The following is a 288358-nucleotide window of genomic DNA, read 5'->3' as shown; positions in this document are numbered from 1 at the left end:
AAGTTAAAAACAGTTATCTCCTTTAAAGTTGGAGGACTGGCCAGGCACAGTGGTTCACGCCTATAAACCCAGCATTTTGGGAAGCTGAGGTGGGAGAATTGCTTGAGGCCAGGAGTTTGTGACCAGCCTGAACAAGATAGTGAGACCCCATTGCTACAAAAAAATTTTTAAGCATTAGCCAGGCATGCTGGCACATGCCTGTAGTCAGAGCTACTTAGGAGGCTGAGCCAAGAGGATTGCTTGACCTCAGGGGTTCAAGGTTGTAGTGAGCTATGATCACACCAACTGCACTCCACTGGGCAATAGAGTGAGACCTCATCTCTAAAACAATGTATTTCTAAACAAATTTTTAAGTGGATGGCTGAGAGGGTTAACTGTTTTGCAAGATTGCACAGCTCCTATAAACAGCAAAGGTAGGGTCAGACCTTGTCCTCCTACTTCACTGTACCAAATGCTGCACCAAGACAACTGAAGGAGATGAATTAAAGGCAGACATGCTGTGGACTACAGTCGACAAATGCAGAACACATCACATTTCTTTCCCAGAAACAAGCAGGACGGGAAAAGGAAGCAAACAGCACAATGCATAGGCCATGATGTGGCTCATAAGCTATGGCTGAGTGCAGAGAAGTCAAGAAGCCTGTGAACAGGCACACGGCCAAAGCCAGAGCCTGTAGCTCGGCTTCCTGCCAGAGAGAACAACTGGACTGACGAGGCTTCTTGGAGACTGCAGGCTGTGTTTTAAAAAAGGGCAGTTGAGTTCCTCTTGGGCAGGCACAACATGGAGGGAAGCCCAGTAAACAGAACTGAACTTGAAGGGCCCAATGAAATCATAGTTGGAAGCACTGCCCAGACCTGCAGCAGCTTTTACCACTTAGACTGTATGTAAACAGAAGAAATAAAGTCGGGATTTAGTGATCTCCTGCATCAGGTTTTTGGACCAACACTGTTTGTGTTTTTCCATATTATTTCTACACTCCAAGTAATTGCCATAAGCTTGAGGCTTGGGATTAGATTTTATTCCTGCTTTCATGCCCTTACTTCAGGGGATTTCTTATGGTAAGGTTTAATAAGTGTGGCATGAATGAATAATATTCCTATTATGTGTTGCATACCTTGAAATTTTAACTATACAACCGCAAGAAAAATCAAACTAGGACTCTATAGGCTGGTTCTTGCCTTTCCTTCCACTTTTAATGGAGACTTGAGGCTCAGAGTTTGCATTTAATATTTGTTCATTCGATGAATGGGGCCCAATTCAGTTGCACTTCTGATGTTCACTATTCGTGGCAAGCCCAGCGAGAGTGATTTTTTTGCCCCGTTTGTGGCACAACTTTTCAATAGAGTCCTTCTCTGGATCTCACAAATCCAGACTGAATTTGAGATGTCTCAAGGCTTACAAACACACTTATTTTTGTTATCTATTTAATAAGCCAGAGGCGTTTATAAAGTTCTCAAATATATATATCATAAATTTAATGTAATATATGATACTACATAGGTATAGTATCATAACAAATATCTGCTATTAATACTTAATGCCAAAAAAATTAAGGCTCATCTGAATGCTCTGTTTGGTGCCACCATCAAATGTCAGTCTTTAAACATTTAGTTCTCAAACTCACACACTAAAGATTGAACACAATAAATACGACAGGAAAAGGGCTTTTGTTCCAAGAGGTTGCAGCAACTATTTCCTTAATAAATAAAGTCCTTTTTGGTTTCACTGATGCCTTACCCAACAAATTATTTAAGATCTTCCTTTTAGCAAGTTATTGGAGACCTAAAAGTTACAAATGCTTTTCAAGACTTTCTAAATCTAATATAAATCCATGATACAGTGAATAATGAAGCCTCAATATAGCTTTAAGAATATAATCTATAGTCAGCCTTGCCAAAGGTTATTCTAAACTTACCAACAGAAACAAAGAAACATAACACATAAAGGCAATATATTTTCCTCAATGTGACTGCATGAGGAAGGAACTATTATAAACACATTCATAAAATGCCCTCCAAAAGATTTCATGGTTGTTCCTGAAACTTATGCAAGCAATTTCAATTATTTTCTCCTTTTTTAAAAAAAGAAGTCTTATGAACAGAAATAAATTAAAGGCATATCCCTGCATGCAGCACTAATCCATGATGTAAAAAAGCCTGTCAGACTAAAATTAAAATGAAAGCAGTATTACAAACAAATAAATTTCAGCTTTTGCTTGGGACAATTAGTAACCGGGATTAACGATATTAGAGACCCAGAAAGTGATTTGGCCTAATTTTCTTCGTGCAGAATAAATGCTTATTAAGGGTAGTCCCTGTGTGCTATCCTTGAGGCAATTAGACAGTTGTCATCCCTAGAGTAGAAGCAGCTCTTACCTGTAAGCCACTTATTCAACAAACATTTCAGCATCAACCATGTGGCCTGGCAGAGAGACACAATGGTGAATAGGCAGGTGTGGCCATCGCCTCAGGAAGCTCCCAGTTTAGGAACCACTCAGATCCACATTTGCAGCCCTGTACGAGGAAGACTGACTAAGGGTTTGGAACTGACTCCTACGACAGCCCCTCATAGGCTCAAGGGGAATATTTATATTCATTTTATAGACAAGAGAAGCACAGAGACATCCTCACCTCCAAGTCACACAACTATTAGTGGTGAGATGGGACTCCGTCTCTGTCTCCTGGCTTCTGGCCTTGGCTCAAATCTGGTAAAGTCACCCCTCTTTGATCTCAAGGTTTTGAGTTTAGACTTAATAATGGAGGCACCAGTATCAGAAACATAGTAGTTGAGAAAAGAACCTGGAGATCAGGTGAGATGGAGACATAAATCTAAAAGCTATGAAGTGATCATGACATTTATTTGTATAAAAAGCAAACACTAACAAGAAAATCCAATGCTACTGCATAAGAATAAAAGTAGCATTCACTATCTCATGAATTTATATTAGATTTAGAAAGTCTTACAAGCATTTATAACATTTAGGTTTCCAGTAGCATGCACCTGCCTGGCACTGTTATAAGCATTTTGTGTGCATTAATTCCTTCTAAAAATCCCTGTAAGATAGCTTTAATCCCCACTGTATAAATGAGGAAATGAAAACACAGAGAAGTTAAATAATTTGCCCAAGATCACACAGCTAGTAAATGACCATGGCGGAATTGGAACTAGGTAGTTTGACCCCCGAGTCTATGACTTTAACCATTATGCTGCACTGCCTCTCCTAAGAAGGCAGCAAAAGCTCTAGAAGGATATTTGTCTGCCACTCAAATGTTCTTTCATTCCTTCAGAGATTATGGTGTACAGAATGACAACAGCCATTTCTTTCTCTCTGTTTCACAGTACTGTTATAGGCTTTTATAGGTAAATATGCATTCTTCTCTTCTGTCTCCTAGGAAAAGCCCATTGCCCCTTACCTAGAAATTGGGGTAAAGTTGTTCCTATATTCCATTCACTTACTACTAGCTCTGCCCTAACTGCGTATTTCTTGGTATTCCTTTTCAAGCATTAGCCTTTGTGACCTTCAAAATCAATAGTGTCTTATCCTGTGGGGATATCAGAAAATCAAAGCTGTAGGCAAGTATGGGACTGCCATTGGCTAAGAAAAATGCCATGACCTTAGTGGCACTGTGGCCACACGAAATGGAATTGACCTGCGTAGAAGGCAAAGGGCTTTGCTCTAAAATAAGAGAACTAGAATTCTTTTTATTATTAAGAAATGGAATTTATAAAATCACATTACCAATAAGTCCAAGGATAAACTAGTTTTTCAGCTATCTTGATACAAGAATCATTGTGTTTGAACTTGCTAATTAGCCAGGAATGGGGCCAGTTCCACTTTGGTACCAGCCACCTAAATCTCATGGCCAAGAGTCAGAGAAGAGTGGCTCTCAGAAGTAAAACCATTGCTTTTGCTATTTTAAAAAGCAAATAAAATAGGAATACATGAGGCAGATAAAAACCCACAACAGGCAATTATGGGAGCCCAGTCTCTACCTCCCAGCTTGAGAAACTGAAGCAAACCTCGCTTGCCTGATAGCATTTTGGAGTGTTGTGGATATAGCCAATGATTTTCCCTATGCAAAGTAGATAACACAGAGGAGGGAAGACAACAGTTTTGAGCAGTCTAGTGCCAAGCACAGTACTGGGTGGGGGATTGTTCATCTACTCAGCACTACTTCTGGCTTTACCACAATTTTCTTTGCGAGTTATCACAAGAGACTGTTTTGTTATTCAGCATGAATAACTATACTGACACTTAGAATTCCCTAATTTTGTTGAGGAAAAAAATCAACAATCATTTGGGTTTCATGAAATGAATATTTGATCAATTCAACAAAGAATATGAAAATGGGAAAGTAATTGCATTTTGATTAAGTTGTTTCCGCTGTCAAGTCACCAGAGATTGTTATCTGGTTGGAAATTAAGTCAATGCCATGGGATTGGGTGACCAAAAAGTCCATTTTTTAAAATGTCCTCACTAGACTCCATGCAACCACCTATGCCTACATGTTTTAACTATTTCAGTTGTTGTGACTCTGACTTGATTACTCACAAAATGTAAATGCTAACATTGGAAGGAGACTTAGAAAATTTACAGATGAGGGACCAGAGGCCCTAAAAGCTGGTAATAAAATTTAGGTCATTTCATATCAGGGGAAAATTTCAATGTAAACAAACAAGTTTTAGCATTCAGCCCTAGCCTAAGATTAGGTCTAACATAGTGGTGAAAAGTGAGATCATCTTCCTATGATATAGTTTTTGATTCCATTTTCTTTGGGAAAAGTGGGTTTCTCATCAAACTCTAAGCATTTATTAACTCAGAACCTTACACTGAACTAAAGGTGAAATGAAGCATTCATGCCACCCGACATCCTGCGGCCACAAACTCAGAGAGCAAAAATATTAATACAGTCTCTGTGGATAGAGGTAAATAAACAAAGCATAGCTCCCTGGTCCATGGTCCATCTTCATGGCCTCTGGATTGTGTGGGCTGGACCAGCCCAAAGCACACTGTTTTCTCTCTGCAGGAGGGTGGAGCTCGGTGCACGACTTCTCTGTTTGAATCCATCAGACTACACACTCTAGCCAAGCCTACACGGAGGGACCATTCTTGCAAAGCGTTCAGTATAATTTGAACACAGTGATAGCTTCTTGTGGTACATGGGCAATCGGTGCTGTGTATGCCCAAAGTCACTCTTGAGCTATGCCCAATTTTTATGAAATAATGTGACAGAAGAATGACACAATTCTTCTTTTTCACCTCTGTTGGATTTCATTTGCTGCCATTATTCTTTATCCTGCCATTGGTCTTGAAATAAGAAGAGAAATGGACTCTCAAAGATAAAATAGCCTTCAAAGCCTCATTCCTACATTCTTACTGTTTTGACTGATGACATTGCTGCTAATATGATTAGTACTTTTGCTTCTGCTCATTTTCTAGCAGAATTAGTTGCTGCTTTTATACCCTCTGCTGCTAATTTTGCTGGCAAATCTCTGGAGGATGCTAGCCTAATTTTCTGCTACTAGAAGCAGAACTGCTGTTCCAGTAGGTCGCCTAACATTATTTAATTCCTTTAGGGGATCTTGAAGAATAAAACATATAGGAGTAATTCAGACACAAACATCAAATACAAATTAGAGACTAATTTTTCAGACAGGAAAATTAATTGCTTCGAACCAGATAATTCGTATTTCCCTTAATCCTTATGCCATAGTGTTGATGTAAGAAGCGTGTATAGATAGAGAGCTAGAGATATTATATTATTAATAATATTATATATGTTACGTTACACTATATTACATTATGCCTTATTGTGTATTCGAATATAACTAATTACTGTTCCTGACACATTAAAATAAATTTTAACACTTCTAAAGCAACAAGACTAGCTGAAGTTTCCTAATTATGTATCTAAGTAATCCTTTGCTCATTTGGGTCTTGAAATATGTAGACTACATAGACTAAGGATTTTGCAAGCACCTTTCAGTTTCTTCTCTGATCTGCTGATGATTCCCCTTTTTTTTTAATTTCTTATACTTCAAAAATGCTGTCAAAAAGAATACAAGAAAAGACAGACATGATGCCTTTTAAATTTTGCCAGACCAGCACCATCAATGGAATGCGAGATGTCTTGGCAAGTATCTGTATTGCCAGGTGTAATGAAAAATAGGAACTGGCAAAGTGAAGGATGTTCTAAATCCATAGTGGGACACTCCATTTGATGTCCATTTTATCCACACCCCAAGGCAGTATTTTGCGAAAGAAGGGTACTGGTGATGGGGACTCAGAATGAGGCACCAAGAACCATTTCAGTAAGGAAGACAAATTTAAGATATATCAGGAAATATTCATCAACAATGGAAGGAAACAGGCCCAGATTGGAGATGGGGTCATTCATGGGACTTCTATGCTAAATTTAGACAAATGCCTTTATCTTTCTGGAGGTGAGAGCCAATGACAAACACAGTGGATTTTGGCCTAGGTTATTAAAGTCTCTGGCAATACCCTGGCTAGACACTGATTAATAAACATTTGTGAGACGGCTTGCTGACTCGCACCTGTAGTCCCAGGAAGGCTGAGGTGGGAGGATCGCTTAAGCCCAGCTTCAGCCCAAGAGTTTGAGGATGCAGTGAGCTATGATTGTACCCGCCTGGGTGACAAAGTGAGACCCTGTCTCTAAGAAAAACAAACAAGCAAACAGAAAATATTTGATCTTAAGTAAATACCACATGTTCTCACTCATAAGTGGAAGCTAAACATTGAGTACACATAGACAAAGATGGCAACAATAGACACTGGAGACCACTAGAAGAGGGAAGGAGAGAGGGGCACAAGGGTTGAAAAACTAACTGTTGAGGACTATGCGCAGTACTTGGGTGATGGAATCATTCATGCCCCAAACCTCAGCATTATGCAACATACTCAGGTAACAAACCTGTACATATACCACCAAATTGAAAATAAAAGTTGAAAAAAATCTGGAAAAACAAAACAAAAAATTAGGATATTAACAAAACAGTAGGTTTTTTTTTTTTTTAAGAGAAACATACCCACACACATACACACACACAACTCCACTGGTAAAGCATGGAGCCACAGCTAATTTATACTAAATGATGTGAGGCTTGTGGCAGCAGGGTCATTAACAGGATAAAAGCTCAATAAGGTGATAGGATAACACACAAATCAGCACTACCAGATGCCACAGAATGATTTGTAGACATAATAGGCTAGAATGGAGAGTGCTGTACATTAACTAGCTTATGGACCTAATCATTTGGGAAACATTGTAATTGTGGAAAGCAGCAATTAATGTTAGCTAGTTACAAAGTTGTATTTAAATTTGTAGTTATTTAGAATTGATTGCAGATTACTTAGAAAGATATTGGAAGCTTAAGTGGACATCACAACAAAGTAATATCAGCAATAACATAGACTGCTCTCCTCAATAGAAAGTAAAGAAGGGAAGGCAGATGTAGCAAAACACACTGGGGTCTTGGTTGAGTGTTAGTGTTGCTCACAGAAAAACTTCCAACCAGTATATTTTAAGACTGTTTTGTAGTATAGTTTGAAGTCAGGTAGCGTGATGCCTCCAGCTTTGTTCTTTTGGCTTAGGATTGACTTGGTGATGCGGGCTCTTTTTTGGTTCCATATGAACTTTAAAGTATTTTTTCCAATTCTGTGAAGAAAGTCATTGGTAGCTTGATGGGGATGGCATTGAATCTATAAATTACCTTGGGCAGTATGGCCATTTTCACGATATTGATTCTTCCAACCCATGAGCATGGAATGTTCTTCCATTTGTTTGTATCCTCTTTTATTTCATTGAGCAGTGGTTTGTAGTTCTCCTTGAAGAGATCCTTCACATCCCTTGTAAGTTGGATTCCTAGGTATTTTATTCTCTTTGAAGCAATTGTGAATGGGAGTTCCTCATGATTTGGCTCTCTGTTTGTCTGTGATTGGTGTACAAGAATGCTTGTGATTTTTGTACATTGATTTTGTATCCTGAGACTTTGCTGAAGTTGCTAATCAGCTTAAGGAGATTTTGGGCTGAGACAATGGGGTTTTCTAGATATACAATCATGTCATCTGCAAACAGGGACAATTTCACTTCCTATTTCCCTAATTGAATACCCTTTATTTCCTTCTCCTGCCTGATTGCCCTGGCCAGAACTTCCAGCACTATGTTGAATAGGAGTGGTGAGAGAGGGCATCCCTGCCTTGTGCCAGTTTTCAAAGGGAATGCTTCCAGTTTTTGCCCATTCAGTATGATATTGGCTGTGGGTTTGTCAAAGATAGCTCTTATTATTTCGAGATAATGTCCCATCAATACCTAATTTATTGAGAGTTTTTAGCAAGAAGGGTTGTTGAATTTTGTCAAAGGCCTTTTCTGCATTATTGAGATAATCATGTGGTTTTTGTCTTTGGTTCTGTTTATATGCTGGATTACATTTATTGATTTGCATATGTTGAACCAGCCTTGCATCCCAGGGATGAAGCCCACTTGATCATGGTGGATAAGCTTTTTGAAGTGCTGCTGGATTCGGTTTGCCAGTATTTTATTGAGGATTTCTGCATCAATGTTCATCAAGGATATTGGTCTGAAATTCTCTTTTTTGGTTATGTCTCTGCCAGGCTTTGGTATCAGGACGATGCTGGCCTCATAAAATGTGTTAGGGAGGATTCCCTCTTTTTCTATCGATTGGAATAGTTTCAGAAGGAAAGGTACCAGCTCCTCCTTGTACCTCTGGTAGAATTTGGCTGTGAATCCATCAGGTCCTGGACTCTTTTGGTTGGTAAGCTATTGATTATTGCCACAATTTCAGAGCCTGTTATTGGTCTATTCAGAGATTCAACTTCTTCCTGGTTTAGTCTTGGGAGGGTGTATTTGTCGAGGAATTTATCCATTTCTTCTAGATTTTCTAGTTTATTTGTGTAGAAGTGTTTGTAGTATTCTCTGATGGTAGATTGTATTTCTGTGGGATCGGTGGTGATAACCCCTTTTTCATTTTTTATTGCATCTATTTGATTCTTCTCTCTTTTCTTCTTTATTAGTCTTGCTAGCGGTCTATCAATTTTGTTGATCTTTTCAGAAAACCAGCTCCTGGATTCATTAATTTTTTGAAGGGTTTCTTGTGTCTCTATTTCCTTCAGTTCTGCTCTGATTTTAGTTATTTCTAGCCTTCTGTTAGCTTTTGAATGTGTTTGCTCTTGCTTTTCTAGTTCTTTTAATTGTGATGTTAGGGTGTCAATTTTGGATCTTTCCTGCTTTCTCTTGTGGGCATTTAGTGCTACAAATTTCCCTCTACACACTGCTTTGAATGTGTCCCAGAGATTCTGGTATGTTGTGTCTTTGTTCTCGTTGGTTTCAATGAACATCTTTATTTCCGCCTTCATTTCGTTATGTACCCAGTAGTCATTCAGGAGCAGGTTGTTCAGTTTCCATGTAGTTGAGCGGTTTTGAGTGAGTTTCTTAATCCTGAGTTCTAGTTTGATTGCACTGTGGTCTGAGAGACAGTTTGTTATAATTTCAGTTCTTTTACATTTGCTGAGGAGAGCTTTACTTCCAACTATGTGGTCAATTTTGGAATAGGTGTGGTGCTGTGCTGAAAAAAACGTATATTCTGTTGATTTGGGGTGGAGAGTTCTGTAGATGTCTATTAGGTCCACTCTGTGCAGAGCTGAGTTCAATTCCTGGATATCCTTGTTAACTTTCTGTCTCGTTGATCTGAAACAGCATGGTACTGGTACCACAACGGAGACATAGATCAATGGAACAGAACAGAGCCCTCAGAAATAATGCCGCATATCTACAACTATCTGATCTTTGACAAACCTGACAAAAACAAGCAATGGGGAAAGGATTCCCTATTTAATAAATGGTGCTGGGAAAACTGGCTAGCCATAAGTAGGAAGCTGAAACTGGATCCCTTCCTTACACCTTAAACAAAAATTAATTCAAGATGGATTAAAGACTTACATGTTAGACCTAAAACCACAAAAACCCTAGAAGAAAGCCTAGGCAATACCATTCAGGACATAGGCGTGGGCAAGGACTTCATGTCTAAAACACCAAAAGCAATGGCAACAAAAGCCAAAATTGACAAATAGGATCTAATTAAACTAAAGAGCTTCTGCACAGCAAAAGAAACTTCCATCAGAGTGAACAGGCAACCTACAGAATGGGAAAAAATTTTTGCAACCTACTCATCTGACAAAGGGCTAATATCCAGAATCTACAATGAACTCAAACAAATTTACAAGAAAAAAACAAACAACCCCATCAAAAAGTGGGCAAAGGACATGAACAGACACTTCTCAAAAGAAGACATTTATGCAGCCAAAAACACATGCAAAAACACTCATCATCACTGGCCATCAGAGAAAAGCAAATCAAAACCACAACGAGATGCCATCTCACACCAGTTAGAATGGCGATCATTAAAAAGTCAGGAAACAACAGGTGCTGGAGAGGATGTGGAGAAATAGGAACACTTTTACACTGTTGGTGGGACTGTAAACTAGTTCAACTATTGTGGAAGTCAGTGTGGCGATTTCTCAGGGATCTAGAACTAGAAATACTATTTGACCCAGCCATCCCATTACTGGGTATATACCCAAAGGACTATAAATCATGCTGCTATAAAGACACATGCACACATATGTTTGTTGCAGCACTATTCACAATAGCAAAGACTCGGAACCAACCCAAATGTCCAACAATGATAGAATGGATTAAGAAAATGTGGCACATATACACCATGGAATACTATGCAGCCATAAAAAATGATGAGTTCATGTCCTTTGTAGGGACGTGGATGAAACTGGAAAACATCATTCTCAGTAAACTATTGCAAGGACAAAAAACCAAACACCGCATGTTCTCACTCATAGGTGGGAATTGAACAATGAGAACTCATGGACACAGGAAGGGGAACATCACACTCCGGGGACTGTTGTGGGTTGGGGGGAGCGGGGAGGGACAGCATTAGGAGATATACCTAATGCTAAATGACGAGTTAATGGGTGCGGCAAACCAACACGGCACATGGATACATATGTAACAAACCTGCACATTGTGCACATGTACCCTAAAACCTAAAGTATAATAATAAAAAAAAAAGACTGTTTTTCTGATACTGTTTGACCTAAACCCACATGCTTCAGTCATAACCTCATGACTTACTGTGTTTCAAAATCAACTATAGCCTAATATATTTGCTGATGATAATCAATACATATCAAATATATATAATGATTTGTCTTTTTATCTTGTTAGAGTGACTTCAAAATCATCCTTAGCCTAATGCCATTACCTTTTACTAAAATTCCATATCCTTTCTTGAGTGAGAAGAGAGAGAAGTTGCCTGAAGAATGAGAAGGTTTAAGCAAGGTGAAGGTAGAGAAAGGGGGTGGGGTAGGGGGATGAAAGAAGGGGAAAGAGCATTTTCCCAACGTGAGAGTTAATTTTAAGTATTAACTTGACTGGGCCATGGGATGCCTAGATATTTGGATAAACATTATTTTTGGATGTATCTATGACAATGTTTGTGGAGACATTAACATTTGAATTGGTGAACTGAGTAAAGCAATGACCCTTTCCAATATGGGAGGGCATCATCCAATCAGTTGAATCCTGAACAGAACAAAAATCCTGAGGAAAGGTGAATTTGCCCTCTGCCTGCTTGATCCAGAACACTGATCTGCTCTTGTCTTCAGTGCTCCTGGTTTTCAGGCTTTCAAACTCAGACTGGAATCTACACCAATGTCTCTCTGGCTCTCAGGCCTTCAAACTGCACCACCAGCTTTCCTGGGTCTCCAGCTCGTAGATGGCAGATTGTGGGCCTTCACAGCTCCCATAATCATACAAGCCAATTCTGCACAATCTCATTTGGTGTGATATATATACACACATATGCAGATATAGACATGTATTTAGATACAGATGTAGATATAGATATATCTCCTATTGTTCTGTTTGTTTCACTGGAGAACCCTGACAAAGTCACCCAATTTATTTGATTATGGAATATGCTCCCATTTTTTCATGCAATGCCTAGTACATCTCCTGAAATTCTGTAGTAGGCATTTGTCATTTTTTTTTGACTGACCAGTACCTGAACCCCTTTCCTATTTTGAGAGACCTCACTTTATGAGACATGGTTCAACTCCCTCTAGATAAGCTGAAAAAAATCTCACAGACATTTTTCCATTCTCCTCTGTAGCCAGTGCACAGACAAAAGCTGTAGGCTTGGCTAATCTGATGAGTGTGCCCTAGAATTTGGTTCAGAAGCTGTTGACATGAATAATCAGAGATCGCCAAGGATTCAATTCTACCAAGGTCACACTTAGAGACCAAGGCTCAGTGATCTGGTAGTGTCATTCTGTCTCCCGAATCAGAAAAGATGCCTGTGCCCACTGCAAAAGCAGAGGTGTGGCTCCCAATAGTTCTGAGGCTTATTTTGCAGCATTTTTTCCTGATTATGTAGTCTCCAAGTCTGGTTCTCAAGACTTCCTGGAAATTTTATAATCTGCCCAATATCCATTAATTAATTTTCTGCTTGAACCAGCCAAAGTTAAAGTTTCTGTTGCTTGCAGTCATAAACCTTGACCGAGACAAATGACCTTAGGAAACTCAGTTCTGTGTAATTTTTTAAAGTACCAACAGGGCCAGGTGCAGTGGCTCACGCCTGTAATAATCCTATCACTTTGGGAGGCTGAGGTGGGTGGATTGCCTGAGCTTAGGAGTTTCAGACCAGCCTGGGCAAGATGGTGAAACCCCCTCTCTAAGAAAAATACAAAAATTAGCTGGGTGTGGTGGCATGCACCTGTAGTCCTAGCTATTTTGGGGCTGAGGGGGAAGGGTGGCTTGGGCCCAGGAGGTCAAGGCTGCAGTGAGCTGTGTTCACACCACTGCACTCCAGCCTAGGTGACAAAGCAAGACCCTGTCTCAAAAAAAAAAAAGTGATAGGATATGAGTTCTCACTGACTACAGAGGAAGATTAAATACAAATAAATGGGGAGAAATTGATTTATTAAATGTTACCAGTAATTGGCACTGTGATATAGGTTTTATTATATACAATTATTATTATTCCAAGTTTAGAGATGGAAAAATCAAGATTCAAAGGGGTTTTGCCCAACGTCAGTAAGCAAAAGTCAGAATTCAAATACAGCTCTAATTTTGTGGCCTATACCAAGGAAACAAGGCTAAATAACATTAGCAACTTAAATTAAAAGGTTCAAATTTAATAGAGTTAAACCAGGATAATCAGGACATATGGCTTATGGTGATAATAAGTCTTTGTAGCAAATATGGCAAAATGCAAGCCACCGAGTGTGAAAAGAGGAGGTTCCTGAACTGGTTTAGTAATTGCACACAAATGATGAAATGCAGAGTGTACAAGTTCCCAGTCTTCCCTTTGTCCTTCTCCTGTGATTGCCTCACAAACTGAAGATAATTTCTTTTTTTAGATTTTATTTTTAATTGACAAATAATAATAGTATATGTTATATATTTATGGGGTACAATGGATAGTGACTATAATAAATACTAATGTATTTTCAAAATTGCTCAGAGTAGATTTTAAATGTTCTTACCACAAAAAAACTGAAGGTAATTAACAGCAGTTAGTGCTCAGAAAAACAGAGGAACACATTAAGGAGGTAATTAACCCCTGCACAAAGTCAACCAGCTGAGAATTAGCTAGTTTGATTGTCCAGAGCTGTGAAAAGTGCCTGGGGCACCTTGTGGGTGTTAGAAAGGATTGGTTATGAACTCGTAATTGACAGATTAGAAATAAAATTATTCATTTGGTAGTTAAAAATTGATTTTACTTGTAACCATTGCTCTAAATAGAGTATTATTTTCAGATTTAAAAATCTAGACAAAGAACTCTGAGTTATTTGATAAATGAAATCTGGTTTGTGTGAAGAGTGCAAAACTAAGGACTGAGTATTGTGTCCCTGGTGGCCTCCTGTGTCCAACCTTGAAGAAGACCCGGCTGTGGGCCTCATGTCGTGCTAAACCAACTGGCAGGCCCTGGGTTCTGAGAGTCAGAGCTATACATTAAGGTATACTTAGAGAAGTATCATTTTCTTCTTATCCTTACTACTCCATTTCAATTTCAGCTATTCTTTCTTCCCTCATGCCCCATAGGTAACTAGTTTCTTTAAGGTCAGGATTTTCTTTTTTGTACGAATTAGCAGATATACATACATTTTCTTATACAAGTATACCTTGGAGATATTGAGGGTCTGGAATAAAGTGAGTCACACAAATTTTTGGTTCCCTGGTGTATATAAAAGTTATGTTTACAATACACTGTAGTCTATTAAGTGTGCAATAGCATTATGTCTAAAAAAGCAATGTACAAATATTTTGGGGCATGGTGGCTCATGCCTGTAATCCCAGCACTTTAGGAGGCCAAGGACGGAGGATCACTTCAGGCCAGGAGTTCAAGACCAGCATGGGCAACATAGTGAGACCCCCGTCTCTACAAAAAATTTAAAAATTAGCCAAGTGTAGGGACTATAGTCCCAGCTACTTGGGAGGCTGAAGTGGGAGGATCACTTGAGCCCAGGAGGTTGAGGCTGCAGTGAGTCATTATCACACTACTACTCCCACCTGGGTGACAGAGCAAGACTCTGCCTCAAAAAAAGAAAAGAAAAGAAAAGAAAAGAAAAGAAAAGAAAAGAAAAGAAAAGAAAAGAAAGAAAGAGAGAGATAGACAGAGAGAGAGAGAGAGAGAAAGAAAGAAAGAAAGAAAGAAAGAAAGAAAGAAAAAGAAAAGAAATCAAAAACAAAAAAAACTTTATTGCTAAAAATGCTAACCATCATCTGAGCCTTCAGCAAGCTGTAAACTTTTTGCTGGTGGAGGCTCTTGGCTCGACATTGATGACTACTGACTGACCAGAGTGGTAGTTGCTAAAAGTTGGGGTGGCTGTAGCAATTTCTTAAAATAACAATGAGGTTTGTCACATGGATTGACTCTTCCTTCCATGAAAGACTTCTCTGTAGCATGCAATGCTGTTTGATAGCATTTTATCCATAGTAGAAGTAGAATTTCTTTCAGAATTGGAGTCAATTCTCCAAACTTTTTGCTGCTTTATTAACTAAATTTGTGTAATATTCTAAATCCTCTGTTGTCATTTCAACACTATTCATAGAAAGAGACACTTCTATCTCAGGCGATCACTTTCTTTGCTTATCCCATAAGAATCCTGCAATGTTCTAAGGCTTTCCATTTATAGTATTTCATTATTTACATATAGAGATAGTTCTTTTTTCTTTAATCTATTCCTGTGCATCTACTTGATTTCTCTAGTATAACTGCATTGGCTAAAAACATTACTATAGGGTTAAATAGGAACAGACGCATTCTTTGCTTGTTCCTGATATTAGTTGAATTGCCACTAGCGTTTCCTCATTACATAATATACTAGATTGAAGACTAAGGTGTGTACATGTGTGTCCACATACATCAATTTTATCATGTGGGAAAGTATTCCTCCATTCCTGTTTGAGTATTTTTATTGTGAATGGGTTTTGAATTTTGTCACAGCCTTTTTAGCATCTATGGAGATAATCATGTGATTTCTTTTTCTTTAGAACTATTGATATAGTATAGGATGATATCAATAGATTTACTAATATTGAACAAACTTTGCATTCCTAGAATAAATGCCACTTGGTTAGGTGTATTTCTCAATGGGATATTGGATTCTGCTTGCTAATATTTATTAAGTTTTTTCATATCAATAGTCAAGAATATATGTCTGTGGTTTTTTATGTACTGTCCTTCTTTGCCTTTCTTCCATTTCTATTCCTTTCTCTTGACTATTTTTACTTTCTTTTTACTTTAGTTTCTCATTTAATAATTTCCTGCTTTCCTTTATGCCTATTAAATCTTCATGTGTGTCTACTCTTCTTTGAGAATCTTGTAATTTGTTCTTCCCTTCTTGGATAATTTTGTATTTTTCTTCCATTTCTTTCCTGAGTTCAGTCAACTCTGTTTTCATTTTTTCCCTTGTGAAGTTTTTATCCACTTCTGTTCTTAATTTTTGAGTTTCCAATTCAAGCATTTTTTCCATATTCTCAAATGCTTGAATGAATGTATATGATCCAGTTTGGAATGTTGACTTACAGAATTTTTCTGCTTCAGGGTTTTTTTCAAGGAGTATGGGGGTTGTTACATGGATGATATATGTAGAATTGTCTTCCCTGCATTTTTGGCAATGGCTCTGGATCAATCTGTTGATATATCTTTTCATTTTTATGGTATTATGATCATAAGATTCCTAGTTTAATGGCTTCTTTCATTAGCAATATAGTGAGGTTCATATGCTTTAGGGGTCATTTGCTCATCGTTTTAGTGGTGGCAGGAAGAGCTATAAACCTTCCCAATGTTGTGTTTCTCTTTGATTTTGCAAGACCCTAATCCTTACACCAACTGCTTATTTCCCCTTCACCGTCTAGTTGCAAAGGGTGCTTCCCTCTTCCTTTTTGTCTTTTTTTCTCCCATTTAACAATATGTTTTGAACAATGCTGTTTAAATAACTCTTGACCCTTTTAATCACGCATACTCTGAAGTTCTTTCCCTGCAATCCATGCTATGCTCTGCCAGGATATTGTTAAAATATTTTCATAGGTAAGGTCAACGTGGTCTTTTTGATGGCAGTTTTTTATGAACCTTAGGCCCTTTTGCTAGTTCCCCACAGCTTTTTTGTTTGTTTGTTTGTTTTGTTTTTTTTTTTACTTTCCTGAAGTTTTTCTCAGTCTGTCTTTACTCTCTAAAGAGCCTTGTGCAATACAGGGATCAAGCCAGAATATAAGCGATCTTACACTGGAATGTGGTGATATTCTCTGTTTAGTCACAGTCATTTTATTTACTTTATTTTATTTTTGAGACGGAGTCTTACTCTATCATCCAGGCTGGAGTGCAGTGGGACAACCTTGGCTCACTGCAACTTCCACCTCCCGGGTTCAAGCAATTCTTGTACCTCAGCCTCCCGGTAACTGGGATTACAGGTAGGTACCACCATGCCTGGCTAATTTTGTTGTACTTTTAGTAGAGACAGGGTTTCACCATGTTGGCCAGGCTGGTATCAAACTCCTGGCCTCAAGTGATCCACCTGCCTCAGCCTCCCAAAGTGCTGGGATTACAGGTGTGAGCCACTGTGCCCAGCCTAGTCACGGGCACTTTAATATTTTGGCATTCTCTGTCTTCAAGTTATGCCAAAGGCATGGTTTTATCTAGATTTACATACCATTTTTTGTTGGTTTTAATTCTTTAGGGAGGAAATACAGGGAGGCATATGGCTAAATGGTGCAGCTGTTATGCCCTTAGCTATCCAGAAGTCCCACTTACGGTTGTTTTAGAGTTCTTGTCTGTTAACTTCAATTATGCGGATCATCTATTTGCTTGTATTGCTTTTTTTTCTCTCCTGATTATTGGTCATATGACAGTGCCGCTTCACATGTGTAGTGACTCTTATTTGTAGGTAGAATGTTGTGTATAAAGGACCTGTGGAGGTTTCAGATATTATTATACTCCACACAAAAATAATTTATCTTCTTGCTGTAAACTGAATTATGTTCTCCTAAATTCATATGTTAAGGCCTTAACCCCCCAATATGACTATATTTGGAGATGAGGCCTCTAAGGAAGTAATCAAGGTTAAATTAGGTCATAAGGATGGGACTTTGATCTCACAGGATTGGTGGCCTTATAAGAAGAGGAAGAGAGAGAAGTCATCTCTGTCTCCCTCTCTCTCCCCTGCCCCCCTCCCCCCACCGCCCCCATGAGCTTGCACCCCGGAAAGAGGAAAGGCCAAGTGCTGGTGTAATGAGAAGGCAGCAGTCTACAAGCCAGGAAGAGGGCCCTCCCCAGAAACCCAGCTAACCAGAATGCTGATCGTGGACTTCTCTGTCTTCGAACCTGTGAGAAGTAAATTTTCTGTTATTTCAGCCACCCGGTCTGCGCTATTTTGTTACGGCAGCTCAAGCAGACTAATACATCTGTTTGGCACATAAAAGGGTCCATTCACTTCAATCCAATTGTAAATTGAACAGAGATAAAGTTTTAGTAAAACTCAGTCTATTCCTGATTTAATCGTGTTCCTGAGCCATGGCTATCCCAGGCTCTTCACTGCAAGCATGGTGGTTCTTTGCCTCTTCCTCATATAGAAAGGCTGTAGGAGATACATTTCTGCCCTTTGGAAGTTTTCAGCTTACTTGTTGGCCTCCTCCCCCCTGCAACTTCAAGATTTGATAAATGTCTTCAGAGGGAGATTGGACATGTGCTTGAAGCAGGCCTCTTCCTGAAGAGTCTTTGTTTTCTAAGCTCTATGAGACTGTGGGAGATTTCAGTACAATGGGGAGAAACAGGCATGCATTTGAGGCTCCTCAAGTTTCCAGGGCTCCAAAGCATTATTAAAAGCTTCACTGGTTTCTCTTTTTCCAGCAGAGTCCCTCTATCTGGGTCAAGCCCAAACCATCAGTATACTCCCGGAACCAACAAAATGTCCTGAGAGAAAAATAGCCGGCAATCATCAGATCACCTGGAAATTATTCTCTCTTTCTCTCTCTGGAATTTTAGTTCAATTAGTCTTTGTTGCTTTCACAGCTCTCAGGCACTTTTGAAAATGACTTTTTTAGTATTTTCCATTTGTTCAGGTAAGAGTATTGGCCTTTCACATCCTGCCCAAAAGCAGAAGTCTTTCTGTGTATAATTTTTAATCTTTACAATTCAGGTCTTCCAAAAGCATGTAACATAACTTATACATGTTCGTTAAAATGAATGAATAAATAAATTATTAATGCTAATTTTGCCTGCTTTGCAGTCTTAACTAGGCCAAGTTCTGCCACTCTGTTATGGAAGGCAAAGTAGACAGTGTTATTATGGTGACAGAGCAAAAGTGCTATGGCCAAGATTCAGGAATTTGTGGCAAAGGGAATCTTTTTGAAGTATGAACCAATGAAACTCAGTCTAGAGTCTTGAACTCTCAACCTTAATTTTCACCTGTTTTTGCTGTTTAGCTTTTCCTTTACCACCCCAAGATGGGAAACAGTGGGTGGGATATTTGCTTATAGCTGCTGACCATATCTGTTCCCCATTGAACTCTATGAGGGTAAGGACTTTGTCTTGCCTGCTCTTTTATCCTCAGTATCTAGTACAGTGCCTCACCCATAACAGGCACTCAAATCATTTCAGTGAATCAATGAATATCACAGTCTGGCTTGTTAGCAGATTAACATAATTAAATGCAGAAAATGGAAGTTGAACAAGAGTTTAGTAGAAGTTATTGACAATAATGAGCACTATATATAATGTCTTTTAGAAACTTGAGGGCCAGGCATGATGGCTCATGCCTGTAATCCCAGCACTTTGGGAGGCTGAGGGGGGCGGATCACTTGAGGTCAGGAATTGAAGACCAGCCTGGCTAACAGGGTGAAACCCCGTCTCTACTAAAAATACAAAAATTAACTGGGAGTGGTGGCACATGCCTGCAATCCCAGCTACTCAGGAGGCTGAGGCAGGAGAATTGCTTGAACCCAGAAGGGGGAGGTTGCAGTGAGCTGAGACTGCACCAGTGCACTGCAGCCTGGGTGACAGAGCAAGACTCCACCTCAAAATAAATAAATAAATAAATGAAACTTGAGAAGCACTTCAGCAATAACTTCGATCTTAAAAAAACAGAAGTTCAGGACTACATTCTATTTTAAAATAAAGTAATTATTATTTACGAGATTGCAAATAATCCTTTAAATAAAATGAAATCCTGTTCATCAAAGTAAGAAGAACATCACAGAATAAACTGCAAGCAAAACTTCAAAATATAGATAAACTTGGAAATATTTTCGACCTCCAGTGCTAACTATAGTTATTGGCCATTTGGAACCTGGCACAGGATCTTTTTCAATAGTTATATTTACACATACTAATGCCAGTAAGATCATACAAACTAAACTAATGGCAGATGTTATTTTGATGAAACTAGAGTTAACCTTGTACATTATTTATTACTTGATTTTTCTCCCCTGGAGAACATTTTTTGACAAGATCTGTATGTAAAAGCAGCATAATTTTTTTAAAAATTTCAAGGCTATGTGAAATGATTCTTATTAAAAGTCTGAAGAGAAAACAAATCAATTTAGGTGAAATAATAATAATAAATATTATTTGTATGTGAATATGTGAACATGTACATTTTATTTACATGTTATTGAAAATGTTCCACAGGAAGATAATTGGCCATAGGGTATGATTAATGTTAAGTAATCAAAAAAGTCCAATCTCTTAACAATGTAATTTCCTAAATCAACCATAAATGAACCAGTCAGGAGTGGACCACAGAGTATGGGGTAAAACCTATGTGCTTTGGAATAAATCAGTTCTGAATTGGAATGTTTGCCCTATGTTCTGAGTAATGTAACTAATTTCTGAACCTCATTGTCTTCATTTGTTACATGGGAAGTATTGAGAGAGCTCAGATGGGCCACCTGGGCCAGGCGTGGTGGCTCACGCCTGTAATCCCAGCACTTTGGGAGGCCGAGGTGGGCAGATCATCAGGTCAGGAGTTCAAGACCAACCTGACCAACATGGTGAAACCCTATCTTTACTAAAAATACAAAAAAATTAGCTGGGCATGGTGGCACAAGCTTGTAACTCCAGCAACTCAGGAGGCTGAGGCAGGAGAATTGCTTGAACCCAGGAGGCAGAGGTTGCAGTGAGCCGAGATTGTGCCACTGTACTCCAGCCTGGGCAACAGAGCAAGACTCTGTCCAAAAAAAAAAAAAAAAAAAAAAAAAGAGCCGCCTCTAGTTCAGGAGGATGATTAAAGTTAACCAATAGAAATAGCGGAAGTTGATCTACTTAAAGAGAGGAAGTGTGTCGAGCAGGCAGAACACAGAGAGAGATAAAGACAAAACAAGGAGAGGATGTAGGCAGAACCATACACGATTTTCATTTTTTAAACTACGAGACAGATAGAAATAAAAATCTTGGTCAAAAGACTGTACAGGTTGCCCTGACCTTAGGATCTTTGCTTTAACATAATTACATTACAAAGAAAACAATTCCTTCTAATTGAATTAGCTTTGCTTTAAAAATTATCTGCTAGGGAATTTGAAAGGGCATTTCAGCACAGACAAAAATTTGTGTCAGAAGGAAGAATATAATTTCTACAGGAAAGTGTTAACTCATGCCTGAGCATGGGAGAACATCTGGTACTGATAACCTACTGCTTCTTGGGGCTGACTTTTGGGGAGTCAGAGGTAAGTGATAAATCAAGTAGGTGAACATCTACATTGTGCCACCTAGTCTAATCAGAACATTGCTTGGAAGGAAACCCCAAAAATCGGGAGGACTGGGAAATGGCAAGTGCTCACTCTCCTGCACCTTGCTGTCGAGGTTTGGAACATCCAGGACTGTACAGAGGGCTCCTCTGGCCTTTAAAACTGCCTTAGAGGATGGGGCCTGCCTAGTGGGGAGAGGAGAATGGGCCCACAAGGATTACAGCGCCAACCTCACAAGGTGTTGTGAGAACTAATTAAGAAATTTGTTATAAAAGTGCTTAGCACACTAGTGCATAACATGTGTTGGCTTCCTTACCACTTCTCTTTTAGCATTACCATGGTTACACATGTACTTTCCTATAAAGTATCAATGGTATTTTCATGTTTTATTTTAAACTTTAGCCTACACATCAAGGCAATGTTAGATATATATGTTTATGGGTTGCCCAAACCAGATAAGCCAGCATATTTGCCTTATAAACTAGTTCCAAACTTGAACTGCCTACCCAAAATTCATCCTATAATGTGGGGGGTCTGAGAATTTTCCAGTGAAAGTGTTGAAGATATCACTGGGATTTTTAAAGTAATGAAAACACTGTAATAATTGACATACTCACTCTTCTCTGCCACTAGATACTAAATGGTGAGAATGTGTCTCACTAAGCTGTGTGTACCAAGTTTGTAGCTCCTCAAAAATTCTGTCGTTGCTATTGTTGGAGGGAGGGAGGGAAGGAGGGAGGGAGGAAGAAAAGAAAAGAAAAGAAAAGAAAAGAAAAAAAGAAAAGGAAAGGAAAGAAACAAAGAGAAAAAGAAAAGCTAATCGAGAAACTATTTCTACCATGGGGATTTCAGATGCAAGTCTCTAGAGACCTGTACTTTGAGAAACCATTCCTCCCTTTTCAGATCTACATATTAAGCAAACCATATAAAACTAGTTGCTCATGGAATTTGACTGAAGCCTAACAAATTTTTTTCAGATAAATTATCAGGATTAACGAGATTATGAGGAACAGAATATTGTGGTGAAATCAGTGTAGCAGATTTATTGGGTAAATTTTAAATGGCTGTGATCTTTAAAGTAAAACATTGCATTTTATTATAGTAACTGAAAATGCCATTAACTTTGTAAACATTTAACTGTTTCTGGCCTCAGAATTTCATAATATATTTTACTTTTCATTAGGAAATAAAATGATAAATCTTTCCAGGCTATGTTTTCCAAAAACATATTTCAGTTGCTCTATAAACATCAAGAAAAGGGGCAAGGCTGAGTCTTGTGGATTGCACGTCAATCTATGGATCTAAGGATCCATGGGTCTGAATGGTCACTGTCCCAAATAATATAAAATTTTTCCAACAAAGAGATACAACAGCTGTCCCTAATAATCTATAATTTGTAAACAAACAGAAACAAAATCACTGGGAAGAAAAGTTGATTGCTCTTTTCCTTAGAATTCTTAGTAGCAACTGACAGAAACACACTGAACTGGTTGAAAGAGAAAGAGAGAGAGAAGGTGAACAAGAAAAGGAATTTATTAACTTAAGTATCTAAGTAATACAAAGATAGCTCTCACTTCAGGCATGGCCGGGCCCAGAGTTCCAAATGATGATATTAAGAATTGAGAATCAGTTTCCTTCATTTCTTAACTCAGAATTTCTCTGTATTGGCTTCACTCTCAGACAGGTTCTTTCTATGTTGTGGCCCTTATAACCTCTAGACTTATGTTCTACCAGCAGCAAATTGAGCAAAAAAAAAAAAAAAGAAGAACAAGAAAAGAAAAGAAAGGAAGGAGAGAAAGAGAGAGAGAGAGAGAGACAGAAGGAAAGAAGGAAGGAAGGAAGGAAGGAAGGAAGGAAGGAAGGAAGGAAGGAAAAAAAGAAAGAAGAAAGAAAAGAAAGAAAGAGAGAGAAAGAAAGAAAAGAAAGAAAAAGAAGAAAGAAAGAAAGAAAGAAAGAAAGAAAGAAAGAAAGAAAGAAAGAAAGAAAGAAAAGCTCCTTTTTTTTTTTTTCTGAGATGGAGTTTTGCTCCTTTTGCCCAGCCTGTAGTGCAACGGTGCAGTCTCAGCTTACTGCAACCTCCGCCTCCCGGGTTCAAGCAATTCTCCTGCCTCAGCCTCCTGAGTAGCTGAGATTACAGGTTCATGCCACCAAGCCCAGATAATTTTTGTATTTTTAGTAGAGACAGGGTTTCATCACGTTGGCCAAGCTGGTCTCAAACTCCTGACCTCAGGTGATCCTCCCACCTCAGCCTCCCAAAGTGCTGGGATTACATCGTGCCCGGGCTCTTTGTTCTTTACGATCCCTGTAACATAGGGATCATAACTGAGTCTGAAAATTGAGTTTCACTGATCTAGCTGCACTAATGTGTCCAATGACATCCAGGATGTGGAAGCCTTTTTTTGGTCAGTTCTAGGCCATATCATACATTACCCCAGAGGTGAGAAGGTAGAGGAGAGGGGTGAAGTCCTACCCAAACCTGATGTTATTTGTTTATAATTACAGTAACTATGTGTGTGTTTCTTCCAGCCCAGGCCTGGCCTCTCCACCATTCATGTTTAAATTCTATTTTTGGGTTAATCACTCCTAAGCAGTCAATCAGCTTGTACTGTTATGCCAGTGATACATACCTAGCTTTATTGCTTTCTCAAACTTATCACAATTTGGTCTGCTGTATATTAAAATTTGGCTCTGCAGGGAACTCCATGATAATTTCAGTTGTTGCAGGAAAGGAAAATACATGGTAAAGATAACACCATTAGGAAGATGTGTGTTAGTTTGCTTTGAGGAATTATCTGATTCTTCCATGCATGGGGCTTAATTAGATTTTAAAGTTTTCTTCTGCTAAAAAGCCACAGCTATAGAAAAGTTTGGGGCATAGTATATGGCTTTTCTGTCATTAACAGATAAAGGGAAGAAAATGATATCATATTTAGTGAATTCATCCTTCTATGAACATACTTCATGTTTCATGACACAGATGTCAAGGGTCAGTAAAGTGATCACATCAGCAATGCTGCCCCCAGGAGCTTCTCAAGAAAGGACATTAGCACTGTGTAAAATGGCAATGAGAGGAACATGGATTTGGAACTCTAAAACTGGATTTGTGTCTTAGTTCTGCACTCACTATTTGCAAGGCCCTGAACAACTCACTTAACCATTATGTGAGCCTCCATTTCTTTATCTATAAAGTAAGAATAACAACATCTGTGATCTCTTCAGAAAAAAAAAATGTTTTTAACGTGAAACAATACTCCCCTGAGATTTACCAAACTCCATTTTAATTTTAATTGATTTATGCCAAAAGATAAAATAAATTAATTAGGGCATGCTATTAGAAATACTGGCAAGGGAATATATTTGATACGACTAACAATGATTGGGTATGGAACGAAAGATTATCTTAAAATCTGAAACAAAATAAATTTTAAATTCTAAAATTTTTTATTTAAAAAACTACCTAGGTCATATGGATTAAAATTGTATTCTTTTATAAAATGTTTTTCACATCCAGAACATATAATCTTCTATAGGAAAATACAGTACCACCTGTACTTTGGACAATGACAACCATGTGTTCATTTTACACAGGGAATTCTGCCTTGTTTGAGCCATGTCTCTGCACATAGGAGAAACTGCTTATTTACAATCATTGCCCACCGCTACAGCAGCAGGAAAGGTGACTCTGTGTATTTGTTATTCTTATTTCTCTGGGTTTTCACTCTTCCTTGTTTTCAATGCACCCACTTTTATATCCTGGGAACTAGGCATCGCCAGGAAGGGCAAATAGTTGTGGGATGGAGTTAGAAGGGGCTTCACTGAGGCAGAATAATTCTAGTAAAAGCAATTAGCAAAAACTGTTGGACATAATCCTTGCCCCAAAGGACCTCTTACAAACTACTTAGAGAAAATATATAGACACAAAAAATGGAAAATAATACAATACTGGATTGCCAAGTATAAATAAAATATATAAAAGTATCTCTACTATGTAGAAAAAACAATAGGGGTGCTATGTGTGGTTAACAAAGATTATCACTCTCGGTTGAATTTATTTTTCCTGGAAGCTCAAATTTTAGATTCAATTTTTATATTCATTTGTAGCATTTAAATGTGAGAATGAAATGAACATATTTTAAGAAAGAAAAAGTTTTATATTAAAAAAGAATAACAACATCTGTCCCTCCCAACAGGGTAGGTATGAGGTTCAAATGAAATAAAGCTTATTCATCCCCTTGTTCCTCCTGTAAATGAAATGCCTCATAGGCTGTGTCCTATTGATCTTTGTGAGTTTCAGTGTCTAACCCTGTGCCTGGCAGTCAAAGTATGATCAACAAATGTTTGTTGGATGAACAGATAAATAAAAAAGAAATGATCAAACAGATGAATGAATGAATGATAGCCATGGCATAGAAGGAAATAAAAAATATTGTTAAGCACTGGCTTAGGGTGGTTCTGACGTTAAACAATATTTTAACAATATTTCAGATTCCTGAATTTGACTCTGCACATTTTTCCTGGGCTTTCCTTAGTAGAAAAGAAGCTAAAGTTCAAGATTTTGAAAGACTAGTGACTGCCTTAGCAAAGAAACAGCCAAGAAAATCACTGCTCTTTTATCTCAAAGAGAAACATTAATTAGGTAAGACATGGGCAAGAAGTAAAATGGAAAACTTGTAAGAGTGAACTGTATTATAATTAACACTTAGTAATTTCTCTAAATTTTAGAGCATGACTATCTTGTTGCAGGGGTTTTTGAATTATTTGACGTATTTCTGAAGGAAGGCTTTGAAATCCGTGGAGATGACTTTTTACATTTTTATAAAAGTTCTTTCCACTTCCATCTAGATTCTCTACGTGAGCTCATGTATGGAACATGTGTGATCAGTAGTCTGGGAAAATTGGAATGTATTTAGGTAAATCTGAGATGGCCCTGCTTATTGATATTAACATTGACGTTGACTGGGCAGTCTCCACCGTGGAAAAATAATCCATATGGGTAATTGTGTGATTTCCAGAATTACATATCCTGAACTGTTAATTTCATAATTGTTAAGTTTTTCTTTGTTGAATCGTTCCCAATGAGGGACATAGCTCTCTGATTACTCTTTTTAAATTAGGGTAAGCATAGATTCCAATATCTATACAAAATTGTGTATGTGTGTTTTGTGAATGGGGAAGTAAATGCTGCTGGTGGGGAGTGAGGCAGAAAGATTTTGAAACACATACTAAAAGATACTACACTCTTATTCTTGGTTCCTCTAATTAAACACATTTGTATACTATTACTATACTGTATTATGGCTATAACTACATAGAATACATAATAGAAACATGCTCACATGTTTGTCCAGCCACAAGCACAAGGGCAAAACAAATTTCCAGCAAAATCCTCTACAATTTGTGTCAAGGAAGAGGAACACATGGAAACAGGAAAAGATCATTAACTATGATCACAATTGTATTTTCTCAGAATACCCTCTAAGAAGGAAATGGTTCTTAGCTCCACCCCCACAATTTAGGATGTGGAAGTGGAAAGGAGAGTCTTGGTTTTACACCTCATTAAAATATTGTTTCACTTTCCCAGCCCAGAGTATAGGGAAGAATCAGAAGTTGTCATGACAATTTCTAGACTGGAGCAAAGTCAATGTCTATGCAGGGTGGTGGGGGATGCAGGCCTTCATCACTCACTCCCATTTATAGGCACAATCACTTGCCCTATGTGTTTGTGGGAGGAGTCAACAAATAAACTCATTACAGAAATAAATTTCACAATCCAATGAAAATGGGCAAAGAAGATGAACTAACAGTTCACACACACACACATACACACATACACACAAACAAAGTGAATGGCTTTTAAACACATGAAAATTAACTAGATGTCTCTAATGAAGAAACACATTAGCAGGGTGACTAAGACCCAAACATGTAACGGTTCATTGGATGGAAGAGAGTGAACACAAATAAGTACTATTGTGATGGGGGTGGAAATTGACAAACTCGTTGAAAATCTATTTGGAAATATATACCAAAATGTAAAGTGAATATATGAAAATATATAATGCACACACTTCTCTAGGGCTTTTCTTATAGGTATAATCACCCTAATGTGCAAAACCATATTTATAATGCTATTTACCATAGCACTGAATTCTGTTTGTAAAAATAAAAGACTATGGACAATTTAAACATCTGACAAGAGTAAAACAGTTCAATAAACTAAAAGTTTATACAATGGTATATTATTATATAGTCACCATATAGAGGGAGTGTATTAGTCAGTTCAGGATGCTATAACAAAATATCATAGACTGGGTGCTTCAACTACAGACATTTATTTCTCACAGTTCTGGAGGCTGGGAAGTCTGACATTAGAATGCCAGTATAGTTGGTTCTAGTGAAGGCTCTCTTCTTGGCTGATAGATGGCTGCCTTTTTGCTCTATCTTCACTTGGTGAAGAGAGGAAACCCTGGTGACTCTTTCTAATAATGGGGGACTTCACTCTCATGACCTCATCTAAACCTAATTACCATCCAAAGGCCCCAGCTCCTAATACTATCACAATGGGGGTCAGGGCTTCAACATATGAATGGGGGAGAATACAAAGATTCAGTTTATATTAGAGAGGTTCTGATATGGACTGATTTCCAAGATATTTTGTGAAATAAAAAAAATCGGATGCAGGACAATGTGCATGTATTCTGTTACCTTCCCATCATTCACTGTCTTCCAGCCAAGCTGGCCTTTCTGTCTCAGGTATGCCAAGGTCATTGCTATCTCTTCTGTCTGGAATGTCTTTCGGATTTTCATATACCTGGCTTCGGCTCATATCTCACGTCTCAATACAGATTCTACCACTTTAAAGAGGCCTTCTAGCCACTAGCAACTTTATCTTCTGAAAGAATCAGCCCATTTTGCTAGAAACTGTGTCTGCCGCTAACATGTTTGTAAAGCAGAGTTCATAATAGCTACAATGCACCACCCTCGTCACTTGCATTGAGCTACACTCTTATGATTTTTTTATAGGCACTACTTGAAAATCTCTTTTTTTTTAATTATACTTTAAGTTCTAGGGTACATGTGCACAACATGCAGGTTTGTTACATATGTATATATGTGCCATGTTGGTGTGCTGCACCCATTAACTCGTCATTTACATTAGGTGTATCTCCTAATGCTATCCCTCCCCTCTCCCCCCACCCCATGTCAGGCCCCAATGTGTGATGTTCCCCTTCCTGTGTCCAAGTGTTCTCATTGTTCAATTCCCACCTGTGAGTGAGAACATGTGGCATTGTTTTGGCTGAGTGTGGTGGCTCACACCTGAAATCCCAGTGCTTTGGGAGGATCACTTGGGGCCAGGAGTTTGAGATCCTGTCTCTACAAAGAATAAAAAAAAAAGCCAGATGTGTTGGTGGCCACCTGTAGCCCCAGCTACTCGGGAGGCTGAGGCAGGAGGATCGCTTGAGCCCAGGAGTTCAAGGTTATATCAAGCTATGATTCCAACACCGCACTCCAACCTGGGCCACAGAGTGAGACCCTGCCTCTAAAAAAAAATAAATAAATAAAACAAAAAAAATAGTTTGACATGTTTATTACTAACCCTTCCCTCCAACACACTCCAACTTCCTAGGATCTAAGGTCCATTAGGTCAGGAATATTGTCATGTTCATCCCCATGCCTCCAACATCTAGACTTGTTCCAAATACAGAGTAGGCTCTCAGTTAATGTTGAATAAATGAATGAATGTGTGAATAAAGAATATATGCCTACATCTATATACACAAAAAACATTTCCAGAAAGTTATAAAGAATGTTATGCTGGTACTTTCAGGGAAGGAACAGAAAGGAAACTCATGTTGTGTTTTCAGCATGAGAGAGAAACTAGCTTAATCACCATGCCTGAGTTAGGTCTGCTCCACAGGTAAAGAGGTTTGACTTTGCCCTTGCAGGGCCATCAGTATAATGCCTCTATTTTACATTCATACAAGAATAGCATACCTATCATGAAAGCATTTTCCCCTCACTTTGAAAATTATGGAATAACAGAAGCTGTTCCTCAGCTCCAAGCCCACCATCCCTATACACTGCTCTACTATGCAGGGCTGGAACTACTCAAACTACGTGTCTCAAGCTCCCTTGCCAGGTGAGTTCCTGTTAGCATCCACCAATGGGAATCACCAGAAAATACTGGAAGACAGAAGGAGGAGAGGAGGGTCTTACGTCCTATTTTCTATTTCCTGTCAGGAATCTTCAGTAGCAGCCCTCAGTTGGCTGCAACTTCCAATTCTTCTAGTCCTCCCGTTTTCATCAAGCCACCTAGGAGCAGCCAACCCAGGACCTCTGGCAGCCTCAGTATCATCCACACTGCATTCCCTTACCAACCAAGCTATCCTTCCTGAGCCCAGGGAGAACTCTCTAGACCACATCCCTCCTCAGACAGTCAGGCACCAGCTTCACAGGTTTTTCTCCCACAGGCCCAAGCATTAGCTCTTTAGGTTCCCCTCCTCCCAGCTCATAGGTTCTGGTTACAGGGCCCCTTCCCTATGTTCTCCAGTCTTGAAGGTGGGAGTTGCTTCTTGTTGTCATAAATCTCAGCATTAACTCGGTATCTTCCTTTTGCTCCCTCAGCCTTTCAGCATATGTGTAACAAATTCCCCATACTTATAAATAATATGGTCTCTGGTTTTCTACTTGAAATACTACCAGTGCAATACTTGTTTGGGGCATTCTCTTGGTCTACATTCTTTCCCTGGGTAATCTTTACCTAGTCGCATTTATATGCTCAAGATGCATATCCAACTCTTATTTGTGATTTATATATTAAAGTCTAATAGCTCAGATTTATATTGTCAAAAAATGAGCTCCTAGGCAAGCATGGTGGCTTGTGCCTGCAATCTCAGCTACTGGAAAGGCTGAGGTGGGAGGATTGTTTAAGGCTGGGAGTTTGAGGCAGCAGAGAGCTATGATCATGCCAATGCACTCCAGCTTGTGCAACAAAGTGAGATCTGTCTTTAAAAAAACAAAAAACAAGAGCTCTGATACACCAACCTCCAACATATTCCTCCACCAGAATTTTCCAACTCAGTAAGTGGTGCCTCTATTCATTTATTTCTTCAATTCAAAATCCTAAAATCCTAGAAGTCATTCTTGCTTCCTATCCTTCCCTGATTATTCATATTCAGAGCATCAGTATGTCATAGTTACATCTCCAAAACTACACATCTATTTATTTCTCTCCATCTCATCTGTCATTATCCTATTCCATCCCTATCTATCACCTTGACTACTATGGTTGTCTTTCAACTCTTGCCTTCCTGAGGTTGTTTCCTACATCATAGCCACAATAATGCTTTAAAAGTATAAATCACAATGAAAGTTAAATCCAAACTTCTTACAATGGCTCTATAGGATCTGCTTCCTGCAAACACCTCTAACTTCATCTCCTACTACAGTCTTCTAGCATTAACTGTGCTCTGGACACAGATGCCTCCCACCTTGAATTTGTCTTTTCCTCTGTTGGTTGTCCAGCTCTACAGGGTAGGCATGTTGTTATTTACTATTGTAGCTCCAGCATCTCCAGCACCTTGAATAGTCTCTATTCCCTAAAAGATGCTCAACAAATATTTATTGACCGAATTAATAAATAAATGCTTTTAATATCCTCTTGTCTGTGTTTAAAGTACCTCAGCATACAAGACCTGGAAATACATGAAATTTTCTACCACTTTGGAATGAAAACCTACAGGGTTAGATTTGTCTCCTATTTGCTTCCCTTTCCTTTCACATTTCCTAGGAAGTTTCTTGAGGAAAGGGAGCTTATAGAATCAAGACTGGATGACACGACTGATATTTCCTTTGGATAAATAATACATGAATCAAAGAGGCCAAAGAATCTACAAGATTTTTACAATAGTGAGATTCATGGCCTTTAAAAATATGTAGAACAAGATGAAACAAATGTTTTCAGTAGATGTTCAGGTGCTCTTTTCTAAAAATAGCATATATAACCACAAATCAATGTTTAAAGCCAGATGGTTAATGAAGGCCAGCCAGGAAACTCCTATAATTCACGATAATGAGTATGGTAATGAGCTCCCATTATAAACCAAACTGCAGCGTGACACACTGTATCAATTTCAAATAACAGCAATTTGATTATTTCATATTTTTCAAAGCTTCAAAGCTTAATTTACAGGGAAAAATATTAGAAAGTCTGAGTGATGTAGTTAATCACACCCGGTTAATTATACCGAAGGTAGCCTAAATTTTATTAACAAGACTGGTTTAAATGTCAGATGTCATCACAAAGAAAATAATACCCAAACCCATATAAAGGTTAAAATCTTTCAAAACATGAAAGAAGTATCATTAATATGGTTGAAAAGAAATGTTTTTCCTTCAACTCTGATTTCTTTCCTTTTCAAATAGGACCCTAAGAAAGGTTGTGTTCTGTTGAACAGAATGCATTAGGGACTCTGCCACTATAGAAAAATGCCAGGGATTTAATTTCATTTTTAGTATCAAAAGCAAATATTTATTTTTACACCTAAAGTTCACCTGATCTCAGAAAGGTAGCCTGAAAAGGCATTCCAAGATACTTAAAATGATATGGGCAGAAGCATAGCACATGGTCAGACCATTGGGTATGGTTTTATGGGGCCACTCTGCTCTTGGAAGACATGACACACTGGGCTACCTTCTTATGAAGGGACAGGATGCTCAGAGCTGAGTAGTGGGAAAGCAAAGGTTTCAATACCCATCATCATTTCCATCCAATGTGAGTTAGGCTGCACACTGTGTGTTTGGAATACAAGCCATTATAACTGACATGCCTATCTGATGCTCCACATTTTTAAATTACTTTTATTAAACTATTACTTGCTGTGAGGAATTCTGAAGCATGCTTTCCCCCAAAATGTGACAGGGCTACAGACAGACAAGCTTAGATAAATTCCGACCTATATAATTTCTGAATAGACCTAAGTTATATTTACTGAGGACTGGAAGTTCATTTTCTGAAGTGTGTGAGACAGAGGGTTTCTGGTCTGAAAGCAGAAACATAAAATCGAATGTGTGAGCACTATATTGAAAACTGGAGGATTAAGTTGAATGTACCCATCTTCCCCCACTCAGCTCCCTACATGCTGGGTAGCCAGGCTTTTACCATCATCCAGAGAAAAGACTGACAGTCTCTGGAAAATAATACTAACCCAAAAAGAAAGTTCTAAAGATCTAACATCAGAAATTTCTCAAGTAAATAGCCCAAGATCACCCCCACAGTGAAATTCACAATCCATAAGGCCAATTTATGCAAAGTAGCCAGTGGGTATATTTCAAAATAACTAGAGGAGTGGGATTGGAACATTCCTAACACAAAGAAATAATCAATGTTTGAGGTGATGGATATCCCAATTACTCTAATTTGATCATTACACATTGTATGCTTGTATCAAAATTTCACATGTGCCCTATAAAGATGTATAACTATTATGTATTCCTAAAAATTAAAAATAAAAATAAATCAAAGAAGCTTGCTTAGAAAAAAAATTGGCCAGTAAGCTAGAAAATACTATAAAATATGAACAGACAATATGTGTCAAATAAAAAATATATACAATGCATGTATAATTATATATAAAATACTATAAAATATGAGAAGACAGCCAAGGCTTATTAGGCATTAGAAGCCAACATATAACTTGAAAGATAAAAACCAAAACAAACAGATTGAAAGCAACACAGAAAACAGAGAGCATACAGGAAAAAGAAACCTAAAAATAAAAACAAAATAGCATCAATCTATAGAGAGATAAGAGAAGATCATGCAAACAAAAACAACAATAGGCTACTATAATAAGGAAATACTCAGATAACAAAGAGCTCTTACAAAATAAAAATGTTACAGTTAAAAATGAATACTCAGTAGAAAACTTCTCAGGAAGTATCCAGTGAGAAGATTTAGAAAATTGTCAAAGAGCGAGAAGTGGAATAGTGATTAAAGGCATCAAAAAACGGAAGCACATCACAACAATTTTAACTCCAGGAAACGCAAAGTGTTGTGCAGGAAAGGAATAGTGCTCAGAGTTTACTAGAGGTCTCCGCTATAAACAGAATTTACATTGTCATAATATATTGATACGTAATATTAATTTAACAAAAATTATAATATAGCTCTACTGGAGGAAGAGAACGAGAAGACTACATATGTGGAGAAGACTGGGGAAATGGAAAAAAGGGGAGCTAGACAGAGTCTCATCTTACATAGCTGGAAGCCAGTTAACAATGCCAGAAACTGAAAAATCAACAAGAATTCCACTTGGAGTCGTGAAGCCTACATGACAATATGGTCAGTAAAAAAGATCAAAGTGATTGCTTAGGGGAAGGACAAAAACTTGAGGAGGGGTGAGGCAATACTGTGTTTCATAGCAAACCTTGTGGACAATTGGATCTTTAGAGGGTATGATTAACCTTAATAAAAATTAAAATTAAAAGAAAAAAGGATGAGGCAAGGATGAAGGCAGTGACAAGCCTCAGTGGAACAGCACGCACAGGGAAGAAGAGATCTGGGTTGGTGATGGTTGGTAAAACTCTTGTCTGTCTCCAGGACCAGTATGATGCATGGCAGGAGAGAAGTGGATGCCCACGTGGTGAGCAGAGATACCTGACTTAGTACAAGCCAGCAGTGGGATTTAAGGATCCCTGGCTTCCAGCTGTGTCTCGTTTGTTAATTCCTGGCTCTGCCTCTGAATAGATGGATAACCTTGGACAACCTCTGTGTACCCTGACAGCCTGGATGTTTCTCATCCGTCTCATATTCTTCACAGCTGGCAGCAGACAGCTTTATAGAGAGTAAGCACACCAATGCTTCCTTATAGATTATTTGGATTGCTATTTTCTTTGGGAAAATGTCCCCTAAATGTAAATAAAAGGATAAAATAAATTTGTATAGAAAAACCTATTTGGAGAATGACAAAACATAGAAAGTTTCAATAATCATCCTATGAAGCTTAATACATAATAATCTAAACATGGTAAAGCATTTTTGAAATTTCTATGTTGTAATATATTTCAAAAGCCCAACCATTTTTTAACAATTTGTGACTATTTTTTGAATTCTAAAATATACATACTTATTATTAAAAACTTTGGAAAATACAGAAACACATACAGAATTAATGTTGATTCCACCACACAAAAATAATTATTGAAATGTTTAGGTATAAACTTTATCTTATTTACCTATATATGCACATATATGTTTTACAAATTTGTAAATATACTATACATATTCTATAACCTGATTTTTCAATTAATATAAATATTTCTCCTTATCATTAAATGTTATTCTCACTACCATTTCAATGGCTTCACAGTGTTCAAGATATATGATAATTTATTGCCAGGTATATCTCAAAACTTCCCATGGTTTGCTTTTATAAATAACACAGTAGCTGAGTAAATTTGTACATAAATTTTTGCACATATCTGTTTATTTTGATGGACAAAATTCCCACGGGTAGAATTTCTGGAAAAAAGAGAATGTATATTTTTTAAAACTCTTGGTACTTAACTACCAAAATATGTCTCCAGTTGACACATTCATCCACAGCCTGCATTTAATACTTTTTAAAATGAAAAAATAATTGTACACATTTATGAGACACAATGTGATGTTTTGATATATGTATACATTGTGGAATGATTAAATCAAATTCATTAACATATCTATCATCTTCTCTACTTTTTTGTGGTGAGAACATTTAAAATCTCTTTTAGCAATTTCGAAATACACATTACCATTAACTATGATCATAGAATCTAAAAAAGTCAAACTTATACTTTTGAATACCCTCAAACTGGACAAATCTTGATTTTTGAAAATAATTCAGTTCCTCACTAGATACCCTACTTACACCACTAGAGTATAAACTTCTTGAACTCAGAAACCACATCCTAAAAATTCATAGTTTGGGCAGTCCTGCCCAAGGTAATTTGTAGATTCAATGCCATCCCCATCAAGCTACCAATGACTTTCTTCACAGAATTGGAAAAAACTACTTTAAAGTTCATATGGAACCAAAAAAGAGCCCGCATTGCCAAGTCAATCCTAAGCCAAAAGAACAAAGCTGGAGGCATCACGCTACCTCACTTCAAACTATACTACAAGGCTACAGTAACCAAAACAGCATGGTACTGCTACCACAACAGAGACATAGATCAATGGAACAGAACAGACCCCTCAGAAATAATGCCGCATATCTACAACTATCTGATCTTTGACAAACCTGACAAAAACAAGCAATGGGAAAAGGATTCCCTATTTAATAAATGGTGCTGGAAAAACTGGCTAGCCATATGTAGAAAGCTGAAACTGGATCGCTTCGTTACACCTTATACAAAAATTAATTCAAGATGGATTAAAGACTTACATATTAGACCTAAAACCATAAAAACCCTAGAAGAAAACCTAGGCAATACCATTCAGGACATAGGCGTGGGCAAGGACTTCATGTCTAAAACACCAAAAGCAATGGCAACAAAAGCCAAAATTGACAAATGGGATCTAATTAAACTAAAGAGCTTCTGCACAGCAAAAGAAACTACCATCAGAGTGAACAGGCAACCTACAGAATGGGAGAAAATTTTTGCAACCTACTCATCTGACAAAGGGCTAATATCCAGAATCTACAATGAACTCAAACAAATTTACAAGAAAAAAACAAACAACCCCATCAAAAAGTGGGCAAAGGACATGAACAGACACTTCTCAAAAGAAGACATTTATGCAACCAAAAACACATGCAAAAACGCTCATCATCACTGGCCATCAGAGAAAAGCAAATCAAAACCACAGTGAGATACCATCTCACACCAGTTAGAATGGCGATCATTAAAAAGTCAGGAAACAACAGGTGCTGGAGAGGATGTGGAGAAACAGGAACACTTTTACACTGTTGGTGGGACTGTAAACTAGCTCAACTATTGTGGAAGTCAGTGTGGCGATTCCTCAGGGATCTAGAACTAGAAATACTATTTGACCCAGCCATCCCATTACTGGGTATATACCCAAAGGATTATAAATCATGCTGCTATAAAGACACATGCACACGTATGTTTATTGTGGCACTATTCACAATAGCGAAGACTTGGAACCAACCCAAATGTCCAACAACGATAGACTGGATTAAGAAAATGTGGCACATATACACCATGGAATACTATGCAGCCATAAAAAATGATGAGTTCATGTCCTTTGTAGGGACATGGATGAAACTGGAAACCATCATTCTCAGTAAACTATCGCAAGGACAAAAAACCAAACACCGCATGTTCTCACTCATAGGTGGGAACTGAACAATGAGAACACATGGACATAGGAAGGGGAACATCACACTCCGGGCACTGTTGTGGGGTGGAGGGATGGGGGAGGGACAGCATTAGGAGATACACCTAATGCTAAATGACGAGTTAATGGGTGCAGCACACCAACATGGCACATGGATACATATGTAACAAACCTGAACATTGTGCAGATGTACCCTAAATCTTAAAGTATAATAATAATAAAATAAATAAAAAAAAGAAAACAAATAATAAAACACTTAACAAAAAAAAAATTCATGGTTTGTACTCCCCTAAGTATCAAGAAAAAATAATTTTATATTAACACCTGGTGAATAAGGTCAGGATCCAACTGGGTGCTGCTGTTTGAGTCAAATTAATATGACTGTAAAATAATAACACTGATTGTGTATATTGCCAACCGGCTTTGAAACATTGATAAGTTCTTGCTCATAAGCACAGAGAACAATTATTATAGAAAACAAATGGAAGATGCATGGGGCTTACCTGTTTCCTCAGGTGGCATCTTCAAATTGGTGGGATTTTTTCCCGATTATTCAGAGATGATACTCATAAAAAGAAATCCCCATAGAACATGTAGATAATGACAGAAGCACATTCTGCTAAGTGTTGTTTTACACAATGAGACAAAATTGAAGTACACATATAAACATAGATGAATAAAGCAAATCTCAATGAAAGGTCTAGGAGAAAAATAAGTATTGCTTTTTTGTTGTGTTTTGTCTTCTAACAACAACAACAACATAAAAGGAGTGCAACTGAATTCCAAAAGTGGCTTGCAAGACAAGCTTCCTTTAACTGCTGCCTAAGAGTGCTATCCAGGACTTCTCAACACTAGGATGTGTATTTGTGGGCATTTGCACCACACAGCAGGACAAACAGAAGCCAGAGCCATACTTTTCCAGGTCAGTGAAGAGGTGGTTAGAAGTCAGACACAGCTGTTACAGATGAGCTATTTCTCTTAGACACAATGGCAATAGGGCTTTGGGCCTCATAAATCTGTTCAGGCTCTGGAAAGCCCTGGAGTTTTACTTGGACCTCTCCAACTGAGGTCATCGCTAGCAATCTACCTGGGACACCTACCTCAGAGCTGGGTGGCACAAAGCCTTTCTTCTGTCACTGCCACCTTCTTCCCTCCATCCCTCTTGACTATACCCTAGATCAAGCCAACCCAGGGTCCTGTTGGAAGAAACCGAGCTCACGTTTTGGTGAAAAGGAGAGAGCAGTGACATTCCTTGCCTTCTGCACAGGCAGAGCCATGGCAGGCTGCACATCAAGAGTTCAGTCTGCAAGGTGAAACGTGTAAAGAGATGGGGCTGGAAAGATGTATCCTGTACTTTGTTTAAATGTCTGTGGATAGGTGTTGAGGTCTCTCAGTTAGTAAAACTTGGCCCTATAGTCAAAATTGTAGAGGGGACAAAGTTCGTCTTCAGTTAGGAAAAAATTAGGGATCCTTCAGCACCTACTTCAGTTCAGTTTTCACATTTCTCACCTCCTTTAAATCTGACAGCGTTCCAGGGAGGTGAGCTTACTATTCCCACTTTAACAGATGAAGAAACTGAGCTAAAAAGGAGGAAGTCATGTATCCGAAGTTAACCAGTTAATAAATGGAAGGGCCAAAATATAACCTTGGGTCTTATTAGTTCTAAAATCCCTTTTAATATACCCTCCCCATTTTCTATTCGCTTATTTGTGTCTCTTTTTTTTCTGAGCTTTTCCTGTTCAAATATACTTTCAGCCAGCTACCATGTTAGAATAAATTTGATAATACAATTTGTAGTGTATTACCTTTTTAAAGTTTTGATTGCATCTTAGGATGAAATTTCAGCGGTGAAATGTTAGATATCAGTTTAATGCAAGAGGTATTTCAAGATTATATTCTCAGAAGAGGAAACCAAGTTTTCTAGTGGGACAACTGATAGTCTCAATTCTAGAAGATGTCTAAGACAGGGGCCACATGTCTTTGTCCATCTCTGTTGTGTGACATGGACAGAATGTGCTTTAAAAATACTTTTGATAAGAATGATGATAAACTGTGTTGGGGTTTCAAGGAAAAAATATATCTGAAGGAAAAGAGAGTAGCAGAATAAGAATTCCATTGTATGGATATCAATATAATTTGTACCTTTTTTTCCAGCCTCTCAAAAAAAATCACTATAAACAAAAAACCTCTCCTATCCCCTCAATCCTTGGTTCATTAACATGAACACTAAGGATAACTGAGTGGGAGAAAGTGAAACATTTTTCTTGTCACTAGACAAGAAAATGTGTTATGCAACCCTCTTAAATGTGCGTTCTGGTAATGCTAAAAGAAATTGTGAATTAGAAGTAAAAGAAAAATGATTTTTTTCCCTGAGTTTGCATAGAAAAATGTGAACACAGACATTATATTAAATATACAACTTTAAAAGTCCATAAAACAGATATTTAGCACCCATGGGAAAAAAAGTATACGAGATCTGAGCCCAGTGGTGAGCTTTTGGTTGTCATCCTCAATAACCAAAAAAAAAAAAAAATTTATTTTTAATGTTTTTTAAAACATTAGTATAGATAGAATGCATCTAGTATGTATAGAACTCTGAACTAGAGAGTGGAAAAATTAAAGGTAGATGGTCTTAAACTCTATTTTGAGAGACAAACTACACTTATTGACCCACTTACACAAAGTGAAGTGAATGCTATTGTGTTAAATGCCTTCCATAAGTGAACTCATTTTAACCTTGCGTCTCCATGATACTACATAATTATTCTTGCTTATGAGGAGTAATCTGTTGTATTCTTTCACTTTTTTACTTTATTTCCAAACACAAAAACTAAAACCAAAGCTTTATTTTAATTAATAAACTCACGTTTTTCTTTTTATTTTAAGATCATGTTAGGAAGATTTGAAAAAAAATCATACAGAGAGTTTCCATATACCCTTCATTCAGCTTCCCCTATGTTAACATCTTACATAATCAATGCACTTATCTCTAAGAAACTACCATAGGCACAATGCTATTAAACTATAGATTTTGTCTGGACTTAAATTTAGTTTCTCTACAAATATTCTTTCTGTAAATAGTACAGGATCTAGTTTAGGATTCTACATTGCATTTGGTTTGTCATGCAACCTTAGCCTGATCCAGTCTTTGACAGTTCCTCAGTCATTTGTCATCTTTCATTACTGCTTTTGAAGAGTACTGGTCAATTATTTTTTAGAATGTTCCTCAACTTATGTTTGTTTGGTAGTTTCTGATGCTTAGACTGAGATATGCATTACTAGGAGAATACCACAGAAGTGGTATGTCCATCATCACTGTATCATATCAGGGGGCATGTAATGTGGATATGTATAATTATTGGTCATGATAATCTTGGTAAAGGCTGTGTCTGCCAGATTTCTCCACCACAAATTTACTATTTTTCCCTTTGTAATTAATAAGTATTTATTCACTTATAAAAGATAGTATGAGATTATGCAAATGTCCTATTTCTCTTTAAATTTTATCCACTAAACAACTCACTTTTGAAAAGAAAGGCAAACAATCTATAGGTAGGAGAAATCTAACCGTTATGAACATCCTGAAGTAAAGAATCTTAGAATTGCTAAACACAAGGCATGTAAAACCAAAAGCACCCTCAAAGAGGAATAAAGACCGGGCGCAGTGGCTCACACCTGTAATCCCAGCACTTTGGGCGGCCAAGGGGGGGTGGATCACTTGAAGTCAGGAGTTCAAGACCAGCCTGGCTAACATGGTGAAACCCCGTCTCTAAGAAAAATATAAAAATAGCCGGGAGTGGCAGTGCATGCCCGTACGAGAATCACTTGAACCCGAGTTGCAGGCGACAGTAGCCGAGTTCGCATCACTGCACTCCAGCCTGGGCAACAGAGTGAGACACCGTCTCAAAAAAAAGTTGGGGAGAGGAAGGGAATAAAGAGTCAAACAATTTGCCATTAGTACTGAAAATTCCCTCCTCTTTTTAATAATTTGAAGGAAGAGCTAAGATAAACGCATAAGATGCAAAGGGAAACAGAAGTTATTCCAGATGATTCCTCAGTTATCAAAGCTACATTATCATTTGTATTTCTTAACCCATTTTTGTATCAGTAACTTATTATGGTTCACAGATGGCTTAAAACTATATTTCCAGTGTTCCTCAGATCAAGTACATCAAGAACTACAGACTTTGCATTTTTGAGTCACTCCAATTTGACAGATGCCAATGATGCTTTTTTGATTGGTTTATTAATTTTCCTTCAACACTGAATATTGCAAAATCAGTATTCAAGTTACACTATAAATCTTTTTCAGAATTATTTCTATACCACCTGCCTTATCCATAAGAGGTAAAATATTCATGAATCCAATCTTTTCAGAGTTTACTTGACCCTCCAAGAATTCCAACTGAAGTAACTGAAGCATACACATAGTAATATCACTATTAGATAACTTATCACTTGAAAAAAAGCAATTTGAAGTTAATTCATGTAAAATACAAAATTACCTATATTATTAACAGACCATTTATGTCTACTTTTTATCTAGGACAGTACTAGCATCAATATCCAATATATATTTTATACTTTGTACCAATCCTTAAGTAAGTTCTTTACATAAATTATTTCATTTAATTGTCACAGCTATATGAGGTGGCAAGACTTGTGAAGATTCTGAGATTTTACCCTATTTGCAAGCTAACAAGTTATCTTGCTACAGTTTCCTGAATGCTGGCAGAACACCTAAGACTCTTGCGTCAGAGAACGTTATCACCCACAGAAGTAACAGTGGCCAGAGCATCAGCATGTTCTTGTACCAGGTCCTCAAACTCCAATTCCCACAGACAACACAGAGAGGCAGGTGAGCCCTGCACAAACAGTGGGTTGCATTATAGGAAAGGAACAAATTTAGGGAACCCATACCTTTTTTAATGGACAGTAAGTATGCTGTCATGTACTCCAGAGGGAGACACTGTCAGTATCTTCCAAGGCTATTTACTACACAGACATCAGTGGACAAATAGTCGAGAACCAAGGCAGTTAGCGTCAGTGCTTGCAAGACATGCAGAAGTGTGAGACCCATCCACAGAGAATTATCTCCCAACGTGTTTAGATACTATCATTATTCCTCTTACAAATGAAGAACTTTAAGCTTAGAGAGAACTATATGAATTTAAGGAGACATTCAAACGTAAGGTAAAAGTATTTGCTTTTTCGTGGAAATATTTTAGTATTTATGAGTTTGTTTAATTTATTACATGAAACATGCTCCCCTTAAGGTGTTGCGAATTGCACCCACTTGAGCTTGCAAACTGTAAAGAAGTAAAATTGGGCATAAAGATACATCCAGGATAAATTTTCCCTGGGTGTTCTGAAAAATATATTGTCCTTTCTTCTCTGTGAGATCATTTTAAATTTTAACTTCCATATATAATTTCATACATACAATGCTCAAGGAGGAAGTAAGCTGCAGTGGAAAAAACATGAGCCCTGAAGTCAGACAATGGTCAAGTTGGGATTCCAGTCTACACTTACTAACCTCTCTCAGAATCAGTTTTCCCATCTGTGACAAGAGAATCTCTTGTAGGGTCATTGTAGGAATTAAATGAAATCATGGCTATGAAGCTTCCACCACAGTATTTTGGCACACAGTTAGGTGCTCGACAATAGACAGCTATAATAATGACTTATAGGATGGTTGTAAGCAAAGTTGCTGTAATATCCATTGCTTTCAAATTTTGAAAAATTCAAGAATAAAACCAGAAGAAGAGTTTTTAAGTCCAGTTTTTCTATGTGAAAGCTTTTTCGGGCATTGGGGTTGTGTCATACTGTATTGAACTTTTTTCATTCAAAGATTAATTTTAAATGTGAGATAAAAACTTTTCCAGCTGTCAAAGCATTAGCTTTTAGCAATGGAATGGATGTTAATCTTTTAAAAGTTTTCCTAGTATTTCTTTTAATGACTTAGAGCAGGAAAGCTTGTCATTTTCCCTAACACAATGTGAATAAAACACAAATATATGGTGAAAACCAGTCAACAGGAGCTCAGCAATCTACATTTGCCATAATGTGTGTCCTAGTGATCAATTCAAAGGGCCTTGTGACTTTACATAGGAAATTGTGCTGCGTTAGAGACAGCTCTGTTGATCTTTTATCCATTCACATGGAGAGGTATTAGAAGATGAAATTGTTTTTTATATTCACTTAAAAGTTACACCACAGCCATTAGATAAAAGCAAGAATAACTGCTTGCTCAGTGGGCAGGCAGCTACAAAGCAAGAAACATGCTCATCAAACAGTTGTGTTTTTCAGCTTCGGCAGATGGAACATCACATTCTTTGGTGAGTTCTTCCACCCTGTAAAACTTAATGATTTGCCCTCCCTGCAGATTGCTGAAAAAATTATTGTCCACGATAGCTTGATGTTGATTTGCTTTGGAAAGCCTCTCAACTTTAACTAATAGTTGCTATCCAAATTAACAATAACCAAGGAAGGATGGAAATTATGGGTGCATTCTGGTAATTCACTACAAACTAAGCTTGTTATCTGCATGAAATACAACTGTGGATCCGTGAATAATTCTCAAAAATGTTGAATTTAAAATGAGCACTGGGTAGGATAAACAGTAGTTAAATAATACTTAAATTCCACCATCTGGTATTCTAGTATTTTAATGTGAGCTGAATTTCTTTTATTAGGTGTTTATTTGAGATTCTTTCTGTATGGATTCTTTCCTTATGCAGAAAGAGCTCTATAAATTGGGAAGTAGTAAGAGTTACAATTCAGGACAGCTTTCTTTTATAGTAATTCTCTTAAAGGGAAACACGAGTATTAAAATCTCAGCTATTTTCCCAAAGGGGCAACTGAATAATTCCTGAGAGTTTGTTTAAATTCAGAGAACTTTTTTGTAAGGATCCATAGGTTGGTGCATATAGAAGAGAATGAGTCACTCAGGTAGTAGGGGAAAAGTGCATGGTAAAGATTAATGACAGGAATCAAACAAAAATGATTAATAATAGGAGCACAGCAAGATATCAAAAAATAATATGATTAATGGTCTTGGGAAGAAAAATAAAAGAAGATAAAGAAGTTTTTAATGAAAGAGGCATCATTTAAAAAAAGTTGTAATGGGCTTATAATGCTTGGAAAAAACCATTTCCCCAAAAGTTTTATACCAAGCTATTCCAGGGACTTAATTTGAAATTTGCATGAGAATTGTTTTTTTTCTTCCTGACCTGAGACATTCAATATGAAGGAAGCAGGAAACAATAATAATGACATTTACATTGTTCCTTACTATTTTCCCAAATATTTTTACATGCATTATACCCTGTGATAGACACAGCATCCGGAGAAGGGAAGTCGAGCTGATCTTATCTTATCATTCCCATTCTATACATCATGAAGAAATTCAGCTAGCTGCCTGCTGAGTGACAGTACCTTAAGGTCAGTTTTATTTTTCAATGCTCTCAACTTTAATTGTTATATTTCAAATTCATACTAACCAAAGTGGCAAAATATTCTGGGTATATTCCAAGCAAAATTATGATCTACTTGAAGCCTACCTTCCTTCTCACTCCAAATTCAGTACTTATTTAATTACACTGTACCTCCCAAAGAAATCTGGCTCTGCCACCAACTAAACAAATATACCCCGGAGTCAGCCCTTAACTTCTCTAGGCATCAGTTTCCCGGATTGACATTGCTAGGGCAGTTAAAATTTTACAATGCACTTTGGCATCCATCATCTCATTTAATGTCCACCGAAACTTTAAATATTTTTAAATGGAGTAAATTTGAATTCAGCATTGGTTAACTGCTTGTCCAAGATCATACTGATGATAAATGTTAGATCCAGATCTCTGGTCTACTGCCACACTATGAAATCTGGAATTGGGTTAGCTTCTTCTAAGATATCTTCCAGTTCTATCTTCCCTGACTTCAAAGGCTGGGAGAATATAATGTTATTTACAGGTCAGTAGTATTTTACTGATAAATGGTGTAGTTCTTGGAACAAAAATAAAATATTTTACTGAATAGTTATTGAAGTACTTCCTGACACCAGCTTTCTGCAAGAAATTGTGCTTTCAAGCATATTGGGAAGGACAAAAGATGAACCAACACCCATCTCCACCCTTGAAGAGTGCATTCTCTAGTTTGGAACATAACAACATCCACTTCTAGGAAAGCGCCACAGACAACGTGCTCTGAAAGTTAGAGAAAATAGGTGGCTTTAAGCCTTAAGCCATATAATGAGTTTAAACATTCAGTGACTGGAGCAAAGGAGCAGAAGAATGATAACCCAGAAAAACCCCATGTGCTATCCACCTTGTTAGCATATCTGTTCAGTACCAAAAAGACATTAGAATGTATTTTCTTGTAAATGATAATTAAAAAAGCATTATTGTCATCTTTTTTTATCACTATCAATGTAGCCCTCCTAGCAAAATTAAGTTAGGCAACTGCCATTTGATACCTGAAATATGTTAACATATGTCCTCAAATCTACTGAGAATCACAAATCCTAGAGCATGAAAGTTTTAGGTCCCAGCTTCACCTCTGTCTTCAAAGCAATATTTTCTTCCGTTTTATTGTGTCTTTATCAAGATCTGCCAAAAAGTCATCCAGATGACCAGTTCAAATTTTTCTTCCTTTTTGTCTACCTTCCAAAAATACTAAAGAACATTGGAATGAATAAAAGGCAAAGGGAAAGGATGGAAAAACAACAGAAACAAAGGGCCAAGGCCAATTAGTTACTAAATAATTGAGAAGTGACAAACTTTTCCATTATCCATAATAACTGTGTGCCCTTATTAAGCTGTACCCTGAGGTGTTATTCCAAAGCCAAAACAACTTACCAGCTTATGCTTAACTTGTAACAATGTCAATAGCGCAGATTTTCTCCATGAAACAAGTAAGACGGATGTCAGAGCAGACCCTGGGATATATTGAAAACTGAAAACTTGATAGTGGATTGCACTGGCAGCAGATTAAATAAGTAATACATGAGCATCAATTCCAGACGCCCTTTCCATTTAAATTTCAGCACTGCATCAAACATCTGGCAACTGTGTAAGATGAAGTAGGACCAAAGCAAGAAGGAAATTATAACAATGTAGCTTGCAATACGACTTCATTTCAAATAACATCTTTCATGTAAACGGGTATCTGAAGTGCTTTACCGAATAAAATAGTACAAGAAAGTGGACAGCATGTGGTATAAATCACAGAAAACAGTGGTGCAAGAATATTATATGTGCAGCAAATTAAAGCATTCCATCATCAAGCCAGGAGCAATGGGAGAAAACATGAAAAGGTACAGCAAAATGTACAATTTTAGATGAGGTGTAAGAAACTTGGACGTTGATAAGAAAGCCATTTTTCTCCCCACTTGTGTATTTAAAAATGAAGTACTTACCATTCTTTTAGTAGAAGGCTTTAAGCTGTGTATTTGATAAAGCTGAATTTTAGAGTGCTTTAGCTTGAACATTGCAATCAACCAGAAAGAATGAGGGATTCTGTGTGAATAATCAAACATCCCCCAAAATAGGCTGATTATCTAGAATTGCCAAGCCTACAGGTAGCAAAAATCCTCCGTACTACAGGCATTTACAGCACAAGTAGTTTAGAGCACGGGCATTGTAATCAAACCAATCAGATTCATGCCTTAACTCTGTTACTTAAGAACCGTACGGCCCTAGACACTGTATCGCCTCTCTGTGCCTCCGTTTCCTCATCTCTAATAGGAGAATTTCAATAGTACCCATGTATTAGGATTGTCTTAGATTAAACAAAATTCATACAAAATATTTAGCACAGGGTCAGCAGCACAGCCATTTAAAATGTTAGCTACTGTAAATATCAGTCAGGAAGACAAGGTCTGAGTCCCCATCAGACTCCAGAAGCACCAGTGAGAACCTCCAGATTTGTCAAAGCCCAGTAGTTCTCAGATGAAGCATCCAGGATTCACTTCAGAACACTCCTCCACAAGGGTAAGCTACTCACACACCTACTTCCAGGGGTGCTGCAGCAAAGCCCAGGCATTCAAGAGTATGAACTGGCCAGGCGCGGTGGCTCATGCCTGTAATCCCAGCACTTTGGGAGGCCGAGGCAGGCGAATCACTTGAGGCCAGGACTTTGAGACCAGCCTGGCCAACACGGTAAAACCCTGCCTCTAATAAAAATACAAAAAATTAGCTGGACGTGGTGGCATGTACCTGTAATCTCAGTGAGAGGTGACAGCATGCTGGCAGCTCGCTCTCGGCGCCTCCTCAGTCTCCGCGCCCACTCTGGCCGCGCTTGAGAAGTCCTTCAGCCCGCCAGCCCGCCGGTGCACTATGGGATTCCCTCTCTGGGCTGGCCGAGGTCGGAGCCGGCTCCCTCTACTTGCAGGGAGACGTGGAAGGAGAGGCGCGGGCGGGAACCGGGGCTGTGCGCCGAGCCAGCGCGAGTTCCGGGTGGGCGTGGGCCCGGGGCAGTGAGGGGCTTAGCACCGGGGCAAGCAGCTGCAGAGAGTGCGCCGGTTCCCCCGGCACCGCGCTGGAATTCTCATCCGGCCTCAGCTGCCTCCCCGCAGGGCAGGGTTCCGGACCTGCAGCCCGCCATGCCGGAGCCTCCCCCAGCTCTGAGCTCCTGCGCGGCCAAGCCTCCCGGACAAGCACCGCCCCCTGCTCCTAGGCGCCCGGTCCCATCGACTGCCCAAGGGCTGAGGAATGCGGGCACAAGGCGCGGGACTGTCGGACAGCTCCGCCTGCGCCCCGGACGGGGAGTCCACTAGGTGAAGCCAGGTGGGCTCCTGTGTCTAGTGGGGACTTTGAGAACCTTTATGCCTAGCTAAGGGATTGTAGATACACCAATCAGCACTCTGTGTCTAGCTCAAGGTTTGTAAATGCACCAGTCAGCACTCTGTGTCTGGCTAATCTGGTGGGGACTTGGAGAACCTTTATGTCTCGCTAAGGGATTGTCAATACACCAATCTGCACTCTGTGTCCAGCCCAAAGTTTGTAAATGCACCAGCCAGCACCATGTCTTGCTCAAGGTTTGTGAATGCACCAATCAGTGCTCTGCGTCTAGCTGATCTGGTGCGGACTTGGAGAACCTTTATGTCTACCTAAGGGATTGTGAATGCACCAATCAGCACTCTGTGGCTAGCTCAAGGTTTGTAAATGCACCAATCAGCACCGAGTCTAGCTCAGGGTTTGTGAATGCACCAATCAAATCAGTGCTCTGTGTCTAGCTAATCTAGTGGGGACTTGGAGAACTTTTCTGTCTAGCTCAGGGATTGTAAACGCACCAATCAGCACCCTGTCAAAACACACCAATCAGCTCTCTGTAAAATGGACCAATCAGCAGGATGTGGGTGGGGCCAGATAAGGGAATAAAAGCAGGCTGCCGGAGCCGGCCAGGGCAACCTGCTCAGGTCCCATTCCACACTGTGCAAGCTTTGTTCTTTGGCTCTTTGCAGTAAATCTTGCTGCTGTTCACTGTTTGGGTCCGCACTGCCTTTATGAGCTGTAACACCCACCTCGAAGGTCTGCATCTTCACTCCTCAGCCTGCGAGACCATGAACCCACCAGAAGGAAGAAACTCCAAACACATCCCAACATCAGAAAGAATAAACTCTGGACACGCTGCCTTTAAGAACTGTAACACTCACTGCGAGGGTCCGCGGCTTCATTCTTGAAGTCAGTGAGACCAAGAACCCACGAATTCCGGACACATCAGCTACTCAGGAGGCTGAAGCAGGAGAATCGCTTGAACCTGGGAGGCGGAGGTTACAATGAGCCAAGATGGTGCCACTGCACTCCAGCCTGGGTGACAGAGTGAGATCCATCTCAAAAATAAAAAAGTATGAATTGCTGATGCCACATGACTTTTAGTTTTGTAACCAAGAATCTGAAACAACAGAAAACACACACTCCTTACATTCTAGTAGAATATCTTGAATAGATTTTGTTAAAAGAGGTTCGTGAAGGGAAGTTAGGGCATGTGAGATCAGACACCCTAGAGTATGACTCTGCTACGTGGCCTTCCTTACTCCTCTCTGTCTTAGATGATTTCCCTGAGTGTACTCCGTGCGGGGACCCACAGTGTCCACCATTCTCCGTGGGATTAGTTACACATCTCTAGGTAACAAATTTGCCCCAAACTCAGCACCTTAAGACAACAAACATACATCACTTACCTGGCACCCTGTCTAGGGGCCAGGAATCCTGGAGTGGCTTGGCTTTGTGGTCTGGCTCAGGGTCCCTCATGAGGTCTCTGCAATGTCAAGCTGCTGGCAAGGACTGCAGGATCTGTTTCCAAGTTCACTGGTGTGGCTGTTGGCTGGAGTATTCAGTTCCTCACCATGTGGGCCCCTTCACAGGACAGCTCATATATGCAAGCTAACTTTCCCCAGCACAAGTGATCCAGGAAAGTGAGAGACTGAGGCAAAAACCACAGTGTAATCCATAACATGATCTCAGAGTGACATAACATTATTTCTGCCATATTCCATGAGTCACACAGACCAACCCTGGTAGAATGTGGAAGCTGCTACACAAGGGTGTGAGTAGCAGGAGGCCAGGCATATTGAGGCTGGCTCCCACACCCCCTTGGTAGTTAACTATTCTTCCACCTGGGCCACATCTGGACATTTTTAGTCTATTGATAACTACCCTCTAGTTTATGTGAATTTTTCTGATCCTTCCAGACTAAAGTATTATTAAACTACGGTCTGATGCTGAAGTTTTCCTTTCTCAAAGTACAAACCAAAACATTTACCCTATTACATATAACATGAGGACCTGAAGGCCTTTCAACTGGTGTTTCTTCAAGTAAACCTGAATATGTTGATTGAAGTGCATTCGCTTCTAGAACTCAAGGATCACAGGGCTGGAGATGTCTATACAGCGTGTAGCATGTCATACTGGTTTTGAGAAGTTAAAAATACTTATGATGATCTTCAGTAGATGACGCTCCAGAGAAATGCTTGCCTTGACCTTTTCTTTCCTCTGGGTCTTTGCTCAGGTGTCTCTATTCTTTCAGAATTAGCTTTCCATCCCTTTCCCCCACGGATACATATCTTTTAACATGGCCTAACTTCAGTGACACCTTCTTGAGGAAGCCTCCCCTGATCTATCATCCATCCCTTCCCTGAGCTGCATTTACATTTTGTCTGCGCTATTCTCTTTCCATCACTTACCCTTTACAGGGTAAAAGGCACCAGCCGCGGCTCCTATGATAGAATTGTGTCTAGGCTGACTTCACCAAGGTAAAGGGGTAGTACTGGAAGCCAGTCTGTTTAGTGAGGCATGGTGAAAAACCCCACAGGTGAAGAGGTTCCCAAACCATTTTTTTTCACATGAATTTTGCAACAGTCATAGAAAAGTTCATCCCTAGGATCCTAGGATAATGGGTTTCCCTTCCTGGAACCAGTAAATGTTTACTTTCCCGCAGTTCCTGTCAATGAGACAACGTGATCTTTCAAAGCTGCTTGTTCAGTGGCTTCATGGACTCCATCCAAACTTGGCTTTGCGCCAGGCAGAGCTTAGCATGTTCCTGGAGGCAATGGGGGTAAGAACTGATCCTAGTTTCCGCAGCCTGACCCCGGGTTCCTCAGCCTTTACTTGCTCAGCGCTTCTCAGGGACTGAAACCCTGAACCTGTCTGCTTCTGTGTATAGGGTATTCTTATCTCTTTTTTTACTATAAAAACAATGTGGCCAGTTTCAAGCACTTTAAAAAAAAAAATAGTGGGAGAAAACAAAACTCCAACAGTTCCATTACCCGAGTGCACAAGGGGCAGAGTCTGGGAGTTCTAATCCTGTGTTCTACGTGTTTAGCAAATAAGTTCAAGTTTACTTATTTTGCTTGCCCCATTAAAACCCTTCCTCGTGTGTTCATGCACCTGTCCAACCACACCCGCACACCCTCCTTTTTTTTTTTTTCTTTTATGAACTGTTTGCTGATTCTCTTAGTTTCTGGGACACAAAAGTTAGTGGCACATGACATGTGTTCCCTTCCAATTCTTTCTCCATATGTAAAGGAAGTTGTCACATAATTGTGTCACGGTGTGCATACAGTTTTCTACTCTTCTTCTGACAGTTAACATAAAATCATAAGCAACTGTTCAGTGTTGCTGCAGAATCTTCGTAACTCAGTGTAGGGATTTTTGGTTTTTAACAGACCTGGAGTCAGGTCTCACCTCTGTCATTTAGTTGCTGAATTACCTTGGACAACAAATTAACCTCTCTGGGAATCACTTTTTCTCTAAAAGGGTGTTGACAATATCTGCCTTGTGCTGTTGGGAGTAATAATTGAAGTGCAGGATGCAAAGTCTTAATGATGGCATACACTAAATGTCCAATCAATTCTAGCTAAAAATAATAACCTTAAAATATGTTTATGATGGCACAGTATTCCATCAAGTGGAAAATAAAAGTTATTTGTGAGATTATAACCAGTCTGATACATGAGGAAATGTTTATTATGCACCCACAAACTCTTTAAATTCCAGTTTTAGCCACTTGAGTTTGATGCCGACCTATTGTCCCTAAGTGTAGTGACCTCTCTCTCTAGTCACAGTCCCTTCATGTGGGAATGTATTTCAGTTTCTTTTTTCTTTTTTTTTTTTTTTTTTTTTTTTGAGATGGAGTCTCGCTCTGTCGCCCAGGCTGGAGTGCAGTGGCGCAATCTCGGCTCACTGTAAGCTCCGCCTCCCGGGTTCATGCCATTCTCCTGCCTCAGCCTCTCCGAGTAGCTGGGACTACAGGCGCCCGCCACCACGCCCGGCTAATTTTTTGTATTTTTAGTAGAGACGGGGTTTCACCGTGGTCTCGATCTCCTGACCTCGTGATTCGCCCACCTTGGCCTCCCAAAGTGCTGTGATTACAAGCGTGAGCCACCACGCCCGGCCTCAGTTTCTTCCAGCTCTGCCCTTTCCTTCCTTCATCCTGCATACACATTTCTCTCCAATAGAGCTAATTAAAAATATTTGCCTGCTGCATTAATGTTCACATTGAGGCTATTCATAGGAAGATTCCTAAATTTTTTGTATGATAGTCAACATTGCATGCAGTTTGGAAGTGGAATTTCAGGATGTTTATGTATCATCCCAATAAATGGTTAAGAACTTAGTGAATGAATGGAAAGCCTTGCAAAGATAAGACATGTGTTAATGAGGAAGTTGTTAACTTCACAGGTTCCGTTTGAAGGCTCAGATTATTTGTGAAACCAAAGAAGCAGGAAGAATGAATTCTGCTGATCACTGCAGAGGGAGGGGAAGAGCTTTGGCTAGAAGGCTCTGGGTTTTATTTTTATTACTAAATCTCTGTAAATAAATAAATAGCACTAATTTACATTAAATTATCTTGTCAATATCTATAAATATGGTACATTCTGGTGATAATTAAACAATGAGCAGTGAAATTTTACTAGGGTTGGGTTTTATTTTGTTTTGTTTTGAGGAGGGAGGAAGTGTTGCTATTGAAATGATAGGCTAAGTAGAGTTCTTCTACAGAACCCACTTTTGCAAATTTGAGCAGAAATAGAACTGATGAAAGGATATTAGATAGTTCACAGAATATCTGGTAGGGCCAGAGGATCAGATGACAAATTTGAGCATCCAGGAGCCATGATAACCACCCCTTCTCTAGCAGCAACACTACAGATGCTGGCACTTGGCACTGATCCTCAGGACTGAGTTCCAGAAGCACTGCCACCCCAAGCCCCAGAACTGAATCCCTACACCAGACCTGCCAAAAGACCAATTTTCCTAGTTGCCTCTGCCTCCTCCAAAGAACTTTTCCTGTAGGGGATCAGTCAGGGTGGTGGAAGAAATTATACAGATAAAGTTATAGAAAATAGACACGAACCTTCCTGGAAGACCAGGAGGTTTGCATAGGTTCAGTAAAAGACTTGGCTGAAGGCAGGCTGAATTCTCTTAAAAGCTTAGGGTGTAGATACATAGGAATGTATAGGAGTTTATCTAAATAGCTTGCTTACTCATGTGGTCCTAAGACCAACCTTTGATCATCTGCAGGTGCATGACTGCTCTTTACTCAGGAAGTTGGCAATGTTAATTACCCTCTAGTGGTGTTTACTGGAGACATTTGTCATTTAATCTGTACTAAATAAATGCGAACTTCACCAGCTTATCAGGGCCAAAGCTGTGGACTCAGGCAGCAGAGCCCCTTAGCTGCACTGACAGACAAAATATCTGTGTCAGTGTATGTCTTTCATCCGTTGCTGGGTCAGGGTCTGCGGGTCAGACCCAGTATCTTCCCAGTATGTCATCGCAGTGCTAACACTCCCTTCCTCCTCGAAACAAAACAAAATAAGACCCAACCCTAATAAAACTTTCATTGCTCCTTGTTTAATTAATTCAAATCTGTCTTTCAGGGACAGTCCGATTAGAGTGAGTGAGGTCACATGACTGTACCCTAATACAAGGGGTTTGGGAATGCAAATTTTCTGGCTCCTACTTTAGGAAGGTGAGACACACTATGTATGAAATTATCACAGTGTAGGATGCATGTTCAAAGACACTGAGTAGCTCAAGTGATGAATGAACATTATAGGGTCAGTCATTTTGAGTGTTCTGTGTACACTGACTGTGAATTTCTGTCTCTGAAGAGAAATTTCTGCCATTAAGTACTTCCTGGCATGCTGGTGATGGACTCCACATTCCCCAGATTCCAGGACTGCTCAAACCCTTTGCTACCACAAAGAAACCTTGCCATTCATGAAACATGTAGTCCCACTCCCGTCCTTTCTCCCCTCTCCAATATACCCAACATTAGCATGGGGCTATAAAGATGATAAAAATTAAAGTGTGTGTGTGTGTGTGTGTGTGGTGTGTGTGTGTGTGTGTATTACTAAATATCACATATTGTCATGGGGTGGCAGGTTCATTACTTCTCCTCTGGTATAAGGTTAGATATAATTGTAACAACAGAAAAAGGAATATATTGCTTTTTTAGAATTTTTTTTTTTTGAGATAGAGTCTTGCTCTTTAGCCCAGGCTGGAGTGCAGTGGCATGATCTTGGCTTACTGTAACCTCTGCTTCCTGGGTACAAGCAATTCTGCTGCCTCAGCCTCCTGAGTAGCTGGGACTGCAGGCGTACCCCACCATGCCAAGCTAATTTTTTTATTTTTGATAGGGGCAGGGTTTCACCATGTTGGCCAGGCTGGTCTCGAACTCCTGACCCCAAGTGACCTGCCCGCCTCGGCCTCCCAAAGTGTTGGGATTACAGGTGTGAGCCACCACACCCAGCATGTTTCTTAGAAATTTGATGGCATAAGAGGGAAATAGGATGCATGGGTAAGATAATTAATTATAAAAGGTCTTGGAATGCAAGAAAATCATATATAATTTCACCATTATTAGGCATCCAAACCTAAGGCAGAATGCTAATTACTCACTCTAATTTAAAAAATAATGATTAAAATGGTTGGTGATTCCAAATAATAACTGCAGAATAGTTAGATGGGAGGAAAATAAACCTATTCTTCAGTAGTGTATTTAGAAACCTTATCAATCTTTGACATTCATAGCTAAGAAGGAGTCAATCTGCTTTGTAAATTTAATTGTAAGCCAAATAATTAGAGTATGGAGAGAATTAATAAAAATATACCAAGATAATCACAAACCAGCTTCAAATAACTGATTTAACTAATGATGAGTTTTTCATTGAAACATCTGTATACACTGGAGAGTTTCTCTAATATTATTTAATAGATTTTAAAATATCTTTTAAAATTACAAATGCAGTATGTTTATTACAAAAAATTGAGAAACCTAGATAAGCAAAAAAAGAAATTACTCATTACCTCATGTATATTAGTCTGCTTAGGAGGCCATAGCAAAATACCATGGACCAAGTGGCTTAAGCAGCAGGCATTTACTTTCTTACAGTTCTAGAGGCTAGTAGTCCCAGATCAAGGCACCAGTCAATTCGCCTGATGAGAGCTTTCCTCCTGGCTTATGGGCGTCCACTTCTTGCTGTGTTCTTACACAGGGGAGTGTAGGGAGAGGGTGGGGTGAGTGTGTACCCAGAAGCTCTCTGAAGCATTCTTAGAAGCATTATTTCCATCCTGAAGGCCCCACCCATATGACCTGTTTTAACCTTAATTACCTCCCAAGGGCCCTGTTATATTGGTGGTTCGGGCTTCAACATATGAATCTGGGGAGGAAACAACGTTCAGCCTATATCATGTTCAGGATATAACCCCTGTTGAGCGTCGTCATTCTGTATTTTGCATAAGAAAGGAAACAAATATTGTAAAAAATGAAAAAATGCTGATTTCATACTCTGCTTTTCATCTAACACTATTCTGAGAATATCTTTCTGCTTAATTGAGTAATTACATAATTAAATATGTAAAAAGTATTTTAAATGTCTTCCCCAATTTTTCTCTAATATTAGGGTTAATAACAACATAATAACCGTTAATAATAATGTATGGTTAATAACTACACGCTGTTATTAGTTTTCCAATTCACCTCTTGGTGGACATTTACATTTTTCTAATTTGTAATATTTTACAAATAGTTCTATGAAGTGCTATGAAGAACAATCTTGTGACTATTTCTTTGTTGTATCCCTATAATCATTCTGAGTCGTGGATTTCTGGGGCAAAGACTATGCATATTTTAAGACTTTCAATAGCATTGACAAATGTCCCTTGATAAAGTTTATTCCAAATGTATTCCCAAGTAGCAAAATTAGAATGCCTGTTTTTGATGCATTCACCCTTAACTTATGCTAACATAGGGCACTGTCATTTAAAAACTTTTTACCAGAGATATTACACTGTCACTTTAATTTAGTATTTAAATGTTCTATAGAAATTTTAATCAACCTTTACACTTAGCGTTTCCATCTATCATCAGAAAAGTTTTCCCCACCAAAAAATTAAATAAGCTTTCATATATATTTTACTCTAAACTTTTAAAGCATGGTTGTATAGATTTACATTTTTAATTCATGTTGAGTGTATTTTAAAATTTATACTTTTTTCAAGTGATTAGCAAGTTGTCCCTATTTGTTTTGAAATTGAGTTGAATTATGCATAAGATTTTGTTATTTCCCACACAAAAAAGAACTCTAATTAGTAAGATATAAAAATAGGCCTTATGTTAAAGGATCCTTAAATATAAAGTAGTCCTTATGGTATAGAATCTTAGGACCATTTTATTATAAAGATTATGTAGATTGACTCCGGCCAGCTGTTGGTAATTTTATTTTTTCAAAAACATGGTGTGAACATGAACTATGGTAACTCTCTGAATAACAGTCTTGAAAATGAAATCTTCACGTACGTGATTTGGCCTCAAAATGAAAGATTGTAGGTAAGTTTCTCCAGAAGCATAACTTCATTCTAATCTTGAAATCAGCAACATTAAAGACTACAAGCAAAATTAATTTTGATATGTCAAATGAATTATTGCTGTTTCTTGGCATTTTCAACAAGGATATTGATTGTTATCATAATTTTTTTAACACAAATAGTTATCCAATAAAATCTGGAAATGCATTTTACAATTTACTTAGAACTTCAAACTGCCACTAGATGGTGTCATTAAGTCTTTGCCAAACTAGGTCCAAGATATTGTAAAGTAAAAGATCTGAACTTTTTACTCAGCACTTCTATGTAGTTAATGATTAAGTCATCTCTAGACAAACATGACTTTAGCTAAATTAAAATGAATATCAAATTTTTATTAAAAATGTGTGCTAGTAGGCAATTGCAAGTGGCCTTAATCTTTCTTCTTGAGTATATAAAAATTAATAATATTGCTATATATACTCACAATAACCAACTGAAAAATAATATACAAGATGACCCCATTCATAGTGGCTACAAAATGTAGCCAAAATGTGGAATAATTCTAACAAAATATTGCAATGCTCCTTTATACAGAAAATTATCAAGCATTATTAAACAGCATTTTGAAAGTCCTAAAACAATAAAGGGATATACAATGTTCATGGATGGAAAGATTAAACAGTCTCTCCAAATTATCAAAAAGAAATTGACTGAAATGGTGTCTAATACAATTGTATAAATTAACAAACTGATACTCAATTCATACATAATAACACAAGACTTTACATAGTCTGTTCAACTTGAAGAACAAAATGGGAGTGACTTGTTACTTGACCAATGAAACAGTATATAAATTGAAGAAAAAAAATCTATGGTGGCATCCCAAAAATCAGAGAAAAAATATAATTGGTTATTCATATGGGAAAAAAATTAAATCTAAATAAAATTATTTACTATACATAAACCAAAAATAAATTCCAAGACAACTAAGAACTTGGATATTTTAAACCATAGCTTTAAAACTTAAGAAGAAAATGTAGAAATTTATTGTTTTGTCTCAGGATAAGGAAGAATTTATTAAATAAGACACCAAAAGCACAAAATAAAAAGTGATAAATTTTTCCATGTTAAAACTCCTGTGTATCAAAAGATGCCACAAATAAGGAAAAAAAGACAAATGGTGGACTCTAAAGAAATTATTGGAAACTTAAGTATCAAATTAATGGTAGTTGTTATTTCCAGGGAGCATAGGAAAGAAAACATAGAAAACTTTGTTTCATTTATTTTACAAAATAAATTTTTAAACAAATAGGCAAAATGTGCAATATGTTGAGATCTGATAAAGTTGAGTAACAAGTAGGCATTTTTTATGTATCTAAAAATCTTAAATAAGATTTTACTCCAACATTCAAGTTTTATTTTTAAAGAAATAAAAATGTATTCTGACATAGCAGTTCAGCCAGCTGTCCCTAATAGCTTTACAGTGGGTTTTTTTCTTTTACAGTCACTTTTACAATGCTATCTTATTTTTACATTTAGGGAGAAATTCTTGTCAAAAATAATAAAGTGAGTCCTTTTGGGTTTTTAAAAATGATTTCTTCTAACACCTTCTCACAGGGACTAGAATTTTCATTTTGGCTTTTCCATTTGAGAAACAGTGATACCTCTGGAGGCATGCAGACTATTAAAATCATGTTTCCAATGTCCTATTAAATCATTGAAAGTTTTTTAAAAGTATAGTTACTATTATCTGTTTGGTTATCGGAGCCACTTTTCTTGCAGCTACCCTGGGCCAGTCACAAAAAATAAATTATAATTCTACCCTTTGCACAGCAAAGCTGCAGCTCTGCTGACCAGATTTTTTTGTATCATGGTTCTTCCTCATACCCACTACCTGCCATTTTTATATAACAAATTTAGGGCTCCAATATGCAAATAATTATACTACATTATATACTAAGTATAATAGAACAAAATCTTAGCCATAGCTCTCCAGGAACTTGAATCAAGCAGCAAGAACTACTTTTCTCAAATGGGTATCAGTCTTCACCAAATAAAATTAACCTGTAAGAGATATTTTGCCTTTAGCTTCCCAAAAATGTTACTCCAGTTACCTGAAGTCATGGGAGAAAAGTTTTAGGAATTCACTTTTCTTTATGAGGAAAAAAAAACTGACATTTTTATTCCTTCATGCTATCCTCACCCTAAGTCAACTATCCTCTGTGTCATTGTTCCTCAAAAACCATGAAATTTGTATGACTTTTAGTAAATCAAGGGAAAATTTTAAAGCATAAAGGCTAACTCTGTCTCCTATCTTAGAAATTTGTGAGAAAAAGAGGCAAATATAACAATCACTGAGGGAAAAGATGCTTGTATGAAAGAAAATTTTCTTTTCCTTTTAAAAATTGCTTTGAGGAATTATTCAGTTGCTTGAGAAGTATACTGATTTCAGTTGTTTAACTATGGCTGAGGTTTAGGAGAACATGAGATAGATCCTTTCCCGGTTTCTGGTGTACATGATATGTTAAGTTATCATTAGTAACGAGTCAAATTTGCCATTTAGACATACTCTAAGAGTTGCCTGTGGAATTATTTATATACAATCTTTTTCTGATTATTGTAGAAAATTTGGAAAACATAGTTTAATGTTTTCATTTAGCATTGCATTGTGAACAGAACATTTTAAATAGAAGTAAATGTTTAAAAGTTTTCAGATTTGAAAATTGAACCAAATGGAAAAAAAAAATAAGTAAAATAATATGTGCTCCAGTCATGTTTTACTGGAATGGCTAGATATAAGGTAATTAGTCTAAGAAATTATCTACTCAATTCTGTCTTGAAAGTACTTCTCAAAAATCATTTGTCTAAGTAAAATTCTCTTACTTTTAAAAGCATTTAATTGTTCTTGATGCAACACATCGTTTATTAAAAATTCACTGAGAGCCAAATTGTTCTTGCTCTTCCTGACGCCTCCAACTCTTTTTGTCAGAGGATTGAGGAAAACAATTATCCAACTATAGAATCATAAACAAAGATAAGTCAGGGAACAATATATTAAATTCCATTTAAAAGTGCTTTTCCCCGAAGTTCCACTAGAACCATTATTTGTCTTGTACCCTGATCCAGTGGTTGGTCGCAGCATGCATTTCAGTGTTCACTCACTCAAATGCTGGTTTGTCTCATTTCCACTTCCTGCAAGAGTACAGACAGTTCTTGTTTGTGTCCACAATTCATTCCTGGAAATTATAACATATTGGGATCAGTGGTAACACAGACCACTCCCCACTGCCGCCTGCCAGGACCAGTGTTACAACTGAGGGTCATAGACCTAAATAATTGTTATAAAAACAAACTGTAGCTATTTCCAGCAAACTTGCCATAAAAACAAAGATTCAACAATGAGATACATCCATAATAATTTTAAACGTAAAATTCATAATCCACATCTTATACAGTTGTGAAGAGGCTTACATCTACATTGATTATACAATGGACAAATATACTTATAGCACATAAAAGAAATAAAATTCTGCTATAATACATTGACCATAAATGAATTTAATAAATTCAATCAACTTAATTTTCTCTTCTCTTTTAGAATTTCAAGTGGTAGGGTAATTGGTGTTTTTTTGGCCCAGAGCTTTTTAAAAAGAATCCCAAGGTATTCCCAGTTGTTTCTTCTTTTTTTTTCTTCATAAATTTCCACATACAGTCGTTTAAAATAGCTCCACAGGCTGGGTGCAGTGGCTCATGCCTATAATCCCAGCACTTGGGAAGGCCGAGGGGGATGGATCACTTGAGGCCAGGAGTTTGAGACCAACCTGGCCAACATGGTGAAACCGCATCTCTACTAAAAATAAAAAAATTAGCTGGGCATGGTAGAGCAAACCTGTAATCTTAGCTACTCGGGAGGCTGAGGCATGAGAATCGCTTGAACCTCGGAGGCAGAGGTTGCAGTGAGATGAGATCTTGCCACTGCACTCCAGCCAGGGCAACAGAAAGAGACTCCGTCTCAAAACAAAAAAGACAAAGAAAAAGAAAATAACTCCACAGAGTAAAACAGAGAATTTAGTGAATGATTTTATGGATGATTATAACAAAAAAGATGACAACGGCAATGGTGGAACCTCCCATGAAAGCATTTTTTCCTTTCAACATCTCTCAGGGTCTCAGTTGATTCCAAGCTACCTTTGTGTTGTTTTGAGTCAGTCCAGTACATTCCTAGAAGGGTCTTAAATATCTCCTTCCCTGATTCATTGACACTGCTGATGAAGTTTTCTTTGGTCTGTACAAGAAAGTTTGGGTGGACGAAAGCACGAAGAATGGATTTGAGAGATGTTGTGATGGTAGACTTAGCAGGACTTGGATAAAGACAGAACATGGTAAATCAGAAATGTCTTCAAATTCTTTGTTACTCTTTCCTTTAAGAGACTCCTTCTTCCTGCCTTGAATCTCAGCTAAGCGACTTGCTTGATCAATATGGCAAAAGTGACATTCTGAGACTTGAAGCTGAGTCGGAAGTTTTGTAGCTTCCTGCTGGGCGTCTTGAAACACATTTCCTTGTTACTCAGCCTCCATTCTTTGAAGAAGCCCAAAAAACTCTGTGAAGGGGTCCACATGGAGAGGAACAGAGGTCCCCAAATGAGAAACCAGCTAAGCTCCCAGCCTACAGCCAGCACTATCTTGCTACATGTGATTGAGCCATCTTGAGCCACCCCAGCTTCTCCACACACCATGCGGAGAAGGGAAAGGCTATCCCTACTGATCCTACCCAAATTGCAGATTTCTAAGCAATTACTAAAAAATTAATAAATGATAGTTTTTTTAAGCTAACAGGTTTTGGAGTGGTTTGTTTCTTAGCAATAGATAACTGAAAAGGTAAGAATGGGGAAGAAAAAAAAATTTAATATTTCAAATCTGAAGTAACAAGAAGATAATGCTTTTTTAAAAAAAGAAAGTAAAGTGGGGAGAAGATAGAACATTTGATTGAAGTAGTGTGGGAAAACCTAGGTGTATAAAGAGTTTTGCTGGAGACCAGCGAAAATTATAGTTTGGGTTTAGTCTTGTTTACTTTATTAGCCATGGTATCATATCTACCTCTACAAAAACCTGAAATTCAATTAAATCTAGAGTGAGCTGCAAGTTTATTTGCGAATATACATGGCAGAGAGTTAAAGCTTTTAAATAAGAGAATATTAAATCCATTATTAAATAATTTGACTGCATAGTATGTTATAATTATCTTCAATAGGATATGAATTGTGCAAATAATGTGCAAGATCAACATTGGCCTCCAATTCTTCCTTGGAAGTAAATCAGCTTAACGTGCATGAAATAGCAACATTCAAAACTACCTTGATTTTCCCTTTATTTCTAACGAGTTTAAGGAGGCTTCCAGATTTTGTACATTCAATCAATGCCCTGCAGACATTATTCTTATGAGAATGTATGATCCCAAAAATGATCTCAAGAGACAATTCTTGTATTTCAGGGAAATACATATATATTGCTGTAATCAAGTGATGTATCTATTAGATGGTGTTGGCCAGGATTATGCCTACGTATGCCTCTCATTTAAATGTAGCCATATGAAAATAGTAGCCCTTTTTCTCCAAAGATAGGCAAAACACTCAAGTAATTTGTTACTTTAATAAATGTTTAGAGAAAAGCTACTGAATAATAACATGAAAATAAATAGTTAGGTAGAACTACAACTTTCATGCTTACTCATAGCTCATGCTGCCAAATAGTTTCCAATAAATGACTTGTATCAACCTATTCAGTACGGAAGGTTTGAATTTTGCACTCCATCCACTTTGTTAAGGAGGATGATGGCAACTATTTTTTCAAAGGGCTCCAGTAAGTAGTCTCTAAAGTTGAAATTTGAGTTATTTAATTTTTTTCATGTGTCAAAAAGTTTTGGGGACATAATTCATAGCATCTCTCCAGTGAACCAAAAGTTAATGTATTTTTACAGTACTTAACTTTTCATGGAATGGCTTTCACCTTTTGCACAATAGGTCAGTGAAGAAAATATATTGGAATCCCTTTCATCTGCTATCTTATCAGCTGTAAATATTCCTTGTATACACAGTGCCTGGCACACTTCACAATAGAATGTGAGGGAAGCAAGGAGAGAGAGGGGAGGACTCCTTTAGAAATCTACTGCTGTATCACACCAAGGATTATCCTGAGACTCTTCTGCTCAGTCTCTGTGATTTACAGTTCCTTAAAAAAATGACATGCAGGGCCAGGCATGGTGCCTCAGGCCTGTAATACCAGCATTCTGGGAGGCCGAGGCAGGTGGATCGCTTGAGTCCAGGAGTTTGAGACCAGCCATGGGCAACATGGCAAAACCCCATCTCTACAAAAAATACAAAAAATTAGCCGAGCTTGCCAGTGTGCACCTGTAGTCCCAGCTACTCCAGAAGCTGAGGTGGGAGGATTGCTTGAACCTGGAAGGTCAGGGCTGCAATGAGCCAAGATTGTGCCACTGCCCTCCAGCCTGGGCGACAGAGTGAGATATTGTCAAAAATGAAACAAAAAGAAAGAAGCAAAGGAAAGAAGGAGGGAGGGAGGGAGAGAAGAGGAAAGAAAAGAAAAGAAAAAGAAAAGAAGCAAAGAAAGAAAAAAAATTATGAATATATGCAAATATACACATTTACCTGTAGGGTCTTTAGTTACCATTCTGCTATATTGACTACCACAACATAGGGTGAGTTTAGCTTTAACTTACAAGGCTTTAAAGGGTTTGGGTTACGTGTAATTGAGTCTGTTCTCTGAATATTATCAGAGCAGCTAATATCAGGAATGGTTATTGTAAGGATCATCATAACTGCTACTTAGGTACCTCAAGTACCAGATACTTTGCTAAGCTTCTGTGTACATTATTATTGCACTGAATTTATTACAACAACCCTGCATCGTAGTATCATTATGCCTATCTTGCAGGTAAGAAAGTAGAGGTTAAATAATTTCACAAGGAGTAGATCCAGGATTTCAACTCCAGACTATCAGTCTCCAAATTTCCTTCTTTTTTTTTTTTTTTTAGATGGAATCTCGCTCTGTCGCCCAGGTTGGAGTGCAGTGGCACTATCTCGGCTCACTGCAAGCTCCGCCTCCCGGAGCTCTGCCTCCCGGGTTCATGCCATTCTCCTGCCTCAGTCTCTCCAGTAGCTGGGACTACAGGCACCCGCCACCATGCCCGGCTAATTTTTTGTATTTTTAGTAGAGATGGGGTTTCACTGTGTTAGCCAGGATGGTCTCGATCTCCTGACCTCATGATCCGCCTGCCTCGGCCTCACAAAGTGCTGGAATTACACACGTGAGCCATCATGTCTGGCCCATAGTTCCTTCTCTTTCCGCAACCCTTACAATTATATTCAGAGCCACTATCTTCACTGAAAATTTATTGAGTAGCCATCACCATAAATGGTGTTTGGTTTGTAGCACGTCAGTTCCCAAATTTATTTAGAGACACCTACCATCAAAGTTTCCTTATGAAAGACCAAGTAAGTCCTAGAACTTATTTCTTCTTTCTTTACCATAGTCAATTTGATGGTTTTTAAAATATACATAAGACTATTCAAGATACCCCACTTTTAGGACTCTCAAAGTAAATTTTGTATCTCAGAATCTTGAGACAAAATTGACTCATTCATTCTATACTGATTGGCTTGACATTGAGAATATAGAAGTAACAATATGAAGCTAGCTTTGATCTTGACAAGCCCACAATGATATCTCTACTTTAAAGCCCAGTGAAATAAAATGCAATAATGCTATTGGGATAGGGAGAACGTATTAAAAGACACAAATGACACCAATAATTTGCAGGCTCCAAATTACTAGGTCTGAAAATTGCTAAATGTTTATTAAGCACTAGATTACTTTAGGGCAAGCAAAAATACTGATCTCTCCCAGGACAAACCCTTAGGCTCCCTCTTTCAAAAATAAATGTCAAAATATCTTTCTGTTATGAATTCCCAGGCAGAAATTGAAGTTCACTGATGCACTTTAAATTGCACCAAAGGATTAAAAAAGAGAAGAAATGTTACAGAAGCTTTGGACATGGTTGGGTACTTTTAGATATGATTAATACATTTTAATTCTGTTTTCAAATACTCTTGGTATTGAATAACAAGGGTGAATTAAGATGTAGTATAGTGAAGCATGCTTTGCAGGCAGAAGGAGTTTAATCTATGACCTATGACATTGACTTTCTTATCTAACATTTCTTTTTGAAATCTTTTTCTGCTGTGCTGCCACATAACTGTAAATATATCAATTTGTTTATTCTTCCTTCTCTGTGCTTCCATTCATGTATCTCCTTCAAGTTAGGAAAATAGGCTATCCTAGAGTAAAAATATTACTGACAATTCCAAAGTGAAAACAATTCTAATGGGAAATACCTTGGCATTATTGGAGGGGCTGCCAGTGTGCTATTCCTCATTATCAGTTAGAAACCAGCAGATGTTAAATTGACATATGTTAGGAAATAGCTTTCAGAAACTCATGTTTCAAAATGTATGAAAGAAAAACAGATGATGCCACCTTTTTTGGCTTAAACTAGATAACTAGAAGATCACACCAGATGTGTTAAGATGTTTCTCTTTAAAAATATGTTCTGTTTCCTGAGAAACAATGCTCAAAAGCAGAAATGAGAGATTTCCTCCTCAAAATGTACTTTGGTCTTCCTTTCATAAATTTAAAATGTTTATTGTACTTAAAATATTTGACAAAAATCAATGAGCAAAAACACAATGAATTCAATACTTTTATAGTTGCTATAGATTTTATAAACTGATTATTTACGCAATTCTCCATGAGAATTGGTCAGTGGAAATCTAAGTAGAACTGAGAGAAAACAAATCATGACAAAGCCTGGAAATGTAGAACAATTGAATAATATAACTTGAGAATTGAAATGTTAATCTTACTTGTCTGACAATTTTATTGTAAATGATTCATTCTCACATAGCATCTAAGTCCATTTTTCGTTACTATAAAAGAATGCCCAAGGGTGGGTAATTTATAAAGGAAAGAGGTTTATTTGGCTCATAGTTCTGCAGACTGTACAAGAAGCATGGCACTGGCATCTGCTTCTGGTGAGGGCTTCAGGCTGCTTCCACTCATGGCACAAGGGAAAGGGGAGCCAGCTGTGCAGAGATCACATGGCTGGAGAGGAAGTATGAGAGCAGGGAGGTGCTAGACTCTTTTACCAATCAGCTCTCCAGGGAACTAATAGAGTGCGAACTCACTCACCCCCAAGGAAGGGCACTAACCGGCTCATGCAGGATCTGCCTCCATGACCCAAACACCTCCCACTAGGCTTTGCATCCCAACACCACCACACTGTGGATTAGATTTCAACATGAGATTTGTTGGGTGCAAACATACAAACCATAGCACATAGGTAAAGTATTAACACAAGAGAATATATTTAGAAGTTGGTGTTTTCACTGTACAGATTACAAGTTGACAGAAACACATGTTGTTTTTGCTTGCCCGGTATTCGTTCTCCCTCTTCAGTTGACAGCACTTTAGAAGAATACATTCAAGGAACCACCCCTTTTTCACACTCCACGTAGCTTTTCTCTATGACTAGATGCTCTCTTGGGGAGACCATGTAATCTGAGACTGGCCAATCAGTGGATTCTAACCTCAGGGGCTATAATGATTGATTCAGTGTTGGGCAAATGACCCAAGTTAGGCTAGTGAGATCTTGGATCTTTTGGTAGGATCACTGAGAAAAACAAAGTAACTCTTCCTGATATCTTTCAGTCTGTGGATCCAACTTATTTGTGAACTTCTAAATTAGTTGAGCTCCAAATCTCTTTGTTTAAACCCAGTTTGAGTTGTGTTTCATTCAACTGCAATCAAGAGAGCATGATGATTATATGACAGGTCACTTTGGCTGAGGGAATCAGGGAAAGTTCCATGGAAGATGTAGCCCTGGGCAGGATCTTGAAAAAAGCTAGATAGAAGGAAGCAGGGATGGAGAGAGAGGCATTGCTGATGGTGCAACTGCATGACTGAAGGAACTGGGGTCAATCTGAAAAGGAACATGGTTACAGGGGTCTCTGAAGCTCAGGATGCATGAAGGATTCCAGGTCTCTGGTCTTAGCCACCACATCCAAACTACAGTCAGCCCTGCTGACTCCACAGTATTCCATGGAATGGGATATACTCCTAAGGAGAATGAATGCGCTTTCGAGTGTAGAGACACACAGCCTAGAGCTGGCATGAACAGAGACAATGTAATGGTAAAGGAGACATAAGCAGAGAGACCAACCTTCAAAGGTGAGAACCCCACATCCATGGTGAGAAAATTCTGGATCAAGCAGCATAGAAACTTCAAGTCTTCCCCGTTAATATCTTGGTTGCTCAAGGAGAATTGTGGAAGAATAGATTGTCTGAGAAAGGTCTCCACCGAAGATGGTGACTTCCTAACATTTTTGACACAGTAAGAAAGACATATCAGAACACATAAGAATATTTTAAAAATCAGGAGTTCATACAACAGTATTTATCCTTATGTACCTTTACTACTTGTTATGTGCTCTGATATTTTCTATTCTTTCTTATTTTATTTATTTATTTTTTAATGCTGGTTGGACCCACTACATTGGTTCCATGGCCCACTTTGAAATCAAGTTTGAAAAATACTGACCTAACAGTGTCGTTGGGAAACACCAGCAGATGTCACTGTAGGTGACCACACCAGTGAAACAGCTGTAGCCAGTGACCATGGCAAAGTTGGCTCTCTGCCAAGAACCACAGCATCACTTAACTGTGTTTATTTTACTTATTTTTTTTACAGGCCATGTAGTTAGAAGGTTCTACATTTCAAAAATATGAAGGGACACAGAGGGAAAACTCTCCTTCCCATTCCTACCTCTTGGTCACCTGGTTTTTTTCTCAAGGGTAAATAATATTACTAGTTTCTTCTGTTTTCTTCCTAAGATATCTTATGCATGTAAAACTGCAGGTGCGCGCACACACACACACTTTTTCTCTTCTTTTACAAAAGGATAGCATAATTATAACACTGTTCTGTACCTTTCTTGTCTTTCCTTAGCATATATTAGGGATTATTCTACCAGCAGGCACAAAAGGAAAGCATTCCCATTTTGTTTATAGTTACATAATATTCCACTGTACATAGTGCCATTACTCAAACAGGTACCTCCTGACTACACGTTTGGTTTCTTTCCAATCTTTTGCTTGCACAAACAATGCTGCAGGGAATAACTTTGCTGACTCATCATTTTATGCATATGAGCATATTGATCCTAGGATCCTTAGAAATTGAATTCTTGAAACAAAGGGTATCTATATTTTTAATTTTGATAGATATTACCAAGTTGCTGTCTAGAAGCTTTTCTAGTTTGTACTAGTTTTACACTTTCATTTTCTTTTTTTTTTTTTTTTTTTTTTTTTTTATTATACTTTAGGGTTTTAGGGTACATGTGCACAATGTGCAGGTTTGTTACATATGTATCCATGTGCCGTGTTGGTTTGCTGCACCCATTAACTTGTCATTTAGCATTAGGTATATCTCCTAATGCTGTCCCTCCCCCTCCCCCACCCCACAACAGTCCCCGGAGTGTGATGTTCACCTTCCTGTGTCCATGAGTTCTCATTGTTCAATTCCCACCTATGAGTGAGAACATGCGGTGTTTGGTTTTTTGTCCTTGCGATAGTTTACTGAGAATGATGTTTTCCAGTTTCATCCATGTCCCTACAAAGGACACGAACTCATCATTTTTTATGGCTGCATAGTATTCCATGGTGTATATGTGCCACATTTTCTTAATCCAGTCTATCGTTGTTGGACTTTTGGGTTGGTTCCAACTCTTTGCTATTGTGAATAGTGCCGCAATAAACATACGTGTGCATGTGTCTTTATAGCAGCATGATTTATAGTCCTTTGGGTATATACCCAGTAATGGGATGGCTGGGTCAAATGGTATTTCTAGTTCGAGATCCCTGAGGAATCGCCACACTGACTTCCACAATGGTTGAACTAGTTTACAGTCCCACCAACAGTGTAAAAGTGTTCCTATTTCTCCACATCCTCTCCAGCACCTGTTGTTTCCTGATTTTTTAATGATGGCCATTCTAACTGGTGTGAGATGGTATCTCACTGTGGTTTTGATTTGCATTTCTCTGATGGCCAGTGATGATGAGCATTTCTTCATGTGTTTTCTGGCTGCATAAATGTCTTCTTTTGAGAAGTGTCTGTTCATGTCCTCTGCCCACTTTTTGATGGGGTTGTTTGTTTTTTTCTTGTAAATTTGTTTGAGTTCATTATAGATTCTGGATATTAGCCCTTTGTCAGATGAGTAGGTTGCAAAAATTTTCTCCCATTCTGTAGGTTGCCTGTTCATTCTGATGATAGTTTCTTTTGCTGTGCAGAAGCTCTTTAGTTTAATGAGATCCCATTTGTCGATTTTGGCTTTTGTTGCCATTGCTTTTGGTGTTTTAGACATGAAGTCCTTGCCCACGCCTATGTCCTGAATGGTATTGCCTAGGTTTTCTTGTAGGATTTTAATGGTTTTAGGTCTAACATATAAGTCTTTAATCCATCTTGAATTAATTTTTGTATAAGGTGTAAGGAAGGGATCCAGTTGCAGCTTTCTACATATGGCTAGCCAGTTTTCCCAGCACCATTTATTAAATAGGGAATCCTTTCCCCATTGCTTGTTTTTGTCAGGTTTGTCAAAGATCAGATAGTTGTAGCTATGCGGCATCATTTCTGAGGGCTCTGTTCTGTTCCATTGATCTATGTCTCTGTTGTGGTACCAGTACCATGCTGTTTTGGTTACTGTAGCCTTGTAGTATAGTTTAAAGTCAGGTAGCGTGATGCCTCCAGCTTTGTTCTTTTGGCTTAGGATTGACTTGGCGATGCGGGCTCTTTTTTGGTTCCATATGAACTTTAAAGTAGTTTTTTCCAATTCTGTGAAGAAAGTCATTGGTAGCTTGATGGGGATGGCATTGAATCGATAAATTACCTTGGGCAGTATGGCCATTTTCACGATATTGATTCTTCCAACCCAAGAGCATGGAATGTTCTTCCATTTGTTTGTATCCTCTTTTATTTCATTGAGCAGTGGTTTGTAGTTCTCCTTGAAGAGGTCCTTCACATCCCTTGTAAGTTGGATTCCTAGGTATTTTATTCTCTTTGAAGCAATTGTGAATGGGAGTTCACTCATGATTTGGCTCTCTGTTTGTCTGTTATTGGTGTACAAGAATGCTTGTGATTTTTGTACATTAATTTTGTATCCTGAGACTTCGCTGAAGTTGTTAATCAGCTTAAGGAGATTTTGGGCTGAGACAGTGGGGTTTTCTAGATATACAATCATGTCATCTGCAAACAGGGACAATTTGACTTCCTCTTTTCCTAATTGAATACCTTTTATTTCCTTCTCCTGCCTGATTGCTCTGGCCAGAACTTCCAGCACTATGTTGAACAGGAGCGGTGAGAGAGGGCATCCCTGTCTTGTGCCAGTTTTCAGAGGGAATGCTTCCAGTTTTTGCCCATTCAGTATGATATTGGCTGTGGGTTTGTCATAGATAGCTCTTATTATTTTGAGATACGTCCCATCAATACCTAATTTATTGAGAGTTTTTAGCATGAAGGGTTGTTGAATTTTGTCAAAGGCCTTTTCTGCATCTATTGAGATAATCATGTGGTTTTTGTCTTTGGTTCTGTTTATATGTTGGATTACATTTATTGATTTGCGTATGTTGAACCAGCCTTGCATCCCAGGGATGAAGCCCACTTGATCATGGTGGATAAGCTTTTTGATGTGCTGCTGGATTCGGTTTGCCAGTATTTTATTGAGGATTTTTGCATCAATGTTCATCAAGGATATTGGTCTGAAATTCTCTTTTTTGGTTATGTCTCTGCCAGGTTTTGGTATCAGGACGATGCTGGCTTCATAAAATGTGTTAGGGAGGATTCCCTCTTTTTCTATCGATTGGAATAGTTTCAGAAGGAATGGTACCAGTTCCTCCTTGTACCTCTGGTAGAATTCGGCTGTGAATCCATCAGGTCCTGGACTCTTTTTGGTTGGTAAGCTACTGATTATTGCCACAATTTCAGAACCTGTTATTGGTCTATTCAGAGATTCAACTTCTTCCTGGTTTAGTCTTGGGAGGGTGTATTTGTCGAGGAATTTATCCATTTCTTCTAGATTTTCTAGTTTATTTGCATAGAGGTGTTTGTAGTATTCTCTGATGGTAGATTGTATTTCTGTGGGATCGGTGGTGATATCCCCTTTTTCGTTTTTTATTGCATCTATTTGATTCTTCTCTCTTTTCTTCTTTATTAGTCTTGCTAGCGGTCCATCAATTTTGTTGATCTTTTCAAAAAACCAGCTCCTGGATTCATTAATTTTTTGAAGGGTTTTTTGTGTCTCTATTTCCTTCAGTTCTGCTCTGATTTTAGTTATTTCTATCCTTCTGCTAGCTTTTGAATGTGTTTGCTCTTGCTTTTCTAGTTCTTTTAATTGTGATGTTAGGGAGTCAATTTTGGATCTTTCCTGCTTTCTCTTGTGGGCATTTAGTGCTATAAATTTCCCTCTACACACTGCTTTGAATGTGTCCCAGAGATTCTGGTATGTTGTGTCTTTGTTCTCGTTGGTTTCAAAGAACATCTTTATTTCTGCCTTCATTTCATTATGTACCCAATAGTCATTCAGGAGCAGGTTGTTCAGTTTCCATGTAGTAGAGCGGTTTTGAGTGAGTTTCTTAATCCTGAGTTCTAGTTTGATTGCACTGTGGTCTGAGAGACAGTTTGTTATAATTTCAGTTCTTTTACATTTGCTGAGGAGAGCTTTACTTCCAACTATGTGGTCAATTTTGGAATAGGTGTGGTGTGGTGCTGAAAAAAATGTATATTCTGTTGACTTGGGGTGGAGAGTTCTGTAGATGTCTATTAGGTCCACTTTATGTAGAGCTGAGTTCAATTCCTGGATATCCTTGTTAACTTTCTGTCTCGTTGATCTGTCTAATGCTGACAGTGGGGTGTTAAAATCTCCCATTATTATTGTGTGGGAGTTTAAGTCCCTTAGTAGGTCACTCAGGACTTGCTTTATGAATCTGGGTGCTCCTGTGTTGGGTGCATATATATTTAGGATAGTTAGCTCTTCTTGATGAATTGATCCCTTTACCATTATGTAATGGCCTTCTTTGTCTCTTTTGATCTTTGTTGGTTTAAAGTCTATTTTATCAGAGACTAGGATTGCAACCCTTGCCTTTTTTTGTTTTCCAGTTGCTTGATAGATCTTCCTCCATCCCTTTATTTTGAGTCTATGTGTGTCTCTGCATGTGAGATGGGTTTCCTGAATACAGCACACTGATGGGTCCTGACTCCTTATCCAGTTTGCCAGTCTGTGTCTTTTGAATGGAGCATTTAGCCCATTTGCATTTAACGTTAATATTGTTATGTGTGAATCTGATCCTGTCATTATGATGTTAGTTGGTTATTTTGCTCGTTAGTTGCTATAGTTTCTTCCTAGTCTCAATGGTCTTTACAATTTGGCATGTTTTTGCAGTGGCTGGTACCGGTTGTTCCTTTCCATGTTTAGTGCTTCCTTCAGGAGCTCTTTTAGGGCAGGCCTGGTGGTGACAAAATCACTCAGCGTTTGCTTGTCTGTAAAGTGTTTTATTTCTCCTTCACTTATGAAGCTTAGTTTGGCGGGATAGGAGATTCTGGGTTGAAAATTCTTTTCTTTAAGAATGTTGAATATTGGCCCCCACTCTCTTCTGGCTTGTAGAGTTTCTGCTGAGAGATCAGCTGTTAGTCTGATGGGCTTCCCTTTGTGGGTAACCCGACCTTTCTCTCTGGCTGCCCTTAACATTTTTTCTTTCATTTCAACTTTGGTGAATCTGACAATAATGTGTCTTGGAGTTGCCCTTCTCGAGGAGTATCTTTGTGGCGTTCTCTGTATTTCCTGAATCTGAATGCTGGCCTGCCTTGCTAGATTGGGGAAGTTCTCCTGGATAATATCTTGCAGAGTGTTTTCCAACTTGGTTCCATTCTCCCCATCATTTTCAGGTACACCAATCAGACGTAGGTTTGGTCTTTTCACATAGTCCCAAATTTCTTGGAGGCTTTGTTCATTTCTTTTTATCCTTTTTTCTCTAAACTTCCCTTCTCTTTTCATTTCATTCATTTCATCTTCCATCAGCGATACCCTTTCTTCCAGTTGATCGCATCTGCTACTGAGGCTTCTGCAATCTTCGCGTAGTTCTCGAAACTTGGCTTTCAGCTCCATCGGCTCCTTGAAGCCCTTCTCTCCATTGGTTATTCTAGTTATCCATTCTTCTAATTTTTTTTCAAAGTTTTTAACTTCTTTGCTGTTGTTTTGAATTTCCTCTCGTAGCTCAGAGTAGTTTGATCGTCTGAAGCCTTCTTCTCTCAACTCATCAAAGTCATCCTCCATCCAGCTTTGTTCCGTTGCTGGTGAGGAACTGCGTTCCTTTGGAGGAGGAGAGGTGCTCTGTTTTTTAGAGTTTCCAGTTTTTTTGGTCTGTTTTTTCCCCATCTTTGTAGTTTTATCTACTTTTTGTCTTTGATGATGGTGATGTACAGATGGGTTTTTGGTGTGGATGTCCTTTCTGTTTGTTAGTTTTCCTTCTACCAGACAGGACCCTCAGCTGCAGGTCTGTTGGAGTTTACTAGAGGTGCACTCCAGACCCTGTTTGGCTGGGTGTCAGCAGCGGTGGCTGCAGAACAGCAGATTTTCGTGAGACCACAAATTCAGCTGTCTGATAGTTCCTCTGAAAGTTTTGTCTCAGAGAAGTACCGGGTTGAATGAGGTGTCAGTCTGTCCCTACTGGGGGGGTGCCTCCCAGTTAGGCTGCTCAGGGGTGAGGGACCCACTTTAGGAGGCAGTCTGACTGTTCTCAGATCTCCAGCTGCGTGCTGGGAGAACCACTACTCTCTTCAAAGCTGTCAGTCAGACAGGGACATTTAAGTCTGTGGAAGTTCTTGCAGAGTTTTTGTTTGTCTGTGCCCTGCCCCCAGAGGTGGAGCCTACAGAGGCAGGGAGGCCTCCTTGAGCTGTGGTGGGCTCCACCCAGTTCGAGCTTCCTGGCTGCTTTGTTTACCTAAGCAAGCCTGGGCAATGGCGGGCGCCCCTCCCCCAGCCTCGCTGCCGCCTCGCAGCTTGATCTCAGACTGCTGTGCTAGCAATTAGCGAGACTCCGTGGGCATAGGACCCTCCGAGCCAGGTGCGGGACACAATCTCCTAGTGTGCCGTTTTCCAGGCCCGTTGGAAAAGCGCAGTTAGGGTGGGACTGACCCGATATTCCAGGTGCCGTCTGCTTCCCCTTTCTTTGACTAGGAAAGGGAACTCCCTGACCCTTGCGCTTCCCGAGTGAGTCAATGCCTGGGCCTGCTTCGGCTCGCGCACAGTGCGCTTCACCGACTGTCCTGCACCCACTGTTAGGCACTCCCTAGTGAGATGAAACCAGTACCTCAGGCAGAAATGCAGAAATCACCCGTCTTCTGTGTCGCTGGGGCTGGGAGCTGGAGACCGGAGCTGTTCCTCACACTTTCATTTTCTTGAAACTACCATGACTACATTTCCTGATTTTTGCCAATTAATAGGTAAAAACCACATCAGTGTGGTTTTAATTTACATTCTTTTATTATGAATAAGGTTGGGTACCTGTTTCATATACCTAAGAACCAATGGTATACTTCCCTTTTTGTTGTTGTTTTGTTTTGTTTTGAGAGAAAGTTTTCGCACTTGTTGCCTAGGCTGGAGTGAAATGGCACAGTCGCCGGGCGTGGTGGCTCACGCCTATAATCCCAGCACTTTGGGAGGCCGAGACGGGCGGATCACGAGGTCAGGAGATCGAGACCATCTTGGCTAACACGGTGAAACCCTGTTTCTACTAAAAATACAAAAAATTAGCCGTGCGTGTTGGCGGGCGCCTGTAGTCCCAGCTACTTGGGAGGCTGAGGCAGGAGAATGGCGTGAACCTGGGAGGCGGAGCTTGCAGTGAGCTAAGATCGCGCCACTGCACTCCAACCTGGGGGACACAGCGAGACTCTGTCTCAAAAAAAAAAAAAAAGAAATGGCACAGTCTCCTCTCACTGCAACCTCCGCCTCCCAGGTTCAAGCAATTCTCCTTGCCTCAGCCTCCCAAGTAGCTTGGATTACAGCCATGCACCACCACACTTGGCTATTTTTTTGTATTTAGTAGAGACAGGGTTTCACCATGCTGGTCAGGCTGGTCTTGAACTCCTGACCTCAGGTGATCCACCTGCTCGGCCTCCCAAAGTGCTAGGATTACAGGCATGAGCCACCGCGCCCGGCCCCAATGGTATATTTCTTGTCTACTCTATTTTCACATCCTTTACATCCACTTTAAAGAGCAGCCATCAGCTGTCAGCTGTTAAAAAAAGCAAGCACTGCCACTTGCCTCAGCTTGTCTAAATATCAAGTAATTGTGTATGTATTGAGCAAAAACTAGATCCTTGCTAAGCATTGTGCAAACCACTATGGAGCAGACAAGATATATATTCTAAGAATCATTCATCTGTATGGAGCCAAAATAATTATTCCAGCTACCTTCTCACCTGACACACTCTCAAAGTCTAGATTACCACCAGTGCAATACCAATCGCTAGGGCAGATAACATAATTTGTCACCTAAATCCCTGTTAGTAACAAATACTACGCTAGGTGCTGGTGATACAAAGATGAATATGACAGTTTTTAGTGAAAAAATAAAATAAAGCAACAGAATTGAAGGTGTAAGTGCTGAAAACTGTTCGTGGTACATCAGTGGGTAAAGTTGGGAGTGGTCAATTCTGCTGAGGTGGAAAAGCTTATTAAAGGAGCTACATGGTGGGTAAGCTTCCTCGAGAGGGCTCTGTAAGTACACACTCAGTTCACTCCACTATCTTTGCCTGCTTGACTTGCCAAAACATAGCTGGTTTTCTCAACAACTGAGTCTTTTAACTTAGCTCATTCCTGCAAATTACTTCCCATATTTACTTTACATTGGTCTTTTCGTTTCCTTTTAATATATAACCTATAATCTCGGGTCCTGATTGTGTTCTGTAGTCTGGGATTCTTTCATAATTAACACACTTAAAGAGATAGGTCCCTCAGTAGCTTCTGAGCAGAGGTTAGGCCTGGCTTTGACACCACATAGTGTTGAACCTGCGAAGAATGACTTTGGCTGACCAATAATGTGGTAAGTACAGTAACTATCACCAGAGAAAGCCTTTCTGACTCCTCCTTTCACCTGAAAGGCAAGGATTAGGTCTTACTCATACAAAGCCTAGACAATGCAGGCATTCAATAAATATCCTTGAATATGTGAAAGGACAGCAGGTACAACACTAGGCTGATGTCAAAGCCAGGCCTAACCTCGGCTCAGAAGCCACTGAGGGACCTATGTCTGTGTGTTAATTATGGAAGAATGCCTGACCACAGAACATTATTAGGACACTTGATTATCAAATGGTCACATCTGGGTCAGGTAGGCGATTTAGTTTTTACAGTATCTCAAAGAGTTATTTAATTCATAACTTTGGAAAACAGATAACTAATAAAAGCATTTATTAACCACCAACTTAATTATATCGAGAAATATATATCCCAAATGTCTGCTGTTGGTATTACCTTATTAACTATGAATCTTACCTTACCTGGGAGTTATAACTCTCTAGCCATGAGTTCAGGACCTCAATTATCCATCATTGTGTTTTCTTCTGTTACTCACCTTCCCCCTTTCCTAAATCCCACACTGGTCCTTGTCAATTAGATAAATGATTTTCAGCCTGTCTCCACATTTGCTCAGAATTAGAAGGTTTTTCTAATCTTGCCTGAATTAGAAGGTTTGATAACTTCTGGTGCAGGACTGCCATTTGTCATTGCCATATCTGGAGTCTCCTAGTGTCTTCTGGACGTCTACATGTCATGGTACTGTGTGTTGGACTCACCTTCTCACGTAGTCTTTTCTTGCTCAATATTTCTGGTTTTCAAGACAATATTCTGGTTACTTATTCTAAGGTATTTCTTTCTTTGTAATAATTGAGGTGGCTTTTTGGCTTAGAACTTTTTAAAACAATATCTAAGAAGAAATAAGGCAAAAATATTGGTAAATGATATTTATTTTTATTAAATATTTAGGTTTGGCATATGTGTACCCAAGTTTCCCAAGACACACACATGGACACAGACTTTTTAATAAACAGCTAGTATTCCTTTTATAGGTATATTATCATCAAAGGGACTATAATCTTGGGCCACCAGCTGGAAGGTCCATAACTGATTCTTTAAGTCTTATGACTAAGGACACTTTCAGATGTATTCCAGATCTCTCTTATCACATAGCCCATCTTCACTCCAATGGCTAAGACGTTGACCCAATTTTGTCCCATGACTGGTATTGGCCACACAATGTGCCGTAACTGGTTCTTTCTTGGCTCCTCTGACCATTGGCCTTAGCAATTCCTGAGGTTTATGTCTCAGGATATTGCAGAAAGCTGTATCTTCTGCCCCTTATTCTGAGATAAGGAAGAGTAGCTTACAGAAGAGAGCTATTGTCTTGGAGTTCTTTCCCTCTTTCATTAAAAATTGTCCCTTAGCTTTCTGGTTTACAGTTATGGCTTTGCAACTAAAGGATGAAGCCAAAATTAAACAAAAACCTTTATGTTTTCAGCTTGAAGCTAAGGTCTCAAAATGTGCTTTTCCTCATTTTTCTTATTCATTCTTAGCTTTTGTTGTCAATGTTGTTAATAACAAAATAAAATAAATCTCTTCTGTGGAATTATTTTTTAAAAGCTTCATTTGCTTGTTTGGCTAACATATAACTTTGCATCACTTCTAACAGTAGAGTTACTTTTCAGAATTTCACCTGTTACTTATTTGAGACTATAAAGAGTCAAGGAGCAAAGCTAGAATTCATAAATATTATACAAATGCTCAGACCTGCCAGGCCAGCTACCATATATAACCCTTCTGTTGTACCCAGTAGGTCAACCCACAGACCTCAAATGACAGCTATATGGCCCCTTCCAAATGCCCTGTGTGCCAAGAAAAAATTTTGGTATGTTAGATATATAGCCATTGATTCTCTTTTGTACTCAAGATGTCTTCGCATTAATAAAGCAAACCAACAGCAAATATTTCAGCCTTCTCTGTCTACACTTTAAAGTTCAGAAGGGAGATTTTGTTTTAAAGAAATAATTCTGGTTGAGTTCAAAATAACCTGAAACTATAAAATTTGAAGAAAGTTTTGGTTTTTGTTTTAAGTTAAAAATGCTTGATGAAGAGATACAATTTTAACTTATGAAAATACCTCATTTATCTTTGTGACATTTATAGAGTACTTTATTAGATATAGTTTCATTTTTGTTAATTGTAAGTTCTCAACTCCACCCAATGCTAATAAAGTAGAAGTTGTAAGACCATATTTATTATCAGAGACATACAAACCATTTTTGATAGTAATATTTTCAAAAAGCTAACCCGAAGTCATGATGGGATACTTTTACTTTGCTTGGCAATACTATGAACTGATAAGATTCTTATATTTCTAGTCCATCTCCATTTTCAATATCCAATCAAAATTTTTAAAATGACATTAAATCTTGAAGGTAATAATAAACCAGGGTGATTCCAAATTCCATGATTGGATGGTCAATTGCATGTGAGTACATGCTTTGTTCAAAGTTTCCATCATGTTCAGGAGGAATCAGAGATGGGTAACAACTCTAATTTGGTTCTCCTTTTCCAAGGATAACTGGTACTAGAAAAAGTACTTTCAAAGAATCTACACTTAAAGCTGTGGCAAAGGCAATGCTTTGTGTTCACCTAACCCTGTTTCATTTTCTTTTCCTGAACACAAGAGAAAAGAGTATTTTATAACTTTCCTTATAGTTAGGTCAGAGAATATGCGACTAATTCTGGTCAATGGCCTGTAAGTAGAAGGAAAGGTGCCTCTGCCACAGTAATTGAGGCCACGTGTTGAGAGTGCAGCACCTCAAGATGAAAGCCACCTGGATCCTAGAGTCACCACATACTAGACAGAATCCTTCTTGCATTGGAACTTTTATGAAAAGGTTCTTTTGTTGTGTTAAATCATAAAGATTTCAGGATATCTATTACAGCAGGATAGCCTAGCCTGTCCTAATGCAATCCAGAAACAAATTTTCAATATAAATACTGGAAAAATTTTTTTGATCGTCACTTCATCTTAAAAGAAAATCAAAATTGTGAAAATGAGTTTATTTTCTCTTTAATTGTATAAAATATAGGTTATATTGTAATTATAATCGTATTTACGCCTAAAATAGAGAATGAATCAAATGTTGGACTATTAGCAGGTTTTGTTTAAGGACTCATATGTCTAACGGCCTTTGAAGGCTACTCTAAAGATGGAGTATGTCTCCTTCTCAATCTTTGGAATTACTAAACTGAAATGTAATACGCATCCATTTAGGATCTCTCTTAGGTAAAAGTATGACACTTAACGATTGGATATTAGAGAAAGTCTTACATTTAAAAAGGTTTAAAACAGTTCAAGTTCTTAGAAAATCATTTTAGGAGTTGTATAAAAGCTCATAGATAAGAAAATCACATTTTTTATCCTTCTTCGAAAGAATAGTTACAGTACTATTATTTTACTGAACTTCGGAGAGTTCATAAAAATTCCTGATTCTGGCTTTTTATTTTGGTATTTTTTTTATTTTTTTTAACAGGGTGTTTCTGCTGTGAACAGAAGGCACATAGCAGCTATATTTTTTTATACTTTAAGTTTTAGGATACATGTGCACAACGTGCAGGTTAGTTACATATGTATACATGTGCCATGTTGGTGTGCTGCACCCATTAACTCGTCATTTAACATTAGGTATATCTCCTAATGCTATCCCTCCCCCCTCCCCCCAGCCAAAAACAGTCCTCGGTGTGTGATGTTCCCCTTCCTGTGTCCATGTGTTCTCATTGTTCAATTCCCACTTATAAGTGAGAACATGCGGTGTTTGGTTTTTTGTCCTTGCGATAGTTTGCTGAGAATGATGGTTTCCAGTTTCTTCCATGTCCCTACAAAGGACATGAACTCATCATTTTTTATGGCTGCATAGGATTCTATGGTGCATATGTGCCACATTTGCTTAATCCAGTCTATCACAGTTGGACATTTGGGTTGGTTCCAAGTCTTTGTTATTGTGAATAGTGCCGCAATAAACATACGTGTGTATGAGTCTTTATAGCAGCATGATTTATAATCCTTTGGGTATATACCCAGTAATGGGATGGCTGAGTCAAATGGTATTTCTAGTTCTACATCCCTCAGGAATTGCCACACTGTCTTCCACAATGGTTGAACTAGTTTACAGTCCCACCAACAGTGTAAAATGTTCCTACTTCTCCACATCCTGTCCAGCACCTGTTGTTTCCTGACTTTTTAATGATGGCGATTCTAACTGGTGTGAGATGGTATCTCGTTGTGGTTTTGATTTGCATTTCTCTGATGGCCAGTGATGATGAGCATTTTTTCATGTGTCTTTTGGCTGCATAAATGTCTTCTTTTGAGAAGTGTCTGTTCATATCCTTTGCCCACTTTTTGATGGGGTTGTTTGTTTTTTTCTTGTAAATTTGTTTGAGTTCATTGTAGATTCTGGATATTAGCCCTTTGTCAGATGAGTAGCTTGCAAAAATTTTCTCCCATTCTGTAGGTTGCCTGTTCACTCTGATGGTAGTTTCTTTTGCTGTGCAGAAGCTCTTTAGTTTAATTAGATCCCATTTGTCAATTTTGGCTTTTGTTGCATTGCTTTTGGTGTTTTAGACATGAAGTCCTTGCCCATGCCTATGTCCTGAATGGTATTGCCTAGGTTTTCTTCTAGGGTTTTTATGGTTTTAGGTCTAACATATAAGTCTTTAATCCATCTTGAATTAATTTTTGTATAAGGTGTAAGGAAGAGATCCAGTTTCAGCTTTCTACATATGGCTAGCCAGTTTTCCGAGCACCATTTATTAAATAGGGAATCATTTCCCTATTTCTTGTTTTTGTCCGGTTCGTCAAAGATCAGATTGTTGTAGATATGCAGCATTATTTCTGAGGGCTCTGTTCTGTTCTCTTGGTCTATATCTCTGTTTTGTTACCAGTACCATGCTGTTTTGGTTACTGTAGCCTTGTAGTATAGTTTAAAGTCAGGTCACGTGATGCCTCCAGCTTTGTTCTTTTGGCTTAGGATTGACTTGGCGATGCAGGCTCTTTTTTGGTTCCATATGAACTTTAAAGTACTTTTTTCCAATTCTGTGAAGAAAGTCATTGGTAGCTTGATGGGGATGGCATTGAATCCATAAATTACCTTGGGCAGTATGGCCATTTTCATGATTTTGATTCTTCCTACCAATAAGTATGGAATGTTCTTCCATTTGTTTGTGTCCTCTTTTATTTCATTGAGCAGTGGTTTGTAGTTCTCCTTGAAGAGATCCTTCACGTCCCTTGTAAGTTGGATTCCTAGGTATTTTATTCTCTTTGAAGCAATTGTGAATGGGAGTTCACTCATGATTTTGCTCTCTGTTTGCCTGTTATTGGTGTGTAAGAATGCTTGTGATTTTTGTACATTGATTTTGTATCCTGAGACTTTGCTGAAGTTGCTTATCAGCTTAAGGAGATTTTGGGCTGAGATGATGGGGTTTTCTAAATATACAATCATGTCATCTGCAAACAGGGACAATTTGATTTCCACTTTTCCTAATTGAATACCCTTTATTTCCTTCTCCTGCCTGATTACCCTGGCCAGAACTTCCAGCACTATGTTGAATAGGAGTGGTGATAGAGGGCATCCCTGTCTTGTGCCAGTTTTCAAAGGGAATGCTTCCAGTTTTTGCCCAATCAGTATGATATTGGCTGTGGGTTTGTCATAGATAGCTCTTATTATTTTGAGATACGTCCCATCAATACCTAATTTATTGAGAGTTTTTAGCATGAACGGTTGTTGAATTTTGTCAAAGGCCTTTTCTGCATTATTGAGATAATCATGTGATTTTTGTCTTTGGTTCTGTTTATATGCTGAATTATGTTTATTGATTTGTGTATGTTGAACCAGCCTTGCATCCCAGGGATGAAGCCCACTTGATCATGGTGGATAAGCTTTTTATGTGCTGCTATATTTGGTTTGCCAGTATTTTATTGAGGATTTTTGCATCGATGTTCATCAGCGATATTCATCTAAAATTCTCTTTTTTTGTTGTGTCTCTGCCAGGCTTTGGTATCAGGATGATGCTGGCCTCATAAAATGAGTTTGGGGGATTCCCTCTTTTTCTATTGATTGGAATAGTTTCAGAAGGAATGGTACAAACTCCTCCTTGTACCTCTGGTAGAACTCGGCTGTGAATCCATCTGGTCCCGGACTTTTTTTGGTTGGTAAGCTGTTAATTATTGCCTCAATTTTAGAGCCTGTTATTGGTCTATTCAGAGATTCAACTTCTTCCTGGTTTAGTGCTGGGAGGGTGTATGTGTCCAGGAATTTACCCATTTCTTCTAGATTTTATAGTTTATTTGCATAGAGGTGTTCGTAGTATTCTCTGATGGTAGTTTGTATTTCCGTGGGATCGGTGGTGATAACCCCTTTTTCGTTTTTTATTGCGTCTATTTGATTCTTCTCTCTTTTCTTCTTTATTAGTCTTGCTAGCAGTCTATCAATTTTGTTGATCTTTTCAAAAAACTAGCTCCTGGATTCATTGATTTTTTGAAGGGTTTTTTGTGTCTCTATCTCCTTCAGTTCTGCTCTGATCTTAGTTATTTCTTGCCTTCTGCTAGCTTTTGAATGTGTTTGCTCTTGCTTTTCTAGTTCTTTTAATTGTGATGTTAGGGTGTCAATTTTAGATCTTTCCTGCTTTCTCTTGTGGGCATTTAGTGCTATAAATTTCCCTCTACACACTGCTTTGAATGTGTCCCAGAGATTCTGGTATGTTGTGTCTTTGTTCTCGTTAGTTTCAAAGAACATCTTTATTTCTGCCTTCCTTTCATTATGTACCCAGTAGTCATTCAGGAGCAGGTTGTTCAGTTTCCATGTAGTTGAGCGGTTTTGAGTGAGTTTCTTAATCCTGAGTTCTAGTTTGATTGCACTGTGGTCTGAGAGACAGTTTGTTATAATTTCTATTCTTTTACATTTGCTGAGGAGTGCTTTACTTCCAAATTTGTGGTCAATTTTGGAGTAAGTGTGATGTGGTGCTGCGAAGAATGTATATTCTGTTGATTTGGGGTGGAGAGTTCTGTAGATGTCTATTAGGTCCACTTTGTGCAGAGCTGAGTTCAATTCCTGGATATCCTTGTTAACTTTCTGTCTGGTTGATCTGTCTAATGTTGATGGTGGGGTGTTAAAGTCTCCCATTATTATTGTGTGGGAGTCTAAGTTTCTTTGTAGGTCTCTAATGACTTGCTTTATGAATCTGGGTGCTCCTGTATTGGGTGCATATATATTTAGGATAGTTAGCTCTTCTTGTTGAATTGATCCCTTTACCATTATGTAATGGCCTTCTTTGTCTCTTTTGATCTTTGTTGGTTTAAAGTCTGTTTTGTCAGAGACTAGGATGGCAACCCCTGCCTTTTGTTTTCCATTTGCTTAGTAGATCTTCCTCCATCCCTTTATTTTGAGCCTATCTGTGTCTCTGCATGTGAGATGGGTTTCCTGAATACAGCACACTGATGGGTCTTGACTCCTTATCCAGTTTGCCAGTCTGTCTTTTAATTGGAGCATTTAGCCCATTTACATTTAAGGTTAATATTTCTGCGTGTGGATTTGATGCTGTCATTATGATATTAGCTGGTTATTTTGCTAGTTAGTTGATGGAGTTTCTTCTTAGCCTCGATGGTCTTTACAATTTGGCATGTTTTTGCAGTGGCTGGTACCAGTTGTTCCTTTCCATGTTTAGTGCTTCCTTCAGGAGCTCTTGTAGGGCAGGCCTGGTGGTGACAAAATCTCTCAGCATGTGCTTGTCTGTAAAGGATTTTAGTTCTCCCTCACTTGTGAAGCTTAGTTTGGCTGGACATGAAATTCTTGGTTGAAAATTCTTTTCTTTAAGAATGTTGAATATTGGCCCCCACTCTCTTCTGGCTTGTAGAGTTTCTGCTGAGAGATCAGCTGTTAGTCTGATGGGCTTCCCTTTGTGGGTAACCCGACCTTTCTCTCTGGCTGCCCTTAACATTTTTTCCTTCATTTCAACTTTGGTGAATCTGACAGTTAGGTTTCTTGGAGTTGCTCTTCTCGAGGAGTATCTTTGTGGCGTTCTCTGTATTTCCTGAATCTGAATGTTGGCCTGCCTTGCTAGATTGGGTAAGTTCTCCTGGATAATATCCTGCAGAGTGTTTTCCAACTTGGTTCCATTCTCCCCATCACTTTCAGGTACACCAATCAGACATAGATTTGGTCTTTTCACATAGTCCCATATTTCTTGGAGGCTTTGTTCATTTCTTTTTGTTCTTTTTTCTCTAAAGTTCTCTTCTCACTTCATTTCATTCATTTGATCTTCCATCACTGATACCCTTTCTTCCAGTTGATCGAATTGGCTACTGAGGCTTGTGCATTCGTCACGTAGTTCTCATGCCTTGGTTTTCAGCTCCATCAGGTCCTTTAAGGACTTCTCTGCATTGGTTATTCCAGTTAGCTCTTCATCTAATTGTTTTTCAAGGTTTTTAACTTCTTTACCATGGGTTCAAACTTCCTCCTTTAGCTTGGAGTAGTTTGATCGTCTCAAGCCTTCTTGTTTTGTCAAAGTCATTCTCCATCCAGCTTTGTTCCATTGCTGGTGAGGTGCTGTGTTCCTTTGGAGGAGGAGAGGCGCTCTGATTTTTAGACCTTCCAGTTTTTCTGCTCTGTTTTTTCTCCATCTTTGTGGTTTTGTCTACCTTTTGTCTTTGATGATGGTGACGTACAGATGGGGTTTTGGTGTGGATGTCCTTTCTGTTTGTTAGTTTTCCTTCTAACAGTCAGGACTCTCAGCTGCAGGTCTGTTGGAGTTTGCTGGAGGAACACTCCAGACCCTGTTTACCTGGGTATCAGCAGCAGAGCCTGCAGAACAGCGGATACTGGTGAGCAGCAAATGCTGCCTGATCATTCCTCTGGAAGTTTTGTCTCAGAGGAGTACCCAGCTCTGTGAGATGTCAGTCTGCCCCTACTGGGGGGTGCCTCCCAGTTAGGCTACTTGGGTGTCAGGGACCCACTTGAGGAGGCAGTCTGTCTGTTCTCAGATCTCCAGCTGCATGCTGGGAGAACCACTACTCTCTTCAAAGCTGTCTGACAGGGACATTTAAGTCTGCAGAGGATTCTGCTGCCTTTTGTTTGGCTATTCCCTGCCCCCAGAGGTGGAGTCTACAGAGGCAGGCAGGCCTCCTTGAGCTGCGGTGGGCTCCACCGAGTAGAGTTTCCTGGCGCCTTTGTTTACCTACTCAAGCCTCCACAATGGCGGGTGCCCCTCCCCCAGCCTCACTGCCACCTTGCTGTTTGATCTCAGCCTGCTGTGCTAGCAATGAGTGAGGCTCTGTGGGCGTAGGACCCTCCGAGCCAGGCAAGTGATATAATCTCCTGGTGTGCCGTTTGCTAAGACCGTTGGAAAAGCACCGTATTAGGGTGGGAGTGACCTGATTTTCCAGTTGCCATCTGTCACCCCTTTCTTTGACTAGGAAAGGGAATTCCCTGGCCCCTTGCACTTCCCAGGTGAGGCGATGCCTCACCCTGCTTTGGCTCACGCTGGGTGCGCTGCACCCACTGTCCTGCACCCACTTTCCAACACTCCCCAGTGAGATGAGCCTGGTACCTCAATTGGAAATGCAGAAATCACCCATCTCCTGTGTCGCTCACGCTGGGAGCACTAGACTGGAGCTGTTCCTATTTGGCCATCTTGGCTCCACCCCCTCCTGGCTTTTTATTAAACAGTAAAAATAAATTGGAATTTATTTCATACTATTCAGGTAAAATTGGAGAGGGATCTTATTTAGCTGTAAATAAACCCAGAAAGGAGGATCTGACAGATTGGATGTCCTCCCAAGACTGCTAGAGACCAAGCTTTTCCCACAAGGGGGCTTTAATACAGAAAGAGATAGAGATGGCAGCAAATGGGATAGAAATATTTTTGTTTTAAGACACAAAACTTACTGTATGTAACCAATACATTTTAAAAAGTGTTTCAAAAATAAGATTTTTAATAATAGAGTATATCATATGTAAAACAAGAAAAAAAATCCTTGGCTTACCTGTTCGGATTGTTTGGAAACTAACACTTCAACAAATATTCCTTTGAAATCAGAATTCTATCATTTTCATTACCTCATTTCCCTAAATGGAAAACTGTCTTTTTAACATTCTTACTTTATTAGATAAAGTACATGATGGACATAAAGATTTCATCCCTCCTTAGGTACATGTAAATATTGTATTTCTGTTGCATTTCAACTACCTTAAGAAAGAAAAGTAAAGTAAGAAAAGATTGCAGAAGCTTTGTAGCATTGAGAAAATGCATTATAGCATTTCAGAATATTTTGTTTGCTTGACTGAGAGCCAGAAATGATTAAACACTAAAATACAAATAAAATGTTTCTCAATCCAAATGGATTGGAAAAGATCGTCTGTGTTCCAATACAGTATAATTAACAAATGCAATAATGATTTTTGCCAAGGATTTATTACACGAATTTCATCAAAATGTTGATTTAGATCATTTGACCCATTAAACCCAATTTTAATTTTATATAAAAATTTTGAAAGTTTGTATATCTTGCTAATTTGATTTGAATATTAGGGTATTATAGTTAGTCTAAATTTTTTCTTTCATTTATTTATTTTTAAAAAATATTTAGAGATGGGTTCTTGCTATGTTTGTCCAGGCTGGTCTTGAACTACTAGTCTCAAGTGAATCCCCCTATCTCAGCCTCCTAAAGTGCTAGATTACAGGTGTGAGTCTAAATAATTTTGATTTAGTGTATTTAATACGTAATTCATTCACATAGTTCAAAACTCAGAAACTTTAGAAGGTATGCAAAATATAAAAGTCTACCTTCTGTACATGATCCTTAACTGCTCAGGGCCACTTACCTCTATAAGTAACCACTGTTAGATTCTTATGAATCATTCTGGTGTTATTCTGTATGCAAATGAGCAGATACAAGTACAGACCAATGACGCATTCAATTTCTTAGTTTGCTTGTCTTCTCTGTAGCAGTGACTGGCGCTTACCATGCTCTGCATGTAGAAACAGTTACCCCTTGGCCTTTCTCCTGGCTTTCTCCTCCCTCTCTAGCACTCCTCTCCCTTCTCCCTGGCAGGCACTGTTTCCTCTGTGTCCTGTACAAACCAGTTCTTCTGTTTTCACATGACATATTCTTCCTGAGTGATCTCATCTATTCCCATCAGGCATAAATAAAGGTATTAGCATCAAAGCCATTTGTGGATGAAGAAAGTCTTTTCAGAAAAGATGAGTCTGCAGAATAAGGAGGAGATTGTTAGAAAAGAGCAACAGTAAGGGGATTTCTAAATGGAGGAAACAGCATTTAGAAAAGCCAAATGGATAAAAGAGGGGCAAGACCACAAACGGAGTTACCAGCTCAATGTCTAACCTAAAAAATATTTGTTGCAAATGTTGAACCAAATAATGAATAACGTTCAAGGAATATTTTTTACCAAAAGTAATTATTTCGCTAAGTCAACCATACAAATTATGGAACCTGAATGAAATGAAACTAAACTAAAAGAACTAGAGTCTGCGTGCAAAGCAAAATGTGAATAAAATCATAAATGAACACATGCTCTACGAGGACACTAGTTTCTCAACCTCCTGGTCATTGCCAGCATACTACTCTGCTTAGGTCACCTCTATGTGTGGAAAGGTCATCCAGACAGCTTTGCAGATTGGCAATTTGTGAACCTGTCTCAAGATCTATAAAACATATTGCAACAGAACTTCAAAGCACACTTTGCCACATGGGTGGGAGACCTTTGTTTCCTTTTTTTTGTTCTGCTTTTTAAGTCTGTAAACCATAATAAGAGCACATCAAAACCCCCTTGCTTTCTAATGTAACACAACAATGGCATATTAAGGAGTATGAAAAGCATTAGCTTTCTTTTTGGATACCATTTTTTTAAATAAACATTTTCTTTTTCTTAGACTTGCCATTCTCTCTGCTGAGAGAATTGTCTTCCAAAGTTACAAATTCTTGTTCAAAAGCCAGAATGAAAAGAAGCCATTCTGAACATACTTTAGCTGAAGAACATTCCTGCCCCTGTGAGGACAGTGTTCTGACTATCTAGATCAGAGGATTTTTGCCTTTAGCAGAATACTTTTTGTTGATAAACCTTTATAATCTAAATTGATTGTTTCCATGCCTGTAAGATTCCCATAGCTATATCTAAACAGGACTAGGAAGAAACCCGAGGAACTGGTTCCTACTGCAGAAGCAGACCATGGCCATAGTCCTCTCACTTCATTTCCCTGGATTCCATTGTCTTCAACTGTGCTAACATCACAGAACTGGTAAGAGAATCCGATAAAATAAAATTACTTTTAAATCATAGATGCTATCATACAGTTGTAGGAATCTTCTAAACTTGGACCTACCTGTTGTTTGGGGTGATACCACACTTATATTTCTTTTTATCGCAATGAGATGGAAATGGCAGAATACCAACAGATAAAGCATTTCATATTCCCTTAATTCTCTATGTGGTGCAAATGATAAACAATAGCTAAATTGCCTCCAGTTCTCTGCCTAAAGGTAGGACTCTTCATCCATCTGTCCTGAGCTCCGGTACCAAGATCTTAGTTGGCAGTTGGGGAATAGATGACAAAAGCTTTTTTCCAAAGTTTTACATCCAAGTCAATGTGGGGAACCCCCACATTAAAAAGGGTACATTCTGACTCTTTTTGTCCTTTCCCCAGGGCAGAACTATGACCTCAGTGAGAAATACAATTATAGCTTCATTGCAGGAGATTTACAGGTATTACCCACATACTCTTACTATAAACATGTAGCCTCTCTTTCAGAAAAGGGCACGGTGACCATGGCATACTTTGCTGAAGAACAATGGTTTTGACCTAATGATCTTCAATGAGAAGAAAAAATCATGATATGGAAATGTCAGAGGTCTCAAGCCAATTTGGAAATTTTCAGGAAAGTGTTCTCATAACAAGAAGTAGTGTGGTATGATTAGAAAAGAGTTGTCCTAAAGTGAGATGTGAATTCTTGTCTGGTTACCCCATTTTGTGCTGTGTAATCTTTGTAAGTTACAACACTTGCAGTGTCTGTTTCCTTACCATCAATGCCTGCCTACAATCTCTAAGCCCGCTTACAAGGCCAACACACTATGGTTTTTCTAATCATAGCTGTCTTTAATATTTTGAGTCCTGATGTAACTTATTGGAGGGGAGAACAAAATGAAGTTTGAGTCTCTCAGTCTTTTTCAGTGAGTTTTTAAAAACTGAACTTTTTAATCAGAGAGGCAAAATCTTAGTGGGGCTAATAAAGGCCTGACAATCACTTTGTTCTTTTCATTTAAATGTGGAAGGATGCTATCTGCATATGGGCTAATTTTGTCCACCACTGAACCAGAACAAATCCAACAAGCTATGCCTGAATGTCTATCTCAGTGAGACTGCAAGGGGCACTGATGAATCAGAGTTAAGATGAGAGGAGATGAGGTCTCTGTATCAAACGGATTATCTGTTTGCATCTAAAAGCCACTGTGTCTATGCATAGGTCATGTTTTTAAAAGGGAAAAATATTCTCTGGCTACTTTAAATCCTATGAAGCAACTTTGGAGTTTCTATTCAACAGAACAAAAAGCAAGAACCAAGAGTTTTAAGTTCAGTTCAGACTTCAAATATCTGAGCATCAGCATGTCAATAAATACAGGCTAAAGTCACAGCTTCTGACATCACATCAGTTTACATACAGTGTAAAATGAGAATTTAATACAGCATCAGTCAAAGGTTTATCAACATATTATTTTAAGGTAATGAGATAAGGAGTTAAGTTCACGGAAGTCTTCTCACAGAAAGGTCGAATTTAACAACAATAAAAAATAAGTCTTGATTTTCTCTAGACAAAGGTAATCTTAGTAAATTCAGATAAACAAAAAATAGAAATAATAAAAATCACCTGCAAGTCCAGCAATCTGTTAATATTTCCATGAGTTTCCTTATATTCTTTTTTCATGAATATATGCCTCCCAAAGTGCTGGGATTACAGGAGTGAGACACCGTGCTGGGCCTGAATCAGTTCTAAAGAAGAGACTGAAGCAGAAGTGGCTTGGCATGGCTTCCAAAGCTAGATCATGACAGGCTTCATGACTGAAGTGGAGAGTATTTGCTTCTCTTTGCCGCACTTTCCTTACGTGTGGGATGAGAAAAATAATAGTATCAATTTCATAGAATTATTTTTAAAATTTCATAGTTAATATACATGAAAGCCTTATCACATGTGGCTTGTAAGCAATTTAAAGTTGCAATCTACTATTCCTTAAGTTGACTTTTTACGTTTTAGAAATTTCTGCATGTATTTGGTATATACTCACATGTGGTTAAAGCTCTGCAGGTAACCATGAGTATTTTCCTAGAAATTTATAAACATAGAGTTGCTGGATCAAGATGTATGCATTCATTCAGAAAACATTACCGAACTCGATTATCATTTTGGAGTGAGAAACTCTGTTCTATAAAAGGCACATGGCATCAATTATCCTGATTTTGTGGGTGGATATTCCCATCACTTCTAAATCAGCTTTCATATTTTCATTAAAAAACTAGAAATAAAAAAGCAAAACATACTTGAGTTAGCAAGAAATCTTATAAACTTCTATGTCTTTCGCTACAGAACTAACAAGACAGAGTTTTCAGTTATTTTGCGTAAAGTATCCAATTATGGGCCTGGGAATGGATGTGAATACAGCATAAAAAGATGTTATAATGGCTGGGTGGCTCATGCCTGTAATCCCAGCACTTTGGGAGGCTGAGGCAGGCAGATTATGTAAGGCCAGGAGTTCAAAACCAGCCTGGCCAACATGGCGAAACCCTGTCTCTGCTAAAAATACAAAAATTAGCCAGGTATGGTTGTGTACACCTGTAATTCCAGCTACTCGGGAGGCTGAGGCATGAGAATCTCTTGAACCCAGGAAGCGGAGGTTGCAGTAAGCCAAGATGGCACCACTGCACTCCAGCCTGGGTGACAGAGCAAGACCTTATCTCACAAAAAAAAATGTTATAATTTTATATATACACACACACACACACACACATATATGCCTATAAATTAAAAGCCTATATAAGTCAGAGTGCCTTGAATTGCAATGACAGGTAATTCAACCCAAAATAACTTAAGAAAAACAAATTATCAACTTACGTATCTATTCATATTAGCTCAGGCAAGGCTGGATCCAGTATTCATCAAATTTCACTCTGTCTCTAACGCTTGATCTCTTAGCCATGCTTTCTTCTATGTAACTTTGTTTCCAAATGGCCTATCTTCAGGCCAGAGCCCCTGAAATTCCCAGGTTTATGTCTTCCAGTTTTATAACATTATAGTCAAAGTTCTTATTTGTAACTGCTCACTCTGATCCTGAGGATTAAACAGAAAAAGGAGTTCATTAAAAGACTACTTTGCAGGCTACAGAATTGTTGTAAAGGCCAGAGAACCTTGCCTGCAGCCAAACTTCCAATATGCACAGTTTAAAGAAACTACAGCTAGCACCACCACTGCCGCTGCCACCAACACTGAGGGCTTTCTTTGCACTGGTGGCAAGAGTTCAAATACTGCTGGCATCAAGGCCACTCCAGGCTGAGGAGCTCAATCATGCAATCACTACCACCCCCAAAGCCATACATCTCAGTTGCTATCCTCACCAAATAGTGCCCCAAGAGCTTCCTTCTGTAAGCTGTTGACTTCTCAATCTAACTTTCCTATATCTGAGTGATTGGTGAAGTCATCTAACTCAGAGACTTGTTTCCTACAGCGAAAAGGATGAGGATAGCAGCAAGTTTTCTGTGTTCTACCTTGGTGAGACAAGCCTCATGTGGAGAAAATTCTCTGAAACTTAAGAATTGTGTTCAAAGTTGCTGGGCCAGAAAGCATGAGGAATGTCTGGAAGAATAGCTCCAGGAGAGAAAGAGTCTTTTAATGTATTCTGCCAAAACTCTCGGATCTAACTTTTATGGTCCTGGCAAAGGTCATGTATTACAGCTTAGCAATCACTCTCCTGATTTGGGAACCCCTGATTTGTCATATGCCCACTCCTAGAGCTTGATGTTGCAGCCAGTCCCATTTGAACTAGTAATAGAACTGACAGTCAAGGAAGAATAGACACTGACAGTACAATCACCCAGCTTCCACCACAAAACCCCGCCCTGGTCTTTACAGGGCTTCACCAAACCCCTGAGCCTGTCGTCTCTACCTGCTCCTCCCTGCTGTTCACTGAACTACAATTTATGACTAATTCAGTCTGCAGACCCCTGGCCACACTCCCGCAGAGCCAGAACAGCAACGTTATGCAAATTGTACCTATTCTGCCACCTGGGTTCTGGGACCAAAATATACGGAGTTAGGAAGAGAGAAGAGAATTCCTTTGGAGGAATTACTGTGGGGGCAAATGAGAACTGAAGGGGCAAAAAAGAGAAAGAATGCCGGGCGCAGTGGCTCACGCCTGTAATCCCAGCACTTTGAGAGGCCTAGGCGGGTGGATCACAAGGTCAAGAGATCGAGACCATCCTGGCCAACATGGTGAAACCACGTCTCTACTAAAAATGCAAAAAATTAGCTGGGTGTTGTAGCGGGAGCCTGTAGTCCCAGCTACTAGGGAGGCTGAGGCAGGAGAGTGGTGTGAACCCGGGAGGCAGAGTTTGCAGTGAGCTGAGATCGTGCCACTGCACTCCAGCCTGGGTGACAGAGTGACACTCCGTCTCCGAAAAAAAAAAAAAAGTTTTCTTTGGGGTAAAGTTTTAAATTATGAATTCAGTTTATTTCACTGATATAGAACTGTTTAAGTTTTCTATTCCTTTTTGGGAAAGTTTTATATTTTAAGTAATTTGAATTTAATGACAGTGCTTCTTTTAAGATATTTGTATATTCCATCTAGATTGCCAAATTTATTGAAGTATTATAACATTCTTCATAAGATCACCATAATATATATTAAATGCCTATGGGATCTATGATCTACAATAATAACTCTCTCTTATTGCTATCAATAATTTATGTCTTTCTTTTTATCTTGATAATTCTGGCAAGAGCATTGTCAATTGTATTTACTTTTTAAAGAAATAGTTTTTTGTTTCATTGGGTTTCTCATTTTACCATTTTCTATTTTATTGATTTCAATTCCCTTATTATTTCCTTTGTTCTACTTGCTTTTTGTTCAGTTTCCTCTTCCATTTTTGTTTATTTTCTAAAGGTGGAAGTTTTTTCTTGATAATTGGTTTGAGATGTTTCTTCTTTTTGAATATAAATATTTAATGCTATACAGTTCCCTCTAAAAAACAGCTTTGGCTGAATATCACACTTTTTAATATACCCTATTTTTCTTATTAAGTTTAGAATACATCTCTAACTTTTTTGTACTTTAGAAGTATGGTGTTCAACTTCCAATAGTTGGGATTTTCTTTGTCAACTTATTTTATTTTATTTTATTTTTTGAGACAGAATCTTGCTCTGTCACCCAGTCAGGAGTGCAGTGGTGCAATCTCTACTCACTGCAACCTCCACCTCCTGGGTCAAGTGATTCTCTTGCCTCAGCCTCCTGAGTAGCTGACATTACAGGCATGCACCACCATGCCTGGCTAATTTTTATATTTTTAGTAGAGATGGGGTTTCACCATGTTCACCAGGCTGGTCTCGAACCCCTGACCTCAGGTGATCCTCCCACCTCAGCCTCCCAAAGTGCTAGGATTAAGGTGTGAGCCAATGTGCCTGGCCTGTCAACTTATTTTAAATTTAATTGAATTCCACTTTAATCAGAAAACATACTCTGTATGTGTGTAATGTTTTTAAATTCATTGAGACTACTTTTACGGCACATAATATGATCTATTCTGGGAAACTTGCCACGTACACTTGAAAAGAATGTGTATTCTACTTTTAGTGGGTATAGTGTTCTCAAAATATAAACTAAGTTAGGATGGTTGATAGTACTCAGGTCTTCTATGTCTCTGTTAATTTTCGTCAAGTTGTTCTACAAATTTGAGAAGGGGGTATTATAATTCATTAATTATCATTGTGGAATTATCTATTTCTCCTTTTAATTCTTGCATCTCTCACCTTATATATTTGAAGTTCTGTTATTGGGCCCTAATACTTATGCTTTCTATACCTTCCTGATAAATTGACATTTTTGACTTTATGAAATATCCTTCCTTTTCTCCAATAATATATTCTGTTATTAAATCTATGTAATCTTCCCCTTTCCCCCTCCACCCCCAGAAAGGCCCTGGTGTGCGACGTTCCCCTCCCTGTGTCCATGTGTTCTCATTGTTCAACTCCCATTTATGAGTGAGAACATGCAGTGTTTGGTCCCTGTGTTAGTTTGCTGAGGATGATGGTTTCCAGCTTCATCCATGTCCCTGCAAAGGACATGAATTCATTCCTTTTTATGGCTGCATAGTATTCCATGGTGTATATGTACAATATTTTCTTTATTCAGTCTATCATTCATGGGCATTTGGGTTGGTTCCAAGTCTTTGTTATTGTAAATAGTGCTGCAGTAAACATACATGTGCAGGTGTCCCAAATATCTAATGTATGCAGGGCTTAAAACCTGCATGATGGGTTGACAGGTGCAGCAAACCACCGTGGCACATGGATACCTGTGTAACAAACCTGCATGTTCAGCACATGTATCCCAGGACTTAAAGTAAAATTGTTTTTAAAAAACAGTTTTTTAAATTATTCCAAGTAAAAAGAGACACACTGCCTCCCAAGATATTGTCTGACTCAATTTACATTAAAACGCTAGAAAATACAAAGTAGTTTATAGTGACATAGAGCAAATCAGTAGTTGCTTGAAGGGGAGATTAGTTCAGGAGGGAATACAAACGGGCAAAAGGATGATGTGGGGCATGACGGATATGTTTACTATCTTGTTAGTGGATGGTTCATGGACATCAGTTAAATACTTTATATGTATGCAGCTTATTTTATGTCAATTATTCTCCTGTTTTAAAAATAAATTATTAAACACTAACAACAAAAACAAAAACAAAAAAAAATCTATGTAATCTGACATCAACATAACCACTCCATTCTTATGCTTACTCTTTACCTGGTATGTCTTTTCCATTCATTTACTTTCAACTTCTCTGTATCTTTCTGTTTAAAGTGCATTTTTTTTTTAGGCGGTCTCACTCTTTTGCTCAGGCTGGAGAGCATTGGCACAATCTTGGCTCACTGCAACCTCCACCCCCCAGGTTCAAACGATTCTCTTGCCTCAGCCTCCAGAGTAGCTAGGATTACAGGCACCTGCCACCATGCCTGGCTAATTTTTGTATTTTTAGTAGAGATGGGGTTTCACCATGTTGGCCAGGCTGGTCTCAAATTCCTGACCTTAAGTGATCCACCCACCTCGGCCTCCCAAAGTGCTGAGATTACAGGCGTGAGCCACCGCTCCCGGCCTAAAGTGCATCTCTTGTAGACAGTTTATATTTGGAATCTGTTATTTTATTAATTATAACAAGTTCTGCCTTTTAAATAATGGGTTAGTCCATTAATGATTAATGTAATTATTAATACACATGGGTTTGGGTCTAGTATTTTATTTTTTATTTTCTACTTATCTCTTTTGCTTTTTTCTTCTATTTTTCTTTTATTAATTTTAATATATTAGTTTTCTTTAGAATTTTGCTTTAATTTTTCAGTTGGCTGTTAAGATATACTTTTTTGAATTATTTTATAATTGACATTTTATGGATTATAATATATACCCTTAACCTCTCACAGTTCACCCATAGTTAATAATGTAAGATTTCCTGTAAAATCTTATTTTCTTGCAACTTTATTGATCTACCTTCACGCTCCATTTAGTAAGCTAGAGTTGTTATATATTAGATCTACATATATGATAAACCCTGAAATTATCTCTTTAAAATTTAATAAAAACTTAAGGGAAAAAAAGGCAAATGCAGTCTTCAGACTTTATCCAAGCCTTTATTATTGCCAATTCTATTCATTATTTTTCTGAAAATCTGAGTTTTCTGCATCTATTGAAAGGATCATGTGATTTCTGTGCTTTATTCTATTGACATGATATATTACATTAACTAATTTTTAGGCTGGGCTTGGTGGCTCACACCTGTAATCCCAGCACTTTGGGAGACCATGGTGGGTGGATCACCTGATATCGAGACCAGCCTGGCCAACATGGGCAAAAACCCATCTCTGCTACAAATACAAAAATTAGCTGGGCGTGGTGCGCACACCTGTAATCCCAGCCACTCAGGAGGCTGAGGCAGGAGAATTGCTTGCACCTGGGAGGCGGAGGTTGCAGTGAGCTGAGATTGTGCCACTGCACTCCAGCCTGGGTGACAAAGTGAGACTCCGTCTCAAAAAAGAAAAACAAATTAATTAACTTTTGTTTTGTTTTTTTGAAATGGAGTCTCGCTCTGTAACCTGGTCTGGAGTGCGGTGGCGTGATCTCAGCTCACTGCAACCTCCGCCTCCTGGATCTGAGAGATTCTCGTGCCTCAGCCTCCCGAATAGTTAGGATACAGGCACATGCCACCACGCCCTGCTAATTTTTATTTTTAGTAGAAATGGGGTTTCACCATGTTGGCCAGGCTAGTCTTGAACTCCTGACCTCAAGTGATCCACCCACCTTGGCCTCCCAAAGTGCTGGGATTACAGGCGTGAGCCACTGCGTCCAGTCTATTTGACTTTTAGGTGTTAAACCAACCCTGCATGCCTTTGATAAACCCACTTGGCTATGGTATATAGCCAAATATACCATTTTTTAATATGCTGCTGAATGTGGTTTGCTAGTAATTTGTTGAGGATGTTTATGTCTATAGCCATAAATACAATTGACATGCAGTCTTCTTTTTTGTGATGTATTTGTCTGGTTTTGATATCTGAGTAATATTGGCTCCTTGAAATAAGTTGGGAAGTGTTCCCTACTATTCTATTTTTCTGGAAGAGATCGTGTAGAATTAGTGTTGTTTCTTCTTTATGTGTTGGGAGATTTTGCCAGTGAAAACATCTGAGCATAAGGTTTTTTGGAAGGTCTTTAACTATAAATTCAATTTATTTAGTAGTTATGGGACTACTCAGATTACATACTTCAACTTATGGTTTTCAAGGAATTTTTCCATTTAATCTAAGTTGTTGAATTTATGTATGTAGAGTTTTTTGTAGTGGATCTTTATTATCCTTTTAATTTCTACAGGGTCTGTAGTTATATTCCCTCTTGTATTCTTGAAATTGGTAATTGTTGCCTCCTCTGTTTTCTTTCTCAGTCTTGCTAGAAGTTTATCAATTTTAAAAATCTTCTCAAACAACAGCTTTTATTTTAATTGATTTTATTTATTCTTTTTATGCTTTAGTCTCATAATTACTGGCCTTAAATTTATTATTTACTTCCTCCTGATTGTCTTGGGTTACTTTGTTGTTTTGTTTGTTGAGGTGAGAGCTTGGATTATTCAGTTGAAACTTTCCGTATGTAAGTATTTAATACTAAAAATTTCCCTCTAGGCACTACTTTAGCTGCATCTCACAGATTTTACTAGGTTGTGTCTTCATTTTTATTTAGTTCAATACTTTTTTATTCCCCTTGAAAACTATTTTTTGACTGATGGATTATTTAGGAGTGTTTGAAGATTTTTCTTTTTTTTAATTAATTTCTAGTTTAATTCCATTATAATCAGAGAATATATTTTCCAAGACTTCAATTATTTACATTTGTTAAAGTTATTTTATGACCCGGAATCAAGTCTATGTTAGTAAATATTTGTGTATTTCAAAAGAATGTGCATTCTGCAGTTGTTGGGTGAAATGCATTATACATGTCAACCAGATTCAGTTGGTTGATAATATTCAGGTTTTCTCTGTTCTTGATGATTTTCTGACTACTAGGCCTATCTTACTGAAAGAGGAGTGTCAAAGTTTTCCCTGCTTTCTTTAATAACAGAAATTTCAAATTATTGTTGGGCATTTTGCTGCCTTGCCAAAAGTCACATTCCATTCTCTAGCTTCCATTCAGCTGGGTGTAATTTTGTGATTAAGTTCTGGCAATGAGATGTGATCTGAAGAGATATATGTCACTTCCTAGTCATGCTAAAAAAGAAAGAGATTCTTATTCTTATCCTTTCCCCCTTCATGCCGGGAAATGGGAAGAGCTAGAGCAGAACCATCTTCGTCCCTCAGATGGAAACCATATGTTGAGGATGGCAGAATACCCTGCACTGTCCACTGCCGGACTATTACATAAGAAAAAAAACTTTTATCTAGTTTAAACACTCTATTTTGAGGGATTTTGTTACTGCTACTTAGCTTATACACTACTAGATACCAAAATTAGTAGAAATAAGTTAGACTTACATATTTTATATGCATAATATTTTAAAATAATTTTCAGTGAAAATAAGTTGCTGAATGATTTATATGAAACTGTATCATTTATATAAATTTGAAAATGTGAAAAATATATATTCTTTATGTAAGAATAACTAAATTATAAAATTATCGTTGTAATTATAACATAATAAATTTAAAATTATTTATAAAACTATGCACAGGAATGACAAATTCAGGTTGGGAGTTAAATCTAGGGAAATTGGAAGGGAAATAAGATCAAGAAAACTGTACTCAAGAAACTATATTTGTTATGTTTATTTACTTTTTAAAATACTAAAACTAATATTACAAATTTCATAATTTGACAAAACTGGGTAGCAAACATATGTATTAATGATAAATTTATCTAAATTTTCATAAGTTTTGGAATATTTCATAATTAAAAATAATAAAAAATAAAAGCCTTCAGGGAGAAAGTGGTATTTGCTTTGAAGGAAATGTAGTATTTATGCAGTCATATTTTGTGGATCTTTAGTAATTTCCTCTTGCTGCTTTAACAAACTACCACAAACTTAGTGACTTAAAACAACACAAATTGTTATCTTAGTTTTGGAATTCAGAAATTTAAAATAGATCTCACTGGGCTAAAATCAAGATGTTAGCAGGAATGCATTCTTTTCTTTGCTTTTTTTTTTTCTTTTTTCTATTTTTCTGAGACGGGGTCTTTCTCTGTCACCCAGACTGGAGTGCAGTGGCACGATCATGGCTTACTGCAGCCTCGAATTCACTGGCTCAATCAATCCTCCCACCTCAGCCTCCTAAGTAGCTGGGACTACAGGTATGCAAGACCACACCCAGATTTTTTTTTTTTTTTTTGTAGAAAAGGTTTTGTCCTGTTGCCCAGGCTGGCTCAAGCTCCTGGGCTCAGCCTCCCACAGTGTTGGGATTACAGGCGTGAGCCACGATGCCGGGCACCTTTTGCATTTCTAGTGGCTGCCCACATTCTTTGGTTCATGGTACCCCTTTCATCTTCGAAGCCAGCAATGGCTGGTGATGTCTTTATCATGTGTCATTCTCTACTTTTTACTCTTCTGCTTCTCTCTTCCCTGTTTAAGTGCTGTGTGATTACATTGGGCCACCCAGATAACCCAGGATACATTATCTTAAAGTCATTTGATTAGCAAACTTAATTTTTGTTTTGTTTTGTGTTTTTTGAGATGGAGTTTCGCTCTTGTCGCCCAGGCTGGAGTGCAATGGCGCAATCTCGGCTCCCTGCAACCTCTGCCTCGCAGGTTCAACCGATTCTCCCTCCTCAGCCTCCCGACTAGCTGGGATTATGGGAGCACGCCACTAAGCCCGGCTAATTTTTGTATTTTAGTAGAGACAGGATTTCACCATGTTAGCCAGGCTGGCCTCAAACTTCTGACGTCAGGTGACCCGCCCGTCTCGGCCTCCCAGAATGCTGGGATTACAGGCGTGAGCCACCGCACCCTGCAGCAAACTAATTTTATCTGCAACTTTATTTCTCCCTTGCCATGTAGCATAACGTGTTCACAGGTTCTGGGGATTAGGATGTGGAATCTTTAGGGAGCTGTTATTCCGCCTGCCACAGGGTCCATCAGTATTCTCTGTTTACAAGCAATAGAAAGTATCTCTAACTGAAGCAGATAGGGAACTTCTTAGGTGTACAAAGGCTTAGCTCACTGATTTACAGAAAAGCTGAATAATTTTGTGTTGGAAAGGTTGTGAAATCTGGATATCTAGAAAGTAGAAGATAATTGGCAATCTCTGTTAATAAACACAACTATCTTGATGAATCAGCTGAAACCATTTGTATTATTATGCTGCTCAAGATTCAAATTCTAGGGAGAGAGAGAATCGGACTGGCTTATCTTGTGTAATGGATCCACTTTTATGTATCAGGCAGAGGTGGAATGAGCACCTTGACTGAGATACCAACCAAGATTGTTTGCCCTGGGAGGAGGTTCATCCTCAATGGAAAATGTAGACATTATTACCAGAAGAAGAGAAAATTTATGTCAGGCAGGTACAAAACAGAAATTCCCACTATACTGGAGAAAGGCATTTTGGGTGACAAGAGCAGTGTCAGTAAGTTTGTAGTGGAATCCTAATAAATTATATATTCCATAGACAAGTTTAGTTTGGCTAGCATAGTACACATAAATAGCCCTCACATGATAACAACAGGAAATGTCCCAGAATGCCCAGGGGAAAGATTTTTCCCAATGTTAGAGTGAATGGGCAGTTATCAAACATTTTAGAATAGAGCAATAATATGGTTTGAAGTGTCATTCAGGAAATTCAGGTTGATGGCTTTATTAGCAAATGGAATCAGAAGTTAGATTCAGAGGTACAACTATGCCACTAATAGCTACGAACAAATATTACCTGTTTGTTAATATTTCAAACTCTTTCTTGTATTAGAAACTGAAATTCTGGTTAGTGACAAACTCTAGTACTTTCCTAGAAATCAATGACTTCTTCAACGACTACGTGGAATCAACCCAAATGCCCATCAATGATAGACTGGATCAAGAAAATGTGGTACATATACACCATGGAATACTATGTAGCCAAGCCATAAAAAGGAATGAGATCATGTCCTTTGCAGGGACATGGATGAAGCTGGAAGCCATTATCCTCAGCAAACTAACACAGGAACAGAAAGCCAAAGACCGCATGTTCTCACTTATAAGTGGGAGCTGAACAATGAGCTGAACATGGACACAGGAAGGGGAACAACACACACTAGGGCCTGTTGGGGGAGGGTGGTTGGGGGTGCAGAGCATCAGGAAAAATAGCTAATGCATGCTAGGCTTAATACCTAGGTGATGGGTTGACAGGTGCAGCAAACCACCATGGCACACATTTACCGATGTAACAAACCTGCACATCCTGCACATGGTACCCCGGATAAAATAAAATAAAATAAAATAAAATAATTTTTTTAAAAAAGAAAGAAGTACAAAACTATCTGTGACCACATACCTAAAAGCCCATACACACAGACTTACCATAACCATAACCTCACCTAATGACAACCAGAGAAAGAGACATACATAAAACTCTATTCCTCCTACTGTTTATTTTTGTCTATCAGACCCCATAATTTTCTATCTCATTGTCCTTCCTATCCAGTAGGCATTTTTCCCAGTTATTCAGTGAAGGACTTTAATCCTAGTCACATTTGTAAATTAGAACCTACTTCATATAAAATTGCTAGGTGATTTTCAAGGAAAGTAACAAAAAAAGTCACATGTTTGAAAGACCATCTTTCATCTTTACAAAAAGAAGTGACAAAAATAAATTATTTGAAGGTCAAAAATGTTTACAATTTACATACATGAGAAAGATTAAAACAATTCTTGGTCAGAACTACTCTTGGGAATCTGGAAGCAATGTGAAACTCAAGCTGTGAATCTGAAAAGGAATATAAAGTATTAACAAGCATTATCAATGTACTACCATCGTTGCCTAGAAATATTTTCCCCTTGCCTCTGAAACATCATTTTCTATCTGGATTATAACAGCTCTTCTTCTGTCTCCCTTGTTTTGCTGGCCAGTGGAAGAGATGAGTCATTTCACCATCTGGGCTAAAGGAAAGGGAGATGTATGGCTGAATAACGCTGAATATTATCTGCATAATAATGGCCATACAGTCCAAAATATCCCTCATTCTCAGTGTCCTCGTCTACACTTAGTCTCTTTCCAAAACAAAATTAGGGGGTATTCTACAAAAGCAATTTCTGGCTACTTATTTCCATCTCTAAGTCAACATTTCCAAACGTTTGGCAATAGAAACTCCAGGCAACATTAACTTTTTTTTTTTTTTTTTTTTTTTTAACAGAGTTTCAGTCTGTTGCCCAGACTGGAGTGCAGTGGCACAATCATAGCTCACTGCAGCCTCAAACTCCTGGGCTCAAACAATTCTCCTACCTCAGCCTCCTGAGTAATTGGGACCACAAGCATGTACCACCATGCTCAGCTAATTTTTTTATTTTTTGTAGAGACAGGGTGGTCCTATGTTGCCCAGGCAGGCCTTGAACTTCTGGCCTCAAGCAATCCTCCAGGCCTGGCCTCCCAAAGTGCTGGGATTGCAGGCATAAGCCACCATGCCTGGCCAATGTTAATTTTCTGAGGTTTGGTAATGGCTGAGAAACCTGGATTAGATTAATTTAATAAAATATATAGCACCATAAGGTTTGTTTGTTTGTTTTAAAGTGCCAGTCAGAATTCTAAATAACACCACTTCCCAAAAGCAAGGTCAACACTTGAAAAGGTAAAGCCAGTTTTTGCTTGTAGGTAAAAATTAAGGTTACCCAAATGATGCATTTTCCACACTGTGTGTGTGTGTGTGGGTGTGGGTGTGCGTGCGTGCACATGTGCACATGTGTTTGCTATTACTAAATAGCAAGATACAATTGTGAGGAAATAGACATATATCTTACCATCATAGAGTTTATAGATGATTGGGATAAAAATATAAACTGCATGTAAAAGGTACATATATTTCTAGGAATGAGACTTGTATTTAACATGTTATAATACAATCAAGCGTTTCTTATCTAAGATTACTTTCTTTCATAAAGAACTAATGCAAGCTATATAGTTCATTGCTTTATATTGCTGCATTTTTTATTATAGCTTTATTTTCAATTTTAAAAATATGGACAAGAATTTCAGTTATTTGAAGAAGCAAGCCTAATAATGCAATGATAACCTGAATACTACATCCTAAAAGTGATACAAACATTGCTGAGGAAGGGTGACAAATGTTATAATGAATCTGTAATCAAATTAGGTGATATTGTGATATAAATATTTAGTATTTGTCTCAGTTCCTGTCACACAGGTCCTAAAACTTTTCTAATTTCCCAAGTGATGGGGTGCTGGGAGCATCTTTTTTTCTAATATTTGGTCTTTTAATCCTGGTTCCTGACACAAAGCTCTTAAATCCCTTAGAATTTCCTCAGTGATAGAAGCATCTTTTGTTCTAATGAGGCAATTCTTGATGAGCTCCTGAGTAGCTTCAGGATAGGGGATGGTGACCAGAAAGGCTAAGCCATGATTAGAAGCTTGGAACTTTTAGCCCCAGCCATTATTCAGGAAAGGGAGAGGAGAGAAGGGCAGGGTATTGAGTTAAGAATTAATTATGCCTGCCGGGCGCCGTGGCTCATGCCTGTAATCTCAACACTTTAGGAGGCTGAGGCAGGTGGATCACGAGGTCAGGAGTTCGGAACCAGCCTGACCAATATGGCGAAACCCCATCTCTAAAAACAAAATACAAAAATTATCTGGGCGCAGTGGTGCGCACCTGTAGTCTCAGCTACTCGGGAGGCTGAGGCAGAAGAGTTGCCTGAACCTGGGAAGCAGAGGTTGCAGTGAGCCGAGATTGCACCATTGCACTGCAGCCTGGGTGACAGAGTGAGACTCCATCTCAGAAAAAAAAAAAAGAATTAATTATGCCTATGTGATGAAGCCTCCATAAAAATGATACAATTTTTATTATTACAGTACAGTACAGGGTTTGAAAGTTTCCAGGGTGGTGAATACATTCATATGCCAAGAAAGTGATGAGCCCAGCTCCACAGGGATGGAGGCTCCTTAGCTTAGGACCCTTCTGAACCTTGCCCTATGTACTTCCTCATCTCACTGTTCATTTGTTCTTCATCAAACCGTTTATATTTAACCTGCAAACATGCTTCCCTGAGTTCTGTGAGCTATCGTAGCAAATTAATAAACATGAGGAGAGGGTTTCTGGAACCCTGATTTGCATCCAAATCTTGCATTCTGTAAGACAGAAGTGTGGGTGTCCTAGAGACCCACTACTTGCAGTTGTCATCTGAATGTGGGAGCAGTCTTGTGGGATTGAACTCTTAACCCTGTGGGATCTGACACTAACTCCAGGTAGATAGTGTCAGAATTGAATTGATGTGTAGGATACCAGCTGGTGCCTGAGAATTGATCAGTGTGGGAAAACCCCTGATACATTTGGTCACAGAAATGTTGGAAATGTTGATTGTATAGAAGAAACAGTTTCTTTCCCTTTTCAGTTTCCTATACGAGTTAGATAAGGTATACAGTAGCCCCTTTGATCCATGGTTTCACTTTCCGCTGTTTCAGTTATCTGCAGTCAAAGGAGGTCTGAAAATATTAAATGTAAAATTCCAGATATAAACAATTGATAAATTTTAAATTTTGCACTGTTCTAACCAGTGTGATAAAATCTCATGCCCTCTGCTCCATCCAGCCCAGGACATGAATCATTCTCTGTCCAGCAGAACCACACTGTGTATACACTGTCTGCTCTTCAGTACGCACAACTTACCTCCGGGCTATTGAAGATTTCATTCCAGACCATGGCAACGAAGTGTATATTGCAATAAATAGGATAACACAACTTTTTTGGCTTTCCAGTGTATATAAAAGTTATGTTTATGTTATACTGTAGTTGATTAAGTGTGCAATATCATTTTGTCTAAAAAATTCCAAGTACATACCTTAATTGAAAATACTTTATTGCTTTAAAATGCCAACAATCATCTGGGCCTTCAGCTAGTCCTCATCTTTCTGCTGCTGGAGGGTGTTGCCTCGATGTTGATGGCTGCTGACCAAGGTGATGGTTGCTAAAGGTTGGGGTGGCTGCAGCAATTTCTTAAAATAAGACAAAAATGAAACTTGCCACATTGATTGACTCTTCCTGTCACAAAATATTTGTCCATAGCATGCAATGCCATTTGATAACATTTAACCCAAAGTAGAACTTCTCTCAAAGTTTGAATCAATCCTCTCTAACCCTGCCACTGCTTTTTTTTTTTTTAAGAAAAGATAGTCTTTAATATTACATTGGCTAAGGAAAAAGAAAATAAGAATGTATTCAGTGCCTTTCAACTGCAAGGTTAAGTTCACAACATGGTTTTGCATACTTTATGTACCAGTCTTTATTTAGTTTTCTAATTTTGTTTATTTTTAATTTTTGTGGGTAGATAGTAGGTATATATATTTATGGGGTACATGAGATGTTTTGATATAGACATGGACTGCGTAATAATCACATCATAAGGAATGTGGTATCCATCACCTCAAGCATTTAGCCTTTGTATTACAATCTAATTATACCCTTAGTTATTTTAAAATGTACAGCTATATTATTATTGCTATAGTCACCCTGTTGTGCTGTCAAATACTAGGTCTTATTCATTCTTTCTAAGTTTTTTAGGTAACATCCCCTCCCAATCCTCCTCTCCCAAGACCCTCCCCAGCCTCTGATAACCATCTTTCTACCTTCTGTGCCCATAAGTTCAATTGTCTTGATTTTCAGACCACACAAATAAGTGAGAACATGTGGTGTTTGTCTTTCTGTGCCTGGCTTATTTCACATAACATAATGGTCTCCAGTCCATCCCTGCTGTTGCAAATGACAAGAGCTCATTTCTTTTTATGGCTGAATAGTACTTCATTGTGCATATGTACCACATTTTCTTCATCCATTCATCTGTTGATGGACACTTGGGTTGCTTCCAAATCTTGGCTATTGTGAATAGTACTGCAACAAACATGGGAGTGCAGATATCTCTTCAATATTCTGATTTCCCTTCTTTGGGGTATATACCCAGCAGTGGGATTGCTGGATCACATAATAGCTCCATTTTTAGCATTTTGAGGAAATTCCAAACTGTTCTCCATAGTAGTTGTGCAAATTTACATTCCCACCAACAGTGTACAAGGGTTCCCTTTTCTCCACATCCTTACCAGCATTTGTTATTGCCTGTCTTTTGGATAGAAACTATTTTAACTGAGGTGAGATAATATCTAACTGTAGTTTTGATTTGCAGTTGTCTGATGATCAATGATGCGGAGCACCTTTTTATATGCCTGTTTGCCATTTGTATGTATTCTTTTGAGAAATGTTCATTCGAATATTTTGCCCATTTTTCATCGGATTATTATTATTATTTGAGACAGAGTGCAATGGCAGGATCTTGGCTCACTGCAACCTCCGCCTCCCAGGTTCAAGTGATTCTCCTGTCTCAGCCTCCCGAGTAGATGGGATTACAGGGGTGCGCCACCAGGCCCAGCTACTTTTTGTATTTTTAGTAGAGACAGGGTTTTCCGATGTTGGCCAGGCTGGTCTCAAACTCCTGACCTCAGGTGATCCGCCCACCTCGGCCTCCCAAAGTGCTGAGATTACAGGCATGAGCCACCGTGCCTGGCCTGATCGGATTATTAGACATTTTCCTATAAAGTTATTTGAGCTCCTTCTGTATTCTGTTTATTAACCCCTTGTCATATGGGTAGTTGGCAAATATTTTCTCCCATTCTGTGAGTTGTCTCTTCACTTTGTTGTTTGTTTCCTTGGCTGTGCAGAAGCTTTTTAACTTGATGTGGTCCTATTTGTCAATTTGGCTTTGGTTGCCTTTGTTTGTGGGGTATTGCTCAAGAAATGTTTGCCCAAACCAATGTCCTGGAGAGTTTCCCCAACGTTGTCTTGTAGTAGTTTCATAGTTTGAGGTCTTAGATTTAACTCTTTCATCCATTTTGATTTGATTTTTATATATGGTGAAAGATAGGGGTTTAGTTTCATCCTTCTCCACATGGATATCCAGTTTTCCCAGCACCATTTATTAAAGAGACTGTCTTTACCGCAATGTATGTTCTCGGGAACTTTGTCAAAAATGAGTTCACTTTAGGTGTGTGGTTTTGTTTCTGGGTTCTCTGTTCTGTTTCACTGGTCTGTTTTTAAGCCAGGACCATGCTGTTTTGGTTTACTTTAGCACTGTAGTATAATTTGAAGTCAAGTAATTTGATTCCTCCAGTCTTGTTCTTTTTGCTTAGGATAGCTTTTGCTATTCTGGGTCTTTTGTTGGTCCATATAAATTGTCGGATTGTTACTTCTATTTATGTGAAGAATGTCATTTGGTATTTTGAAAGGAATTGTATTGAATCTGTAGATTGCTTTGGGCGGTATGGACATTTTAACAATATTGATTCTTCCAATCCATGAACATAGAATATTTTTGCATTTTTTGGTGACCTCTTCAATTTTTTATCAGTGTTTTAGAGTTTTCATAATAGAGATTTTTTACTCCTTTGGTTAATTCCTAGGTATTTAATTTTATCTGTGACTATTATAAATAAGATTACTTATTTATTTTTATTTTTCTTTTTTTTTTTTGAGATGAAGTCTCGCTCTGTCACCCAGGCTGGAGTGCAGTGGCGCAATCTCGGCTCACTGCAAGCTCCGCCTCCCGGGTTCACGCCATTCTCCTGCCTCAGCCTCTCCGAGTAGCTGGGACTACAGACGCCCGCCACCACGCCCGGCTAATTTTCTGTATTTTTAGTAGAGACGGGGTTTCACTGTGGTCTTGATCTCCTGACCTCGTGATCCACCCGACTCGGCCTCCCAAAGTGCTGGGATTACAAGCGTAAGCCACCGCGCCCGGCCACTTATTTATTTTTCACATTGTTCACTGTTGACATATAGAAATGTTACTGATTTTTGTATGTTGACTTTGTATCCTGCAACTTGACTGAATTTTGTTTATCAGTTCTAATATTTTTTAGTGAAGTCTTTAGGTTTTTCTGAATATAAGACTATCATCTGCAAACAAGGATAATTTGATTTCTTTCATTCCAATTTGGATGCCCTTTATATCTTTCTCTTGTCTGATGGCTCTAGCTAGGACTTCTAGTACTACATTGAACAACAGTATTGAAAGTGGGCATCCTCGTTGTGTTCCAGATCTTAGAGGAAAGGCTTTCTGCATTTCTCCATTCAGTGTGATACTAGCTGTGGTCTGCCATATATGACCATTATGTTGAGATATATTCCTTCTATATTCAGTTTTTTGAGGGTTTTTTTTTCTTATCATGAAGGGATGTTGAATTTTATCAAATGTTTTCTCAGCAACAATTGAAATAATCTTATGTTTTTTTCTTTATTCTGTTGATATGATGTATCACATTGATTGATTTGCATATGTTGAATCATCCTTGCATCCCAGGGATAAATCCCACAAGGTCATGGTGAATCACTTCTTCAGGAGTTCAAGACCAGCCTGGCCAACATGGTGAAACCCTGTCTCTACTAAAAATACAAAAATTAGCTGGGCGTGGTGGCGGGCACCTATAATCCCAGCTACTCAAGAGGCTGAGGCAGGAGAATCACTTGAACCTGGGAGGCGAAGGTTGCAGCGAGCCGAGATCATGCCCCTGTACTCCAGCCTGGGCAACAAGAGTGAAACTCCTTCTCCAAAAAAAAAAAAAAAGAAAACAAAAAAAAAGTGAGTCTAAGACTTTTCTAGCATCTATACACTTTGCACCAGTTTTTGGTAAGGCTCTTTCAAGGGAGGCAGTAAGTCCCCACAGTGTGATTTCATGGTAAGTAAAACCTTCTCAAGAGGCAAAAGTTGTGATAGTTTCTACAACTCCAGCCACAGTAAGTCCTAGGGCTTTTTTTTTTTCTAGAATGAAATTCTGGTTTGGAAGTTATGTTCAAAACAGTGATTTGGGTGGGAGCTGTTGTTCCCAGAGTACAATCACAATAATGAAGAGAATTATCAAGGTGGGATAGGGCCAAAGCTTGAAAAGGGTTTAAATAATTATTATTAATAGCAATGCCAAAAAACTATAAGAGCCCAAGAGGGGAAGATAATATATTTTTGAGGCTTCCTGGACAAAGATGGTCACTGCTGCTAAGGCTCTTAAGTAGTGAGGGGAGCATCCCTGGGATACTAGGTTTAAAGTTTTGGAAAATATGCTGTAAGGCAAATTAGAGGACCCCCAGATCCTGAACGAAGACTCCCAAAACTATTCCCCTTTATTTGTGTACAAACAAAAAGAAAGGCTTAGTCAGATCTGGTAGGGCTAAGGCTAGGGCTGAAATTAAAGCCTATTTTAAAGTGTTTAGACTTGTCCAAGTGCAGTGGCTCATGCCTACACTCCCAGCACTTTGGGAGGCCAAGGCAAGCAGATCACTTCAGATCAGGGCTTCGAGACCAGACTGGCTAACATGGCAACCCCCCATCTCTACTAAAAATACAAAAAATTAGCAAGGCATGGTGGCATGGACCTGTAATCTCAGATACTTTGGGGGGCTGAGGTATGAGAATAGCTTGAACCTGGGAGGCGGAGGCTGCAGTGAGCCAAGATTGCACCACTGCACACCAGCCTAGGTGACAAAGCAAGACTCAGTCTCAAAAAAAAAAAAAAAAAAAAAAAAAGTGTTAGGCTTCCAGGGGTGTCCAATCTTTTGGCTTCCCTGGGCCAAACTGGAAGAAGAATTGTCTTTGGCCACCCATAAAGTACACTAACCCTAACGATAGCTGATGAGCTAAAAAAAAAAAAAAAAGAAAAGAAAAAAATTGTAAAAAAATCTCATAATGTTTTAAGAAAGTTTATGAATTTGCGTTGGGCTGCGTTCAAAGCCATCCTGGGCCGCATGCAGCCTGTGGGCCACAGGTTAGACTAGCTTGGTTTAGAGCATGCTTCATATCATTAGTCCAGGATAGAGGTTGTTCCTCAGTTTCCTTGAGGGCTTCATTTAAAGGGGTTTTGCTATTAATCCAAAGGAAGGAGTCCATATTCTGTAACACCTGGCCATACTCAAAAAGGACAGCAGCTGTTGTTCAGTTACTGGACTTGTCATGTTTACAATAAGATCTTTACAAGTACTAGAGAGGCTTTATTTACCAGAGGTTAAAATAGGACCCCAAAAATTGAACTCTTTGTGTGGATATTTGTGTCATAGAAGGAGATACTTTGCACCCATAATCAGCAAGTTTATTTGGTACTAATACTGTATCTTGGTCTGAAATAGCCTTGTTAGGACTACAGATAGTAGGTTGTCCACATACTGGAACAGATTGCTGTCTGGAAAAAGCTGCAGAGTGGACAGGCACTTAGCTAGGGCCTGTCCAAAACAGTGGGGACTATCTCTGAATCCTTGGGGCAGAACTGGCCAAGTTAACTGTTAAGTCATTTGAGTATCTCAGTCCTGTCATTCAAATGCAAACAAAGATTGGCTATCTGGGTGTATAGGAATGCAGAAAAAGGCATCCTTAAGATCGAGTACAGTAAACTAAGCTGTCCAAAAAGGGTGTACAGACTTGGGACAATAGAATAAATATAACAGCTTCATTAATAATTTTAAGGTCCTGTACTAGTTAGTAGGAGTCATCTGGTTTCTTTATAGCTAAAATGGGAGTGTTGTAAGGTGAGTTGCATCAGTACAATAATCCATGGATTAAAATGTTTGTTATTAGGGGATTTAACTCTTCTCATGCTTCTGGTTTCAAGGGTGTATTCGGGGGTTTATTGGGAATTACTGGGATTTTTAAACTGAATAACCTCAAAAGTAGCTGATATTGAATGGCCAGGTAGAGAAATATTCCAGACCTCAAATGGCACTTGTTCTAGAATGTGAGGTTGTATAGACTGTAGTGGCTCTTTTGGTGAAGTGTGTTAATACAGCTAGAAGGTGGGGGCCTTAGCTGTAAATTAGCTTGTAATTTTGTGAGTAAGTCATGATCTAATAATGACAGGACAGCTTTGCAGGACTAAAAAGGAGTGAGTAAAGGAATAACCTTCCATTTTACAAGGGAGTGGAGGTGTGAAACAGCCTCCTTGGGGTTTTCCATTGATACCCATGAGGAAAATGGAGCACTGACACATTGGGCCACAGTAAATATTTAAAGCTGCATAACTGGACACTGTATCTAAGAGGAACATTATCTCTTGTTCAGCCACAATCAGATTTACCTGAGGCTCATCCATAGAGATGGAAAAGATGGGGATTGGATGGCCTGAAGACCCCATCAGTCATCTAGAGGATGACTTTCAGAGGCTTGATCATAATCCAGGAACAGAGTTAGAGGTGCTTCTCCTTGCCCTTGCCCTTGCCCTAGTCTTCATTCTACAGGACCCCCTTTTTGGGTAGGTTGGCAAGTTTGTGGTTGTGACAGCCCAGAAGTAAGAGGTGGCCCCCCTCATGAGGGAGAGAGGAACACTCACTCTTCAGATGATCCTCTTGTTTGCAATGAGGACAGGGTCCCAGGGCGGCTTGCAACCCGAGGGTTTTGGACATTCTCTACTTCACTGTTCTGGATTCATGCAGTGATGACAGGCCTCCATTTTTTATTTGCTAACAAAAAAGAATGTGCCAATGCTGTTGCCATGTAATTAGCTGATGACAGCATTTTTCCTCCTGCAGTTGAGCCTTTCTTTATTTTTGATGTTTCTTCCTAGTTATTGAAAATCTTAAAGGCTACAATTTAATTAAGTAGGAAAGGGAGTTTGTGGGCCTTGCTCTAATGTTTTGGGTTTTTGTCTAACATCTGTGGAAGCCTGACTTATAAAATGTATGGCCAGAGTGGATTGGCCCTCAGGACTTTCAGGGTCTAAATTTGTATATTTATGCATGGCCTCCACCAGTCTAACTTGGAAAGGGGCAGGGTTCTCAGATGGCTCCTGAGTGATTTCTCACAGTTTAGAAAAATTAACAGGTTGGCCGGGCGCCATGGCTCATGCCTGTAATCCCAGCACTTTGGGAGGCGGAGGCAGGCGGATCACGAGGTCAGGAGATCGAGACCATCCTGGCTAACATGGTGAAACCCCGTCTTTACTAAAAATACAAAAAAATTAGCCGGGCATGGTGGCGGCACCTGTAGTCCCAGCTACTCAGGAGGCTGAGGCAGGACAATGGCGTGAACCCCGGAGGTGGAGCTTGCAGTGAGCTGAGATCGCGCCACTGCACTCCGGCCTGGGCAACAGAGCAAGACTCCTTCTCAAAAAAAAAAAAAAAAAAGAAAAAGAAAAATTAACAGGTTTTATTACAGCCTTTTTCATTCCTTCCAACAAGCAAGTTATCATATAATCTCATCTGCCCCTGCCTCTGTTTGAGCTGGCATTGGCAGCCTGATATTGCCAATTGGTTTCTGTGTCAGGAACAGCTTTTGCCCCAGCTCTGTTTTCATTAGGATTACAAGCATGAGCTTCATCTCCCTAAGCTCTAGCTAAAGACCATATGCGTGAATTTTCTTCATGGGAACAGCAAGTAGTTAATACCATGAATATGTTTTGCCAGGTTAAATAAAAGGCAATATTTAAAGCCTGAAATTCTTGAATGAACTTGGAGGAATCCTGGCTAAATGAACCCAACTGGGATTGAATTTGTGAAAGATCAGACATTGGAAAAGGGACACAAACTCAAATTGTTCCTAAATCTCCATTTGCCACCTTGAAGACAGGCAAAACATTTCAGGGATTTTCTGAGGACTCTGTACCAGTGGCATTCGTGATTTCCATGCCAGTATGTAAGGGGGATAAAGTATCTGGATATGGGATAGGGGGTTTACTGGGGGATGGAGCAGATGGAGGAGGGGTAGGTGAAGTGGGGACAGGCTGAAAAGGTTGTGACAGGCAAAAGGAAGGATCATCTAAGACATCAAAATCAGGGACAGAGGAAGTTCCCTGGAAGCATGCATGAAAATTTTCACATAATTTTGGGTTTTGAGATAAGGCCAAAAAGACCTGAACATATGGAACCTCTGAATACAAAAGAAAATTATATGCTTCTTTCTGAGAGTTTGAGTCAAAATGGGATTAATTTTTAAGAATATCATCTAAGGGTAAGTAGGAATGAATAAGGGAGTGCAAGAGCCCTAGGGCATCCTTTTGTCTCACTGTATTCGGGGACATCCCACGATGGATAGAGGGCCTGCCCCTGCCTGTATGACCAGACCAGCATGTCCTTGTTTGAGTGGTCAGCTCAAACCCAATGTGGAGGAGAACTCACCTTAACTTATGATGTAGTGTTTGTGATGAAGTTGAATCCAAAATTGGGTGCACCACCAGTGGAGTGTGTCTGCACAGAGTTGAGATCGCTGCTGCTCATTTCCAAGGCACGGTTTACAGAGTGTTAAAGTGAAAATGGTTGGGCGTGATGGCTCACGCCTGTAATCCCAACACTTTGGGAGACTGAGGCGAGTGGATCACGAGGTCAAGAGATCGAGACCATCCTGGCCAACATGGTGAAACCCCGTCTCTACTAAAAATACAAAAAAAATTAGCCAAGCGTGGTGGTGGATACCTGTAATCCCAGCTACTCGGGAGGCTGAGGCAGGAGAATCGCTTGAACCCAGGAGGCAGAGTTGTGATGAGCGGAGATCGCACCATTGCACTCCAGTCTGGGCAACAAGAGCGAAATTCAGTCTCAAAAAATAAATAAATAAATAAATAAATAAAGTGAAAGTGGACTTGCTACCCTGACAGGCAATAGCAAATTCGTCCTTTTGTCTTGGCCTTTGGGTAACACCAGGGAGTGACTTGTACCAGAAACCCTCAATTCCCAAAGAGTACTCAAGCTGGCTCACCGGCAGTCAGAAAATAGGAAAGAACCCTGGCCAGTCTCTCACCTCTAAGAACAGCAACAGACAGTTATCCCTTCTCTAGGCTTCAGGATCCCACCAAAGAGTGGCCTCAGCCAGGTACCATCAACTCCCATGAGTAGAGAACCAGGGAACTGAGGGAAGCAGGGAGAAAAAAGAAGGGAGAAATCTCGGTAAAATCTCCATACAGACTACCAAGATGCTGGGCAAGGTGTCAGAGTCCCAGCATTAGAAAGCCGTCGACTCAAGAGTTGGTAAGAGTTTACCGACAATAGTATAGGTTTGAAAAGGAAAGTTTTATTAGCATAACTGCCTGATGGGTTCACCTTGCCTGCTGCCTAGACAGAGCTAATTTATCAGGACAGGGGAACTGCAATAGAGAAACAGTAATTCACACAGAGCCAGCTGTGCAGGAGATCGGAGTTTTATTATTACTCAAACCAGTCTCCCTGAGCTTTTGGGGATCAGAGTTTTTAAGGATAATTTGGTGGGTGGGGGATGGCTAGTGAGTCAAGAGTGCTGGTTGGTTGGGTCAGAGATGAAATCATAGGTAGTTGAAGCTGTCCTCTTGTGCTGAGTCAGTTCCTGGGTGGAGGTCACAAGATCAGATGAGCCAGTTTATGGATTTAGGTGGTGACAGCTCATCCATTAAGTGCAGGGTCTGCAAAATATCTCAAGCACTGATCTTAGGAATAGCCTTGGGAGAGTCAGAATCTTACTTATAGCCTCCAGCTGCATGACTCCTAAACCACAATTTCCAATCTTATGATAATTTGATAGTCCTACAAAGGCAGTCTCATCTCCAGGCAACAAGGAGGTTTGTTTTGGGAAAGAGCTGTGATCGTCTTTGTTTTAAACTATAAAGTATAAACTAAGCTCCTCCCAAAGTTAGTTTAGTTTACACCCAGGAACGAACAAAGACAGCGTGGTGATTAGAAGCAAGATGGAGTTGGTTAGGTCAGATCTCTTTCACTGTCTCAGTTACAATTTTGCAATGGCGGTTTCACAAGATAGAAAGAATGCCGCAGGAAAGTGCAGCAGGGCACCTCAGCAAGAGAGGACTGAGCATGCCACAGTGGATTTTTCCTTAGGGGTGTTTATGGACCTTAAAGTGGGAGTTTAAGAGTAATTTGAATCGTATTAGCCATTTAGGTCATGACAAATGATTACATTTGTAGACATTTTGGTGTTAGCAAGGGTCGCACAAGTCTCGACATGCATGCATTCTGGAAATGTATACAAATTCTAGTAACTGGCCAGGCACGGTGGCTCACGCCTGTAATCCCAGCACTTTGGGAGACCGAGGCGGGCGGATCACAAGGTCAGGAGATGGAGACCATCCTGGCTAACACGGTGAAACCCAGTCTCTACTAAAAATGCAAAAAAAAATTAGCTGGACGTGGTGGCGGCCTGCGCCTGTAGTCCCAGCTACTGGGGAGGCTGAGGCAGGAGAGTGGCGTGAACCCGAGAGGTGGAGCTTGCAGTGAGCCAAGATCGCACCACTGCACTCCAGCCTGGGTGACAGAGCGAGACTCCGTCTCAAAAAAAAAAAAAAAAAAAAAAAAAAAAAAAAAAAAACGGAATTCTAGTAACTTAAAAATTTTTGGAAAAGAAGTCTGGAACCAGATCCCTGCTTTAGGTAATAGGAAAGTCTAATTACTTCCGAATTCCTCAGTTAAGGGGTTTTGCCTCTGGATGGTCTGCTTGATGGCCACCAGGTGATCTTTGCTCTCCTCAGTCATCATCATCATAATTATCATTTAATCAGTGATAATTGTCACTAATTATTGAACGCTCACTATATGCTGGATACTGACCTAACTGCTAATTATTGCACTATTCCTCACAATAATTCTTTAGGGGTAGGTGCTCTTATACTCCTCATTTTCCACATGTAGAAAGCAAGAATTAGGTCACCCAGTTAGTAAGAAACAAATACGGACTGCAGACGAAACTTTTTTTTTTCTTTTCGACAGAGTCTCACTTTGTCTCCCAGGCTGGAGCACAGTGGCACTACCTTGTCTCACTGCAACCTCTGCCTCCTGGGTTCAAGTGATTCTCCGGACTCAGCCTCTCGAGTAGCTGGGACTACAGGCGCGTGGCACCATGCTTGGCTAATGTTTGTATTTTTAGTAGAAATGGGGTTTCACTGTGTTGGCCAGGCTGGTCTCAAACTCCTGACCTCAGGTGGTCCACCCGCCTTGGCCTCCCAACGTGCTGGATTACAGGTGTGGGCCACCGTGCCCAGCCAGACAAAACTTTTAACTACTATATTTTATTCTGAATAACTACAGCCATCAGATCTAAAACTCATGGGTGGATGATATAAAGGAGGAAGATTTTGGCTGGGCGTGGTGGTGCACGCCTGTAATCCCAGCTGCTTGGGAGGCTGAGGCAGGAGAATCACTTGAACCTGGGAGGCAGAGGTTGCAGTGAGCTGAGATTGCACCACTGCACTCCAGCCTGGGCGACAAGAATGAAACTTCGTCTCAAAAAAAATTAATAAATAAATAAAGGAGGAAGATTTTATCTTAACTAAGTAAGAAATTTCTAACATTCTACTTCTAACAGTTCAGAGATGGAATAAAACCTTATCTCAATAAGCTCCCCAAATATTGTTGTGTTGAACAGACCTTGGGAAAGGATTTCTGCATTGAGTAAAAAGCTGGACCAATCAATATTGATTCTTCCTTCGAATTCTTCAGAATTTGTCTTTTCACTAAAAGCTGATATCGTGCTATAGATCTCATAGCCTATTTGTCTTGGCATTTTGCAATTACTACAATTTATATATATATATATATATATATATATATATATATATATATATATATATATACATTATATATATATATGTATTTTTTTTTTTTTTTTTTTTTTTGAGAGGGAGTCTCGCTCTGTCACCAGGCTGGAGTGCAGTGGCGCAATCTCGGCTCACTGCAAACTTTGCCTCCTGGGTTGAATCCTTTTCCCGCCTCAGCCTCCCAAGTAGCTGGGACTACTGGCGCATGCCACCACACCCAGCTAATTTTTGTATTTTTAGGAGAGACGGGGTTTCACAATGTTGTCCAGGATGGTCTCCATCTCTTTAACTCATGATCCGCCCACCTGAGCCTCCCAAAGTGCTGAGATTACAGGCGTGTACCACCACACCCAGCCTAGAATATATATTTTAAAGGTACTAAACATTCAAATTTTTAAGAGTTATGCTGATTGTTTGTTCTGATATTGGCTACATGCCCTGCCATGGACACTTGTCATTCCTGTTGCCTTCCTGGAATCTGAACTTCTTTCCTGTTTGAGGAATTCCCTACCATACAAATCTTAAGGGGAAGCAGAACTTCCCATTACTGTATAATAGCAGAAAATGTCAACTACATGCTCTCCTACCCTCCACTGGCACATGATTTAGGCTCGAGTAATCAGACACCCCACCAAGGACTTTTACTCAAAAGCTAGTGGTGTAAAGAAGCATGGTCAGGGAAGACCGTTTTGGCAGAAGCAGCAGCCAGTTTTGAGTGGCAGAGTTGCCAGAAGCACCATCGTGCGCTGGTGCAGGCTGTGTCAGCCATGCTCAGTGGAATGGCAGCAGTGTCCTCACCAGCCTGGTTAGGCAGCTTGCCTCAAGCTAGGAGTCTATGTACCTAGCCTCCCTCTGTTCCTGTAAGTCTCCCCAGTCTGATTTTTCAGTCTTCTGGAAGCTACCTAATATTTTTTCAATAATTTCCTTTTCTTATTTAATCAGCTGGTTTTGTTTAATTACAACCCTAAAGGATACTGTTCCCATCATAAGCAAATAGAATTCATCACTGTCAACTTGATTTTACAGTCTCTTTCTCATACAAGTGTGAGATTCATTAGAAGTTAAATGAATCTTTTCTGTTCACACAGTGCTCTGTGCTAAGTAGTGCTAATGACATACCTGGACATACAGCCTAGAGAAAGTCCTCTAGGCTTAAATAATCTACAAATCAAAGAGTGTGTACAAGACAGCATGTTATCTCTTCTTCCTCCTGAATCTACATTAAAATAATATTTCAAAAATTTAAAAGCATAAACCCTAAGTAACAAACATAATGGAAAGAAGAATATCAGCACGAGAGACTTCAAGAAATTTTAAGAAAACAATTCAAATGGAGGACTATAACTGATAGGGCCAGGCAGGAAAACTTAAAAACTCAAGGATTCTTTGAAAGAGTTATAGCTGAGATGGGAAAGTGGCAAACCTAAAGGACACTAGAGATAGTCAGGATTTCAGAAAGCTAGGTATTAGCACTACAAAAGGCGGAAGTAAGATACAGAACTGTACACAGGGATCATTGAAAGATTTAATCAAACTGAGCAATAGATACTGTAAGTCACATACATATGTTTAAATTTTCTAGTAGCCCAGTTTTAAAAAGTAAAAAGAAACAGGTGAAATAATTTTTAATATATTTTATTTAACTAACATATAAGACACAAATATTTCAATATGTAATTGATATAAAATTGTCAATGAGATATTATATATACATATATATATATAGAGAGAGAGAGCACACTAAATCCTCAAAATATGGTATTGTATACTTCCTTGCATCTGAATTAAGACTAGCCATGTTTCAAGTGCTCAGTAGCCATATGTGGCTAGTGGCTACTACATTGGAAAATAGCTCTATATGAAATTCCACGTAGAAAAATACAACAGCTAAGTGTCTATTCTGCCATACAGAGAAGTTAAAGGTGTCTTTCTTCTCTAAAGAAATGTAACAGTCCTAGACCGGGCACAGTGGCTGACACCTAAAATCCCAGCACTTTGGGAGGCTGAGGAGGGCAGATCACCTGAGGTCAGGAGTTCAAGACCAGCCTGGACAACATGGTGAAACCCCATCTCTATTAAAAATACACAAGTTAGCCAGGCATGGTGGCATGCGCCTGTAATCCCAGCTAATTGGGAGGCTGAGGCAGGAGAATCGCTTGAACCCAGGAGGTGGAGGTTGCAGTGAGTCGAGATTGTGCCACTGCACTCCAGCCTGGGCAACAGAGCAAGACCCCATCTAAAAAACAAAACAAAACAAAACAAAAAATGAAACAAACAACAAAAAAAGACAAAAAGAAATGTACCAGCCCTGAAGCAAAGTTTTGGCATTCTAGTATTAGTGTTTTTCCCAGCAAAACAGTTAGCTCCCCTTGAAGTAAAGCCTGACAATCAGCAAGTCCCACACATATTCATGGACCTTTCAATTAATTTATTGTTCAAATAAGAACACAAATGAAGGATTATCATATATTTGAAGAAAGCTTGCAATAAGAAAGAGAAATATTAAAATTTAAAAATGCTGTAAATGACACCGAAAGAAACCAACATAGTTCAAGGAACAGAAGGAATCTTTGCAAAGGGAAAAAAAAATATCTAATTAGAATCTGTACTGCACTCCGGCATGGGCGACAGAGTGAGACTGTGTCTCAAAAAAACAAACAAAACAACAACGACAACAACAAAAAAAACAGGGTCTTTGGAGAAATTCAAGAAAAGATTATATCCATAATATAACAGGAATATGGCATGAAAAAGAAATCATAGGAATTTAAAAAACGATGGTTGAAAAATTCTGGCCAGGTGCGGTGGCTCATGCCTGTAATCCCAGCACTTTGGGAAGCCAAGGCAGGCAGATTGCCTGAGCTGAGGAGTTCGAGACCACCCTAGGCAACATGGTGAAATCCTGTCTCTACTAAAATACAAAATATTAGCTGGGTGTGGTGGCATGCGCCTGCAATCCCAGCTATTCAGGAGGCTGAGGCATGAGAATCACTTGAGCCCCAAAAGCACAGGTTGCAGTGAGCCGAGATTGCACCACTACACTCCAGCTTGGGCAAAAGAGTGAGACTCCATCTCAAAAAAAAAAAAAAAAGAAAAAAGAAAAAGAAAAATTCAATACAAGTAATAAAATATAAAGTTTAAGAATTATCCAAGAAATTTGAACAAAAAGAAGACGAAAGAGTGAGAGAAGAAAATTGGAAGATACCTGGAGAGGAAAGAAAAAAGAATGGAGGAAATTCTCAATGTAATAATACAAGAAAATTTCCCTGGGCTCAAAGATTTAATTATTTATACAGAATAGGATTTACCCAATGCTTAGCACTTGAGTCAAAAAAAAAAAAGAAAGAAAGAAAGAAAAGAAAGAAAGAAGAAGAAAGAAAGAAAGAGAAAGAAAGAAAGAAAAGAAAAGAAAAGAAAAAAGAAACACATTTAGAACAAATTGTTGCAAAATTTTAAAACACAAAGAGGAAATGTACTAAAACTTTTCTGAGAGAAAAAAAATCAGGTTACCTACTGTTTTATTTAGAAATAGTTTTAGAGAACTTAATCCACTCTAGCAAGTTTGGTCAGAAAAAAAGTGTATTATTTGTTATAAAATGTCTCACGCTACTGTTGGGAAGGCTGATGAAATAGGCTCTAATTTGAGCTTCCATGAACTACCCCTAAAGTCACTGCAAAATTAGGACAAAAGAACTCGTGCCCTTACCATAAGCACAAAGAGCTGCTTGGCAATTCAAGGAAAATTTCACCGTCGCTCCTAGCTCCAGTACCACACAATCTCTAGCACAATTCATACCAACAAGATGATGTCCCAACCTGACTCTGGACTGCCACAGAACTCAATATCTCATACTAGATCTTTGCCATAGCTGCTAGAGATAATTCCAGTTCCTCCAAACTGGGTCTGCAGCAGAAACAGCCAAAACAGCAGAATAGCAGCTTTGACTTATGAAATTCACTTCACCTTCCAAATCTCATGTGGGTGCATGTAATCGGCAGAACCTACGTGATATTTGGCAGCCTAACAGCTAAGGAATCCAAGAAATGGAGTCCTAACAAGCACTGTCTCCCATATTTAAAGGCATGTTAAAAAGTTGTAATGAAGGTTGAAGAAGCCACTTCTGATTGTCTATCACTGTGGTACTTGTGCCTGCAAAGTCTGTAACTTCAGGGGAAAAGGTTTGAAAACTATAGAATATTAGAGGTGTGTATTATTGTTACTTACTGCTTAGCAAAGTATAAGATGAAGGAAATAAGCTCAGGTGAGAAATGGCTATTTACAAATAGAAATGAAACAGAAATTCCAGAAGTTTGGGGCTGCAAATGACTGGGAAAGTGAACTTCCACTACTAGACCCTAAACTGTGAGCTAAAAAAACAAGAAAGGTTTTGATCAACAAAGACCAATTAAGACCAATCTTTATGAAAAAATTCAGTTTAAGAGCATGGCTTTCTCACCCAAGCCTGATGGAATCAAGATATAATCACCATTAAATGGAAAGAGAGAGATACAGAAATGAGGAAGCAAAGAATTAAACCAGAATTGAGAATTAAATCTAGAAAGAAGTTTGAATATGGCTAATGATTCATAGAACTACCTAAAAGGAAAAATATCAGAGATTTATTAAGAATTGGAAGGAATTATACTGCTAAAGAGCCATGAGTCTACATTTTAAAAATGCATTTTCCTATTAAAACTTTAAAACAACTGTCTGGTGTGCTTCTGGTTGAATTTTGCTACTAATTAACTCCTATCAGACTAACCTACCCACTGACAGCAACAATAAACACTAGGAAAACATATACAACAAATGTTTGAGGGCATAAAAAATTAGTGATGTTGGAAAGACTTGAGAGCCTATGATACTTGAGAAAAGGGTAACTCATGACGTGAGCTTCACATTCATATTGACTTTTCCCTAAGAGCAATTTAGTTTTTACCAAATTTACCAAATTGTGATACCAAGGAAGAGTTCAAACAGAAAGTGGATACACCAAGGACCCTTAGTACACACAGAACAGACAGAGGTAAGAGTTCAAGGTTGCCAAAATGGCTGAACTCAAGAGGAAATACCCACAAGAGGAGAGAACTGCAAAGAAGGAAACTAAAAACTCTTTATACACGTTTCCCTCAAGTTATTAGCTGACTCCTAAATGACTTATGCAAAGAGCAAGACTACAAGAAAACCAGCAGAAAATACCAACTGAGACTATAATAAAGACGTGAGAAGGTTTCAGCAGTCATATGGCCCGGGAGACAAAGATAGGAATTTAAGTCCTGCCGAGACAGAGAGACCTTGGTAAATATCCCAGGCTTTCAGCTGAGACCCCAGAAGGGTAACTCTGTGAGTCAGGACCATGACCTGAGAATAAGGGATATATCCTAGCAATAAAGGCAAAGCTGAAATAGACCAACCCTAACATAGCCTAACAGCAAGCCTCCACAGATTCAAAGTGATCTGCTGGCAGACCATGATGGCTAATGACAATGACTTGCCTGCTAGATCAATGGAAATCTCAGAAATATTTCAAACTCACTTTCTCCATTCTGTTGGCTGGATATTGATACTCAGACTGATCATGAAAGACATGTATTAAAGATGGTAGACCTCAGTTTCCTAAATGTGAAGCAGAGCATCCTGCTCTTTCTGCTAAATGGCTTTTTAATAATAAGCAATATTATGTTGTGCTACTAAGACTTGAGACGTTGATTTATTACAGTGACTAATGTATAACCAATAAAACCTCTCTGTAGTCACCACCTCATTTAAATGCTGACACAAGTATTATGTTATTATCTCTATTTTCAGGGTAACTAAGGCTCAAGAAAAGTAGATAATCAACCCAAGGTCATACATGTAAAGGCTAAGATTTGATTTCCTATTTCTTCTTGAGTCAGTTTTGGTAGTTTGTGTCTTTCCAGAGATTTGTCATTTTATCAAGATTTTCTAGCCTGTCAGCTTACAAATGTTCTTACTATTTCCTTACATTACCCTTTTATTTCTGTAAGGTCAGTAGTAATGTCTCCTCTAACATTCCTGATTTTAGGAATTTGAGTCTTTTTTCTTTTTTCTCTTGTTCAGTCTAGTGAAAGGCTCATCATTTAAAAAAATATATTTTTGAAGATCCAACTTCTGGTTCTGTTGAAAACCAGACATTTAAAAAACATGATATGGCAGCTCTGGAAAATGGAGTCTTTCTCCTTCCTGGGCTTTTTTTTGTTGCTACCATTTATTGTTGCTTGTTTAGTCACTTTTCTGAACTACTTCTATAAAGTCTATATTCTTTGTCCTGTGTGGCTACTTGCACTGCTTGGTTAGTTTAATGTTTCTGCTTGCTTAGCTTAGTGTTCTGCTAATGAGTAGACATATTTTCTTAAAGACCTGGAAACAATATATCTCCCAGGGTTTACTGTGCGTGTACTGGAGCATGGCTTCAACACTAGGGCAGGCAGTTAATAACTCTCCTTTAGCCTTCACTTCCTACTTATGTACAGCCTCAAGATCAGCCTAAGGTGAATGCTTAGGGTCTTCACAGGTCTTTCCTGAGTGTATGAACAGTTTCGCACAGCTGTGGGCATGTGTGTGAGCTTCTAGATCCCCAGGAACATGTTGGAGTCTGTATTAGGCCATTTTCACCCTGCTGATAAAAACATACCTGAGACTGGGCAATTTACAAACGAAGTGGTTTATTGGACTCACAGTTTCACGTGGCTTGGGAGGCTTCACAGTCATGGCAGAAGGTGAAAGACGTGTCACATGGTGGCAGACAAGAGAAGAGAGTCTGTGCAAGGAAACTCCCCTTTTTAAAACCACTGGATCTTGTGATACTTATTCACTATCATGAGAACAGTACAGGAAAGACCCACCCCTATGATTCAACCACCTCCCACCAGGTCCCTTCTACAACGCATGGGAATCCAAGATGAGTTTTGGGTGGAGACACAGCCAAACTATATCATTCTGTCCCTGGCCCCTCCAAAATCTCATGTTTGAAAACCAATGATGCCTTCCCAACAGTCCCCAAAAGCCTTAACTCATTTCAGCATTAACTCAAAAGTCCACAGTCCAAAGTCTCATCTGAGACAAGGCAAGTCCCTTCTGCCTACGAGCCTGTAAAATCAAAAGCAAGCTAGTTACTTGCTAGATACAATGGGGTTGCAGGCATTGGGTAAATACATCCATTCCCAATTGGAGAAATTGGCTAAAACAAAGGGGCTACAGGCCCCAGGCAAGTCCAAAATCCAGCAGGGCAGTCAAATCTTAAAGCTCCAAAATGATTTCCTTTGACTCCATGTCTCGTATCCAGGTCATGCTGATACAAGAGGTGGGTTCCCATGGTCTTGGGCAGCCCTCCCCTGTGGCATTGCAGGATACAGCCTCCCTCTCAGTGGCTTTCATGGACTGGCATTGAGTGTCTGTGGTTTTTCCAGGCACATGGTGCAAGCTGTGAGGAGAGCTACCCTCCAGGGGTCTGGAGGACGGTGGCCCTCTTCTCACAGCTCCACTAGGCAGTGCCCTAGTAGGGACTCTGTGTGGGGGCTACAACCCCACATTTCCCTTCCTCACTGCCCTAGCAGAGGTTTTCCATGAGGGTGTTGTCCCTGCAGCAAACTTCTGCCTGGGCATCCACACATCCTCTGAAATCTAGGTAGAGGTTCTCAAACCTCAATTCTTGACTTGTGTGCACTCACAGGTACAACACCACATGGAAGCTCCCAAGGCTTGGGGCTTGCACCCTCTGAAGCCATGGCCTGAGCTCTATATTGGCCCCTTTCAGTCACAGCTGGAGTGGCTGAGACACAGGGTACCAAGTCAGTAGACTGCACACAGCATAGGCACCTTGGGCCTGGCCCAGGAATCTATTTTTTCCTCCTGGGCCTCCAGGCCTGCGAATGGAAGGGGCTGCCATGAAGACATCTGACATGCCTTGGAGACATTTTCCAGATTAACATTCAGCTCCTCGTTACTTATGCATATTTCTGAAGCTGGTCAGAATTTCTCTTCAGGAAATGAGATTTTCTTTTCCATTGCATTGTCAGGCTGCAAATTTTCCAAACTTTTATGCTCTGCTTCCCTTATAAAACTGAATGCCTTTAACAGCACCCAAGTCACCTCTTGAATGCTTTGCTGCTTAGAAATTTCTTCCGCTGGATACCCTAAATCAACTCTTTCAGCTTCAAAGTTCCACAAATCTCTAGGGCAGGAGCAAAATGCTGCCAGTCTCTTTGCCAAAACAGAACAAGAGTCACCCTTGCTCCAGTTCCCAACAAGTTCCTCATCTCCACCTGAGACCACCTCAGTCTGGATTTCATTGTCCATACCATTATCAGCATTTTGGGCAAAGCCATTCAACAAGTCTCTAGGAAGTTCCACAATTTCCCACATTTTTCTGTCTTCTTCTGAGCCCTCCAAACTGTTCCAACCTTGGTCTGTTACACAGTTCCAAAGTCACTTCCACATTTTCGGGTATCTTTTCAGCAATGCCCCACTCTATTGGTACCAATTCACTGTATTAGTCCGTTTTCACACTGCTGTAAAAATATACCTGAGATTGGACAACTTACAAAAGAAAGAGGTTTATTGGACTTACAGTTTCATGTGGCCTGGGAGGCCTCACAATCACGGCGGAAGGTAAAAATAACATTTCATGTGGTGGCAGACAAGAGAAGACAGTTTGTGCAGGGAAACTCCCCTTTTTAAAACCATCAGACCTTGTGAGACTTATCCACTATCATGAGAACAACACAGGAAAGATCCACCCCCATGATTCAACCACCTCTCACCAGATCCCTCCTACAACACATGGGAATTCAAGATGAGATTTGGGTGGGGACACAGCCAAACCATATCAGAGTTTTTCAAAATTCCTGTGGACATCTTATTCTCCAGCTTTTCCTTTTGAGGTAGGAGATCAGCAGGATTTGTTTTTTGAGCACTGGTCAATACCCCTGTCACTACTGCTCTTACCAGAGCAGGATCTGGTAGAAAACAGAGTGCAGTAAAGAAGCCAGCTGAAACCAGCAAAGGGCAACATAGGTGACCTCTAGCTGCCCACACTGTTCATTAGTATAAAGACACTCCTGCTGGGACCATGACAGTTTACAAATGCCATGGCAACGAGCCATGGCAACAGCCTGAAAGTTACCTTATATGGATCTAAAAACTCCTCACCTTTAGAAAGTTCTAATAATACACCTCCTAATTAGCATATAATTAAAAGTGGGTATAAATACAGCCTCCAACAGCCCATATGCTGCTACTCTGGGCACATTGCCCATGGGTTACCACTGCTCTGCCAGGAGCAGTATCTCTGCTGCTGCTGTACACTGCCACTTCAATAAAAACTGCTGTCTAACACCAGCAGATTGCCATCAAATTTTTCCCTGGGTGAAGCCAAGAACCTTCCTGGGCTAAGCCCCAGTTTTGGGGCCCCCTTGCCCTGCATCACTTTCAAGTGTTTGGTTAAGGTGTATTTGGCCCCAGCTGTTTCCACTGCCTAAGACAGTGGCAAAGTTAATCAATGTTTTTGTTTTTGACAAATGACCCCTGGGGAAAAGTCTTTGCACTGGAGTGAAATCAAATAAAGGCAACCTTGTAAAATCTGCAGAACCACCAGATAGGTCAAATAATGACAGTTCTCTGGAAATTAGGCTCTTTAAAAGAGCTCCAACACCATTCTACTTCCCCTACTGGCTACCAGCCTGCTCATTTTCACAATTGTGGGCTGTTGGTTTTCAAAGCTACAGTGGAGCTGGACATGTGGCTGTTAGAGCAGGGCAAGTCAAAATGACACAAAACTGGCTGTTCTTAGAGATTCAGCTGTTTGACTATATACTCCCTGGATTGCTGCAAACCTTTGGTAAATTTTCAGAGTTCTAAAAAAGTTAGTTCTGACAATTTTGCCAGTGTTCTCACTGCTGAAGAGAATTTTCAGAGGTCCTTACACCTTCATTTTGGCTGACATCACCCTAAGGCTATGATTAGAGCATAGATCCTCTCACTCTTTGTCCAAGCCTTCTTCTTTTAAATTAGTGGTCATCAAACTTTACATATATCAGAATTACCAGGAAGGCTTGTAAAAATACAGCTGGGCAGCATACCTAGAGTTTCTGATTCAAGTCTGAGGTCGAACCTGAGAATTTGCATTTTATGTATTTATTTATTTTTTATTTTTATTTTTTTGAGACAGTCTCACTCTGTCACCTAGGCTGGAGTGCAGTGGCGCGATCTCGGCTCATGACAGCCTCTGCCTCCTGGGTTCAAGGGATTCTCCTGCTTCAGCCTCCCGAGTAGCTGGGACAACAGGTGTGTGCAACCACGCCCAGCTAATTTTTGTATTTTTGGGTACAGACAGGATTTCACTATGCTGGCTAGGCTGGTCTTGAACTCCTGACCTCAAGTGATCTGCCCACCTTGGCCTCCCAAAGTGCTGGGATTACAGGCATGGGCCACCACCCCTTGCCGGAATTTGCATTTTTAAAAAGTTCCCAAGTAATGCTGATGATGTTGGTGGAGGGATTATAACACACTTTAGGAACCACTGCAGTATATCATGCAGTACCTTTAATCCATGCCTTAGGTAGTGCTTCCCAACCCTGGAATCAACAATAATACATACAAGCGAATAATACATACTATTATCTCTATATAGTAATACAATACATAAGCTAATATGTATCTAGTACTTCATTGTAGGTATGACATGCTTTACATTGATTAGGTTATTTACACAACTCATGAATTGGTATTATTACTTTCTCATATTTATAATAAACCGGAAATCGAGGTCAGAGAACAACGTAGATTGCCCAGAGGCACACGGCTACAAATGCAGGAGCCAGTATGTGAATATGTCTGATTCTTGAGTACAGGCTTTTTCAGCCTCCATATCAGTGTTTCTCATAGTAATATAGATCACTTATGCCTTGGTTAACTGTAGTCGGGACACGCATGCAGGATTAAAAACAATGACTCATATAGTGAGAACGTAATTGCTATTCTGGCTCTATTTTTTCTATCCTTTGATGACATCATGATAAAAATACCCTTTGAGTGCTGTATCTTTAATGTGTGTCTAATGCTTGGTAGCTTGCCCTTTTAACAAAGAGAGTTGTCTTTAGACTTAGAGCCTTTAGTGGGCAGCAGTTTCTAGGCACAATTTAAAAACATTGTTTTGCATTCATTTTTCTTACAGTTACTTTCAACTTATAATAGGTGATGCTAGTTTTCCACTTATAGTACTTTTATAAAGTCTCCTTCTTAAAGAAATTAAATATACATTTATTTAAAGAAAAAAGGATAGTGAGTAGTATACACAGATACAGTATGAAAAAGGTTGAAATTTGGGAATCCCTGCCTTCCAGAACAGGTTAATATATCCAGTTGGGCCAATCTGGAACACCGTAAAGGGAAACTAGGGAAATGTAATTAAAATATGAATTTCTTTTTTTTCAAAGAGGTACTTAGATGGTCAGAACTCCTACAGCAACACGTGCAAAGGCAGAGTAATATCAAGCGAGGAATGGTTTTTTCGTTAAGAAACGTACTACAGGAGTGGGGTAGGATTCAGATTGGATTTCACAAAATGTCTGGCAAATTCTCATAAACCTAAATTTCTACAGTAAATTTTGGATAATTTATTTCCATCAACAGCAAAAAAAATTAGTCTCAGTTCACTGGCAAGACAGTTTGCTGTTGTTAAGGGGGACAGCACAGGAAGTGGAGCTCTTAATTCGTGGGGGAGGGGTCGCGATGACTATATCCTGGGCAACGGGCGACGGGTCGGGGGTGGGGAATAAGAGAAGACAGCGGGACTGTAATCAGATAAGCGGACACGTTTCAAGATGAATAAAGAGAACATGTGCGGAACGAAGAAACAGTTTTGTATCACTGACATAATTAACTGAACTGTCACCCAGGTTTAAATTAAGCAAAGTGTCCGGGGACTACAGCTGTTGTATTTATTTGGTTTGCATGTGATGGGTGCTGTTACTTCCCGGCTTGACAAACAGCCTCAAGATGCAAGCTGGGAGGCTGTGGTCAGCCCAAGGCTATAGAGAGGAAGGCAGGCCTCCTCTGAACCCCGCCCCAGCCGAAGCAGCAGCGACGGGCAAGGGTCAGCGCGGAGAGGCAGGGTGGAAAGCGCCATATAGTGCCCAGGGTCAGGGTGGGTAAACAAGCCCTTCCTTGTGTCATTTTTTTTTCCTCTCACCGATATCTGAATTGTAACTGAACTTTATGCCCGGAAACCTTAACCTTTTAATCAAGTTTCCAGTCGAATCAGGATCGATTTTAATGCCTCCATTTTGGTTGCTGCTGTTGGCATTTCCGAAAAAGCCTAACTGCGCCAGTCTTTCTGTTAGTTCTCCACACCCCCCCTCCTTTTCCCTGAGACCCCGCCCTTTTCTCTCAGCCCAAACCACAAAAGGCCGCGCAGTTTTAGCTCCTACACGGTGCTCCGCCCCCTCCCCAAACGTCGCAGTACTGCAGGGAAAGGAGGTGGGCTCGGCTGGGGCGGGGGATGGAGTCGGCTTCGTCTTTCCGCTCTTCAGCCAATTGGTGAACTCCTCCTGTGGGAGATGGGGGAGCAGGCTGTAGAGAAGGTCCAAGTATTTTTCCCTTTTTCTGCCACGTCCCAACCATTGACGTGAGCCCACTCCTCAGGTTCTGATTGGGCGTATGCATTGTCCCCCCAGCAGAGACCCTGTAAGCCGATTGGTCATGTCTGCCATGGGGCGGGGCTTGCGTACTCTCCTCCTTCGCCTCCATCGCGGTGCAAGGGGCGGGACTGGCCGCCACCGCCTCTGCTTCCGCCGCCGCCACCGCCGCCGCGGCCGCCACAGCCGCCAGCCGCTGCGCGTTCGGCGGGGGAGGAGTTGGAGGCGGAGAAGAAGGCGGTGGTGGCGGGTGGAGGTTCGAGCGCTGTTCTCGCTCCGGAGCCGCTGCACATTTCGGTGAGGGTTTTTTTTTTTTTTTTCAGTCTGGCTTGTTCCGCTGTCGGGAGTGTGGGGGTCGGGGCGAGGAAATTGCTGCGTTCAGCTCCTCAGTTTCTCTGTCTCTAGCTTCGGAAGGAGCGGGGCCTGTCCCTGGCCTGCTGCGCCGGCCATGGTGGGTGGGGTTGATGGCTGTAGGAGGCCTTCTTCGCCTCCTGGGCCTTGTCCAGCCCGGACCCGGGCCGCGCTCCTATCCGGGACGGTCGCGCCCGCCGCCCCCCGACGGATGACATGGGTTGGTATCGGGGTCTCCGCTGCCGCTCTTTCCTGCTGCCTCTTCTACTGTCCTTGGTGACTTGGCCAAGGACCCCGCTGGCTTTCCTCTACACTCGCCACTGTCCAAGAGTTTGCCCCCCAACCAACATCTCACACCCACCTTCTGTGGTTTCCCGTCACCCCGCGTAGAGCGGAACCATCTTACGCCACAGGCCTGCAGCCCCCCTCCCCCGAGGAGCCTTCCGTTGCCGTCGCTGTGCTGGGCGTCTGCATTTTCCCGGATTGTCAGTGAGGCTCGGCACGCAGACACCCCGCTCGAGCCGCAGCAGTCGCTCTACTCCCGGGATCAGCACCCTTCCGCCAGGGCTGCTCTCAGTTAGCGATGTCAGGCCAGAGCTCCTCTTGCAGATGCACCTTTAATTTGGCCTCCGTCAGATGACTATTAATCATTTTGCGCACATTCAAAATGGTGAGCTTAAAGACGCTCAGACCAAGTTGAAGCAAAGGGGAGGTGGTAAATTGTCATTTTACAGGGAGGAGAGTAATCTGAGAGTTACTTCTCCGGACATTAAAAAAAGAATTTACATCCGCATAGGCGCTTCTTTTGAGTCTGCTGTTTCTGTGAAGTTTAAAATTTTTCATTACAGGCTTAATGTATTCTGTTTTATCATGAAATATTTGGTCACATTTCTTTAAAATGGCATCACCTTTGCTGAAGGCTACAGATCATTTGAAGTGTATGTGAATAAACCTGAGGATAACAGTAATAAACGTTTAAATTGTATTTTTCAGTGTTGTAATTGTCTTTTGGGATTCGTGTCATTTTTATATGAGACAACCGCTTAATTTTAAAAATTCATTACAGACATGCAAGTTTGATGTACACTTCAACAATATAAATAACGGACTGTTAGGTAAAATTTAAATATTTCTTTTCATCCTCCAGTCCCACTCCAGTGTAAAGTTGACAGTTTAGTGTTCATTTTTCAAAATCCTCTTACAAATGCACTAATAGACGCATACACGTACACGTAAAGTTTTTTTTTTTTTTTGAGGGAGGCTATACCTAATATACCAAACATGTTTGCATACCGCTTGCTTATTGACTTAATTACATATCTTGAACATCTTTACTTTTTACATATAGGTCTCCCTGATACTTTTTAAAAGGCTAACTGGTATCTCATCAGTTTGGGCTATAATTTATTCTATTCCCTTTTTGAAAGACATTTAATTGCAGTTTCTTTTTGCTACACAAATAATGATTTATAATGAAAATAACTTTCTAATTTATTGATCGATATTTAATTACAAATTTTAACTCATGCTTGATTTTAAAAAATTAAACAGTGTGGAAGAATGTACGGTAAAAAGTGCCGCTTCCACTTCTAGTCCTCCTTGCATCTTGATTGTCAGCCACTGTTAACAATTCAGTAAACTTCCTTTATGTGTGATTATTTCTGGAGCATGGGTTCCTAGAAGTGGAGTTGCTCAGTTAAAAGATTATGCATATTTTAAATTTTGGTAACCCTTTCTCCCTCTTTATTACTCTTGTTGAAAATATTCTTGAATGTTTCTTATGCATTTCTTCTTCTAGATAAACTTTAGACTCAACTAAAAATCCTTAGCTATTTTGAATAAGGTTATATTGAAATTTTAGATTAATTTGGAGACAACTGATCTTTATAGTATTGAGTCTCTCTCCTCAGAAATGTGGCCTCACCATTTTATTCACATCTTGTTTTATATTCCTAGGGAAATTTTTATAGTTTTTCTTTTTTTTCTTCATACGTTTAACATTCCTTCCCAGTATTCCTATTTTATGGTTTGATTCGTGTGGTGGATGGAAACTTTCAGTAACATTTCTCTCCCTCTGTTTTCTCTGGTTATAGCAAAACTTTTGAGTTTTCTATCATGTATCAAATTATTTTATTGAGTTAATTATCAGGAGATATTCACAGTTTTGTGGTTTCCTTTTCAGTTTTTATAACTTATGTGTTTTTCTCATTGCTTTTGCAATTATACATCTTATAAAATTTTGAGCACTGGTAGATTAAAAACTAATAGCACTGATAGCTAAAAACATGGTATTGTTTCTGACTTTAAGGGGGAATGCTTCTAATGTTTTCGCATTAATTATGATGTTTGGTGAAGCTTTTTGGTAAAGCCACTGATATTAAAATATTTCCTTCTAGTCTTGGCTTTCCAAGATGCTTATGTCGTTGTTTTTGACATTTTTAAAAACCATAAATGAGTTTTCTTATATATATATTTTTGACATCTTTTGTGGTGGGTATATGTGGGCATCACCAGTATTCCCTGGTTTATATTTTCCTGAGAGAGCACCTTCTTAGAAAATCAACCTTAATGAGGATAACTTAGATACAATAAAATGTACTTATTTAAAATGTACAGTGTATTTTATTTTGACAAATGTGTACTCTGTGACCACCATCACAGTCAAGAGTGGAATATTTTCATACTACAATTAAGATATAGAATATTTTCATCTCCCCCAAAGTTCCCTTTTGCAGTCAATCACAATTTCACCCTCAGGACTAGGAAAGCACTCATCCTCTTTTTCTTGCTATAAAATGGTGTCATTTTGTCTAGAATTTCATATAAGTGGAATGATGTAATACATACTCTTTTGTATCTGGCTTTTTCTTTTGGCGTGTTTTTCAGGATTATCCATGTTTTTCTGTATTTAACGGTTCTCATTTTATTGCTGAATAGAAGTCCTTGATATTGATTTACTAGTTTGTTGACCATTTCACCTATTTACAGATAATTGGATTGTTTCCAGTTTGGGGCTGTTATAATAAAGTAACCTTCATTTATTGAACATTCCTTTATTCAATGAACATTCATTTATTTTGAATTTTTGTGAACATCTTTTTTTCTTGATAAATACCTAGGCATGGAACTTGTTGGGTTGTATGATAAATGGATGTTTATAAGAAACTGCCAAACTGTTTTCCAGAGTGGTTGTCACATTTCACATATCCATCAGCAGTGTATGACAGTTCCAGTTGCTCCACATCATCCTCAGCACTTGGTTATTTCAGTCTTTTAAATTTTAGCCCTTTTAGTGGGTATGTAGTAGTATCATACTGGGATTTTTATTTGCATTTACCAGATGACTAATGGTACTGAGAATTTGCTCAAGTGTATGTCTTCCTTTGTGAAGTATCTGTTGACATTTTTTGCTCATTAAAAAACAGACAAACAAAAAAGTGGGTGGGCCGGGCACGGTGGCTCATGCCTGTAATCCCAGCACTTTGGGAGGCCGAGGCAGGCGGATCACGAGGTCAGGAGATCCAGACCATCCTGGCTAACACGGTGAAACCCTATCTCTACTAAAAATACAAAAATTTAGCCGGGCGTGGTGGCAGATGCCTGTAGTCCCAGCTACACCAGAGGCTGAGGCAGGAGAATGACGTGAACCCGGGAGGTGGAGCTTGCAGTGAGCTGAGATCGTGCCACTGCACTCCAGCCTGGGTGACACAGCGAGACTCCGTCTCAAAAAAAAAAAAAAAAAAAAAAAAATGGGTGGTTTGTCTTATTGAGTTGTAAGCATTTTTTAATACATCCTTTATACAACTCATTTGACACACAGAGATACATAAACACGCACACACACTGCAATCTGAAGCTTTTTTTTTTATTTTCCTAACTTTAAAAGAAGAGGTTTTAATTTTGTAAAATTCATCTTACCAACTTTTTCTTATGATTTGTGCTTCTGTGTTCTAAGAACTCTTTGCCTAATGCAAAGTTGTGCAGATTTACAATTTTTCTATAAATTTTCTAGTTTTGGCTTTTATGTCAAGGCACATTATCCATTTTGGGTTAGTTTTTGTATATGGTGTGTAGTAAGGGTCAAGGCTCATTTTCTTTTCAAATGTGTATGTAGTTCTAGCACCATTTGTTGGGACTACTTTCCTTTCCCACTGAATTAACTTTGTCAAAAGTCAGTTGATCATATATGTGAATCTGTTCCTGTACTTTTCTCTTGATCTTTGTGCCTATAATTTTGCCAATACTGAGTTGTCATGGTTATTTTTACTTATAAGTGTTGAAATTAGGTAATATGAATCCTTGAACTTTATTCTTTTTCAAAATTGCCTTGGCTATTTTAACTTTACCATAAAGCTTTTAGAGGCTGCCTGTTGGTTTCTACAAAAAGACCTGAAGGGATTTTAATTTGCGTTGTGTTGAATGCATAGATCAATTTAGGAAGAATCGACATCTTGAGTCTTCCAATTCATGAATACAGGTTGTCTCCATTTATGTAGGTCTTCTTCATTTCCTTTGACAGCATTTTGTAGTTGCAGCATGAAGATGTTGCTCATTTTGTTGGATTTATATCTAAGTATTTAATAATTGATACTATTATAAGTGATAATTTTCTTCAATTTTGGTTTCCAGTTATTCACTGCTATATGTAAAAATACAGTAATACAGTTGGTTTTTGCATATGGACCTCGATGCTTGCAACCTTGCTAAATTCATTTATTCGAGTAAATTTTTTGTAGATTCTCTGGAATTGTCCTATGTAGACAGTCATGTTATTTGCAAATACAGATCAGTTTTATTTTTTCAATTTGTATATAACTCCTTCCACCTTTTCTTCTTATTAGACTGGCTAAGACCTCCAGTATGATGTTGAATAGCAGTGGTGAAAGCAGATTTCCTTCTCTGTTCCTGATCTTAAGAAGAAAGCTTTGAATCTTTCATTACTGAGTGTGATAGAGTGGTGCTATAGATAGAATGCTTATGTCCCTTCCAAAATTCATAATGTTGAAACATAATCCCCATTGTGAGGGGGGTCTCAAGGAGGTGATTAGGTCATGAGGCTTCTGCCTTCATTAATGGATTCGTGTGCTTATAAAAGAGGTCCCAGAGAGCTCCTTATGCCATATGAGAACACAGTGAAAAAACTGCAGTCTGTGAACCAGGAAATGGCCCTCACCAAACACTGAATCTTACCAGTGCCTTGATTTTGGACTTCCCAGCGTCCAGAACTGTGAAAAATAAATTTCTTTTTATTTGTTTATTTTTATTTTTTTGACAGAGTCTTGGTCTGTCGGCCAGGCTGGAGTGCAGTGGCACAGTCTCAGCTCACTGCAACCTCGGTCTCCCAGGCTCAAGCAATTCTGCCTCAGCCTCCCAAGTAGCTGGGATTACAGGTGTGTGTCACCATGCCTGGCTAATTTTTGTATTTTTAGTAGAGATGGGGTTTCACCATGTTGGCCAAGGCTGGTCTTGAACTCCTTACCTCAGGTAATCTGCCTGCCTCGGCCTCCCAAAGTGCTGGAATCACAGGCGTAAGCCACTGTGCCCAGCCGAGAAATAAATTTCTGTTGTTTATAAACCACTTCAGTCTAAGGGAGCTTGTTATAGGAGTCCTAATGGACTAAGACAAGTAGCCTTTTATCACGTTGAGGATGTTCCCATTCTGTTCTTGGATTGCTGAGAGGTTTTTGTTGTTGTTTTTGAGATGGAGTCTTGCTCTGTTGCCCAGGCTGGAGTGCAATGGCACCATCTCAGCTCACTACAACCTCCACCTCCTCGGTTCAAGTGATTCTTCCATCTCAGCCCCCTGAGTAGCTGGGGTTACAGGTACATGCCACCAAGCCTGGCTAATTTTTTTGTATTTTTGTAGAAATGGGGTTTCACCATGTTGGCCAGGCTGGTCTTGAACTCCTGACCTTGTGATCTGCCCCGAGCCTTGGCCCCCCAAAGTGTTGGGATTACAGGCGTGAGCCACTGCGCCTGGCCGAGAATTTTTTTTTTTTTTAAGCGTGAGTGGATGTTGATTTTAGTCAGGTATTATTACTGTATTTATTGAGATGATCATATGGTTTGTTTCTGTGTTAACGTGATGAATTACGTTAACTTATTTGCGAATGCTGAATCATCTTCCATTCTGTGGTTAAACCTCACTTGGTGATGGTGTATTATCTAGTATTATTTTTATAAATTGGTGAAATATTTTTTTTTTGTTTTGCATCTATGTTCATGAAAGATACTTTTTCATGTAATGCTGGTTTCATAGAGTTGGAAAGTGTATATTTTTGAAAAAAATTTTATTAGGATTAGTATTATTTGTTTTATAATTTTTTTTAGAGTTTGCATGTGAACTCTTCTGGTCCTAGAGTTCTTTGTTGGAAGGCTTCAAAGGATAAGTCCGATTATCCTTTAATAGATACAGGATTATTAGGGTTATCTATTTCTTCTTGAAAGCTTTTAGTCTTTGTATGAGTCACTTTCACTCACTAAGTGAGCGTTAGTAGTTTTTGTCTTTCAAGGCATTTGTCTTATTTCATTTATTCATTGTCATAAAGTTGTTTCTTAATTATTTTAATGCCTATAACATCTGTAGTGGTGTCTTTCCTTTCATTCTTGTTATTAGCAGTGTGACCTCTCTTGTTTTTATTTGGTTGCAGGTTTATTTTATTAATCTTTTCAGAGTCAACTTTTTATTTGATTCCTTTTTTATTTATTTTTAGCTTCACTGATTTCTGCTTCTTACTATTTCTTTCTGTATGCTTTGGGTTTAAATTCCTCTATGTTAATTTATTAAGGTGTAAGCTTAGGTCATCGACTTGAGACCTTTTTTCTTTTTCTTCCAAGCACTGCCTGAGGTGCTTACACAAATTTGATGCACTGATTTTTTTTAAAGTCCTTATGTCACTTCCACTTTGACCCATGAAGGTTGCTGTTTAATTTCCAAATATTTGGTGATTTTGCATGTCTCTTTCTTTGTATAATTTATTTTAAATTCTTTGATGTTTGTTTTATGACCAGAATATGGTTACTCTCAGTAAATGTTCCATGTACACTTCAAAATAATGTGTATTTTGCTGTTTAGCGGTGGAGTATTCTATATCAAGTTGATTGATGGTGCTTGTTAGGCCTTCTTTTTCCTTACTGAGTTTTTGTCTGTTTCATTGATCATTGAGAGAAGAGTTGAAGTCTCCAAGTGTAATGGTGAGTTTGTTTATTTCTCCTTTTCAGTTTTTGCATCATGTATATTGAACTTCCTGTTAGGTGCATGTAAATTTAGGATTGTTAAAACTTTTTGGTGAACGAACCCCTTTATCATTATATAATGCCCCCTTTATCTCTGATAGTATTCCTCATTCCAAAGTCTACTTTATCTAATATTAATACAGCCTCTTCAACCTCCTTTTAGTGTTTGTATATTATTTTCCATCCTTTTAATCTTTTATTTAAAATGGGTTTGTTCTAGACAGCCTTTTTTAATTCATCTTGAAAAATCTGTTTTTAAATTGAAGTGTTTAGACTATTTACATTTAATGTAATTTTGATGTAGTTGGATTTAAATATACAGTCTTAATTGTTTTCTATTTATGTGCTCTCTGATCCCTATTTTTGAGTCCATTTTATCTTCACCATTGGCTCACTACTTACACTTACTTTTCCTCTCTTTTAAAAAGTTACTGGCTTCTCTGTGATTTATATTATACATCTTTAATAACAGACCATATGGAAGCAATATTATACCACATTTTATATAGTGTCGGAGCTCTACAACAGTATATTTACAATGTATATTTACAATTTCTCCTTACCTTTTGTGCCATTACTGTTTTACCTTTTACAAATGCCATAAATGCATAATACCTTATAATGTTTGTTTTATTCCTGTGCTGTCTAGTATGGTAGTCATTAGCCAGTGTAGCTATTTAAATTTGAATTTAAAGTAGTTAGTATAAGTTAAATTAAAATTCATTTTCTCTGTTATAGTGGCCTCTTTTCCAGTGCTTATTCTTTCTGCATGAAGAACTTCCTTTCACATTTCTTGGACTTCAGTTCTACTGGTAACAAAGTTCCAAAGATTGTTTCACAAATACTTTGTTCCACTTTTTCTTTCGAAAGATTTTGCTGGATATAAATTTATTGTTCACAGTGTTTTTCTAATATTAAGGATGCTATTTATTATCTTTTGACTTGCACAGTTTCAAATAAGAAGTTGGCTGTGATTCTTAGTTCCTTTTTTCTACTGTCAGTATCAAATATGTTTTATCACTGGTTTTAAAATTTTATTTTATTTGTTTTTTTTTTGAGACAAGGTCTCGCTCTGTTGCCCAAGCTGGAGTGCAGCGGTACAAGCTTGTCTCACTATAGCCTCGAGCTTCTAGACTCAAGCAATTCTCCCACCGTAGCCTCCAAAAATCCTGGGATTGCAGGCCTGAGCCACTGTGCCCAGGCTGTCATTGGTGGTGGTATTGGTTGTTTTTGAGACAGAGTCTCACTCTGTCGCCCAGGTTGGAGTGCAGTGGTGCCATCTCGGCTCACTGCAACCTCTACCTCCTGGGTTCAAGTGATTCTCATGCCTCAGCCTCCTAAGTAGCTGCGATCACAGGCTCCCGCCACCACGCCTGGCTAATTTTTGTATTTAACAGGGTTTCACCATGTTGGCCATGCTAGTCTCAAACTCCTGGCCTCAAGTGGTCTGCCCTCCTTGGCCTCCCAAAGTGCTGGGATTACAGGCATGTATCATTCAGTTTTTTTGTTGTTGTTGTTTTGTTTTTTGTTTTTGAGACGGAGTCTCGCTCTGTCTCCCAGGCGTGGAGTGCAGTGGCGCCATCTTGGCTCACTGCGAGCTCCGCCTCCCAGGTTCATGCCATTCTCCTGCCTCAGTCTCCCGAGTAGCGGGGGCTACAAGCACCCGCCACCACGCCTGGCTAATTTTTTTTGTATTTTTTTTAGTAGAGACGGGGTTTCACCCTGTTGGCCAGGATGGTCTCGATCTCCTGACCTCGTGATCCACCCACCTGTGCCTCCCAAAGTGCTGGGATTACAGATGTGAGCCACCATGCCCGGCCATATCATTTGTTTTTTATAGCAGGTTAAAGATGTTACATCTTGGGATATGTGTACATTTTTGTGTGTTTTGTATTTATACTGCTTTTGTAGGGGGGATTCACTGAGCTTCTTGGGATTTACGATCTTTTAAATAATGTATGAAAAATTCACAGCATCTTTCTCTTCTAATGTTTCCACTGCCCGCCACCCCCCTCCCTCCCCCCCCCCCCCCCACAGCCGGTTTGCTCTCTTTTTGTGGGATTCCAGTTAAACTCATGGCAGCTCATTTAATGCAGTCCGCAACTCTTGGAGGCTCTGTTTTGTCTTTTGTTGCTATTGTTTTTTAACATGTGTTTCTTTTCACTTAAATCACTTTTTATCTAGGCTTGGATCATTTCATTTGACTTATCTTTTTTTTTTTTTTTTTTTTGAGACAGTCTCAGTCCATCACCCAGACAGGAGTGCAGTGGTGTGATCTTGGCTCACTGCACCCTCTGCTTCCCGACTTCAAGCGATTCTCTGTACCTCAGCCTCCTGAGTAGCTGGAATTATGGGTGTGCGCCACCACGTCTCACTAATTTTTTGCATTTTTAGTAGAGACGGGTATCACTATGTTGGTCAGGCTGATCTTGAACTCCTGACCTAAGGTGATCCACCCATCTTGGCCTCCCAAATTGCTGGGATTACAGGCATGAGCCACTGAGCCTGGCCTGACTTATCTTGAGCTCACTAAAAGTTTCCTCCCCTAGTTTTTTAATGAGCCCATAGAATGCATTCTTCATTTCTGTTACTATGTTTTTTATTTTTTGCATTTCCATTTTCATCTCTCCTCAAATTTCTCGTGAGTTGATGCATGTTCCTACCTTTGTGCTAGAGCCTTTAAAAGGGTAATCATAGTTACTTTAATTTTCTTCTCTGATAATTCTGTTAATTGCTTTATCTGGTTCTGTTTGTTGCTATCTCTTGATAAAGATGGTTTTTTCCTCCTCAGCTTTTTTGTCTTGTAATTTTTGACTGAATGGCAGACTTTATATGTAGAACAGTAGAGATTGTGGGAAATAATTGTTATGTCTGGATGTGAGTCTGGTTCTGCATCTGCTAGGCTTTTAGTGTGGTGTGGATTTGATTCAATCTAATTCGTGATTGAGATGGGTTTGGATTTTGTTTCTGTGGTTGCATTGTGCTTAGTGTTACCTTGTGCTTAGTGTGACAGCTGAAGTGCCTGATTTTTCTAAGTGTTCCTACTTCACTGTCAACTTTCAGCTTTCTCTGTGTGCCTATACCTCAGTGGAGAAGTTTCTCCACATACTATCATTATCCCCAGCAGTAGGCTGTTGTTTCTTGATGCTGACTAGCCTGGAGATGGAGGCAGGGTTTTCTCTGTCTTCCTTATCTGTACTCAGTGTTACACAAGCCCTGTGTCTCTTGTTTTTGGGTATGGGCCAATGATGCTGTACCTTCTCTCCATGGTAGGCAAACTCTGCCTCATATCTTTTTTTTTTTTTTTTTTTTTTTGAGACAGAGTTGCACTCTTGTCACCCAGGCTGGAGTGCATTAGCGTGATCTTGGCTCACTGCAACCTCCGCCACGCAGGTTCAAGCGATTCTCCTGCCTCAGCCTCTCAAGTAGCTGGGATTACAGCCATGTGCCACCACGCCCAGCTAATTTTGTATTTTTAGTAGAGATGGGGTTTCACCATGTTGGCCAGGCTGGTCTTGAACTCTTGACTTCAGGTGATCCTCCCACCTTGGCCTCCCGAAGTGCTGGGATTACAAGCCTGAGCCCTGCACCCGGCCCCATATCTTTGATAGGTTTTGTGCAGGATAGATTTTCTGCTCCTTCCCCAGTGGTAGCAAATCTTTAATGTACTGGTATAGGAGCCTGGACTGTAAACTGTTTCCTAACTCTGCTCTAGGAGTAAAGGTCCTTTTCTTTTTTTTTTTTTTTTTTAATTATACTTTAAGTTCTAGGGTACATGTGCACAATGTGCAGGTTTGTTACATATGTGTACATGTGCCATGTTGGTGTGCTGCACCCATTAACTCGTCATTTACATTAGGTATATCTCCTAATGCTATCCCTCCCCCCTCCCCTCACCCCACAACAGGCCCCGGTGATGTTCCCCTTCCTGTATCCAAGTGTTCTCGTTGTTCAATTCCCACCTATGAGTGAGAACATGCGGTGTTTGGTTTTTTTGTCCTTGTGATAGTTTGCTGAGAACTAATGATGGTTTCCAGCTTCATCCATGTCCCCACAAAGGACATGAACTCATCCTTTTTTTATGGCTGCATAGTATTGCATGGTGTATATGTGCCACATTTTCTTAATCCAGTCTATCATTGATGGACATTTGGGTTGGTTCCAAGTCTTTGCTATTGTGAATAGTGCCACAATGAACATACGTGTGCATGTGTCTTTATAGCAGCATGATTTGTAATCCTTTGGGTATATAACCAGTAATGGGATGGCTAGGTCAAATGGTATTTCTAATTCTAGATCCTTGAGTAATCGCCACACTGTCTTCCACAATGGTTGAACTAGTGTTCCTATTTCTCCACATCTTCTCCAGCACCTGTTGTTTCCTGACTTTTTAATGATCACCATTCTAACTGGTGTGGAGATGGTATCTCACTGTGATTTTGATTTGCATTTCTCTGATGGCCAGTGATGATGATCATTTTTTCATGTGTCTGTTGGCTGCATAAATGTCTTCTTTTGAGAAGTGTCTGTTCGTATCCTTCACCCACTTTTTGATGGGGTTGTTTTTTTCTTGTAAGTTTATTTGAGTTCTTTGTAGATTCTGGATATTAGCCCTTTGCCAGATAAGTAGATTCTTTTACTCATACCCTAGCAGCAATGGAGGACAGAGATTGCTGCCCTTACCTAGTGGTTTAAAGTTGTTGTTGGCTGTTCACTGTGGCTCACGCCTGATCCCAGCATTTTGAGAGGCCATGCTGGGTGGATCATTTGAGATCAGGAGTTCAAGACCAGCCTGGCCAACATAGTGAAACCCTGTGTCTACTAAAAAAAAAAAATAGCTGGGCGTGGTGATGGGCGCCTGTAATCCCAGCTGCTTGGGAGGCTGAGGCAGGAGAATTGCTTGAACCTGAGAGGCAGAGGTTGCAGTGAGCCAAGATCGCACCACTGCCCTCCAGCCTGGGCAAGAGAACGAGACTGCGTCTCAAAAAATAAAATAAAAATAAAGTTGTTCCTTTTTTTTTTTTTCTACTGGGAGAAGTGTTGAGGAAGGGTTTCATTCATTTCCCTTGTTGGCAGTCAATCCGTTTCACAACTGAAGTGGGAATGACACTCCAGCTTTCTGTACCCTGTAGAAGTGGAACTCCTACAAATGGTGTATTTCTAAAATTAACTTTTTGTAGCTGTTTACTGTAGTGACTTTTGTATCTTGATGTTATAGCTGTCTGTCTTAATCTGTTCCTGCTGTTGTAACAAAATACCTAAGACTGGGTAATTTATAAAGAAAATAAATTTATTTCTTACAATTCTAGAGCCTGGATGTTCCAAATCAAGGTGCCAGTGGGTTTAGTGTTTGGTGAGGGCTGCTGTCTGCCTCCAGTATGGCACCTTTTGCTTGTCTTTACACAGCAGAAAATGAAAGAGCGAAAAGAGCTAAGTAGTTTCCCCCAGCCTTTTTATAAGGTACTAGTCCATTCCTGAGGGCAGAGCCTTTATGACTTAATCACTTTTCAAAAGACCCCACCTTTTAATACCACCGCAATGTGGATTAAGAATTTTGGAAGATGGCACAAACATTCAAACCATAGCACTGACAATATCACTAAATTTTCTTGTATGTCTCAATTTTTTCTTTTAGATTTCTTTTCACTTTCTTTAATAGACTTTTAGTTTTACTTTTTACAAATTTTATTTCTACATTCCTAGTTTTGTTGGTATCGGTTATTTTCCTCTTTCTCACCCTCCCCCCCGCAACTTTTTTTTTTTTTTTTTGGTCTTGTGATGGTTAGAACTTTACATGTTAGGCCGGGTGCGGTGCTGATCCCCGTAATCCCAGCACTTTGGGAGGTCGAGGCAGGTGGATCACGAGGTCAGGAGTTCAAGACTAGCCTGACCAACATGGTGAAACCCCGTCTCTACTAAAAATACAAAATTTAGCCAGACGTGATGGCGCATGCCTGTAATCCCAGCTATTCAGGAGGCTGAGGCAGGAGAATTGCTTGAACCTGAGAGGCAGAGGTTGCAGTGAGCCGAGATTGCGCCACTGCACTCTAGCCTGGGCCACAGAGTGAGACTCTGTCTCAGAAAAAAAAAAAAGAACTTTACATGTTAAATAGAAGTAACGACTGGTATTTTAAGAAGAAAATGATACTGACATTTCACCATTCAGTATAATTTTGCCGTACCTTTTGGGCTGATTAGTTTTATAAGGCTTAGTAAATTCTTTTCCATTTTTGGTTTCTTGAGAGTTCCTTTAAACTTTAATGAATGTTGAATTTCATTGAATGCTTTTTCTCCATCCACTGAAATGTTTACGAATGAAAGTAGAAGTAATCATATCTAATGATGAGTCTGTTTTGGAATAGACTCAGTGTATACCGTTTTCAAATATATTGCTGTAATGGCTTGCTAATATCTCAGACTTTTTGTTTCTTTGTCACTGGAGTTGACATCTAATTTTTTATTTTTGTAACTTGTCTGCTTGTCTGGCCATTTCTTTTTTTTTTTTTTTTTTTGAGATAGAGTTTCGCTCTTCTTGCCCAAGCTGGAGCGCAGTGGCGCAATCTCGGCTCACTGCAATCTCTGCCTCCCGGGTTCAAGTGATTCTCCTGCCTCAGCCTCCTGAGTAGCTGGGATTACAGGCATGTGCCTCCACACCCAGCTAATTTTTTGTATTTTTAGTAGAAATGGGGTTTCACCATGTTAGTTAGGCTGGTCTTGAACTCCTGACCTCATGTCATCCGCCATCCTTGGCCTCCCAAAGTGCTGGGATTACAGGCATGAGCCTTGTCTGGCTAGTTCATGAAGATTTTACTCTGCTTTTAAAATGAGCTACATGTGTTTAAAACAAGCTTATGAAATCCTTTTCTATTCTCTGGACAAACAGGTTCAGCACTGGAATTATCTATTTGTATATTTGGATAGAAATTTCTATTAAGACCTGTGGGCCTATTGTTTTCCTTATGGGAAGATTTTTATTCCCTCCCCCGAAGTCAGGGCCTTACTCTGTCGCCCAGGCTGGAGGGCAATGGCACAATGACGGCTTACTTCAGCCTCCACCTTCCAGGCTCACGTGACCTCCCACCTCAGCCTCGCATGTGGCTGGGACTACAGGCACATGCCACCATGCCCGTCTAATTTTTACATTTTTTATAGAGATGGGTTTTCACCATGTTGCTCAGGCTGGTCTTGAGCTCCTGGGCTCAAACTATCCACCTTCTTCAGTCTCCCAAAGTGCTGGAATTGCAGGCATGAGCCACTGGGCCCAGCCTAGTGCTGTCCTTTTAAGTTATACTTTTAGTGGCCCTTATTTTTATGACTTACACATTAAAGAAACATTCATCTGATAATATCTGAAGTCTTCATAGGCATTTTCCGTTTCCTTTTATTTTGTTAATTCTTGTCAACGTTATTTCTCATGTATGTTATACTTTTTATTGTGAGTTCATATTCATTGAAATTTTACATGTGAGAATTCTGACCTGGGTTGAAAGTGAGGTGACTTTCAACTGGGAGGAATTAGCTTTGCTTCTGCCGGGTGCTTGGAACACTGCTCCCTAAGACTTAACAGTATTCTCACTTTGTGGCTTGTTGGCTCATACAGATAGTATGAATTGCAGCCACAAATCTAATGAGGCTGAGTTGTGGCTTTGAATTGTTGGGCGAGATATTCCTCCTCTTTTCTACCATTCACCCCCTACCCAGAATTAAGACATTTGTATTTGCTTTGAGTTGTGAGGTTTAAAAAAAAATTTTTATCTGCCATACTGTTAGAAACAGAAATTGAGAAGTTGAATTTTCATGAGATCTTGTTTTATACATGTGTTTCTTATTCTCTAATGTTTATCTGTGTGGTTCGAAGAAGGATCTCATGTCCTAGGTTTCCCAGGATAATTCCACTTCACATCTTCCATTTTTGTCCAATAATTAATTGCGTGTTTTTGCATTCTGAAGTGTCTTAGACAGCTTAGTTTTCAGTGGTCCATAAAAACCTGTTGCTAACAAAGTGATTAAACATTTTTCTGCCAATTCCAAAAGGAGCACAAGTGTGTGAAAGAAATGGAAGGCATAAAAATCACTCATAGACCTAAACTGAAATACAACTTTAAACACTTGAATATATTTTCTTCCAGTGACTATTTAAAACTTTTTATTGCACTGTGCTTATAAAAATGTGTGTAACTTCAGTAAATTAGCACAGACTGAAGTTAATATAAACACCAACCAAGTCAAGAACTAGCATGTGGCTGGGCATGATGGCTCACACCTGTAATCCCAGCACTTTGGGAGGCCGAAGCGGGTGGATCACTTAAGGTCAGGAGTTCGAGATCAGCCTGGCCAACATGGTGAAACCCCATCTCTACTAAAAATACAAAAATTATCCAGGCATGGTGGCGGGTACCTATAATCCCAGCTACTCGGGAGGCTGAGGCAGGAGAATTGCTTGAACCCAGGAGGCGGATGTTGCAGTGAGCCAAGATTGCGCCACTGCACACTAGCCTGGGCAACAGAGTGAGACTCTTGTCTCCAAAAAAAAAAAAAAAAAAGAATTAGAATGTTACTAGCACATCCTTCTGCTATAATACCTTAGTCTTTTTGTCTTCAGCATTTTGTCATCCTCCTCTCCAGAAAAGGTGATTATTCTCTCTTGGTGTGTAACACCATAGATTAATTTTGCTTGTTTTTGAACTTTTAGAAAAATGGAACATACAGCATGAATTTTCTGTATTTGGCTGTTTTTCATTTCATTCGTTTTTGTGAGATCCATTTGTGTTTGTAATATTCCTGTTCGTTTTTGTTGTATAGTATTCTGCCTACAAATATATTCTGTTATATTCACCCATTTTGCTGTTGAACATTTGGGTTGTTTACAGTTTGGAATTATTACGGACATTGTTTCTATGAACATTTTTTAAAATTTCTTTATTTTTTTAGAGATGGGGTCTTGCTCTGTTGCCCAGGCTAGAATGCAGTGCCAGGATGATAGCTCACTGCAGCCTCGAACTCCTGGGCTAGGGCAGTCACCCTCCACAGCCTGCCATGTAAGTGGAACTGTAGCTGAACATTTTTATATGTCTTGGTATGCATTTGTAAGATGGACTGCTTGACCATGTCATATGCATATGTTCAGGTTTACTAGGTGCTTCCAAAAAGTTTACCGAGATGAAAGCAGAGATGTATATTTACAGCTGTAATATGAAAATTGTCTAACATCCAGTTGCTTAACATCCACACCAACAGTTAATATGGTTAATATTTTAATTTTCATCTCTGGTGTGTAATGGTAACTTGTTCTAATTTATGACTTCAGCCAGTTTATGAAATTGATACCTTTTCATATGTTTCTTAGCCATTTGGGTAACCTTTTCTGGAGTGTGTCTCAGCAGGTTATCACATTTCTTTTGGATTATCTTATTCTTTTTTATATTTAGGAGTATGTTATATATTCTATATGTGAGCACTTTGATACTTATGTGTAATGTACATTTCTTTTCTCATTTGTGGCTTTCCTTTTCGGTCTCTGAATGGTATCTTTTTATGAATGGAAATTTTAAATTCCATTTTGCAGTTCATTGGCCCATTATTTCTTTAGGAAATTTTAGTTTTTGTTCCCTGCTTTAAAAAATCTTTCTTTACTCCAACATTATAAAGATTTCTCCTTTCTTTGGATTTACTGTTTTGCCTTGTACATTTAGATCTACAGTGCTTTTGGAATTGAGTTTTGCATTTTGTGGGAAACAGGCTGGATTTCGTTTATGCATCAGTATCCAATTAATCTAGTGTGTTCAGTGAAAAAACATATCTTGTCCCTAGAGCTCTGTAATGTAGCATTGTCATAAGTCAATTGTATGTAATGTGTATCTGTTTCGGGACTCTGTTCCTGTGTTGGTCCTATATGATACTGGCCACATGTGGCTGTTGAAGATTAAAATTAATATAGGCTTGAACACTGCAGAATTTCATCATCACAGAAAGTTCTATTGTTTGACACTTTTCTTTTTTCTTTTTTTTTTTTTTTGAGATGGAGTCTTGCTCTGTCGCCCAGGCTGGAGTGCATTGGGGCAGTCTCGGCACACTGCAACCTCCACCTCCTGGGTTCAAGTGATTCTCCTGCCTCAGCCTCCCGAGTAGCTGGGACTACAGGTGTGCACCACCATGTGCGGCACATTTTTGTATTTTTAGTAGAGACAGGGTTTCACCGTATTGGCCAGGCTGGTCTCCACCTCCTGGCCTCAAGTGATCCACCTACCTCGGCTGAGATTTCAGGCATGAGCCACCATGCCCGGTCTGTTTGACACTTTTCTATCCTATTCCATTGATATATTTGTCTCTCTATTCCCTAATAAGCCTCTTATTATCATAGGTTTTTAAGGTTTGTCTTCTGAAAGAGTTACCTCTTTGTACCTTGTTCTTTTAAATGATAACTTTGGTTATTCTTGGCCATTTACAGTCCTATTTACATTTTAGAATCACCTTGTCAATTTTCCCCAAAAAAATGCCTGCTGGGATTTTATTAGGATTACATTTAACCCATAGATTATTTAAGGAGAATTGAAATTCATAAAACTGAATCTTCCAAGCCAATGAGTATGGGATTTTTCTCCACTTAGTTATGTCTTCTAAAATTTCTGTGGGTAATATTCTGCATCTTTCGTTGGGTTTATTTCTAGGGATTTGATGTTTGTGGTTGCTCTTGTAAATGATATCTTTTTTAGGTAATATTAGTAATAAATTTAGTTTTCTAGCTATGTGTTGGAATGTGATAATACATTTTTATGTTGACTTTGTATCTGTCAACCATCTGAAACTTATCACTATAGAACTTGTAGGTACTTTCTTCCATTTTTTTCATATATAATCATGTTATCTGTGAATAATGAGATGTTTCCTTCCTTTCCAATTCTTAAACTTTTTGTTTTCTCTCACTTTTAATTCACTGACAAGCACACTCACTTGGTAGGTGTTTGAGTATATGTATTCAGCTCAGGTGACCTGGACTTCTTAATGGAAACTGTGGAAGCCAGGAAACAATAGGGGTACATCTTTATAGTGCTCCAAAAAAGAAAAAAAAAGGCATCTAATGTAGAATACTATTCTCATTTGAATATCCTTCAAAAACAAAGACAGTTTTAGATAGGCAGAAGCAGAGAGGGAAGCTGTCACCAGCAGACTCATAACAAACATTAAAATATGTTATTTAGGCTAAAGGAACATCAGACAGATGGAGGCATGGAAATGGAATAAGTAGACATTTTCAGAAAGGGATATTGAAGATTATTGGGTGTTTGAAACAGTCTTGATAATGTTTGGTAGGACTTACATGTAGGGTGAGCTATATGAAGGTAACAACCATGGACATGGAGGAGTTAAACTGTTATGTGAGTTTCTTGCATTTTTTGGGACCTGGGAAAAGAACTACAGACAGTGCTCAACTGGTTTCATTTATGATTCTTCAACTTTACAATGGGTTGAGTAGGGTCTTAAATGCATTTTCAACTTAATGATATTTTCATTTTACAGTGGATTTGTCAGGATGTAACCCCATTGTAAGTCCGGGAGCATCTGTAGTTTGAAGTAGACAGTAAGAGTGCAGGTTACACTTTGATATAAGGACAAGCTGAAATGGACTTGCCCAAACATAAACCAAAACCAGACTTCTATGATGTTAAGACAATCTACTTGCAATATAATTGCCTGCCAAAAGAAAACTTAAAATACTCATTAGAGAAAGGTAAGTTATTTAGAGCTTCTAGGAAATATCATCCAGCATACATCAAGGATACATTTTGTAATTTCTAGGAAAACCACTAAGATAATGATATTTTAAAGGATGTATCAAAAAAGCTAGCAGATGAAATGAAATGGAATAATAAAAAAATTATAATTACCAAGGAATTCAAGAAAGGAGGAGTAAAGGAACAAAGGACGGGTGAGGTGATTAAAAATAATAGCAAGATGGTAGATTTAAACCAGACTACATTGGTAATTATGTTAAATGTGAATGGATTAAATATTCTAAGAAAAAGAAAAAGATTATCAGACATTATATATAAGTGAGTAAGCCCTACCTATATTCTGTTTATAAGAAAAGCACTTTACAAGTAAAGGCACAGGTAAAATGAAAAGGTGGAATCAGTATTGTTGCAAATACCAAAAGAAAGCTGATGTGGCTATATTAATACCACACAAAATAGACTTAAGGAGAAAAGTGTTATGAGAGATAAGAGAAAAAAAAATCATGGTAAGTGGGCCAATTTATCAAGAAGACATAATTCTAAATATGTTTTCACATAGTAATACAGCTTCCAAATATGTAAGACAGAAGCTAAAATAGCTAAAAGAAAGGTAGATCTGTATTCCTAGCTGGAGATTTTAAATACATTCAAAGTAACTGGTAGAACAATAAGATTAAAAAAAGTATTAGTAAAGGAATAGGAAATTTGAATGGTATGATTAATCAACTTAACCTAATTGACATTTATAGAACATTATATTCAACAACTGAAGGCTTTACATTATTTTTAACTGCATATGGGATATTTGCAAAAATATTCTGGGTCATAAAGTAGTATCATTAATCTTCAAAGAATTTAAATCATACAATGCATGTTTTCTGATCACTATAGAATTCTATTACAACCCAATAACAAAAAAAAATAGGCTGCAAATATTTGGAAATTAAGCAAGATACTTCTGAGTAGCCTGTGGATGAAAAACAAAGTCACTGTGGAAACTAGAAAACATTTTAATGTGAAAAATAATAAAAATAATACATATCAGAACTTTTGGAATACAGCTGAAGCAATGCTTAGAGGTAACTTTATGATTTAGATGTATAAATTAGTAAGGAACAAAGGTTAACAATCAGTAGTCTAAGCTCTTATCTCAAGGGAGCAATGAATTAAACTGAAGGAAGTAGAAAGAAGGAAATAGTATAAAAGTAGAAATCAATGAAACAGGAAAGTTTTACAGTCGATTAGTTAAGAAAACTTTTTGTTTATTGCGGCACTATTGACAATAGCAAAGACTTGGAACCAACCCAAATGTCCAACAACGATAGACTGGATTAAGAAAATGTGGCACATATACACCATGGAATACTATGCAGCCATAAAAAATGATGAGTTCATGTCCTTTGTAGGGACGTGGATGAAACTGGAAAACATCATTGTCGGTAAACTATTGCAAGGACAAAAAACCAAACACTGCATGTTCTCACTCATAGGTGGGAATTGAACAATGAGAACTCATGGACACAGGAAGGGGAACATCACACTCCAGGGACTGTTGTGGGGTTGGGGGAGGGGGGAGGGACAGCATTAGGAGATGTACCTAATGCTAAATGACGAATTAATGGGTGCAGGAAATCAACATGGCACATGATACATATGTAACAAACCTGTACATTGTGCACATGTACCCTAAAACCTAAAGTATAATAAAAAAAAAAAAGAAAACTTTTTAAAAATGAAAACCTGTAATGACCTGATTAAGAAAAATGAGAGAAAACACAAATTACTAGTAACAGGGATGAAAAAAAGAGACATCACTACAGATCCTCTCTATATTAAATTGTTCATGAAAGGGAATTATGTACAACTTGATAATACATTTGACAACTTGAATGAAAGGTCGTAATCCCTGAAAAACACAGTTTACTCAGCTGACATATAAAGAAATAGAAAATCTGAGTTGTTCTGTGTGTGTTAAGGTAGTTGAATTTATCAAAAACCTTTCCACAAAGAAAATCCTAGACCTGATGGCTTCACTGACAAATCTGCCTCACATTTAAGTAAGATATAATCCCGGGTTTACACAGACTCTTCTAGAGAACAAGAAGAAAATAAAAAGATTTATTTGCATATTTTATGACTTTAGTATAATCTCGATAGGAAAACCTGACAAAAGCATGACAAGACCATTTTAAGCCAATACTTCTCATGAACATAGATAAAAGAATAATCCAGTGAGATATAAAAGAGTTAATGTATTGTGACCAACATGGATTTGTTTGGGGAATGTAAAATAGCTTTCTAATAACATTTGTCATAGTTTGTCATAAATGCATTTTGTCATAAAGCTTGTAGTTCTTAATTTATAGCTCAGTTGTGATAACAGGTGTAAATTATCAAAATTCTGCGTTTCTAAGGAATTCATTCATTAAAAGGAAATGCACGGTAGGTAATTATAGAAGACTGATTTAAGAGGAATTTTAAATGTTTTTAGGGCATTTTGGAGGCATATATGTAAATATAAATAGGAGAGAATAAAAAAAAATTCTAATGGACTTGGAAGAGTAGCCAAGACTTCTCCTTCAAGTAAGGATAAAATTGTATTTGATTCTCAACCTTTTTTTTCTAGAAAAGATACTTTAAAAGTGAGTTATTTCTGGCTCCCAGCAGATGAGTCATAAGGGTGTAGATCCACGCTATCGGTTGAAACGCTTCTTCTGGAAGTTTAGCTGATTTTTCTCTCCCCGTGCCTAAATCTTCATTTTAATTTACATTATAAGTATTTGTTACCTGTTGCAGGATAGGAGAGTAACTTGTTGTCCTGCAGTGGACATAGCAACTCAGACATTTATCATCACACAGTCCCAGTGGGTTTGAAATTCAGGAGCAGCCTGGTTGCTGATTTTGGTTCAAGTCTCTCAAGAGGTTGCAGTCAAATGTAGTCTGGGACTGCAGTCATCTGAAGGGTGATGAACTAGGGCTACGATACCTGCTTTCCAGGTTGCTCATCCATGTGGCTGTTGCTGGAAGACCTTAGTTTTTTGTGGATTTTGTCAGGAACGGTCAGTATTTCACCATGTGGGCTTTCCATGGATCTACTTGAGTGATACCATGATGTGGCAGCTGATTTCTTCCAGAAAGAGTGAGCAGAGAAATTAAGGAAGCCACAATCCTTTTATTACCCTATTCTTGCACATCACACACAGTCACATCCATCACACTGTCTTCATTAGAAAGAAGTCAAAAGAGAGGGCTCTAATACTGAGAGCAGTTTATTAACTTGCCTAAATGAAGTTTGAATCCATGTGTGCCCAAATACTTAGCCCTCTCTTTCCATTATATGACATTTCCATCAGAGAAAGGAGCACAGAATTATTCATTCATTCATTTGTTCAGTAACTGTTTATACTGTCAGACAATGTACTAGACAAAGTGTATGTAAATAAAAAATAAACAAGGCCTTTGTCTTTAAATTCACTAGTTTACTGTGAGGAATATACCTCGCATGTCCATGTTCTTCCTTGTATTCTTTAAAGATGATTCCTATTGTCTGTCCAGAGCTGTTGGTATAATATCCTGGTTGAAATGATAAAGTGATTACTTCTAGGTTAATAATTGACAGATCTAGAAATTAATACGTCCTTGATTGACTCCTTTAATTCTTAGCAACACGTTTATGTATTTGTTTTAGTATTAGTAAGAAGTATGTAAAAACCCCAAACTGTTGGAAGTGGCTAATTGTCACAAGTAGAGAGAAGTTTGTTATAAACATGTTAGGTGAATAGTACATGGAGCAAACAACCATCAGCAAAGGAAATGTCTATTTAGAGAAAAACTAGGTGTTCCCAATTTACCTTAGCTACAAATTTGGACTGATTAATCGTTTTAATCTTGACCCTAGCTATGGTCTTTATTCCCTATTCTCTTCCATGTTTTGCTTTTTTTCTTATTTTTTATACTTAGAGATAGAAATGAGATAACACTGTGGTAGACGGAATATAGAGGTCTCGGATTAAATAGAAATAATTAGTATCTACAGAGAGATTCTAGTCTATATTCATAAAACAAGAACCACTATTAAATAATAAAGAATCACAGAATAAGAAAGTATGAGAAATTAAAAAGATTGTTACAGAGAATAATGACAGGCTAAGAGAATAAGGAAAGGCTAAGTGAAAGAAGTAAAAGTGAGTAAAATCTCCCAGTCTGTAGAGTGAAAATATGAAAGAAAAGTTTAGAGACAAATGATAACCCATTTGGGCCAGATAAAGAAAAATTAGTAAGGAAAAAGATATATTTGAGACATGTACAAGAGTCTCTAAATTAAAATAGCTCTTCCAGTGCTGTGTAGGAAAAATTTAAACATGGCCTGCCCCAAACAAGTCTTTGTGAAATTATAGAATACCAGCTATTTAGATAAGACCCTAAATATTCCAGACAGAAAAATTTGGTGTTTCTACAAAAGGAGGATAAATCAATAGACAGGTAGGACACAGTGCCTTTCAGAGTTTAGAAAAAATGATTTTGTCTTGAACTGTACTAAAGTATGAGGGAGATAGTATTTTCAGATGTCCAAGGACTCAGTGTTTGCCTCCAATATATACTTGTTGAAACCATTACTTGAGGATCTTCCAGTAAAGGAAAAAAAATGATAAAAACATGGAATTCAAAGTTGGGTACTTACCTGAATGGGTAGTAGTACAATGAAAAGGTTTCCATAGAAGTAGCTGAGTGATAGCCCTTGAAAACAGGTAGACTAAATTTAGATCAGGATGTTAGACGGCTCGGAAGAGTATCTTTAAGAAAAAAAGTGGAATCACATTAAAGAAAAGTTTAAGAAACAGGGTGATTTCCATGATTTCTGTACTGTTTCCAATTCCTTTCCTCTCTTTAGCAGCATTCCTATCAGGTATTTGCACCAACTATGCTACCAAAGGTGCTGCCATTCGCCTTTATCCTCCATGTTGCTAAGTGGTCAGTGATAAGCCTTCATCATACTTTAACTTTTGGCATGATCAGTTCTGCCTAAAACACTTTCTTCACTTGGTGTTTACACTTCAGGACTTTTCTTTTCTCTCACAGCCCTCTCTGTTATTTTTTCTGGTATAGGTTAAGCATCCCTAATTCAAAAATTTAACATTTGAAAAATGCTCCAAGATCTGAAACTTTTTTTTTTTTGAGACAGAGTCTCACTGACCTCAGGTGATTGCTTGCCTTGGCCTTCCAAAGTGCTGGGATTACAGGTGTGAGCAACTGCACCTGGCCCCAAAATCTGAAACATTTTTACTGCCAATATGACACCGTAAGTTTAACATTCCACACATCAGTACTTAACAGAAGCTTTGTTTCATGCACACAATTATTAAAAGTATTGTATAAAATTACTTTCAGACGATGTGTGTAAGATGTGTAGGAAACAAGTGAATTTTGTGTTTAGACTTGGATGTCATCCCCACGATATCTCATTATATATATGCAAATATTCAAAGATTTGAAAAAATCCCAAATCCGAAACACTTCTGGTTCTAAGCATTTTGGAAGAGGTACTCAATCTCTGCTTCTTTTTCCCTGGCCTCTTCGTATTTGATTTTTCTCAGGGCTTAACTTTACTTCTCCATGTACACCTAGAGATCTCATCCAAGTTCATACCTGTTTTGGTGTAATCTATACACTGACAACTCCCAAATTATACTAACAGCTCATAATTCTTCAGTCAACTCCAGACTCCTGTTTAGTATTTCCACTTGAATGTCTAATAGATATCTCAAACTTAATTCATCCAAAACTGAACTGAATATATTTTCTTCAAATCTGCCTCTTCCACAATTTTTCCTACATTAGTTGAAATTTACTCCATTTTTCCCGTTGCCCAGCCTGTAAAACCTGGAGTCAACCTCAACCTTCTTTCATATCCTATATTAGTAAATTTTGTTGATTCTGTTTTTACAGTATGTCCAGAATCTGGTCATTTCTTACCATCTTTATTTTAACCCTGGTCCAAACCACTATGATCTCTTGCCAGTATTATTTTGATAGCTTTGTAACAGCGCTCCCTGCTTTTGACCTCATTCCCCCTTCATGCTATTCAACACAGTAGCCAGAGTGTTCTTCTTAAAACAGAAGTCAGATATCTCTTTTGTGGTCAGAACTTCGATGGTTTTCCATCTCAGAATAAAACCCACATTTTGGCCAGGCACTGTGGCTCATGCCTGTAATCCCAGCACTTTGGGAGGCCAAGGCAGGTGGATCACGCGGTCAGGAGTTTGAGACCAGCCTGACCAATATGGTGAAACCCTGTCTCTACTAAAAATACAAAAATTAGCCGGGCATGGTGGCATGTGCCTACTGTCCCAGCTACTGGGAGGCTGAGGCAGGAGAATCACTTGAACCCGGGAGGTGGAAGTTGCAGTGAGCCGAGATCAAGCCACTGCACTCCAGCCTGGGCGACAGAGCAAGACTCAGTCTCAAAAAAAAAAAAAATAAAATAAATAAATAAATTAATTAAAACACTGTTAATTAGCACCTATGTTTTTGCCAGTATGTTAAGATTATTATTATTTTTATGTTCCTTTTCTCTTTAGCTGTTGCTAATAGCCTCTTTTGATTCAGATACTTTAAAGGATCATAACTTGTTACTGAATTTCATATAATTTATATGGGTGAATGTGGGTTTGTACTCTTACATATGTTAATATATATCTGTCTGTGATTAGACAGGTAACATATACAATTAAACTCATTTGCAGAGCTGTTGCATGAATGATGAGCAATTAGCAGTAGCTCAAGTGTTTAAATAAATAAGGTTTATTAAATAAAAAACTTTACCAAACTTTCAAAAAAAACCACAGGTTGCAGCTTCTCAAATAGTACTTTTCAAATAGTAAATAAATGCATTAATTTCAAAACAGAAGTTCTTTTTGTATTTGTTCCATGGTAAATTGTAGTTTTTCCTGATTGAAAATAGGTTCTTATTTGGGATTAAATTATCTGATCAATTGACTATTGCAAAGAATAAATACATCATTATTTACACACATTAATTATTAATTGTTATAAGCCATTACACATTTTTAAAAAATGAAGTTTGTATTCTTACAGTTACCTTTTAGCAATTCTAGGGCTAAAGGAACTTTACTGCTTGACAGAGAAGCAATGATAGCACAGTGTAGTAGACTCCCAAATAGTTTGGTTACATACCTGAGTCAGTACTTCTAATATTTTTGTTTGTTTACTTATAAATTATGTATGTGTTGTTGTCATTGACAGTCTTAAGGATGATATATACTTAGGCAAGGTTTATCAAGAGCAGATGTAAATCTGTATTTCACATAGCCATTTTGGTATTTCTAAGGGTTTTTGATTGGCTTGTCAAATCATGTTGTATTTTTCTTGTTTTTATTTATTTATTTTTGGGACGGGATCTCACTCTGTCACCCAGGCCTGGAGTGCAGTGGCATGATCTCGGCTCACTGCAGCCTCCACCTCCTGGGCTCAAGCAGTCCTCCCACCTCAGCCTCCCGAGGGACTACAGGTGTGCACCACCATGCCTGGCTAATTTTTGTATTTCTTGCAGAGACAGGCTTTCACTATGTTGGCCAGGTTGGTCTCGATTCCTGAGCTCAAACCGATTTGCTTTCCTTGGCCTGCCAAAGTGCTGTAATCTAAGGTGGATCACAGGCATTTGCTGCCGTGCCAGCTACATCACACTGTATTTTTCTAAGTTTTATTAAAAGACTTCACTAGGAGGAGCAGAAATATCAGTTTTGCTATTTTTGTGCTTTTATTAATATATTATTCAATTCATTGTTTCTTTGTAGGAATCTTCTGTGGCTTATCCATAGTGTGAATAAAAACTAAATCACATCTATAATTCTACTGAACTGGTCACACTGACGCTGCCATATATGTCACAGTACATTGAAAAGGAGCCAGCAGGTAAGGAAAGTCAGTTCTTCTACATTGAGCACTTCTTGTTTTTCCCTCTGGGTACCTTGAGTACCAGTAAGTGACATGTGATCATCTGACCTGTGGTCTTACTAAAGGCTGGTTTTGATCCATATATTGAATATTTGTAAAGCTTAGTTTTTAATTTTTGATAGGTAAAAATAGAAATTCTGGTATTTTCTTTCCATACCCGTTTAGCTTGGAATGCTTTATGCTTTCCACTTTGGAGACTATTCTTTTGGTAGAATTGTTAAGGGCATTGGTTCTGGAGTCATACTATTGGATTATTAGACAAGTTATCCAACACTTAATTTTAACTTTAATTTTTCAATTTTTAAAATAGAATACAATATCCATCTCAAGATTACTGACAGGATTAAATAAGTGTAACACTTGATATTATTTATAGTTGATATGTGCATGTATTATAAATACATGTTTGTTTCTGTTTCCTTCTTGGAAGTGATTATGTTTCTTATTTTAATGCAACTAAGAAATTATGTAACTGTTTCATTCATTCATTCATTTATTCTTTTTTTTTTTTTTTTTTTTTTTTGAGATAGAGTCTCGAACTATCACCCAAGCTGGAGTGCAGTGGCACAGTCTTGGCTCACTGCAACCTCCGCCTCCTGGGTTCAAGTGATTCTCATGCCTCAGCCTCCTGAGTAGCTGGAATTACGGGCATGTGCCACCACGTCCGGCTAATTTTTGTATTTTTAGTAGAGACGGGGTTTCGCCATGTTGGCTAGGCTGATCTTGAACTCCTGGCCTCAAGTGATCTGACTGCCTCAGCCTCCCACAGTACCGGGATTAGAGGCATGAGCCACCATGCCCAGCAACTGTTGCATTTATTGACTATACCATATGCTGTGAGAAAATATTTTGTTTAGTTGCTGTGTAGTACATGTAATATATAATTGACTAAGCAAACATACACTTAATATATATATGTGTGTGTATACTGTACTACTTAGGGAAAGTTGCTGCTGTTTACTACTGTATACCGCTCAGTCATCAAAACTTAATAGTCAAGTCATGTAAATGTTGATGGCTTTTCTTACCATAACATATACCATTTATTGGTAGTTTTGAAGGCAGGGTAGTTTGTGTTTGACCTGGCTCGTTGCAGTTTTCTTTTGCATAGTTTTATCTGACGTTAATCTTTGGAACATATTTATTATGGTCTAGTTGATTCTTCATGGTACAGATACCGTTTAAAGAGGTTACTTGTTATCTTTAACATAAATGTTTTCATTCTTAAAGTAATTGAAACCATCATATCATATGCTAGTAATTGACTCATTAAATATGTATCGAGCACTTATATTAATATAATATATAACATACTTAATTTGGAAGATCTCTAGTCCATAAAGAGCTTTGGCAGTATAATAATTTGACATATGAAGAATATTTTTTGATAGATTTCATTATAAAAATCTGAAATACCTTAAAGAAACCAAATTTTAAAACTTATTTTTTGAAGGGAAGAGGCCAGTAACTCTTATTATGTAGTACTTCATATTTAATTTTCTAGTGTGTGAAGAATAATGTTTTATAGTACTAGTAAGGTATACTTCATGTTCAGAAGCATATGATTTGATAAATAATAAAATATAAACTGAAGTAGTTTTCCCCAACAGGTTGCCAGAATAAAGCTCATTGCTGTTCCTGTTTTAATTTTTTAACTTTTTTTTCAGCAATGGACCAAGAATCTGGTAAGGCTGTCTGGCCCAAACCAGCAGGAGGGTATCAGACAATTACAGGCAGGAGATATGGAAGAAGACATGCTTATGTCAGTTTTAAACCGTGTATGACCAGGCATGAAAGAAGCTTAGGTCGGGCTGGTGATGACTATGAAGTGTTGGAACTAGATGATGTTCCAAAGGAAAATTCCTCAGGTGTGTAACATATAATTATTTAAAGGTTATTAATAGTTATATAGGAATTGATCTTATAATTAAATTTTTGGGTGGGTATTATGCATGTCTGTGAGTGTAAATGCAGCACAGTTCCTATCAAGAAATTCTATTTTGAAATTCTTATTGAATTTAATATTAGTGGTGTATATATTTAAACGTAGAAGAAAACAGAGTACAGCCAATCATTAAAATATAACTACACTGTCATAGTAGTGATTACATTGTCATAACCTCCAGCCAAAGGAAATCATCTTTGAATCAAAAAGAAATTTTTTGAAAGTTTTAAAAATGTGGATCAAGTAGAGATATTTTTTCCCTGCATATGATATTTAAATAACTTTTCTTCTTCTTCTTTTTTTGAGATGGAGTCACGTTCTGTTGCCCAGGATGGAGTGCAGTAATGCAGTCTTGGCTCACTGCAACCTCCATCTCCGAGGTTCTAACGATTCTTGTGCCTCAGCTTCCCTAGTAGCTGGGACTACAGGTGTTTGTCATCGCACCTGGCTCATTTTTGTATTTTTAGTAGAGACAGGGTTTCACCACGTTGGCCAGGCTGATCTCAAACTCCTGACCTCTCAAGTGATCCACCTGCCTTGGCTGGCTTCCCAAAGTGCTGGGATTACAGGTGTGAGTCACCATGCCTGGCATTCTTTTTTTTTTTTTTTTTTTGAGATGGAATGTCTTGCTTTGTCCGCCAGGCTGGTATGCAGTTGCGTGATCTTGGCCACCTGCAGCCTCCACCTCCTGGGTTCAAGTGGTTGTCCTGCCTCAGCCTCCCAAGTAGCTGGGACTACAGGCACACGCCTCCACGCCTTATTTTTGTATTTTTTGGTAGAGATGGGGTTTTGCCATGTCGCCCAGGCTGGTCTCGAATTCCTGACCTCAAGTGGTCCGTCTAACTCAGCCTCCCAAAGTGCTGGGATTACAGGCATGGGCCATTGTGCCCGGCCAACTTTTCTTCTTTTAATTTTATCCTAAATTTAACTTGGCTTGTTTATTTTTTCACCATTTTACAAAATCCAAAGGACAAGGAAGGCTTATTCAATTAAAATTTCTTAGTTATTCCGTGGTTTTGAAAAACTATTTTGCAGCTATCCATGTACCATAATTACACATTTTTGGACTGGATTTGTCTTCTTCCTCTTGTTCTAAGCAAACTTGACAAGACATTTCTAGATTATTTTTGCTGTCATATGTAAGAATCTGAATTACTAGCTAAGGTCCTCCCATTGAAGAACTCTTCATTCCCAGCTACTCAGGAGGCTGAGGCAGGAGAATGGCATGAACCTGGGAGGTGGAGCTTGCAGTGAGCCGAGATCATGCCACTGCACTGCACTCCAGCCTGGGCCACAGAGCAAGACTCCGTCTCAAAAAAACAAACAAAAAAAAAGAACCCTTCGTACCATGTGTCATGGCCGAACTTCAGTCATTTTACAATTCATGAATTTTTATTACAGCAAATCTCAAATGTCTTCATTTTTTATTATTAGTGGTGATGCAATATAGTTATGCTTAAAGTAATTTATAGATATGATTTTACTCATGTTTCAGAATTCTCACAATTAAATTATGACAAGAATCAACATATTTATCTCTTTGTTGTTTTTCAGTCATAACTGTAACACATCTAAAGTAAACTTCCTACAAATGTATTACAACAATTCAATTTATAATCTGTCTAGATACTGAGATAAAATTTTGTGAATTGCCAACAAAACACAGTAGGGTCTAATTTCTCTTAAATCTGTAACCATAGTTATTATATGTGTCATAAGTACTTTTGAAGGTTTTTCGTTTTGTTGTTGTTTTTACCTGCATGTAATAAAGAAGGTGAGTTTGGAAATCACTGGGAAGCAGATTGGTTACCCTAGACTCCACTTACGAGAGGCTTCCCATTGTATAACCTCTCAAGAGCTTCTCCTTTATATGTCTTGCAGAAGGCATTAGATATTAGGATTTAGATAGAAAACAGCCAAAGACATGTGAGGGAGATGATAGTGAAAGGCTATACATTGACATAAATGAACTCATAGAGTAACCAGTCTGCATTCTCAGTTAAGGAGCATAGAAGTGCTTGGTAAATAAATTTACTCATATATTCAAGTAGTAATAATTGGTATGATTTCCATTTAAGTGATAGTTATTACATAAAATTTTGTCTAAGTTAATCCTTCAAAATATGTTTTCTTTTGTTTTCTATGAAGGTTCCAGTCCTTTGGATCAAGTTGATTGTTCTTTACCCAATGAACCTATATTTGAAAAAAGTGAAATAGAAATTCCCACTTGTGATTCAGCATTGAATCAAACCACTGAGAGCAGTCAATCCTTTGTTGCAGTACATCATAGTGAGGAAGGCAGGGATACCTTAGGAAGCAGTACAAATCTTCATAATCACTCCGAGGGAGAGTATACTCCAGGAGCTTGTAATGCTTCAAGTGTCCAAAATGGAATTGCATTGGTTCATACAGACTCTTATGATCCAGATGGGAAACATGGAGAAGATAATGACCGTCTTCAACTTTCTGCAGAAGATGTGGAAGGTAGTAGATACCAGGAATCATTAGGCAATACAATATTTGAGTTGGAAAACAGAGAGGCAGAGGCATACACTGGTCTTTCACCACCAGTTCCCTCATTTAACTGTGAAGTAAGACATGAGTTTGAAGAGTTAGGTTCTGTACCATTAGAGAAAAGTTCTGCTGGTGATACTGAGTTTGTCCATCAGAATAGCCAGGAAATTCAGAGGTCTTCTCAAGATGAAATGGTTAGTACAAAACAACAGAATAATACTAGCCAGGAAAGACAGACAGAACATTCACCTGAAGATGCAGCCTGCGGTCCAGGGCATGTTTGTAGTGAACAAAATACCAATGATAGGGAAAAGAACCATGGAAGTTCTCCTGAACAGGTAGTGAGGCCAAAAGTTAGAAAACTGATAAGTTCAAGCCAGGTGGACCAAGAAACAGGTTTTAATAGGCATGAGGCGAAACAAAGAAGTGTTCAAAGATGGAGGGAGGCTTTGGAAGTTGAGGAAAGTGGCTCAGATGACCTCTTAATAAAATGTGAAGAATATGATGGAGAGCATGACTGTATGTTCTTGGATCCACCATACTCAAGAGTTATTACACAAAGGGAAACAGAAAATAACCAAATAACACCAGAAAGTGGAGCCACAGCAGGAAGGCAAGAAGTGGATAACACCTTTTGGAATGGCTGTGGAGATTATTACCAACTCTATGACAAAGATGAAGATAGGTAAGTTCACATCCAGTACTTTTTCAGATTGTGTAGTAAATGAAGTGATTTCTTTCTAGAACCATGTTTGATGGTTGGGCTATTTGATATGATCAGGGAATTAGACATTTTGACTTACCAAATATTCTTGTTTACTGAATGCTAACCATACATGCAAACTACTCATTAGAATTTTTCACAAAAAAATGTTTTTGAGATGTTTAGTAGTTTACAGAAGTAAGTTCAGATAATGATTATTATAAAGGGATAGAGATGCTAGTTAGTTCATGGTATTTCAATTAATAAGATGTAAGATAAACATTTATTGTATTTTTTAAAAACCTACATTAAGCCAGTCTGGGTTTAAAAAGTGATTAATATCACAAATTATTGATTGGTAATACTTCATTAACATTGCCAGTAGTTACTAATATCACTTGTTTCCCTCTTTATCTGTTCTTCCTGTGGCTCTTCCTATCACTAAGTTTATTTTTTACTTATTTTCTCTTAGCATTCAATTCTCATTACAACTCTGTGTGGTAGGTTCCATTATTTCCCTCATTTGTAAGTAAGGAAACTGAGGCACAGAGCGTTATATAACTTCCTAAGGTCACAGAGCAACTTAATGGTAGAGCTGGACTTTGAGTACCTAATTGGGTATTCCAGAGACTGTTCACCATTATTCTTTGCTATTTTCAAGAGAACATAAAACTTGTAATAAGCGTTCTGATTGCTCTTACAAACCTATATCTTTTTTTTTTCCAAACCATAAGACAACAGAAAAAGAAAAAAATTGAGAATTTCTTTGTTCAGTTGCTGAATTTCCATTACCCCTGTGTCCAGATTTTCATGAGTCCTCGTAAGGTAGTTGCACCCCTGACAGTGCTCAATTACAGTGCAATTGCAAGATTTTATTAGCTAGTAGGAATAATTGTGTGGGTTTTTTTTAGCTAGAAAGTACTGTAGAGGAAGAAATTTAACATTTTGAATATGAGTGCATTTTAATTCATGTCATAAAACAATACATTTGATTTTCTTTGGACATATGAATTAAGCTACTATAATACAGACTGTATTTTAATTAAGCTACGATAATACAGAATGTATAATAATTTATTATAGAAAATATTTAAAATATTATTTCTGCTGCTCTGTCAAAGTTTGTAAACTTTAAGGGTTAGTAAGTAATTTTTGTATGATATACTGTTTTTAAGCTAAGAGTAAAGCTTTTTTCAGTTCAAGCCCACAGTCTTTTATTCAGTATCCACATTTCTAAAAACAGAAATTGGCCACAAAGCCTGACCTGATGTTAACTTCCTGGATAAGTAGATCTGGATCTGAATTGAAATGAGGGTATTTTTTTCAAATATTTGTATATTTTACTGTAGAAATACAGTTATGTTTGATTACTGTGTGCTGGCCTGGACCACATTGGGGTTTGTTAAGTAGTAGTTCTAAATCTGGGAAATATCTATCACAATTCCAAAACACATTTAGCCCTAAGATTTTAAAATAGATTGCAAGTCTCTAATATTAGACCTCTAGGTTACTATTTTTTAAAAAAGACAAAACTTAGTCTTCGATAATTTATTTTTTTGAAAGTGTAAGGTGCTTGTGTTTTTTCCCCCAGTTACACTTTTTCTTCTTTAAGGAGAGTCATTTAATTTGGCTATGCCTTTGTTATTTTGGGCAAAATAAATACTTCTCTTTGCTTGTTTTTTATAGTCAGTTATAATGTCTTATGGTGAAGTTGATGAAATTGTTACATTGTTTGCCAACCCGTAAAGATAATCTTCCTGGCTCCTTGATTTTAAATTGATTTTCTTTGTTTTGGGGGTGGTCAGTGGTAGAAGTGTATTCTTTTCCTTGAAGGACCCTGGACTTTTGATAGTTATAAGGTATTTTCTTAGATACTTGTAATTCTTATTCTTATTTTTAATTTTTTTCTTAAGTGATGTCAATATTCTGAACAATAATAGATTTTTTTTTTTTTTTTTTTACAAACACAATATATAGATGGGAAAAAACATTTAAAGTTAATAGAAACTTTGACCTTTTAAATTGCTGGTAATGTATTGACTACAGAGCCTGTGGTTAGAGTATGCCAAAATGATGGAACTACTTTAGGATCATTCTTTAAGACACACTGAAATGCTGAAAACACTTAAAAGTTTCTTGCTTTGTTTCGTTTTAAAGAATCGTAGAATAAATTCTAAAGGATAATGGTTCTGCCTAGGACTGTACTTATATTTTTATCCATAGCCTTAAGATATGTTTTAGGATCTCAAACTGTCTGTACAGTTTTCTGTACAGATTATTCTATTTCTGAACAGAAACTGTGTTTCTATGCTGCTGTTTCCTGTTCCTCTACCCTAATTCCCTGCAAAGGATTATAGTTGCCAGGGTGCCTTTTTAATATGGTGCCAGCTAAAGGTTGGAATTTAATAGCTGTACACTCCTATTTAGTTTCATTTTGCACTTGTTCATCTCCCTGATGTGTCATTGTCATCCTCCCTAGTTCTTGTATTAGTAGATTGGAGAAATGGTGATACTAGTCCTCTCAGGTTTTGGATGGAAAGTATAAGAGCTGCTGCTTAATTTGGGTCTGTGAACTTTGAGTTTTCTTTGTAAAGCTTAAAAAGTTGATATACTTGAAAAGTTTTTTTGCCATGCTTATAATAGCCAAAGTAGAACTCATCAAGAATATAACTAAAGTTCATTGTGGCATTTTAATTTTTTTTATTATTTATGTATTTATTTCGAGACAGAGTAAACTCTGTTGCCCAGGTTGGAGTGCAGTGGCGTGATCTCGGCTCACTGTAACCTCTGCCTCCTAGGTTCAAGCGATTCTTCTGCCTCAGCCTCCTGAGTAACTGGGACCACAGGCGTGCCATCACGCCCAGCTAATTTTTGTATTTTTAGTAGACATGAGGTTTCACCATGTTGGTCATGCTGGTCTTGAACCCTTGACCTCAAGTGATCCACCTGCCTCAGCCTCCCAGAGTGTTGAGATTACAGGCGTGAGCCACTGCACCTGGCCAGCATTTTTAGATATAGGAACTTTGGCTACTTTTAAAAAATGTGAATTATATATTCTTTTTAAGTAGAAAAGTATTTTAATGAATTCATGATTGCCTTTTTCCCTGAAAAATTCTAAATGATCACTTAATCACATCTGAAATGTTACACTCTGTGGGATAAACATTGCAGCCAGTAGCATTGCTCTGAGCTGTTTGACAGGAACTGAGCACCACCTTATTAAATTAGGACTCCAAGAGGAATTTTAATAGGTAGCATATAATTACCAGACTTAGAATTAGACCAAAGAGCTAAGGTTAGTACCCTCCTCTTTTGAAATATACCCTGAGAAGTTTAGTAACTGTTTGAGGACAAGATCTTGAGTTTAAAAAAAAACTTTCAGCAATACTAGCACATCTTAACCTTGGGCCTAATTGCTCTGAAGAGAGGCATGCCATCTACTGTCCGTTCCTTATAGCATTTGAGGTTTCTTGCAGAATTTTTGTGGCCTTAGGACTTAACTTTGCTTAAAATTAAAAAACCATACTTAAGATGAAATGTTGGGACAACTTACTTTGTTGATGTTGTTGGGAAATAAAATGATTGTTGGCCATTCAGTTGACTTCGATATGATATATTAAAGGATTTGTTGAAATCTTAAGGGCCAGACTTTGTTCCAGGTGCCCTGTTAATACAAATCATAATGGTCCCTGTTCCCACAAGGTTCACTAGCTTTATGAAGAAGACAAAATATACATATTTATTATTCTGAGGCTGAATTAAGCGCCTTTCCTGTTCTGTGTAGGTTACCTGAGAGCCACAAAGAAAGAGTTTCTCTGAGAACTTGGTACTACCCCCAACAAATAAAACATCTATATGCAGCCAAGGCACAGATCTTAAAGCATATGCGCTGACATTTTAGCAAACCTTTTTATCTTGTTTTCAAGTTCATAGAAGTTTGGAAGGAGCCCATTAGGTATAAATGTGTTTGTTCTGCAGATATGCTAGGGAGTTCATGGGATTACAATATCCTGATACTAAGGAAAAAGACCAGAAAGTGACACAAGGCAGGCACAATTCAAAAATCATAGCCATCTTAATGAAATTAAGCAGATTTATATATTTGGACATAATCCATTCGTATCACTATATTACATTACAGTTCAGTGTTAATAGTGGTAAAAAGTTCCAGAATGTTTAGATTATGTCAGATAACAAAATATTTAAAATTTCACTTTTTCCTAGGCTCCTGTAGTTGAGTTTCTTATGGCTGTGATAAATGCCAGGAGGAACAAACTAACAAGTACTTTGGGGAATTATGGAATGAGAGATTACTTTTGGTTGGTTTTATGTTTCCATAGCTTATTTCTGCCTAGGATTTGTACATAAATTTTGTCTATAATTTCATTCTGTATATGAGGTTTTTTTAATTCACAATTGAATGTGTAGAGTGTAACATTTGAGTAAATTATAGTTGTCTGCTTTTTAAATACAACTCAGGTGCTAAAAGGGGTCAGTACCAGTGAAGGATCATCAAAGTAGTACTTGATTTAGTTTTTACTATGAGAACTTTTAAATGTGTCACTCACCCGCTTTTAAAATCTAGAACAAATGGATCTTCACTATTCCATGATCATTTTTGTGTCCTATTTGTTCTGTTGCTTACTCCTTAAAAAGTGATTTTTAAATCTTTTCCCTTTTTGTTTTTCCTTCCATGTACTCCTGTCACTCCTAGTGGTTAGCTTCGTTTCTTATTTTCCTGTAGAAGTTAAAAATATGTAAATGTGAATTTTCTTATTTTCCTCTTCTCCATATTAGGGGATAGTAGTATTTATTTGTATTTTTAATTTCCTCTTCAATGAAGAGAGGTAGCCCCTCTTATTCTGTGCCTCTAGTTATTTCTGACACTTTATCTAATTGTCCTTACTCATAGGTTGCTTCCCTCTATCTCTCAACCTTGAGTTTTTCTCAATCTTGAAGAAAACCTTAACTTTTTCTTGCTCTGTTATTTGCCTGTTTGTGTTTTCTTTTCCACTGCTGAATTTTAAGAAAAAGTTTTCCATACCCACTGCCTCTATTCTGTCACTATCCACTCTTCTTACTGCCTTGAAATCCAATTCCTAATATTATTTCTGTATTCTTTTTTATTGAGAGAGTCTCGCTTTGTCACCTAGGATGGAGTGCAGTGGTGCTATCTCAGCTCACTGCAACCTGCACCTCCTGGGTTCAAGTGATTCTCCTGCCTCAGCCTCCTGAGTAGCTGGGACTACAGGTGTGCACCACCATGCCTGGCTAATTTTTTTTTCTTTCTTTCTTTTTTTTTTTTTTTTTTTGTTTTTTGAGACGGTGTGTTGCTCTAGTTGCCAAGGCTGGAGTGCAGTGGCACCATCTCGGCTCACTGCAACCTGCATCTCCCAGGTTCAAGCGATTCTCCTGCCTCAGCCTCCTGAGTAGCTGGGATTACAGGCATGAGCCACCACACCCAGCTAATTTTGTATTTTTAGTAGAGACCAGGTTTCTCCATGTTGCTTAGGCTGGTCTCAAACTCCCGACCTCAGGTGATCCACCCACCTTGGCCTCCCAAAGTGCTGGGATTACAGGCGTGAGCCACCGCACCCGGCCCTATATTCTTTAATGTCAGTGGTGACCTCCTAATTTCTACATCCATTTGTCTTTTCTCAGTACCCTTTTTCTTTGATTTCTCTGCACTATTATGAAAAATAATTGCAATGTTAAAGAAGCAGCTGTGTTGTGAGCTGCACTGAGTAAACAAGAAGTCTGGTTCATGAAATAATTGAAAAACAAAAGAAGCGATTTTATACAGGAAGGTCTTGAAAGAAATAGAGGCTGATATGTGCTTGGAAGTGGGGAAAAGGTGAAGTGATTGTAAAGATATTCCTGATGGCAAGAATGTCCACTTTGAGGACACTTTGAAACAGAGCATTCATGAGTCGGATGCAAGAAAGTACTGTGATCAGATAGCAGTAAATTATAAGTGTTATTCAAAGACATTTAACTTTTTATTCTATAGGTCACTATTTCCAAAGTGGGTAAAATATATTAAGTGGTACACAATGTTTTTAATTTAATTATTATGTATTCATGTTAATGGGAATTAAGAAAATAAAGGTAGCACATCAAATCCAGGACTTAATGGCTATTGCTTATCCTAACTAAATGTATTTGAGTTTAAAAAAATGTTAAAAAAAGATTTGCTAACAGTTATTGATGGCTCATTATTTATCAGGCATTGTTAAAATGTTTTATGTATATTAACTCACTTACCCTTTACATGAACCCAGTGAACTATTAAGTACTGTTGTTGTATTCACCTGATATGTGAGGCTAAAAAGGCATAGAGAGGTTTTCATAGCTAATAAGTGGTGGATTCAAATCCAGGCAAGCTGACCAGGACCTGTATTCTCAACTATCGTACCTTAAGACAGAGGGTTAATGTGCAACTGCAGCAAAAATTGTGAGAGTGATAGGCAAATGGCTTGTTTGTGAAACTAAAGCAGTAGCATTAGGAAAAAAGAGCTGTTGAAGGTTTTTTGGAGTAATACTATAAACATACTGTTTGATATGTAAATTGAAGTGATGATAGTATTCAGAATGCATTTTGAGGGAGTGGAATTAAATTTAGGAACACCAATTAATAATTGACTATACAGGTCTAATTTAGAGAAAAGCATTTGAACTAGGGTTTTACATTTTAGGAGAAAGGAGAAAAAGGAGCTAAACTATAAGAGCCATTGTGCAGAGAAAGAATGGAAAGTAAGAAAGGATTTGAATGTGGGGAGTTTGTGAAGAGTCAAAAAATAAGTGTTTCCAGAATGACAGCATGGTGATAGCATTAAAAGATAACATATCAAGAGAGGGATTCATCTGACAGGTGAATTTTATAATAGAATTTTTGTCAAGAAAGCTGAAAAATCTTAAAATGCTTAGAGGGTAGTTAGTGATTGTGAAAGCTTAGTGTGATGGTTGGGGCTGGCTGGGGATAGACATTTAAAAGTTGTCTCTTTACCATTGAGGGTTAGGTATCATGAGTAATAATGATATAGGCCTGGGGTCTGCAAACTTTTTCTTAAAGAAGCAGATGGTAAATATTTTAGGCTTTGGTGACTAAGGGGCAAAATTAAAGATAAGTATGTGAAAACATTTTTAGCTCACAAACCATTAAAAAACAGGCAGCAGAGTCAGGTTTGAACCCAAGCCTGTAGTAGTTTGCCAATCCATAACATAGGATTCTTGATTATTGATCATAGACATTCCTCTTGTATTGAAGTTTAGAGATATTCCATGAGTTATTTGATTAATATGGAAAAGTGAGGACTTTTTAATGTTATCTCTTTGGACAGGATCATATTCTGAGTGAAAATGTTTTCTTAAAAAATGAGCTTCTGTTTTATATATGTTAAGAATTGCCACAAATTTATATAGAAATCTTAACCTAATTGTTACAGACATTACAATAGCAGTTGGTAATTTAGCTTTGAATTTTAGAAGGTTCTTAGTCAAGGAAACTTAACTCAATAAGCCCCTTTAAAACTACTTTCTGTGTTGGATTTTAATACTTATATAAGTCTAGAAATTGTTTATATTAGATTATTCTTTGGGTCACAGAAAATTGTACAGAATACAAGGAACTTGGCTTAGACCCGGCTGAAAGAACACCTTTGAGTTGCTATGCCTAAGGTTTATAGCTTTCCTTCTCCAGGATGTTAGTGCCCTGCCATCCATTGTTTACTGGAAATTGGCAGTTGATTTTATATTTTTGCTTCTATTAAACTTCTCAGAGCTTAGATTAGTGCTACTGTTTGTTAATAGCATCTTGATCTTTTGAGTGCATCTGTTAATAAAGGAAATCACTAACTGCATATTAATGACATAATAATCATTAAAAAATGTATTTCCTACCAATTATCACTTCCTTTCAAAAATGTAAACTAAAATTGTTATTTTTGATTTTCCAAGTCTAGTGAACATAGAGAAATCTTTGAGGAGATTCTTAACCAGAATGGTTTATATGGTTGGAGGGGGCATTTAAGACTTATTTTCAACATTGATAGGCAATATTTTAGCCTTTGGTAGTATAAGGTGACTAATTCTTTAAAAACTAAGAGTAGTTAATTATAACCAAGTTGGCTAAAGTTAAATGTAGTCAAAAGTAATTTTCTGTGCTTCTTTTTTTTTTTTTTGAGAGGGAGTTTCACTCCTGTTGCCCAGGCTGGAGTGCGATGGCTCAATCTCTGCTCACTGCAACCTCCACCTCCCAAGTTCAAGCCGAACTCCTGCCTCAGCCTCCCGAGTAGCTGGGATTACAGGCGTGCAGCACCATGCCCAGCTAATTTTGTATTTTTAGTAGAGACGGGGTTTCTCTATGTTGGTCAGGCTGCTCTCGAACTCCCGACCTCAGGTGATCTGCCCACCTCAGCCTCCCAAAGTGCTGGGATTTATAGGTGTGAGCCACCATGCCTGGCCTGAACTGAAATTTATTTTGTATTCAGAGTCCTACCTAAGGACAGCAAAGTTTTGCCAGTACTGCTTTTTATGCATTTGAATGTCACTTTAAAAGTTCTTTGGGAAAAAGGAAGGAAAAAGACAGTTAACTTTTTATTACATGGTAATAGTAGGAATTTATTCATAGAAAATATGTCATTAGTTGTCCGTATATAATTTGAAAGTTGTTTTAGTCATGTTAGATATGCAGTAAGTCTACTTACATTTATTCCAGGTAGCATTTAAGATTACCAAATTGTATTTAAAAATTTATTTAGAAGGCCGGGCGCGGTGGCTCACGCTTGTAATCCCAGCACTTTGGGAGGCCGAGGCGGGTGGATCACGAGGTCAGGATATCGAGACCACGGTGAAACCCCGTCTCTGCTAAAAATACAAAAAAATTAGCCGGGCGTGGTGGCAGGCGCCTGTAGTCCCAGCTACTCGGAGAGGCTGAGGCAGGAGAATGGCGTGAACCCGGGAGGCGGAGCTTGCAGTGAGCCGAGATTGCGCCACCGCACTCCAGCCTGGGCGACAGAGCGAGACTCCGTCTCAAAAAAAAAAAAAAAAAAATTTATTTAGAAATATGTCTAAAATATGACAAGCCCCTATCTAGGTAACCATGGATGTAGTGAAAGAAAAAGTAAAGTGATATATTCCATAACTTGCCATATGCCATATTCTTTTCAAAGAGTCACACTCTGCTGCATGCATTTATTTGTTTAGTAGTCTGAAGATTGAATTAGCACCTGACAAAGCATATGTGGCATCAACACTCCACTCCATACTATGATGTCTGGTGTATTAGTTCATCCTTGCATTGCTATAAAGAAACACCTGAGACTGGGTAATTTATAAAGAAAAGAGGTTTAATTGGCTCATAGTTCAGCAGGCTGTACAGGAAGCATAGTGGCTTCTGCTTCTTGGGGGTGCCTCAGGAAGCTTCCAATCATGGTGGAAGGCAGAGCGGGAACAAGGCTTCTCACTTGGCAGGAGCAGATGTAAGAAAGAGTGAGGGGGGAGGTGCCACACACTTTTAAACAACCAGATCTGGTGAAAACTCAATATCACAAGAACAGTACCAAGGGGATAATGCTAAACTCTTCATGAAGGATCCACCCCCATGATGCAGTCACCTCCCACCAGACCCCATCTCCAACATTTTGGATTACAGTTCAACATGAGATTTGGTGGGGACACAGATCCAAACCATATCATCTAGTTAACACCCCAAATGATAAAAATAACTGAACACATTATAACAGTTTATTTCTCTTCTGATTTGCAGTTCTGAATGCAGTGATGGGGAATGGTCTGCTTCTTTGCCTCATCGATTTTCTGGTACAGAAAAAGATCAATCCTCAAGTGATGAAAGCTGGGAGACTCTGCCAGGAAAAGATGAGAATGAACCTGAGCTACAGAGTGATAGCAGTGGCCCTGAAGAAGAAAACCAAGAATTATCTCTTCAGGAAGGGTATGTTCAACAGTGAGATTTATTTTTCTGTATATTGTACAAGAGTGGTATATATTACATTCAAATATTGGATATGCCATTAATTGTATTTATAAGCCTTATGTAGAACCAATAGGCCCCCCTGATTTTTTCATTAAGCTTTTGGTATTTTAAAAAGAACAATTAAGTTGAAAATACTGAAAATTTCAGTATCCTCTATTGAGATACAATATATGTCTCCACTTTGCTTTATTAAGAAGAGTTGGGCACCTAAAATGTCATTTTGGTTAAGTTAGGAATGGGTGAATTAGCACTGTCATTGCTCAAGGGAGAAAGGACAGCCTCAAGAGGGAAATCAGCGATTCGTTCACAGAAATGGAGACAGTCAGTTGCAAAAGGTAGTGTTCATATTCTTGTCTAATTGCATTGAATGAGATCTCCAAAATATCAGTGATTGATGATAAACATTTTTGTTCTTTCCTCATTTTAATGGGAAAGCTCTAGTACTGTAAGGGTTGTCAAACATACCATGAAGGGCTAGATAATAAATAATAAATATTTATGGCTTTGTGTCCAGTCTTTGTTGCAGCTACTCACCTCTACTGTTGCAGTATAAAAGTAGCCATAGACAAGATGTAAATGAATGGGTATAGGTGTCTTCCAACCTTGTACTATTTTATGGGTTTCTAGCAAGAATGTTTGTTGAATTTTATTAAAGTCTTTTCAGCATCAATGGAAATGATCATGATGATTTTTTACTTTTGCCCTGATCATGAGGAATTATTCTATAATTAGATTTGCTAATATTCAACTTCCCTTGCTCCTTGAAATAAACCAAATCTGATCACAGTCATGGTTTATTGTTATTTTAATGGGCTGCTGGATTCTAATATTTTACATGGGATTTTTATATTGAGATTCCTAGATGCAAATTGTCTTTTAGTTTTTTCAATATCAGTTTGGTACTTGCTTTGCTAAAAGAATGTGTATGCTTTTTCTTTTTCTGTCCTTTGCATCTGTTGCTTAAATAGCTTATTTATTCCTTTAAAGTTTGTTAGTATTCCCTTGTGAAACCATCTAGGCCTCTTGTTTTATTGTAGGAGAGTATCTTTTTGATAATTTAATTTTTTTCTATGATAATTGATTCTAATTCTTAGTCTCTCATGGGAACTATTTTGGTAAATTATGTTTTTTTTTAGGAAAAGAACTTTTTCAGTCTAGACTAATGTTAAAACTTGTACTTCTCAAAGCATATACATTTTCAGCTTGAGATTAATCCTATAAGAAAATCTAGGAATAAAATATATAGAAAAATCTATAAAGAAAGAAATTCACAAACATAATTGGTTTTGACAGTGGTAGGTTGAGGTGGCATTTTTTTCCTCTTCATGAGATATATATATATCATAAATTTATATCATAAATATATATATATCATAAATATATATATATTTTGAGACGGAGTCTTGCTCTCTGTCGCCCAGGCTGGAGTGCAGTGGTATGATCTCGGCTCACTGCAACGTCCGTCTCCCAGGTTCAAGTGATTCTCCTGCCTCAGCCTCCTGAGTAGCTGGGACTACAGGTACCCACCACCATGCCTGGCTAATTTTTGTATATTGAATAGAGACGGGGTTTCACCATGTTGGCCAGGCTGGTCTTGAACTCCTGATCTCAGGTGATCTGCCTGCCTTGGCCTCCCAAAGTGCTGGGATTACAGGCGTGAGCCAGCCTGCCTGGCCTGATGATTTTATGTTTGATTGCCTTTAATCACTGTTAGTTTAGTTTGCTAAGTATAAATTATTCATATGTCATTTGTGTTAGTAATTATTCACTCAGCAAATATTTATTGAGCATTTACTTTGTGCCGGGCATTGTGTTGGATATTGGAGTTACATCAGTAAGCAAAACAAGTAACATTCCTTCATGAAGCTTACATTATAGTAGGAAAGGCAGATGATAACCAAGATACAAACCCAGTACATTACACATGTGATGATTACTGTGAAGGGAATAAAACAGTAACGTGAAAGAAGGTAAATGATGAAGATATTAATTAAAGTGGTCAGGGATGACGTCTCTTTGGAATTGTCTTTTGAGCTGAGTTCTTAAAGATGAGAATTAGGGTTCAGAAAGAACTTTCTAGGCAAAAGAAAAAGGAAGAGCAGAGATATTGAATGTTGGTAATTTAAGAAGCCCAGTTTTTCAAAAATTAGTCTTTTACATTACTGTAGTGCCAAATTACGGTTTTACTCACACATTTTTCATCCTTAGACTTGCTCTTAGAGCTAGCAGCCTTGTTTTGATGAATCCGTGATTACGTATTTATTTTCTGTAACCTAGATTTTATTTTCTAACAGTGATTCAGACTATTTATTTAGTAAGGTAGTTTTTGTATTATCATGATGTGTGTAGATCCACAAGTCTCTTTCCAATTAATATATTTTGCATTCAGAATGATGTATTTCATTCAGAATGATGTAGTACACCAAATGTCAATTGCATAATTATGACAACCTAATGAAGTCTAGCCCGAAAAAACTTCTAATATCTGGGATGGAACAGAAAGAAGAATAAAAAATGGGAATAAATTAGTACATTTTCAAAAGCTTGAGTTGTCTAGATAGACACCAATAGAGCTTTGACCAAAGGGAGAAAATAACCTCTACTTTGGTTGAAATTAAGAAAACCTTGAAGGTTTCAAAATTTGTTAAGCATCTGCTAAACATCTGTTAGTTTTAGCTGTCTTTAGGCTAAATATACAAACAACTGTGTGACTCCTTAGTAATCAGTCACATGACTCATGAAACTAAAAAAATTCTTTTCACTATTGTACTTTGCATAATTAAAGGGATGGTTTCTGAAATACAAGTAAGAGTGAATACAGGTTTAATGACACAAGTTTGAGTGCTTTGGAAATATTTAATGAATTGCTAACAGTTTATTGCTTGGGTAGCTAGTTCTGGTTGAACTTCTCTTGATAAACAGATGAAATTACAGTTGTTTTAAAAATAAGGATTCGTACACAATAAAAAGTGAATTTAGACAGTATGGAAAGACCAATTAAAAAGCATTATAACCAGCTTCCTTTTTGAACTTCTAAAGATCTTCCATACACATAAAACCATATTATGTGTACACATTTCATTTTTTTCTGCAACTGGTAGCACATTGTGTAGACATGTGTACACCTTGCTTTCGTTATTTGTTTTTATAGATCTGTTTTTTAGATTGTTCCATATTCATAAGGATTTCCTTTATTCATTTTAAATCTGCATAGTTCTACCTTGTTTTGCTTAAAGTCACAGTTTCTAAGAAGCTGGTACAAAGTTAAGTGAGAACTTACTGTATAATACTACATGAGTATACCAGTTTCATTTGGTGGACAGTTTTGGCTATTGTAAGTAATGCTGAAAAAAAAAACACATTGTACATACTTGTTTAGGAGAAATAACTGGAAGCCAAACCACTAGGTCAGTGAGTATGCATAAACCTAATCTATAGCTATTGCCAGGTTTCTCTACAAAGAACTTAAATTAGTCACTTTCTTACCAACATTGTATGAATTGCCTTTCTTCAAAGCTTCACCAACACAGAGGGTATTATCAGAATTTTTTATTTTTCCTAGTAGTTGAAATATATTTCAGTTGTTTTAATTTGCATTTTGCTTATTATAAATGAGGCAGAGCATCTCTTTATATATTTAAGGGCTATTTGAATTTCCTTTTCTGCCAACTAATTATATCCTTTGCCTCCTTTCTGTTGATATATATTGATTTTTTCTTACAGTTTGTTTTTACATTTTAAGCTTCTATTTATTAAGGAAAAGCCCTTTGTCTCTCTTGTATTATAGTTCACTTTTCTCAGTTTGAGTTTGGTGTCCAAATTTTTGGTGTTTTGACTTTTCCATGAGTGTTTTCTTTAATGTGAGTGTTGTAGAATTTATCAGTCTGTTTGTGACTTCAGGGTTTTATATCATGCTTAGAATGACACTGAAATTTTTATAAAATTTTCTCATGACTCTTCTGGTACTCATTAAGTGAAGGTGGGGGTGCATATACACATGTACTTCAAAAAAGTATAGCTAAAGTTTATATAAGGGATTTAACCTCCCTCCCTGCGGGCGAATACCCAGTTGTCCCAGTACATTTTGTTGATGAGTCCTTTTTTGTTTTTGTTTTTTGAGACAGAGTCTCGCTCTGTTGCCCAGGCTGGAGTGCAGTGGTGTGATCTCAGCTCACTGCAACCTCTGCGTCCTGAGTTCAAGCGATTCTCATGCCTCAGCTTCCTCAGTAGATGGAATTAGGCATGCACCCAGCTAATTTTTTGTACTTTTAGTAGAGACAGCATTTCACTATGTTGTCCAGGCTGGTCTCAACTCCTGGCCTCAAGTGATCTGCCTGCCTCGGACTCCCAAAGTGCTGGGATTATAGGGGTGAGCCACTGCACCTAGCCTAATGAGTCCTTTTTTTTCCTTCCTGTTTTGAAATGCTTCCTTTATCTCCTCCTTATTTTCTTGATCTGTACCATTGATTTGTGTGTCTCTGTTCCTGTTTAGTTAGTTTCTAGTAGGAGTAGACTGACAATAAACAAATAAGAAAATGTTAAACAAAAATAAATTTTATAGTTTAAATAAGCAGAGTTATGTGGTAGTCAGTAACTGGAGAGCTATTTAAACTGAATGTTCAAGACAGGCCTCCCTGAGGAGGTGACTTATAATCCGACATGAACATCAAGAAGGAAGTAGCAAAGTAAAAATTCAGTGCAAGAACATTTTAGGTAGAGGAAATGGCCCCAAGGTAGAAATGATCTCCACGTGTTGCAAAAGTAAAAGTAGAAAGAACAGTAGGAGCGTAGTAGCTGGGGAAGAGTGATGAGAGATGCTATTGGAGAAGTGGGCTGAGCAGAGAGCATGTGTTATGTAGGGATTTGAAGGCCAGGTTGAGGAATTCAGATTTTAACTGTGAAGGGAAAGTACTCAAGAGCATTGTTTCAAAATTCATGTAGTCAGGGATGGATTTTTCTTATGTTTCTCCTACAGAAGGAGAAAGCAGCATAGATAATTTGTAAATCAAATAAATATGTTCCTATGTAATTAGGAACTATTTCTGTATACGTATGACCCTATAACTGATTTCTTTCCTTTTTTACATAATTCTGCAGTTAAGGAAGACAGTTTTTTAGAATTATAAAAGTACCAAGAGCTTAGAACTCAACAGAATCCACTTGCATGGAATAGAATTAAAGGCAGTGTTATGGTATGTTTTAAAATAATATTTTTTTCTTCCTTTAAAATGTTTGTAATAGGGAACAGACATCCTTGGAAGAGGGAGAAATTCCTTGGTTACAGTACAATGAAGTCAATGAAAGCAGCAGTGATGAGGGAAATGAACCTGCCAATGAATTTGCACAGCCAGCTTTCATGTTGGATGGTAACAATAACCTGGAGGATGACTCCAGTGTGAGTGAAGACTTAGATGTGGATTGGAGGTATGTAGCACGATTTTATTAGGATGCTTAATTAGGCTCTTTGAGTTCATGATTCTAATTTATGAAAATTAAATCTCTGCTAGCTAAGAAATATTATAATTTTCCCATCTGTTAGTCCTCCTCTTCTTCAAAGCTCATTTCAAATGTTCCTTCCTACTTGGACCCTTTCCTACTTCTCCAGCCAGCGACCTCTTCCTTTAACCTTTAGCTCTCTTGAAACTCACCTTATATCCTAGCTACTTATATACTTTTTTTGAGTTTTGGATTTCTGACTTTTAAAAGTTTGCTTTATATGCCCTGTAGCACTTAGCGTAATTCTTTCAGAAGTAGCTTCTTAATGAATACCACTTCAATTTTAAAACCTGTGGTTGAATCAGAAAACCGTAAGAATAGTTTTCTTTCCCTGTTCTTCCTTTTCCTTCTCTGTATGTAAAATACGGAAGATAAAATTTTACTTTCCAGAAGATGTTGAAAGCATTTAATTTACTGTATGCTTGACAAAGAATAGTCAGCTTCAAATGAAAGTGACATGTAAGTGAAGTGTATTGTGGAATTGTTACTTCTTATGATACAATGCTCAGAATTTAACTGTTTTGGTTCATAGTATCTTTAAAGTGTATAGTAACCCACTGAAAGCAGGTGTCTATTGAGATGTAGAAAGCATGTCCTAACTGATCCTTTTTTTTACTTTTTCTGGGGGAAAAAAGATATCTTGGTATATTTACACTTGTTTCTTTCTCTGTACAAATATATTTTTAAGAATTTGTGTTGTTTTTCCAGTTAAAATTCCTTTACAGAAAATTCAGAAAAATAAATAAGAAAAAACTCATTTATATCTCCTGATATCTCTTCAGGTTTCCAAAACATATGTTTTAAGGCATCCTTTGTGTCTTTAATTTCTCTTTCTGTGTGTGCTAGCTACTTCTCTGTACTTCTCCAGATTGTTCCAGATGGGAAACTGAACATCTTCTTGAGATCTTCCTTGCCTTTTCCTATTCTTACTCCCCAAGGGGGAAAAATGTGTGGAGAACAGACTTTTATCACCATTTTGGGGAAGTAGAAATGGGATTTCATTATAGCCATGCAATTTGTAATTCTACCTTAAACATTCTCATACTCTAAAACACATTTTCTGGTTTCCCATACATTATGGAGTATAAGTGGCTTTACCTAGTCCCAGTCTTGCTGATCTTGATACTTCTCTCCTTTCCTCCCTCTCTCTGTCTCCCCATTACCTTTTTACTACACTCCTTATTAATTCAGAAGTCTTCTGTCTCCATTATGCAAAGTAATTGCTCAAAGTGTTCAGCAGTTGAAAGAATCATCTGTTTAGCATCATCTATGCATGTTGGGAGGCAATTATGGTTACATATGAAGGAATGTTTTCTGTTGCACATTTTCAAGGCTCTAAAAATAATTTTTTACAGCTCCATTATGAAGATGCTCCTTCCTATAGGGGCACTAAGATTTAACGGATTATTGACTCATTGAAATAGTGCAGTGAACTTTTTCTTCCCCGTCCTCCATAAAACTTGTTCTATACTTCTGGTTTTTCCTTTAGGACAAATAATTGGAGGTGACATTACTGAGATATGTAGTATTTTTCAAGGTGTGGATACATATTTCCAAATACTTCCAAAAAGGTTGTTTTACCTAAATATTTGAAGGAATAATGGAAGTCTTTACTGAATATAATTTGTTTGTTTGTTTGTTTGTTTGAGATGGAGTCTCCTTCTGTAACCCAGGCGGGACTGCAGTGGTGTGATCTCGGCTCACTGCAACCTCCGCCTCCCGGATTCAAGTGATTTTCTTGCTCCAGCCTCCCAAGTAGCTGGGATTACAGGCACCTGCCACCACACCCATCTAATTTTTGTGTTTTCAGTACAGACAGGGTTTCACCATGTTGCCCAGGCTGGTCTCGAACTCCTGACCTCAAGTGATCCACCCTCCTTGGCCTCCCAAAGTGCTGGGATTACAGGTGTGAGCCACCATGCCCAGCCTCTGAATATAACTTGAACTTAAATTTGAGAAACTGTTACTTTAGGTTCTAATTCACTGATGATCTTTCTAGATATGGCTGTTGTGTTAAGGTTTTAGAAACCTTACTAGTGGTCCCAAAATGTCCAGAGCTTCAAAGTAGTTGTTTTTTAATTTTAGAAAACATTTTAGCATTAATTTTAAGACACAAATTTTGAAGGTTGCTCTATGTCAACACCTCATTATTTGCTTATGTGGTACTATATTAATTTATGTGGCAGTGTCTAAAGGTTGATAAGGTGAAAATGTGGTTTCATTTCCATATTAAAATAGCATGCTATGGGGAAAGCCATGGCAAAGAGCAGCAGTTTTTGTCTCTAAAGTCAAACTTTGGCACACATTTTTTTGTTTTGCCACTGCTTAGGAAAAAAGTGAAGCCTTTTGGTTCCTTAGTTTAGTTTAAAGGAAAATGGAAAAAGTCCTCTGTCAAGTTTGTTTACTTGTTTTCATCGAAGTTGCATTAGTGTTCAGAATACTCAAGAGTACCTGATAGCTTGGTGTGGTAGGAAGTGACACAGAGAAATCATCGTTTTAGATACAGACAAATCCCAACTCTACCATTTGTTTATTCTTTGATAACTCCCTAACTTCTCTGTCTTCCTGTAAGAAATTGAGTTTTTATTAATCTAATAAGATTGCGAGAAGTTAATTCTGTATGGATATAACTGTGGCTTAATAGAATTTAAAAATAATTTTGATATAATTTTATACTTACAGAAAAATGGCAAAAATAGTACAAAAATCCTCATATATCCTTCACTAAGATTTCCTAAATGTTAACATTTTAAAACCACGTTTGTGTTACCATTCTGTCTTTCCTTTCTTTATACTTATAGTAAGGTTTTTTTCTGAGCCACTTATGAGTAAGTTGCAGGCATGATGTCCCTTTCTTTACTTGTAATTATTCTAGAATGAATTTCCGACATCCAAGACCATTTTCTTATATAACACAGTAAAATTGTCAAAGTCAGCAAATTAATGCAGATACAATATTATCTAATCTACAGACCTTATTTAGATGTTCGTAGTTGTTCCACCAGTGCCGTTAGAGAAATTTTTTTCTGGTCTAATCTTTGTATTAGATCTTTTATTGTATTTGGTTAACAAGTTTCTTTAGTCTCTTTTAATGTGGACATTTCCTAAGTCTTTGTTTTTCATAACCCTGACATTTTTAAAAAGTACAGGTCATTTATTTTTTAGAATGTCCCTTAGGTTGTATTTGTCTGTCATGAATAGATTTGAGTTGGGAGTTTTTAGCAGAAACACCCTAGAAGTGGTGTTTTGTCCTTTGCAGTACATATCAGAAAACACGTGGTGTCAAATCAACCCATTACTGGTGATATAAAATTTGATTTGGTTATGGTGTTATCTTTCAGATTTCTTTACAGTTGTCATTTATCCTTTTATACAGCTGACCCTTGAACAACACAGGGGTTAGGGTTGCTGATCCCTGTGCACTAGAAAATCCAAGTATAACTTTTGACTCTTCAGAAGGTTAACTACTGATAGCCCACTGTTGACCAGAAGCCTTATAATAAAATAAACAGTTGATTGCCACATATTTTGTATGTGATATGTATTATATACTGTATTCTTACAATAAAGCAAGCTAGAGAAAAGAAAATGTTAAGAAAATCATAAAAAGAGAAAATATATTTATTCTTCATTACGTGGAAGTAGATCATTATAAAGGTCTTCATCCTTGCTGTCTTCATGTTGAGTAGTAAGCTGAGGAGGAAGAGGAGGGATTGGTCTTGCTATCTCAGACGTGGCAGAGGTGGAAAAACTGAGTTTAAGGCTACCCACCTACCCAGCTCAAGCCCCTGTTCAAGGGTCAACTGTAGTCAGTAGGCTTCTAGCATGAAGATACTTTGAGACTGTAAATAACCTGTTTCTTCTTAAACTATCAAACTTCCATCCACTAGTTTTAGCACCTATTAGTGGTTCTTGTCTGAAACAATTTTTTGTTTTTTGTTTTATGTTTTTTTTGAGACAGCGTCTCATTCTGTCGCCCCGGCTGGAGTGCAGTGGCACAAACTTGACTCACTGCAACCCCTGCTTCCCAGGCTCAAGTGATTCTCCAGCCTCAGCCTCCCAAGTAGCTGGGACTACAGGCTTGAGCTACCTATGCCTGGCTAATATTTGTATTTTTTGTAGATATGGACTTTCGCCATGTTGCCCAGGCTGGTCTTGAACTCCTGAGCTCAAAGTGATCCTCTCACCTCAGCCTCCCAAAGTGCTGGGATTTGCTGAGACCAGCTTGGTTGGGGAGACCCTAACCCAGCGGCGCTAGAGGAATTAAAGACACATACACAGAAATATAGAGGTGTGAAGTGGGAAATCAGGGGTCTCACAGCCTTCAGAGCTGAGAGCCCCAAACAGAGATTTACCCACATATTTATTAACAGCAAGCCAGTCATTAGCATTGTTTCTATAGATAATAGATTAACTAAAAGTGTCCCTTATGGGAAAGGAAGGGATGGGCCCAAATAAAGGGATGGGTTGGGCCAGTTATCTGCAGCAGAAGCATGTTCTTAAGGCACATGCTATTGTTTGTGATTTAAGAACGCCTTTAAGCGGTTTTGCTCCCTGAGCGGGCCAGGTGTTCCTTGCCTCATTCTGGTGAACGGTAAACCCACAACCTTCTAGCTTCGGCGTTATAGCTATCATGGCCATCATGAACATGTCACAGTGCTGCAGAGATTTTGTTTGTGGCCAGTTTTGGGGACAGTTTATGGCCAGATTTTGGGGGCCTGTTCCCAACAGGGATTACAGCCACCACACCCAGCCTGAAACAATTATTACCGTGGTGACTGCCAAGTACATGGTCTTAGAATTTTTAACTGATTATTTGTAGTGGCCAAATTACAACCGGATATTATGCTTTGAGTGTCTAGATTTGCTTAGCCTGGAGAAGAAAAGAATCATTGGGAGATAGTTGTCCTCAGTCGTTTGAAGAGTTTTTTTGCAAAGAGAAGGAAGACACAATTTATGTTGTTTCAGCAGGCAGAATTACAGCAACAGAGCAAAAGTTACAAGTAGGAATACTTCATGTGTTTTAAGCTTCTAGTAGTTCTTTCCCGCACTGGTACATACCACCTTAGAAAGCAGTGTATTTTCTGCATGGAAGGAATGTTTCTTCTGTTTCTTGAATGTCTACTGTGGTACCATCTCTGTGCCAGGTACCTTTGCACACCTACTCATTTAATTTGTTTTATAGATGAAGGAAGAGTCCGTTACAGGCTCTTTCTCTTTGTACTACATCTTACTGCTAGGTGAGGGAGTTTCAGTATTTCAAGGGTGGATGGATTCAGTAATTCTTAATATTAATTCCAAAATCTGTGATTATATGAGCATGTCTGTTGCTTTGTATCATGTGATACTTGATTTCCAGATACTGCTAAACTATAACATATTCTTTTTAAGAACCATTTCTATGTCTCTTGGCAACAGATGGGTAATTTTAATTACGGCACATGGGTTGACATCAAAACTATTTTTGAGCTAGGTTGTTTGTGGATGTTTAGGACTATGATATTCAAATAGAATATGGAAGTCAACAAGTTTGTCTTTAGACAAAATAAGCTCAGTTTTGGATCTCTTGGACTTAAGAGGTAGTAGGAGTACATCTACTCAAGGTGCCCCCAGACAACTAGAAATGTAGGTCCAGAGCTTCAGGGGAAGTTTAGGAATTAGGTGGAGATTTAGGAATTACCTGCAGAGAGGATAATTGAAGAAAATGGGCTTGAATATATTAATAATTTACAAGGGAGCAAGATTAGAGAGAAGAGGACCAAGGACATACTTACGGTTTTCAAATTTTGAAATACTTAGTATTTCCAAGACTAGAGGAAAAGGAGGAATCTCGATATGTTCAGGGGTGGAGGAAGGAGAGTAGGACCAAAGTGAGACGTGTTTTCCTTCTAGGAGCTTAATGGTTTTTTAGAGAAAATTATAATTAAAAATGAGCAGTTAGGAGCTAGATATTTTTCAAGCTGTATAATAATGGAGGTGGCCTAATCTTAGAAGAGGAGAAGATAGATTAATGAGAAAGGCTTGAAATAATAAAATATTTTAAAATCCAGAGTTATTAAGCATTACAAAATGAGAAAAGAAAAAAGAGGCCATGAGTAATGATAGAATTCAAATAAAAATAGTTATTTTCTTTATCATATTCTCACCTACATGCAGATTGGAAACTGAAAAACAGAAGCAGAAATATGTGGGAAATAATCGGGTGGGGAAATGTCCTATATCCCTCAACTGAAATGTTTGGTAACAGAAGTGTTTGGGATTTGGGATTCTTTTCCTAGATTTTGGAATATTTACATATACTTCCAGTTGAGCATCCCAGATTTGAAAATTCAAAATCTAAAATTGTTCAAAATCTGAAACTTTTTGAGTGCCAGTATGACATACAAAGGAAATACTCACTGGCACATTTTGGATTTCAGATTTTCAGATTTGGGATGCTCAACCTGTACCTTTAAGCAGTCTCTAGAGTTAGAGCTAGAAACACAGAAGAGAATTTTTCTACAAACTTTGTGCATTGAGTTTGGCAGCCTGTTGGATGAGGTAGTGGTGTCTTAACTACTCATCTTTAGCACCTCACTTTTCTGTTGGGTCCCTCCTGCCCCTAACCCTAGAAGTTGGTATTAAAATATTTTAAGGTGTTCTGTTCACAGCATGTTTATCGGCTTGTCAGTATGCCAATATAATTATGTCCTCAGCATAAGATTTCCCAAATCATAGTGGTTTTTTCTGTTTTTTATTTTTTATTTTTTCAGCCTATTTGATGGCTTTGCAGATGGACTAGGAGTTGCTGAAGCTATTTCATATGTGGATCCTCAGTTCCTTACCTACATGGCACTAGAAGAACGCTTAGCCCAGGCTATGGAGGTATGTTCATAACTCTGATGTCCATATATAAGTTGATGGGATACAAAATGATAAAGGTTTAAAGGGATTTTTAGACTACTCTTAAAAAAAGGTGAATCTTTTTCCCATCAGTTTAGTAACAGTTATTGAATAATAATTGTCACCAGTATGTGCATACAAATTATACTTGATGTCCTGCTAGTTTGCCTTACATTTCAGTATTTCTCAGTTTTTACTGTAGAATGGAAAATGTTTTGCTTACATTTAGAAAATATACTTTTTTCTCTATTGAATTATACAAGTATGAGAGTGAATATCTTATATACACATGCACAGGTGTTTTTGTGAAATGCAGTTGAAGCTAAGGATATATTACAAATCTCTTTTTTTCTCGTGGCTTCTAAATACTATCCAGCTGCCTAATGCAGTTAGGAAATTTGCTCCTCCTTATCCCAACAGACATATACACACTTTAATAAATGGGGCATATTTGCTGCCTAAGTTTCTCTTGCCTTCTTTTCATTATTTAACTAAAACAGAAAAACCCATTTTTAAATGTATTTGCCTAAGTTCAAAGCCCAAGTATTTTCATGTTTGGGAACTACTACTGTACCAGTGGATTTCATTAAGATAAGTCTTTCTTTAAATCACTATTTCCAAAGTGATTTCCAAAATATAGGTACAGAACTGACTGGTGAATGAGCCACAGGTGAGAGAACAAAAAATTGGCAAGAACTTTTAGGAGCATTATAATGTATTTTGTCTTTAAATTTTCTGAGATTAGAAAGTCCAGTTTATGTATTTATTTATTTTTGAGACGAGATCTCACTCTGTCGCCCAAGCTGGAGTGCAGTGGTGCAGTCATAGCTTACTACAGCCCTGAACTCCTGGGCTCAAGCGATCAGCCCACCTTAGCCTGTCCCAGGTAGCAGGGACTACAGATATGGGCCATCAGACCTGGTTTGGGTTTTTTGTGGGGTTTTTTGGTAGAGATAGGGTCTCATTATGTTACCCAGGCTGGTCTCAAACTCCTGCCCTGAAGCAATGCTCCCACTTTGGCCTCCCATGGCACTGGGATTATAGACATGAGTCACCGTGCCCAGCCAGAAAGTCTAGTTTAGATTGACAAATTAGATAGCAGGTACCTATCTAATATCAATATATTTAATAATATATTTGTATATCTAATATATTACCTCTCTCTAATATATAAGATATATTAGATTTATCTATTAGATAAATTTGTCTTTAAATTATCTCTAATATATTGTATATTATATGTTAGATATCTATTACATATAGATATCTAATATAGATATAGATATCTATAGATATTAGATATCTGTCCATCTGCACACACACATGCATGCATATACATGTTCACGTACATTTATGCTAGCTCTGCTTTGTCATCACTTTTTTTTACATATGTAACTGTCCATGGAGATTGCTTTCAATTACACTTTATGGTGAATGTTTTTCTCAAAGTAACCATAGCAGAAATACTCTATACTAGGAAAAAAGTCAGAAAGAACATCATGAGATAGGATACACTTAGGATTTTTGCCAAATTATTTAACCTGCCTTGGCAAATTCTGACACATAAGAAATAATGGTGTAGCATGGTAACTTGCATCAGAAATATATAAAGATTAAGGATCACTCATTTCCTTGTGCTAAATAACTCTTTGATCTGTTCTAGGGTCTGATTTCACAACATTTAGTCTTTCATTTTATGCTAGTGGTTTATGATTACCTACAATATGAAGATAACTTTAAAAAGAAGTGTTGAGAATAAAATGTTTTAGTATTTGTTACTAGTGGGGAATGTGACATTTGGCATCTTGAAAGAAGAACCAGAGAGACTGGTCTTGAGAGGTCATGCTAGGTAAAGGCACTAGCAGTGAACTAAAACAAAAGGCAAGCAAGAACTTGCGGTTTCAAACATTGTTGGCTTCTACCAATAGTGAACTCAGTGGCATTATTCCTACCAGTCTATACTTCTGCCTCTGTTTAATGGTTTTAAGCATCTCTCTCCTCTAAAGCTTATCAGCTTCTTCACGTTTTAGTGCTCTGATTTAATTTATTTGAATTTGATTGAGATGTTTCACTCCTAGAAAATCAGTACAGTTGTCTTTCTGTCACTCTCCAGAAATCTGTTTTTCTATGTTCGGTATGCATTTATTTAATCATTTTTTAAAATGAAACAAAAATAATTTATGATTATTTCTTTTATATTTAACACTAACACTCTTTAAATGAAACAAAAACAAAACAAACTGCTTGTTTTTGTTTGTTTCTCAAGCAGCCCTATAACTTTGTGGAAGTAGTTGCTTTCATTTCTGTTATTTTTCCAATACTAGATTGGTCATTCTTTTCAGGTAGTGGCTTTTGGTGAAAATACTGGCAATATGTATTTGTCTCCTTATATCTGTGTCTCTAATTTGAGTGAGGAGAGAGTAAAACCTTAAACAGCTTTAACTTTTTGAAACTTTTCTACTTTTCAAAATGGATTTTGAAAAAATCCCCCTGCACGTTTATGTTGACATCTGAAATTTTTCAGCATAAATCTAGGTAGTAGTATTTACTTTATCATACTTCTTCGCTAAAAAATGTTTAAAATTTTTAATATAAAAAGTAGTTAAATTGAGTTACAATTAATAGTATCCAAATAATCAAAAATAAATTATGAATTTTGATAAGTATTTTGTAGGAAGTGAATCTAATGAGAAGGAGGCATTATCCTTTCCCAGTTATGAGTGAATTTTATTTATTACCAGAATGAGACATATTTCAGCATAAATTTACTTCTGATTTTCATCTTATGAATGTAAGGTTGAAAAACGTTGTTCACCTAAATAAATTAATAGGAATGGAAAGAGTTTATTATGGCATTGTCACTGAATTCTTTTGAGATATTTTCCCAGACTTACATCAACTTGTCTAGATATTCTTTAGATTCCTTCCGTTTTTTTTTGTTTTTTGTTATTTTAAAAGCAAAGGATTGGAAGCCACCCAAAAGATTTGTTACTTAGTCATTAGAGTTCAGTTCTACCTCAGTACTTCAGATTGTCCCTCTGAATGGGTAAGAAGTATGCTTTTATTTATAAAGTGGAAGAAAGGCAAGTATAAACAGAATGTTAGAACAGAGAACCAGCATGATATACTGCAGGTGCATTCTTACTTGGATCAGTTTGAAGAAAGATTTTACCTATGAAAGCTTATTGAAACTGATTATCTTAAGACTGTCCATACCCACGGGCCCCTTGTGAAGTCTTTACATACTCACTATAGCACCTGCATACACCCAGGTGTAGGCACTAGGAAGGCTGTAATGTGGAGGTTAAGAAGATGGGCTTTTGTGTTAAAGAGTTAGGCTGTGTGACCTTGGACAATTCACTTAACCTCTCTAAGCTTTAGCTTTCTCATTTACAAAATGGGAATAATAAAATCTACCTGATGGGTTATTGTGAGATTGTGTTAAAGCCTTTAGCAAAATACCTAGTTGTATTGGGAAGCTCTCAATAAATGGTATATTCATATAGGTTTATTCAAATCAATAGTCAACTAACTGGTGTAATCAGTGAACAAATCTGGATTCAGTGGTGATCATTCAGAATCGGTATTACTATCTTCATTGTTTAAAAACTGAATTGTATTTTATTCTTTAGAACAAAATTTTGTGCTGATAAAGGATTATACTACTTTAAACCTATATGTATTCTAGATTGGGTGATTTAGACTAGTTGTCTTTCTGCCTCTTGGACTAACTATTGTAAATACATTGTACTGCCTAAAGGTATAGATAGTTTTTTTTTTTTTTAATTTTTACAGGTTTTCATACCAGTGGCTTAAAATGCTATCTTTTGCTTGTGTTGCTTATAAGTGATCCTGGATCATCTTAAATATATGACAGTACCAAGGCAATAAGTTATTTTTACATATATGAAATTTCAGGTGTTATTAGCACTGCAAATGTGCAGATAATCATTAGAAAGAGATAATGAACCCATTGAGACAAACATACATCAAAGCATAATTAGCCTGGAATAACCTCCCCAACTGAAGGTTACTATAAATAATATCCTTTGTTTATGTGTAGCACAAATAAGTTCTTGCAAGCAGGTTCTATCTTGAGTAGTACATATGGGGAATTGGAGGAGATTCATAATTATAGCTATGTGAGAAGGAAAGGGACTGATAACAGGATCTTACCTTCCATTTCCTATCTCACAATGGGAAAGTTCAATATAAAGAATTCTAAACTAGAACAAAGAAGTAGAGTAACAAGGGATTGGCTAGTAGGAAATAAAGATAATTACAAAGAATATGGGAAAAGCGCATATAAGGAGCAGCCACCACCTGTCAGGCGAAGCTAGGACAACCCAAGGAAGAGCCCCTAGTCTATCTCAGGGCTGAGGTCTAGACCTTGATGGAAATGGCACAGCTGTGGCTTGCTATATGAGAGAGAAGTCACTTTGATATGTGCTGGTGAAACTTGCTGGAAGTCAGCTCTCTTAGGGTGCTGAGGAAAGCTATTCATAGGAAGGTGTCTAACTGGAAGCGCTGTGCTGCAGAACTGTCCAACATGGATGCTTGGGGAGGCTGCCACCTACTAAGTGCATTACAGGAACTGGCTGCTAGAGAAGCTGTGTGCACTGTAGGAATCTAGTGCTAGAGAAAGCCATGAACATCACACTAGTCCCAGTGTGCTCTGTCAAGCAAGCACACTGGGACAGAAGGAAGGCCCTTTCCTCCAGCAGTGTTCTTCAACATCCTCTGTGAACAAAGCTTAGCATCATGCCAGCTGTTAGGAGGGAAAGTATTTAAACGGCCCAGATTTTCACAGAGCTGACACAATCGTGAATTTGGATTTGTGGAGCAATAATTCCATAAATGGAACATTCCAGCACTTTGGTAACTTGGCTTCCATATATACCTTTCAATGCACATTTAAATTTCCATCCATCAATACATTTGTATTTCCACCCAACAAAATACAGCTATTACTACAAATGAAGTTTCACCCATTCCCCAGAATGAGCAGATGGCTAGTTCCAAGAGTCATTGTATCCATCACTAGTTATGCATTACTCCACACATTCATAGTAACACTGAATATTCTCTTATATAAAGACTAAATTGCAAATTTAACTTCCAACAACTGGCATATTGAAATAGAAATGGGAAAGAGGAAAAGTAAACTGTTAACATATACAAATAAGCACATACATAAAACAAGCACATAAAATGTGCAAAATTACTAATCCTTGTTCTGTATTTGCTCATGAGACTGTGAATGAATGATAGCTATAACTTCCTTCTTCCATGACCCAGTCATATTTTCCCTGCCCTCAGCCAGAAGCTCACTCAGCTGGTTAGGATTCTTTACTTGGTAGGATAACCCAGACCTACATTGTTTATATCTTCAGTTCTTTCTTTTTTTGTTTGCTGTAGTTTTCTGGTAACTTTACTGTTGGGCATGAAAGCAGTAAGAGATTCACACTCCAGGTGAGATTATCACAGGGTTTTCAAGCAGAGGAAGCCTGGTCTGTGGAGGGCACACTATTTCCACTGGTAACAGGAGGCTCAGAGTGACTTGGGGATTCAAAATTATCAGTTTCCTCAGAGTTCAGCCAGATGTCTTCATTCCAGGTTTCAGAATCTTATTCCTTAACCAATCAATGTTAAAACTTTTGAGAAATTTGATGAGACTAAGAAGTCAACTCTAATTTTCATTTAGCAATCCACACAATTGCATTTTATGTTTGACTTTTAGGAGCAAGAGCATCTTTTAGGGCTGTTGTGGATGCTTTCTGGCTCTCATACCCTATTGTGAGGTTTAAGAGACCTGAGTTTGTAATTTTTTTCTGTAAGTGCACAAGGGCACTCTTAATAATCCATCTCACATCAAGATTTTTACAGTTAGATCACTGGTGCCGTAAGGTCAAGTATAGCAGCTATCTGGGCTCTCAAGACACATGCTTCAGTTGGACCTTCATCACTGTCAACCACAGTGATACCTTGATTAATTGTGATGCCACTACAAACTATGGATTAATAGCATCCCATTCTCATTGGCAAGGAGCTCAGCACTGAGCTCAAGCTCAACAGGCGTAACCAAACCAACCCCCAAATCCTTTTCTTGCAGTTCTGTGTCCTGGGACCACTCTTAATATGAATTCTATACCAGTCTGAGTTCAGTCCCAAGAGAGAGAAATACAGTAATTTGAACAGGGAAAATTTACTGTATATATTAACTACAACAGAAGTTTAGAATACCGAGGGATTGGGTAGTAGGAAGTAAAGCAAACTCTAAAGAATATAGGATTGGCAGATTTAAGGAACAGCTTTAGGGCCGAGATAGAGCACTCTACTTCCCTCCCCTCTAAGGCTGAGAGCCAGACCTTATTGGGAAGGACACAGCCATGGCTTGTGGAGGAGTATTTATGGTACTGTGCCGGCAGAGCTTGCTGGAAATTTGCCTTCTGGAACTAGGCAAAAATCTGCCCTCTGGGGCAAGAGAAACTTCACAGTGATGTGACCAAGCCTCTAGGTACTCTGCTGCAGAACCACCTAAGATAAGTACAAGGAGAAGCTGCTGGCCACCTTGTCCTGCAATTACCAGTTACTGGATAAGCGGCATGTGCTTCAAGAGCCAGGCACTGGAGAAGCCACCCACACTGGAGGAGCCTGATGCTGGAGAAGCCATCTGTGCACAGGGAAGCCTGGCACACTGCAGGGGCAAGCCCAAGGGAACCATGAAGCAAAGTCCTTTCCTTGTGTCTCTCCAGCGCCTTCTACTGACAAAACTTAAAATCATGTCAGCTAACAAAAGGAAAAATATTTAAAAGGCCCAAATCGGTTTTCAAAGGGCAGAAATGAAGGGTGTATTTGGAGCTGAGAAGCAATAATTCAGTTACTGGAACAGTGTTTCTTTCTTTTTGCAGTGTTTCTCTGCATATCCAGAGTCAAATTTGGTGTTCAATAATATTAACTATGTTTATTAACTGTTGGTGAACCCTTTTGCTTTTTCCTTTTTTAGTCCTGATTTTGCTTTGGGCTTGGCCCAAAGCAAGTTGTAATCCCTATTATAAGTCATCTCAAATTCTTTTTGGGAATATCTATGGTAGGACCTTAGGCATGTATAAATATTATGTTTGCCATCCAAAAGAATAGAGTGTTAGCTAAGCTATCAGGCAGAATTCTTCTTCTATATGGGAACCCCGGCTTGTTCATTTTTTTTTATTATGGTAAAATAAACATAACATAAAATTTACTATTGCTACATTTTTTTAAAGTGTACAGTTCAGTGTAATTAAGTGTATTCACATTGCTGTAAACAGTAACTCCCCATTTTCCCATCTCTCCAGCCCCTGGCAACCACCATTCTGTTTTCTGTCTCAATGAATTTGACTACTTTAGGTATCTCATATAAGAATCATACAGTACTTATCCTTCTGTGACTGGCTTATTTCACTTAGCATAATGTCTTCAAGGTTCATCCATGTTGTGGCATGTGTTAGAATTTCCTTCCTTTTCAAGGCGGAGTAATATTCCACTGTATGTGTACATCACATTTTGCATATTCATCCATCCATCAATGAACAGTTGATTTGCTTCCACCTTTTGGCTCTTGTGAATAATGCTGCAGTGAACATGGGTGTACAGATACTTGTTTTAGTCCCTGCTTTCAGTTCTTTTTGGGTATATACCCAGAACTAGAATTGCTGGATTATGTGATAATTCTGTTTTTAATTTTGAGGAATTGTTAGGCTTTTTTCTGTAGCAGCTGCAATATTCTGCACTCCAACCAGGAGGGGAGGCCCAGTTTTGATAGTTGTCAAATTTCCTTCAAGTTTTTCATCCCTAAAAAGAAGCCAAGGTCTTTCATAGCTCCATGATCTTATGATGCTGTAATTAGGATATAATACTAACAAGTAATAATTAAACTGTGTCATACCAATTCTTTGAATACAGTAGCAGTTCAGAAGGATACTAGTGTAGTCTAGGACCGCTGACATAGGCTTCATGGAAGAGACAGGACTTATGCAGTCCCTGAGGGAGTGATGGGACTTAAAGGATGGACAGAAAGCACCAGGCAGGGGAAGCAGCATGTGCACCAAGAGCAAGTAATTGTACAGGTTGCAGACAAAAAGACAAAAGTCTCAACTGCCGTTCTGGTCTAATTAGAGCCGGAAAGGATGAGGATGACGCATCCCCGATGATCACATGATCTGATGTTCTTTCCATCCTTCTTAGAACAGTAATTTGAAACAGATATTTAAACCTGTAAATGAAATTCACAACCCAGATAACCTAGTAATACTTGTGAGCTGGTATTGTGGGTGTGCCAAATCCATGCCAGTAGTAGATACAGCCATTCAGGAGTGCATTATTTGCTTCCATACTTGGAGCTTCTAGTAGCCTCAGCCACATTTTATCTTTCATGAAGTGAACCTTTCCAAAATGTTTATTACTTTCTTTCATGTTATTGATCTCACATAGGAACCAAGAGTTGGAAAAAGTAACCACTCCTTCAAAATATAAATACGGAAAAGTAGATGATTATTGAGACAAGGTAGATTTTTTTTTTTTTTTTTTGAGACAGAGTCTTGCGCTGTCACCCAGGCTGGAGTGCGTGATGATCTCAGCTCACTGCAACCTCTGCCTCCCAGGATCAAGCGATTCTCTTGTCTCAGTCTCCCCAGTAGCTGGGATTATAGGCACACACTACCACGACCTGCCTTTTTTTTTTTTTTTTTTTTTTTTTTTTTTTGAGATGAAGTTTCGCTCTTGTTGCTCATGCTAGAGTGCAATGGCATGATCTCGGTGCATTACAACCTCTAACTCCTGGGTTCAAGCAATTCTTCTGCCTCAGCCTCCCAAGTAGCTGGGATTACAGGCCTCTGCCACCACGCCCTGCTAATTTTGTATTTTTTTTTTTACTAGAGACGGGATTTCACCATGTTGGTCAGGCTGGTCTTGAACTCCTGACCTCAAGTGACCCACCCCGCCTCGGCTTCCCAAAGTGCTGGGATTACAGGCATGAGCCGTGACGCCCGGCTGAGACAAGGTATATTTTTATTTCACATGTAGAAAGTTGGGCTCTGTGTGTATATTTAATGTTTTGGTTTGTTGGTGATGGTGGTAGTTCCTTCTGAAAAGGCAAAAGGAGCAAAGGACTAAAGCAAAAGAAACTAACAAAAAGAGAATAATGGTGATATAATTTTGGAGATACCCTAAAAAATAGTTTTCTGTTACTGTTTTAAGGTATTTCTAACAAAGAACTGTACCTTTTGTTTTTCAGACTGCTCTGGCACATTTAGAGTCTCTTGCAGTGGATGTTGAGGTGGCCAATCCACCAGCCAGTAAGGAAAGCATTGATGGTCTTCCAGAGACCCTTGTTCTTGAAGATCACACTGGTAAGGGCAAAGTTGATCTCACATGTTGAAGAACACGTTGTACATTTAAGTATATTATCAATGTACCTAGATAATTAAATTCTTGATTATTAGAAACTTTAGATTTTTTTAATAGAAACCAGATATTCACAAACTTTCACCTAGTACAAGAATGTTTCTAATTTTCAAGTGATAGGCTGAGACAAATGTTCCTGTCAGCTTTTTTACAAAAGCAGTGTTTATTAGATTCCAGATTGCCAAGTATTAGACAGAAATGCCTGCCCAATTAACTGATCAAAGACTGACTCTTTCGTCTTTCAGAGGTATCTTCTATGAGTATAATATGTTGCTTTTCAGTTTTATTAAAATTGAACTACGTGTGATTGATCTAAATTATTTGTTGTTTTCAGCTATTGGTCAGGAACAATGCTGTCCAATCTGTTGCAGTGAGTATATTAAGGATGATATAGCAACAGAGTTGCCCTGTCACCATTTCTTTCACAAACCTTGTGTCTCAATTTGGCTACAAAAGGTGAGTGATAGAATAATTAATTTAAAAATTTAAAAATTAATACTTTGATAGTGTCTTCTGCAAATGAATAATAATAGTATCTTTTTTTTTTTTTTTTTTGTGAGACAGAGTTTCGCTCTTGTCACCTAGGCTGGAGTGCAGTGGCTCGATCTCAGCTCATCGCAACCTCTGCCTCCAGGGTTCAAGCGATTCTCCTGCCTTAGTCTCCCAAGTAGCTGGGATTACAGGCACCCACCACCAAGCCTGGCTAATTATTTGTAGTTTTAGTAGAGACAGAGTTTCGCCATGTTGGTCAGGCTGGTCTCAAACTCCTGACCTCAGGCGATCTGCCTGCCTCAGCCTCCCAAAGTGCTGGGATTTCAGGCGTGAGCCACCATGCCCAGCCAATAGTAGTATCTTTTAAACCTGTTTTATTTAGCCATAAATGTGTAGTACTTTTTAATTCATTGTTAAAAACTGGTTGCATTTAATGATTATAGATCAGGGATAATATGAAAGTATTTTACTAACATTGTCTAAAAACAATATAGAGAATAATAACGTTTTTAATCATTTTAGGAAGTGATTAAATATCTGAAAAATCATTTTAGAATAAAGCTGATTAGAATTTTAATCATAACCCTGAAATTTGGTGTTTTCAAAAGTATCTAAGCAGAGAAGCCTTTGGCACTACTCAAAGTACTATAACAATATACAGCTATTCTGCTAATACAGGTTGGTGTTTCTGAAATGTATATGAGAGATACTTAATAAACTACCAAGTAGCTCCTATTCCAGTTTTTATATATTGTCTTCAAATATTTACTCAATAAATCTTAAGCATATTTGAATTATTTAAATAAAGGAAGTGTTTTATTTCAGTCTTCTCTGTGAACTCTTATTTTTGCATAAAGGATATTAACCATCTGGCTCACTAGGAATTCCCAAGTCACTTTCCCAAATTATCTACTTAGGAATACAACTCCCTTTCTTCCCTATAACCAGTGCTTTTTTTCTCCTTCCCTTTTCCCATTCCTTTCCTTTCTTCCCCCTCTTTCCTTTTCCTTTCTTTGCTGTTCCTCTATTTCTATTTGCCACTTCATTCTTCTCAAAACTCCGCTTAAAATCTCTGAAATCCAGTTTAGAAATGTTCACTGTTCTTTTATAAAATATCTCTGTATGAGATAACCCATAGTGCCTGTCAGGTAGTAAGTGCCCAGTAAATATTTTACAAATCATATCAGATGAAAGCTATTACTAGAATTAGAGATGTTTTTATTTTATTAACAACAAAATCACAAATACAAACTTATGATGCAAGTTACAAAGACCAGCTAGCAGTCTTCAGTAAACAGCACGTGCTAATGTGTACTATTTGGGGCGTATTGCCTGCGTAGCGATCATGTGTGTCTCAAGTCCCATGAGACTTCCTGGTATACTGGATTGAGGTATAATGCTGGATTCTGAATTAGTTTTAAAATACTGCTTTCCTTGCTCTCTCCCTTCTCCCAGAACGTAATTTGGGAAATAATATTTTAGGTGATTTTTCTTAACCTGTTTATCTGGCATTTTGTTAATACGGCCTAGATGGCTGTGCCGTACAATATACCAACCTCTAGTGTTTTTATAAGAGTTAAAGTTTTTATAACAGTTAAAGTGATCAATTTAAATAGTGTTTGGCACATAGTAAACATATAGTATAGGAAAAGCGATGGTAAACTTATTACTAATGAAAGTTAGAATTCAGTAGAAAATGACTTTTTCAGTGTCTGTACATGATGGTGGTAGTAGTGGAAGTAGGTGTTACTAAAATTATTGGGGAAGCAGAAAATGCAGAGCCACCAACTCTTAAGATTTTTGAGCATGGCTGAGTCTGTGAGGTCCATTCCCTCATTTCATTTCTATTCCCATACATTAGACCTTCAACCCTTGTTGTCCTAACTACTATTGTAGTGACCTACTTTATTTCCTTACTTCCTTTAGAGGTACTTTCTTTTCATTTCTTTTTTATTTGCATAAATCTGTGGGGTACATGTGCAACTTTGTTACATGCATAGGTTACGCAGTGGTCAAGTCAGGGCTTTTAGGATATCCCATCACCTGGATAACATACATTATACCCACTAACTAATTTCTCATCATCTTCCCCCCTTCGTATCCCTTCACTCTTCCAAATCTTCATTATCTATCATGCCATCATTAAAGGCATTTTCTGAAATGTAGTTCTGATAATGTATTTCCCTTCTCATGAAAGAAAGAGAGGGACCTCCGGTCACCTGCGGAATAATCTGAAGTTTTAATCTTGACATTCAAGGCCTTCTGTGATTTAGACCCCAACCTGTTTCTTCAGATTTACTTTTCTGTACACTTGCTCATGTTTCTATGCATTTGCTCCTGAAGTCTGGCATGATTTTTCCCTATACCATCTGTAAGATTAGATGATATAGGTAGGTGCAGTTTAAATTCCACCTTTTCTGTCCTTAATAAATGCTGTCTTTAAACTCCTACGATAGCTTCAGAGACTTAAGAAGCAGTGTTTTGTGTGCCTGCTGTGTGTCAGTCACTGTTAGATGATTCCTCTTTAATGATTCGTGATTTCTCCTTTAATCCTCACAGTACTTTAGGACTTATTGGTATCTTTATTCCTGTTTTCTAATGATTGTTACTTGTCTAAGTTTAAATAGCTAGTATGTAGTTCACCAAGACCACGCTCATCTATTTGACTCTAAAATAGTACTGTTGGGGCCCAAACTTTATGGCAAGTACACAATAAATGTTTGCTGAAATGAATTTTTTGTTTTTGTTTTTGTTTTTTTTTGAGACGGAGTCTCACTGTCACCCAGGCTGGAGTGCAGTGGCGCTGTCTCGGCTCACTGCAACCTCTGCCTTCCAGGTTCAAGCAATTCTGCCTCAGCCTCCCGAGTAGCTGGGACTACAGGCACACACTACCACGCTCAGCTAATTTTTTGTATTTTAGTAGTGACGGGGTTTCACCATGTTGCCCAGGCTGGTTGCGAACTCCTGAGCTCAGGCAATCCACCCACCTCGGCCTCCCAAAGTGCTGGGATTACAGGCGTGAGCCACCGCACCTGGCCTGAAATGAATTCTTAAACGGTAAACAATATATGTTGTACAGCCTTGAATTATACTTGAGAATTTGCTATAACCCAAGGTAACAGTGTCTTCAGTCTTTCTGCTCTCAGGAAATACCTTAGTGTGAAGCCTTTCCTGCTTTTTTTCTGGGGAGAATGTTCCCAAGATACAGTTCTTTGTCGCCTTCAACAGCATGATCTCTTCAGCCTCCCTTCCAGCAGGGAATTCTCTTTGGGAAAAAGACCGGTTTGCAGGGGGATACTCTGTTATCAGATAACATAGCTCTATAATCGTCCATTGGTCCTAGAATGTTGTGCTCCTAGTATAACTGCTTTCCCCTTCGTACCTTCTCTCCATGGTCTGTGGTTGATTGTTTTGTCATTTAGAAGGCACCTAACATCTATCTCTTTTTGGAAAGAAATGTCATGGCTTAGAAAGAAAGTCTGAAGTCCATCTGCTTTGACATATCTGTGCTACCCTAAAATGAGGCTTTAATTTCCCATAGACCTACGTTAATTTGCTGTAGACCTTCTTTAATTCACACCAAATCATAAATGATAAATAAATCATAAATGATTTGGTGTGAATTAAAGTAGGTCTGTGGTTTCTCTGATAAACGCATAATAGACTGAATAATGATAATTCAATTCAGATTATTGTTGAGCTAAACTCTGACCTCCATGTGGGCATGTGCCATGATTCTTTGCTCACCCTCTGCCGTTGCATCACTGCTGAGTTTAGCAGCTCTTAATTAAAACTCACTAAATGAAGAAGGATGAATGACCTTAAAGATATGAACAGAATAAGAGACATCGTTTACCCTCAAAGAAACTAGAGTCTGATTGGGCACAGAGGAAAAAGTATTAAAATTAGGTCTTTCTGCATTGTGTGGATTTGACATTTGTTTTTTGTTGTTAAGATTCTTATTATTAGGATAATGATACTGTTTTTTCTTTATTAAGTTACTTGTGTGGCAGTTAAGATGATTCTGGTGGCCCTTAACATTTTTTTTTTCTCCAGTCGGGAACATGCCCTGTGTGCCGCCGTCATTTCCCACCTGCGGTTATTGAAGCATCTGCAGCTCCTTCCTCTGAGCCTGATCCTGATGCCCCACCTTCAAATGACAGTATTGCAGAAGCGCCCTAAACCTTGACAGTTGAAATGAGATCAGTGTATCGAAGTAAATCTGCAAATTCCTTCTAAATCTCATGTGCAAATAATTATATATAAATATATTTAAAAATGCTATATATAGTATATGCCATAGTTTAGAAAGAATATTAACCTTTCTAAACTAAATTTAGGTTTGCAGAAAGTATTAAACATTTTCAAGCTGAATGTTGAGACAGTGCATCCATTTTCTTTAGTTGAATATGTTTGTATTAATTGTAAAGCCAAGCTTATCAGTTGACTCTCTCCAGAATAAATAATCATCTGTGTGCCGTACGTTATTGGCTTTGTCTGTAATACTGCCACTAAGTGATTATAATTAAGCTGTCCTGTTTGCATCAAATGTAAAGACTGTGTTCCCAACAGTAGTAAAATCTGGTTTCAGTGGAAATGAAACAAGTTCTATAGTATGCTTTTTCACTAGTCCCTTTGGTTTTACTGTATCATAACCTCTTGGTTCATATGCTGAGAAATTTTTCAGAAAGTCCATTTTTGTTTAAAATTAGGACTTTTCAGAAGGCCAAATGAAGGCTAAAATTTTGGCCAGAACATTACAAAAGTTTTAAATCGTAGACGTAACTCCCCCTGAAATAAAGTTAGGTAGTAAAATCCTTAATGAAACCAGTGGATATGCTTAACGTAAGGTTAATAAAGCATACAAAGATTCTAGTGTGCTCAGGGCTTGGTACAATGAGCTGAATTAGATGGCCTTATGAAACTCTTTCTAACCTCTTACCCAACCTATATCTCCTTGGTTAAAATTATACTTGAAGGCCCAGAACACTCATGGCACATTTGTTTAATATTGGATATAGTTAGTTTAAGGTAATTTTGCTTTACAGTATTTTGGAAGGTCTGAAAACTTGCACAGGGTCATCTTTGTAATTATATAACCCCAAACTAAGATGCACAGTGTCTCCTTCAGGTGATCACACACAGTAGACAAGTATGTGCAGACATGGACATAATAGTTCACTTACAAATGTGATTTGATGTTAACACTAGAGAATGATGACTGTTAGAACATTTGAGCAAGTAAAATAGTAAAGCACATAGTGAGTGTACGTCCATCTAATTGGTACATTGATAATTTAGTTTGGGCACATAAAAGGAATATTTATATGGCTTCCCAAATGCAGAGTTACATCTTATTTGTGTAATTTCTCTGAGTATTTATATCCCGTCTCCTTTTTTCATTCTTAAATGAATTTTCACTGTTGGCACATATGAGGCTTAAATATAAGGAACATAACACTTGCATTCTAATTTTTGCATATATTGTAAATGTGTCTGGTATTTACAGCAAAATACTGTGTATCCTTTTATGGGTAAAACAAAAGTGAACATTGCATGCATGTAATGTGATGAATTTGTAATTTAGGGGTTCTTTGGGGCTTCTGTGACTTTGGAAATGCTTACATTCGGGCCTTAATGTTGCATTAGCTAGCATGTTTTCCCTCTGATGTATATAGTCACCGTTGTATAAACTAATCTTTGCTTGTTTTCTATTCTGTGATCTTTCCATATCATATTTCATTAATGATCAGTTAGTGTCAAGGAGTCAAATCAGATTAAAATTAAGTTCATGTGTATATGGTGGAAATTTGTGGCTAGTGTGATTTTTGTTTGTTTCCTTTTAAGTACTGTTGATCAGTTGTGACACTTACTGGTTAAACTTACGTTGCTAAAGATTTCTCTATAATAAGCCACACATTATATTTAGACTATATTAAGGGACCTTGGTTTTCTTCTAGATAGCAGCTGTCCCAAAGAAAATATTTCTTCTTTGTCTGTTAAGATTTAGCTATTATCTGCCAGTTGTTAAGAGGTTTTGGTTTCAAACTCAACCAGCAATGTTGAGAGCTGAACTTAAGATAGCTGTTGTACTTTTTGCTTTCCATCTGTTACTGTCCTTCATTCTTGGCTCCCTACTATCTATAAACAGCTGCTGTGAAGGAGAAAAGTTGAATAAGAGTTGGCTTAAATTTTAAAAAGGAAAAAGAAAATTGAGGTTTTAGTATTTTCATGGTAACAAGCTCTGGTGTAAGCTAAGGCTGGCAAGTTCAGATACTAAAATATTATTTGGTCATATCTTGGATCCTTTTGAAAAAGTTAAGACTATATGAAGGTAAATTAGAAATAAGTATGAATATTAATAAAATAGCATTTATCTTATTTCTGTATTTTATGTTGTGACTTAATTTTATTTTTTTTAACATTTTCTTTTTATAATATGAATGCTGATATTTAAAGGTAGATCTATGTGGTATTCTTTTGTGTTTCTTACTCTTTTGTGTTTCTTCATTGTTTATCTCTAACTCTTAAGATTATTTGTGATCTGGATTTATGTATTTGTTAGATACATATGAATTGTTAAAATGGAATGCAAGTTTTTCAAAAGCCCAGGTCTAAATGTAATGGTTGGTTTATTGTTCTACAACCCCAGCCCATCGTTTTCTGTGTAAATCATAAACAATAAACAGAATATACTCAGTGGTCATTTCTAATATTTAATTGTGTAATTGTATCGCTTCTATAATGTAACCCCTGAAGGATTTAGCGTTAATGACAGATAACACTACTGAGCATGTGATGTTAAAAGTCCTTGAACTATAATCTAAGAAAGCCCTAGAAAGAGCCAGACAGAAGTAGTTGATGGACTTCCTACTGCTGTAGGGTCTCTTGAGTCCTTGCCTTCTCCTCCCTGACATGCTTGGCTATCCCGTAGGTTTCAGCAGAACCTGATTTCCACACTGACTCCGGACTGCAGAAAGCCTTAATAAGGAAGGGAGCCCACCTCACGTCAGTGGTTTTCTCCAAATCAGGCATGGAAATATTATTAAATCTAACTGTTTAGCAAGATTCCTCGTGGTTCCCAAACAGTTCAGAGAACTCAGTCATTTCAGAACGGTCAATTGGGTGCTGATAAATTACGCCATTCAACTAGACGAAGACTAGCCAGGCATGGTGGTGCGCACTTATAATCCCAGCTATTCAGGAGGGCTGAGGCAGGAGGATTGGTTGAGCTCAGGAGTTTAAGAGCAGCCTGGGCAACATAGTGAGACCCTGTCTCAAAAAAATTTACAAAGTTAGATAAAAACTAATTTTGTTTAGATGCTTAGAAAGTTTAGAATTCTGATTCTCCTCTAATAGATTAAATATGTACTAGAAAAATAGTCTCAGAGCTAGAAACATCAGTGGTATACCTCTACTGTCAATGTTTTTATAATTTCATCATCATTTTCATTCAGCCACTGCTGGATGGAGCCATTTGGCACCCCTGCAAAGGATGAATTTCATTGTTGGAAGATTGTCACCAAATTTCTCTATAATAAACAGCACACGTGAAATTAGATAGTCCTGTTTCTCCTGTGTGGTCACCTCTTCATATCCTTCTTCAGGCTTCACACTTTCTGAACTCTTACATGGTATCTATTCCAGACCAGCCTAGAGTTGGCTCTTTCACTCCTTCTCTTAAAGTATGTTGCTCAGAGTTAAACACAGTTCTGTGGTCGAACTAGGGCAGGGTTCAGGAGCACTGTTGCCAACTTCAGAGTTATTCTCCTGTGGCTGTTATGGTTGGTATATGTTATTATTACCACCATCATTATTAGCCAGGCTGTCATACTGTTTGCTGTCTCTTGCCGAGCTGCTGGTAAGCCAAGTCCCCGCCTAATCTTTACTTAAACAGTCTCTTATTAACCTAATTGAAGGACAGCATTCATCCTTACTGAATTTAATTTGTGAAGGTTCTTGTGAATTCAGGTTTTCCGTCTTAGCCTTGCATCCGTTCCAATTTTGATAAAACATACGTTTGGTATTTAGTGGCTTTTTCTAAGTTATTGATACATGTTGAATTGAATGGGATGCAATACAGACCCTCTTTGGAATGCCACTATACACTGCACTTAAGGTGAGTGATCCGTTAATTAGTAATTCGGTTACAGTTGTTGCAGTAACTACCAGTCACTTCATATGCCCCTGTTTCTTCATCTTTCCTAAAACGGACACTAAAAATTTTGTCGTGTTTGGCAGACAGATGCACTGTGCGCTGTCTTTGGAAGTGGCCTAATGTGCTAGAATATTAAAGAAAGGAAATGAAGTCAGCTGCTAACGCCTCATTCTTAGTGAATCCATACTGCCTCTTTTTTCTAACTCCTTACATGCCATCTGTTTAATAATCTGCCTTAGAATTTAAGTGGTCAATGTCAAGCTCATTTTAATGATTTTTGGAGTCCACCTTTTCCCATCTCAAAATTGTGGTGTTTGAAATAACATGACCTTGACAAAGTCACGTAATCACCTGCTTCTGTTTTCTCTATAAAGTAATGAATCTAAAGTATAGGTTCAGCACTACCACTATTTGTGCATGAATAAGGGTTTGAAAAAAATGTTTTTCATTGATGTGCAAAGTCATAGGGAAATATGTTATACTTGGTTTCCATCATTGTTTATAGCACCACTTTTTGGAGATTGATGAACATTTCAGATAAAACACTCTTAAAAACATATTAATTACCTTTCAAGAGTTGAGAATTTGACAGGGGAACTTTATTAAGTCAAAATAAAATGTAATTTTCATACTATTAATTTTGCTAAAAGGCTGCAAACCTAATACACTAATAAAGATAGTTGGTAATTTATTGCATCTTATATTATTAGTATATAATCAATATACAGTTTTTATAGTGAACATTGACAGGGAGGAGGTCTTTATCTTTTTAGAAAGATACTACTTCTTACTGTCAGTAATTTCCTTAGATTATAACAATGTTTCTTCTTACGAAGATTCATTTTTTAAATGCATTTTTACATTATAATAATAGTTCCTATTTATGAAACACTAAATATTAGGCATAGTGTAGGCTCTCTATCTTAGCTCATCTTCATAATAAGTCTGCAGGGTTGATTTATTGTCTCAACTTTACGAATTAAAAAAAAAATTGAGCCCCAGACATGGTCAAAAGAGCCCTGGTTCTTAAAGGAGATACTGTGGGCTCTGTCCATTTCACGCTGCCTTCCTGAGTAGGAACAGCTTACCTGATCAGTGTTATTATTTAAGTACATTGCTTGAGATGCAGTCTGTTTTGTTTTTTTGTTTTGTTTTATTGGAAAAAATTAGGATCTGTTCAGAATTTTGAGAAATATTTTTTCCTTGCTATATTATTTTGCTAACATGTTAATATATTTGTGTACTGATGACCAAGATTCTAATGTGGCCCTGATGAGTGAAGTTTCTTAGTCAGCAGTAAGATCTAATGAGAACTTCCTACCTTTGCCTGGTAATCTGGGATTCTTAAACTGTTCTGCAGAGACTGTCCCAGGCCTGAAAGGTGTATAGCATCCTGTTGTCACTTAGCCATCGAGAGCTAACTATGCAGACATCTTTCTACGGGCAGTTTGTGCTACCCTTTCCAAAGGTCTAGATTTCAGTTCCTCTAGAAGCCATGGACTTTTGCCCTCCACAACTGCAAATATCCAAAGAGTACAGAACTTACCCCCAAGTTGTTTTATTCGTAGGAAGTGACACTTGACAGGGGCTTTCCTTTTGATTTCAATCCTTAATAAATGCCATTTTAAATCCTTTTTTTAAAGAATTCTTTTAAAAATCCAGCCATTTACATTGTGCCCTAGTTCTATTAGTCTAGTCCCAATGACTTGTGAAGAGAACCCAAGTGTTACAGACAGCCGTTAAAAGGGGCTTCTCTACATGCCATCATACCGACTGGCTTTTGGCCCCAACAAATAGTTCTTCCTCTTTACCTGGACCAAGGATCCCCCAACCCTGGTATTGCAGTATTCTAGGTTTGGTGCCATTCTAGAATGTTAGACTTTTTATTTCCGTCTAAATTGACCTTTAAAGCAGATGAAGATAGGGATGAGGAGCTTACAAGATCAACCTTGTCTGGGAAGCAAGCTCTAGCCTCAGTTGGGTGACGAAGCTATTCACAAGTGAGCACCTTGGTTACAACCCACATCTAAATGAGTAAATACTACCTGAAAGAAAATGTTTAAAAATTTTCAAATTAGGGAGCTTATGAAAATAGTATATTAGGACATATAAAATGGGAATACTTTCTCAATCCACTGACAAACACCTTCATGAAATCCAACAAATATTTGTATAACCTGAGCTGCTGTCCATTTAATATTTACAAAGTGCCTACTCTCACAAACCTGTGTACAAGATAGACAAGATCCCTGGCCTCCTGAAGTGTCTATTGTAATGAAGAGACTGTTACACGTGCCCACCCCCAGCACAGCTGGATTCACTCACTAGAAAGGATTTCATCTTAGCTTGGGGAATGCCTGACACACAGGGCCTTAGTGTCTCTTCTGTGATTACCCAAGCTAGAAACAAAAGCAAGGAAAGAACGAGCCCCCTAAGGTGATTTTAGCTACCAGCACCTACTCTCAAGCCCAAAGGATCTATAGCTATATTGAGATAGTTATAGGTTGAAGGGTTGAGCCTATCCCTTAAGAGGTCGTATGCCCTATGGCCCACAGCAGGCCATGATGTCTTACAACCAGGGAAATTTGAAAAGAATTTTTCTTTTTTTTTTTTTTTTTTTTTTTTTTTTTTTTTTTTTTTTTTTTTTTTTGAGATGCAGTCTCACTCAGGCTGGAGTGCCATGGGGCGATCTCGGCTCACTGCAACCTCTGCCTCCTTGGATCAAGCGATTCTCCTGCCTCAGCCTCCTGAGTAGATGGGGTTACAGACATGTGCCACCATGCCCCCCCTAATTTTTGTATTTTTAGTAGAGACAGGGTTTCACCATGTTGGTCAGGCTGGTCTCAAACCCGTGACCTCAGGTGATCCACCTGCCTCAAGCCTCCCAAAGTGCATGAGCCACCAGCGCCAGCCAAGAGTTTATTTTCTAGAGATGGGGGTGAGTTGAATAGAAGAACCAAAACTCCAGTGTTTGACCTTATATCCTGTGCTTTATTTTTGCTTGTTTTCTCTTCTCCCTGTGCTACAGCATTCACACATATGCATCCAGTGTGGTTTCATCCAGAAAACAGAACATAAAGCAGGCAATTCTGAAGCACTGCTTTTCTGCTGGTTATGTAGGCTCTGATACAAAATATTGTATAATTTTTTTTGTAACTATGCTGGCGTACCAGCACTAACACAATGAACCCTGCAAACTATCTTACTAAGGGCTTAATAAGGAGTAAGCATCATTGTAAAATTGTCAGACTTGCTGTATTGTGACTCTCACAGAAGCTGAATGGGCCAAATTAAAGTGCACTGGACATTAAATGAAATAAAAGCTATGCAGATGCACAGCCATGTTAAGACAGTACCCCCTCTCAACTTAGCAGCAGCACTATGATACAGCAGAAGTGCCAAATCTGAGCATAACCGAGGTTCACTCAGGGAGGACAGAAATGTTGCACAATCCTTTGGGTTCTTCTTTCCCCAACCCCCATTACTGTATAATGCATTTTCTCCCAAAACTAAGGCCCTGAAGAACTGCCTAAAGCTTAATTTATATGTAGGTGAAACTCAGTAGAAGGGGAAGCAGAACAGAATGCTGCATTGGATGGATTTACCACAGTGCCTGCAAGGACCATTCTACCTGAAGGAGAATATCCCTTCTCATTGTCAAGGACTGCAAAGGATTCAGGGTTTTCCCCTGCTTGCAAGCTAACGAGTTTCCTAGGTCCCAGGAGTATATACAAGACCCCTGGATCAGAGACAAAGGACTTCATTTCTCATAGCACAGTGGACAGCATGAGTTTCATAATTACATCAGTTTGCCTTCCCCCCAATGTCCCTCGGGAGTGCTGCACACACACAGTGTGAGTTTAGTGTCACAGCTGAGGAAATTTGAGCTTAGGAAACCCCAATCTTAGGGGACTGCTAGAAATCTGCCCCAGGACAAGACGTTATCCTCATCTTGCTCAGGAAACAAATCTGTCCTCTGACCTGGGAGGAGAGTAGGGGACAATGTATCTGTCTCCTAAGACTATTTGCTATACAAACATCTTTGAAAAGACAGGACAGGACAAAGCGGTTCGTGCTTCTTGCTCAGAAGATGTGCAGAAATACAAGAAGTCGAGGAAGAATTGTCTCAACACCATATCCCCTGCTAAAGGGATGGGACAACAGGCCTCAAAACCCCACTCCTCCCAGCCACAGGTGATTGGACTGTTGGGCACCTGACTCAAGGCTCCTGCATTCAGAGGTTGACCAGCGACCCGGTGCTGGAGATAAGGCAGGCCTATCAACTTCTCTCACTAGTTTATGTTGGGAAATAGGGAATTCTTAACAGAAAATGGGGAGGTGAAGCAAAAGGGTTGCAGGAGGAGGGATATTAAAGTCGTAAGGAGTCAGGACATGCTGAAGAGATGAGGAAGCAGAAACTAAGAAAGTTAAAAACTGAATGGGAGAAAATACTTAAGAGTGGATTGAAGAGGAAGCCAACTGCAGTGGGAGAGAAGGAAGCTGAGCCTCATGACCAGTGGAACACCAGAATGAAGTAGTCATAGCCCCTTCCTTTCCTCAGGCATCTTTTTACTTTCTATCCCGATCTGCCACCCACACCAAATATGGATATCCTTATAACAACACACACAAGCCAGTACTGAGAGAATTTGAGTGAGCCTCTGTTTTACTTAAGTAAGCTCTTTGGTTATAAAGAAGGGAAGAGATACAAAATAATGTTGCAGCATGGTGACAGTAAACTAGTTAACATTTATTGAGTGCATACTATGTGCTGCGAACATTTTTGGGTCATTTTAAATGCAACATCTTAGTTAATCCTTATATAATCCTAATAAAACTTAGAAGTAAACACTATTATAATTCCCCAAAGACATCAAAAGATTAAGTAGCTACCAAGGCTCACACAGCGAGTAAGGGAGTCAGGATTCCAACCCAGTGCCCTTAACTGCTTTGTTATATTGCTTACTGCATAGGTGAGTGAGTTAATACTCAAGGTAAGTAAAACAAAATAAATTTTAGTGACATCACTAATAATTCTTGCAGACTAACCTTGTAAGCTCAATAACCCTTTAAACATTCTTTCATCGGAGATGAAAACACTAAACATTTGGATCAGAAAACTTAGAAGTTGGTAATTATCTGTATTAACAATCACAGAGAATAAGCCTGAAGAGGTTAAGGAGAAGAGCCTGAACATTAAACTGATTTACTGTCTTACCTGGAAAAAAAAACCTGATCTCAAAGGATGCAATTTATGTTACTTTTATATCCACTGCAGACAGAATTCTGCCTCCACCATTTTTTTTCTTGCTAGCCCCTATGGTGGCCACAGTGTCAGTGACCACTGTCCACACCTGTAAATAGGTAAGAACAATGACGTGGTCAAAGGAAGCCTGTTGTATTTCTACAGACTGGTAAGGCCTGGGTAGAAAGCAAGTTGTGATTGACCAGGGATAAACATTGGGTCCCTGCTGTGTCTCACACTAAATCCACTCTACATGATCTTGTTCTATCCTAATTGGTCTCTATCCCAGATGGCTGATCCCTTTGGTTAATGAATACCCATAGCCTCATCATCTCTAGGAACAGGCGCCTAACTGGAGCCTGAGAGAATGTTGCCAAAGCAACTTGGCGAAAGATGCTTGTCTGTTCATTGACTGCTTTGTGCGAGAATCCATAAAAAATTAATGATCTAAATAATCACTATATTAGCTCCCTTAAGGAAGAAACAGTGGCTTGCCCAAGATCATACACAACCAACCAGTGTTGGAGCTAGGACTTGAATTTAGTTCTTCTGACTACTAACAGTTTTCTCTACTATCCCAAATACTGTTCCTGCTTTCCTTTCGCCTGTACTCACTGTAATTCTCTGGTGAGTCAAGGCAGCAGCTATGGTGAGGTCAGAAAAAATGGCCTTCATTGAATAGGAAGCATTTGCCTACAACCTGCTTTGTCCCAGATACTCTTCCACCAGCAAAGTGGGAAAATAATGACTTAAATAAGCAGAGCAAGCCTTCTGTTTGTGAGTTGCTGTTTCTCTGCTTCGGTTTTGGGTCAGTTTTAAGACCTAAAACTTGGCATAGGGAAGCAGGGACATTTCTGAGAGCTTGCTCTGCAGCCAGCACTTTATGAAAATAGAAGTACAGGATGAAATTTTGAGCTCTTTAAGGATGACAACACTGATTGATGATCACTAGGAGCCGGTAATTGCCTCCTGGTCTTAAAGTAGGAAACCTGCTGGGTAAAAAAATAAAGACAATGAAGGGAACATTTTGTCTTATAAATTGAGTAACAGCATTCTCTGGCAACTTGTTAATGTCGGAGATGATCTCTACAAAAGTGAAGATAAGCTTGATTGCACCTAAAAAGAATATTTTTTCCTATCAAACGGGAATACAAATTTAGGGTTGTTCTGGGCAAACTTTCTTGAGTTTAAAAAGAGGGAAGCTGAGGCAATATTTATTTACAGACTCCAAGTTGGAAGGAACTAAACAATCCTGCCAGTTGCTCTAGAGGTGGCAGGCACTTGCCTTTTCTCACTTTTTTTTTTCCCTTCTTCCCTCTTTCCTGTCTCTCCTTCATTCCTTCTTTCCTTCATCAGCCAGGCTGACTGAGCTTAAATCCTAGTCCTACCACGTTCTAGCTGTGAATCCTTGAGCAGCTTACTCAACCTCCACGTACCTGTTGTCTCATCTATAAAACATGGACAGATGATTTTCTGTCTAGGGTTATTAGGAATGAGTTCACATATGTAAAGTACTTAGGATCTGGCATATAGTCAGCGTGGGGTAGGAACACGTTTTCCTCATTCCTAATGTTTCCTTCCACCTGGAAGGACTTCTTCATTCATTATTTGATCTAAATCTTCATTGACATATCACAGTATCACACGTGGGCTCCTGAATTTTGTAATATATTTTTAAGTCAAATTGTTTGTGTAGACAGGAACCCAACAAAAATATTTGCCCAGGACCTTGCGCACCCTAGAAGTGGCCCTGGAGAAAAGCATTTGCCTACAGAAATAAACTGTTTCCTTCCTCAGCCTATATCAGTAACAAAGGTGCAGCTTTGGCCACTATCTGCCACTCCTTTCTCTTATTCCTCTGTTTGTTTAGAAGCGGATCAGGAAAGAGGGACACCGTTTCCTCAGGTCCCTCAAAGTCCCAAAAAAAGAACTCAATAAGCACTAGCTGTTATCATTTTTCAAGCTTTCAGGTTGTGTTTTATTTTCCGTTTTTCTCCTTTCCTTTCATTCCAAAAAGCCTCCTTTCTTTAATTATATAAGCTCTTCTTTGGTCCCTGAGAGATTCTTTTTTATTTATTTATTTATTTATTTATTTATTTATTTTTTTTTTTACAATTATTCCAGAGATCTGGACAATCTCTAGCATAGAAAAAAAAAATTCCCTTCTTTCTTAGCATCCTTCAGTAGTTGGACTGGGTGAAAATTCCACTGCCCCCAGCCCTTTGCAGCATTGCTCTCAAGGCCAGTAGGCTGTACCTGGGCCCTGACTTGAGGGGAAGATCACAAGAGAAGAGCATTCAGTGGGATAAATAAAAAACAGATCTGAAGGATGAAGGGAATCTACCTTCGGATTGGAACCAGAAGGTCAAAGGTTCTAGGAATGAAGGTATTCAACATGGCAATGCTGGAAGCAAAGTAAACGTTCAACAGTTGGATGATGATAAAGTAAGTGACCTTGAAACCAATAGGACAACATGGAGCTCATTACAATTATGTTTAGGGAGACCAGGAGGAGACATGGAATAGGGCTTATGTGCAACAAAACAGAGAGGAAAGGAGGAGACAATTTATAAATGCATGTCCTATGATTGTGTAAAATTAGGCATCTGTTAAAAAGCTGGGAATGAGGTAATAATAGAGTTAACATGTTAGAGTAATTGGATAATAGTATTAGTTGTTTCTTTTCTCTAACTGAATATAATATATTACTTTTACAATTGAGTAAATTTGTTCTTTTCAAAGGAGGTACACCCATGCCTTTCTCCTGGCTATCTGCAGCCCAACAGTGAGGGACTTGGGCTCCCCAGGCCTCCTTCACACTCAACAGTCCTGGCCGACTATGATACCCTTCCTCTTTTCTCCCTAATTTGTTGTCTATTACAGTTTGCTCCATGGACATGTGAAGCAATCTCTGGGGGTGGAGCTGAGGAATCTGAATTATAAACAGTTTCCTGGGAGATTCTTACACGCACTAAAGTTTGGACAAAGATTGCTTAATTTTCCTGCCAAAAATCTTAACCACACAGGGACTTGCACGATCTATGTTATTTCTTGAAGCAAAGTTAATCCACCAATATTATGCCTCGTGTGTATGTGTTTTAAGTGCTCAGTGAACACAGTTCCGTTTATCCTCAAAGATTTTTGTGTAGAAGTTTTCGATTATAATTTATTCATAGTTTTTGCTTAGAAAGCCACCTTATAAGCAAGCTATCCTGTCATAGGATCACTACTTTCTTTCCCTCTTTTTTGAGTCCTGCCATAATTAGGGCCGAGTGACTTTTTGGGACACACTTTACTTTGTTTCTTTGATCACAATAGAGAACACAGGACTCTGGGGTCCTGAGGCTGGCTGAAGGGCTTCAGTTTTCTTTAATTCTCTATTATTATAGGACCTGGAAATACCCACTCATGATTCCACTGCTTCCAGCCCTCAAACTAAGAATGGAGTCTCTAGTTGTGCACATTCCTGGGCCTCAGGGCTTAAAAGGCAGTGAGGCTGAGGTGGGGCGGCCTGTCTGCGTCCACGTCCCAGCAGAGCCTCGCAGGTCCTCGCTGGCACTGCAGGAAGGAGGCCCCTCTGAGACGAGGAGTGTTCTGACCTACAAGGGTGTCCAGTCTTTTGGCTTCCCTGGGCAACATTGGAAGGAGGAAGATTGTCTTAGGCCACACATAAAATACACTAGTGATAGCTGATGAGCTTTAAAAAAAATGCAAACAGAAATTTCATAATGTTTTAAGAAAGTTTATGAATTTGTGTTTGGCCACATTGAAAGCTATCCTGGGCTGCATGCAGCCTGTGGGCCATGGGTTGGAGAATCTTGCTTTATGATTTTACTCAAGACAGAAACTAAGTGCTAACATTTCCCCCAATCACAATTCTATTTTACCTTTTTAAAAACTCTAAAGGGCAAGAATTTTGCTAATCTTTTCTAGAAATATAAAAACAAGCAAATATGTTTTCTAAAACAAACCAAGGCTTTTCCCCTGGGGAATTTGCAGACATACCACGAACTCCTTCCTCATTGCTATTTCTTGAGAGGGGCTGTTAGGCTGTGCTGTGCTGTGCTTAAGGACGAGAGGCCAGGTACACAGCCCGAGAGGCCAGTCATTGTGCCATGGTGTTGTCAGGAGTTCCCAGTGTCTATCTTGATAAGGCTTTGCTAAAACATACTAATACAAACTTCCATTACCTCCTGTGTTTCTAAATAAACATACCAAGTTATTTTAAAAGACTCATGTTTTCCTTTATAATCATTTGAAATTTCTGCCTAGTGTAAAACAACCATCTAGCTTCTCACAGAATTCATGAATAATACTTAAATCCACTCTCCTAAACAGCGGCAGTTTCATGTAAGTCGTGCACTAAACACAATGCCCAAATTTATTTTTAAAGCTTTGAAGATAAATGATGGAGCCTCCTATGAGATTATCTTTTATGTAGCAGAAGAAAAGAATCTTTGAGGGCCAAGTTGCTAGGGCAGCCACAGAAGCCACAGCCATGGGCCAGGAGGTCCTGAGGCCTCTCTGAAGGATGTGTCATCCACTATGGGTGCAGCTGGTGTTGGGAAACTAAGCTGATGCACCCCCTCTGTTGTTCCAAGGCTAGACGAACAGTGGGCATTCTCTAGACCTATTGTCTCCTTTACCTATTAGGGGGAAAACCACTTCTACTGTGCAGGGATCTGCTCCTTTAAACACATAAATACCACTTAATCCACTGCCCTCTACAGAGGAAATGACCACTGGCCTGGAGGCTTCCAAAATTCCTTCTCTTTTTCTTTCTTTCAAATCAAAGGTCATGGTTCATTTCGAGTTCCAAAGCTATTTTCTAAATTTTGTTTTAATCCAAACCATGACTTCTTTCTCATTCGCTTTCCTTCCTGAACAATTCAGTGCTAAAGCCATTAGGTAGGGCAGAGAGAAGATTGTATGGGTGCCAGGGTGAACGGAACCACAGTGGCACAGAGTGCAGTGCCTGCATCAGGACAGGGTGAGGAGGCAGTCCTGCAGAAGGGCAGCTCAGCATGGTGTGTTCAAGTCCTACAGAGTATTGGAGCCCAAGTAAGTATGGACAGTGTCCCTGAAGAGAATGGCCCAGCACAGGGAATCGAACCCCAAGCTGAGGATGCCAGGCAGTGGGAGGGAGAGGGTGGAAGTCAGGGGGCTGCTGCAGGGTGTCAGAGCCAAGCTGGGTGAGGAAGGCATCCCTGTAGGGGCAGCTCAGTTACAGAAAGCTAGGACCCACAAGAGGTGAGTACAGGGGAGCACATGGCGATGGGTCAGTGGGAGGCTGGTTACATCCAGGGGATTTGATAAAATACAAAATATATTAATCATATGGAATTGAGATTTTTCACCATTAGTGAAGGGAGTTACAAAAGTGGAGAGGGAGAAATGAGATGGAAGCCACGGCTTTGAATGGGAATTCAATGTATCAGTGTGAATCCATGGTTTTCCGTATCCATAGATGTATAAATGTAGGTCTAAATGTGTGTGTGTACACAGATGTTGGTGGTGGCAGGTATCCAAGTTATCCCCAAGTTACCAGTGGCAAATCTCAATTCTTGCCTCCTCAGAAAAAAGAATTTGACTGAGGGGCATAAGGTAGAAGGAGAGACCAAGGCAAGTTTCAGAGCAGGAGTAAAAATTTATCAAAAAGCTTTAGAACAGGAAGGAAAGGAAAGTACAGCTTGGAAGAGGGCCAAACGAGGAACTTGAGAAACCAAATGTGCAGCCTGACCTGTTGACCTAGGGTTTTATATGTTGGCATACTTCCGGGATCTTGCTTTACTTCACCCCACTCCTGAGATCTTACTGGGAAGCTGCTGACCAGTTTCAGATGTTTTCTATCTATTAGGAGACTACCTCTCCCTGGCGCTGGCTGTGACCAATTATTCAGAGAAACAGTTAACTACCATCTGACCATCACCTGATGGTCGCCTGACACTCCTGGTATGTGTTGAGGGGGAGCCCTCCACTGCCCTGCTCATGCCTGCCTAGCTACCTACTGTAACACAGATCCAGTGCCAACCTCTGTCAGCTAAGATGCCTAGGAGTAGTGACAATCCTAATACCCAGATCTTGATCTGTAAAAATCACCTTCCACTAAAGGAAACCAGGGCTTATTGGAGCAATAGCTGATTTCAGGCTTGGGAAAAGAAAAGATGAGCCTAGGACATCTTGAGCCAGAATAGGAAGTGATCAAAGAATGATGGGAACATATCACAAAGACTAGAAGCTGGCTAGAAAGGGCCCTCACTGGCCAAATGGGACAATTTGTGCAACAAACTAAATAATAATGAAAGGTTATAACCCATTGAACAAAATAGGAAATGTAAATCCACTCAGATATAAATAAGTGAATAAAATAAAGTTTGATAAATGGGATACTTACATAATTTCAAACGATTTCTCCACCAACACCTGGTAATTACAGAGGAGAAAAGTAACTTTACAACGGGAATGTCTGGCAGACATCACCTGACTCAAGTGTCAAAGTGAAGAAACATCATCAATGATGTTTCCATCAAATGGAAATCCTGTGCCACCTGACAAGAGGCATTTAGGACTTCTGTGATATTCCCTCTAAAGATGCATCACCTGAATCTGACTGTGAAGAAACATCAGAAAAACTCAAATTGAGGAACACTCTGCAAGGTAACTAGCCTGTAATCCTCAAAGATACAAGGTCAGAAAAGACAAAAACTGAGAAACTGTTTCAGACTAAAGGTGACCTAAGGGACGTGACAAATGCAGTGCATGATTCAGAACTGGAGCCTTTTGCCATAAAAGACATGTAGGAGACAATTGGCTAACATGGAAGGAAGGCTGAGGTTTAGATGGCAAAAGGGTTACTTTTCTGATTTTGATAGTTACATCATGTTTCTACAGGAGAATGTCCTTGTTTGCAGGAAATACATACTAAAGTATTTAGAGGTGATGGGAATCAGGTTGGTGAATTACAAATAGATCCAGAAAAAAGGAGTTATTTGTAACATACTTATAATGTTTCTGTAACTTTGTGATTATTTCAAAATAAAACAATTAACTTAGAAGCACATTACACTTGTTCCCATCCTACATTTAGCCATTTTGAACCTGGGCCATATTGATAACTAGGAGAGGAAATGTTACCTGCTCATAGAAGCCATCTGCCAGAATTTTCTTATTATTGACTTATGTAAAATTAGATTGACAACTTAATTTGGGAAAAAACATCACAGACACCCTTTCTTGTAATGCTTTCCTGAGTGTGTTGGCTAAATACAATGAAGTTAATACCACTTAGAAAAGCAAAACCCCCTTCAAAGAAGGACTCAAGGGATAAATTTTTATCACGATGTTCAGCATGAGATTATCTTCCATAAGCGTGCATCCCTGCCCTAATTAGCTTCCTGACCTTCTTTCTAGTTCCAAGACCCTGGCAATGGGAACTAAAAAGACGGCTTTTGTGAGAAGAGCGATTGGTGTCCACACCTGCTGGTGCTGAGCACAAGACAATGCACATGTGTTCTCTTGAAGGAAGAAACTTTAGAAACATCATCTTCAAGGTGTCAATCACTTGTCTACTATAGCTGCTGCCTCAGCGTCCACGTTTAGACCAGGCATCAGCTGTGTGAAACCCAGTCGCACCCTGCCACCTTTGGTCTAGGTGTGACTTCTCTTCCTTAGAGGGGCATGATAGAGCCCGTGTGTTTCTTTTCTTTTTTTTCTTTTTGTTTTTTTAGATGGAGTCTCGCTCTGTTACCCAGGTTGGAGTGCAGTGGCACCATCTTGGCTCACTGCAAACTCCGCCTCCTGGTTCAAGCAATTCTCCTGCCTCAGCCTCCCAAGTAGCTGGGACTACAGGCATGCACCACCACACCTAGCTAATTTTTGTATTTTTAGCAGAGATGGGGTTTTACCATGTTGGCCAGGCTGGTCTCAAACTCCTGACCTCAAGTGATCCACTCACCTCAGCCTCCCAAAGTGCTGGGATTACAGGCATGAGCCACCATGCCTGGAGGAGCCCATGTGTTTCTCATCTCACCAACCTAACGCCCAACTCACTCCACAGCTGCTGACCATCAGGAAACCTAAGGTCAACACCGGAGTCAGATAAATAAGCCACACCCCCCCCCCACCCCCAGCCGCATACACCCTTGTTTTATTTAAACTGGCCAATCCACGACTCCCAGAGGAAAGCCCATGGGCCTTCATAGAGGCCTGGTCTCAAGCCCTTGCTCTCCCTTCCCACCTGCTGGTCGAGCGACCTGCTGTCTCTGGACTTCCCATCAGCCCTCAGGAACGTGTAAGTAATAAAATGCTTCTCTCGTTTCATATATTTTGTTTTGTGGCCCCCTCTGTGTCTCACCTGACCAACATACCCGAATCTAATTCTCCCGCGCAGGGCTCTCCCAGAGAGTGACTATCCTGGTAGGAATAAACTGGAACCGGGCCAGAAAAGAGCCACAAGGGCTTCTGCCAGTGTTTCCTATGAGAGGGACACCTGGTCATGGGTCACACTTAGGCATTATGCCATCTACAAGGATAAAGAAGTATCCTGGCTGGGTGCAGTGGCTCGTGCCTGTAATCTAGTACTTTGGGAGGCTGGGGCAGGTGGATTGCCTGAGCCCAGGAATTCTAGACCAGCCTGGACAATGTGACAAAACTTCCTCACTACAAAAAATTAGCCAAGAATGGTGGCGCATGCCTCTAGTCCCAGCTACTTGGAAGGCTGAGGTGGGGGGATTGCTTGAGCCCAGGATGGGGGGGTTTCGGTGAGCCAAGATCATGCCACTGCATGACCATGTCCCCTGGAGCCTCCTCAGGACAGGGCTAGAGTTTACAGACACTTGCCAGAGCAGCCTCAAGACCAAATAGGAGGAAAATCACAACATAAGGGTAGATAAGGTGCTGAAAGCGATGGCGGTGGTAATTAGCTCTGAGGAGGAAGGTGGAAATGAAGAGCTTATTTTGGTAATTGCTTCTGCATGCTGATGGCTTAACCTAAGGTAATCTGTGCCTTCCAGTTTTAGGATCTCATCCAGAGTCATTATAATATGGGTGAGGGTACACTGACTTTGGGTTCGGTGCAAGGTTCAAATCCTGGCTTTATTTATTTTGCTGACTGTCTACATTTAGTATCCTACTTAATCTTTCATCAGCTGTGCTAGGTACTGCTAGTACCTCCACTCTCCATTCACCACTTCTTTCTTACTTCAATCTTGTTCAGATGATGCTATATCTAGCCTTCCTGCCTCTGTGCTGGTTACATGAGAAAATAAACACTTTTCTTGTAGAAAGCCACTGTAGTTATATCTCACTGTGAAACACAAACATAACTGATGGGTTACATAACTGATGAGTTATCTATAAAAATGGGGTTAATGCGGGAGGTGGAGGTTGCTGTGAGCCGAGACTGCGCCACTGCACTTCAGCCTGGGCAACAAGAGCAAAACTCCGTCTCAAAAAAAAAAAAAAAGTGGGGGCGGTTAATGATGCCTACCTCAAAGGGCTGAATGAAAGGCTAGATCAAATAACATGTAAGTGCCTGTAAATGGTAGAAGAGAAAGTTGAATACATGCTGCTTTCTCGATTCCTTCCCTCAACCAATTTAATCCTGTCCAAAGAGGAACATGCTTTCCGTTGATTTCCTATTCCCACTTTCCCCAGTTCCATGCTTGATTCAGCAAGCTGGCTAAAGTAACCACATTCAAGTTTGGCTAGCTAGGAACCTGCAGGTGTTCAACAACACAAAGGGAACTCTAAGTGATGTCATTTTAGGGGATTATGGGGAGGACATTTTGTGGTAGTAGTTGGGGACTAGGAGAAAGCTGTTGAAGGTTCTAGGAGTCCTCAGCCATCCATCTGAGCCACCAGTCATCCTGTAACTGACATGATGATGGGGAAGACCTTGCCACCCAGCTTTGTAAACTCTCCTGAAGAAGCCTGAGCTTACAATGAGTTTTTTCAACTTACCAGTTAGGATCAAATCTGTGAGACTTTTATGGGGGAGGACTTATATCTCTTAGAAATTCAGCCAGGTGCAGTGGCTCACACCTGTAATCCCAGCACTTTGGGAGGCGGAGGGGGCAGATCACTTGAGGTCAGGAGTTTAAGACCAGCCTGGCCAACATGGTGAAACTCCATCTCTACCCCCGCCCCCCAACCCCCCCCCAAAAAAAAAGCCAGTCATCGTGGCACGCACCTGTAAATCCAGCTACTCCAGAGGCTGAGGCATGAGAATCACTTGAACCTGGCGGGGCAGAGGTTGCAGTGAGCTGAGATCATGCCACTGAACTCCAGTCTGGGTGACAAAGCAAGACCCTGTCTCAAAAAGAAAAAAAAAAATCTGTCATTACTATTGTCTACCTTCAGCATTTTGTAAGGCAAAACTATCCATATTAAAGTAGTGGGCCAATTACTTAAAGTTCATATTTTTACTACGTATAATAAGACAAGTCTCACAGTTTCATAAAAATACACTTACAGGTTTCATGCTGGTTGTTTAGTTTTGATTAAGTGAAAATAGTAATACTTAGCTTACAAATATTCTTAAACTGTAAGATCTTTTTCAGGCAGGATACACCTCAATTCTAATCTCAGGTTTAGTTCACTGGTGGGTCTCCCATTTTACTTTAGTGGCTTTTTTGGAAGATAGATTTCTCAGAGCCTCATTGACCAGAATTAGATTCCAGAGAACTGGGGTTCATACCTTCTTGCATCTTCCTTAGGATTTGGGGAATCTCTTTGTTGGGTAGTCTCTGAACAGCACCCATGGAGTCATGCAACACAAGCACCAGTTATAGTTATTCTCAGCAGTTTTTGAAATTTGATCAACTAAGGGACAGCTGCCTGATGTGCTCATCCTGAAATATATTCAAAACTCAAGGGCAAGTACATTTAATCGGGATTATTTTGTTCTAAGTGATAGAAACTGAGTCTAAGCTGGAACTAAGCAGGGAATTTATTGCCTCACAGAGCTGAAGAGTCAAGGGTCACCTGGCATTCAGCATGGCTGGGTTCGGGGCTTAAATGGGGCCTCTAGGATTCAGTTTCTCTTCAATGTCTGACTGTCTTCATCCTCAGGCTTCTCCAGATGATGCCTGAAATCTCCCTGTTCTGCTCTCAAGGTAGTAAAGCAGCTACATCCTCACACCCTCCTAGGTTTGGCTCTAGAAAGTCTCTTCAGTAGCCTCCCAGAAAGTCCAGCGACTCACCATCCACTCTGGTCACACCCATTAGTCTTTGAGTCACTGTAACCAAAAGGAGATGGTGTCATGATTGGCATGATTAAATACAGAGTCGCGTGTTTGAGCAGAGTCCACCCCGTGGAGCCTTGGATGGCGTCCCATAGGCGCATAGTGAAAAAGGGAATGGATCCCAATGAAAAATGGGAGCTACTACTAAAAAGGGAGAAATAAATGCTGGGGAAGCAAGTAACAAAAATGTCCATCCTTACATAGCCATTAGAACCTGCAGATGTCTTCTGACTGTTAATTTACTTTCACTTCAGTGTAGTTTTTGAAAATCTGATTTTAATCTCATGGCAGTTCAATAGAAAGTAATTCCTATTGTCAGTTACTTTATGTTCAGTTTTAATCTAAATACTGGCACATACTTGAATTGGTAAACTATACCCCCTACCCCACCTTTTTTTTTTTTTTTTTTTTTTTTTTTTTTTTTTTTTTTTTTTTTTGAGACAGTCTCACTTTGTTGCCCTAGCTGGAGTGCACTGGCACGATCTCGGCTCCCTGCACCCACTGTCTCCCAGGTTAAAGCAATTCTCGTGCCTCAGTCTCCTGAGTAGCTGGGATTACAGGTGTGTGCCACCACGCCTAGCTAATTTTTGTAGTTTTAGTAGAGACAGAGTTTTACCATGTTGGCCAGGCTGGTCTAGAACTCCTGGCTTCAAGTGGTCTGCCCTCCTCCGCCTCCCAAAGTGCTGGGATTATAGGCCTGAGCCACCGTGCCCGGCCTGCTCATTATTTTTCTATACAGCTTCAATCATTTACATGTCTCTTACCATCTGTTATGAAGTATGGTCTGCTCAGGAGCCCAACAAACTCGATCTCCTGGTGTCCTTTAAAATTCGAAAAATTTCTGAGAAATCAGCTCAGTAAATTGCTTTAACAAGTTTCCATGTCCTAGCCTCTCATTCTATTTGAATTAACAGTCTCCATAACCTGCTTCAAGTTTTTATGTAAAGTTCTCAAACCCCACACTGACAGACAGGTTCTATTTGGCTAAGAGTGCTAAATAAAAAATAACTTCCTAAAACCCTTGGCTTTAGCCCATCCACCACTGAACCTTGTCACTCAAGCTTTCATGAGTTCAGCCATACACTAATGTAGTACTATCATGCCAGATTTCCCTATCCTGAGTCCCTCCATTCCTGATGAGCAGATGATGAATAAATGCAACTCAAATCTTGTAAGTCCATCAAAGGAGATTCTAAAGAGCCTTGAAAGTGGAGCTGGTCCATCAAAACAATTTATTTATTGTATTTGCTATTACAAGAATATCACATTGAGGTTTTCTTAGTTTACTGTTTAGTCTTTAATAAAGTTACAGCTATGATGATGCCAAGGTTTGGAATAATTATATAAGAGGCCAAGTTACTGTTCTCAGAAAGCCGACTCACTCTACCCATATTAAATAGTACATGCTATTTTTGTCTTCCTAGCCTGATGAGTACAGTGTATTTTAGTCATAATTACTAATATAGTAGTTAATGATGTTTTAAGTCCTTAAAAATAGATTCAGCTGAGTGCCCAGTATTTCTAATGATTTGCAACTGTATATACATCATTAAGTATTCCATACAGCATCCTGACTCCCCTGAAACCATAAACTCAATCTTTTTTCTTTTTTCTTTTCTGTTTTTTTTCTATTTTTTTCTATTTTTTCCTTTTCTATTTTTTCCTTTTCTATTTTTTCCTTTTCTATTTTTTCCTTTTCCATTTTTTCCTTTTCCATTTTTTCTTTTCCATTTTTTTCCTTTCTATTTTTTTCTTTTCTTTTCTTTTTTTCTTCTTGATACAGAGTATTGCTCTTGTTGCCCAGGCTGTAGTACAATGGTGCCATCTCGGCTCACGGCAACCTTCACCTCCCTGGTTCAAGTGATCCTCCTGCCTCAGCCTCCCAAGTAGCTGGGATTACAGGCATGTGCCACCATACCTGGCTAATTTTGTATTTTTAGTAGAGACAGGATTTCTCCATGTTGGTCAGGCTGCTCTCGAACTCCCAACCTCAGGTGATTCACCTGCCTCAGCTTCCCAAAGTGCTGGGACTTTGGGAGCCACTGTACCCAGCCTCTGTATTTCCTTAAAACAAGTTTCAAGGAGTTTCTGGAGAATAGATTATGTATTAGAATAGATGGATTACCTACCTACGTTTCAACACTGACTACAGGTAACAGTTCAAAGACTTCCCCCTGCACCTCCCACCCCCTGCTGCACCCCGCATTTCATCTAATCTTCTACTTTTATTCCCCACCGGGAATTCGATTGGAAACCAGAGAATGTGAGTGCTGGGAGCAACTTTAGAAACCATGTGAAAGACCTTAGATTCGAGGTTTGGACTCTTGAATTTAAGGAAATGTATGAGCACACGCCCTCAGAACATGTCCATTAAAGCTTTTTTACAGAACCCCTTGGATCCCACAAAAATAATCTGGTTTTCTTGGGCTTGGAGGACAAAGTCACTTGTTCAAGACCAGAGTGCAAGTTGGAGTTAGGACTCAAGCCTAAAGTACAGGGTGTCCTCGATAAGTCCAGAGTTCATTACTTACGGCCTTGCTGCTGTTGCTTGTTGACATGAGGGACTTGAAAGATACTATGTAATAGACCGAACAGTCATGAAATTATTCCCTGTTCAAATATTCTCCATTTAGTGTTGATTCCCACCGATCATATCAGTGTCTTTATTTAGGTTCCAGTATGATTGGTGGTCTGGAATATTCAACAATGCACTGTTAATACAATGTCAATTGATCTGCAAAATAAAAATGTAAATCTTGTGAAATATTCAGGATTTCATAGAAGTGATGTCTGATGGAAGTGAATGGAACTGCTCAAAATTGCACATGCTGAGGCTTTGAAAAGTGAGGCTAAGTCATCCTCTTTGTGGTCATGTAAAAAATCAAGCACTAAGTAAAATATGGTATATGCTGAACTACAATTTTGTTGGAAAGTTATACAAAAATCTAGTTTGTTAATTGTATCAAACCTTTGTTTTCATCACGTACTATGAAATTCTGGTTGCTATTGTAAGTGAATTCACCTTAAGTAGCTTTTGTTCTTTTACTCATTCTTAGATAATGAATATTTCCTGTGTTTCTTTCCAACTTCAAGAAGCAGACGCTTTTATGTGTTGATCTTTAGCTACATCTTTCTTACTCCAAATCAAAGTTCCTTGAGAACTCATTTTACAAACCTCTGGGATTTTTTATCAGGTTCTTAGATACGGAGTGGTGGTGATGACCCCTGGGAAATAAAACTGTCGTGCTACAAGTTGAGTACATTTTGATTAACTCAGAACATTTCTGAAATTCCATGTGCAGTGTAACTCAGTATTCTGAAAAGTGAATGTCATTGAAACCAAAGGGCATAGACGGGAAATAGGTGAATTCTAGGTTACTTATTGAATGTGTCTTACAGATTTTTATAAAGTCTTACGTAGTTTGGATAATTTGTGACTATGCATGCTTCTGTTTCTAGATATTTTAATCATTAATTTACAGTATAAAACAAAGACACGCTGTTTGATAATCTAAGAACAGATAACAAAATTACCTTTATAACTAGATTGTTTGGGTTTCCCCAGCAGAATGGAATTTCCACTAATTTGAACTAGGAAATAACTAGCAATTTCTCACTGGGACTTCACAATGGCAATCAAATCCACAGACTTGTATTAAGGCATGTCAGGCATCTCTACTGCTTAGCTGTTCAACATTTCCAAAGTGTTTTTGCCCCAAAACATTTAAGCCTGAGTGTCAGCAGCAACATAGGCCTATTGGTAGGGTACATTATAACTTATTTAAACTGGTGCAGTTTTGAGAGGGGCACTCTTAATTACACTGTAACAACAGCTGTAAACAAGGACTGTCCCAGCAAACAAGAACTTGTGGCTACTCTACCTACTGATGACCTGTTTGTTGCTCAGCAACCAGAGAACCTGACTCTCATTATTTACAAAGCCCCCAATGTACACTCAACCCCATCTGCCTGAGACCCGGGTCCTACCTTATTTGGGTATACGGCCTTTGAAGGCAGTCTCCCCAGGAGCCCAGTATACAGAAGGAGGCAAGCTGTGCTGTCAAAGAGTCAGACAGGGTCCCAGCCCTCTGGACTCTCACCTCTACTTACTTCCTTGTCCATTTTGATTGAAACACTTTTAAGAGTGTTTTAATCACTCTTAAACTTCTAAGAGGTCAAGGGTGAATGATGTAGTAGGATTAAAATTGGCTAAATCTCATCTGAGCACAGAACATGAAGTGGTGTCTGTGTGTGAAATGATGAAATGGGGAACTAAAATGGAATATTATGATTTCTGCTCTTTCACTAATGGCAAAAACCATTTCATTAAGGTTGGCCAATGGTGAACTTCTTTGAGCCCGTTTCTCCTATGTAAAATGGAGATGGTGATAACCTATATCTGATGGCTTGTGACAAGGTCTCAGACTGCTCATTGCCCCCTACATCTATTCTCCTCTTCCTTCTTGTAACAAAACTCGCCAAGTTTTAATTGGGCACACATTCCCCAAAGTAGCTTCTCCTATATCTCTTGTGAAGGCGGCGTATGCAACTTCCCCATCATGTCTTCCTAAGGAAGCTTTGGGCTCTCCACTCCCTCTTTCCCCCTTTCAACTGGCTAGGAAATGCCAACAACTGGGACAGCCAGCTTGGATCCAGGGATGTACATCACTTTCTGACTGACAGACACTGAATTCTGTAATAACACGTGAGAGAAAAGTGTTAATTTAAGCCACTGTGCTTGTGGGGGTTGGGAGCTTCCCAATCACAGCCATAACACATACAAGCAGCAATAGTGGATTTGTAAAGCCAATGACTTAGCTTCAAGAGGTGTATGTTATAGTCCTGTTGCTTGCATATCCTTGGACATCTTTAAGTTCTGGGATACATGTGCAGAACGTGCAGGTTTGTTACGTAGGTATACATATGTCATGGTGGTTTGCTGCACCCATCAATCCATCACCTAGGTTTTAAGCCCCGCATGCATTAGATATTTGTCCTAATGCTCTCCTTCCCCTTGCCCCTGCCGCCATGCCCCGGTGTGTGATGTTCCCCTCCCTGTGTCCACATATTCTCATTGTTCAAATCCCACTTATGAGTGAGAACATGTGGTGGTTGGTTTTATGTTCCTGTGTTAGGTTGCTGAGAGTGATGGTTTGCAGCTTTGTGGTGATTCCTCAAGGATCCAGAACCAGAAATACCATTTGACCCAGCAATCTCATTACTGGGTATATACGAAAGAATTATAAATCTTTCTATAAAGACACATCCGCACATATGTTTATTGCAGCACTATTTACAATAGCAAAGACTTGGAACCAACACAAATGCCCATCCTTGGACATCTTTAAACTTCACTTTGCTCATCTTCAAATATAAGTACAAATAACACTTGACACATGGGCAAGTATAAAATATTGAATATATACTACTGTTACTACTTTTCAGAGCCAGGTTTCATCTCCATGAATTCATTCATTTGGAAAACATTTAAGGATCCAGATACTACTTGAGGCACAGTTACCTAGCATTGCACAAGATAGTAAAAGTTTCCAGCCCTCATGTGGACAGAGTAAACCAATAACAAATATCAGACAGTGATGAATCTTACAGTGACAATAAGACAAGGTGGTGATTCAGAGATTGAATGGGGAACCATGATGGGGCATGATCAGAAAAAGGACTCGGACATTTCTGTTGAGTGAATAACAGGAACCAATCTGTAAAGATCTACAGGGAGAAGATTCCAGATGGAAGACCTAGGGCAAAGAACCTATGGGGGAAAGAATGTAACTTGTCAAAGAAAAAGCCAGTGTGGCTGGGGCTGAGTGAGAACATGGTGGATAGTAGAAAATCATATCAGAGGAAGAAGGGGGCCATTGTCTTTCTACACAGTTCATGGATTCCAGGCAAATGAGAAGTCATTAGGGGACTTTAAACAGGGATAATACAGAGACAGCAGCCCATGCAGACTTCCTCGGATGCAAATACTACACCTAAGTGCAGACAGCTCATGTGGAAACCAATTTTACCTGTTGGACAACTCCTTAAAATGGGGACCAGGTTCTAGCTGCCAGGCATCTGAGAGCACATGAGGATATCAGAAAAATGTTTCAACCAGGGCTGATACTGTTGCTAATTGTCCTTTATCCTTAAGGAGGTTAGTAGCTTGGAATTTGATGTCAGAAACAACTGACTTTGAATCCAAGCTGCTGTACCACTAGATGTGACCTTAGATAAAACACCCTGCCTCTGAGAGTTTCGCTTGTCCTCATCCATAAAATGTGGGAAATAACATCCATCAAGGCAGTGCTGTAAGGCCTTGACAAAAGATTATAGTAAGTCGCCTGGCAAATTGTAAATACTCAGTAAAAAGTTATATGTATTTAAAATTTTTCTGCAGTCTTAGAACTCATTAAAAAATCATGAGGCCAGTCCCTCACTCCACAGAGGTGCCGAGGCAGGAACTGAAGAGTTCAGGACTCTCCTGCCACCCCACCTGGGACCTGTTAAAATCCTCTTACAATCCCACCTGCACCCACCTTCCTCCATACCCCACACTGCCTTCTCCCACCTCCAAACTCCTGTCCCACCAATGAGCTCTGCAGTGCTCTGCCTGGCAGCTTAGCGCTTATTTTGTCATTCTGTGTGGTGATACCTTGTCTTCCCATTCAATTAAGGGCACCCTGAAAGAAGGGACCATTTACCATGCTTCACCTGTGTCTTCCAAGGTGCTTTCACTTATAGGTGTTTAGCAAGTAACATGTCTGAATGAAGGAATGAACAAAGATGACTGGGAGCATTCAGTGGATCACTCCTGTCTCCCTGCATCCTGGTCACTTGCTGCATATCTTCCACTTGCCTTGGGATCCTGTGGCCAACCTGCTCTGTGCCCCTGGAGGCTACCTCAGTGGGCTCCCTTGCCTTCTGGCTTCTGATGGGGTTTGGCTGACAGGAGCTGCTGGCAGGAGACTGGAGAGTGGGCAGAGGGCGAGCTCTGGGCTAGGCCAGCTCCACTTGCAGCCGTTCTTCCTGGGGTGCTGTAACTGTTCCATCCCCTCTCTGACCAAGAGTAGTGACTCCCTGCTGTTGCTAGCCCTGGGAATTTCCTTCTAGTTCTTAACACTGTGCCCACATCACTGTGAGTAGTTTTTAAAACTCTTCAAATTACCCAGCTTAGCTCTGCCATCTTTTCCCCCGCGAAGAAAATGATACATCCTACACATTATGTCAGGCAAATATACCACACCAGGTAGAACTAAATGTACTCTAGTCTAGAGGAGGATTTGGACTTTTATTCTAGGAGAACAGATGCCACTGCTTCCCTTGGTAAACCAAGGGACACCCACCAGGTGTCTGTGAGCCTGCTATGACTGAGACAAACAAATTCAGATGAAGCTGTTCATTGTCTTGGACTGAGTTGTTCGTGGGAATTGCAGAACTTAGCAGACATGAACCATTGCTGACAGTTAAATGGTTTTTACAAGAATAAAACAAGTCACTTCATGGAATAAACTAAAAATACTCTTGAAAGTGTATATTGTGCATGAGTTTTTCTATTCTGAGTTGCCAGGCTGTGGGTGTTAAACACTTTAGAAGATTCGGTCTGTCATGTTTAGACAGTGGGTGGCAAAAAATTCTAGGTTAAAAAAAAAAACCAAGATATCCACTCCATTGTCTCCTAAGTGTAAATTGTGAAAGATTGTTTACAAAATCTTTTTTGCTGGGCATGGTCAAGATGAACTGACCACTCCCAAGGGAGGACAGGTTACCTGTGGAATAGATCTTCAAACCATCCCCATCCTGGCCCTCAAGTCTCTACCTTGATCACTCTTGCAACTGATTGCCATGAAGACAGGGCATTCTCTGTCAAATACAATCTTAGCAAGGGCCAAGGAAGGTCCAGTGAATTTGGATTTCTATAGGGAAAATAGCTGCTTTTCATTTGTAACATTGATCTGTCCGAAGATGAGAGTGTTATTAGAGATCAATGAGAAGCAAAAGCAGGAAGAGAAGACAAGCAGGCTTTTGACCAATTAGCCCAGGAAGTCACATTTCACTGATACCGACTTAATAAATGTCTATCTTTGGTTCCCTGACTTGACAGCACGTAGCTCTGGAGACTGCAGGAGCACCTACTTGCTGTGTAGTGAAGAGCCCTACCCCACCTGGCACTGGCCCACCATCCGCTCTTCCCTACCACCTTCTCAGCTTCCTGATATGGATGATACGCAGTGGCCTCTGACTCAGTTTGAGGCTGAACCAAGTGACCTCTCCACATGGCGAGCACAGCTCGCAGACCACCAACTCTTCTTGGTGCTCATTGCTCTGGTGGGGAGGGAAGGGGACCTTATGCTGGGTCAGGTGCTGCATTCACTCCACATTCCAAGTCTGGTGAGAAGCAGCCACAGGCTAGTCACATATTTCCCTTCTCTTCCCAGCTTTAAAGCCAGTTATTTTCTATTTATTCAATGAAAGTTCTAGGCATTGGGGAATATATCCTTGACCCGATCAAATTAGTCTGTCTCATTCCAGGCAGGGGAGTTAGGTAATAAATGAACAAAACAACTATGAAGTCCAATCACCTCCCTGTTCCCCGATTTCAAAGAAAAACAAAAACAATTTTTTTATATGTGAAAATTAAAGCCAGGCCCTTGGCCACCGCTACAACAATCTCTGCTGCCAGACACAGCCACACCCTATCCTAGAGAGACACTGAAGTCAGACCTGAGGAAGCAGTCTAAATTGCAGATGCATTTGGGGGCCGAAAGTTAATATAGAATCTAGTGCCGTTGGAGCATCTGACCTGTAGGCAGGACTTAGCCCTCTTGAGCATGGAGAAACCCATATAGTTTCCAGAGATTCCTGGAAGGGAATATTTGTGTCTGTCCTCAGTAACATAGTTGAAGTTAGATGACTTTCAGTGATGAGGTACTTGTCTTTGTGTCTAAACCCAACTCATTTTATCTTGTGCTGTTCTCAGGAGGAAATGAAACCAGCTGTTCCCTTTCTGTAAGGAAGCAAACTTTCATATAATTGTGGGTTAATAGCACATAATCCCCTAAATTTCTTCCTACTTTCATGCATCTATATTATGTAAAACATAAGATTTTGGCAAATGAGTATTACTTGGAAGGGACTAGCCTGGAGCTGTTAGTTGTCGGTTTACCACCCCTTGGAGAGAGTCTGGCTGAAAGTAAAGCCAAGACCAAGGAAAGCAAAGCTCAGGCACGGAAAAAGAAACAGATCTGACGATGAAGGTATTACTGTTACTGTCGTAGGCATCTGGAGCAGAAATTCCATCTGGAATGACAGCTTAGAGTTCAATATTATGGGTGGTTCCCAATGCTGGTTGCCCATCTGAATTGCCTGGGGAGTTTATAAAGGATGTATATTTAGAGCTCCCATCTTGGATATTCTGATTACGAAGTCTGATGTGGGGCCCAGAAATCTTCAGTTCAAAGAAATTCAAGTGATTCCGAAGTACAGCCAGCTTCAAGAACCATTGCTCTGGGCCAATTTCATCCTCCAATACTGAAGAACATCTGCGACACCCCACGGACACATCCGTGCCATGGAGTTCCCAAGGTCATTTGTCCTACTAGTGGGCAACTCTAGGTACAAATTGCATCCTATTATAATGCTAAAATCAATCCCTTTGTACTTCTCCACTTTAATCCTAACTCTGTGCCCAGGAACAATATAGGATCAGTTTTTCCCCCTCTTTTTAAAAATCGTTTTTGTTTTGCAGCTGGGGTGGGCAGGAGGAAAGGCCCCGCAGCTCTTTCCTCATTGGCAGTGTTTCTGGACATTGTCCAGAATGGTAATGAGTGTTTGAAATATGCTCTGTGAAGCCATGTTTGTTCGGTAACTTAGATACTATTTGGATAGTATTCCTAGTAACACCCACAATTCAGAACAGCCCATGCTCCTTAGTTCCTCTTCTCCAGTGCCCCGAGCCCCTGTTTCTCCTTGAATATCAACATTAATATTTCCATCTTCTCCAGGGCACACCTTTGATTAGATTTATTGTGCCACAGGAATGGCCATTCAAGTCCTGTTGCAGAAAGGTATTCAGCAAATGTATAAAAGATCGGACAAGGTGAAGGAGAAGCACAACTGTCACATGTAACTGCAGGACACATTATGCTCACCAAAGGTGTTAATGCTAAAAAGTATGATTACACGTAAACAGAGCCTTCAATGTAAGCTAATAAATACACTAATGCTGCATTTTAAACCTGAATCCAATAATGTGATAGAAAATATGTCCTATACATTGTGGAAGAGCAGAGTTGTCAGAACAGGTCTATAAATAGACACCAATATTCTCACCCATAGACACATACTGTGCTGCTAACTATTGAAATGATAAAGCTTATTAGCACTGCTTTTGAAGTATAAACACTCCAAAGAGTACGAAAAGACAGAGATGTGTGTGAGTGGATTAAGTGGAGTTACTGAAACAAATGTAGGGATTGATTGCTGTCAAACTCGAATTGGATTTACTTCAAGTACTGGGATGGTTCTGTACTTTAGTTAAAAATCTTGAAGGAAAAATGCAATTTCAACATCCTGTTGGGTGTGTGTGTGTACATATGTGCACATCTACACATGATATTTTGAGTTAAGAAGTATTTCTGGATACATGGCAGTTTACCAAAACATACATTTTAAAAACACATAAAATGTCTGTTAAGGCTGAGTACAGTGGCTCATGCTTGTAATCCCAGCACTTTGGGAGGCCAAGGCAGGGGGATCACTTGAGCCCCCAGGCATTTGAGATCAGCCTGGGCAACATGGCAAGACCCTGTCTCTGTAAAAATAAAAATTAGTTGGGCATGGTGGCACATGCCTGTAGTCCCAGCTCCTCAGGAGGCTGAGGTGGGAGGATGGCTTCAGCCCAAGAGTTTGAGGCTGCAATGTGCTATGATTGCACCACTCACTCCAGTGTGGGTGACGGAGGGTGTCTCAAAAATAGAATGTTTAAGGCCAGAGTTTCCTATTACAGAAGAGAGAACAAAGAAGTCTGAGGAAGCCAGGCAGGGCTGCTATACCTTCTTGGTTTTAAATACAGCTCCACAGCCTGTCCCTTCAGGTAACATAAAAGGCCGTGGGCTGGTACTAGGCTTTGGCTACTTAGAGGAGTATAAGTCTTCAATAGTTGTTCAATATGAGGCAATATAATCATGGAATATCTAAATACAATCTGCTACATGTTTCCAAAGGCAGCAGAAATGGGAGCATCTGCCACCCTATCTGTTATTAATACATGATGTACATTGAGGTATGTAGGTGCATGGAAGGAACAGGGAAATGTCGGTGTTAAGGCCAGGAAACAGATGGCATCTTCATTTAAACATGGTTTCTTGTCAACTTTGATAGAACAAATGCTCTTGCTATACTTCATTTTGTAAAGTAAATTATTTGTTTTAAAGGCAGGGGTGTCTACCACATAAGGAAAAAAACTTAATAGCAGTTCAGTGTTTCTTAAAAATGATTTATCTTTCACGAAGTACTTTCTGAGCCAAATAACCAATTTTATTTGGAAATTGAAAAATGACAGAGGATTATTTTTAAAGCAGTTTCTCTACTCATGCCCTGTAACCTCTGAAGAAGTCAGGCTTATGAGGACATACACAGACAGCTAAGAAGTTGTCATCATCTATATTTATTTTTTGAAGTGGACCATCAAATCAGACATTAGATAATACCTTTATGACCACAATTCTCAGGTAGACGTGTTTCATCTCAACACTTTGATTTATGATTTACACCTCCCTTCTGCTTATTTTTCACTCATTGTGTCTATTAGTTTTCCTTTTAAAGATTTTTTTTTAATTTGACTAAACACAAAACCAGATAAAAGATTTTGGAAGCTGGCAGAAAAAATATGAGGTAGAAAATCTCATGAGGGGACATAAATTTCAGGTACAAGATTGGTATTTCTCCTGGGCTATGATGTACTTTCTTCATCTCTATGGCCTATAGCCACCTGCCTCAGAAGTCCAGAGAGGCCAGGCATGACCCAGAATTTGGAGCTGAGGGAGCAGCCTCCCGGGCTTCGGTATACAGTCAACTTCACCTTCTGTTTTCAGTCTCTCATGGTAGCTGGACCTGAGGGGCATTCAGATCTGTGCAGCCTCCTCCATAAATGGGCTCCTCTTACTCCTCACTTCTCAACATCTAAGGGAAAACTGTACTGAGCCATTTATATACTTGCTCATAAACATCCAGTGACTTATCATAGCTGCCAGAGAAAAGCTGCCCAGAGCCCTGAGACTGGCCTTCAGGGTTCTCCCTGACTGAACCTGACTTTCCTTTGTCTTTATCCCCCTCTGCGGCTCCTGAGGTGTGTCATGTGTTTTATTGAATGGAAAATCCACCATATTTTTCTTTCCCAGTATCCCTAAGTCTTTGCCCCTGCTGCCCCCTGCCAGGAATTAATTTCCCACAACCTACTAAGATCCTGCCTAGTCTCCTATATTGGCTTAACCTCCACCTCCTCCAAATAGAATTACTGTCTTTACTGGAAGTTGTATTGGCTGTCTGCATACACACCTGTCTTCTCCCTAAACCAGAAGCTCCTTGTGGATGGGTCACCATGTCAACTGCTCTGACATCTCACATCCTGTAACACAGAGAAGCTGCTCCAAGCAGCTTGGCTCAATCTGCTGCCCCCGATACCTATTTTAGAAAGTTGCGAGTGAGGAGTTCTAACCCAGAGAATGCTAAGGGGAAAGCACAACCTTGAATACGTCTATTGTCAATACTATAACATAAGCTCATCTCCTGCAGGCACCACAGTGTCACCAACCACGCAACCTTGATGCAATCACAGGTTCCTGTCATTTTTCTTAGTTTCATCTTCCCTAAGATCAGCTGGTCTCTGGACCTAGACAGTTTACAAGGTATCCTGATCTTCTTGCTCTGGCTGTCTCAGCACAATTAAAGTCCATCACAACTCAAACTAAATGTATCCACAGCAACAACCACCTTCCCTGCTTGGGACTCTGTCAAGCATTCTGAATTAGTTAGTGCCTTGTGTCCAGCTGTTCAGTAGATCTGTGTGCAATTCTGCTTCTTCCCCCTTCACCACTATCTCCTGAATCTATCCCCATCCAGCTGATTTTTCCAGCTGGGCTTCCACCAACTCTTCCTTTCCAAATCCACCCTACCCCATCCCATGATCTTCTGTCAAAATTATGGTTTCTGGAAATTGAACCTCTTTGGTCGCTTCGTGCAAGGGTCAATTTTTCGCTGAGATGCAAAAACACATGAAGAGTGTGGGTAGAGCTGGAGGTGTTTTATTGGGAAAAGACAACCTGTCGAAATTTACTTTTAAATGCATTTTTACTTCCTTATATCTACCTCCATTCATTTATGCATACAATAATGAATAAGTTGAATACCTGCCATGTAACTGACATTTGCTCAGCACTTGGGATAAATATTGGAGAGATGCAGATTCCCGTCCTCATGGTGAGGCATTGGAGATAGACACTAAGCAAATAAACTTAGTAAATAAGTTATATAATTTGCTATGGGCGAAAGGATAGAGTCAGAATCTGGGCCATGGGGAATTCTGGGGCAGAATGTGCAGGTTGCTGGGGCAGAGGGGAAGTTTAAGCCAACTTGATGGAGGTGCAGAATGAGCCCGGGGGAAGGGAAAGGAAGAGCAGTTCAGACAGAGGGACAGGGATTTTGGCATATCTGAGAACAGCAGGCAGGCTGGAGTGGCTCCCTAGCCCAAGAGCAGGAGAACAGTATAGGAGGTTTGTGCAGAACAATAACAGGAATAGGGCCTTATAAGCAGTTGTAAAGACTCTGGGCTTTGTCTTTTTAAAATAAGAACAATGGAAAGGAGAAAGAAAGGGGCGTTTTGAGGTGGCTGCCCTAAATGGAGACATGGAATCAGTCTTCACTCACTCTAGAGACTGCCATGTAAAACACACCATGCTCTCACAGAACGCACAGGTATTTTTTTGGTAATCCTAGAAGGCAGACTCGGGAAAAAAAAATGCAAGTTATTGGAGTGGGGACAGGTTTGGAATTCAACTAAAACATTTATTAAGCACCATAGTGTACAAGAAGGGCTTTCTAGCAGAGGAGACTATTCGATAATAGTGGGCTAGACAGCAGGAAGAGAATAGGCATTAGGAAAGAAGGCAAATTGCAGAATGGCTACCTAGGTGCTTAGGAGAAAATGAGAAGGTCACACAGAATGATGCTCATGGCCTCATATAACTACATGCCAGAAGCTGTCTAGGAAAACAAAGCACGCTGTAAAGCGAGCAAATTGATGACTGCAATTCTATAGGTGCCACAGAATGCTAGCTGGATTAGAGGCCATGGCTATAGCATGGTACAGACAAATACGTTGGCAAAGGTAAAAGCAAAGCTATAAATCAGAAGTTATGGCTAATTATAGAAATTCATTAAGCTGGCCAGGGGTATGATGTGGAGGAAGGACATTTGACTGAAGATAAAGAGAGGGGAAAACACAAATGATAGCTAATCCTGCCTAGTTCCATCAGTTGAAATGTTTACTAACAATTTAGCATGTTATGTTTGATACACTTAGCATAAACTCATCTGGAAGGATGATGCTCATATTTTTGCCTGTTGCCTGGAAACTGTTGTCCTATCCTTACTCCAATGGGAGAATTTTAAAAAGGAGAAAGGGGATAAAAAATACATGCTGCAAAGCTAGTCTTGGTTTTTCCTTCCCTCAACACACAGCATAGGGTGTCCCAGTGGGATTTCTAGCACCAGCATAGGGAGAATTGTGAGAGGGTGATGTGTGTTTCATGATTCTAAACCCTTGTAGCCTTCTAGGACCCACCTTTTATAATCTCCCTCAGTCAGAGGGACCTGCTGCCTTGACCTGCCAGCTTCTGCCTCATCCTAGTGAAATCCCGGGTTGATCAAAAACACCCAGAGTTGACAAGAGGTCAAGTGAGATTCAGACTGAAAGGTGTCTATTGGATTTAAAAACAAAGAGACTGTTTGTGATCTGTGCAAGAGCGGTTTTCATGGAGTGGCAGGTCAGGCTGCATCTGGGTTGAAGAATGAATGAGAAGTGAGGAATTAAAGCCAGCAATTGTTGAATCCAACTGTGAAAAGACAGAAGAGCCTTGATCATTGGGTGTTTAAATGTTCAAAGTTAATAGAAATGAGCTATTTGCAAGGAGCAGGTTGATGATGTGGGGCAGGTGGCAATAAACAGCATGAGGTCCTTGGCATGGCTGGGATTTTAGTATTTGATGAGAAGTGATTTTGGCCTGGCCTTTTGACCTGTTGCTGAGATCCAGCAAAGAAGTCCAGGGAATCATTTCTAGCTATTCCATTACATTTAAGAAGCTCAAGCACCACCATTAAATAGGATCCTGAGTATTGGAGCTATTTAATAAGTCTAAGGGAAATGACAGGTCATCTGCATCTAAAGTTATATGGTCAAGAAAAGACTCCCTGTACTCTAATACATCTGTAACATTTGCTTAATGTCCTCTGAGGTCTGACTTGTATCGTGATAAACCACTCGAACCATTTCTGAAAGCCATTTCCACATGTTAATATTATCCAATTGATTTTTATTATCTTGGGAACTTTTTTTTTTTTTGGAGATCTATTACATTAGCTCTGCCTTTAATTGTTTTAAAAACAAGCATCATCTCAAAGAAAGACCTTTACAGAGGCACAAATTAGTTTGACCCAAACTCAGAACTCAAGATTTCAAGAGGGCTCAGCTCTGACAAAGACCTAGGCCAAAGAGATATGCTGGTTAGCACTATTTAGTTATCTCAACATTAATGATTTCATTGCCAAAGAGAATCCCGCAGATAGTGCGATGGAAAAGAATCACTGAGCCATCCAAAATTGAGACTGTAATTAGTCCCAGATTTCATATTCCAGTAGTTTTTTTTTTTAATTTGTGAGCTTTGAATACTACTCACCTCTCACCTGAAAGCAAGTGTGGATAATTTTAAAATAAAACTGTCTCATGATGGCAGCACGGGTAGCTTCATGAGGACACAGACGTAGGGCCAATCTGCCCCACGGTGCAGTAAACATGCTGTTCCAGGCTGTAACCAGCAGCTAGTGAGTTGTAGGGCACAGTGATGGAAAGCAGAGTGCTCTTCACAGTCTAGCAGAGATTCTGTCATCATGAACACTGAACTGAAGAAGCTGAGAATTTTCTGCAAGTGAATGAGGAGCCTCAGAATGAACAGGGATAATGAGCACATTTGACAGCTGTGGGACATCCACAGAGCTTGACAACAAGAGGGTCCTGGTCCCACCCAGAAGAGATGCGAGTCCCCAGTCACAGTGGACCAAATGTTCTCAATAATTCCTCAGTGATAATGTATGAGATGCTAATATATGAATGGCGAGGACAGTTATTGACGCGAATGCATGTCACACATGGTTCTCATTGCAATGTGGATCCAGCATTCCTGTTTCTTTCTTCTAGTAAGAATCTTCTTCAGCTATTAGTAATAACAATTGCTGGATTGGATGTACTCAAGCTTGTTTCAGGCAAGACTCTGTTTTGTACAGAATTTGCCTTATTTCTAAGAGTGCTAAATGTTATGCTAGACATTGATTTCCATTTTTCAAGAGAAGACTTTCCTACTAAAGCTCAGTGAAACATTTATAATTCTTTCCAGAGCACCATGTTTTTATATCTACAAATAATGTCAAAGCTGGGTCATGTTGCATTATGGATTCAACATGAAACAGGCCAGTAAAGACGGAAATTTTACTGTATTAAAAGTGGACTGAGACTCATAAATTGGATATGTTAGAATTTGTTTGATACTAGACTGGCCCTTGCTGCGAGAATCTTGTCTGACTTTCTCAAGGCGTTCTTCCAGTCTGTTAGATAAATATTCTTGTCTATTTTACCTGGGAGAGTACCTGGGTGAATGTTGTGTATGTGAACAATTGCTTTGGTTTGCACTTTGGTGAAGGTCCCTGAAAATTTTGTCCAACGTGTAGTATACTATAGCCACTCACGGCAGAGACTCAGACGCTGCTTGGCTTTGTGTGAAGCCGTCATGCCAGACCCAGTGAATTCCCTTGGGTGCTACTACATTTGGCTCTGAATTTTAGAAACAACCAGACCTGGAACCGACGGTGGAAGCGCCCAGTGGAGAGCAGCCCAGATTGCCCTGCGAGGACGGCTAACATGATGCCAAGAAACCCTGACACCAGGTGCTGCAACCAGTCCTCCTGCCTCTGTTGGCACCGACCAGAGCTTTCTCAGAAAAGTGTTCAGGATTTGGCTTTTGTTTTAGACACAGGGAAAGACCATCCAAAAGAATGCAAAGCAAATCATCTTGATGTGGGTTCTTCCAGGAACCAACCCTGAGATAAGTATTTAAGTACAAGTAGTTTATTTGGAGGCTGATCTCAGAAAGCCCCGATAAGGAAGCAGAAGAGTGAGAAAGGGAGAAGGAAGACGATAAGGGGCTTGTACAGCCTGTTACTGCTGTGAGAAATTGGGGCTCAGTACCACCAGAGATCTCTGGGAGACAATGTAGAACACACCTCAGAGTTAGCACACCCTTGAGAGGGCGTTGTCAAAAAGGCAGAGATGCTGATCCAGAAAACCCCGCAGCTCCCCATCCATCATTTGTTGAGGGCTGCCTCCATGAGCATTAACTCATTGGCACTTGCCACTTGCTTGGTGCACAGGCTCTTGCAGCAAGGAAAATGCTTAGGCAGAGTGGCAGGCATTGGCAGTAAGCAGCCTTGATGTGCAGAGGTGGTGCTGGGGGGGAACCGGCCTCATCTGGAAAAGGCTAAGGAAATGGCAATCTCTTTTCCTTCTCTCTTTCTCTCTCTCCACCTCTCCCCCTTCCCCTCCCACCTAACTCACACACATATGCATAGTTGCTGGCGCATTCTCCATGGCACCAGCACAATGAAGGGGAAAATCTTTAAACACAGAATTTGATTAGATGAAATATAAACAATTATTGAGCACTTATATGCGAGGCACTGTTACAATAAGAAAACATATTTCCCCTCTCTCAAAGAGCTGGACATTAAGCAGGAGAGATAAAACATTAAAAACAACTTTTCAAGATGCCCAAGTTCTCTATTAGAGGTAGTGGTGCATGTTAAGAAATCAGTGTTTTCTAAAGATTGCAGAGAAAAGACAGCGAGTGAGAGAGAGTGAGCACAAGCTCTAGAAAGTGTGCCCAGTGGCCTTTGGAATAGGTCAGGGGATGGAGAGAGTTAAGGGTGGGCTTCACAGAGTAAATGAGGTGTAAATTTGGGCCTGAAGTGACAGTGGGATTTAGATGAGGGAGAGGGGCATCACGGCAGAGTGGTGGTGGTGGTGGTGGTGGTGGGGCGGGGGGTATGAGTTTTTCCAATATAAGAAATAAATTGACATTTTTTGGAGGATTAACCACCAAAAAAGACATACCATGAAACAAATGAAATAGTGGGATCTCTGCCTCCAGACAACGTTCAATATTCTCCTGACATCCTTCGGTCTTGTTGCTGATGTGTGTGGCTGTATCAGAGCTGGGGTGCTGGCTGGGACAGGATGAGACATAGAATGGGCAGCCAAGATATACATTCAGAACTAAGTCAAAACCCCAAAGTAAACTCACTGGCCCATCCATGTCAGTGAGGGTAACGGCCATGTGAAAACCGCCCAGGCTACTGCCCAGGTGCAGGGGGCAGGGGATTGCCATCAGGGAGGCTGACAGCCGGTCCTACAGACTGTGCTCTGAGGAAGAGGGCAAAGGACGGAAAGCTCAAACCGGGGCCAAGGCTTCATGGACCAGAAAGTGTCAGAAGCATCATGAACCCTGCACGGAGCTGCGACGCTACTCTCAGGAACCAGTGTTTTCACACTCTGCCTCTTGCCTCCAGCAGACCTTGAGTCCCAGGGTGCTTCAAGAGAAAACTGTGGCAACTCAATAACAAAATTAGCAACCCAGTAAAAAGGCACAAAACAGAGAGAAAAAAAGGCACAAAAGATTTGTTGTTGTTTTAATTTTTGTGGGTACATAGGTGTATATATTTGTGGGGTACATGAGAGAATTTGATATAGGCATTTGATTCATAGCAATCATATGATGAAAAATGGGGTATTTATCCCCTCAAGAGTTTATCCTTTGTGTTACAAACCAGTTATGCTCTTTTAGTTATTTTGAAATGTACAATTAAAATATTTTGACCATAGCTACGCTGTTGTGCTATCAAATACTAGGTATTATTAGGTATTATTCATTCTTACTATTTTTTTTTACCCATTAGCATCCCCCTCACCCCCACCCCCGCCCCTGCCCCTGCCACTACCCTTTCCAGCCTCTGGTAACCATCCTTCTACTCTATATCGCGATGTGTTCAATCAGTTTGATTTTTGCATCTCACAAATAAGTGAGACCGTGTGATGCTTGTCTTTCTGTGCCTGGCTTATTTCACTTAACATAATGATCTCCAGTTCCATCCATTGTTGCAAATGACAGGATCTCATTCTTTATGCTGAATAGTACTCCATTGTGTATATGTACCACATTTTCTTTTTCCTTAATTTTTTAAAATTTCAATGCTTTGGGGGTACAGGTGGTTTTCGGTTACATGGATGAATTGTATAGTGGTAAAGTTCAACATTTTAGTGCACCCATCACTCGAGTGGTGTATGTTGCACCCAATATGTAGGTTTTTATTCCTTACTCCCCCTCCTATCTCCCCCTTCTGAGTCTCCATATTTCATTTATATCACTCTAGGCTTTGTGTACCCATAGCTTAGCTCCCCCTTGTAAGTCAGAATGTGCAGTATTTGATGTTCCATTCCTTAGTTACTTCACTTAGAATAATGGCTTCCAGCTCCAACCAAGTTCCTGCAAAAGACATTATTCCATTCTTTTTTATGACTGAGTAGTGTTACATAGTGTATATATACATTTTCTTTTTTAAGTTCGGGGTACATGTGCAGGTTTGTTACGTAGGTACATTTGTGTCATGGCAGTTTGTTGTACAGATTATTTCATCGCCCAGGTATTAAGCATAGTATTCATTCGTTATTTTTCCTGATCCTCTCCCTCCTCCCACCCTCCAAGGATCCCCAGTGTCTGTTCCCCTCTGTGTGTCCCTGTGTTCTTATCATTTAGCTCCCACTTACAAGTGAGAACATGCAGTATTTGGTTTTCTGTTCTGTATTTGCTAAGGATAAGGGCCTCTAGCTCCATCCATGTCCCTGCAAAGGACATGATCTCATTGATTTTTTATGGCTATGTAGTATTCCAGGATGTATATGTAACACATTATCTTTATCCAGTCTATCATTGATGGGCATTTAGGTTGATTCCACATATTTGCTACTGTGAATAATGCCGCAATGAACATACATGTGCATGTGTTTTTATAATATTATTTATATTCTTTTGGGCATATACCCAGCAATGGGATTGCTTGGCTGAATGGTAGTTCTATCTTTAGGTCTTTGAGGAATTGCCATGCTGTCTTCCACAATGGTTGAACTAACTTATACTTTCACCAGTAGTGTGTGAGCATTCCTTTTTCTCCACCATCTTACCAGCATCTGTTATTTTTGACTTTTTAATAATCATTCTGACTGATATGAGATGGTACCTCATTGTGGTTTTGATTTGCATTTCCCTAGTGATCAGAAATATTGACCTTTTTAAAATGATTGTTGGTTGCATGTATGTCATGTTTTGGAAAATGTCTGTTCATGCTCTTTGCCCACTTTTTAATGGGATTGTTAGGGCTTTTTTTTTTTCTTGTCAATTTAAGTTCCTTTTAGATGCTGGATATTAGATCTTTGTCAGATTCGTAGTGTGCAAAAATTTTCTCCCACTCTGTGTGTTGTGTATTTCCTCTCATAGTTTATTTTGCTGTGCTAGAAGTCCTTTAGTTTAACTAGATCCCTTTTGTCAATTTTTGCTTTTGTTGCAATTGCATTTTTTTATTTTTTATTTTATTTTATTTATTTTAGATGGAGAGTCTCGCTGTGTCACCCAAGCTGGAGTGCAGTGGTCTGATCTTGGCTCAGTGCAACCTCCACCTCCCGGGTTCAAGTGATTCTTCTGCCTCAGCCTCCCAAGTAGCTGGGACTACGGGCACATGCCACCATGCCCAGCTAATTTTTTGTATTTTTAGTAGAGACAGGGTTTCACCATGTTAGCCAGGATGGTCTCGATTTCCTGACCTCGGCATCTTCGTCATGAAATATTTGACTGTACTTGTGTCCTGAGTGGTATTGCGTAGGTTGTCTTCCAGGGCTTTCATAGTTCTGGGTTTTACATTTAAGTTTTTAATCTATCTTGAGTTAATTTTTGCATATAGTATAAGGATTGGGTCTAGTTTCAATCTTCGTATGACTAGCCAGTTATCTCAGTACCAGTTACTGAATAGGCAATCCTTTTCCCTTTGCTTGTTTTTGTTAGGCTTATCAAAGATGGTTGTAGGTGTGTGATCTTATTTCTGGATTCTCTATTCCATTGGTCTATGTGTCTGTTTTTGTACCAGTACCATGCTATTTTGGTTATGGTAGCCCTGTGGTATAGTTTGAAGTTGGGTAGTTTGATGCCTCCAGCTTTGTTCTTTTCATTTAGGATTTCCTTGACTATTGGGGGTCCTTTTTGGCTCTGTATGAATTTTAAAATAGTTTTTTCTAATTCTGTGAAGAATGTCAATGGTAGTTTAATGGGAATAGCTTTGAATCTATAAATTACTTTGGTCAGTATGACCATTTTCACAATATTGATTCTTCCTGTTCATGAGCATGGAATGTTTTTCCATTTGTTTGTGTCACTGCTTTTTTGAGCAGTGGTTTGTAGTTCTCTCTGTAGTTATCTTTTCACCTCCCTAGTTAGCTATATTCCTAGGTAATTTATTCTTTTTGTGGCAATTGTGAATAGGAGTTTGTTCCTGACTTGGCTCTTGGCTTGCCTGTTGTTGGTGTATAAGAATGGTAGTGTCTTTTGCACATTGATTTTTGTATCCTGAGACTTTGTTGAAGTTATCAGCTTAAGGTTTTGAGGGCTGAGGCTATGGGGTCTTCTAGATACCGGATCATGTCGTTTGCAAACAGGGATAGTTTGACTTCCTCTCTTCCTGTTTGGATGCCCTTTGTTTTTTTCTCTTGCCTGATTTCCCTGGCCGGGACTTCCAATATTATGTTGACTTCCAATACTGTGTTGAATAGGAGTGGTGAGAGATGGCATTCGTGTCTTGTGCCAGTTTTTAAGGGGAATGCTTCCAGCTTTTGCCCATTCAGTAAGATGTTCACTATGGGTTTGTCATATATGGCTCTTATTATTTTGAGGCATGTTCCTTTAGTACCAAGTTTATTGAGAATTTTTAACATGAAGGGATGTTGAATTTTATTGAAAGCCTTTTCTGCATCTATTGAGATAATCATGTGTTTTTTGTCCTCTCTTTACGTGATGTCACATTTATTGAATTGTGTATGTTGAACCACCTTGCATCCCAGGGATAAAGCCTACTTGATCATGGTGGATAAGCTTCTTGATGTGCTGCTGGATTTGGCTTGCCAGTATGTTGTTGAAGATTTTTGCTTAGATGCTTATGATGAATATTGGCCTGAAGCTTTTTTTGTTGTATCTTTGCCATGTTTTGTTTTGTTTTGTTTTGTTTTTAGACGGAGTCTTGCTGTCGCCCAGGCTGGAGTGCAGTGGCACAATCTCGGCTCACTGCAGGCTCCGCCCCCCAGGTTCACGCCATTCTCCTGCCTCAGCCTCCCGAGTAGCTGGGACTACAGGTGCCCACCACCTTGCCAGGCTAATTTTTTGTATGTTTAGTAGAGACAGGGTTTCACCGTGTTAGCCAGGATGGTCTCGATCTCCTGACCTCGTGATCTGCCCGCCTCGGCCTCCCAAAGTGCTGGGATTCTTTGCCAGGTTTTGGTAACAGGATGATGCTGGCCTCATAGGATGAGTTCAGGAGGAGTCCTTATTCCTCAATTTTTTGCAAAAGTTTCTGTAGGAATGGTACCAACTCTTCTTTGTACCTCTGGTAGAATTCGGCTGTGAATCTGCCTGGTCCTGGGCTTTTCTTTTTTTGGTAAGCTGTTTATTATTGCCTCAATTTCAGAACTCATTACTGATCTGTTCATGGATTCAATTTCTTCCTGGTTTGGTTTTGCGAGGATGTATACGTCCAGGAATTTATGTATTTCTTCTAGTTTTTCTAGTTTATGTGTGTAGAGGTGTTTATAATATTCTCTGGTGGTTGTATTTCTGTGGGGTCAGTGGAAACATCCTGCTTTTCATTTCTGATCATGTTTATTTGAATCTTTTTGCTTTGCTCCTTTATTAATCTAGCTAGTGGTCTATTTTATTTTTTTCCAAAAACCAGTTCCTGGATTCACTGATTTTTCTTTTTTGAATGGCTTTTTGTGTATCTTCTTCAGTTCTGCTCTGATTTTGGTTATTTCTTGTCCTCTGCCAGCTTTGGGATTTGATTGCTCTTGGTTCTCTAGTTCTTTTAGATGTGATGTTAGGTTGTTAACTTGATCTTTTTACTTTTTGATGTGGGCACTTAGTGCTATAAATTTCCCTCTTAGTACTGCTTTAGCTGTGTCCCAGAAACTCTGGTATGTTGTATTTTTGTTCTTATTAGTTTCAAAGAACTTCTTGACTTCTGCCTTAATTTCATTATTTACCTAAAAGTCATTCAGGAGCAGGTTATTCACTTTTCATGTAATTGTATGGTTTTCAGTAAATTTCTTAGTCCTGATTTCTAATTTGAGTGTGCTCTGATCTGAGAGACTTATGATTTCAGTCCTTTTGCATTTGCTGAGGAGTGTTTTACTTCCGATTATGTAATCATCTTTAGGGTATGTGCCATGTGGCAATGAGAAGAATGCATATTCTGTTGTTTTGGGGTGAAGAATTCTGTAGATATCTTCTATCAGGTCCATTTGATCTAGTGCTGAGTTCAAGTCCTGAATATCTTTGTTAATTTTCTGTGTTGATCTGTCTAATATTGTCAGTGGGGTGTTAGACACCCACATGGTAATAGTGGGAGACTTTAAGTCTCTTTGAAGGTCTCTAAGAACTTGCCTTATGAATATGACTGCTCCTGTGTTGGGTGCATAAAACCCGTTATCACTATATAATGCCCTTCATCTTTTTTTGATCTTTATTTGTATAAAGTCTATTTTGTCAGAAACTAGGATTGTAACCCATGCTTTTTTGTTTTCCATTTGCTTGGTAGATTTTCCTTCATCCCTTTATTTTGAGCCTATGTATGTCATTGCATGTGAGATGCGTCATTTGAAGCCAGCATAGCAATGGGTGTTGTTTTTTTATCAAGCTTGCCACTCTGTGTCTTTTAATCAGGGCATTTAGCCCATTTACATTTAAGATTAGTATTAATATGTGTGGATTTGATCTTGTCATCGTGTTAGCTGGTTATTTTGCAGACTTGTTTATGTGGTTGCTTCACAGTGTCACTGGTCTGTGTACTTCAGTGTGTTTTTGTAGTGGCTGTTAAAAGTCTTTCCATATTTAGTGCTTCCTTCTAATAGAAAAAAAGAGCTCTAATAAGGCAAGTCTGGTGCCGTACAAATTCCCTCAGCATTTGGTTGTCTGAAAAGGACCTTATTTCTCCTTTGCTTGTGAAGCTTAGTTTGGCTGGATATGAAATTCTGGGTTGGAATTTCTTTGAATGTTGGCCCCCAATCTCTTCTGGCTTATGGAGTTTCATCTGAGAGATCTGCATTAGTCTGATGGGCTGCCCTTTGTATGTGACCTGACCTTTCTCTCTTAATACCTTTAACAGATTTTCTTTCATTTCAACCTTGGATAATTTGATTATGTGTCGTGGGGGTGATCTTCTTGTGAAGTATCTTACTGGGGTTCTCTGCATTTCCTGAATTTAAATGTTGGCCTCTCTATCTAGGTTGGGGAAGTTCTCATGGATGATATCCTGAAATGTTTTCCAAGTGGGTATCATTCTCCCCATCTCTTTCAGATACACCAATCAGTTGTAGGCTTGGTCTCTTTACATAATCCCATATTTCGCAGAGGTTTTGTTCCTTTTCATTCTTTTTTTATTTATTGTCTGCCTGTCTTATTTCAGAAAGCCATTCTCCAGGTTCTGAGATTCTTTCCTCCACTTGGTCTATTTTGCTATTAATACTTGTGATTGCATTATGAAATCCTTGTTTGTTTTTCAGCTCTATCAGGTCAGTTATGTTCTTCTCTATACTGGCTATTTTGTCTGCCAGCTTCTGCAATGTTTTATCGTGATTTTTAGCTTCCTTGGATTGGGTTACAACATACTCCTGTTGCTCAATGAACTTTGTACCTATCCATATTCTGAATTCTACTTCTGTCATTTCAGCCATCTCAGCCTCAGCCGGTTCTGAACACTTGCTGGAGAGGTGATACAATCATTTAAAGAAAAGAAGGCACTCTGGCTTTTTGAGTTTTCTGTGTTCTTATGCTGACTCTTTCTCAGCTTTGTGGGCTATCTACCTCCAATCTTTGAGGTTGCTGACATTTGGATATCCTATTTGACCTTGAGGGTTTGATTGTGGTGTAGGGTGGATTCAGCCAACTGGCTTTGTTTCTGGGAGATTTTAGGAGGCCAGTGCTTAGCTCCCAACTCTGGACAGCATGCTCTAACTTTGGCAGACTAGCGTTGGGCCCCAACTTTGTTCTCTGGCTCAAGGTTTGGAGTCCACTGCACTGGGCAGGGGGTGCGAAGTGTGGCGGCTTTAGCAGAGTGCTAGCAGATGCGAGGGTGCTTGCCTCCCTGCAGGCATTCACTATAGTTGTGGCAGAGGCGGGGAGCAGGGGGTCCCTGCTGGAGACTGTGTACGTTGCACTGGAGGTGGTGTTGGCTTAGGGCATGGGACTGGCCAGCACAGGTCTGGCTGCCTTATCTGTGTCCCTCAAGCAGGAGTGATCGCTCAGGGTGTGGGAGGATCCCATTTTCTGTGCAACATTAGCACAAGGGCAGGGTGTTGGCAGGGGTGGGGCTTACTGGCTCTGTGCCCACCAAGGCTTCGTCTGCAACGGTGGTCGCTGGGGGTAGGGGCATACTGCACTCTTGCATGCTGGCAGGGCAAGTGAAGCAAAATCCACCTATGCAGGCACACCAGCAAAGTGATGTGGGGACTTACTGTGGGCTTGTGGGAAGCTAGAGTATGGGGAGGGAATGTGAGGGCTGGTGCATGGCCACGGGAACCACCTCACTGGAGCTCTCCACTGCTCAGGCATGGTCCACCGGCACAGAAGCTACGATGTGGGCCCCCAGGACACCCAAGACTACCCTGTAAGCAGGCATGGTCAGGCTGGGGCCCCAGGAGAGGCCAGCAGACCAAGGAGTGCTCAGGTCAGACCAGCCCAGACTGATGACCAAGACCGCCCTGCAGAGATCAGGCTCGACCATTCCCCTAGGGTTAAAGTTTCTTATGAGAGCAAGTTGAGCCTAAAAGGATGACTGTCCCTGGCCATGCTCCACTACAGATGCTCCTGCACCAAACCCTTTGGGCTCCACATCAGCTGGCTTGCTGCTTTACCACTTTGCTTGCCTCCTGGGCGCTCTATCCCAGAGAGATGGGGGTCAGCAACCACAGGGGACAATCGACCCGGGATGGAGAGTCTGTGCTGTGGGCCAAAACCAGGGGTTCCTTATCTGATGACAAGCAGTAGGGGGTGTGTGGGACCCATAGGAGATGGACTGGCCCCCTCTGCTTGGGCCAACTGCAGCTTGTTGAAGGTGTGGATAAGGCACTTAGGGTATTTGCTCCTTTATTAGTCCAAGGGTTTCAAGGTTGGTTCCACTGCAGAGGCAGTGGCAGAGAGGCTTTCAGTGGCCCCTAGAGGCTCTGTCCAGGGAATTTCCAAGTTGTTACTGGCCTAGTAGCTCTGGCAGAGGGTGCCTGGAGGCTCAGGCCTGGAGGACCTCCCCAGTGAGGAGATATGGGAACAGGTACCCATGTAAGAGTCTGGATACTTTTCTATAGGGCTGCTGTAATATGCTGAACACCCACTCCAGTCCCACTATAGTTGCCTTGGATTTTCTAGTACCTGGAGGTATCACCAGTGAAGGCTGTGAAACAGTAAAGATGGCAGCCTGCCCTGACCTCTGAGAGATCCCTCCCAGGGAGATACAGACCTGTTGCTAGCCCGAATGCACCTGTAGGAAGTCACTGAAGACCCCCTGTTGGGGGTCTTGCCCAGTGAAGAGGAATGGGTAGCTGTGCTGCGCTGTGCTGGTGCATCCCTTCTGCCCCTGGTTGGCTTGGACTCTGGAAGGCTGGAATGCTAAGTTGCCCAAACAGCAAAGATGGTAGCCTGCCCCTTTCCCCAGAAACTCCCACCCAAGGAAGCACAAGGCTGCCACCAGTAGCTGACTGGAATTCCAAGCTAGTGGGTATTATCCTGTAAGATGCCATGAAAGTGGGGCCTGCAGACTGTCACTGCTTGGCCCCCTGTATTCAGTCTCTTTCCTAGTGGTATGTACAGGGGTCTAACCTCCTGCTTTGCTAGACCCTTGTGGTTACTTTTGCTAGGAAGCCCTGAACCTGAGTATCTAAGGCTCCCACATCTCCAGGTGTGCCCGAGCGGCTGCTCTACCAAGACTCCACATCGCTGTGTGTCAGACAGAAGGCCCTGTGGAATGGATTCACGAAGGTGTCTCCTGACCGGAAGGTTGCAAAGATCCTTGGGAGAAGCCTGGGTTCTCAGAGTGGCCCATTCAATCATCACTTTTCTGGGTGGGGGAGGTACCCTTGGCTCTGTTGCTCCTGGATGGGCTGTTGTCTAGCCTTGCTTTTCTCCATTCTCTGTGGGTCGAGTTGTTTCCTTCGTTATTCCCAACGTGAGTAGCTCTGATGTGCGGGCACTGCCTAGCTGCTGCTGGTAACTATAAGGTAGAATGATGAGGCTGGCTCTGGCAAACTAGAAAAAAAATTAAGGCTGAAGTGAGGTACCACTACTGGGCATCTCTGACAGAATAGCAAGAGCAACTGCATTTTCTTTATCCACTCATTGGTTGCCAGGCACTTGGTTTCATATCTTTGCAATTTTGAATTGTGCTGCAATAAACGTGTGCAGGTGTTTTTTTGATATACTGACTTATTTTCCTTTGGGTAGATAGCCAGTAGTGGGATGGCTCGATTGAATGGCAGATCTTTTAGTTCTTTAAGAAATCTCCATATTGTCTTCCGTAAGACGTTGTACTAATTTACATTCTCACCAGCAGTGTATAAGTATTCTGTTTTCACCACTTCCATGCCAACATCTATTTTTTTTTTTTTTTTTACTTTTAGTAATGGCCATTCTTGTAGGAGTTAGGTGGTATCTCATTGTGGTTTTAATTTGCATTTCCCTGATGATTAGTGACATTGAACACCTTTTAATATGTTTGGTCATTTGTATATCTACTTTTGAGAAATGTCTGTTTGTCATTTGCCCATTTTTTTTATGGGATTACTTTCTTGCTGGTTTGAGTTCCTTGTAGATTCTGAATATTAGTCCATTGTCAGATGGATAATTTGCAAATATTTTTTCCCAATCTTTGGGTTTCTGTTTACTCTGATTGTTTCTTCTGCTGTACACAAGCTTTTTACTTTAATTGGGTCCCATTTTTTGTTTTTGTTGCATTTGCTTTTCGGGTCTTACAAATTCTTTGCCTAGGCCAAGGTGCAGAAGAGTTTTTCCTAGGTTATCTTCTAAAATTTCTATGGCTTCAGGTCTTAGATTTAAATCTTAGATCCATCTTGAGTTGATTTTTTTTAATAATATGAAAGATGGGGATCCAATTTTATTTTTCTAAATATGGCTAACCAGTTTTCTCAGTATTTATGAAATAGGGTGTCCTTTCCTCAATTTACATTTTTGTTATGCTTTGTGAAAGGTCAGAAGGCTGTAGATATTTGGCTTTATTTTTAGGTTCTCTATTCTGTTGCATTGGTCTATGTGTCTACTTTTATATCAGTACCATGCTGTTTTGGTAACTATAGCCTTGTAGTATAATTTGAAGTCCAGTGATGTGTTGCTTCCAGATTTGTTCTTTATACTTACAATTGGCTTTGGCTGTTTGTGTTTTTAGGTTCCATATGAATGTTACAATTGTTTTCTCTAATTCTGTGAAAAATGTTGGTATTTTAATAGGAATTGCATTAAATCTGTAGATTGCTTTAGGCAGTATGGTCACTTTAATGATATTGATTTTTTTTCCCAATTCATGAGCATGGGATGTATTTCCATTTGTTTGTGTCACCTAAGATTTCTTTCAGCAATGTTTTGTAATTCTTCTTGTATAGATCTTTCACCTCCTTGGTTAAATATATCTCTAGGTATTTTTAATTTTTTGCAGCTGTTAAAGGGATTGCATTTTTTTTTTTGTTTGAGGCAGAGTCTTGCTCTGTCACCCAGGTGAGAGGGCAATGGCATGATATCGGCTCACTGCAACCTCTGCCTCCGGGGTTCAAGCGATTCTTCTGCCTCAGGCTCCTGAGTAGCTGGGATTACAGGTACACACCACCATGCCCAGCTAATTTTTTATTTTTTAGTAGAGATGGTGTTTCACCATGGTGGTCATGCTGGTCTTGAACTCCTGACCTTCTGATCCACCCACCTCAGCCTCCCAAAGTGCTAGGATTACAGGCATGAGCCACCACGCCTGGCTGGGATTGCATTCTTAACTTGATTCTCAGCTTGGTTGTTGGTGTATAGTAGTGCTACTGATTTGTGTACATTGACTTCATAACTTGAATTCTGTTGTGGGAAGTTAGGGATCCCAAACGGAGGGACCAGCTGGAGCCACCGCAGAGGAACATAAATTGTGAAGATTTCATGGACATTTACCAGTTCCCAAATACTTTCATAATTTCTTACGCCTGTCTTACTTTAATCTCTTAATCCTGTTATCTTCATAAGCTGAGGATGTGTGTCACCTCAGGGCCACTATGATAATTATGTTAACTGTACAAATTGATTGTAAAATGTGTGTTTGTACCATATGAAATCAGTGCACCTTGAAAAAGAACAGAATAACAGTGATTTTAGGGAACAAGGGAAGACAACCATAAGGTCTGACTGCCTGCGGGGTCTGGCGAAAAGAGCCATATTTTTCTTCTTGCAGAGAGCCTATAAATGGATGTGCAAGTAGGGAAGATATTGCTAAATTCTTTTCCTAGCAAGGAATATTAATAATTAATACCCTGGGGAAGGAATGCATTCCTCGGGGGAGGTCTATAAACAGCCGCTCTGGGAGTGTCTGTCTTAAGTGGTTGGGTTGAGATAAGGACTGAAATACACCCTGGTCTCCTGCAGTACCCTCAGGCTTACTAGGACTGGGAAACTCCACCCTAGTAAATTTGAAGTCAGACCAGTTATCTGCTCTCGAACCCTGTTTTCTGTTAAGATGTTTATCAAGACAATACATGCACCGCTGAACATAGACCCTTGTCAGGAGTTTCTGATTTTGCCCTGGTCCTGTTTCCTCAGAAGCATGTGATCTTTGTTCTCCTTTTTGCCCTTTGAAGCATGTGATCTTTGTGACCTACTCCCTGTTCTTACACCCCCTCCCCTTTTGAAATCCTTAATAAAAACCTACTGGTTTTGCAGCTCAGGTGGGCATCACAGTCCTACCAATACGTGATGTCACCCCTGGAGGCCCAGCTGTAAAATTCCTCCCTTTGTACTCTCTTTATTTCTCAGCCAGCTGACACTTATGGAAAATAGAAAGAACTTACGTTGAAATATTGGGGGTGGGTTCCCTCGACAGAATTCATTTGTCAAATCTAGGAGTCTTTTGAGAGGAGTCTTTAGGGTTTTCTAGGTATAGCATCATATCACTGGTGAACAGCAATAGTTTGACTTCCTCTTTGCCAGTTTGGATGCCCTTTATATCTTTCTCTTGCCCTATTGCTCTGGCTAGGACTTTTAGTACTATATTGAATAAAAGTAGTGAAAGTAGGCATCCTTGTCTTGTTCCACTTCTTGGGGAATGGTTTCAACTCTTTCCCGTTCAGTGTGATGTTAGCTGTGGGTTTGTCATGTGACTTTTCTTATTTTGAGGTAAGTCCCTTCTATGTCTAGCTTGTTGAGTGTTTTTATCAAAAATGGATGGTGGATTTTACCAATCCTTTTTCTGCGTATATTGAAATGGTTTTACATTTTTTGTTTTTAATCCTGTTTGTGATGTATCACAATTATTATTGACTTTCATGTTAAACTGTCTCTACATTCCTGGGATGAAACCCACTTGACCATGGTGTATTGTCTTCTTGATGTGCCGTTGGATTCAGTTATTTTGCTGAGGATTTTTGCATCTATGCTCATCAGGGATATTTGTAATTTTCTTTTTTGATGTGTCCTTTCCTGTTTTCAGTATCAGGATGATACTGGCTTCATACAATGGGATAGGGAGGATGCCCTCTTTTGCAATTTTGTGTTATAGTTTTGGTAGGATTGGCACTAATTCTTCAAATGTCCAGTAGAATTCAGCTGTTAATCCATATGACTCTTGGCTTTTTTTTTTGGTTGGCACTTTAAAAAAATTACTGATTCAGTCTCACTGCTTGTTATTTGTCTGTTCAGGGTTTCTATTTCTTCCTTGTTTAGTCTAGGAGGGTTGTATGTTTTCAGGAGTTTATCCATTTTTTTTCTAGATTTTTGAGTTTGTGTGCATAGAAGTGTTCATACTAGTCTCAAATCATCTTTTGTACTTCTGTGATGTCAGTTGTAATGTCTCCAGTTTTATTTCTCATTGAGTTTATTTGAATCTTCTCCCTTCTTTTATTGGTAAATCTAGCTAATGATCTATTAATTTTATCTTCTCAAAGAACCAAAGAACCAACTTTTTGTTTCGTTGATCTTTCGTATATTTTTGTTTTAATTTTACTTAGTTCTACTCTGATCTTTCTTTCTTTCCTTCCACTAGCTTTGGATTTAGGTCTGTTGCTCTAGTTCCTTGAGGTGTGTGACATTAGATTTTCAACTTGTGATCTTTTGGACTTTTTGATGTAGGCATTTAGTGGTGTAAACTTTCCTTTTAACACTGCTTTTTGCTGTGTCTCAGGGGTTTTGATAACTTGTGTCACTAGTGTCATTCATTTCAAGGAGTTTTTAAATTTCCACCTTTATCATTGTTAACCCAAAAATCATGCAGGAGCAGATTGTTTAATTTCCATATATTTGTATCGTTTTGATGATGCCTTTTGTAGTTGATTTCATTTATTCCACCGTGGTCTGAGAAGATGCTTGATACAATTATTTTTTAAATTTATTGAGACTTGTTTTGTGGCCTGTCCTATGGTCTGTCTTGGAGATAGATGTGCTGGTGAGAAGGCTGTATATTCTGAAGTTGTTGGGTAGAATGTTCTGTAATAACTGTTAGGTCCTTTTGTTCTAGAGTGTAGTTTAATTCCATTGTTTCTTTGACTTTCTGTCTCTGATCATCTAGTGATGTCAGTGGAGTGTTAAAGTCCTCCACTATTGTGTTGCTGTCTATCTCATTTCTAGTAGTAAATGTTTTATGAATCTAGGAGATTCAGTGTTAGGTGCATATAAATTTAGGATTGTAATATCTTCTTGTTGGATTGATTTTATTATAATTACCTTCTTTGTCTTTTTTTTTTAACTGTTGAAGTCTGTTTTATCTGATAAAAAATAACTATTCTCATTTGCTTTTGGTTTCCATTTGCATGAAATGCTTGTCTACCCCTTTACCTTGAGTTTATATGAATTCTTACATGTTAGGTAAGTCTCCGGAAGCCCACAGATATTTGGTTTGTGATTTTTTTTTTTAATTCTGCTAATGTGTGTCTTGTAAGTGGAGAATTTGGGCCATTTACATTCAGTGTTAATATTGATGTGAGATACTGTTCTAGTCATCATGTTAGTTGTTAGCTAGATACTTTGTTTTCTTCATTGTGTTATTTTATAGGCCCTGTGAGTTTTATGCTTTCATGAGATTTTATTCTGGTGCATATTGACCTTCTGTTTCAGGGTTTAGAACTCCTTTTAGCATTTCTTTTAGGGCTGGCCTGGTAGTGACAATTCCCTCAGCATTTGTTTGTCTGAAAATGACTTTATTTCTCCTTCATTTATGAAACTTAGATTTGCTTGATTTAAAAAATTCTTGGCTGACAGTTATTCTGTTTTAGGGGGCTAATGATAGGACCCCAATCTCTTCTGGCTTGTAAGGTTTCTAGTGAGAAGTCTGCTGTTAGTCTGATAAGTTTTCCATTTTAGGTTACCTGGTGCTTTTATCTTACTGCTCTCAGAATTCTTTCCTTCGTGTTGACTTAAATGGCTTGACGACTATATGCCTTAGTGAAGTCCTTTTTGTAATGAATCTCCCAGGAATTCTTTGAGTGTCTTCTTTTTGGATATCTAAATCTCTAGCAAAGCCAGTGTGATGGTTAATATTGAGTGTCAACTTGATTGGATTGAAGGATGCAAAGTATTGTTCCTGGGTGTTGCCATAGAGGATTAACATTTGAGTCAGTGGACCGGGAGAGGCAAACCCACCCTCAATCTGGGTGGGCATCATCTAATCAGCTGCCAGCATGGCTAGAATAAAGCAGGCAGGAGAAGATGGAAGAGCAGACTTGCTGAGTCTTCTGGCCTTCATCTTTCTCTTGTGCTGGATGCTTCCTGCCCTCAAATATCAGACTCCAAGTTCCTCAGCTTTTGGACTGGTGTAGACTGCACTGAGGCTGCACTGTTGGCTTCCCTACTTCTGAGGTTTTGGGACTTGGACTGATCCACTACTGGCTTCCTTGCTTCTCAACTTGCAGATGGCCTATCATGGGACTTGACCTTGCGACCATATGAGTCAATTCTCCTTAATAAACTCCCTTTCATGTGTACATATATGCTATTAGCTCTGTCCCTCTAGAGAGCCCTAATACAGCCAGAGATGAGCTTCTTGTATTTGGATATCTAAATCTCTAGCAAGGCCAGGAAAGTTTTTCTCAATTATTCCCTCAAATAAGTTTTTCAAACCTTTAGACTTCTCTCTCAGGAACACCAATTATTCTTAGATTTGGTCACTTTACATAATCCCATATTTCTTAGATGTTTTATTTCTTTTGATTATTTATTTTTGTCTGCTTGAGTAAATTTGAAATCCTTGTCTTCAAACTCTGAAATTCTTTCTGAATACTTATTCTAGTCTATTGTTAACTTTCCACTGCATTTTGTAATTCCTTAAATGTGCCTTTCATTTCCAGAAGTTCTGACTGGTTTTTCTTTAAAATATCTATCTCTTTAGAAAATGTTTCATTCAGATCCTGAATTGTTTTTAAATTTCTTTATGTTGGTTTTCACTTTTCTCTGGTATCTCCTTGAGTAGCTTTATAATAAACCTTTTGAATTTATCTGGTATTTCAAGGATTTCATCTTGGTTTGGATTCATTGCTAGAGAGTTATTGTGATCTCTTAGGGATGTTATAGAATCCTGTTTTGTCATATTACCAGAATTATTTTTCTGGTTCTTTATTTGGCTATACTATTTCTCCTAATGATTCTTGAATTTGTTTTTGATTTTATAAAAAATATTCCTTCCCCCCCCTTAAATATATGGCTTTAATGTTTATAATTTTTTTGTAGCTGAATTTATCTCTTGGTGCTTTCAGGGGAGAAGGGTGAAGACTCTGTATTGTATGAGTTCCTTGGTTATAGAAAGTCTCTGTATGATGGCTTTCTCAGGTAATTGTTGCAGCAGCAATGTGCTCACTGTGTGAGCAGGGTCACTGTCTCCTATGGGATCAGAATGACAGAGGTCTCTTGGTGCTTACCTCGTTCCCCCATGATGTGAACTTTTTATTTTTTCTCCAGTATTTAATTTACTGGACTGAATAGTCCAGGCTTGAATAGTTCACCTCCCAGTAAGAGGAGGTGTCCCTGGGTAGAAACCAGTTAGTTGTGGCTAAAGCAGGTTGGCAAATGCAATACCCAATGGTGGGTGGAGTCACCAGTGGCTGGAGGAGCTCTCAGTGAAACACACTGGGGCCTTTTCAGGGGGAAGGATGGGAGCCACCTAAGTTCCCCGGCCAGGCCAGCAGAAAAGCAATCTACCTCTCAGACACACTCCTGTCCCAGTGTTCCCAGCTATTCAGATCAGACAGGCACCTCTTTTCATATGCAGAAATGTTGATATTCCAAGTAGAGAGAAACTGTGACTGTACCTCTTATTCAAGCCTGAACCTGGAGGGCACTCCGTCTGTGGAGATGCAGTCACCCTGAAGTGTTCCGAAAGGGTTGTCTATAGGTGTGCCCGTGCTGAGCTCCCATGAGAGAAGCCCCAGTTGTTTCTGCTGTAGTGGTTGAGGTCGAAAATAAGTCTCCTCAAGATGCTTCATGGGCAGCAGGGCTGCCGTTAGCAGAGAGCTGCAGACTTTCCCTGCTGAGCCCAGCACTGCACCTGTGCCTCTACTGAAAGAAACTTTTCACCAGTGGAAAGATCTGGGACTCAAAACCTGCCATCCAGATTCCTTTGTCTCAAAGGGCACTCCCTTGATATGTTTCCCTCTCTTCCTCCAGGAGTAGGAGTCCCTTAAGGCCAGACAATGTGAATGCTGCTGTTCCTCTGGGTCTAGCCACGCAGTAGGGCTGCCACACTCCAGGCTGGTACTGGGGAATATCTGAAAAGGAACCAGTGATGTGACCAGTCCTTAAGTCTCCCAGCAGTGAGTACCAGCACCTGCTCTGATAGGGGCAGTAGGGGAGTGATGTAGACTCGATGAGATTCCTTGGTTGTAAATAGCCTTAGTGAGTTGGCTTTCTCAAATGCTGGTTGTATTAGTAATAAACTGGTTACGTGGACAGACTCAGACCTCCTAGTTAGTCAGGGTGGTGCAGGCAGTGGTGATAGCTAAGGTCATGCACAAGTTTTCCCCTTCCTGGGTGCAGTGTTGCTCTACCTGCAGAGGCTGTAATGGACTCTGTCACTTGGCCTCCAGCCAGGAGGTGGTGTTTGCAAAAGAGCACCAGCTGTGGTAGAAGTGGTAGGATTTGTGCTTGCCATATGTTACCCAGGGGAGGTATCCTGGTTTCTCAGGTGACGGGTGGGACTACAGGGCTCCCAAAAGTTTCTGTTTTTTGTGTTAAGCTACCAGGGTGGGTAAAGGGGCAAAGCCAGGTCGGGGCTGGGTCAGGCAGGTCTGCTGGCTCTCCACATGCAGGGCAAGCAGAGGGCCCTGTGGGGGTTGAGGAGGCAGGAGGTTCTCTGGCCACTGGGCTAATGTTCCAGGAAGGAGTGTAGCTGCTTCTGCTGAACAGAAGAGTTCACGCAAGGAGTGGGGTATAGTAGGTGGCAGCAAGCCTCACCCAGCTCCCACATACTTGACAAGGCAGGTCTCTCACCAACATTGTTTGCTAGCAGCAGCTAGCTAAATTTCCAGGCCATTTATACTCAGAACTGAAATGGACAAGGCCGTAAGCCTTCCCATTAGAGACAGCAACTGTGGCTTTCAGGCCATGCCCCTCCTCAGCTGCCTACAAAGCTGCGGTGCCCAGCTCCTATGCCCATGGTTACAGCACACTACTTCCCACTCACTTGCCAGTTCTGGCCAAGGGAGTTCATCCCCATTTGAGATTATATTGTGAATTTCAGTTGGGAGCTTCTTTCAACCTGCAACCGCTGCCTGAGTTAGTTGGCAGACTTCTGTGAGGTCCCCTGTGATGCAGAATCAGTAATGGCTTCCCTTGGTCCATCCTGGAGACTGGGAATGTGCACAAGACCATTCTTATTGCTCCTACTTTTGTATTCCTCACTGTTCCCTATATCAGTTCCAGCACTGGATAGGGTTAAGTCTTCCCCCATGGACTGGATTTCTAGGTTCCCTGGTTGGGGTGTATAACCTGGAGGCAGTCTCTCCTCCTCTCACACTCTAGGAACTTACAGTTTTTCACCTGGCTTATGGTGTAGGCTGCAGCTTGCTGCTTCTTTCAAAGATTCTGGTTTCATTTCTTTTTCCTAAGTTCCTGCATTGCTTCTTGGAAAAAAATTCAGAGTGTGAATCTCTCTCCCTATTTTATCTATCCAAATGGGAAAGGCATGCTAACACTACCTCTAATCTGCCATCTTTAAAATTGTTTTAGTAAATGAATCCCACATTATTCATCTCTTGATGGATACTTAGGTTGCTTCCAAATCTTGGCTATTGTGAACAGTGCTGCAACAAACATGGGTGCAGATATTGTTTTGATACACTAATTTCTCTTCTTTTGGGCATATACCCAGCAGTGGGACTGCTGGATCATTTGGTAGCAATGTGTTTTTAGTTTTTTTTAAGAATATCCAAACTGTTCCCCACAGTAATTGTGCTACTTTATGTTCCCACCAACAGGGTAGAAGGGTTCCCTTTTCTCCACAACTTCACCAGCATTTCTTATTGCCTGTATTTTGGATGAAAGCCATTTTAACTGAAGTGAGGTGATATCTCATTGTAGTTTTGATTTGCATTTCTCTGATGTTCAGTGATGTTGAGAACCTTTTTACACACCTGTTTGTCATTTATGTCTTCTTTTGAGTAAATGTCTATTCAGATTGTTTGCCCATTTTAAAATTGGATATTTAGACTTTTTCTTATAGCATTGTTTGAGCTCCTTAGGTATTCTGGTTATTAATCCCATGTGAGATGAATAGTTTGCAAATATTTTCTCCCATTCTGTGGGTTACCTCTTTGTTTCCTTTGATAATAAAGGCACAAAAGATTTGAACAGATACTTCACAAAAAAAAGATTTATGGGTGGCAAACGAGCACATGAAAAGATACGGGAAAGCTGACTGGGACACTCAAATATTCCCCTCTCATATTTCCAGCCATTTCCCCACCTTACCAGAGACTTTGACCGTGGCAAGTGCTCACAATACTCCTGAGGCTGAGGTGCATTCACGAAGCTCTGATGGTCAGGCTGAGCCAGCTGGGGAGGCGGTCCTGCCACACAGTTGCCAGTCCCTTCACCCCCATAGCCTGTGTCCTTATGACAATGTGCTCATCGCTTGGACCAGATGGTGTGAGGTTAGGCTCTTCCAAGGTGATCCTAGGCTGCCTGTGGACACAGTGAGGATTAGCTTGCTTTGGTTTCTTTGTAGTGATTTCTACCTACTCATGGTTGTGTATGTCTCAGGAAAACCTGGAAAACTTAATCTGAATGGAGAGAAGGGGTCTCTGGTCAAGGGTAGAGGATCACGATGATTCTCAGGTTGCTGTCATCTAGAAAACTCAGCTAGCAATGTTGGTTTTGCATGGATATGTCACTTGTTTCTAACCTGCCTCTGACCTGGACTTGAATCAAGGGAGGAAAACATAACATTCTGTGACAGTGAGCACCAACAGAGAAATGTCAAGAGAAAAGAACCCATGTAAATAGTGACACAATTTTCTCCAAGAAGGCAATTTGGGGGAACTTAGTGGAATTCCGACAGAATGATTGGGTGTAAATGCACATATGGCTCCAACGTTGCATTTCTCATTTGCACCTTTGTGCCATCTCCCAGAAACAGGGAGCGTAACTGTAATCTCCTAATAAATACGTGTTTTTCATGTATTGCAGTCCTTCAGTTAGATGCTGCATCTTATCCGTTTAACCTGAATTCCATTTGCTGGTTATATTTGTAGGTGGCATACTATTGAAATGCAAAGAGGCTTTTCCAAATATAACCCTATGCAATTGCTTTCTTTCACCACTCAGGTTAATGGAAACTTATTTTGCTTTCTATGGGACTTGGGGTTGGTTTTGCTTTCTTTCACTTTGTCTTTCATGAAGGAAGCTAAGAAATTTTAAATGGTGCACATTCAAGACCCAAGATTACCAGTCTAGCAGCAGCTCTGCCTGATTCTCTGCATTTTACACATTTGACAATTATCTCCCTGTATGGATTAGAGAAAGCACATCCTTCTCAGCAAGTGGTTCAGTGAAACTTCCATTAGTGAAAGAAGCACTTTGTCACAGGAGCAGAAGTGTTCTTGCCATAGTGGAAAGGAAAAGATGCGTAAATTTTCATATTAAAACAGAGGCTTGCTTTACATGGCAAGGAAAGAAGAGGATGTAGAGAAATTGGAACCCTTCTGAGCTGTTAGGAACATAAAATGGTGCAGCCACTATGGAAAAGAGTATGGCAGTCTCTCAAAAAATAAAAAATAGAACTACCATGTGATCCAGCAATCCCACTTCTAGATATATATCCAAAAGAGCTAAAAGAAGAAATATACATATCCTCCATGTTTATTGTGGCATTATTCATAATAGCCAAGAGGTGGAAACAATCCCATGTCTATTGACAGATGAACAGATAAACACAATGTAGTGTACACATGCAATTGAAAATTATTCAGCCTTAAAAAGGAATGAAGTTTGGATACATGCTACAACATGGATAAATCTTCAGGACATATGCTAAGTGAAATAAGCCAGTCACAAAAAGGCAAATACTGTATGATTCCATTTATAAGAGGTATATAAATTAGTTGAATTCATAGAGACATGAAGTAGAATGGTGATTGCTTGGGACTTGTTTTGTAATGGGTAGAGTTTATTTGCAAGATTAAAAAGTTCTGGAGATCTATTTTAACAATAATGTGAATATACTTAACACTGCTGAACCACACACTTTAAAATGATTACGATGGTAAATTTTATGTTATATGTTTTGTGGAGTTTTTATTTCTAGAAGTCGAGGAAAAAAGAAATTGTTTGCTTGAATTTTGTTCTTCCCATATTGACAATCAATAGTCACTCACTCCATGAGTAACTTCAAAGAAACAAGTATCTCTGAGCTTACAGCTCCAAGCACCTAAAACTGTAAAGAATCCTTGAAGAAGATAAAACAGTTCTATGTTCTCCGAACAAAGCTTCCAAATTCTAGGGCATTGAGAGTGCTAAGTTTTATATACAACAGGCTTGTCTCATACAATTGTGTCATTGCATCCATTTTTTGTAATAGTCTATTTTTTTGTAATTATACTTTAAGTTTTAGGGTACATGTGCACAACGTGTAGGTTAGTTACGTATGTATACATGTGCCATGTTGGTGTGCTGCACCCAGTAACTCGTCATTTAACATTAGGTATATCTCCAAATGCTATCCCTCCCCCCTCCCCCCTCCCCCCACCCCGCAACAGGCCCCGGTGTGTGATGTTCCCCTTCCTGTGTCCATGTGTTCTCATTGTTCAATTCCCACCCGTGAGTGAGAACATGTGGTGTTTGGTTTTTTTGTCCTTGTGATAGTTTACTGAGAGTGATGGTTTCCAGCTTCATCCATGTCCCTACAAAGGACATGAACTCATCCTTTGTTATGGCTGCATAGTATTCCATGGGGTATATGTGCCACATTTTTGGATGTGGAGAAATAGGAACACTTTTACACTGTTGGTGGGACTGTAAACTAGTTCAACCATTGTGGAAGTCAGTGTGGTGATTCCTCAGGGATCTAGAACTAGAAATACCATTTGACCCAGCCATCCCATTACTGGGTGTATACCCAAAGGATTATAAATCATGCTGCTATAAAGACACACGCACATGTATGTTTATTGCGGCACTATTCACAATAGCAAAGGCTTGGAACCAACCCAAATGTCCAACAATGATAGACTGTAATAGTCTATTTTTGTTTCCACGTTCCATTTGTATGTATTTGGTAGAGTTCCTTCCCTGGAGAAGAAGCTGAGTATCCCATAAATTTCCTGGTCACACTTATGTGACAAATCTTACAGTTATTCTAAGTTTCAACACAGTCTTTATTTATAAATTATAAGCCCAGTACCCTGTAATAAAAACTATGAACTTGATTTAAAATTGAGGCATCCCCCAGTGCCAAGCTTGGGTCAGCTCCAAGTAGAGAGCAGAGGGATAATGGTGGGTTTCTCTCTCCCCTCCTAGAGCTATTCTACTCATCTCGCCTCAGCTGCTAAGCTCAGTTCATCATGGCTTCCTGGCTTGCTGTTGCTACTGTATAACTAATTAAGCACTTTTTAATGAAAAAAAAAAAAAACAAAAAACACCCAAGCTAGGAGCAAGACAATGATTTATGTCACTTTGTAGCCTGGAGAGGCAGTGGTGGATAAGACCCAAGATTTTGGAATCAGGGTGCTTAGCTTTGAATCCTGGCTACAATTTAGTTATGTGACCTTGGACATATTAACTAATTTCTCCACATTCTCAGTTTTCCCATCTGTAGAATGGGCATAATAACAATAGTGCTATAGTCATTGGGTCCCACTAGAAAAGCAGAACCAGTAGCAAATATAGTTTTTAAAACATGTATTTATCAGAACTGGCTTATGCCGTTGTGGCTGGCCAAGAAAGTGCAAAATCCATAGTTGATGTCCTGTCCATGGTTGGAATTCTGCCCCTAACCCCCATGTCTCACTCTGAAGCCTGAGCCCTGCCCTTAAGGTCTATCCAGATAATCTAGGATATTTCCATTACTTAAGGTCAACTAACTATGAACTTTAATTACATCTTAAAAAATACTTTCAAGGCAACAGATTACTGTTTTTTTCCTTTTTCTTTTTAAAATTTACCAATACAAATATATTAGGAACAACATGTTCTGAAATATGTACACATTGTGGGATGGCTCAGCTGAGCTAATTGACATACGTATTACCTCACATTATTTATTGTTTTTGTGGTGAGAACACTTAAAATCTACTCTGATCGATTTTTAAGGAATGCATTGCTATTAACTGTAGTCGCCGTGCTGTATAATAGATCTCTTTAACTTACTTTTCTTTTCAAACTATCCTTTGGCCAACACTCCCTAACTCTCTCCCTGTCCCCAGCCTCTGATGGACCACCACTTTATTCTTCTACATAGATGAGTTCAATGTTTTTAGAACCCACATGTGAGGTCATGTGATATTTGTCTTTCTGTGCCTGGATTATTTTAGTTTGTCTTCCAGTTTCACTCATATTGTTGCAAATTAAAGGATTTTTTTCTTTTTAAAGGTAGGATAGTATTCTATCTTGTATATATACCATATTTTCTTTATCCATTCATCCACTGATGGGCACTTAGGTTGATTCTATATCTTGGCTATTGTGAATCGTGCTGCAATAAACATGGGAGTGCAGATATTTCTTTGACATACTGATTTTATTCCCTTTAGATATATACCCAGCAGTGGGATTGCTACTTCATAGAGTAGTTCTTGTTTTAATATTTGGGGAAACCTCCATGCTGTTTTCCATAATGACTGTGCTAATTTACATTCCCACCAACAATGTACACGAGTTCCCTTTTCTTCACAGCCTCACCAGGACTTTTGTTTTCTTGATAATAGCAGTTCTAACAGTTGTAAGGTAATCTTTGTGGTTTTAAAATGCATTTTCTGATGATTAGTGGTGCTGAGTGATTTGTCACATAACCATTGGTCATTTGTATGTCTGTCTTTGAGAAATGTCTATTTAGATCCTTTGTACATTTTTAATAGGGTTATTCTCTTACAATTGAGGGTATTTTTTATTCCTTATACATTTTGGATATTTACTCCTTATCAGATGTATAGTTTGTGAATATTTTCTTCCATTCTCTAGGTTGTCTCCTCACTTTTATTTCCTTTGCTGTACAGGAGCTTTTTAGTTTGGCATAATCCCATTTGTCTACTTTTGCTTTAATTGCCTATGATTTTGGGGTTGTATCCAAAAGACTCAATGCCCAGGCCAATCTCATAGAGGTTTTCCTCTGTTTTCTCATAGTTTTCTATAGTTTCTAGGCCTTATGTTTAAGTCTTTAATTTATTTGCAGATTTTTTATATGCTATGAGATGAGGTCTAATTTTATTCTGCACATGGACATCTAGTTTTCCCAACACTATTTATTGCAGAGACTGTCCTTTCCCTATTATCTGTTCTTGGCAACTTTGTTTTAAAAAATTGATTATAAATGTGTGGGTTTATTTCCGGGTTCCCTATTCTATTCTGTTGGTGTATGTACCTATTTTTATGCCAGTATCATGCTGTTTTGGTTACTGGCTGTCTACAGAATATTTTGAAGTTAGAGAGTGTGATGCCTCCAGCTTTGTTCTTTTTGCTCAAGATTGCCTTGACTATTCAGGATCTTTTGTAGTTCCATACAAATTTTAGGGTATTTCTTTCTATTTGTGTGAGAAATGTCATTGGAATTCTGATAGAGATGGTATTGAACCTGTATTTCACTTTAGGTAGTATGGACATTTTAATAATCTTCCAATCCATGAACACATGTCTATTTCTTTTTCAATTTCTTTCATCAATATTTTATAGTTTTCAATATATAGGTCTTTTACTTTCTTGACTAAATTTATTCCTAAGTGTTTTTTTTTTTGTAGATGTTGTATATTGGATTAGTTTCTTTATTTAATTTTTGAATAGTTGTTACTGTGTAAAAAAGCTACTGATTTTTATATGTTGACTTTGTATCCTGAAACTTTACTGAATTTGTTCTAAAAGTTTTTTTGGTGGAGTTAGGGTTTTCTATATGTAAGATGATGTCATCTATAAACAGGGACAGTCTAACTTGTTTTTTCTTAACTTTTTTTGTAATGTCCTTGTCTGGTTCTGGTACCCACATAATGCTGCCCTCATAAAATACAGAAGTATTTCCTCTCCTTTGATTCTTTGGAAGAGTTTGAGGAGGATTTGTTTTAGTTCTTCAAATGTTTGGAAATGAAAAGTGAAGCCATCAGATTCTGAGCTTTTCTTTGATGGGAGACTTTTCACTACTGATTCAGTCTTCTTATTACTGATCTGTTCACATGTTCCATTTCTTTATGATTCAGTCCTGTAAGGTTTTATGTGTCTATGAATTTATACGTTTCTTCTAGATTATTTAATTTTTTTGTTATACTTTAAGTTCTGGGATGCATGTGCAGAACGTACAGGTTTGTTACATAGGTATACATGTGCCATGGTTGTTTGCTGCACCCATCAACCCGTCATCTACATTAGGTATTTCTCCTAATGCTATCCCTCCCCTAGCCCCCTACACCCCGATAGGCCCCAGTGTGTGATGTTTCTCTCCCTGTGTCCATGTGTTCTCATTGTTCAAATCCCACTTATGAGTGAGAACATGCGGTGTTTGGTTTTCTGTTCCTGTGTTAGTTTGCTGAGGATGATGGTTTCCGGCTTTATCTATGTCTCTGCAAAGGACATGAACTCATTCTTTTTATGGCTGCACAGTATTCCATGGTGTATATGTGCCACATTTTGTTTCTTTATCCAGTCTATCATTGATGGGCATTTGGGTTGGTTCCAAGTCTTTGCTATTGTGAATAGTGCTGCAATAAACATATATGTGCGTGTGTCTTTATAGTAGAATGATTTATAATCCTTTGGGTATATACCCAGTAATAGGATTGCTGGGTCAAATGGTATTTCTGGATCTAGATCCTTGAGAAATCCCCACACTGTCTTCCTTCATGCTAAAAACTCTCAATAAACTAGGTATTGATGGAACATATATCAAAATAACAGCTATTTGTGACAAAACCACAGCCAATATCATGCTGAATGGGCAAAACCTGGAAGCATTCCCTTTGAAAACCGGCACAAGGCAAGGATGCCCTCTCTCACCACTCCTATTCAACATAGTGTTGGAAGTTCTGGCCAGGACAATCAGGCAGGAGAAATAAATAAAGGGTATTCAAATAGGAAGAGAGGAAGTCAAATTGTCTCTGTTTGCAGATGACATGATTGTATATTTAGAAAACCCCACCATCTCAGCCTAAAATCTCCTTAAACTGAAAAGCACAGACTTGGTATGGAGGCTCTAGTGGCTAACTTGACTCAAGGATTGTCTGGAAATGAGCTGGGCTGGAGCCTGGGGCTGTAGGGGCTGGCCTGGTGCTAGGTAAGCCCGGAACCTGTATCCACAGGAAGCCAACCTAGAGGCTGGGTCTGCAGGTGGTGGTCTGATGACTGGGACTTCAGGGGCTGGCCTGGTGCTGGGGCCTAGGGTCACTGGGGTCAGCCTGGCAGTGGGACAGGCCCAGAGACTGCATCTACCAGGCAGGCCTGGCGATGCAGGATCAGATCTGGTACCAGGGTAATCCTGGAGGCTCAGTCCACAGATACTGGCCAAAGAGTCTGGGACTGTGGGGGTCAGCCTGTGGCTTTAAGGGTGGCCTGGAGCCTGAGTTTGTGGGGGTTGGCCTGGAACTAGGGTAGGCTTAAAGTTCAGGGCTGCTGAGGTTGACCCAATGCTGAAGTTGGTTTGGAACCTGAGGCTGCCAGGGTCAGCCTGAAGATGGGAAAGGCCTGGAGATGAAATTCACAGGGCAGGCCTGAAACTGTGGGATCCCCCATGGCAGCTGGTGTGAACCTGGAAGTTCAGTCCATGGGTACCAGTCTGAAGCCTGGGGCCATGGGGACCTGCCATGTTCCCATGTTGGTTTTTACTGGGGTGGACCTGGTGTTGGAGTCAATGGCAAAGTCCAGTGCTCACCTCCCTCTTCTTCCCTGACACAGGAGGTTTCTGTCTACATGTTGTACTGCCTGGGGTTGGGAGGAAGGTGGTGAGGGTAATGTAAAACTGTTCTTCCTGCACTCTTCAATGCATCTTCTCTTATTTCTGTGTTATCCCCAGATGCTGTAATCTCTCTCCTGATTCCTTAGTTCTTCTGAAGGTATGTTTGTGCATGGGTAGTTGTTCAAATTGTGGGGGACAAGTTCGAGAGAGTCCTATTCTGCCATCTTCCTGATGCCAGGCCTCCCAGAATAGCAATCTGATTGAATAATTGGAGACTGGGCTGGCCAAGTTGACATATCAAAACAACCATCACATATACCTACCTTTTAGTCACTGAAAGGATTGTGATATTTGTAAATCACTTTAGCAGTGTCTGGCACATGATAAATAATTTTTCACTTATTTACATAATCATAATTGTAATTACACTCATTTAATTATAAATATTACCAGTTATATGACCTTAAGCCAATCATGTAACATGATTAATCTTCAATTTCTTCATCTGTAAAATGAGAGCATTGGAATACAAAGTTGCTAATACATCTTCATTCTCTTAAAGTCTATGGTTTTTTTGGCCATGTTTGGGGAATGAAGTCTAAACAAGCCAAAATTGGGAAGAGAAGTGAACTGGAGTGATACAGAGATAGAAAAAAAGGAAGAGGTCATGGCATAGGTGGAAGAATGACAAGAAAGAAACTTCTAAACTTCACCAAACACCTTGTGAATGCATAGATTGTTCCAGATGTCATCAAATAGAATAGCCTATGTCTATGGTCCTGACTCCTGGGTGCCCTGGTCCAGCACTAGACAATTCATGTCAGTGGTAATAAGAGCCCAACTTTCCTGCGGGTTAGACTTGTTCAGGTAACACTCAGCCAACACCTACTCTGTGTCAGCCTGGGTTGATGCTGCTGTGATAAACTCGGGAGAAGTTGACTCTAATTCTTCATTAGCATGAAACACTTCCCTCTGATAAACTACTTTAATTCTTCCTTGGCATCATTTCCACAAAAAGTGTTCTTTCCAAGAAAGAGCCTCCAGGTTATATGCCAACCTGGGAGTCTGGGTACAATTAAAGCAAGCACTCAGTGTTCCCAATTCTACATTGAAGGTATTATCAACCTTGAAAGATAGTGCCATTTAGATTTCAAAACAAAGGTCCTGACATTTCCTCAGTTATGACAAGAAGAAAGGATGCATCAGAAATCAATGGCTAAAAATGAGTCAAAAAGGGCTCAACCTGCCAAATTGTCCCCTGAGGAAAGTTGAAGTGCTGGGTTTGTAGTGATCTAAATCCTTAGCAATTCCTCATGTCACAAGGAAAGATGGAAGCTAAGGGAAAGACGATGGTGGACAGCCTGGAGGAAGATGGAAAAGGAGCTGCTTAGATATCTGATTGTTTGGAAAGTCACTACTCAAAAATAAAATGAGACACCATTCTTATTTCTTAAAGAGAAATATTTTACTTGTGGTATTAAAACTCAAATTACAAAAACATGCACTACTCTGAGGTTCTGGCAGATGCTCTTATGTAAGCGTCCACTGCTCATGCTCGAGGACTTCAGGAGAATTGGGACCCCAGCTCTCTAGGTTGCCCAGTGTCAGGTTAAGTCATATTAACAATAACTCACATTTCACAGGCCCGTGGCTTCACCTTCACACACGGGCACGATCCCTCTTCCTTCTCACTCCTCTAGTTGTTTCTGGGAGACTCCTAAGGGAATCAGTCATGTGCTTATGTCAAGATCAACAAGCCTTTTGAGTTTCCTTTGTCTTTCCATTCAGTGAGGTTTTTTTCCAAGAACTCTGTGACCAACCTCTGACAGAGATGCTGAATGCCAGCTCCCACAGCTCTGGTCTTGATCTCCAGATCCACAAACTGCTCCCTCCCCATTTTCCTTCATGCCAAAAGGTGGTAATAGCTTCTGCTCTTATAATCTCTGGGGAACCACACCATCCTTGAGAGTTTTCTACACTCAGCCCACACATTTTTAAATAGTGCCTTATTAAACTCTTCTCAAAGCATCCCATATGAGCATGCCATCCATTTCTTCTGGGTCTCCGTGCAATATACCAGATGTGTCTGAATCTCAGTTTGAGCCTTAGGCTAAAGCCTCTGTCATGCCATGAAGACACTGCAGGTCCTGCTGAACTGTTCGGTGAAAATGATTTAGAAGACTAAAAGATGATGCTTAAGACATTTTTAAAGTTGAAACCAAAATCGTGGTGTTTGCCTCATGACCTCTGAAACTTAATTTGTCTCATGACCTCTGAAACTTAATCTATTGGGTAAAAAATTGTCAGCAGCACAGCCAGGCCAATCATTTTCAAGTCCCCTAAGAAGTCATATGTTCACCAGGAGACCCGGGTCCTCCCATGTCTGAGCACACAGAGGTAGTAGGATTGGCAGCTGCTGTAGGAGATGTTTTCAAAACACAGTGACCAGCTGGCCTGGCTCTAGCACAGCCAATACCACAAGGGATTGGAGGGTAAAGCCATGACAGGCAGTGTCACTATCTGCTGCTTCTTAATTCCTGCAGATTCAGGGACCATAGATTCCAATTCTCCACCTTAACTCACCTCATCAGAAACTTGGAAAACCTCCACGTTGTCTGTGTTGACATACTGACCTTGCTCCCAGTGTATGGGTAGCATCTGTTTTAAAATCCACTGGGCATAGAATTATAGGTTGACCATATGATTTTTAAATTTCTTTTATCATTTAAAGGTGTTTTTCTACTCCCTCCTGGCCTCTATATTTTCCTACAAGAAGTCAGCCATTGATCTGTTCATTGTTCCTCCACATGTAGTTATCATTTTTCTCTTGCTGCTTTCGAGATTTGCTCTTCATCTTTGGCTTTCAACAGTTTGAGGATGTGCCTCGGTGTGGACTGACTTATATTTATTCTCCCTTTTGTTGTATTAAAACACAAATGGGTTTTGCTTCCAGGTATGATAGACAAAGATATTACTAGACAAAACATGCTACAGAAAACAGCTATAAAACCTGGACATATTAAGCAAGCATGCAAAGGTCATGAGGGGTGAACAGAAGCAGACAAAGTGTAGAGGACAGAGTCACATATCCAGACTGTATACACTCAGTTACAAAACTCAATTGTAAGAAGACAACTCATTGTTTGAAAGTGAACAAAAGATTTGAACAGGTACCTCACTAAAGAAAATACACAAATGGCCAATACATACATGAAAGTATTCCATATCTCTAGTCAAAATTAGTAAACATATCACTAGTAAAATCATCACTAATAAATAGAAATTAAAACTATAATGAGATGGTTTTATATACCTACTAGAATGGCTAAGGTTAAAAAGGCTGACAACACAAAATGTTGACAGGGATGTAAACGACTAGAACTCTCACCCCCTGCTGGTATGAATGTATAATGGTAAACCACTGTGGAAAACAGGATGGCAGTATATTTACAAAGTTAGACATACACTTAACATACAACTCAGCAAGTCCACCCTGGTTAATTTTTCAAGAGAAACAAAACATATGTCCGTACAAAGACAAGAGCATATTCATAAAAGCATCATTCACAATATTCCACACTGGAAGGGATCTAGTACCATCAAATGGTAAATAGAGACACTCTGTGACATACTGATACTATGAAAACCTACACAGCCATAAAAAGGTGCAAAACATTAATACATGTAACAACATGAATGCATCTCAAACATGGTAAGTGAAAGAAGTCAAACACAACTACATACTTATGAGACCACTTATGTCGAATTCTAGATAAGGCATAACTATTATGACAGAATCAGATCAGTGTTTGCCTGGGGTAGAGGATGGGGGTTTGGGTCCAAAGGCAACTTTTCAGGCGTGAACTGTCCTATGTCTTGATTGTCTGGCTACATGACTTTGTACAATGACCAAAATTCATCAGACTGTACACTCAAATAGGTGAATTTTATATGTAAATTGTCTTTAAAAATTTCCAACTTAAAAAATACACATTATCCCTGCACCCCACCCCCCAAAAAAGATCCTGCTGCTTTTTCCATGGAGTCATGGAGCGAGATTCGTAGCTCAGGCAGTTTCTAGTTTCCTACCCTTCCTGTGCTTTATCTCACCCATAAGATAAGGACAATATAACTAACCTCAGTGGGTTGCTGGGAGGATTAAATGAGGCAATAAACACATGCTCTGCATTAGCTATCACTGCAGTCTTTTTTTTATTATTATACTTTAAGTTTTAGGGTACATGTGCACTTAATAAGAATATATTTCTAGAGCTCCCTCTGGGACCCTAGATTGGTATCCAATGCTTCAGTTGGGCAGTTCCACCCAATAAGGAACTTCACGCTGTGACCTACGAAATTACAAGCCCTCTGGATCCAGCTGAGCCCAGCAGGATGGAGTTGGGTTTTGGTATCTGGGATTTAGCCAGAAAAGTGTGGCCCTCAGCTATCTATATTTCCTACTTCCTATTTCATGAAACTCCAGGCACCAATGTCAGCTATTTTTGAGGGTCATCTTCTCAGGTCAGTAGGACTGATTTAAAAAGGTAAAATCTGAAAATTCCACGACGTACAGTTCTTTTATCTGTTGTCCTTGCATTTGCCTCTATTTTGTTGTATAATGCAGACTTTTACAGCAAGGAAATAGCCATCTGATTTTTTTTTTTGTAAATAGCCCTTTATTATGGTTGCATTTATCTTATAGTTATTGTTTCCACTTTCAGATGGGGAAGCTAAGGCATTTCATCTAACTATAACTCTAATATCGCTATATTAAACAATAGTATAAAGATTATAAGCAAGGTTTAAACAAGACTGTAAAGCATGGTTCCATATGGGCTTTATTCTCTCCTCTTCCATACTTTCAAGCCCGGATTTTGGGCTTGGGCTCCCTTTGTACAGCTGCCTTGGATGATTTATGTGGAGTCCAGGCAGGAACCCTGACTCCCGTGGCCTCTGAGGCATCTTATAGTGAGTTACCTTGTTCCTTGTTTGCATTACACTGGACGAGGAGTTTGGTCCTCTGTTGCATATATAATGTAACTTATTTGTAGTTTTTGTTTATGTCACACTTCTACACTATAAAATATCAGACCCTCTAAGTTTTCTACTTACAATTTCAGAATTGTTATTGCAAATGAATTAACTTGCATTTTCTCCTTTTGCAAGGCTGAGGTGAAAACTAATGATGTAGATAACAGATTTTTTTCCCCTTGGTGATTAGAAAGCTTTTAGCTTCATTATTTAATCCCCAAGGACAGGGTAAGTGATTCCACTGTATGAATGAGTTGCAGTCTACAGTTCCATTTCAAATTAAATTTTTTTCACAATATGGTTTGGCAAATATCAACAACATGAGTGCTTGAGGACAAATTGTTTTTAAGATTTCTAGAAGATTATTACCCTATCACACTGGTTCTCAGGAAATTTATTAAATTCACAACGGGAACATTGTTTCCCATAGTTATATTTTGGTGATATTTATGTTCTCGTCTATTTTGTTCTGCAACAAATGAAATCGTTATACATGTTAAGGAACCGCCCCTTTGCTCCAGGAATTCCATTTCTAAGAATTCATCTCAAGGAGGTAGGCACCTGGAATTAGATGTTTATGGGGCAAGTGTATCCCATTGTCCCCTTGGAAGTCTCTGAGAACTGATGAATGGAGATCCGACTTAAATATCTCCCATGCTGGGACTTGGCACATGTTGGGCTCTGTGTAACTTCCGAGGGCAATGTGAAGAGTGAGAAAATTACATCTGGCATTGGTTTTGGTGAGGCATTTTAATCAAATGCAGGCCAGATTACATCTATTCTGCAAGAGACTGGATACCAATTTAGCTGTTACCTGAATCAATGAAACAAGCTGAATTTTTAAAGGTTGTGGAGACTGCGATTAGAAAGCAGGTAATTGGGTAAATGTCTGTTAGCAAGACAAGCCAGATATGTATTGATCAAGAAAGGAAAAAGTCTGACTTGATTAACAAACCTTCGCTGTGTCAATAAACTAATGGTTGGTTTTAAAATGTAATTTTGCTTCCATTCTTCAGTAAGGGGCCAAAAATAGCTCAAGGAGGGGCCGCGGAGAAAGTTAAAGTGTTTCTAAATAAGGAGCTTCCACTGATGTTTGAAGAAAACTGGTAATGGAAAAGGAACAGATAGATTATCTGTCTCGGGAAGAGGCTTTTCAATCCCTCCAATGGCATAAAACAGAATTCAACCAAGTTTTACACTGAAGACTACAGCATTAGACTTGCGGCTCCACATTCAGCTCTAAAGTGATTTTTGCTGGAGGCAATTGTGTCAAGAAAGAGAAATCTTTCTCTCACAAGAAACCTCTTACACAACTGTGTCCCTCCAGGGACCCTCAGAACAATCCCTGCATGGGGACCTGAGACACCAAGTATGGCTTTTCCTTCTCTGGAAAGCAAATGGGACTGATGTACATACTGGGAATTCTCTCTCGTCCTGAAGCAAAACACACCCAGGACCGTGAGCCCTCTTCCCAGATGAGGCTCCCTGTCTGCAGAATGGGAGAAGAACAGGTAGGCTCTGCAGATTCCCCACTCAGTGCCTCTGGGTTGGAAATTACAAGTACTGACTTCTTAGGTTTCTAGTAAACAATAGGAAAAATCTGCCCTTAGATGTCCCAAAGAAGTTAGAGTTTTGAAACTGGATATGGAACCCAGCCCGCAGCTTGGGACTTGAGGAAACTAGAAGAAAGTGTCTGGGCCCCGTCAGCCTCCGGTCTCTCCCTCCTACCACCCACTGCTGTAGCAGCAACACCATCAGGGCCAGTGCTGATTCGATGAGTAAAGAACCCCCCTCTTGGCAGGGAGCAAGAGCAGTGTGGGCGCTCCCTGGGCATTAAATTGTATTTGACAGCAAATGAAGAGCGTGGTGAGCTCTCTGCCCACATCTGTCTTTGTGACTTCTATCTCATCGCATGGAAACAGAATTGGTTTGACTGAGAGCAGAGGCTCTGAGTCTGATAAAACCTAAAACAATAACATTTTATTCTAATGGGAGAGCTGAGATAGAGAAAGTGGAAGAAAAGTAATACAAAGAAGGTAAATCTGGGGGAAGATGATTAAGTTGTTTTGTTGCCAACCACAACAAAACATATTGCAAGGCTAATAATTGGCTCCACAAAGGACTTCCTTATTTGAATGCAGCTGGGAGAGAAGGCAGGAGAGGGGAGAGAACCTATAGAATTCCTAGACCAAAACACTCTGGGTGCTCATGAATCTTGAGTCAGTACTTTCTGTTTTCCTTCCCCACACCATCATTTGTCCAATTTTTTTTTTTTTTAACTCACAACGTGGTGATTTTGCCAGCACTTGGGGAGATGTTCTCAGTATCCAGCCCTCTCCAGGGTGTGTGGTTGCACAATTCTGTGACAGCAGCCATGCCCCTACTTCTGCTTATCACAGTCACCACCGATGCCACCTCCAAAACTGCAGTGATACTCTTCACGGTCATCACCTTTCACCTTGAACAGCTTGGACGTTAGCTCCTGAGATTTGTTGGGGTGTTTAGTGCCTCAGGAAGGAACCCTTGCTCTCTATGGGTCTGGCCTTCACCCCATAAGGTATTTAATGAGAATGTCCCAGCACTGACAACAAATGGAAGCAAATGCCTTTTTCCTTTCTTTGGCGGTGGTGGTTTTGCTTTTGATGTATTCAGTATTCTAGAAGCATGGCACATAAAATTTCTTAGGAAAGTGTTTTCAGGAAATCCTATGTGAAAATGGTTTGGAAGGCAGGAGGATGATGACTGGTATGCACAAGCACTTTCACCCCAGCTCCCAATACTGCCTGCCGTTCCTCTCCTAGGCTAACATTTTGGCACAAACATTCCCGTTTGCACAGACATTCCCCTCTCCCCAGAAAAAGAGGCCCAGGAATTTCTGCTAGCTGTCTCAGAAGGCAATCAACTATATTATGCTCTGAAGTGGGCTGGGAGAGACTGGTCAGCTCTGATACTTGGGGCGGCAGGAAGGGAATTGGATGGTCGATGGTAGCAGGGGAAAGCCTTAGGCAGAAACTGGCTCTGTGAGCCACATGTGTGGATAGGAACTGGCCTGAGGAAGGGGGCTTGTTCTTCTTGGAGGGATGAGGAAGCCCATTTGGCCCAGGGCTGTGGGGTGAAGGGAGGCTCAATCTCCTTGTCTCTGGTGGGCCGTCAGGTCAAGGCTTAGAACAAAAAGTACTAACCAAGGAGAGCCCTTGGAAAGCTGGGTCTGGCTGCTGGGATATGGGACACTGTGTCAGAGTCTAGCGAGGAAGGGAGGCAGCCACAGGTGCCTGGGTGAGGGTGTGCAGCAAGGCAGAGCTGGGCTGGCTGTGACAATGGCCAAGTTCAGGATGATGAGACCGGGGAGAAGATCCCTTGTGGGGAGGGCATGGGTGCCTCATGCCTATGTGAACCTGGCTCAACTGTTCCGTCTATTCAAATGAGTCGCCTGGCTCCACACTGCCCTCCCACCCCCAGCAGAACAGAAGGCAGAATCCAAGCCACTTGTATCCCTGGCTGTGGAGCAGTGCAGCCTGCTTTATGGAAGTGCTGGAAGTCAGCACCAGCACAAGTTGCAGGAAAATAAGGACCGGTGCTTTGCTGTGTATCACCAGCAACCTGGGAACCTATTCTCAACTTTAGGAGCCTATCTTCTCCAGGGCACACTTGTTCAGGTGGCCTAGCAGAGCTGCATGAATGGCTGGGTGGTGGCCCTCAGGCCAGTGACCCGTCCTCTGCCCCTCATTCCCCTGACTTTGAAAGCAATTTCACTGGAGATGATCCCTAGGGAGTTTTCATTTCGGGACGGGGATGACTTATCCTGCCCATAAGGAGGAGATGGTCCATAGAGGAGGCTGGTTAAATTATCTGGGAGGCGGCAAATTCTGTATGCTTTTTTATAATTTAAATAATGCAGATAAAAGAACCTTCTTCATTCTATAGAACTATATAACTGAGGTGGAAAACGCCTTAGGCTTGGAGTCAGGACACCTGTGTTTAACTTCTGGCTGTGTTAATTGCCAACTTTGGGTCCCTGAGTTAAAGACTTCACATCTTTAAGCCTTTGGGCCTCAGTCCTTCCATCTATAAGATGGGCATAATCAGGCCTAATCTTCCTCTCTTAACAGGTTTAATCAAATAATGATAATGATGCTGTTGTTGATGCTGATGATTTGTATCACTTACACAGTGCTCCCATGTTTCAGGTATACCACATCTATTCATTTAATCCTCTTACTAATTCTATGAGATAAGTACCCATACAATCATTGTTTTATAGAAGAAAAAACTGAGGGTAGCAACTTACTTGCCTGAGGCTGAACAGCTGGCCAGTGGTGGCAGAGGCAAAACTGAATCCTGGGCAGCCTGGCCCCAGGGCTATGCTCCCCGCCTCACACTGCGTCTTCTCCAACACAATAGATGTGAAACTGTCTTGAAAATCTCCTGCCTCCAGGAAGGAGGTGTTCAGCGCATTGCATAAAGAATCGAAGACTAAATGAATACATAAAGTACTAAACACATACGGAGATTTCATTTTTATTATGACTAGAAATTGGGCAGTTGTGACCCCTCTACAATAAACCCAAATCTGAATTCTGCTCGGTGACCAAATGCCACCTGGTTGGAGGTGAGTCCTTGGCCGCAGGCGGCACCAGACCAGGAACAGGTCGGTGTGTGGGAGGGGGAAGGGTGGGGGTCTGAAGGGCAGACAGCCCAGCTCCAGACCTGGGAGCATGCTGGTGGCTGCCCCAGAATGAATAGGGAGTGCTCAGGCCTGAAACCTTTTTCTTCAGCTGGCTGGGAAGGGGAATCTTTCTTTCCAACAGACCATTTATTCTGATTGATGAAGAGGGTAGCTTCTTGTAGGAGATGCTGACAAAGGCCATTTACAAAGAGGCTAGAGGAGGAGGAATTGAGCCGTGCCCTGACACCGCAGACGGTGGCCAGGCGCAGTCCCTGGGGGCCTTGGCGCCGCATTGCAGACACATGTCAGCCCGCAATGTAAATGTGGCGGCAAGGGTTGTTTTACTCTTCGGCTATGACTGGGATCAATGGCCAACCGCGCAGAAGCCATCCATCATCCCGGGAGCAGGCTATGAGATATGAGGCTGAAATTCCAGCACTGATCCTGCCGACAGCCTCCTTTGCAGAGTGGGTGATGCGTGTGTGGGCCAGTCAGCATCCCAGACTAGGGGAAGACCCAGGAGGGAACTGGGTCAAAGGCCAGTCTCGAGGCCTTGCTCATTGCCTGGGAGCAGTCGACCCTGTTTTTGAAGGGCAGGAGATACCGCAGGGAGCCAGACTGCAGAGAGACCCCTTGGGGAAGCACCATGTTTCCCAAGGACCCTCTATCCCCATACCACATACAACCTCTGCCTATTAGCCTACCCACAATTTTATAAAGGGATCTTAATCCTCCCCTCCCCATCCAGTAGTTTCTATGCCTACCTCAGTGAATGCAGCCACCACGTTGGGGGACCCTGAGATCTGGGAGCCACTCCTGGACTTCCTTCAGTCCTCACATCCCATTAGCCATCAGGTGCAATAGAGCTCCCTCTGCATCAGCAGCTTTGAAATCCCTCCGTGACCCACAGGGAGAAGTTTGATGTTGTGACCCTTTATACCATAAAACACGTGCAGATACACACAGACCTGAAACAAATACTGTATGAAGCAATACTTACCCTTCCCACATGCAATGACTTCTCAGGTTTTATTTCATTCTGTTTCACTAAAATTCTAGTCACAACTGAGTAAACTTTATGCCTACTAATGTGGCAAGACCCAAGTTTGAAAAACATCATGCTTTCAAGTCTCTTGGATCTAATGCCTTCTCTCCATCTCCACTGATAGCTCCCTCTGCCAATACCCATCATTTCCTGTCTGGGTGACCCTGACAGCCTCCAGACTGCTTTCCCCTTGATCATTCTTGCTCTCCTTCAATTCACTTCCAATCTTGACTCACAGTGAATGAAACTACTGAAGATGAGGTATAATCATGCTGTTTCCGTGGTTGGAGCCCTTGACTGGCTCCCTGTGCTTCTGTATAAAGTCCGACGCCCTTACCATCCTCCAGCCCCTGTATGATACGGCCTCCACTTCTTGGCCTCATCTTCACCCACTCCCCCCTCCCTCTCTTCAAGCTGGTCTTCCCGAATGTCTTCCAAGTCCTTGAACTTGCCGTGCGGTGTTGGATCTGAGTCTTTGTACAGTCCTGTTTTCCTCTTTCTGGAACACTTCCTCCTCTCCTCTCCATTGGGCATAGTGATCTACAGTAAGCAGCAATGAGATGATACATATGCCTTGGTGTAATGCAGAGGGATACTCCACAGACTTAGGATATGGGAAAGAATATTGGAGTCACATTATCACATGCTCCCAGCTCACGTGCTTCTGTGTCCCTTGAAGGAACCAGAGGCCACTCCTTCACCACAGCATGGAGCACGAGTAAGGGATGCAGCTCTCTTTTACCACAGCATGCAGCATGGGTAAGGAAATGTTCCCATGGTGGATACTGCTGGTGCTGTGCCAAGATTCCCCTCGTGAGGCCGAAGCTTCTATTGCCCAGCTGTTTTGAGTGCTATTGCCTTCTCCATAGAATCCCCTTCCACCAAACAGGAGCCATTCACCAGAGATTGTGTCACTCCAATCATGTTCCTAGGCAACCAGAGGCCAAAGACTGACCCAAGGTCTCTAACCTGGCCCCCTTGCCTCAAAGTGGTACCAGCTCTGTGGCACAATTCACTTTCCAGCACTCTGGGGACCAGGCAGGAATGAGTGTCCAGCACCCCCTGCACTGTCCTGCTTCCCTCACTCCCCTTCTCCCATGAGCAGGCCCCAGTAAGTGATTTTCACAGATAAACCCCGTTCTGGCTGCATTTCCCGGGAACCTGAACTCTGATAGCCTACATCTTGGAAAAGCATAGAGGTGGCTGTCCTCTGAGCGCCAGGACAAAGAAGGGAGCTGCTGCCATTGAAAGAGCCTATTTAATGATTTCAATGTGGATGTTTAGATTCCTGAGTGGTAGAGGCCAAGGAGCAGCAATTATCTGCTAGAGGCAAAGCTGGTGAGGTCTCTCATGAGTATGTGGCCAGGTGGCATATAGAATGTTTGACCTTCAGGGACCTTTGTTGGCAGTTGATAGGTCCCAGTATCCCTAGGACTAAGATGGATGGGAAGCCCGTGGAGGTGCTGCATGGGTTGTGAAGCTGGAAAAGCTCTGTGCCTCACAAACAGGAGCCAAGCTTATAGATCAAGGTCCCCCACCAGTGCCCGGGGCTCAGATGGGTCACAGATCCAGAGCTTCCTGAGCAGAGAGGTGTGACATACTCCTGAGCAAGGACCCAATGATAAAAGGATCCTGTAAGTTTCCTTCCCACCCCCAGCCTTTTCCTCAAGGGCCTGTAGCCACTCACCAAGAGAACCATGCACTGGAAGAAGGAAATGCATAGCCATTCAGTGAATTACTGGTCTTTGACTCTTAGAAGGTCGCTGTGGTCTACCAGTCAGAAGGTGGGGATCAACAAACAATGATGTTTTGGTCCAAGTTCTTGTTTTGGTCAAGGCTCTTGAGTGTGTAGTAAGAAAAGACAAAATCAGCAGCAGGCAGAATCTCTCTGTTGGCTGTCTGTCCTGTGCAGCAAGATTTATTTTTAGGTAAGGAGAATAGAAGCCCTTGGAATAGTCCCTCTTTCACCAAAATAGAAAACCAAAGCAATACCCCACTTCTGGGAATCCCCAAGGGCCAGCTATTTACATGCATCCTCTTATTTAATGCACATGGCCCCCATGCAAGGCTGGTATCACTAACCTCGTCTTGTAGATAAGAAACCTGAGTTACAGAGAAGTCGAAGGTGTTTCTGGAAAAATGTCTAGTTTTCCATTCCAGACCTTGGCGAGGCTGCAGGTGCTGTATGGCCCACTGTGGCCTGGAGTCAGTCTCTGCCCATGATTCTGTTTGGCCACAGCAACTGGCTGTTTGTCAGCCCCCTAACAGTGTGTCAAGTACTTTACTCCTGATTAGATTTCTAATAAGAGTGGTGCTGAGGACTCTTTCTTTAATAGATATTATTATGAAACATCATATTCCACACTTGCCTCCTTCTTGAAAACTGATTGTGGGGACTGCAATGAATTGTGGAATAATCTTCACTAATGCATAATTAATACATGCTGATTCAATTAGAGTCCCCCCTACTATTCTTGCTAAAAAATTTACCTTTCTATTATAACATTGACAAGAATGTGAGAAGGGAATAAAACTCGGGCTCTTCTGATCCTCTTCTCTTTGTTCTATCAGATGTGTTTTCTCTCTGCTCTTTGTGTTTTTTTTATTACTTTAAAATGCTGCAGAAAGCTGGGTGACATTCTGGCTGCAGTACCGTGGCAACGGGCCACCCTCCTCAAATCTAGAATCAGCCAGTCCACTTAGATGCCCCTCTCCTCCTCCCCATATGCAAGTAGCTTTTGCAGCATGCTTATTCTTCTTCCTACACACCTCTTCAGTGTGACACCTCTCCGCTAGCCTCACAGCCCTCTCCAGTTCATACGTGGACTTCACAAGACTCAAACCCATCTTTCTAGCTGCCTTTTCCCCCATCCCATCCACTTTCTACACTGTTGCCAGCAACCGTCCTTCTAAAACCATCAGTAATACATCCCTTCAGTAGTTCCCTATAGAGTAAATGTTTTTTGCCCCTCAGTTTCACTTTGAGGAATTATCTGCCACCTCCTTCCCAACTCAAGGGGTGGGCATTGTGACCAGGCCTGTCCCAGTTTACTCCATCCCCACTGGCTGGGTCAGGGATGCCCTGCCAACCCCACCAGGGTGAATCCAGCTCTTCTTCTGGGACTTTCACTGGAGCTATGAGTGATCCATCCCTTGAGGATCAACTATCTGAGAAAGACCCCAAGACCAAGGAAATATGGGCTGAGGGAGGAGAAAGAAGGAGAGGAAAGCAGGTGATGATTTTGCTGTTATCTGCAACCACAAAGTCCTAATGAACATATTCCCTAGAATTGATAGGACAAATTCTAAGTTTCCTTGTCCTAGATTTTGCAGGACCCTCTCTGAGATTTGGCACTTTATCGTTGTCCATCTCATTTCATAGCCTCCTCCCCATGAGGCCCCCATCACACAGCTCTGCTCAGTCTCCTGGGTGTGATATTTGATTTCAGGACTCTGTGTTTGTGCTGTGTTCCTCTTATCTGGAACATGGTCTCCCAGTTTCTGCCCGGCTATCTCCCTCTTCTCCTTTCATACCCAGCTCAAATGTCACCTTGCAGCTCCCTACCTCTCTGCTATCACCATGGATTAAATACAGACCGTCATCTCTGCTATAACACCATCATGACTATCTCTGTTATTAAATCATAATTTCTTAAATTCCACTGATCTGTTTCTTTTACAGCCATATGTTAAGTATATATTTGTAATTCAGTATTCCCAGGTCTACTTAATGTATTTATACTTGAAGCACAAATTACATACAGTAAGATCCACAGATACTAACTTTTCAATGAGTTTTGGAAACAGTATACAGCCATGTAACCACCATGTAAAATGAGATCTAGAACCCCTTAGAAAGTTGTCTGGGGCCTCTTCTTCTAGTCAATTCCTACCCCACCCCCCTGGCACATACACAGGCAACACTTTATAGCTTCTATCCCCATAGATTAATTTTTCCTGTCATCTGACTTCATATAAATGAATTTATGCAATATGTACTTTTTGTATCTTGCACGTTTTGCTCATTTTCATGTTGAAAATGTTTTTGAAATTCATCCATGCTGCTGCACATATCAGCAGTTGTTTCACTTTATTGCTGAGTAGTATTCAGTTTTATGAATATGCCACAATTGGTTTATCATGACTTGTTCATGGATATTGGACTTGTTTTCAGATTTTGAATGTAAGAATAAGATTGCCATGAACTTTCTTGTTGTGGACTCATGTTTTTGTTACAGGCTGGGTTCTCTGGAAGCAGATGCAGTTGGAGTTTGAGATATGAGATGTTTATTAAGCATCAATACCTGAAGAAAAGGAAAGGGGATAGGAGCACGATTGGGCTGAGGAAGAAGTTGAACTCCCAGTGGTTTAGGGAGGAATGCATGTAGAACCCACGTGATGCACTTGGGCCTCTCATCCTGTTCCCTGGCCCCACTGTATCATCTATCAGACTGTCCATGCCGGTCTGTAGGCAGGCCTCAGTACCCTTGCCTCATTCAGTTACTGGCTAAGGGCTACACAGGAGGAGGAGGATGTAACCTCTAGAGAGGTGGCCCCCTCTGTAGCTGCAGTAGATCTGGAAGACACAGACAGCTGGAGATGTCTGCCTACTACAGTCCCCACAGCTTGGCAGCAGGTCCTTTCCTGATGGGAACTCTGATTGGCTTGTCTCAGTGTCTTCCACAGGCTACTCCTTGGGCCACCTCGGTTCACTCTATATAAATCCAGACAGCAGGACCCTAGTGGGCCTCTTTTCCTGAGGGAAAACAGGTTAGCTGAACAGATGTACACTCACTGCTGCAGTTGGTCTTGAGGACACAATGTATACTCACCAATACCCTCTTCCGTTCAGAGTTCCTCACAATCTCAGATGTATATACCACCTCCACTGGCCTCAGGGCTTACAGGTGGGACAATTCCAATCTTCATGCTGGAAACCCTGCTCTTCTCAGGGGAGAGCTACTCTACTTGTCCATTTGAACTCACAATTGAATACAGTACAAAGAGGTGCCCGAGAGAATCACGTGGGATCCACAGGAATTTCTCCCAGCTGTCATATATTACAGGAACCCTGCCCTCCGCTGAAAATAGGGTCAATTATCCCTGCCAAGACAGTGACTTGCTGGTCTTGACTTTTGTGCTTGCTGGTCCCTGCATGCAAGGAATACAAAATACCCAAGTGGCAGCTGTAGTTAATATTTCAATGGGACTCTTTTCATGCTCTCCAGACAAAGCGTGCCCCTTTGGGGACTAGAACTTATTACCCTGCAGAACCCAGAGTTGTAGGAAGGAGAAGTACAAATTTCGAAGTTCCGAGGAGTGATGGTTAGTGGGGCCATTCCTATTTCTACCTCTTGGTTCCTCGACCTATATAGTCTTCCTACTGGGGGCAGAGAACCATATAAAATCTTTGGTTCAATTCACATACTTCATGCTGGATGGACAGTACTGCATTCTGCAGAATATTGCCTTTGAGCAGGTATCTTGGGCAGGTAGCATGTTGATACAACCAGTAGCTGTTTTGGTCATAGACCCTATGTGAATTTTTCTATTGCCATCATAATGAATTAACACAAACACAATGGCTTAAAACAACACGAATTTATTACCTTACAGTTCTGGAAGTCAGAAGTCTACAATGAGTCCTCATGGCTATTGTCCCTTCTGGAGGTTCCAGGGGAGAATCCTTGCTCTTTCCAGCCCGCAGGAGCTTCCTGCCTTACTTGGCTTATGCTGTTCCTCCCTCTCCAAAGCTGGCAACATAGCGTCTGCAGGACTCTTTCTCTCTGTCCTCTGCTTTCATCATCCCATTGCCGTCCCTTTTATAAGGAGCCCTGTAGTTACACTGGGCCCACTGTATAATCCAGAATAATCTTCCCATCTCATAATCCTTAACTTAAGGTAACATATTACAGGCCCCAGGGATTAGGGTGTGGCCATGTTTGGGGGACCATTATTGAGCCTACCATAGCCCCAGCTGGTTTCCCTTTGCTATACAGCAGTGGTTCTCAACTGAGGACAATTTTACCCCCCAGAGATCATCTAACAATGTCTGGAGACATTTTGATTGTCACAATGGAAGAGGTGCTCCTGGCCTCTAGTGGGCTGAGGACAGGGTGGTGGTAAACATCCCACAATATGTGGGACAGACCCCCACAACAAAGAACCATTGGGCCCAAAATGTCAATAATGCTAAGCTTAAGAAACTCTGCTGTCAAGTGAGTCTCTTGGATCTGAAGAAAAAAGAATCAGACTGTTAGGTCAGTTTTCAGCACCAATGTTAGATGTGTCTTTACAAGACTGTCTTTAGAGTCCTGAGGAAAAATGAATTTAGTCCTAGAGTTTTATGCCCGGTCAAAGTATCAATCAGGAGTGTGTGTGTATGAGCTGGATGGGAAGGTGTGCATGTTTTAACATGAAAGCACTTGTGAAGTCTACCCCTTCCCCCATACAGTCATTTGAAAAAAACTGTTTGAGGTGGTATCCCTCCCCCACAAAAAACACAAGAAGTCTAGAAGATTAACGGCATTGGAAACTAGATGGACAGAGTGGAATATGAGGCAAGGCACGTGAAGAAAACTAGAGCAGGAAATCAAAACAAATCCACTGGGCCTTATGCACACAGAATCCTCAAGAGGATGATGTAAATTCAGGAGCCATCAGCTGTAGATATTTAAAGTCACATAAACATTGTTTACAGTTATGATGAAAGGTCAGTAGAGGAATAAGAACAGAAAGATAACACTGGGAAGAGATCATCTTATGCCCTACTCTATAATTAGTGGTTTTTAAACTTGTCAATGTATTATATAATAAAAACAGATTCGTTTAAAAATACCTGTTTAGAAAACAAAACTCTGAATCCCTATAATTCAAAATATACAATGAATCTTTATAAAGATGCCTATTGTTATCTCAAAGGAAGAGAACTGGATGCAACCTACGTGTCCCCAACAGAGAACAGTTACATCAGTTATGATATACTGGCTCCATTATGGTGTTATTAAATAATGGCCTCACTGAAAACTAATGTAGAAATATAAAAAATATTAAGAAATAATGTCAAAGATATTATTTCTTTCTATATGCTTTATAAAATTATTCCCATTTGAAAAGATTTTCCTAGTGGCAGGAGTACCTGTATTAGACTAACGGGCTTATAGATAATACATAGTTCATATTTTTCTTTTAACCATTTTCCCCATATTCTATCTATACTGTTACTTTTATGATTAAAAAGCAGTTTCCCTTTAAAAGAATAAGTCAGTACTGTTTTTAGACAGACCAAATGTGTCAAAAGGCACACAGCTCTGGTAATTCTTGTTTAGAGGAAGATCCTCTGTCTCTTCTTAAACTGGAGACTGGAAAATGACTACCTTCTGGTTAAAAAAGAAAACCACAGGCATTCTAGCAACAAACCACATCTTTGGTTATATCTTTCTTTTTTCTTGGAAGAATGAAAAGAAATTCAGGAGCCTGTGTGTGTGTATCTGCTGTCTGAGTCAAGATATTATGAACTAGACTGCTAATACTGTTATCTGATTAAGAAAGGTCACTTTGGGAGGCCGAAGCGGGCAGTTCACGAGGTCAGGAAATCGAGACCACGGTGAAACCCCGTCTCTACTAAAAATACACAAAAAATTAGCCGGGCGTGGTGGCGGGCGCCTGTAGTCCCAGCTACTCGGAGAGGCTGAGGCAGGAGAATGGCGTGAACCCGGGAGGCGGAGCTTGCAGTGAGCCGAGGTCGCGCCACTGCACTTCAGCCTGGGCAACAGAGCGAGACTCCGTCTCAAAAAAAAAAAAAAAAAAAAAAAAAAAAAAAAAAAAAAGGCTTGTGGGTTTCAGTGGGAAATGCAATGCTAGACACTGGGGGAAATTTCAAGAGATTCTGATCCAATTTAGAAGTTTTGGAGTCTGTATGCAGATGCAGCCTCTGGGATGGATTGGATTTGCGCACAATAATGATTAAAGATAATTTAATGTGATAATATAAAAACACGTATTTTGTAGGGAATGGAAGAAAGGGTGTGTTGCAGACACTACTGAATGTTCTAAAAAATATCCGCTCATCCTTATTCTATAAAAGAATTCCCTCCATACTTTTTTTTTAAGCTAGGCAGAGGATTCCCCAGAAGAAAAGACTGTATTTCCCACCCTCTTGAAGCTGCTGTGGCCTTGTGACAAAGTTCCCCCACAGAGATGTGGGCAGAGGCATGAGGTGCACATCATTTCTGAGAAGCATCTTCATAGGAGAGGGCATTCCCGATCCCCACGTTTCTTCCTTGGGACTGAAACGTGAATACAACAGCTTGATTGGTGGCCTTGGGGATGGAAGCCACACATAGCAGAGTGGCAAGACAGAATGAGCCTTGGGCCCTACTTGGCTGAGACCCCCACAGAAGCTCTGGGTCACCTAATTCCAGACTTGTATGTGAGAAAGTAAACTTCTACCTTGTTTATGCCACCACATTTGCAGTTTCTGAAACCACATCCTAGTTACACCAGGGAGGCGGCAGTGCAAGGTGGTTTCACTGTACTGCTTCAGAGTGATGATGGTCTGCCCAATGTCAAATTCACTCTTAGAACCCCCAAGAAAGGTTGCTTTACAAAACAAATGAGAAACAGCAGCATAGACTTTTCCCCAAGACCACAGATCGAAAGATGACACTGAGACTACGTGGTTTGGGGACTAGTATCAGTCCCTGGCAGGTGATACGGGGGTTGGGGGGGATGAGAGTCTCCACTGAAGTTAGTGCTTAAGACACTCAGTGCATCTTGAGTTAGGATGCATTTTGCATTCGTGGGTACCTGAAGCAAAAACACATCATCCCAAGGCATTCTAGGCTGGAACAGAGCACCTGGAGACAGGCCACGGGTGTGAGGAGATGAATCTCCTGAGGGCTGAGTTTGCAAATCAACCTTACCAACTGATGGCGAACTACACCATCAATAGCAGCACTGCAAGGGAAATGGAGGAGTAGAGGGGAGAAGAAGGAGAAATGAAGGGAAACCAAGCTGTGTGTGGGGTCATTCACCCTGCAAAAGTCAAGAGGTACTGGTTGGCTATCATGTCTTCAGTGTTTACCCACAGACTCTTTATAGCATGCCTGGGGGATAATCTCATTGGCTCAGGTTGTAGTTATTTTGGGGACCAGAGTAGAATCAGTGGTACATCCTGAGTTTCAGAGCCGGGAGGTGTTCAAACAAGGCCAGGTGTTCTGCAAGCCCAAAGTTTCATTCCCTCCACTCCTCCAGGAGTTTGTATGCCATCTTACTGCTCAACTGTCTGCAGCCATTTCCAGGCATTTTGCAGATCACTTCCTGACTCCTAGTCTTTCCCAAATGGATGACTAAGACCTAATATTCTCAGTGCTCTTGCTTTTTATGACCTCTGTCCTTTCCCTCTTCTGTTTGTACAGTCAAAAGTAGGCGAAGCCCTTGAAATCATTGCTTCAAACAAGCTTGCATTATTTGTGCATATCCTGAACAGTGTTTGGCTCTTACAGAGCGAAAACTTTTCCCATTCCCTGCTGCTTTATTTTCTGCTGATAGTGAGTGCACTGTCTCAGACAAGGTTCTTGTGGGAGCTGAGCAATAGATATTAAAAATCCATCTCCTGTGATGAATGGGATCAGCCAGGGTCCTGGCAGAGCAACTTGAGTCTCTGTGTTCCCCCTTTGGATCTAACGCCTGTTTCCAGCTCTGCTGCAGGCCCCTTCTCATGGCAGGCTGTTCCCATAGCTTTCACACCCCTGGGAAGTAACGCAAGTGAGTCTCCCTTTCCTGGAATCACTGTCTGCTTGGGCGAGGCAGGGGTTTGCAGCCACACAAATATCTGATGCCTTTCTGGGCTGAGACGGTCACATTGCCATTTCTCAGAGAACCAAAATGAGGAGAATCAACAATCTCCCATGAATGTTTTGAGATCGCTTTGGGTAAGAAGGCAGTGGTAACATTAAGGCAGCTCAACAATTCCAAAAGACTCTTCAACAGCAGCCATTCACCCCCAAAACAATGGGAATGGGCAGGAACATTTGAGGGTAGCGTAAGCGTGAAGCCTCATGCTGTCGGAGAAGTTTTACACAGAAAACTAGATCTGAATACACTGTTCTAGGGGTAAGTAAAGCAACTTAGAACAATATAACCAGCAAGGAAAAATCAAATCGTTAACGTCTAATTGGAAGGCAGAAGCATCAAACTCAAAGCCAATAAACCAAAAAGCTGTAGTAACACTTGGGTTTCTATACCAGTAGAGGCATCTGAGAGGAGGGAGAAAGGTTTGAATAAGAAAGAAAATGGCCAGGTTGAGCTGAGTTGTTTCTCCCCTCTGGGCCAAGCAGACCGAAGAGGACTTCAGTTTCTGGCTGACACCAGCTGACTCAGGGTGCCTCCTGAACAAATTTTGGGGTGCTGGAATGCCAATACCAGCATCTGTGCAAGGCCTCAGACAATGGAGCTACTCAGTCATGGTATGGTACGGGTACAGTTGGAGTTTCCAAATGTGTCTGGGCCAGGATTCACTTACACCCTTGGTTGGGGGTCCACGGCTCCAGCCACCATTCCTGAAAGCTGCCATGGAAAGGTGGCCGCTGAGGAGATTCTGCTGGGAGTGAGGGCAGGCAGAAGAGGATTGTGATGAGTGCACTCTGGTGAGCTTGGCCAGCTCCCTCCATAGCCTCAGGAGCCTTTGAACACATTTATCTCCACCCCAATGTGTTACTGGAATGTGTCCCTTGGCTGTCAGGAGCCGAAGCAGGAGGGTCAGACCTGCTGCTGGGTGAGACCATCCTACAGCTGTTAGAAAGAATCCTGGCTTCTTTATCCTGTTTCTTCCATTGCTGACTCATAGCATGTGGCCGGGGTGAACTTTGCGGAGGGAGATGGGACATCGTCAATGGTTTCCTGAGGGCAGGCGGGTCAGGGGGGTCACTCTGGCCAGGCTCCTCGCCCTCATGCTTTGGCCAGATGACTGGTCATCTCTGGAGAACATAAGGGGGCCTGAAAGGAACATCAAAAGATTTCAAGGCTGTACAGAGGGGCATGACCCCAGCAACTACCACCTTCCCCCAGGTGCAGCTTGACAGGAGAAGGACAGGTTCGTCATTATCTTGGGATCAAGACCCAAGCTCACAACTCCCATTAGGAACTTAACAGCAGCAGAGCTAAGAGCTCAGGCCCTGGCCCTGGCTCATAATTCTTTCTAGAGCTTTGTAGAAACTGTACAAATGCCAGAGTAAACACGTAAAACAGCATATAGGGACCCCCCTTATAAACAATAAAGCTCTGTGTATACTTGTTTCTAATCCACTTCAGTGTCTCATGGTGGTGACATGGGCTTTCTTCTGTGGAGATAAATGTTCAGACCCATTACTTGTGCTACCCTCCCACTCCTGCTGCTTGAAATGCTGCTGCTTGGGTGCCTGGCCACTTCATTAGCTAGGAAACCCATACTAGGCTTAAAGACCAACTTGGAAGATTTGCTGAGTATAGAGCAATCCTTGAAGAATAATCTTCAAAGAAATTAATTTAGTCTTTCAAATTTAACCCATGCTATGTACAAAACTCAGGTCTCAGTATTTCAGAATTTTGAAGAGGAAAGATTGGAGTCACAAATGAAGTCTTGAAGAACTGGTACCCAGCCAGGGCAGCCCATGACTTCCCACAGAACAAAACTGCAAGGACTGAGAACAGTTTTGTTCTCAGCTGAACAATTGGATTGTAACTGGGATCATTCATTCTGAGAGAAGCCAAATGACATTAACAGGCTGATGCCCTCTGCAAAGGCAACTGGGTTCGACTCATCTTGAGATTACTATTCTTCCTTGGGGCTTTGTTCAGATTTATTCAGGGACCCACAAGAGAACTTGAGCCCAGGGTTCAGCAGTAATTATACAAGATGGATGGTTAAGTCAAAAAAGATGGCAATGGCACTGGGGCCCAGTGGAGAGAAGAATTTCCCAGCCGACCTGTATTCTTGTGTGAATCCTGTGCAGAGTTCATGTGGGAGCCACCAGGCAGGACGGGAAGGGGGAAGGAGGGAGGGGAAGCCTGCCAGAAGAGGAACCTAGGAGGGAAAGACAAACTGATGGGGAGAAACAATGTTAGATCTAGAAAGAAATTCAGATGGGAAGGGGACTGGGGAGAAGCAGGAGCCTCAAGTCACCAGCACCAGCTGGATGCTAGTGTTGTGCCCTGCAGGTTGGCAGTTGTAGTGGGATAAATATCTTCCAGACATTGCTGATGTTTCTCCTCACTCTCCACTCAGAAGTCTGCCCCAGAGGAGAGTTGACACACCAAAAACAAACTTCTGTTTGAAAAATCCAGTCCCTGAAGGCAATCGGGAAAAAGTGTGAAGAACAAGGGCAGAGCTTCCCAACTTTGAGCCTGAGTGGTGAAAGGAAGCAAGAAGAAAAGGGGTTTGTGGGTGCTGGGGGCACCCCCACAACTATACCCCCACCCTCTCCAAGATCCACCAGAACAGATACGTACATAAACTAGAGGCATTTGAGAACGAAGACCTCTTGCCCCCGGGGCAGCAGTAACAGACTTGTGTGGCCCACGTGTATTAATCTGTTCTCACACTATTAAGACATACCTGAGATTGGGTAATTTATAAAGGAAAGAAGTTTAATTGACTCACAGTTCAGAATGACTTGGGAGGCCTCAGGAAACTTACATCATGGTGGAAGTGGAAGCAAACAGTCTGTCTTCACATGGCGGCAGCAAGGAGAAGTGCCAAGCAAAAGGAGGAAAAGCCGCTTATAAAACCATCAGATCTCATGAGAACTCACTATCACGAGAATAGCATGAGGGTAACTGCTCCCGTGATTACATTACCTCCCACCAGCTCCTTCCCACCACATGTAGGGATTATAGGAACTATAATTCAAGATAAGATTTGGGGTGGGGACACAGCCAAACCATATCAGAGGATGAGCTAGGGGCACACAGGGGGAGTAGGCTGTGAAGGACATGTAGTACCCACACCTTTAGGCCTGCAGGTGCCTTTCAGACAGGAAGAAGGGGAACGTGGTAACATTCCAGTGTGGCATGGCCAGAAGGCACAGCCAGGTAATGTATGGCACAGCGGGCACCAATGTGGCAGGGGAGGGCCAAGTGCTCCTCTGTCTACCCCAACACAAAGGTGCTTCTCCATAACCACTCCTACCCCCTCAAAATTGGCTGAGATTAAGTTTCTGCAAACTGGCAAAATGAGGACTTGAAATAAAAATTGTCTGTGGACTAAGTTTTATACATGCTACAATATATTATCTCATTTAATCCTAACATTGTTATTCAGAAAGCGTTATTGTTCCTACTTACAGACAATATCAAACAAGACACAAACATTCCAAGTCATTTGATAATTCCTGTAATTCAAGCAATATATAATGAGCCCCTTGTAAATGCTGGATACTGGAATGACCAGTTGTAATAGTTTTCTATTGCCACATAAGGTTGACCACACTTTAACAGCTGAAAACAACACTCTTTTGCCAGTTCACAGTTCTGTTGGTCTGATGTCTAGCACAGTGTGGGCTGGGTTCGCTGCTCAGGGTGTCACAAGGCTTAAATCAAGGTGTTAAGCAACTGGGATGAGTCCTTTGTCTGGAGGCTCTGGGAAAGAATATGCTTCCACACTCATTGGCACAATTTAGATCCTTGTGGTTGTAGGACTTAGGTACCCATTTCTTTGCTGGCCACCATCCAGAAATCAGTCTCAGAGCCTAGAAGCTGCTCCCATGCCTTGCCCTGTGGCTGCCTTCATTTTCAAGCTTTGACCCTCTTCTTCCTCATCTGCAACCAGCTGGAGAAAGCTCTTTGTACTAAAGGGCTCCTGCGATTAGGTCAGGCCCCTGTTTTAGGGTCAGTTAGTTTGGGACCTTAATTAAATCTGCAAAATTCCTTCACAGCAGCACCCAGATGGGTGTTTGCTTGAATAACTGGGAGGTGGTATGTGTGCATCGGGTGCTGGATATCTGGGAGGACCACCTTAGAATTCTGTCTACCATGCTATTTTAGAGTACAATGGTGAACAAGGCAGATGAGGTGGGTTTTGTATTCTAACTGTGGAGACAGACTATAAACAAGCATACAAAGGAATAAGATCATTGCAGGCCATGGCCAGTATGTTAGGCTGTTTTCGCATTGCTATAAAGAAATACCTGAGACTGGGTAATTTATAAATAAAAGAGGTTTGATTGGTTCATGGTTGTGCAGAAAGTACAAGCATGGCACTGACCCTGCTTGGCTTCTGTGGAAGCCTCAGGGAGCTTTTACTCATGGCGGAAGACAAAATGGGAGCAGGCATGGTCATGGTGATCATGGTGAAAGCAGGAGCAAGAGAGAGTTGGGGGAGAGAGGTGCCACATGCTTTTTATACAAATGTTTATTTCAATAGTTTTTTGGGCAACAGGTAGTGT

General features: G+C 39.6%; 1 protein-coding gene and 1 long non-coding RNA gene across 2 annotated transcripts; both read left to right on the top strand.

Moving 5' to 3' along the window:
* Positions 1-128495: 128495 nt before the first annotated feature.
* PJA2 (praja ring finger ubiquitin ligase 2) lies at positions 128496-199821 on the top strand. Its single transcript, XM_003259815.4, has 10 exons — positions 128496-128643; positions 155480-155597; positions 157307-157507; positions 159733-160783; positions 170568-170753; positions 176037-176219; positions 183044-183155; positions 192445-192559; positions 192949-193070; positions 197163-199821. Exons 2-10 carry the CDS (start codon positions 155567-155569, stop codon positions 197286-197288), a joined length of 2127 nt encoding a protein of 708 aa, XP_003259863.1. The 5' UTR covers positions 128496-128643; positions 155480-155566; the 3' UTR covers positions 197289-199821.
* Positions 199822-208179: 8358 nt separating this feature from the next.
* LOC115837539 lies at positions 208180-287181 on the top strand. The gene is made up of 4 exons (XR_004032552.1): positions 208180-211570; positions 212946-213166; positions 213920-214799; positions 286201-287181. It is a non-coding gene; the product is annotated as an uncharacterized LOC115837539 (long non-coding RNA).
* Positions 287182-288358: the final 1177 nt, after the last annotated feature.

The sequence above is a fragment of the Nomascus leucogenys genome, chromosome 2 (genome assembly GCF_006542625.1).
Source record: "Nomascus leucogenys isolate Asia chromosome 2, Asia_NLE_v1, whole genome shotgun sequence".
NCBI classification, from domain to species: Eukaryota; Metazoa; Chordata; class Mammalia; order Primates; family Hylobatidae; genus Nomascus; species Nomascus leucogenys.
This window is presented reverse-complemented; position numbering and strand designations above follow the sequence as displayed.

What these genes read in the sequence shown, in the direction of transcription:
- PJA2 (XM_003259815.4), top strand. Translation starts at nt 155,567, where the DNA reads ATGTCACAGTACATTGAAAAGGAGCCAGCAG. An exon ending in TATGACAAAGATGAAGATAG is followed by an intron (nt 160,784 to 170,567) that starts GTAAGTTCACAT and finishes TCTGATTTGCAG; the next exon opens with TTCTGAATGCAGTGATGGGG. An exon ending in GAATTATCTCTTCAGGAAGG is followed by an intron (nt 170,754 to 176,036) that starts GTATGTTCAACA and finishes TGTTTGTAATAG; the next exon opens with GGAACAGACATCCTTGGAAG.